General features: G+C 37.9%; 7 protein-coding genes and 3 pseudogenes across 25 annotated transcripts; 6 read left to right on the forward strand and 4 right to left on the reverse strand.

Annotated features, from left to right (window-relative positions):
* Positions 1-2,335: 2,335 nt before the first annotated feature.
* LOC144297580 (olfactory receptor 8S1-like) lies at positions 2,336-3,766 on the reverse strand. The gene has a single exon (XM_077871850.1). The coding sequence runs from the start codon at positions 3,752-3,754 to the stop codon at positions 2,816-2,818; it is 939 nt and encodes a 312-aa protein (XP_077727976.1). The 5' UTR covers positions 3,755-3,766; the 3' UTR covers positions 2,336-2,815.
* A 3,399-nt stretch (positions 3,767-7,165) lies between these two features.
* Positions 7,166-8,641, reverse strand: LOC144297581 (olfactory receptor 8S1-like; annotated as a pseudogene).
* Positions 8,642-26,048: 17,407 nt separating this feature from the next.
* Positions 26,049-29,902, reverse strand: LOC144296905 (glutamate dehydrogenase 1, mitochondrial-like; annotated as a pseudogene).
* Positions 29,750-200,437, forward strand: LOC144296902 (olfactory receptor 8S1-like). Of its 17 annotated transcripts, none has more exons than XR_013363827.1 (9): positions 95,206-95,370; positions 96,764-96,927; positions 141,743-141,901; positions 144,178-144,304; positions 145,729-145,770; positions 147,693-147,781; positions 149,081-149,149; positions 176,324-176,445; positions 176,541-177,343. XR_013363827.1 is itself a non-coding variant. In XM_077870267.1 (7 exons), exons 6-7 carry the CDS (start codon positions 145,956-145,958, stop codon positions 148,643-148,645), a joined length of 972 nt encoding a protein of 323 aa, XP_077726393.1. In that variant the 5' UTR covers positions 58,470-59,175; positions 96,764-96,927; positions 141,743-141,901; positions 144,178-144,304; positions 145,729-145,770; positions 145,880-145,955; the 3' UTR covers positions 148,646-149,067. The 17 variants fall into 17 exon arrangements, 9 of the variants coding, with proteins under 9 accessions (XP_077726398.1, XP_077726394.1, XP_077726393.1 ...); XR_013363829.1 differs by lacking the exon at positions 149,081-149,149 and adding an exon at positions 172,166-172,253; XR_013363834.1 differs by lacking the exons at positions 141,743-141,901; positions 144,178-144,304; positions 176,541-177,343 and adding exons at positions 145,880-145,974; positions 199,892-200,437 and having other exon boundaries at positions 147,693-147,737.
* Positions 35,371-68,357, reverse strand: C25H12orf54 (chromosome 25 C12orf54 homolog). Of its 3 annotated transcripts, none has more exons than XM_077870276.1 (9): positions 68,227-68,357; positions 67,463-67,572; positions 55,271-55,301; positions 54,762-54,800; positions 51,322-51,354; positions 49,227-49,251; positions 47,506-47,554; positions 36,650-36,820; positions 35,371-35,575 (listed from the first exon to the last, which is right to left on the reverse strand). In XM_077870276.1, exons 2-8 carry the CDS (start codon positions 67,513-67,515, stop codon positions 36,727-36,729), a joined length of 324 nt encoding a protein of 107 aa, XP_077726402.1. In that variant the 5' UTR covers positions 67,516-67,572; positions 68,227-68,357; the 3' UTR covers positions 35,371-35,575; positions 36,650-36,726. The 3 variants fall into 3 exon arrangements, with proteins under 3 accessions (XP_077726402.1, XP_077726401.1, XP_077726403.1); XM_077870275.1 differs by having other exon boundaries at positions 67,969-68,353; XM_077870277.1 differs by lacking the exon at positions 54,762-54,800 and having other exon boundaries at positions 67,969-68,355.
* Positions 108,605-109,781, forward strand: LOC144297582 (olfactory receptor 8S1-like). The gene has a single exon (XM_077871853.1). The coding sequence runs from the start codon at positions 108,708-108,710 to the stop codon at positions 109,623-109,625; it is 918 nt and encodes a 305-aa protein (XP_077727979.1). The 5' UTR covers positions 108,605-108,707; the 3' UTR covers positions 109,626-109,781.
* LOC144297583 (olfactory receptor 8S1-like) lies at positions 153,820-155,787 on the forward strand (annotated as a pseudogene).
* LOC144296903 (olfactory receptor 5BS1-like) lies at positions 194,370-199,288 on the forward strand. Its single transcript, XM_077870274.1, has one exon. It carries the CDS (start codon positions 196,027-196,029, stop codon positions 196,936-196,938), a length of 912 nt encoding a protein of 303 aa, XP_077726400.1. The 5' UTR covers positions 194,370-196,026; the 3' UTR covers positions 196,939-199,288.
* Positions 200,438-220,447: 20,010 nt separating the features above from the next.
* LOC144297731 (olfactory receptor 5BS1-like) lies at positions 220,448-221,364 on the forward strand. The gene has a single exon (XM_077871912.1). The coding sequence runs from the start codon at positions 220,448-220,450 to the stop codon at positions 221,357-221,359; it is 912 nt and encodes a 303-aa protein (XP_077728038.1). The 3' UTR covers positions 221,360-221,364.
* A 33,097-nt stretch (positions 221,365-254,461) lies between these two features.
* On the forward strand, positions 254,462-255,476 carry LOC144297584 (olfactory receptor 8S1-like). Its single transcript, XM_077871854.1, has one exon. The coding sequence runs from the start codon at positions 254,673-254,675 to the stop codon at positions 255,474-255,476; it is 804 nt and encodes a 267-aa protein (XP_077727980.1). The 5' UTR covers positions 254,462-254,672.
* Positions 255,477-270,976: the final 15,500 nt, after the last annotated feature.

Below are 270,976 nucleotides of genomic sequence, written 5' to 3' on the forward strand. Positions count from 1 at the left end.
ATCATCCCAAGTACCTTTCACTCTCCTTCACCATAGGAAGCTTGACATTAGAGGGTTTGCTCGTGTTTCACCTTAGGTCACAGAATCCAAAGAAGGCCTTGAATATCCTATTGTTTGTGGTGGGAGATAAAGCGTTTAGACTTTTCTGGTATATCACATGAGAAGAGGTCCTGTCTGTGAGTTATCAATGGCCAGATGAGGATGAAAAGCCTTTATAACTGACAGCTGGAACAAGGTGAGTTTGTGAAAGAAGCTTGAGGAAAGTGCAAGCTAATTTTGCTTGTTTTTTTTTAGAGAGAGGAAAAGAGAGAGCATGTATGCAGTGGAGGGAGGGGCAAAGGGAGAGGGAGAGAGAATCACATGCTCCCAGCATGGAGCCCAATGCAGGGTTTGATCTCATGCCCTAAGATCATGACCTGAGCCGAAATCAAGAGTAGGGTGCGCTCCAGCAAAGGATACAGTCAACAAAACTCAAAGACAACCTACAGAATGGGAGAAGATATTTGCAAATGACATATCAGATAAAGGGCTAGTTTCCAAGATCTATAAAGAACTTATTAAACTCAACAGCAAAGAAACAAACAATCCAATCATGAAATGGGCAAAAGACATGAACAGAAATCTCACAGAGGAAGACATAGACATGGCCAACATGCATATGAGAAAATGCTCTGCATCACTTGCCATCAGGGAAATACAAATGAAAACTACAATGAGATACCACCTCACACCAGTGAGAATGGGGAAAATTAACAAGGCAGGAAACAACAAATGTTGGAGAGGATGCGGAGAAAAGGGAACCCTCTTACACTGTTGGTGGGAATGTGAACTGGTGCAGCCACTCTGGAAAACTGTGTGGAGGTTCCTCAAACAGTTAAAAATATACCTGCCCTACGACCCAGCAATTGCACTGTTGGGGATTTACCCCAAAGATACAAATGCAATGAAACGCCGGGACACCTGCACCCCGATGTTTCTAGCAGCAATGGCCACGATAGCCAAACTGTGGAAGGAGCCTCGGTGTCCAACGAAAGATGAATGGATAAAGAAGATGTGGTTTATGTATACAATGGAATATTACTCAGCTATTAGAAATGACAAATACCCACCATTTGCTTCAACGTGGATGGAACTGGAGGGTATTATGCTGAGTGAAGTAAGTCAGTCGGAGAAGGACAAACATTATATGTTCTCATTCATTTGGGGAATATAAATAATAGTGAAAGGGAAAATAAGGGAAGGGAGAAGAAATGTGTGGGAAATATCAGAAAGGGAGACAGAACATAAAGACTGCTAACTCTGGGAAACGAACTAGGGGTGGTAGAAGGGGAGGAGGGCGGGGGGTGGGAGTGATTGGGTGACGGGCACTGGGCGTTATTCTGTATGTTAGTAAATTGAACACCAATAAAAAAATAAATTAAAAAAAAAAAAAAGAGTAGGGTGCGCTCAAGTGACTGAGCCACCCAGGTGCCCCCAAAGTGCAAGCTAATATTAAGTGAATTAAATGAATAGTTTGTACTTAGTTTTGCCCCTTTTTATTTAACTACAGTGAATTAGATAATAGTAAAATATAGATTGAACAAATCAGAAGCAATGTGAAAATGGGTTTATTTTTTTTTTAAGATTTTACTTATTTATTAATGAGAGACACACACAGAGAGGCAGAGACACAGGCAGAGAGAGAAGCAGTCTCCCTGGGGGAGCCTAATGCAGGACTTGATCCCAGGACCCCAGGATCATGACCTGACCCAAAGGCAGATGTTCAACCACTGAGCCATCCATGTACCCTGGATTTATGTTTTATAGGTAAAAATAAATTATGTGGGAGTGATGTAGTGCCTTAAAGCTCACCAACCACTGGCTCATGAGCAGTGACCAGTTGATTGACAGCTGAAAGATGAGAGGCAAGGATGCTTTAGGATTCACTTGTGTTGAGATGAAAACCCGATTAGGGGATCCCTGGGTGGCTCAGTGGTTTAGTGCCTGCCTTTGGCCTAGGGCATGATCCTAGGAGCCTGCATGGAGGCTGCTTCTCCCTCTGCCTGTGTCTCTACCTCTCACTCTCTGTGTCTCTCATGAATAAATAAATAAAATCTTTAAAAAGAAAACCAGATTATTTGCCTAGAGCTCATAGCCTGCAACTCTACAAGAAAAAGAACATGGACAGGTAAACTCAGCTAATTGTAGAAAATACAAGTCTGAGTGAAGACTATGTGAGAAATGAGGTTTTTAGAGATCCAGAGCCCCTTGCAGCCTCTCACACTGGAGATCTGGCCACCACCCCACACATACAGAAAAGTTCTTGAAAATTTTATGAGTCTGAGCTCTGTCTCAATATGTTTATTGTTGACCTGAAGAACTTTCAGCTTTCCATGCCTGTCTTCTATGGTCATCCAGTTGTAATTCTTTATCTTCTTTCTTGCCATTTACCCTATGACTTTTCTCATTTATAGATCCAGGGCCCTACATTCTTCTCAAATGTGTATTCCCAAAAGTCAATAAAAAATGATAGATTGATGAAGCTAATGATTTTACTAAATGAAAGCCTAAGGTGAATGTTTTGGAATGAGAAAAATCAACCAATATGTTTATAACAAAACTTTCTAGATTAAGGTGATTATTTCATAATTTGTTTGCCTTGAAAAGGAACTGAACTATCCTTCCTATGATTACTTTCTGTCATTCTCTCATGGACTTCTAATTTAGGTTGCAGCATCTGATGTTGTAAGCACTCAGGAGCACACTATTGTAAACTCACAAAATGTCCTTTTGCATGCAGATTTATTCTAGTTCTCTACTACCTTTTGTTTTCATTTCAGCACCTGATATGTTGCAAATACTTTTCCATAGTTCGTGTCAGAGCTGCCTTCACCTCCTTGTTCTTCAGGCTGTAGATGAGAGGATTCAGCACAGGAGTGACTACAGTATACTGTACAGAAAAGATCAACTCGAGGGGGGATCCTGAATTTGGCATGAGATGGCGGAGCAAACCTGAGCCATAATAAAGAGTCACTGCAGTGAGGTGTGAGGAGCAGGTGGAGAAGGCCTTGCTTCTGCCTGAGGTGGAGCTGATGCTCAGGATAGTGGCAATAATACGGGCATAGGATAAGAAGACCAAAAGGAAGGTTCCCAGCCCATGCAGAAGAGTGGAGCAGAGCAAGGCAATGAGGTTTTTGGAGGTATCAGAACAGGACAATGAGAGGAGAGAGGGCATTTCACAGCTGTAGTGGGGGATGATTTGGGCTTTGCAGAAGACCATCTTCATAGCTAGAAAGATGTTGATGAGTGCATCCAGAAAGCTCAGTCCCCATGATCCCCATACAAGCTGCATATACAGCTGTTTATTCATGATCTGTCCATAGAGCAGTGGGTGGCAGATGGCAGCATAGCGGTCATAGGCCATCACTGAGAGCAGACAGGCTTCAGTTCCTGCAGCAACAAACACGAAGAAGACTTGAGTGAGGCAGCACTCTACTGAGATGGTTTTCTTTTGAGAAAGAAGGTTCTCCAGCATCTTGGGCACAGTGACCGAAGAGAAGCAGATATCAACAAAAGAGAGGTGACTCAGGAAGAAGTACATGGGTGTATGGAGGTGGGAATCAGTCCTGATCACCAGCAGCATAATCAGGTTCCCCATCACAGTCAGGAGGTAAATCCCCAGGAAGAGAACAAAGAGTGCAACCTGGATGTGAGGGTCAGCAGAGAGCCCAAGGAGGATAAACTCCGTGATGGTGCTGTGGTTCCCCAAGTCCATTTACAAAGGCTTTTCCCTAGAAATAATACAAAAAGGCATAGGAGCCAAAGGTCTATTATTCCCCCAAGGAATTTTTTAATTGTATTGGTTCTCTCTATTCATATCATTTGCTTTCTATTATGACTTAGGCTTTGTGTCAACCACTTAAAACAAAAAGATGATTAAAATATGGTCCCTGTTCTTAATATTATCCATCGAAGAACATGGATATGAAGACAGAATAATCCTGTAATTAATGCAATGGGAGCTCAAACTGTGATTTAATAAAGGTCAATGATAGTACATTGAGCAAATTTGACAAATATTTTTAAAAAGTATATGATTGCTCTTGGAAATGTGTTTCTGACACATATTTAGTTTGCATCAAAATGGACTCAAAGGCTCAGGACTAAGAAAAATCAGCTCAGTCCATGGGTAGTTAAAATGTGGGTAGTTCTGAAAAACTGATTCATAGGTAATAAGTGGACATCAGAGAGCAGTGGCTAAATATTCGGGCTCTTGCATTAACCTAAGTTTAAATCTTAGGTATCACTAACTAGCTATGACTTTGCCCAAGATACACACAGCTCTTTATCTTAATGTCCTTGCATATTAAAGGCAGATAATAACAGTACCACGGAGAGTTTTTAGGATTAAATATGAAATTATATATAAAGCTCTTCTAACTACTAATACTACTGCTACTCCTACTTCTATTACTTCTCCTCCTCCTCTTTATTCCTATTATTTGGGATTTTAAGTCTAGGAAAAGTCACATATATTCTCACATCAGTGAAGCACTGTCAAAAGCCATAGTTGTTGCTGCTGAGGTTACTGTCATTGTTATTACTTTACAAGCCTTTAAAGAGATATGTAAGAAATCATATTGAAACCACTACCAGTGTCTTCCCTCCTCTGCACATCACCTCTGTTGGAAGGCAAATTAGAAGTTTAGAATTATTTTGGTGGTGAGTCTTTCTCTACTTTGCAATTACTATGGTGCCTTCACTCAGAGAGGAGGGCATGTAACTGCCACTAATAGGCATAGCTGCAGGACTTCAGAAGCAATGATACAGGGGAGATAAAGTGGTTGGAACTCAGTGTAGATGCCTGGATCCACATGAAGAGCATTACTAGGATGGATGTATATCCCAGAACAGGCTGGAATCTCTAGAAAACTAAGCAAGAGGAAAGTATTAAAGGGTTTCCTGCCAGGGAGTACATGAATGGCTATTCTAGCTAGAACACAGACAGAAGACTCTGCCCAGTATATGCATTCTGAATCTCGCTCCCAGGCAGTATAGGTAAGAGAAATTGGGGGAATTCATCCTGTAGGATTAGCTTCTGTTTGAAATACCCACAGCTGCTACTCCCTGCCCTCAGGAGGAAGGTTCTACTCACTAACTTTTCTCTCTTCATACTCAAGGACCTGTTTAAAACAGGAGTAGAGTGGGGAATATCAGAGAGGGTGACAGACCATGAGAGACTCCTGACTCTGGGAAATGAACAAGGGGTAGCGGAAGTGGATGTGGGAGGGGGTTTGGGGTGACTGGGTGATGGGCACTGAGGGAGGCACTTGACAGGATGAGCACTGGATGTTATGCTATATGTTGGCAAATCGAACTCCAATAAAAAATTTACAAAAAAAATTAAAACAGGAGTAGAATATCTAATCCTTTATATTCGTTAATTAATTAATTAATTAATTAATTGAGAGAAAGAGCAAGAGAGCACAGGCAGGGGAAGGGGCAGAGGGAGAGGGAGAAGCAGGCTCCCTGATGAGCAAGGAGCCCTATGCAGGACTCTATCCTAGGAGCCTGGGATCATCACCTTAGCTGAAGGCAGATACTTAACCGGCTAAGCCCCCCAGGTGCTCCATAGATATTTAGATTAATGTAAGTTTCATTCTGAGATACTGTCCTCTGTCTTCATACCTCAAACTTCATGGCCAGATGTGCTCACGTCCCTTCTGTTTCTCAAGGTCTCTACTTTAGGATTACAACAATGCTCTATTTGCGAAACACTGAATATTTACCAATGACTTCCAGCTTTGGCCTTATGCCCCAAAGTCTGACCTTGGATCACTCATAGGACTTACTAGGGTTGCCCAGCCAGTTTCTTGTCCTGACCATTCCCAGTAAGTCCAGAGGTCAGCCAAGGGAAAGTTCTGATTCCATACTTAGTAACTCCTTAGCCATAAACCCAGCCCAAAATCCTTCCCATACACTAAATGCACGTTACCTGTATATCCTGTTCAATAGGGCAATCTGTTCTCCAACTTGGCTGTAGATTCATTCAGGGAGAAGGAAGATGACCTGGAGAAAGCATTTCTACATCTGGTGTCTTGGCAAAATTTATAAAATCCTATTGATGATAGAAAGCTTTACTGAATCTACACTAATAAATTTATATAGCCACAGGAAAGTTCTTTTTTTCAGAGTCTCACATACTTAGTTTTTCTTGTTTCTAACATCATATCTGTTACACAAAGCATTGTTTGGTTTTAATGAGTCCACAGAGCAGCCATGTTTAGGCAGCTGGAGGGTGTGATTCCCTGACCTTGGCAGGCTAGGCATGGTGAGGGCAACACCTTTTATATTCTATGGTCATAACCTGAAGTCATACTTAGTAGTAAAAATTTTTTTCAACATTGATTTTTATAAAGATGAGTGGGGATCAGTTAGGTGTGGCCTTCGGAACATTGAGGTGATGCAATGACCTTTAATCATTAATTCTAAACTCTTCTGAGTCTCTTGGGAGTTGAAAATAGAAAGAGTGGCCAAAGGGGTATTTGCCTGATTCCATAAGCAGGAAGAATAGTTTTCAATTGATAATCTAAGAGCTCTGTCTTCTCTTTGGGACTTCTCAGGCAAAATCAAGTCTACTCAAATTTGGTGTGTAAAAGTGATTTGTTATCAAAGAAGTAAAAAGGCTAAATAGAACAAGCACACTTCTCTGCTTAAACTGTCTATCCAAATCCATTTCCTTTAGGTATGCATCTAGAGGCCTATACTTGGTCCTGTTACAGTTTGAATACTCCCATTTAGGAGTATTTAGGGAAGCATTGTGTAAAAGTTTATAATATTCTTAAGTACAAATAGACTGTTACAAAAATCAAAATTTTTATTTATTTATTTATAATTAACTATTAGAATTTTAGTCAAAGTAGACTGTTCTGGTCCCCCATTGTTACTTGTCAAATAAATAACCAAAGGAAACATAATTCAAGGATGTTTGGAATAATTAAGAACACTTTTCTAAAAGAAAGTTTGCTTTCTTTGTTAACCTATATGTATTCCAAAGTATTTTGTTTTTAATTATTGTTATGATCATAACATCCATTCACACATGTAGCTAAGAAATTATACATATATGAAATTATATATACACATATATGAACACACATATACATGTTTAAGGGTTCTATAAAAAGATTATAGCAAGAAACAATAGGGTTTTGGAAGGTTTACTTGAGTCTGTCCTCTGTCTCAGTATATAAACTCACTTTCTTCAGCATCTTCAGTTCTTTTTTACCTACATCCAAGAATCACTCAGCTCAAGTTCATTATTTTCCTGCCACATAGCTGAAGTCTATTACTGTTTTTACTCAATCATCGAGAACCATCACTTAAGAGTAAAATATGGCTTTGCCTTTTCCTAAACTCAATTACTAATGATTGAAGACACTTTTTACATTTATTTTACTAATAAAAAGACTAAGGTAAATATTTGGGGAGTGGTGAGAATAATGAATGAACACTTTTATGACCACATTTTCTGAATTGAGATAGTTATTTAACCCATTGTTTCCTTCTATTTAGACTAAAGTAACACCTTTCTAATACTTCTATGTTCATTTCCTATGCACTGCTTACTTATAACATCTCACATAGTATAGACCTAGAAAGTTTTTTTTTATTAAAGTCAGCTCATACAATGTGTGGCTGGTATCATATTATCCTCTAGCTTTCCTTTTGCACCTAGAATATGGCAAATAGGTTGCAATTTCCTTCTCACAGCTGCCTTCACCTCCTTGTTCTTCAGGCTGTAGATGAGAGGATTCAGCATGGGAATGACCACACCATACTGTATAGAGATCAACTCTAGGGGGTATCCAGAATTTGGCATGAGATAGCTGAGAAAAGCAGATCCATAGAAGAAGCTCACCACAATGAGGTGAGAGGGGCAGGTGGAGAAGGCTTTGCTTCTGCCTGAGGAGGAGCTGATGCTCAGGATGGTGGAGACAATGCAGGCATAGGATGAAATGATTGGGAAGAAGGTCCCAAGCCCATGAAGCAGAGTGGAGCAGAACAGCACTATGAGGTTGGTGAAGACATCAGAGCAAGACAAAGGGAAGAGAGAGGGCACCTCATAGCTGTAGTGGCTGGTGGTATGGCTCTCACAGAAGTCCAAGTTGGTAGCTCGGAGGATGTTGATGAGCGTATTCAAACCACCCACAACCCATGAGACCCACACAAGCTGTACACACAGCTGTTTCCTTATCATCTGTCCATAGAGCAGAGGATGGCGGATGTCAGCAAAGTGGTCATAGGCCATCACTGAGAGTAGAAAGCCCTCAGTTCCTGCAGGGATAAACACAAAGAAACCTTGAGCCAGGCAGCCCCTTACTGAGATGGTTTTTATCTCTGCTAGGAGGTCTTTCAGCATCTTAGGCACAGTAACTGAAGATAAACAAAAGCCCAGGAAAGAGAGATGACAAGGAAAAAGTACACGGGCACGTGGAGGTGAGAGTCAGCTCTGATCACCATCAGCAGCAGCAGGTTCCCCATGATGGTCAGCAGGTAAATGTTCAGGAACAGCACAAAGAGTGCAGCCTGGGCGTGGGGGGTCAGTAGATAGCCCAAGGAGAAGGAATTGGGTGATGGTTCTGTGGTTCCACAAGCCCATTTATGAAGGCTTTTTCCTAAAAAGTATATGAAAAATCATGACGGTGAAGTTTTTTCTTTTTCTTATTTTTAAAAATTTTATGTGGGGAATGAACTCAAGACCCTGAGGTCAAAACCTGAGCTGAGATAAGTGAAGTTTCTTCTATCTTCTAATTAGATTTCACATTGGACTGATTCTCTTATATTATCACTATTAATCAGAAAATAAATTTTTAGCTTCTACACTAGGCTATAAGTTTTTGTCAGTCACTTTAAACGTAATGGGGAATAAGGCATGGTCTCTCTCATTTTAAAGGTCCCGTTTCAGTGAGATGTATATGTAAAGACAAGCAATTAGAAACCATGGTGATGGTGCAATGGCAGTTCTAAAAACGAATTTTGGAAGATTCAGTAATGAGTTAATATTGAGGTATTTGAACCAAGATTTTAAAATGTAAGTTTTCTTTAAAGAGACATGTAAATATACAGAAAAGTATGCTCAAAGGACAAGAATTAGGAAACTGGATAGTTCTTTATAGCTGTACCCTAGAGTATGAATGAGCAGCATAGGTCGTCACAGGTGAGTATCAGCCCAGGTTCATCCCAGCTCCACCACTATTAACTATGAGACCTTATACAAGTGACATAATTGTTCTGTACCTCAGTTTTACTGTCTATAAAGTAAGCTCATAACAGTAACAACCTTATAAGGTTTTGCAATGATAAATAGAATATATGTATTTAGAAACATGCCTACACAGAAAGCTCATGTATTATTTTTATCAGTATCATTACCATGGGCTACAACTGTAGGAAGAAGTCAGATAGCAAATCACTCTCACAAGGTGATGTGCTATCAGGAATTAAGTTTTTGCTGTAATAATCACTGCACTTGTTTCCCAAAGGAGGTGTAAGAAAATCATCTAAAGATCACTAAAGTGGCTTAACATTGACATTTTGAAATCACTCTGGTATTGTTCCCTCCAAAGTTAAACCATTTTACAATTGCAAGGGCAATTTCACTCAGAAGTGGGAGGGTATTGTGACTGCTTTCAAAAGGAAGAGCAGCTGTAAATGAGACAGGAAATATTAGGGACTCTGGGTGTAAATTTGGTACTTGCACTTACATTATTCTCTGGGATAGATGCGTATGTCAGTTGGGCAGAGAACTCTGGAAAAAGAAGAAACCAAAGTATGTGAATGGAAATCATGCTAGTGCTTGAAAGAACACCTAGAAAAGGAGACCCTCCCTAGAACAACACTCTCTGAACAATTCCCCTAGACAGAGTAGGACAGAGAGAAGGAGAAGAAGATTGGAGCTTATCCTCTCAATTCTGTGACAGCTTGAGCTTGACAGGGCCCTGTGTTCAGTTGAAATCATCAGTTGCTGCTCACTCCTGCCCCAAAGGATGTAGATTTCACCTTTCTTGTCCAGTCTAGAAGAGCTGCTTATAAACATTCAGTCCGGTATATACCACAGTACCACAGTTGTGTACCTCTTTGATCTTGATCCTTAAACACTTTGTCAGTGTCTAAGTTCCAAGTCCCATTCTCACGCCCAGATTATGTTCCTGTATTTATATTCCACGTTTTTTCTAAGATTCTGTATCTAGTTTATAACATCAGGGAGTGCAGTTAAACAAACATTGCCTGTCCTTTAGGAAACTTTTAGGATTCACCATGGTTCCCCAGCCTGATTCCTGGTTTTAGCTAATATTGAGTTGCTTGGTGGATGATAATGCAAGGTCTAGCCCAGTCTTAATTTTCCAACAAGGGTGACTCAGGAGCCCATACTTATCAATTCTTCATCCATGATCCTAGCTGCAAAGCCCTTCCTAGAGCCCAAATCCTGATTACCTATAAATTCTGTCTAATAAAACAATCTGATGCTCAAGAAGGCTATAGGAGTATGATTTAAATCCAGCTTCTAAGAAGATGAATGAACTCAAAAAGGTAGTTTATGCATCCTGGAACATGGTTAAATTCATAAAGTCCTATTGATAACTAGATGCATTACTAGATTATGAACTAAAAATATGAAATAGTCACAATACAATTGCTTCTTTCAAATGATATTCAAATGCCCTCATCCAGGCATCTCTTCATTTGAATTTCCACATGTTACTTTATAACATGTCTCAGCCACTCATTCAGTTTTCTGGTCTAAGTCTCAGAACAGCTATGGTTAGACAGCCTGAGCATTAACTCCCTGGCTAAGAAGCTCAGGGGAATGACAACTCTGTTATTCCCAATAGTCACAATTTGAAGTCAATTTTATAGTCAAGAACTTTATCAACTGTACTCAAGAATGTAGGCAAGTTTATCTGCAAATGACATATTTGATAAAGGGTTAGTATCCAAAGTCTATAAAGAACATATCAAACTCAAGAAACTCAACACCCCAAAAAACAAATAATCAGGAAATGGGCAGAAGACATGAACAGACATTTTTCCAAAGAAGACACACAAATGGCTAAGAGAAAAGATGCTCAACATCACTCATCATCCGGAAATACAAATCCAAACCATGATGGGATACCACCTCACATCTGTCAGAATGGCTCAAATAAACAACACAAGAAACAACAGGTGTTGGCAAGGATGTGGAGAAAGGGCAACCCTCTTGACTTTTGGTGGGAATGCAAACTGGGGTAGCCACTCTGGCAAGTAGTTTGGAGCTTCCTCAAAAAGTTAAAAATAGAACTACCTTGTGACCCAGCAATTGAACTACCAGGTATTTACCCAAAGGATACAAAAATACAGATTCAAAGGGATATAGGAACCCTGATGTTTATAGCAGCACTATCTACAATAGCTGAATTATAGAGAAAGCCCAAATGTCCATCAACGAATGAATGGATAAAGAAGATGTTGGTGTGCCTGAGTGGCTCGGTTGGTTAAGTGTCCAAATCTTGGTCTTGGCTCAGGTAATGGTTTTGAGCTCTGCATTGGGCTCCATGCCCACCATGAGGCTTACTTAAAAAAAAGATGTGATATCTATATCTATATATCTGTATCTCCATTATATATAATGGAATATTACTCAGACATCAAAAAAATAAATCTTGCCATTTACAACAAACATGGATGGAACTAGAGATTATTATGCTAAGTGAAATAAGTCAGTCAGAGAAAGACAAAGATCACATGATTTCACTCATATGTGGAATTTAAGATGGTAAACAGATGAACATAGGAGAAGGGGGAAAAGAAAAAAAGGAGAGAGGTAAACAAGCCATAAAAAACTCTTAATGATAGAGAATAAAGTGAGGGTTGATGGAGGGAGGTGAGTGGGGGGCTGGAATGATGGGTGATGGGTATTAAAAAGAGCATGTGTTGTTATGAGCATTGGGTGTTGTATATAAGTGATGAATCACTGAATTCTACTCTAGGAAACAATATTGCACTAAATAAAATATGAACCAGCATTATTAGCATCATTTGGAGAGTGTTAGAAATATAGACTATTGGGGACACTTGGGTGGCTCAGTGGTTGAGCGTCTGCATTTGGCTCAGGGCGTGATCCAGGATCGAGTCCCACATCGGGCTTCCTGTGAGAAGCCTGCTTCTCCCTCTGCCTTTGCCTCTACTTCTCTCTCTGTGTGTCTCTCATGAGAGAATAAATAAAAACTTAAAAAAAAAGATTTTTGAACTTCGCCACAGCAATTTCTTGCAAGATGCATCTACGAAGGCAAGGGAAACAAAAGCAAAAATGAATCATTGGGACTTAATCAAGATAAAAAGCTTCTGCAGAGCAAAAGAAACAGTAAACAAAACTAAAAGACAACCTACAGAATGGGAGAAGATATTTGCAAATGATATATCAGATAAAGGGCTAGTATCCAAGATCTAGAAAGAACTTATTAAACGCAACACCCAAGAAACAAACAATCCAAATCATGAAATGGGCAAAAGACATGAACAGAAATTTCACCAAAGGCATACACATGGCCAACAAGCACATGAGAAAATGCTCCGCATCACTTGCCATCATCAGGGAAATACAAATCAAAACCACAATGAGATACCACCTCACACCAGTGAGAATAGTGAAAATTAACAAGACAGGAAACAACAAATATTGGAGAGAATGTGGAGAAAGGGGAACCCTCTTGCACTGTTGGTGGGAATGTGAAATGGTACAGCCACTCTGGAAAACTGTGTGAAGGTTCCTCAAAGAGTTAAAAATAGAACTACCCTATGACCCAGCAATTGCACTGCTGGGGATTTATCCCAAAGATACAGATGCAGTGAAATGGGAGGACACCTGCACCCCAGTGTTTATAGCAGCAATGTCCACAATAGCCAAACTGTGGAAGGAGCCTTGGTGCCCATCGAAAGATGAATGGATAAAGAAGATCTGGTATATATACAATGGAATATTACTCAGCCATTAGAAAAGACGAATACCCATCATTTGCTTCAATGTGGATAGAACTGGAGGGTATTATGCTGAGTGAAATAAGTCAATTGGAGAAGGACAATCATCATATGGTTTCATTCATTCAGGGAATATAAAAAATAGTAAAAGGGAATAAAGGGGAAAGGAGAGAAAATGAGTGGGAAAAATCAGAGAGGGTGACAGAACATGAGAGACTCCTAATTCTGGGAAATGAACAAGGGGTAGTGGAAGGGGAGGTGGGTGGGGGGATGGGATGACTGGGTGATGGGCACTGAGGGGCGCACTTGATGGGATGAGCACTGGGTATTATGCTATATGTTGGCAAATCAAACTCTAATAAAAAATATACAAAAAAAGAAAAGAAATATAGACTTAAGACCTGTGCCTGCCTTACTGAATTAGGATATATATTCAACCATATTTCCATTTGTACATAAAAGTTTGGTAAAGAGTGGATTAAATCCAAATATAGTTTAGTCACATTGTTCTTTTCTTTCTTTCTTCTTCTTCTCCTCCTCCTCCCCCTTCTCCTCCCCCTCCCCCTCCTTCTCCTTTCTCGTCTTCTTCTGGACACAGGGTTGGCGGCTCAAGAGGAGTGCTGAATTTTTACTGCACATGCTTAAAAATTCAGAGAGTAATGCTGAACTTAAGGGTTTAGATGTAGATTCTCTGGTCATTGAGCACATCCAGGTGGACAAAGCCCCCAAGATGCAACGTAGAACTTAACAGGGCTCATGGCCGGATTAACCCATACATTAACCTTGCCACATAGAGATGATTCTTACTGAAAAAGAGCAGACTGTTCCTAAACCAGAAAAGGAGGTTGCAAAGAAGAAAAAGAAGAAGAAACTGAAACTGAAGAAACAAAAACTTAGGCCCAGGAGTAAATTCTGCATAGAATAAACTCAAATAAAAATAAAACAATAAAAAATAAAGCATATGATTATACTTACTTTGTTAGATTTTCATCTATATTAAACATTAGTAGTATACTTTACCTTGCACATTTATTGGCTAAAAGTTAGATTTTATTTTATATTCACTAGTGTGAATAAATTTTGAATACTTACTAGACAATTCTATTTCTCCTATTGTGAAGTGCATACTTCATATTTTGCAAACATCTGATTGGTATGTCTGTATTTCTGAATGGTTTGTGAAATTTTCCTCAAAGTTTTCAATCCAAAACCAGAAAGGGCCAAACACAAAAAGGAACCTGAGCTGGAGAAGAGTTAAACATCAACTAAGAGTATTACAAAATAAATAGAAACAAATAGAATTTGAGTAGGTAAAATTAAATAAAAAATTTACTGAAATAAATCACATTTTAGAGTTTTAGAATAAAGTAAAGAATCTTTCTGGCATAGTGAAATTGAACTAGAGATCAATACAAGAAAGATAAATTGAAAGGTTTCCAAATACATTTCTAAATGTGCACAGGTAAAAAGAGACATTGCAAAGGAAATTAGAAAATATTTTGAATTGAAAGAAAATGAAAATAACATATCAAAATTTGTAAGGTGCAGCTACAAAAGTGCTAAAAGGGACGAGAAATCTTTTAATATACCTATTAGAAACAAAAAGATTGGGCAGCCCTGGTGGCTCAGCGGTTTAGTGCTGCCTTCAGCCCAGGGCCTGATCCTGGAGACCTGGGATGGAGTCCCACGTCGGGCTCCCTCCATGGAACTTGCTTCTCCCTCTGCCTGTGTCTCTGCCTCTCTCTCTTTTTCTCTGTGTGTCTCTCTTGAATAAATAAATAAAATATTTAAAAAAAAAGAAACAAAAATTTTTCAATTTTTTGGAATTCAATTTTCTAAGCTTGCACCCCAAGAAGCTTGGAAATTCAATTCAATATTCTAAGCTTGCACTCCAAGAAGCTTGGAAAAAACTAGCAAATTATGTACAGAGAAAGTGGAAAGAGGAAAATAATCAAGAGCAGTAAACATAAAATAGAAAGCAGATGTAGAACAGAGAAAATAAGCAAAGCCAAAGTTGATTTCTTTAAAAGATTAGTTTAAGTGATAAACTTGTAATACTGACACCCCGCCTCCCCAGGGGGCAAATTAGTGATACCTGAAAAGGAAGAATTACTACATTCTTAAAAGCATTAAAAAGTTATCAGAAGGATATCATGCACAAATTTACCAAATACTCTTGAAAATATAAGTAGCAAACACTTATATTAAATATATAAATTCCTTGAGAAATACAACCTAGCAATTCTAACTTAAGAGGAAAATATGATTTGAATACTCCAATATCTATTAAATGGATTAAACATGTAATTACAAAATTTTCCATAAAGCAAACTCCAGCCCACATGGCTTCACTGGTGAAGAAATATTACCAGCTTTACACACAAATTCATTTAGAGAATAGAGATAGTAGGAGGAGTTCTCAACTTGTTTTATGAAGTTAATAATGATTCTGATACTAAAATCTGATGACAATGTGACGAGAAAATAGTCCAATAATTATTATGAACATAGATGGAAAGATTGCAAACAAAATATAGCGAATATAGTCAAACAATTTATTAAAATATAATATACCATAATGAAGAGAGTTCATTTTGGGAATGCAAAATTAATCTAATGTCAAAAAACAATCAATGGAAAAGACAAGTCTAAATCACAATGAAATAATATTTTACACCCATTAACATAGCTATTATAACAACAGAAACAACTGCAAAAACCCAAAACAGAAAATAACAAGTATTGGTGAAGATGTGGAGAAATTGAAATCCTTGTATGTTGCTGGTAGAAATCTAAAATAGTGTAGCCACAGTGGAAGATAGTATGAATCATGTATGATAGTAACCATCATAGTATGATGGTTACTCAAAAAATTAAACACAGAATTACCATGTGGTCCAGCACTTCCACCTGACTATACCTGAAAAAATTGAAAGCAAGGACTCAAACAAGTGCTTGTACGTTACTATTCAAAGCAGCATTATTATTCACAACAGCCAAAAGCTGGCAACAACCCATACCCCACCAAACCAAACAGATGAATGGATGACCAAAACATGGTCTATACCTACAATGAAAGATTATTCAGACTTAAAAAGGAAGGAAATTCTGATACATGCTACATTATGTTAAGTAAAATAAACCAGACACAATTATTATGTGATTCCACTTACATGAGACACCTAGAGTAATAAAATTCATAGGGACAGAAAATAGAATGGTGGTTTCTAGGGGTTTGGGGAAAGGGAAATGGGAGTTAGTGTTTAATAGATACAGAGTTTCAGTTTGGGAAGATGAAGATGTTCTGGAGATGGATGATACTCTAAATATTGTAGTCTCAACTGGTGAAATTCCAGACTGCAAATGGAGTAAGCCACTCCCAAAGGAAGTTCTTGGCAATTATAAAATTCTAGACGGTAAAGAGCTGGCCAAGGGTGAGATGGCTGACAGAGAGCTAAGCTCACTGAGACAGTCACTAGCACCCAAAGATGGCTGACAGAGAGACTCAGAGAGAACCATCCTTACAACCTGAAAATAACTGCCAGTGAGAGCAACACTTTAAACTGGACTTTATTAAAACTCATCCACTATATCCCAGCCTTTGCTGAAGATCTTATTTTGGAAATGCTCTTTTTCTAGAGTGTTATTTCTTTCCTAAATACTGTAAATCATAAAGGCACTTCTGTGGCAGGTTAAAAAAAATCATACTTGCAAATACTGATAAAAGATTAAAATAGCTAGAATTATAACTTCCACGAATAGCTAAGACTAAACACTACTGGAGGGAGTGCCTGGCTGGCTCAGTCAATAGAGCATGGGACTCTCCTCAGGGTGGTGAGTTTGAGCCCTGTGTTGGCTGTAGAAATTACTTAACAAAATCTCCAGTAGCAGAATCAGAATTACTGATCATATGACAGCTCTTTTTATAAAGTTTTGAGGAACTTCCATACTATTTTCCACAGTGGCTGTATCAACTTACATTCCCACCAACCATGCACAGAGATTCCTTTTTCTCCACATTCTTGCAAACACTTGTTTTTCTAGTTCTTTTTTTTTTATTTTTTATTTTAGCCATCCTGACAGGTAAAAAGTGATATGTGGTTGTGGTTTCGGTTTTTGTTTCCCTGATGGTTGGTGATGCTGAGCATCTTTTCATTTGTCTTTTGGGCATCTGTATATCCCCTGTGGAAAAATGTCTATTCAAGTCCACTGCCCATTTTTTAACTGGATTATTTGTTTTTTTTTTTTTTTTTTTTTTTTTGTGTGTGTGTGTGTGTGTATTGAGTTGTGTGGGTCCTTCTCCCATTCTGTAGGTTGCTTTTTTATTTTGTTGATTTCCTATTTATCCATTTATTATTTTTTTATTGGACTTCAATTTGCCAACATATAGCATAACACCCAGTGCTCATCCCGTCAAGTGCTCCCCTCAGTGCCCGTCACCCATTCACCCCCAACCCCCACCCACCTCCCTTTCCACCACCCCTTGTTCGTTTCCCAGAGTTAGGAGTCTCTCATGTTCTGTCTCCTTTTCTGATACTTCCCACTCATTTTTTCTCCTTTCCCCCTGGAATATTTTTTATATTCCCCAAATGAATGAGACCATATAATGTTTGTCCTTCTCCGATTGACTTATTTCACTCAGCATAATACCCTCCAGTTCCATCCACGTTGAAGCAAAAGGTGGGTATTTGTCGTTTCTAATGGCTGAGTAATATTCCATTGTATACATAAACCACATCTTCTTTATCCATTCATCTTTCGATGGACACTGAGGCTCCTTCCACAGTTTGGCTATTGTGGACATTGCTGCTAGAAACATCGGGGTGCGGGTGTCCCGGCGTTTCATTGCATCTGTATCTTTGGGGTAAATCCCCAGCAGTGCAATTACTGGGTCATAGGGCACATCTATTTTTAAATCTTTGAGGAACCTCCACACAGTTTTCCAGAGTGGCTGTACCATTTCACATTCCCACCAACAGAGCAAAAGGGTTCCCTTTTCTCCACATCCTCTCCACCATTTGTGGTTTCCTGCCTTGTTAATTTTCCCCATTCTCACTGGTGTGAGGTGGTATCTCATTGTGGTTTTGATTTGTATTTCCCTGATGGCAAGTGATGTGGAGCATTTCCTCATGTGCGTGTTGGCCATGTCTATGTCTTCCTCTGTGAGATTTCTGTTCAAGTCTTTTGCCCATTTCATGATTGGATTGTTTGTTTCTTTGGTGTTGAGTTTAATAAGTTCTTTATAGATCTTGGATACTAGCCCTTTATCTGATATGTCATTTGCAAATATCTTCTCCCATTCTGTAGGTTGTCTTTTAGTTTTGTTGACTGTATCCTTTGCTGTGCAAAAGCTTCTTATCTTGATGAAGTCCCAATAATTCATTTTTGCTTTTGTTTCTCTTGCCTTCATGTATGTATCTTGCAAGAAGTTACTGTGGCCAAGTTCAAAAAGGGTGTTGCAAAAAGGGTGTTGTGTTCTCCTCTAGGATTTTGATGGAATCTTGTCTCACATTTAGATCTTTCATCCATTTTGAGTTTATCATGATTTCCTTTTCTGTGCAAAAACTTTTTAGTTACATAAATTTGAAAAGATATATGCAAAAAAACCCACCCTTCCCATTAGATAAAAAAACTATATCCATCCATTACAAACCAACTTTACCAAATAAGTATTACTCTAGAGACTGAAGAGATGACTTAGTATTGGGAAATAAATTAATAAATATATGTTAATTAGTTAAAACAGAAAACGTGTAACAACAGATGAATAAAAATATTCAATAAAATTTTAAAACCAAAAGAAAATTTGAAAACCATTTCTCACATTGTCTAAGTATCTAAAACTAGAGGGCTACTTCGGTAGCACTTCCAAAATCCTTTCTCAACCACACATGATGTGCTTTATGTTCAAGTCAAGCACCATCAAAATACAGGTGTGATAGCTTAGTCTCAGAGAAATCAGAAAAGGTGTTCCACATCTCTTTGGTCACACAGTCCAAAACAAGCTGCATGACCTGTTCAAGAACAGAAACCAAGATAACAGAAACTATGTGCTGCAGGCCATTAATCCATATATTTTCCATAAACAATGCTGACAAACTGACCCAGGATTCCCCTAGTATATTCTGAACTTAGCACAGATGGGGATTAAGGAGTGCTCCTCATGATGAGCATAGGGTAATATATGGGAGTGTTGAACTACTATATTATACACCTAAAATTAATATAATGGGGTATGTTAACTAACTGGAATTAAAAACTAAAAAAAAAAGAAACATAGGCTGAAAAAAATAACTTGGCACAGAAATACACCAATCATGGGTTAATATATTCCTTTTAGATTTGGTTAAGGGTCAGCACTTTTGCTCCAAGCACCCCTGGAAATAAGCACAGGGATGCAATATTCTAGCCATGATTAACTCTGGACTTATATACTGCATAATTATTTACATATTTGAAAATTCTCCTACACTTGAGGTAATTTACATTTGTGGTAGATATGAGTCATTACTGACAGCTCACCATTTTTTAACATCCTCTCTAAATTTTGATAATTTTTGAGTCTTGCCTTCCCAAATTGTAATATAAAAAACTATATTATCTAACCTCCTTTGAAGCTAGATAGGGATCTAACTTCGACCAATCATTTTGATTCAGAAATGAAGATGATGAAACCTGGGTACAAGTTCTAGCAGAGATAGTGTGTCAGAAATACTGTAAGGTGACCCCCAATAAGTCATTCCCTTGGATAATTTCTCCCCCTGAGTGGAGACAGAATGTACATGACTTTTGGAATATGGTGAAGGTAAGGGGTGTCACTTTCCTGATTTGGTAATGCTATAAAGCACAGTAAAGAGATTTTGCAGAGGTAATAACGGTTCAAAACTACCTGAGTTTGAATTAATCAAAAGGATGGTTATGCTGGGAGAGTCTGACTTAATCAGCCATTAAAAGGGGGGCTTGACCGTTTTGTGCAAAGAGATGATCTTCCACTGACATTGAGAAAGTAAAATGTCATGTTGTGGCAGGTCTCCAAAAGCTGAGTGCAGCCAAAGAAGCTGAGAGTAGCTACCAGTGACTAAAAAGTCAGGGCCCTCCATCCTCCTCCTCCTGAAAATTTGAGTGAGCTTGGAAGAGGAATCTCATCCAGTAACCTCCAGATGAGGAGGCAGCCTGGCCAACATCACAAGGGCAGCAGAGGACCAGCTCAATTGTGACTTCACTTTTGACCAACAGAAATTGAGACTTATACAGTGTGGTACAATAAATGTGTATTGTGTTAAGCAGCTAAGTTTGTGGTAATATATCTTACAGCAAGAGAAAACTAAACTAAACGGTGCTGGCAGGAGAGGCAAAGTTGTGGGAATGGCATTTGGGATGACTGCTTTTTGATGAGGGTAGAGTTGCAGATTAGTCCTAAAAGTTGTTTTGGAAGCTTAACTGTCTTAACCTGATTTTTCCAGTCAAGTGCCAGCTTCTATGAACTGGCTAATGAATGTTAATAGATTTCATTTCTGCTTCAACTAACCAGAGAGAATTCTGTAGTTTTACTAACACATTAACTACCACAGTTTACAAACGGATATCAATTATCCTTACAACCCAACTTCAAAACTCCTCATTGTTTCTAAATCTACCAATGTACTCAAATCCCACAATGATTTCAGCTTGGGGAGTGGGGCATTATAGAGTAAAATATGAAAGAAGAGGGCTTACAGTCAAAGGGAATGGCATGGTTTTGCAAATATACATGAAAGTAGACACTGATGATACAGGACCAGGGAGGGAGGGAGAATGTTAGATTAGGCTATGCTAATTGATATGGCACCTTTACCCAGGATTCTTTATTAAGAAAAAAAAATTTCTTTTCATTTTAACCATATGGCTTAAAAATTTATTTAAATTCAAGTTAGTTAACATACAGTGTATTATTAGTTTCAGTGGTAGAATTTAGGGATTCATCAGTTGCATATTAACACCCTCTCATTCTAACAAATGCCTTCCTTAATGCTTATCACCAGTTACCCCATCCACCCACCCACCTCCTCTCTAGCAACCCTTTTTGTTTGCCATAGTTAAGAAAGTCTTATGATTTGCCTCTCTCTCTGTTTTTATTTTTTCCTCCCTTCCCCTATGTTCATCTGTTCATTAAATTCCACATATGAGAGAAATCCTATAATTGTCTTTCTCTGATTGACTTATTTTGCTTAGCATAAAACCCTCTAGTTCCGCCCACATAGTTGCAAATGGCAAGGTTTCATTCTTTTTTTAAATTTTTTTTTTGGATTTCATTCTTTTTAATGGCCGAGTAATATTCCACTGTGTGTGGGTATATAACTTCTTCTTTTTCCATTCATCTGTTGATGGATATCTAGGTTTTTTCCATATTTTGGCCATACTGGTTCTTGATGCTATAAATATTGGGGTGCACGTGCCCCTTTAAATCTCTGTATCCTCGAATAAATACCTAGCAGTACAATTGCTGGGTTATAGGGCAGTTCTATTTTTAGCTTTTTGAGGACCTCCCATCCTATTTTCCAGAGTGGCTAAACCAGTTTGAATTTCCACCAAGTGTAAGAGGGTTCCTCTTTTTCCACATTCTCACCAACATCTGTTGATTCCTGAGTTACTAAGTTTAGCCATTCTGACTGGCATGAGGTGGTATCTTATTGTGGTTTTGATTTAGATTTCCCTGATGATGAGTGATATTAGCCATTTGTAGGTCTTCCTTAGAAAAATGTTTGTTCATGTCTTCTGTGCATTTCTTGACTGGATGGTTTTTCTTTTTGGGTGTTGAGTTTGAGAAGTTCATTATAGATTTTGGATACTAACCCTTTATGTGATAAGACATTTCCAAGTATCTTTCATTCCATAGGTTGTGTTTTAGTTTTGTTGTTTCCTTTGTCGTTTAAAAGCTTTTTATCCTTATCAAGTCCCAATGGTTCATTTTTACTTTTGTTTCCCTTGCCTCTGGAGATGTGTCTAGCAAGAATTTGCTGTGGCTGAGGTCAAAGAGGTTGCTGCCTGTGTTCTCTTCTAGGATTTCGATGGATCTTTGTCTCACATTTAGGTCTTACATCCAATTTGAGTTTATTTTTCTGTATGGTGTAAGAAAGTAGTCCCACTTCATTCTTCTGCACATGGCTGTCCAGTTTTCCCAACACCCTTTCTAAAAAGATTTATTCATTTATTTTTTAGAAAGAGAGAGCAGAGGGTGGAGGGGGAGAGGGAAAGAGAATCCTATGCAGGGCTTGATGTCAGATCACCATCTAAGCCAGAACCAAGAGTCTGATGCTTAACTAATTGAGCCTCCCAGGCACCCCTTGTCTTGGAAACTCTTTATTTCTCTTTCTATTCTGAATGACAGCCTTGCTGGATAAAGTATTCTTGGATTTATATTTTTCCCATTTAGCACATTGAATATATCATGCCAGTCCTTTCTGGCCTGCCAGGTCTCTGTGAGCAGGCCCGCTGCTAGCCTTATGTGTCTACCCTTGTAGTTTAAAGAACTTTTCTTCCTAGCTACTTTAAGAATTCTCTCTTTATCTTTTATTTGGCAAGTTTCACTATGCTATGTTGTGGTATTGACCTATTTTTGTTGATTTTGAGGGGAATTCTCTGTGCCTCTTGGCCTTGAATGCCTGTTTCCTTCCGCAGATTAGGAAAGTTCTCAGCTATAATATATTCAAATAAACCTCCTGCCCCTTTCCCACTCTTCTTCTTCTGGGACTTCTAGGATACAGATTTTTTTTTTCAGACAAATGCCTCTAATTTATTTGCCACACTGTAAGTCAAAGTGACTTTAGGATACAGATATTAATGCACTTTGTGGAATCACTGAGTTCCCTAAGTCTATATTCGTGATATAATAGTTTTTTCCCTCTCTTTTCAGCTTCATTATTTTCTATAATTTTATCTTCTATATAACCTATCCTCTCTCCTGCTTCTTCAGTCCTCATAGTGATTATATCCTGTTTGTTCTGCTTCTCAGTTATAGCATTTTAAAATTTCAGCCTGACTAGTTTTTAGGTCTTTTATTTCTGCAGCAAGGGTTTCCCTGGTATCTTCTATGTTTTTTTCAAGTCCAGCAAGTAGTCTTCTGTCGATCTAAGTTCTTCTTCAGATGTATTGCTTATATCTGCTTTGAGCTGATATATCCCTAGCTATGATATCTTCCTGGTCTTTCTTTTAGGAAGAATTACTCCATGTTGCCATTTTGACTAAGTTTCTATCTTTTGAGTGTTATGAAAGCTTGTTATGTTTCCTGTACATCAGAGTAATGATGTAATAAGAGATCATATACGGTCCAGGGCCTGGCACTAAGTGTTAATGGTATACGTTGTGTACACTTTTTGCTGCATTTTGGCTGCTCTTTCCCACTGCTCCATCCTCGGCAGACTTTCTCCTTGCATGAAGTGGGGTGTGTTTATAAGTGATCTGACTTTGGTACAGCTGTGTTACAGGGCTGGGGAAAGCCCAGAGTCCCCCTACTACTTTGCCATCTTAACTCCTCCATTAAAACATATGGTTGTTGAAGACAACTTGTCCTGGAAGATCTTATTATAGGCATGGAGAACTTCATTTCTAACCTTTTGGATCTCATCTTTTAGGTTTGTCCATGATTACTCTTACTTTAGTACCATCATAACCTCTATGCTTTTTAACACTGAAGACATTATTTTCCCTAGAGATTCTGGTACATGATGTCTATTATATTTGCAGGGAAATCAGAAAGCAACATTAAGGGGCTAAAAGTAAACCTTGTGGTGGTATGCTGATTCTATGGCAGAAGGTACCAAGATTAGGTAAAACTGTAGATAATCGAAAGAATGAGAGATATCCAGTGGAAGTATCATGTTGTCCCAAATATATATACAGAAGACAGACGATGCATGAATAGAGAGCATTGCTATTACCAGCTTGTAGCCAAATGTTGGGCAAAATCACCCTCTGCCTGGTTCTAATTACATGCTAAATGAGGTCCATTAGTATTGCCTGCACCCTCTTCTTAGTAATTAAGCAGTATCTGAGTACTAGAAGATAGTAAACCTCAACTCTTATTAAGAAAGCAGTAGAATAGAGTGAAAGTATCCTCTAATTCTCTGTATAACATTCTGATATGGCTAATGAAAAAGCTTGCACAGATGACTGTTGACTACTCAATTTTTTTGACTACTCAATTTTAAAAGGACTTCCATTGATAGCCTTTGCTAGGCCAGACATGAAGAAAACATTTCAAGAATTAAGCAAGTTAAAGAGGACCTATTTGCTAAAGTAAAGGTGACTTGGCTTTTGTATCCCATTCTGGAAAGCAGGTCAGGTACAGTTCATCTTCATGTGAGATGGACTCCATTTTGCAATTACTGTTCTTCTGTAAGGGTACCTGAATTCTCTGGCATACTGCCACAACCTGATAGGATGAGATTTAGATACGACCACTTTCAAAATACGTTGATTCATTACATTGATAATATGATAATTTACTCTTTGGAAGAGGAAGCCAAGGGTATTTGTCTGTTTGTTTGTTTTTTCCCCAAGGGTATTTGTAAATTACAATGTGCAGAAGTAGTCAAAGATAGGTGATTTAGGGCAGAGAACAATCAAATATCCAGGAATATCCCAAGTTGAGCCCTCTAGGGACATTTCACAAATAGTAAAGAACAAATTACTATCCCTCTGGGTCCCACTAATGAGAAAAGGACACAAGGTCTTATGGAGCAATACAGATTCTGGTAGATACATATACTGAATTTGGGTATCCTATCCTCTCTAATACAGAGTGACTAGGAAAGAAAAGACTAAATTCAAATGAGCTGGAAACAAAGGAAGTCTCTGAGGATCTGCCAAGGGTAAGAGTATAAGCAGACTATATAATCCTAACAGACCAATGATTTTATATGGGTATATTACTAAAACTCAGACAGACTGGAGTTATTAGTTTTTAGCTGACACCAAAAGGCAGTTACTGGTATTCTGAATTAGAAAACTATGCTATGACTAAGTACAAACCACTTGAGATACAATTACTAAGACACTTTATTTTATTTTGTTTTTATTTTTTTTACTAGTACACTTTTAAGCTCTAGTGGAAACAGCCCATATGACTGGCTGAAAGACAAACAATTACCAATATATATATATTTTGATATGAGTGATGTCAAAAGACATTCAATTAAAGAACTGTGCAGCAAAGTTCTTTGGTAAAATGTAAATGTTATATACTCCGGAATATGCTGAAATGGAGTAAGTGCATTCTATTCATGAGCAGGTAGTCTCTCTCTCTCTACCTGTAGGTTCTAAGATAGAACACTTTCTCTTGTTGGTCTAAATTTTGTGTCTTCCCACTGAAGTAGTCTGCAAGTAGTCTGCTTGCTCCATGAGTAGGAGCTCCTGTATTGAAAAAGGATACTTCATATGGTAGTTTGCTGTTATGTGCCCAGCAGATAGGAAAGGCACAGACAATTTAATAAAATTTATTCTCCTAATCCATAGGTACAGAAGGTCTTTCCATTTCTTTGTGTAGTCTTCAATTTCTTTCATCAATGTTTTATAGTTTTCAGACTACAGGTCTTTTACTTCTTTGGTTAAGTTTATTCCTAGGTACTTTATTACTTTTGGTGTGCTTGTAAATGGAATTGTCTTTTTAATTTCTCTTTCTGCTACTATGTTATTAGTGTATAGGAATGCAATAGATTTCTGTATGTTGATATTGTATCCTGTGACTCTACTGAATTCATTTATTAATTCTAGTATTTTTTGGGAAAGGGTGTCTTTTGGATTTTCTATGTATAGTATCACGTCATCTGCAAATACTGAAAGTTTTACTTCTTTACCAATGTGGATGCTTTTTATTTCTTTTTGTTGTCTGATTGTTGTGGCTAGGACTTCCAATGCTATGCTGAATATAAGTCATAAGAGTGGACATTCCCTGCAATCCAGTAAATGCACTTCTAGTATTTACCCCCAAAATACAAAACACTATTTCAAATGGCTACATGCACCCTTATGTTTATTGCATTATTTATAATAGCCAAAAACTACAGAAGCAGTCCAGTGTTTATCGACAGATGAATGGGCAAAGAAGATGTGATAAATATATCACATTACATATATACTATTCAGCCACAAAAAAGAAGGAAATCTTGTCATTTGCAACAACATGGGTGGAGCTAGAGAGTACAAAGCTAAGCAAAATAAGTCAGTCAGAGAAAGACAAATACCACATGATTTTACTCGTATATGGAATTTAAGAAACAAAACAAAGGAGCAAAACTGAGTGAGTGAGACGTGTGCATAATCCTTAAGACATTATTGTTACTATACAGACCAATATTCTTAAACTCACATGTTAAACTTTCAGTTGCTCTTAATTTATCCCTCTATTTCAATGTTTCCATTTAGGAACATATTCCCTCTATATAAGCAAATCCTTCCAGTATTTCTGTTGTGAAAGTATACCGGTGCTAAATGTACTTAGCTGCTGTTTCCCTGAAAATATTTCCCTTTCAATTTTTCTTGAAAAGGTAGACTTTTAACAACGTTTTTTATTACCAGGTTAAGTCATGAAGTTACAAAGTAGTTAGCAATTTCTGAAGGAGTATTATTGCTTTTTTAAAAAAGTCTCATTCATTACATACCTAATGTCTAATATTTCATTGGTATACCACTGTTCAATAGGTCTTGGGCAAAAAAATTGTAAACACTCAATCCAATGTTTTAAGCTCTACTTTGTTATTTAAGCTTTGTGAATTTGGAGCCTCTAAAAGAAAAGGGAGATGGAATAAGGCAGGGCTGGAGACATTGGCAATGCTTAAGCTGTCAGCCAGACTCCAGACACCAAGACCAAATAGTTTTTTCCTGGGTTATTCTACTTGAATTATTGTTCAATTACTTAGTGCAATAGATCCTTAAAGAAATGAAAAATTAACATGATAAGGAGATTATTGCATTATTTGGACTACATGTCATAATTATATTTAGCAAATTCAGATAGCCACAATAAAAATAGTCTCCATCATCTGTAGTTATGAAGATAATGATAATCCATCTGGATTTTTATTTTTGCTGTACAATAATACAGTATGGATGAACTACAAATGATACTATTTTATGTCATAAAATATGAGTTTTTCATTTATGTCTATAAGCACTTACTGCTTGAGTCAAGGTTAGGCTTTTTAAATGACGCAAGGCAATTTTATTACAGCGACATGTACTTCTATCATTCTAAAGGAATGAAATGCATATGAGAAACAGTTTTTATTTTTGTTTGTAATCTGTGAAATTGAGTTATTTTGCTGATATGAAATAACAATAAGTAATTTTAGGACAATACTACCTTCTGAAAATGCCACACATCCACTTCTTAAATTGTATAAAATTTATAGTATATCCAATCTCAGACTTGGCTGGAGCAAAATTATGTAAATGACTGCTGAGCTGAAACAAAAGGTAATCAACATGTTGGGAACAGGCTATGGAGCAAGGAACCATATAGTTAGATGAAAAGACTTTTTATTTAAAGGCAAAATATCCAAAGTGGCCCTCTGGCACAGTCATTTCCACTTTCACACTCATCAACATGTATGTGATGACCCTTAATTTCTTCCTTCTTAAAAGGCTGATTTGGACGGAGTTATTGAGAATGATGTCCATAAAAGAAAAATCTTTCTGTAGTTACGTTTAACTTGTGATAAGTCAAAGGTAAAGAGGATAGTGAAGAAGTCAGCTATGATTCATTTATTTGAAGGTCAAACCAGCCTCACTGTACACATTGAAGACTTTCTCAGTGGTGCTGACACAGGCAGCTGTTCTCAGGTCCAATCTTAGATTATACGTTGTGGCTGTGTACATTATTTCCCTGGCAGAAAACTCTATAGTGTAAGCTAAACCAGAGAGTACACTGCCTTCCCTGGATATTGTTTTGGAACCCTGCTGTGGATACAATGGGGAAAGTTCGATGGTGTTTTATAAATTTTCTTTCTAAACTACCTTGGACAGACACGAGAAAGCAGTGGTTAGAATCTCTTTCATACTTGAAGATCAAACAGCCATAGATGATATGATTTATATTCTTTAGCCACTCAAAGTAAAATACTATCACTCCTTCAGCATTCAAGTGTAGATGAGGAATAACCATAATGTTCCTCTTCAGAAACAATGAGTATTCCTCAGCCATTAGAAACGACAAATACCCACCATTTGCTTCGATGTGGATGGAACTGAAGGGTATTATGCTGAGTGAAGTAAGCCAATCGGAGAAGGACAATCATTATATGGTCTCATTCATTTGGGGAATATAAAAAATAGTGAAAGGGAATAAAGGGAAAAGGAGAGAAAATGAGTGGGAAATATCAGAGAGGGAGACAGAACATGAGAGACTCCTAACTCTGGGAAACGAACAAGGAGTGGTGGAAAGGGAGGTGGGCGGGGGCGGGGGTGACTGGGTGACGGGCACTGAGGGGGGCACTTGATGGGATGAGCACTGGGTGTTATGCTGTATGTTGGCAAACTGAACTCCAATTAAAAAAAAAAAAGAAAAATCTTATCAGTTTCTGGAGTTGTTAGCTTGTTCGCAGCTTCAGCAATAGTCTTGGCTTTGACTGGGTGCACTGGATTTGGTCACCTGCTTTTCTCATTGGCAACAGGGATGAATATTTTGCTCAAGGAAGTTGGCTTGCAGGATGCTTCTTTCCCAGGGCTTAGGCTTGGAGAAACTCAGGACTGACCCATGTTGCAATCTGAATTCCATATGCTCCCATTAGATTCAGCAACACCAACACATTTAGCAAAATTACACTGTAAGTAGAGAGTCCAAAGCTGCCAAATCCCTAAAAAGCAAATATTTTATCTCCAAACCCTGGTGTCATTCCTGAAATGCTCATTAAACAGTCTTCATTAAGGAAGTTTTCAATACCATGCAAAACATTATTGCCAGTAACAGAGGGACGTGGGTGGATGTGACCCAGATTTACCATGTGACCCAGGATGGCAGGCATGTGTTTTAATTTACATGCCCTATGGTGCTGGCATAGGTGTCAGCAATCTTAGACACCTCTTGCTCACATGTGCCCATGTCTGGGGAAGGCACATCAACGCCAGGACCAATAAAACGCCTTTTTGTCAGTTCCCTGATGATCCCCCTTGTGATCTTTTCCAATTCATTACTGGTGTGGTTCTTGGTATAAATCTTAACACCAGCACTCGCACCCCCAAATGGCACATCAACCACAGCGCATTTAGATGTCACAAGGGAAGCCAAAACTTTCTTACTTTACCTTCACATCTTTGCTGTAAAGGGAGCATGCAGTGCTGGCTGTGTTGGGCCCCATAACCCCAGATGACCTCCCTGCCGCTGTTGTCACGTGAGACGGGGAAGCTCAGGCTCAGCACGTGGTTGCAGGACTTGAGGATTCGCAGGATGCCACGCCCCCCCGCTCAGCTTCTGCTCCTCACTCTCTTCGTTCTGGGCGTGTGCCACCAGCTTGTCCTCCAGGATGCTGGCCTCGTGGCAGAAGAAGCTTTCCACCACCTCGAGGATGGGGTTTCCTCCCAGAATACCACGCTGTCCTGCAGCAGCGGCATTTCCTCCCATCAGCACCCGCTCTTCCCCTCCCGCCTTCCCGGCAGTCTTCTCTCCAGGCACCACCCACCACATGACTGGGAGGAGTCAGCTGCGTCGCGCAATGCCCTCTGGGACCACCGGGCAGGACCAGCATGCCCCGCGCGCCTGCTTCCGGACCACCGGAAGCTCGGGTCCGCTACTTCCGTGGGGCGCTGGGCGCAAGGTGCGGGGCGGCGGCGGAGCTCTCTCCATCATTGAGGTACGTTTTTCTTTCGTTGTGAGGTGCATTTTGCATTCATTTTCATCTGCATTTATTTTCTTTCATTTCCAGAATATCAACCCGTGCGTTGCCTTACGGCTGCCATCGTGTATGTTGGGAAGTTTTCAGTCTACTCGTTTTTTCGAAGGCAGGCGCGCCCCTGCTTCTTTCCTAGGCCCCAACGTGGAGGCCCCTGACCCCAGGCCCCTTCTTGCCCCACCCTTGGGTGGTTCCTAAGAGGAGAGGGTGTCTGCTTGCTTAAGGAATTTGCCTCGCACCACCCCGCTCCGAGCACACTCAGACCTGGGGCGCGCCCTCTGCGGGACAGGGGGCTGTGCGCGGCGCTGGAGGTGGGCCTGAGGCTCTGTGCGCGGGGAATTCGAGGCCCCAGTTTGGAGTCCGAGTTACAGAGTGTGATGCCTGCAGGTGGGCAGATCAGCCAGACTGCAGGACCCCCCCCGCCCCCCCCCGTCCCCCACCTTGTGGAGAGGGACAGGTGGAAAGTGAAGTCCAGGCCAGAACCACAGCTGCCTGGGCTTAAAGGTGGTGCTGTTTAAAGGTATTTGTCTTTTGCCTCCCTCAGTTTTTAACATTTTCTATATCTTTGGTTTTCAGTCGTTTATTAATGAGGTGTGGTTTCTTTTATTTTTTATTTTTTTTAAAGTATTTATTTATTTATGAGAGAGACAGAGAGAGGCAGAGACACAGGCAGAGGGAGAAGCAGGCTCCCTGCGGAGAGCCCACCATGTGACTCCATCCGGGGTCTCCGGGATCACGCCCTGGACTGAAGGTGGCGCTAAACTGCCGAGCCACCCCGGCTGCCTTGGTTTCTTTTTATATTTATCCGGCTGGAGCTGTTAAACATCTCTCATCTTCAAACCCACCATTATGCTTTCTGATGTGCAGGTTCTGGGATACAAACACTGGTTCGAGGGGGCATGTGATTTTATGCTGTATTTCTCATTTTTTGTCTTTGTATTTCAGTGAGAATATTTTTTGTTGACCCCCTTCTAGTTTATTGATTCTTCTGTTCCTAATGTGTTTAATTTTGGTTATTATGCTTTTCAATTTTAGCATTTATGTTTGATTCTAATTCATAGATTCCAGTTCTCTGGAGAGATTCTCCATTTTGCCATCTATTTTCTTGAACACATTTATCAAAATCACTTTAAAATGTATGTCTAAAGAGTTCACAAGTGTTGCAAGAATATGGAGAAAAGAGAACTCTTGTGCACTGTTGGTGGGAATACAAATAAGCACAGTCATTATAGAAAACATTATGAGGAGTCATTAAAAAATTAAAAATAGAACTGGCATATGACTCGGCAGTCCCACTTTTGGGTGTGTATTCAAAGGAATGAAATCACTATCTTGAAGAGATATGTGCATCTCATGTTCATTGCAGCATTATTCACAACAGCTAAGACATAGAAACAACCTAAGTGTCCTTCAACAAATGCGTGTGTGTGTACATATTCTCACTTATGTGTGGAACCTAGAAAAGCCAAACTCATAGAAACAGAGCTATGAGTTGCCAGGGGCTAGGGGTTGGGGCAAATGAAGAGATGTTGGTCCAAGGGTACATACTTCCAATTCTAAATGAATAGTTCTGGGGATCTAATGTATAGCATACTAACTATAGATAGCAACGCTGTATGTTTTATATACTTTAAATTTGCTAAGATAGTAGATCTTTAACGTTCTTACCACACACACAAAATGGTAATTATGTGAGGTGATAAATATGTTAACTAGTCTTCTTGTGGTAATTATTTCATAAGATATACATATAACAAATCACCTTGTACATTTAAACTCACACAATTATCACAGTTATCACAAAATTCAATTATATCTTAATAAAGCTAGAGAAAGGCAGGTGTTTGAATAAATGCATGAATGAATGGACATGAGAAAAAAATAAAATGCATATTTAGTCACTTCAATATGTAGGTCACCCATAAATCTTTCTATGGCCTTTTTTCATCTTTTTTTTGGTCATTTGACATTTTCAGAAATAAAACAGACTCTGGCTGATGTTATCCTACTCTAGAAAAGCATGGCTTTGCTTTGTGTAGGTACTTAGAGGTGAATCATCTTAATCCAATATAGGATTGAGCTGCTTCAAAATTGTGTTTCTGTTGTTGTGAGGACTGGTCTATTTCTTGTTTACTATTCTAGAGTGTAGTGCTTCTGTGACTTTCCATCTCTCTAACTAGAGAGGTCATTATCACTCATCTTTTCTTGACAGTCCCTGAGCTCCGGTTTTGAACTATAGATCTGCTTGGCTTCTTAGCCTCATAGACACTACTTTCGGCTCAGCTTCTTTCTTTCTTTCTTTCTTTCTTTCTTTCTTTCTTTCTTTCTTTCTTTTTTTTTTTAAGATTTTTATTTATTCATGAGAGACACAGAGGGAGAGAGGCAGAGACATAGGCAGAGAGAGAAGTAGGCTCCATGCAGGGAGCCCGATGTGGGCAGATGCTCAACCACTGAGCCACCCAGGCATCCCTCTGCTCAACATGTGCCACTTAGGAAATGGCAAAAATTGATGCAGAATGTTAGTCTCATCTTAAAACATTTTGCTGCTTCTGGGGATGTTGTCCCAACAAATCCTGGCTGCCTTAGTAATCCTGAATTTCATGTTTTGTGTCTATATACCTGTGAACTGCCAAAAGTTCAGTGAAGTTTCTCAGCCTCTTAGCTATCAGTTTCTGCTAGGCTTCTCAGTCCCTTGGCCATACACTACTTACAAATAGACAAATGCCTTGAGGATAGTTTAGGGTAATACAGAATTTCAGGCTCATTTCAGCACACTTCTCTTCCCTCCAAGGTCTTGGTCTCTGACTCTTGACACCCTTGTTAGACATTTCAGATGCTTTTTATGTTTCATTTATCTTCTGGTTCTCAAAAGGAATGTTGATCAGTTACAAGCCAGTCCTACATGATCAGAAGTGAAGTGTCCATATACTTCATGATTAAGAAAAAGTGAAATTTCTAGAAAGATGGCCTAACATTGAAGGTAAAGCTTTTACTTTCCAAAATGTCTTAGTGTTGGCTGTCTCAAGTATTTATCATTTGGTTCTTTTTTTTTTTTTCCTTTCAGAGAACCAGGTTTCTGCTCTCTTTGGCTCTTATCTGGTTCTCTCTGGTCATGCTATGGCCTCTAAAGATTTTTTTTTTTTTCATTCGTGATAGACATAGAGAGAGAGAGGGAGAGACACAGGCAGAGGGAGAAGCAGGCTCCATGCTGGGAGCCCGATGCGGGACCCGATCCCGGGACTCCAGGACCATGCCCTGGGCCAAAGGCAGGCACCAAACCTCCGAGCCACCCAGGGATCCCCCCTATCATTTGGTTCTTAATAACCTTTCTCTGGATGCTCCACTTTGATCTCAATGATACTTAGGCATTGTTATTTTTTTTTTAAGATTTATTAATTTGGGAGAGAAAGTGTGTGTGCGTGAGTGGGGGGAGGGGCAGAAGGAGAAAGGAGGATCCTCAAGCAGACTCTCAGCTTACTATGGTATCTGACATGGAGTTCCATTTTAGGACCTTGAGATCATGATGTGACCCAAAATCAAGAGTCAGATGCTTAACCAAATGAGCCACCCAGGTGACCCTAAACATTGTTATTTTAATTTGCAGTTCCCAAATGACATTGATGTTGAGCATCTTTTCATATGCTTATTTGGTACCTGTATATCATCTTTAGTGAGGAATCTCTTACTTTGCCTATTTTTTTTAAAGGTTTTATTTATTCATGAGATTCATGAGAAACACAGAGACATAGGCAGAAGGAGAAGCAGGCTCCCTGCAGGGAGCCCAATGTGGGACTTGATGCTAGGACCCTGGGATCACGCCCTGAGCCAAAGGCAGAGGCTCAGCCACTGAGCCACCTGGGCATTCCTGTTTTGCTCATTTTTTACTTTGGTGGTTCATTAACTTATTGTTGATTTTTAAGAGTTCTTTGTATATTTTGGTTTATCTGATGAATCTTTGTAAATATTTTCTCCCAATCCATGACTTGTCTTATTCTCTTGTCTTTGAGAAGTAAAACTTTGAAGATAACTCTATTAATACCTTTTTCTTTTTTTTAAGTTTTGCCTATTCTGGATGTATCTTACTATTTTGTCAACCTCTATACATTTCTTACTGGAATTTTATATTTAACTGTTTTTGGAACTTGCAAAACCACTGAAAGTTTTTTTTTTTTTTTTTTTAATATTTGTGTGAGAGAGAGAGAGAGGAGTGGGTAGAGTGGGAGAGGAAGAGGGAAAGGAATCCTCAAGCAGGCTCTCCGCTGAATCCCAGGACCCTGAGATCATGACCTGAGCTGAAAACAAGAGTTGGACGCTTAACCAACTTAGTCACCCAGGCACCTCCCCCCCCCCCCCCCCCCCCCCGCCCCACACTGAAAGTTATTTTAATACCATTGAATTAGCATTAAAATAGAAGACATCCTTGTATAGTTTTGTTTTCAGTACAAGCCCCACATCGGGTGTAGAGCTTACTTAAAAAAAATTAAAATTGGCATTTTAATAAATACCAAGTCAGCATCTAATGATTTAATGTTTTTTAAAAAATGTAGTTTGTTGCTATAATGCATTCTGCTTATTTTACTGGTGTTATGATAAATTTTCACTTCTGGGGTTAAATTTTATGTTGTATAGTTTTTTGTTTTTTTTTTTTAGATTTTATTTATTCATTCCTGAGAGGCAGAGACATAGGCAGAGGGAGAACAGGCTCCATGCAGGGAGCCCGATGTGGGACTCGATCACTGGACTCATGCCCTGGGCCGAAGACAGACGCTTAACTGCTGAGCCACCTAGGCATCCCTGTTGTATAGTTTTTGTATGTTATATTCAGTTGTTTAGATTTGTTTAGAATGGAAAGAATTTAAAAACCTTACCTTTCCTGTCATGTAATATATGTATTTGTATGTTCAAAGGTCACCATCTTTGATAAAATCCTAAATATTACTTCCTTGTAGGAAATATTTTTGGACAAGATGGCTTTTTTTTGTATATATTTTTTTATTGGAGTTCAATTTGCCAACATATAGCAACCCAGTGCTCATCCCGCCAAGTGCCCCCTTAGTGCCTGTCACCTAGTCACCCCATCCCCCCACCTACCTCCTTCTCCACCACCCCTTGTTCATTTCCCAGAGTTAGGAGTCTCTTATGTTCTGTCACCCTCACTAATATTTCCTACTCATTTTCTCTCCTTTCCCCTTTATTCTCTTTCACTATTTTTTATATTCCCCAAATGAATGAGATGGTTTTTTCATAGTCTGGAGAAGAGCTATATACTGTGAGACAATTTAGATCACAAGATATTAAAAATGAAAGCTTTCAGTATTTTCCAGTTATGCCTCATTATTTGCAGAGGAGGAAACTGAGGCCCACTAAAGCAGAATAACTTAGACAAAGTCAAAATGGGTTTGTGACCTTATAATCCATATCTTTCCCTAATCTACAGTGTTGTTTTATGAACCAGCCTTGGACATCCAGTGTCTATATTCTATTACCCAGTAAAGATCAATAAAGTAAATTGTCTTTTGTATCACATTTATTTTATCAGTTGTTTGCTGGTTTCTTTGCTTGGTGATTGTGATGTGCTTGGGTTTCATTCGATTTCCAAGTTCCCAGGTGCAGCCATAGATCCTGGAGTCTCTGCCCATGAGTATCACTTTTACTTCTGGGCAGTGGTGATGTCTGCTAATGACTTCTCTTCTTCAGGTAACTAAAGCTGTGCCCTAGATGTCGTAGTCACATGAATGGAAATGAAAGAAATTTGGTTCACTAGGCAGGTGGCACTGCTTTCATGACCCTGTCCCAAGATATCAACATGAGGCAAGGGATGAAGTATACTGGTTGTATACCATCTTTCTATGTAGTGTTCACTCTTTGCTGTCCTACATTGCTGCCTATGTTTTACTGGAGGAAAAGGAAGCTCCCTGCCTTAATTTCTGAACCAAATTGAATTTTGAATGATGACAGAGTTTTTGTACGTGTATGTGTTCTTTCAGAAAGCTGCATTCTTTTTTGCCAAAATATTGGAAACCTGTGTATTTTGCTGATATATGGGGGATAAATATGAGATAAAGTATTTAAAGGGGACTATTCAAGGAAATACAGTTACTGTATTTAGACACATGCAGATAAGCCCACTTTCTTCGTCACCCATCACTCAGGCTCTTTCTTGAAAGGAATTCCCAACACAGGCCATATAGAGAGTGTGGCTAGCTTAGTATATGCCACAGGTAAGTGTCTGAGAGTCACCTTCTCTAAATGATATTAGGTATCAGATGAAACTAGAGAGTAGGGAACTGTGTCATATGCACAGTATGTGTCATACGTCACTCAAGCAATGCCTTTGAGGGCACACTCAAGTACTTTAGTAATGAAAATCTTGGCAATGTAGTCTATTATGGACCTATTGTGTTTAACTCTTGAGTCTGAATTAAGCCACAGAGGTAATTCAGGATTCCAGAGTACTTTGCAGAAGGGAATAATGTGCTGCACATTTCTTAGTAAGTTTTTAAACTTTCTTACCTTTCCATCTCTTTATCCCATACTTGTCTCTCCATGATTTTCCCTATATGGAACCATCCACACCTGACATACTTTGATCAGAGAGACAAGAAATCATGACTTGGCCCTGCCCTCAGCCTTCCACTCTTTTACTCCTTGTCCCTTGTATTGGAGCACACCTGCTTGGTTTGATGCTGCCCTGCCATGTTAGAGTGAAGATCCATGAAGCCTGGTTTCCTGACTATGTAAGAATGGACAGAGTGGAGCTCATGGGAAAGATCATGTGGGTGAAACACCTGGCAGAAGCAGAAGAGGCTTTCCTCTCTTGATTGTAGGGTTAGGGTCCAGGGTAGCAAGCTGATCTATCAGAGAACTATCTTCTTAGGTTGTGGGGGTGGACCCTTGATGGCAGCTCTCCAGTGCTTCTCAAATTTAGGGTCATCCCAGAATTTGGAGGCCCGACACTTCTGTACCAAATAAGAGAAAGTTGTGAATATATGAGAGAGGGAGAGATCCCATCCTTTCCCACCATTCCCCCCTGCCCTGGCCTCCACTGTCCTTAGGGATTTTATTATCACATTTCACAGAAATGGGCATTACTAATGCTCTGGGAGTTGCAATTCTCTGACGATCATGTGTCCCACAGGAAATAGCCCTTGCCAGGTCTTAGAAAATGTAGTGTCATAGCTTATCAGAGCTTGTGTCTTCATCAAGAAAGGACAATTCTTCATGCTTGCCTCAGAGAAATATTAAAATTAAGTAAAAACCTAGGTCAAATATGTTTTTTGAAAGATTTATTTATTTGAGAGAGGGAGAGAGAGAAAGAGAGAGACAGTGCATGGGGAGGGGTAAAGGGAGGGGAAGAGAAGCAGACTCCGCTAAGCATGGAGTCTGGCATGGGGCTTGATCTGATGACCCTGAGATCATGACCTGAACCAAAATCAAAAGTTGGATGCCCAACGAACTGAGCCAGCCAGGCACCTTGAATATGGTTATGACCAAACTAAAGTGCCCCTCATATGTAAAGGTTTATAATAATTACATTTAAAATGTATGTGAGTAGAGATTACCTGTCAGTTATTCCTCTCAGGTTTTTAATACTTTTTTTAAAAAAAGATTTTATTTATTTATTTGACACACAGAGAGAGGTAGCTAGAGAGCACAAGCAGAGGGAATAGCAGAGGGAGAAGGAGAATAGTGGGGAGCCTGATACGGGACTTGATCCCAGGACCCTGGGATCATGACCTGAGCTGAAGGCAGACGCTTCACGGACTGAGCCACCCAGGTGCCCCCCATTTCCTGGTTTTAGCACTGATAAGTTTAAAGTATAATGCTATATCTCTTTAAGAGGAATTGTTTTTATTTCACTATAGCTAACTGAGAAAGGGCCAAAATGGTTCAAACAGAGATCAGGGAGGAAGTTCACCTTCATTTCCTGGTTCATGAAGGACCATATCTGAAACATATCCTACTGACTTTTAAAATAAAAGTGTGTCTGAACTCCTCTGCAAAACATGCTGCCATCTTTTTTGACTATCCAGTCCTCTTTTTTCTTAGTTGTCATTATTGAGAAGCTATTCCTAATGTCTAAATTAAACCTCTGTGTTGTAGCCTGATCTTTCCCTCCCCTAGTCTTTTTTGTCTTATCATCATAATATATATAGTTTTTAGTCCCCATCACCTATTTCATTCATCACCTCTGGTAACCTTCCGTATTTTTCTCTATAGCTAAGAATCAGATTCTTGGTTTGTCTTTCTCTCTCTTAGTCCTTTACTTGTTTGTTTTGTTTCTTAAATTCCATATATGAGCGAAATCATATGTCATTTGTCTTTCTCTGACTTATTTTGCTTAGTATTATAGCTCCATCTATGTTCTTTTTTAAAGATTTATTTATTTATTTATTCAGAGAGAGAGAGAGAGAGAGGCAGAGACACAGGCAGAGGAAGAAGCAGGCTCCATGCAGGAAGCCGGATGTGGGACTCGATCCCAGGTCTCCAGGATCACACCCCAGGCTGCAGGCAGCGCTAAACCGCTGCGCCACCGGGGCTGCCCTAACTCCATCTATGTTGTTGCAAATACCAAGATTTCATTTTTTGATGCTTAGTAATATTCCATTGTAGGTATATACACCACGTCTTCTTTATCCATTCATCAGTCAGTGGCCTTTTGGGCTCTTTTTGTAATTTGGCTGTTATTGATGATGCCGTTATAAACATCAGGGTGCATGTGCTCCTTTGCATCAGTATTTTTGGTTCTTTGGGTAAATACCTAGTAGTGCAATTGCTGGATCTAGGGCAGTTCTATTTTTAGCTTTTTGCAGAACCTCCATCCTGTTTTCCAAGTGGCTACACCAGTTTGTATTGCCACCAACAGTGTAAGAGGGTTCCCCTTTCTCCACATCTTCACCAACCTGTTGTTTCTCATCTTAGTTTTTAAAAATTTTTATTTAAATTCAATTTAGTTAACATATACTGTATGATTAGTTTCAGGGGTGTAGAATTTAGTGATTCATTAGCTGCATACAGTACCTAGTGCTCATTACTTCAAGTGCCCTCCTGAATGCCCATAACCCAGTTATCCCATCCCCCCACCCTCCTCCCTTCCAGTAACCCTCAGTATGTTTCCTATAGTTAAGAGTCTCTTATGGTTTGCCTCCCTCTCTGTTTTCATCTTCCTTTATTTTTACTTCCCTTCCCCTATGTTCACCTGTTTTGTTTCTTAAATTCCATGTATGAGTGAAATCATATGGTATTTATCTTTCTCTGAATGACTTATTTCACTTAGAGTAATACCCTCTAGTTCCATCCAGGTGTTTGCAAATGGCAATATTTCATTCCTTTCTGATGGTTAAGTAATACTGTATTGTGTGTGCATGCATGCGTGTGTGTGTATACCACATCTTCCTTATTCATCTGTTGATGGACATCTGGGCTCTTTCCATATTTTGGTAATTGTGGACATTTCTGCTATAAATATTGGGGTGCATGTGCCTCTTCAAATCACTCTAGTATGTATCCTTTGGATAAATACCTAGTAGTGCAATTGCTGGATCATAGGTAGTTCTATTTTTAACTTTTTGAGAAGCTTCCATGCTGTTTTCCAGAGTAAACCCACAATTATATGGGCTGAGTAGCTGGTAAGTTTGTATTCCCACGGACAGTGTAGGAGGGTTCCCCTTTTTCTACATCCTTGTTAACATCTGTTGTTTTCTGAATTGTTAATTTTAGAACTTTTCCCCAAAGATCAGGAACATGACAGGGATGTCCACTCTCACCACTGTTGTTCAACATAGTACTGGAAGGCCCAACCTCAGCAATCAGATGACAAAAAGAAATGAAAGGCATCCAGATCAACAAAGAAGAGCTCAAACTTTCACTCGTTGTGGACTACATGATACTCTATGTGGAAAACCCAAAAGACTCCACCCCAAAATTTCTAGAACTGATCCAAGAATTCAGCAAAGTCGCAAGATATAAAATCAATACACAGAAGTCAGTTGCATTGCCTCACTAACAATGAGGCAGAAGAAAGAGTAACCAAGGAATAAATCCCTTAAAATTGCACCAAAAAACACAAGATACTTAGGAATAAACCAAACCAAAGAGATGAAAGATCTGTACTTATTGTAGTTTTGATTTGTATTTTCCTGATGATGAGTGATGTTGAGCTTCTTTTCATGTGTCTGTTAGGCATCTGTATGTCTTCTTTAGAGATATATTTGTTCATGTCTTCTGCCCATTTTTAAATTGCATTATTTGTGTTTTTGGGTGTTGAGTTGTGTAAGTTCTTTATATATTTTAGATAGTAACCTTTTGTCAGATGTGTCATTTACAAATATCTTCTCTCATTCCGTATGTTGCCTTTTAGTTTTATTGTTTCCTCCTTTGTGCAGAGCTTTTTATTTTGATGTAGTAATGATTGTTTTTGCTTTTATTTTCCTTGCCTTAGAAGACATATCTAGAAAAACATTGCTGTGGCCGATGTCAGAAGTAACTGCCTTTGCTCTCTTCAAGGACTTTTGTGGTAGATAAACTCAAAATGGATGAAAGATCTTAATGTGAGACAAGATTCCATCAAAATCCTAGAGGAGAACACAGGCAACACCCTTTTTGAACTTGGCCACAGTAACTTCTTGCAAGATACATCCATGAAGGCAAGGGAAACAAAAGGAAAAATGAACTATTGGGACTTCATCAAGATAAGAAGCTTTTGCACAGTAAAAGATACAGTCAACAAAACTCAAAGACAACCTACAGAATGGGAGAAGATATTTGCCAATGACGTATCAGATAAAGGGCTAGTTTCCAAGATCTATAAAGAACTTATTAAACTCAACAGCAAAGAAACAAACAATTCAATCATGAAATGGGCAAAAGACTTGAACAGAAATCTCACAGAGGAAGACATAGACATGGCTAACAAGCACATGAGAAAATGCTCCACATCACTTGCCATCAGGGAAATACAAATCAAAACCACAATGAGATACCACGTCACACCAGTGAGAATGGGGAAAATTAACAAGGCAGGAAACCACAAATGTTGGAGAGGATGTAGAGAAAGGGGAACCCTCTTACACTGTTGGTGGGAACGTGAACTGGTGCAGCCACTCTGTAAAACGGTTTGGAGGTTCCTCAAAGATTTAAAAATAGATGTGCCCTATGACCCAGCAATTGCACTGCTGGAGATTTACCCCAAAGATACAGATGCAATGAAACACCGGGACACCTGCACCCTGATGTTTCTAGCAGCAATGTCCACAATAGCCAAACTGTGGAAGGAGCCTCGGTGTCCATCGAAAGATGAAAGATGAATGGATAAAGAAGATGTGGTTTATGTATACAATGGAATATTACTCAGCCATTAGAAACGACAAATACCCAGCATTTGCTTCAACGTGGATGGAACTGGAGGGTATTATGCTGAGTGAAGTAAGTCAATTGGAGAAGGACAAACATTATATGGTCTCATTCATTTGGGGAATATAAAAAATAGTGAAAGGGAATAAAGGGGAAAGGAGAAAAAATGAGTGGGAAATATCAGAAAGGGAGACAGAACATGAGAGACTCCTAACTCTGGGAAACAAACTAGGGGGGGTGGAAGGGGAGGTGGGCAGGGGGTGGGGGTGACTGGGTGATGGGCACTGAGGGGGGCACTTGACGGGATGAGCACTGGGTGTTATTCTATATATTGGCAAATTGAACACCAATAAAAAATAAATTTATTAAAAAAAAGGACTTTTGTGGTTTTAAGGCTCACATTTAGGTCTTTAATCCATTTTGTGGGGGGAGGGGCAGAGGGAGAGAGGGAATCTTAAGCAGGCTCCATGCCCAGCATGGAGCTCAAAGTATAGTTCAGTGTCACAACCTTAGATCATGACCTGAGCTGAAATCAAGAGTTGGATGCATAATCGACTGAGCCACCCAAGTGCCCCATAGATCTTCCCCATTTGGAGTCTTTTTTTGTGTGTGCGTGGTGAAAGAAAGTGGTCTAGTTTCATTCCTTTAGATGTAGGTGTCCAGTTTTCCCAACACCATTTGTTGAAGAGACTCTTTTTTCCCATTGTATATTTATGCTCCTTTGTTGACGATTAATTGCCCATATAATTGTGGGTTTATTTCTGGGTTTTCTATTCTGTTGATCTGTGTCTATTTTTGTTCCAGTACTACATTATTTGATAACTACAGCTTTGCAATTTAACTTCAAGTCTGGAATTGTGATGTTCCCAGCATTGCTTTTCTTTTTCAAGATTGCTTTGGCTATTTGGAGTCTTTTGCGGTTCTATACAAATTTTAGGATTGTTTGTTCTAGTTCTGTGAAAAATGCTGTTGGCATTTTGATAGGTGTTGCATTAAATATGTAGATTAAATGTGTAGAATTTTAAGAATATTCTTTTTTCTAACCCATGAACATGTAATGTCTTTCCATTTCTTTGTATCATCTTGAATTTCTTTTATCAGTGTTCTATAGTTTTCAGAGTGCAGGTTTTTCACCTCTTGTTAAGTTTATTCCTAGATATTTTCTTGTTTTTTGGTGCAATTGTAAAGGGGATTATTTTCTTAATTTCTTTCTGCTGCTTTATTATTAGTGTAGAGAAATGTATCAGATTTCTGTACATTGATTTTGTATCCTGAGACTTTACTGAATTCATGTATCAGTTCTATTTTTTTTTTTTTTTGGTGGAGTCTGTAAGGTTCTTTCTTATATGTCATTTACAAATAGTGAGAATTTTACTTCTTCCTTAGCAATCTGGATGCCTTTTATTTCTTTATGTTGTCTAATTGCTGTAGCTAGGACTTCCAGAACTATGTTGAATGGAAGCAGTGAGAATGGATATTTTTGTCTTGTTTCTGACATTTGGGGAAAAGCTCTCAGTTTTATCACCATAGAGTGAGATGTAGCCGTGGGTTTTTCATATTAGGCATTTATTATGTTGAGTTATGTTTCCTTTAGACCTGCTTTGCAAAGGGTTTTGGCATGAACGGATGTTATCCTTCATCAAATGATTTTTCTGCATCTGTTAAAATGATAATATGGTTTTTATCCTTTCTTATTGATGTGACATATCACATGGATTGTTTTGTGAATACTGAACCAACTTTGCATCCGGGAATAAATCCCATTTGATCATGGTGTGTGATTTTTAAAAATTTTTGTTGGATTCAGTTTGCTAATATTTTATTGAGGATTTTTGCATCTATATTCATGAGAGATATTTGCCTGTATTTTTTCTTTTTTGTGGTGTCTTTATCTGGTTTTGGTATCAGGGTGATATTGACCTCTTGGAATGAATTTGAATTTTTTTTTTTTTACTCTTCTATTTTTTTGGAATAGTTGAAGAATAGTTAGCAACTCTTTTTAAAATATTTGGTAGAATTTACCCATGAAGCCATCTGTTCCTAGAATTTTGTTTTTGGGGAATTGATTACTGAATCAGTTTTATTGCTGGTAATTTGTTCAAATTTTCTATTTCTCTCTGCTTTAGTTTTGGTAGTTTGGTAGATTGTGTTTCTAGGAATTTATCCATTTCTTCTAAGTTGCCCATTTTGTTGATATATAGGTTTTCATAATCTGTTGCAATTGTTTGTATTTCTGTGGTTGATGATTGTTAATAGCTCCTCTTTCATTGGTGATTTTGTTTTTGAGTTTTCTTTTTTTCAGGAGCCTCGCTAGAGCTCTATCAATTTTGTTGATCTTTTCTAAGAATTAAGTCCTGGTTTCATTGATACGGTCCCTTTTTAAAAAAAAATTTTTTTTGTTTCATATCATTTAGTTCTTCTGTAATCTTTTTTATTTCCTTCCTTATGCTGCTCTTAGATTTTATTTGTTGTTCTTGTTCTAGCTTCTTTAGGTGTAAGGTTAGGTTGTTTATTTGAGATTTTTCTTGCTTCTTGAAGTAGTCCTGTCTAAATTGCCCTTCTAGAATCAATTTTGCTGCATCCCAGAGGTTTTGGACTCTTGTGTTTTCATTTGCATTTGTTTCCATTTACTTTTGGATTTCTTGGTTAACCCATTCACTGTTTAGTAGCATGTTGTCTAAAGTCATGCTTTTGTGGTCTCTCAGATGTTTTCATGTGGTTGATATCTAGTTTCAGAGCATTGTAGTCAGAAAAGATGCATGTTATGACTTTGATCTTTTTGAATTTATTGGGACTTGTTTCGTGGCCTAATGTGTGATGTGTGTTTTGGAGAATATTCCATGTGCACTTGAAAAAAATGTATATTCTGCTGTTTTTAAATTTTTTTTATTGGAGTTCAATTTGCCAACATATAGCATATCGCCCAGTGCTCATCCCGTCAAGTGCTCCCCACAGTGCCCATCACCTATTCTGCTTTTTGGATGGAATGTTCTGAATATGTTAAATCCACCTGGTCCAGTGTGTCATTCAAAGCCACTGTCTTCTTGCTGATACTCTGGATGATCTCTCTGTCAATGTAAGTGGGGCGTTAAAGTCCCCTACTATCATTGTATTACTATTTTTTCCTTTATCTTTGTTATTAACTGTTTTATATATGTGGATACTCTCATGTTAGGTGCCTAATATTTGCAGTTATTGTATCTTGTTGGATTGTCCCCTTTATTATTATATAGTGTCCTTCTCTGTCTCTTGTTATAGTCTTTGTTTTAAAGTCTAGTTTGTTTGAGGGATCCCTGGGTGGTGCAGCAGTTTGGCGCCTGCCTTTGGCCCAGGGCACGATCCTGGAGACCCGGGATTGAATCCCACGTCAGGCTCCCGGTGCATGGAGCCTGCTTCTCCCTCTGCCTATGTCTCTGCCTCTCTCTCTTTCTTTCTCTGTATGACTATCATAAATAAATTTTTAAAAATTAAAAAAAATAATTAAAAAAAAGTCTAGTTTGTTTGATACAAGTATTGCTTCCTAGGCTTTCTTTTCATTTCCATTTGCATGGTAAATGTTTCTCCATCGCCCTACTTTCAATCTGTGGGTGTCTTTTAGTCTGAAATGAGCCTCTTGTAGGCAGCATGTAGTTAAGTCTTAATTTCTTTTTACCTACTCTGTCATCCTGTGTCTTTTGATTGGAGCATTTAGTCAATTAACATTCAAAGTAATTATTGATAGATATGTATTTGTTGCCATTTCATTACTTGTTTTGTGTTTGTTTCTATAGATTTACTCTGATCCTTCTTTTGTTTTCTTTCATGGTTTGTTTGCTTTCTTTAGTGATATGCTTGGATGTCTTTCTCTCTATTCTTTGCATATCTATTACTGGTTTTTGATTTGTGGTTAGGTTTGTATATAACATCTTTTGTATATAGCAATCTATATTAAGTTTATGATTACTTAAATTTGAACTATTCTCCACCACCATGTCTTAGGTATATGGTATTATATTTTACATTCTTTTATTTTATGAATCCTTTTTTACAGAAATACTTATTTTGTTGCTTTTGTGTCTTTTCATTCTCTCACATAATTATGTTCTTTCCACTCAAAGAGTCACCTTTAATATTTCTTGTAGGGCTAGTTTAGAGGTTATGAACTCCAGTAGGTTTTGTGTGTCTGAGAAACTCTTTATCTCTGCTTCCATTCTGAATGATATCCTTGCTGGATAGAATATTCTTGACTGCAGACTTTTCCCTTCAGCACTTTGAATATATCATGTTGCTCTCTTCTGGCTTGTAAGGTTTCTGCTGAAAAATCTGCTTATAGCCTTATGGAGCTGTATATAACTGTCTTCTTTGATCTTGCTGCTTTAAAATCTCTTTTCTTTATCACTACTTTTTGCCATTTTAATTACTATTTGTCTTGGTGTGGATGTCTTTGAATTGAATGTTTTAGGAAATCTCTGTGCTTCCTGGACCTGGATATCTGTTTCCTTTCCCAGGTTAGGGAAGTTTTTAGTTGTTTCTTCAAAAAATTTCTGCCCTTTTTCTCCCTTCGTCTGAGATCACTATACTCTGAATGTTACTACACTTGATGGAGTCACTGAGTTCTCTAAGATTATTCCCAATTTGCATAATTTTCTTTTCTCTTCTTTGCTTAGCTAGATTACTTTTCATTACTCTGTCTTCCAGGTCATGAATTTGTTCCTGTGATTTATCTAGGTTGCTGTTTATTCTATCAAGTGCTTTTTAAATTTCATTTATTGTGTTCTTGATCTCTGATTGGTTCTTTTTTTAAAATATCAGAAAGGGAGACACAACATGAGAGACACCTAACTCTGGGAAATGAACAAGGGGTGGTGGAAAGGGAGGTAGGCGGGAGGTGGGGGGTGACTGGGTGACGGGCACTGAGGGGGGCACTTGATGGGGTAAGCAGTGGGTGTTATGCTATATGTTGGCAAATTGAACTCCAATAAAAAAAAAGAGAATAGCAAAAAAAAAAAATCTTTGTTAAGTGTCTCATTAATGACTTGCACATTTTTCTCAAATTCAGTGAGTATCTTTATGATCATTACCCTAAATTCTCTATCAGGCATATTACTTATATCTGTTTCCCTTAGGTCTCTTGCTGTGGTTTGGTCCTATTCTTTCATTTGGAACTTATTTCTCAGTCTCCTTTTGTCTCTCTGTATCTGGCGCCAATGCTAGTTCCCATAGATGACTGTTGTTTGTGCAGGGAGGGAGAAGTGGGGGAGGGAAATGGAGCCTGGTAGCTCCTTTGTTTCTGGATAGGTCTCTGTGATCTCTGTCTCTGCAAGCCATGTTGCTCTGAGATGAACAAGTTGCTCTCTTTCCCTTCTGCCCTGGCATTTTTCAAACTGATGGTTCTACACTATATCTGTACAGGCTGTTTGTCATGCTGTCTTTTTAAGAACATGGCTTCCTAACATCCTCTGGACTCTCCCAGAGCTTAGTTGGCTGATTTTTAAAATTCCAGGCTTTAAGTCCTGCTGGTTGTGAGAACTCATGGCATTCAGCCCCTCTTGCTTTCAAAGGCAAATATTATGGGAATTTATCCTCTCCATTCCTGGGCTGCCTTATGTTTTTTTCCCTTCTCAAGCTCCCTTCCCACCTGAACAGCCATGGTCTGTTTCACTTTCCAACTGTGTCTTAATCCTTTCTACCTTCTTTAATGTGGCCTCCTCTCTACCTTTAGTTGTGAAGTTTGTTCTACTAGTCTTCAGATCATTTTCTGGGTTATTTATGCTAATGTGCGTGTTACCTAGTTATATTCATGGGATGAGGTGAGCTTAGGGTTCTTCTACTCTGTTATCTTCCCAATCAATCCTAGTCTTTTTCTTTTGGAAAAGAAATTGACGTCTCCCAATGTTGGGGCATTGGACTTTCTAATTCTTATTGATTTTCTTCTTCTAAGTCCTTCTTCTAACTCCTAATTTTTTATTCCTTCTTTAGTGCTTTCTTTTCTTACCTGACATTCTTTCTATATTCCCTTATTCCATCAACTGAATGATGAGAATCTCTCCACATCTATTATGGTGAGGCCAGGACTGTTCCTGAGATTACAGGTATTTCTAATGGGGCTGAGGATGGAGGAAGAAGCCCTGATTCTGTAGTTCACCACTACTTGATAGTGGGGGGCTACCTCCTGCCCCTTTAGGAGAGATGTATATTGTAAGTATAGGCTTCTGAAAGCTTAAGGCTCAGAGGCAGCTATATTCCTAGCCACTATACCCGTATCTTGGTGGTTGCCATCTCCTTTGGGGATTATCAAAAAAGAGCTACTTACCCAGTCCTAGCTGTAGATGACCTGGGTGTCATGGAGAAGTTGCTCATCCCTGAGGTGGACACATGAAGGAGTCATTCTCTTACAGGAGTTTAGAAATGTCTCCCTGAGGGCCCTGAACCCTGCTCACATCCTAACTTTGGACTATAGCCAAAGAAGGAGAAGTTAGAACTTAACTAGAAACTTACAAATCTGTCAGACAGTTGCAGAATGTGGCACCAGTCATCTGGTCACTTGCAAAACGTAGTGAATCATAGCCATCAGATCTGTTTAACCAGGGCTGGGCATTAGGAGTTAGCAAAATGTCTCAATTCCAGGGCACTTCCACTAGAGCCCAGGTCCTTGATTTCTCACTTCTTGTCTCCTTTTTTGTATGGACAATGTGTACAGTGAGGCTTGAATTCTCATCCTATTCTGAATCCCCTCCTCCCCCACTTTTAGGAAGCAGAAAACTAATAGCAGCAATAGTTAGGATCATAAATCAACATTTTTACATTCTAGGTCATCAGGTGGGTATTCCCAGAACCCTGCAGTGACCTCTTTGGAGGTCACTTGGATAAAGAAGAAGCTGAGGTAAGCTCAGCTCTTTTGACCTGTTGACCCTTAAGGATCAGCAGCCAAGACAAGTTTCCTTTGTATCTCATAATGGATGCTGCCTGGTCATATTTTCTTACATTCTGGAATGAGGTGATTGACTAGGCTTGGAGAAAGATCAGAGGGTTTTTTTCTGGACTGGCTATATTTAAAGATCAAAGAAATTTTGGACTCTTATGAGCTCTGTTTTGGGGAGGAGCTAGAAAAGCATAGGGTAGTTTTAATTCCCAGAGAGACCTCTAGACTAATCAGAAATTTCCTTTTGATTTCCTCCTCTCTCTGATTCCTCCACCCACATCTGAAGATTCCTCAATATTTCCATGGGACTTGGAAATCCCTGAAATAAATCTTATTTTATTCTGACATTGGAGGATATTTTACTGGGCTCAGTTACTTATATCCTCAATACTCAAAGTCTGATTCATGAATCAGCAGTTTTGGAATCACATGGTAGCCTGTTAGAAATATAGGATCTCCGGCCCATGCTAGACCTACAGAATTGGAATCTGCTTTTTAACAAGGTATACAGGTGGTTTGTATACATGTACAAAACAATGAGGTTTGAAAGCCCCGATTTATACATTCTTTCTTGAATGGGTGAAGGAAGGAGCTCCAGATATGGCTTTTATGCTATAATTCTAGGCTTTTGGATGTTTTGGTTATTTTTCTTAAACACTAGAATTTGCATCTGGACATTTGAGAATTTTAATTTGACTACTCTGAGTAAGCATTCTGTTCTGATCTCCCCACTATTTAATCCCAATGCCAGTCCTGCTAAGCCCATATAGCAGAGCTGGGAAGCTGCTTACCTCTATGCTTGCTGTCTCTCCTCTATTGAAAAAAGCCATGTCTTACTGAGGTCTGAGAGTATCCTCAGGTCCTCTGTTGCCATCCCATTGGGGTAAAGGATCCCTCTGAACCTGTCCAGCTAATTGGGTTGGACAGAGGAAAGACTAGCAGTGCTCATGGGAGTTCAAGGAAAGCCAATGTTTCACTTGGCTGAAGGGGGAAAAGAAAAGAACATCTCAACTCCAGCTCTTAGCCAAAGAGAAGATGAGACTTTGGGTTGAACTCCTCCTTATTCCCTCCCACCACTCTTGGCTTATCCAAACCTGGAATACTGCTTTTACCTCGAATCCGAGCATCTTCCTGCAGCTGAAAAATAATGAGAATTCAGAGATAATCAGAGACTTAGAGGCCAGTCTCCTCTGAAAATTTGGTGTAACAGCTATACACTTGGTCAAATGTAGGATGTCTATGTGGGAAATATGGGCTTTTAGGGAATGCAATTAAATTCTAAGTTTCCTAAAAGCAGAATTTGTATTGTTTTTGTATCCCTCATACCAAACCACCTAACATAATGCCCTGCATACAGCATCTGCTCAATAAATGTTTACTGAATAATGAATAAATAAATAAGATGAGGTGTGGCCTCTTTAAGGGTGGGAGACACATGATTCATTACTTGTAGTCATAATTGCTTATTTAGTGATCTCTCCTTTTAAATTTTTTTTTTGGCTTTTCTGCTCTCCCTTTCCTGGCTGCATTTTTTTACCGTTTTATCCTCACTGCATCTCCAGTGGTTCTCTAAGGGGAGAACCTTTAAGTATCTGTGAAAGTCATTCAGAAAAATTCATACCCATCCTAGAGTAAACAACTGTTGATGATACACTTTGGGACCCATGAGCAAACAGGAGTCTGGTAGATCATCTTTCTCCATAACAGTGCTCTAGGCATGGGTCCTTATGTTTGTCTAATTAAAAAGAAAGCACGTTCTAATTCTACATCTTCCTACTATCTTTTGCTTGATATTCTTCTCTCAGTATTTAAGTACAAAAATTGTTCTTAACAAGTCTGTGACTAGGGTGTCTGTTTTGCCTACCAGCCTGGGGACCTTTGAAGGAAGGGATTTCTCTGGTGGACCCCATGATGAAGCACGAGAAGAGAGTTTCAGCATAGAGGACATCAGATGAGACTTTTAACTTCATATATAGGCCCTGAGAGGGTGGAAATCAACACACACAAGTCCCACTTATAGACAGGCTTCCTCCTCTTACTAGCTGAAATGTTGTCTGGAGGATACGCAGGCATCAGGGGACTAAAGTTTTAGGAGGGTGGAGACACCCTGACCCTCAGGCAAAACTTGGGTAAAAATATCAAGTTTCTGATCTCTACCCAGTGTCTCCTTTTACTTGCAGCCAGTTGGAGGCAAACACTGCTATAATTTTTCCCTAGAGTAAGTCCCAGACATAGCAGCAGGATACAAAGACATAGCTTCTTGGGACTATAGAAATATTTCATTTCTAAGGCCAAGAGTGGTTCAGATAGTGAATTAGAGGAAGTTTATTTTCAGTGTCCTCTCAATTAATTTATACATCATTTCTTGCCAACTAGGAAGAGAGAATTACTGTTTCTAAGATCATGGGAGGCTCATATTATATTTAGATGCTAATCTTAATGAAACTGTATCTTTACTCAGAGAAACAAAGGAAATCTGTCTAAAATTTTCTCATTTGCCTTGGTTTTATAATGTTAGTACTTGTTCTAAGGTGTGTGTTTACTTATAGAAGTAGCTACTGATAAGAAATTGTATAGATAGATAGTGCCTGTTCTTCACTATAACAGACAGGAAAAAAAGGTGGGACGGCAGGCTCGGTAGGACCCAGATATATCAACACCTTGAGGAAGCTAATAAAATAACCCAGTGTCTGTGACAGGCCAATAATAATAGTGCATGTTTGACTGTATTTTTAAAATATTTGATCATTGCATAGGAAAAAGACTGAAATCTGTATGGAGGAAGAGCAGAGGAAGAGGAATGTTTCTCTTTAGCAAAGACATTTAGCTCTGGCCTCTAATTTGTGCTTCTTTACAGTTAGTAGACATCCTTGCCCAATAAGGAAATTTACTATGTCACTTGGTGACTCCTCTTAACTAAGTTACTTATCAGTGTTTTGTATGACCATACAGAGTATTCTTGCTGAGAGAAGTTCTGATAGATACAGCTTTCTCTGTTATCCTATTTCCACAAGGAGATTGTTAAGCATTTTCTTCCCTAAGCTTCTTGAACTGACAAGTCCATGCTGCTCTTTAGGGAGAAGTCACTAGATAAAGGGATGAAACTAAAACCTTAATCAGGGTCAACATCACAGTAGGGTATAGTAAAATGGGAGCAAAGGAAAATGATGTGGTCAGGAAATTTAGAGAATTGAAATTTAATCTCACCTCCTTTTGTATATCCCTAAAAGCCATTCGTACCTGAAAGAAGACACAAAAATTTTGAAAAATTAGTATTATAGGCTTTATTATAAAGGAACTATATATATGTGTGTGTGTGTGTGTATAAAATCTTGCAGCTATCAGGCTGTAGTGTGTGTGGCTTCCTAGCTTTAGCAATAAATCCCAGTGACTTCTACTCTACGTATAGAGTAGACTTCTGGGCCACCATTTTTCCATGTGATAAATGAGTGAAACACAGGAAGTTATTTAAAGAAGTCTCGAGGATCCCTGGGTGGCGCAGCGGTTTGGCGCCTGCCTTTGGCCCAGGGCGCGATCCTGAAGACCCGGGATCGAATACCACGTCGGGCTCCCGGTGCATGGATCCTGCTTCTCCCTCTCCCTCTGCCTATGTCTCTGCTTCTATCTCTTTCTGTGTGTGACTATCATTAAAAAAAAAATAAAGAAGTCTGAGTTGTGAAAAGAATATAAATGAAACCCACTATTATATTTCATTTGTTTAATTGGTCATTGTTCTGAAGCAATAATAGCTGTTAAAATCAACACATATTTGTATTTAGATTATAATACACAGGAGGACAACACCAAATATTGGTAAGTGTACAGAACAGCTAGAGTTCATACGTTGTTGGAAGGAGTATAGAATTGTATAATCACTTTGGAAAAAGATCTGGCAGTCTTGTAAAACTAAATATATATTTCCACTTGCACCTAGCTATGGGTGGATATAATGACTATTGGAAATCTGAGTTGCTTCATTTTGGGGAAGGGATGAGGATTTTGAGATGGATAGTTGTATCTTGTTTGGTGGAAATATAGAATTCAGGAGTTTCAACGTGTGTATTGGTGCACATGGAAGCTGAATAGTCAATGGGATGGACTGTGCCAGTTATCAATTTACTGCCTTTATTCATTCTTTGTTGTATCACTGTCATCCTTTTTAATGTCATAGGTATCCAATTATGTACTGGTTCCCAACAGTATGGTTTTCTGATGCTTACATAAGCAATTTACTCTATCTAATATGATAATTTTAAGAACATTAAATAGTTATTCTACCCATTTTTAGTTAAGAAGATTGCTTTCTTCTGTAAAATTTATAGAAGAGTCATCGAAAATCATAGAGTAAAAAAGTTGATTACATTATTCATTTCATATAATATTCAATAGGAGCTTGCAGGAGAGACTATGGAGACTTTTACTCATTTAAAAAATTTTTATATTTTAAAATTTTTAATAAAAAAAATCCAGGCATTAATTTAATAGTCTTTTCTTGCTTGGCTCCATAGGGAAACTTATAGATTCAAAGTGATCAATTGTCTTCTAATTCCCATCTCTATCTAAGAATTTAAGTATACATAAATGTATACTTAATGTATACTAGAATGTCAAGAATGGGAAGCTAAAGTAGTTGATATTTTGGGGAAGTCATCAGAAACTCCAAATAATGTCTATGTTCTATAAACATAACAACTTGCTCTGGCTATCTAATGGGCATAGTTAGCTTCTGCACTAATATACCATTCAAATATAAAGTGAAATTTGACATTTTCATGTTTGAGAATTGGCCACTTTGTTATTTTTATATAGCTAGGAAACCAAGGGCATTTTGTGAAAATAGAAAAGACACCAGTTTTTAGAGAATAAAAAGAAGCTACTCTCAAATTCTTTAAATTTAAGTCTGTTATAAAGCAATTTCAAAATCAAGGCTGAATAACCTAGATTCTGAGACTTAGTGCTCATGGCATTGTTTTAGTAAGAAGACTGAAGGCAACAAATTCACACTGGTGACCTAGTGGACCTATTTTTTATTTTCAACTCGTAGTTGTCAGATTCTAAAACACACTCGTAATTGGATTCAGCAGTTTCATTTATTATCAAACGTTTGACTTAACGAAGGATTTTTTTTTTACTGGATCTCTTTAAATCAGTTTCATGAAATGAGATTTAGCTATCTTTTCCCAACCACAAAAATGGCAATTATTCTTCACATCCAAAGTACAGACTTATATTCTTTTACTTCTCAACACTTTAGAAGTCTTCAACAAAAAGCAGGTCTGAGTCTAATAAATTTTAAGAACAGGAAAGTTCCAGGCATAGTTTTCTATTGTTAGCCATTATTCTCATTTAAACTACTGTCAATAAATTTAGGAATATGTAGGACATTTTGAAGCATAAAAAATTTTTGTTAGCAACCTCTGATCCCATGGAATGAATCTAGTATTCAAGCTCCTCCAGAATCTTTATTAAAATACTCTAAAGAAATTCACAACAGAAATGCCTTACTAAAGCAATTTCCTATTATAAATAATTCAAAGAAGAGTGGGATCCAAATATTGAAATTATGTTGAAATTATATCTGGAGGACAATCCAGTTTTGATGTCCTTTAATGTCTTAATATAGACCTACCAGCCATAACCAGTAGGAGAAAACAATCCTCCTCTGTGCTAATGATAAAATCCCATCATGTTCCAGGCAAGACCTTTAGAAGCAATGGAGATGTTACTCTGAAACTCACTAGCAATTATATGAAAATTAATTTTTTTGTATATTTTTCTGTTGGAGTTCAATTTGCCAACATATAGCATAATACCCAGTGCTCATCTCATTACGTGCCCCCCTCAGTGCCCGTCATTTTTAATGGACTTAGTTTGGCATTCAAATGAATACCTCTACTCTTCAGAGTGAGTCATTTATTTTTTGAGAGATTTATTTTGAAGCTAATTCATTCTGGGGGGGGGGGCGCGAATGTTTCAGAAAATTATGGTTTATGATATGTGAATCAAGGGCTACAGTCAAGTATTTGTTAGACAATTTGAGTAGCTCTGAAGGTAAAATAACTTCCTTTTGGATCAGCAATAGAATTAAGATATATAATTTTCATAACAAAATGGTAACTTTGCCTTCTTCTCATCCAAGATTTAAAGTATATGGATTTCTCAATAGTTGCCATAAGGTTCTTGTTTGTGGATCAGATTTATTCATTCTATAGTTCTTTTTAAAAGGTTGGCAGAGAAAACATATTTGAGAGGGATTATCTAATGGACAGGTGGATATCTAGAAGGGTGCCAAGGTACACAAACATGAGTTTCTGATGATTTGGGACTGGATGAGTAATAGAACAAGACAAGAGAGGCATAGAGATCCTTCACTATCAATCTGCAATTACTTTTTTTAAAAGGTTTTATTTGTTTATTCATGATAGACACAGAGAGAAAAGGCGGATACATAGGCAGAGGGAGAAGCAGGCTCCATGCAGGAAGCCTAATGTGGGACTCGATCCCAGGACTTAGGAATCATGCCCTGAGCCAAAGGCAGACACTCAACCACTGAGCCACCCAGGCATCCCAGCAATTACTTTCTTAATTCCTCTCTCCTTTCTCCCATGTCTCAACATGCTGTCAAAAGATGACCCCTTTGTACTCACTTGGTCCCAAAGAGCTTCAGTGATTGTTAGCTGTATTTCCTGTTGAAATAAGAGATATATCTTGGGAACATTACCCTAACTCTTCCAGAGTCTGAAAAACATCATGAAACTGATAGAATACAGGGTATTTTTTTGGAAATTGAGATGGACACTTGAAGTCACCCTATTTTTCAGGCAGTTCAAAGTCCCTTCAGTCTTATGGGGTCATTTTTAGGTGGTATCTCCTGTCATCTCTTGATCTAGCTAGTGGGTGACAGGTAGAAACAGACTCATATTTTATCCTTATAAATACCCAGATAGCCTGCCTTCCCCTAGAGTTATCTAGTGAAGTAGTAGCATTGAAAGTATTACCTAGATTCACTAGCTAGTTAAGAGCACCCTGAATTACAATGCCCAAGTCCTCCAAGCTATGGTCCTTACTAGGCAGCTTTCTTGCCTCCTGGCTGCAGTCCCTTCTGCATTTTCAGCAGGAACCAGGAGTCCCAAAGGAACTTGGAAGTCTTACCCACCTTTGGTCTCATTGTGTCATCAGTGGATTTTCTGGAAAGAAAAAGTGATATAAATCTGATGAGGCACCGAGTGTGTGATGTCAGCAAGATGGCAGAAAAGGAGAGTCCAGTCCTCATACCCCCTACACAAACATGAATTTTGACAACCATCATGGATGTGAATACTTCTGTGGGAAACCAGGAGTCTCACAAAGAGGTTCTAGCACCTCACTGAAACAAAATATCCATAAATAGATGCATTGAAGAGGGTAAGAAAAACAGTTTCACTTTGCCTATGTCATCCTTCCCCAAGGACAGCATAGTTCAGTGTCAGGAGAGACGCTCCCAGCTTGTGACTTCTCCCATGGGAACCTTGTGAGACATTGCCCAAGAAGCCAACTTCTATTTTGTCCCACCGAGGTCACTGAGATGATTGGCACAGCTAAATAGTCTTGGGGGGGATCTGGGAACAGAGAAAGGGAATGGATACTCCTAGAAACTATGATATGGATCTCAAAAATCAGCTACAGATCCTACTACTACCTGGTTTGTGAACTCTACCAAGAGAACTACTCATGAATTCCATGGGACTTCTTATCTGCAGATGTACCCCCTCAACTGGCTGACAGATGCCCCCAGAATTCTATATACACCCTGAGATGATGCATACAAGCCTCTGCAGATGGCAAGTGCAAGCATCTGCACAGTATGTAGATATCAGCAGCTGGCTCAATTAAGTAGGAATGAGAGAAGGAAAACAATCTTGAATGTTCCAGGACACCATCTTGGAGGAAATAAACAGGAGGCTCTCAGTACCTAGACTGATTTCATAGAATCAAGAGAAGACAGAAAATCTTAAATACTCCTGAAGAGGAAATAAAAGGATGGGGTTGAGTGCATCCATAAAAAAAAGTCTGAGGAACCCCTCACATTTTTAACTGGTCCAACTGGTGAAAGTCTTTCATTCCCAAAACCAGTCAGTAAAGATTGGCAGGAAGGACTGCTTCTTTAAATGCAAAGATGGCAATAGAAGAATTCAAAGAACAAAGAATCAAGGAAACCAGTGTCACTAAAGGAAAAAAATAAAACTGCAGTGGTGGGCCCCAAAGAAATAGAAATCTAGGAATTGCCTGGAAAATGGCTCAAAATAATCATACTAAAGAAGCTCAGTGAGCTTCAAGAGGATGCAACTAGTGGAAATCAGGAAAGCAATACATAAAGTTAAAAGATTAACAAAGAGATAAAAACCATTAAAAAAAACCAATAATTTCAGGAGCTGAAGAATATGATGACTGCACTGAAGGATTCAATAGAGAGCTTCAACAATAGACTCAAGCAGAAGAAAGAATCATTAAACTTGAAGACAGATAACTTGAAATCCAAACAAACAAAAAGAAAAAGACAATGCAAAAGAGTGTAGAAAATATTTGTAACTTATGGAATACCATCAAATAACACAATATAGACATTTTGAGAGCCCCATAAATCACAGGGAAGGAGAAAGGGGCAGAAAACGTATTTAACAAAATAATGCCAAAAAAAATCCCTAAGTCCAGGGAAGGAAATAAACATCCTGATTATGATGCTCAAAAATCACAAAGAGGCTGAATATTGAGAGATCTTCACTGAGACATAATCAAATTGTCTAAAGTCAAAGACAGAATTTGGAAAGCATCAAGAAAAAGTGAATTGCTATGTACAAGGCTACACCCAAAAGATTATCAGCTGACTTCTCAGCAGACACTTTGTGGGCCGGGAAGGAATAAGATGAAGTAGCCAAAGTATTACGAGAAAAAACCCTGCTAACCAAGAATACTTCACCTGGCAAAACTATCCAGAAATGAATGAGAGGCAAAGACTTTCCCAGACAAACAAAAGCTAAGCAAGTTTATCACCACCAGACTTGGTGTGCAATAAGTGCTAAAGGAAGTTCTTCAAGTTGAAATGAAAAGATGGTGAACAGCAGAACGAAAACATCAAATGTAAATCTCCATAGAGAAGATAAGTATATAGTCTAATTCAGAATACTCCAGTGCTATTATGGTGGTGCTTTAATCATTTTTAATGCTAGCATAAAATTTAAAACCCAAGAGTACTAAGAGTAACTGTAGCTACAATAATTTGTTAATGGATACACATTACAAAAAGATGTAAATACCAGGGCACCTGGCTGGCTGTTAGTAGAGCATATGACTCTTGGTCTTGGGCATCACAATCCCTGATTTCAAGCTATATTACAAAAGTATAGTTATCAAACATTATGGTATTGGCATATAAACAGATACACAAACCACAAGAGAGAGAAATTAACACACACACACACACACACATATATGTAGTTAATTAATGTTTGACTAGGGAGCCAAGGATACAAAATGGGAAAAATATGGTCTTTTCAAAAAAACTTGAGGAAGCAGGATTTCCACATGAATAAAAATGAAATTGAGCCCTTATTTTACAGAATGTACAAAAATCAAGCCAGCATTGATTAAAGACTTAAGACAAACTGTAAAGCTCCTAGAAGAAAACAAATGGAAAAACTCAACATTATTTTTGGCAGTAGTTTTTTGGATATGACACCAAGAGCCCAGGCAACAAAAAGAAAAATAAACAAGTGGGAGTATATCAAACTAATAACTTTCTACACAACAAGGAAATCAACAAAATGAAAAGGCAGCCTCTAGAATGAGGGCCTAATATCCAAAACCTCTGATAAGGGGCTAATATCCAAAATATGTAAGAAACTCCTACAACTCAGTATCAAAAAAGCAAATAACCCAATTGTAAAATGGGCAAAGGATCTGAATAGACATTATTTCAAAGAAGACATACAAATAGCCAACAGGTACATGAAAAGTGCTCAACTTCACTAGTCATCAGGGAAATGCAAATCAAAACCACAGTGAACTGGAGGGTATTATGCTGAGTGAAGTAAGTCAGTCGGAGAAGGACAAACATTATATGTTCTCATTCATTTGGGGAATATAAATAATAGTGAAAGGGAATATAAGGGAAGGGAGAAGAAATGTGTGGGAAATAGCAGAAAGGGAGACAGAACGTAAAGACTGCTAACTCTGGGAAACGAACTAGGGGTGGTAGAAGGGGAGGAGGGCGGGGGTGGGAGTGAATGGGTGACGGGCACTGGGGGTTATTCTGTATGTTAGTAAATTGAACACCAATAAAAAATAAATAAAAAAAAATAAAATAAAAATCACACCCATACTTGAAAAAAAATAAAAAATAAATAAAAAATAAAAAAAATAAAAACAATAAAAATGCTGTAAAAGGAAAAAAAAACCACAATGAAAATGAAAATGATCATACGAGTTAGAATGATTATCAAAAAGACAAATAAGTGTTGGCAAGGTTGTGGAGAAAAGGGAACACTTGAGCGCTTTTGGTGGAATGTAAATTGGTGCAGCCATGATGGAAAACAGTATGGAGGTTCCTCAAAAAATTAGAAATAGAACCACCATATAAGCTAGCAATTCTGCTTCTTAATATTTACCCAAAGAAAATGAAAACACTAATTAAAAAGATATATGGACCTCCATGTTCATTGTAGCATTATTTAAAGTAGTCAAGATATGAAAACAACCTAAGTATCCATCAATGGGTGAATGGATAATGAAAATGTGATCTATATTGACATGGATATCTATATATAGATCTATACAATGGAGTATTAGTCATAAAAAAGGAAATCTTGTATTTGTGACATGGATGGAACTTGACATTATGATACATGAAATAAGTAAAAAAAAAAAAGATACAATATGATCTTATCTGTGAAATATCCCTCCCCCACAAAAAACCCCCAAACTGAACTCATAGATACAGAGAACAGATTGGTGATTGCCAGAGTGGGGGAAGATGGTGGGTGAAATGGATGAAGAGGTCAAAAGGTACAAATTTTCAGTTATAAAGTAAGTCATGGGGCTGTGTGTACATCATAATGACTACTTAATGATACTGAATTGCATATTTGAAAGCTGCTGAGTAGATCTTAAAAGTTCTCTTTACAAAGAAAAACATTTTGTAACTATGTATGGGGACATATGTTAATTAGATATATTGTGGCAGTTATTTCACAATATATAAAATAACAAATCATTTTGTCCTACACCTGAAACCAATAAAATGTTATGTTGGTTATAACTCAATTTCAAAAAAGGTATCAAGTGTTGGTGAAGATGTAGATAAAAGGGAACCTTGGTACACTGTTGGTGGGAATGTAAATTGGTACAGACATTATGGTTAACAGTGTTAGAAAAAATTTTTTAGTGGAATTACCATGTAAGCCAGCAGTCCCACTATTGTGTATATGTGTGTGTGTGTGTGTGTGTGTGTATATATATATATGGAATATATATATACATATATGTGTAATATATATATGGAATATATGTATATATATAGATATATATATACACACACACACACACATATACACAATGGAACTGAAATTATTTTTCTTTAATAGATACCTGCACTCCTATGTTCATTGCAGCATTATTTATAATAGCTAAGATATGGAAACAACCTATTGTCCATGACGGATGAGTGGTTAAAGAAAATGTGGCATATTCATACAATTGAATACTAAAAACAAGGAATAGGGGATCCCTGGGTGGCTCCACAATTTATCGCCTGCCTTTGGCCCAGGGCGCGATCCTGGAGTCCCGGGATCAAGTCCTGCGTCAGGCTCCCAGCACGGAGCCTGCTTCTCCCTCTGCCTGTGTGTCTCTGCCTCTCTCTCTCTCTCTCTCTTTCTCTCTCTCTCTCTATGTCTATGAATAAATAATAAATAAAATCTTTAAAAAAAAAAACAAGGAAATCCTGTCATTTATGACAACACAGATGGACCTGGAGGACATTATACTAAGTGAAATAAGCCAGACAGAGAAAGGCAAGTATTATGTTATCTATATTATATGTGGAATCTAAAATCTAGAGATCTAATGTATAGCCTGCTGACTATAAATAATACTGTATTGTATACTTGAAATTTGCTGAGAGGGTAGTTTGGAGTTGTATTATATGAAGGCCTTTGTAACTATAAAGTTCGTTTTAAATATTATTATTTCTGTTTTTCAGTGTCTTGCTCACTCCCACTGCCAGAACATCTATTGTCAGCTGAGAAGTCAGGTCTCTCATGTTTATGTGCTTTCTCATATAGAACTCTTAGAGACTCCAATATCTACTCATTATTTTCTCCTTATACTCCTGCAGCTGTCTGCAAGAGACATCATATCCTTAGAACAGGTTTCCATCTTCCTACAAGTTTCAGGCTTCTCAGTTTCTCACTGGCTCTCCGAGTTGAGATCCAGTTTACTATTCTGAGCACTTTAATTAAAGATAGCTTGAAGATACATTGACTCTCTTCCTGAATTCCTGCAAACTCTTTATCTCAAAACATCTGCATGCCTCAAAAACCCAAGCCAAGTCCTAATTCTTTGCTGAAGCTTTTGGCCCATAAGCTCACAGTAAGCCTCCTTTCTTTCATTTTTTTTTTTTTTTTTTTTTGGTGTTCAATTTACTAACATACAGAATAACACCCAGTGCCCGTCACCCATTCACTCCCACCCCCCGCCCTCCTCCCCTTCTACCACCCCTAGTTCGTTTCTCAGAGTTAGCAGTCTTTATGTTCTGTCTCCCTTTCTGATATTTCCCACACATTTCTTCTCCCTTCCCTTATTTTCCCTTTCACTATTATTTATATTCCCCAAATGAATGAGAACATATAATGTTTGTCCTCCGACTGACTTACTTCACTCAGCATAATACCCTCCAGTTCCATCCACGTTGAAGCAAATGGTGGGTATTTGTCATTTCTAATAGCTGAGTAATATTCCATTGTATACATAAACCACATCTTCTTTATCCATTCATCTTTCGTTGGACACCGAGGCTCCTTCCACAGTTTGGCTATCGTGGCCATTGCTGCTAGAAACATCGGGGTGCAGGTGTCCCGGCGTTTCATTGCATTTGTATCTTTGGGGTAAATCCCCAACAGTGCAATTGCTGGGTCGTAGGGCAGGTATATTTTTAACTGTTTGAGGAACCTCCACACAGTTTTCCAGAGTGGCTGCACCAGTTCACATTCCCACCAACAGTGTAAGAGGGTTCCCTTTTCTCCACATCCTCTCCAACATTTGTTGTTTCCTGCCTTGTTAATTTTTCCCATTCTCACTGGTGTGAGGTGGTATCTCATTGTGGTTTTGATTTGTATTTCCCTGATGGCAAGTGATGGAGAGCATTTTCTCATGTGCATGTTGGCCATGTCTATGTCTTCTTCTGTGAGATTTCTGTTCATGTCTTTTGCCCATTTCATGATTGGATTGTTTGTTTCCTTGGTGTTGAGTTTAATAAGTTCTTTATAGATCTTGGAAACTAGCCCTTTATCTGATATGTCATTTGCAAATATCTTCTCCCATTCTGTAGGTTGTCTTTGAGTTTTGTTGACTGTATCCTTTGCTGTGCAAAAGCTTCTTATCTTGATGAAGTCCCAATAGTTCATTTTTGCTTTTGTTTCTTTTGCCTTCGTGGATGTATCTTGCAAGAAGTTACTATGGCCGAGTTCAAAAAGGGTGTTGCCTGTGTTCTTCTCTAGGATTTTGATGGAATCTTGTCTCACATTTAGATCTTTCATCCATTTTGAGTTTATCTTTGTGTATGGTGAAAGAGAGTGGTCTAGTTTCATTCTTCTGCATGTGGATGTCCAATTTTCCCAGCACCATTTATTGAAGAGACTGTCTTTCTTCCAATGGATAGTCTTTCCTCCTTTATCGAATATTAGTTGCCCATAAAGTTCAGGGTCCACTTCTGGATTCTCTATTCTGTTCCACTGATCTATGTGTCTGTTTTTGTGCCAGTACCACACTGTCTTGATGACCACAGCTTTGTAGTACAACCTGAAATCTGGCATTGTGATGCCCCCAGATATGGTTTTCTTTTTTAAAATTCCCCTGGCTATTCGGGGTCTTTTCTGATTCCACACAAATCTTAAAATAATTTGTTCTAACTCTCTGAAGAAAGTCCATGGTATTTTGATAGGGATTGCATTAAACGTGTATATTGCCCTGGGTAACATTGACATTTTCACAATATTAATTCTGCCAATCCATGAGCATGGAATATTTTTCCATCTCTTTGTGTCTTCCTCAATTTCTTTCAGAAGTGTTCTATAGTTTTGAGGGTATAGATCCTTTACATCTTTGGTGAGGTTTATTCCAAGGTATCTTATGCTTTTGGGTGCAATTGTAAATGGGATTGACTCCTTAATTTCTCTTTCTTCAGTCTCATTGTTAGTGTATAGAAATGCCACTGACTTCTGGGCATTGATTTTGTATCCTGCCACGCTACCGAATTGCTGTATGAGTTCTAGCAATCTTGGGGTGGAGACTTTTGGGTTTTCTATGTAGAGTATCATGTCATCGGCGAAGAGGGAGAGTTTGACTTCTTCTTTGCCAATTTGAATGCCTTTAATGTCTTTTTGTTGTCTGATTGCTGAGGCTAGGACTTCCAGTACTATGTTGAATAGCAGTGGTGAGAGTGGACATCCCTGTCTTGTTCCTGATCTTAGGGGAAAGGCTCCCAGTGCTTCCCCATTGAGAATGATATTTGCTGTGGGCTTTTCATAGATGGCTTTTAAGATGTCGAGGAATGTTCCCTCTATCCCTACACTCTGAAGAGTTTTGATCAGGAATGGATGCTGTATTTTGTCAAATGCTTTCTCTGCATCCAATGAGAGGATCATATGGTTCTTGGTTTTTCTCTTGCTGATATGATGAATCACATTGATTGTTTTACGGGTGTTGAACCAGCCTTGTGTCCCAGGGATAAATCCTACTTGGTCATGGTGAATAATTTTCTTAATGTACTGTTGGATCCTATTGGCCAGTATCTTGTTGAGAATTTTTGCATCCATGTTCATCAGGGATATTGGTCTGTAATTCTCCTTTTTGGTGGGGTCTTTGTCTGGCTTTGGAATTAAGGTGATGCTGGCTTCATAGAACGAATTTGGAAGTACTCCATCTCTTTCTATCTTTCCAAACAGCTTTAGGAGAATAGGTATGATTTCTTCTTTAAACGTTTGATAAAATTCTCCTGGGAAGCCATCTGGCCCTGGACTCTTGTGTCTTGGGAGGTTTTTGATGACTGCTTCAATTTCCTCCCTGGTTATTGGCCTGTTCAGGTTTTCTATTTCTTCCTGTTCCAGTTTTGGTAGTTTGTGGCTTTCCAGGAATGCGTCCATTTCTTCTAGATTGCCTAATTTATTGGCGTATAGCTGTTCATAATAGGTTTTTAAAATCGTTTGTATTTCCTTGGTGTTGGTAGTGATCTCTCCTTTCTCATTCATGATTTTATTAATTTGAGTCTTCTCTCTCTTCTTTTTAATAAGGCTGGCTAATGGTTTATCTATCTTATTAATTCTTTCAAAGAACCAACTCCTGGTTCTGTTGATCTGTTCCACAGTTCTTCTGGTCTCGATTTCGTTGAGTTCTGCTCGAATCTTTATTAGCTCCCTTCTTCTCTTGGGTGTAGGATCTATTTGCTGTTTTTTCTCTAGCTCCTTTATGTGTAAGGTTAGCTTTTGTATTTGAGTTCTTTCCAGTTTTTGAATGGATGCTTGTATTGCGATGTATTTCCCCCTTAGGACTGCTTTTGCTGCATCCCAAAGATTTTGAACGGTTGTATCTTCATTCTCATTAGTTTCCATGAATCTTTTTAATTCTTCCTTAATTTCCTGGTTGACCCTTTTATCTTTTAGCAGGATGGTCCTTAACCTCCACGTGTTTGAGGTCCTTCCAAACTTCTTGTTGTGATTTAGTTCTAATTTCAAGGCATTATGGTCCGAGAATATGCAGGGGACAATCCCAATCTTTTGGTATCGGTTCAGACCCGATTTGTGACCCAATATGTGGTCTATTCTGGAGAAAGTTCCATGTGCGCTTGAGAAGAATGTGTATTCAGTTGAGTTTGGATGTAAAGTTCTGTAGATATCTGTGAAATCCATCTGGTCCAGTGTATCATTTAAAGCTCTCGTTTCTTTGGAGATGTTTTGCTTAGAAGACCTATCGAGTATAGAAAGAGCTAGATTGAAGTCACCAAGTATAAGTGTATTATTATCTAAGTATTTCTTCACTTTGGTTAATAATTGATTTATATATTTGGCAGCTCCCACATTTGGAGCATATATATTGAGGATTGTTAAGTCCTCTTGTTGAATAGATCCTTTAAGTATGATATAGTGTCCCTCTTCATCTCTCACTACAGTCTTTGGGGTAAATTTTAGTTTATCTGATATAAGGATGGCTACCCCTGCTTTCTTTTGAGGACCATTCGAATGGTAAATGGTTCTCCAACCTTTTATTTTCAGGCTGTAGGTGTCCTTCTGTCTAAAATGAGTCTCTTGTAGACAGCAAATAGATGGGTCCTGCTTTTTTATCCAGTCTGAAACCCTGCGCCTTTTGATGGGGTCATTAAGCCCGTTCACATTCAGAGTTACTATTGAGAGATATGAGTTTAGTGTCATCATGATATCTATTCAGTCTTTGTTTTTGTGGACTGTTCCACTGAACTTCTTCTTAAAGGGGAATTTTAAGAGGCCCCCTTAAAATTTCTTGCAGAGCTGGTTTGGAGGTCACATATTCTTTTAGTTGCTGCCTGTCTTGGAAGCTCTTTATCTCTCCTTCCATTTTGAATGAGAGCCTTGCTGGATAAAGTATTCTTGGTTGCATGTTCTTTTCATTTAGGACCCTGAATATATCCTGCCAGCCCTTTCTGGCCTGCCAGGTCTCTGTGGAGAGGTCTGCTGTTACCCTAATACTCCTCCCCATAAAAGTCAGGGATTTCTTGTCTCTTGCTGCTTTAAGGATCTTCTCCTTATCTTTGGAATTTGCAAGCTTCACAATTAAATGTCGAGGTGTTGAACGGTTTTTATTGATTTTAGGGGGGGATCTCTCTATTTCCTGGATCTGAATGCCTGTTTCCCTTCCCAGATTAGGAAAGTTTTCAGCTAGAATTTGTTCAAATACATATTCTGGCCCTCTGTCCCTTTCGGCGCCCTCGGGAACCCCAATTAAACGTAGGTTTTTCTTCCTCAGGCTGTCGTTTATTTCCCTTAATCTATCTTCATGGTCTTTTAATTGTTTGTCTCTTTTTTCCTCAGTTTCCCTCTTTGCTGTCAACTTGTCTTGTATGTCACTCACTCGTTCTTCCACCTCGTTAACCCTCGTCGTTAGGACTTCTAGTTTGGATTGCATCTCATTCAACTGGTTTTTAATTTCTGCCTGATTAGCTCTAAATTCTGCAGTCATGAAGTCTTGAGTCCTTTATACTTTTTTCTAGAGCCACCAGTAGCTGTATAATAGTGCTTCTGAATTGGCTTTCTGACATTGAATTGTAATCCAGATTTTGTAACTCTGTGGGAGAGAGGACTGTTTCTGATTCTTTCTTTTGAGGTGAGGTTTTCCTTCTAGTCATTTTGCTCAGTGCAGAGTGGCCAAAAGCAAGTTGTATTGGGAAAAAGAGGAAAAGAGAGGAGAGAAAGAAGGAAAGAAAAGAGAAAGAGAAAAAAAAAGGGAAGAAAAAGAAAAAAAAACGAAAAAAAAAAAAAAAGAAGAAAAAGAGAAAGAAAAAGAAAGGAGAAAAAAAGGGGGTGGGGGAAGGAAACAAATCAAAAAGCAAAACAAAACAAAAACAAACAAAAAAAGAACCACCGGGGAGTATCTTCTGATTCTGTGTTCTTTAAGTCCCTTGGCTTCTCCTGGAAGTTGTCAGTCTAGCTGGTGTTCTGGGGGAGGGGCCTGTTGTGCTGATTTTCAGGTGTTAGCACTTGGGGGAGCTGCTCTGCCCCTCTGCCTGGTGCAGGGCTCGGTGGGGGTTGTTTACCCCGTGAGGCCGCAGGAGGAACAGCCCCAGTGGCGGGGCAGCTCTGGAAACCTGGAGTCAGCTCCGGCAGGAACTCCGTCTGCAGGGCCTGGAGGCTCCGGGGCGGGGCCGCTGATGTGCTCAGCTGGGGCAGGAGCGTCCTCGCTGTCCTGGGCCCTCCCGGCCTCTGCCTGTCCCGGGGGAGGCGGGATCCTGGGCTGTGTCCCGGCGCCCTGTGCTCCGGAGCCTGCGCTGGTGGATTCGCGCTCCCGGGCCGCGCAGCCCCCTCCGCGGAGCCGCCGCCCGAGCCCCTCCGAGCTGCTCCTGGAACCGCGCAGCCCCCTCCGCACGGAGCCTCTTCTTCTGCCCGAGCCCCTCCGAGCTGCTCCCGGGGCCCCGCAGCCCCCTCCGCGGAGCCGCCGCCCGAGCCCCTTCAGCTGCTCCGGGTCCCGCCGTGCGCTGCAGCCCTTAGGGAGCTCGGCGCACTCTCCTGGGCGTGGAGTTGCTGTTACTGTCCCCGGGAGCCCGAGGGCCTCCTCGCCCTCCTGGTCCTGCTCCAACTCCCCACGAGCCCCTTTCCGCCCGGGAAGGTCGGTGCAGCTCCTGCTCCTCCGGGACGGGGCTCTCCTGTCCTGGGGACACTCGCCCCGGCCTCAGCCCGGCTCCTCGCGGGGCCCCTCCGCCTTGGAGGCCTTTGTTCCTTTATTTCTTTTTCCCCGTCTTCCTACCTTGGTAGAAGCGCGAACTCTTCTCACTGTAGCATTCCAGCTGGTCTCTCTTTAAATCTCAGGCCGAATTCATAGATTTTCAGGATAATTTGAAGGTTTTCTAGGTAGTTTGGTGGAGACAGGTGATTTGGAGACCCTACTCCTCCGCCATCTTGCTCCTCCCCCCGCCTCCTTTCTTTCAACTTTATGGATAACATTGCCGGGTCTCATACTCAGTCTCATGGGGCAGATTCCGGCCCTCCTCTCTACCCTAGTCCAAGGGACACATGGTTTTGGATGGATGGCCTTAATTTATTTATAGATGATATAAGGACTTCTAGCAAAAGTTTACACTGGGATAAATAAATGTCCCTAGGTTATATACCTAAATGACTCTTAGAGGTATTTCAGATTGATGCCCACCCTCTAAATTGGAATGACAAAGATCTACTAATGTTCCTTCCATTGAGGAGGTGGCAAAGAGAGAGGACACATGAAAGTCCCCATCTTTCTCTGTCAGATAATAGGTGCAGCCAGAAGGGGGTTGGGAGACGGGTGACAATGCCAGTTTGTGTCCCATACAGCATATCTAATCTAAAAACTTTTGAAGATCATCATTAGCTCCATTTACCTATTCTGCCCAGATGTCCTTTGCTCTTGATCTTGGAAGATATGCTGTGCCATTTGTCCTTGAACAGAAACCAGAAACTCTGGAGCTGAAGATGGAGATCTCTCTAGGCCCTGGGAAGGCACAAATGATAGAGGGGAGAGACAGGTGTATAGTGAGAAGAGGAGCACTTAGCTACTAGAGAACTGTCAGGGCAGAGGTCTCCGTAATTCCTGAAGCATCTGTGTTTTGAATGGGTCAGTGGGTATATGTGTGCACATATATGTAAAGAAAGATAAGGGTGAGAGTAAGAAAGTGTAACCCCAGGTAAGCCTCTCCCCTTTTTTTTCAGTAAGAACATAAATTCCAGTGAGCAAGTAGGTGAAAACAACCTGACTAAAAAATAAAGCTGGCTGAGATTGGGGCTAAGTTGCTGGCTAGAGACTCCTTGAGGTGAAGGTGGGCTCTAAGGCAAGGATAGGAAGTAGTGCATAATGAATTTAAGATAGGAAAATTCCCTCTCCCCCTACCTCACAGAATCTTCATGGTTAACTAAGGGTAGCTCTACAGGCTGGAAGTCTATCAGCTCTAGCCTTCAAGTGCTTTTGTAGAGGAGGGGAACCTTATAGTTGATGGTGTCAAAAAGACATGAAGCTGAGATGCTAAAGCTGTGACCTAGACAAGAGTTAAACCCTCCTCTGAAAAGTTGCCTCCTAGTTTCCCCCCTCCCATTCTTCTCCACTTCTAAACTCAAGTCAGAACTAGGCCAGTTATGCTCAGAAAGTTACCCAGCTGGGCTTCCCAAGTTGTACTTCACCCCACCCCTTTCCTCCTAGAATTTTTTCTATTTGAGCCCCATCTCACAACACCCTCATCTCATCTATTCCTTATCCATCTTGCCCTTTTCAACTCTCTGTGACTTCAGCTGTGACATCACAGATCTGACAGTTGGTTCTCCCCTCCTCATCTCAGCCCAGGCTCCATTCAATCCAAATGATAATGGTAAAATAATGGGATAATATTATGAAATTTGAGTTTTAATTTCTAAGATTTTTTTCTTGCTTCATTGCCTTCCACTCATTGTATTAAACATCCAGTGCTTTTGAGAGACAGTAGGAATGATCTTCAAAAAATCCACCTTTAACTTTGAATTTCAAAAGAGGGTCCAAAAAATTTGGCTTTCAATTTCTTAAAAATTAAAAAAAAATCTAGTATACTTAACATACACTGATTTATATTAGTTTCAGGTGTACAGTATAGTGATTCAACAATTCTGTATATTATTCAGTGCTTGATAAGCAAGAGAAAAGATAAGTGAAGAAGATTAAGTACTCTTAATCTTCACTTATTTCATCCTTCCCTCTGCCATTTCCCCTCAGGCAACTACTAGTTGTTCTCTGTGTTTAAGGTTTCACTCATACATGAAATATAAGAAATAGTGAAAGGGATTATAAGGGAAAGGAGGAGAGCTGAGTGGAAAAAATTAAAGAGGGAGATAAACCATGAGAGACTCCTAACTCTGGGAAGCAAACAAAGGGTTGTAGAAGAGGAGGTAAATGGGGAGATGGGGTAACTGGGTGATGGACACTGAGGAAGGCACTTGATGGGATAAACACTGGGTGTTATACTATATGTTGGCAAATTGAATTTAAATTTAAAAATTCTGGGGGGAGGAGCAAGATGGCGGAAGAGTAGGGTCTCCAAATCACCTGTCTCCACCAAATTACCTAGAAAACCTTCCAATCATCCTGAAAATCTATGAATTCGGCCTGAGAATTAAAGAGAGACCAGCTGGAATGCAACAGTGAGAAGAGTTCGCGCTTCTATCAAGGTAGGAAGACGGGGAAAAAGAAGTAAAGAAACAAAGGCCTCCAAGGGGGAGGGGCCCCGCGAGGAGCCGGGCTGAGGCCGGGGCGAGTTTCCCCAGGACAGGAGAGCCCCATCCCGGAGACGCAGGAGCTGCACCGACCTTCCCGGGCGGAAAGGGGCTCGTGGGGAGTGGGAGCAGGAACCAGGAGGGCGAGGATGCCCTCGGGCTCCCGGGGACAGTAACAGCAACTCCACGCCCAGGAGAGTGCGCCGAGCTCCCTAAGGGCTGCAGCGCGCACGGAAGGACCGGCGGGACCCGGAGCAGCTCGGAGGGGCTCGGGCGGCAGCTCCGCGGAGGGGGCTGCACGGCCCCGGGAGCAGCTCGGAGGGGCTCGGGCAGAGGAAGAGGCTCCGTGCGGAGGGGGCTGCGCGGTTCCAGGAGCAGCTCGGGGGCGCTCGGGCGGCGGCTCTGCGGAGGGGGTTGCGCGGCCCGGGAGCGCGAATCCAACAGTGCAGGCTCCGGAGCACAGGGCGCCGGGACACAGCCCAGGATCCGGCCTCCCCCGGGACAGGCAGAGGCCGGGAGGGCCCACGACAGCAAGGACGCTCCTGCCCCGAGCTGAGCAGATCAGCGGCCCCGCCCCGGAGCCTCCAGGCCCTGCAGACGGAGTTCCTGCCGGAGCTGAATCCAGGTTTCCCGAGCTGCCCCGCCACTGGGGCTGTTCCTCCTGCGGCCTCACGGGGTAAACAACCCCCACTGAGCCCTGCACCAGGCAGAGGGGCAGAGCAGCTCCCCCAAGTGCTAACACCTGAAAATCAGCACAGCAGGCCCCTCCCCCAGAACACCAGCTAGACGGACAACTTCCAGGAGAAGCCAAGGGACTTAAAGTACACAGAATCAGAAGATACTCCCCGGTGGTTCTTCTTTTTTTTTTTTTTTTTTGTTGTTGTTGTTGTTGTTGTTGTTGTTTGGTTTTGTTTTGTTTTGTTTTGCTTTTTGATTTGTTTCCTTCCCCCACCCCTTTTTTTTCTCCTTTCTTTTTCTTTCTCTTTTTCTTCTCTTTTTTTCTTTTCGTTTTTTTTTCTTCCCTTTTTTTCCTCTTTCTCTTTTCTTTCCTTCTTTCTCTCCTCTCTTTTTCTCCTTTTCCCAATACAACTTGCTTTTGGCCACTCTGCACTGAGCAAAATGACTAGAAGGAACACCTCACATCAAAAGAAAGAATCAGAAACAGTCCTCTCTCCCACAGAGTTACAAAATCTGGATTACAATTCAATGTCAGAAAGCCAATTCAGAAGCACTACTATACAGCTACTGGTAGCTCTAGAAAAAAGTATAAAGGACTCAAGAGACTTCATGACTGCAGAATTTAGAGCTAATCAGGCAGAAATTAAAAATCAATTGAATGAGATGCAATCCAAACTAGAAGTCCTAACGACGAGGGTTAACGAGGTGGAAGAACGAGTGAGTGACATACAAGACAAGTTGATGGCAAAGAGGGAAACTGAGGAAAAAAGACACAAACAATTAAAAGACCATGAGGATAGATTAAGGGAAATAAACGACAGCCTGAGAAAGAAAAACCTACGTTTAATTGGGGTTCCCGAGGGCGCCGAAAGGGACAGAGGGCCAGAATATGTATTTGAACAAATTCTAGCCGAAAACTTTCCTAATCTGGGAAGGGAAACAGGCATTCAGATCCAGGAAATAGAGAGATCCCCCCCTAAAATCAATAAAAACCGTTCAACACCTCGACATTTAATAGTGAAGCTTGCAAATTCCAAAGATAAAGAGATGATCCTTAAAGCAGCAAGAGACAAGAAATCCCTGACTTTTATGGGGAGGAGTATTAGGGTAACAGCAGACCTCTCCACAGAGACCTGGCAGACCAGAAAGGGCTGGCAGGATATATTCAGGGTCCTAAATGAGAAGAACATGCAACCAAGAATACTTTATCCAGCAAGGCTCTCATTCAAAATGGAAGGAGAGATAAAGAGCTTCCAAGACAGGCAGCAACTAAAAGAATATGTGACCTCCAAACCAGCTCTGCAAGAAATTTTAAGGGGGCCTCTTAAAATTCCCCTTTAAGAAGAAGTTCAGTGGAACAGTTCACAAAAACAAGGACTGAATAGATAACATGATGACACTAAACTCATATCTCTCAATAGTAACTCTGAATGTGAACGGGCTTAGAGACGCCATCAAAAGGCGCAGGGTTTCAGACTGGATAAAAAAGCAGGACCCATCTATTTACTGTCTACAAGAGACTCATTTTAGACAGAAGGACACCTACAATCTGAAAATAAAAGGTTGGAGAACCATTTACCATTCGAATGGTCCTCAAAAGAAAGCAGGGGTAGCCATCCTTATATCAGATAAACTAAAATTTACCCCAAAGACTGTAGTGAGAGATGAAGAGGGACACTATATCATACTTAAAGGATCTATTCAACAAGAGGACTTAACAATCCTCAATATATATGCCCCGAATGTGGGAGCTGCCAAATATATAAATCAATTATTAACCAAAGTGAAGAAATACTTAGATAATAATACACTTATACTTGGTGACTTCAATCTAGCTCTTTCTATACTCGATAGGTCTTCTAAGCACAACATCTACAAAGAAATGAGAGCTTTAAATGATACACTGGACCAGATGGATTTCACAGATATCTACAGAACTTTACATCCAAAGTCAACTGAATACACATTCTTCTCAAGCGCACATGGAACTTTCTCCAGAATAGACCACATATTGGGTCACAAATCGGGTCTGAACCGATACCAAAAGATTGGGATTGTCCCCTGCATATTCTCAGACCATAATGCCTTGAAATTAGAACTAAATCACAACAAGAAGTTTGGAAGGACCTCAAACACGTGGAGGTTAAGGACCATCCTGCTAAAAGATAAAAGGGTCAACCAGGAAATTAAGGAAGAATTAAAAAGATTCATGGAAACTAATGAGAATGAAGATACAACCGTTCAAAATCTTTGGGATGCAGCAAAAGCAGTCCTAAGGGGGAAATACATCGCAATACAAGCATCCATTCAAAAACTGGAAAGAACTCAAATACAAAAGCTAACCTTACACATAAAGGAGCTAGAGAAAAAACAGCAAATAGATCCTACACCCAAGAGAAGAAGGGAGTTAATAAAGATTCGAGCAGAACTCAACGAAATCGAGACCAGAAGAACTGTGGAACAGATCAACAAAACCAGGAGTTGGTTCTTTGAAAGAATTAACAAGATAGATAAACCATTAGCCAGCCTTATTAAAAAGAAGAGAGAGAAGACTCAAATTAATAAAATCATGAATGAGAAAGGAGAGATCACTACCAACACCAAGGAAATACAAACGATTTTAAAAACCTATTATGAACAGCTATACGCCAATAAATTAGGCAATCTAGAAGAAATGGACGCATTCCTGGAAAGCCACAAACTACCAAAACTGGAACAGGAAGAAATAGAAAACCTGAACAGGCCAATAACCAGGGAGGAAATTGAAGCAGTCATCAAAAACCTCCCAAGACACAAAAGTCCAGGGCCAGATGGCTTCCCAGGGGAATTCTATCAAACATTTAAAGAAGAAATCATACCTATTCTCCTAAAGCTGTTTGGAAAGATAGAAAGAGATGGAGTACTTCCAAATTCGTTCTATGAGGCCAGCATCACCTTAATTCCAAAACCAGACAAAGACCCCACCAAAAAGGAGAATTACAGACCAATATCCCTGATGAACATGGATGCAAAAATTCTCAACAAGATACTGGCCAATAGGATCCAACAGTACATTAAAAAAATTATTCACCATGACCAAGTAGGATTTATCCCTGGGACGCAAGGCTGGTTCAACACCCGTAAAACAATCAATGTGATTCATCATATCAGCAAGAGAAAAACCAAGAACCATATGATCCTCTCATTAGATGCCGAGAAAGCATTTGACAAAATACAGCATCCATTCCTGATCAAAACTCTTCAGAGTGTAGGGATAGAGGGAACAATCCTCGACATCTTAAAAGCCATCTATGAAAAGCCCACAGCAAATATCATTCTCAATGGGGAAGCACTGGGAGCCTTTCCCCTAAGATCAGGAACAAGACAGGGATGTCCACTCTCACCACTGCTGTTCAACATAGTACTGGAAGTTCTAGCCTCAGCAATCAGACAACAAAAAGACATTAAAGGCATTCAAATTGGCAAAGAAGAAGTCAAACTCTCCCTCTTCGCCGATGACATGATACTCTACATAGAAAACCCAAAGTCTCCACCCCAAGATTGCTAGAACTCATACAGCAATTCGGTAGCGTGGCAGGATACAAAATCAATGCCCAGAAGTCAGTGGCATTTCTATACACTAACAATGAGCCTGAAGAAAGAGAAATTAAGGAGTCAATCCCATTTACAATTGCAACCAAAAGCATAAGATACCTAGGAATAAACCTAACCAAGGAGGTAAAGGATCTATACCCTCAAAACTATAGAACACTTCTGAAAGAAATTGAGGAAGACACAAAGAGATGGAAAAATATTCCATGCTCATGGATTGGCAGAATTAATATTGTGAAAATGTCAATGTTACCCAGGGCAATATACACGTTTAATGCAATCCCTATCAAAATACCATGGACTTTCTTCAGAGAGTTAGAACAAATTATTTTAAGATTTGTGTGGAATCAGAAAAGACCCCGAATAGCCAGGGGAATTTTAAAAAAGAAAACCATATCTGGGGGCATCACAATGCCAGATTTCAGGTTGTACTACAAAGCTGTGGTCATCAAGACAGTGTGGTACTGGCACAAAAACAGACACATAGATCAGTGGAACAGAATAGAGAATCCAGAAGTGGACCCTGAACTTTATGGGCAATTAATATTCGATAAAGGAGGAAAGACTATCCATTGGAAGAAAGACAGTCTCTTCAATAAATGGTGCTGGGAAAATTGGGCATCCACATGCAGAAGAATGAAACTAGACCACTCTCTTGCACCATACACAAAGATAAACTCAAAATGGATGAAAGATCTAAATGTGAGACAAGATTCCATCAAAATCCTAGAGAAGAACACAGGCAACACCCTTTTTGAACTCGGCCATAGTAACTTCTTGCAAGATACATCCACGAAGGCAAAAGAAACAAAAGCAAAAATGAACTATTGGGACTTCATCAAGATAAGAAGCTTTTGCACAGCAAAGGATACAGTCAACAAAACTCAAAGACAACCTACAGAATGGGAGAGGATATTTGCAAATGACATATCAGATAAAGGGCTAGTTTCCAAGATCTATAAAGAACTTCTTAAACTCAACACCAAAGAAACAAACAATCCAATCATGAAATGGGCAATCATGAACAGAAATCTCACAGAGGAAGACATATACATGGCCAACATGCACATGAGAAAATGCTCTGCATCACTTGCCATCCGGGAAATACAAATCAAAACCACAATGAGATACCACCTCACACCAGTGAGAATGGGGAAAATTAACAAGGCAGGAAACAACAAATGTTGGAGAGGATGTGGAGAAAAGGGAACCCTCATACACTGTTGGTGGGAATGTGAACTGGTGCAGCCACTCTGGAAAACTGTCAGGAGGTTCCTCAAACAGTTAAAAATATACCTGCCCTACGACCCAGCAATTGCACTGTTGGGGATTTACCCCAAAGATACAGATGCAGTGAAACGCCGGGACACCTGCACCCCGATGTTTATAGCAGCAATGGCCACGATAGCCAAACTGTGGAAGGAACCTCGGTGTCCAACGAAAGATGAATGGATAAAGAAGATGTGGTTTATGTATACAATGGAATATTACTCAGCTATTAGAAATGACAAATACCCACCATTTGCTTCAACGTGGATGGAACTGGAGGGTATTATGCTGAGTGAAGTAAGTCAGTCGGAGAAGGACAAACATTATATGTTCTCATTCATTTGGGGAATATAAATAATAGTGAAAGGGAATATAAGGGAAGGGGGAAGAAATGTGTGGGAAATATCAGAAAGGGAGACAGAACGTAAAGACTGCTAACTCTGGGAAACGAACTAGGGGTGTTGGAAGGGGAGGAGGGCGGGGGGTGGGAGTGAATGGGTGACGGGCACTGGGGGTTATTCTGTATGTTAGTAAATTGAACACCAATAAAAAAAATAAAATAAATAAATAAAAAGAAAAAAAAATAAATTTAAAAATTCTAAATAAAACGTGGGGTTTTTTTGGTCTCTTTTTTCTTTGTTCATTTGTTTTATTTCCTAAATTATACATATGAGTGAAATCATATGGTGGTTGTCTTTCTCTGACTTATTTTGCATAGCATAATACCCTTTGGTTCCATCCACATGGTTGCAAATGGCAAGATTTCATTCTTCTTTATGATTAATATTCCATTGTATATATGTATCCACACCACCTCTTCTTTTATCAATTTATATATCATTGGACATTTTTAATAATAAATTTATTTTTATTGGTGTTCAATTTGCCAACATACAGAATAACACCCAGTGCTCATCCTGTCAAGTGCCCCCCTCAGTGCCCATCACCCATTCACCCCTACCCCCCGCCCTCCTCCCGTTCCACCCCCCCCCAGTTCTTTCCCAGAGTTAGGAGAATTATATTTGCTGTGGGTTTTTCGTAGATGGCTTTTAAGATGTCGAGGATTGTTCCCTCTATCCCTACACTCTGAAGAGTTTTGATCAGGAATGGATGCTGTATTTTGTCAAATGCTTTCTCTGCATCTAATGAGAGGATCATATGGTTCTTGGTTTTTCTCTTGCTGATATGATGAATCACATTGATTGCTTTACGAGTGTTGAACCAGCCTTGTGTCCCAGGGATAAATCCTACTTGGTCATGGTGAATAATTTTCTTAATGTATTGTTGGATCCTATTAGCCAGTATCTTGTTGAGAATTTTTGCATCCATGTTCATCAGGGATATTGGTCTGTAATTCTCCTTTTTAGTGGGGTCTTTGTCTGGTTTTGGAATTAAGGTGATGCTGGCCTCATAGAACGAATTTGGAAGTACTCCATCTCTTTCTATCTTTCCAAACAGCTTTAGTAGAATAGGTATGGTTTCTTCTTTCAACGTTTGATAGAATTCCCCTGGGAAGCCATCTGGCCCTGGACTTTTGTGTCTTGGGAGGTTTTTGATGACTGCTTCAATTTCCTCCCTGGTTATTGGCCTGTTCAGGTTTTCTATTTCTTCCTGTTCCAGTTTTGGTAGTTTGTGGCTTTCCAGGAATGCGTCCATTTCTTCTAGATTGCCTAATTTATTGGCGTATAGCTGTTCATAATATGTTTTTAGAATCGTTTGTTTTCCTTGGTGTTGGTAGTGATCTCTCCTTTCTCATTCATGATTTTATTAATTTGAGCCTTCTCTCTCTTCTTTTTAATAAGGCTGGCTAATGGTTTTAATGGTTTATCTGTCTTATTAATTCTTTCAAAGAACCAACTCCTGGTTCTGTTGATCTGTTCCACAGTTCTTCTGGTCTCGATTTCGTTGAGTTCTGCTCGAATCTTTATTAACTCTCTTCTTCTGCTGGGTGTAGGATCTCTTTGCTGTTTTTTCTCTAGCTCCTTTAGGTGTAAGGTTAACTTTTGTATTTGAGTTCTTTCCAGTTTTTTGAGGGATGCTTGTATTGCGATGTATTTCCCCCTGAGGACTGCTTTTGCTGCATCCCAAAGATTTTGAACAGTTGTGTCTTCATTTTCATTAGTTTCCATGAATCTTTTTAATTCTTCCTTAATTTCCTGGTTGACCCTTTCATCTTTTAGCAGGATGGTGGTCCTTAACCTCCACGTGTTTGAAGTCCTTCCAAACTTCTTGTTGTGACTTGGTTCTAATTTCAAGGCATTATGGTCTGAGAATATGCAGGGGACAATCCCAATCTTTTGGTATCGGTTCAGACCCGATTTGTGACCCAGTATGTGGTCTATTCTGGAAAAAGTTCCATGTGCACTTGAGAAGAATGTGTATTCAGTTGAGTTTGGATGTAAAGTTCTGTAGATATCTGTGAAATCCATCTGGTCCAGTGTACCATTTAAAGCTCTCGTTTCTTTGGATATGTTGTGTTTAGAAGACCTATCGAGTGTAGAAAGCGCTAGATTGAAGTCACCAAGTATAAGTGTATTATTATCTAAGTATGTCTTAACTTTGGTTATTAATTGATTGATATATTTGGCAGCTCCCACATTCGGGGCATATATATTGAGGATTGTTAAGTCCTCATGTTGGATAGATCCTTAAGTATGATATAGTGTCCCTCTTCATCTCTCACTACAGTCTTCGGGGTAAATTTTAGTTTATCTGATATAAGGATGGCTACCCCTGCTTTCTTTTGAGGACCATTCGAATGGTAAATGGTTCTCCAACCTTTTATTTTCAGGCTGTAGGTGTCCTTCTGTCTAAAATGAGTCTCTTGTAGACAGCAAATAGATGGGTCCTGCTTTTTTATCCAGTCTGAAACCCTGTGCCTTTTGATTGGGGTCATTAAGCCCGTTCACATTCAGAGTTACTATTGAGAGATATGAGTTTAGTGTCATCATGATATCTATTCAGTCCTTGTTTTTGTGGATTGTTCTATTGGACTTCTTCTTAAAGGGGAATTTTAAGAGTCCCCCTTAAAATTTCTTGCAGACCTGGTTTGGAGGTCACATATTCTTTCAGCTCCTGCCTGTCTTGGAAACTCTTTCTCTCTCCTTCCATTTTGAATGAGAGCCTTGCTGGATAAAGTATTCTTGGTTGCATGTTCTTCTCATTTAGGACCCTGAATATATCCTGCCAGCCCTTTCTGGCCTGCCAGGTCTCTGTGGAGAGGTCTGCTGTTACCCTAATACTCCTCCCCATAAAAGTCAGGGATTTCTTGTCTCTTGCTGCTTTAAGGATCTTCTCTTTATCTTTGGAATTTGCAAGCTTCACTATTAAATGTCGAGGTGTTTATTGATTTTAGGGGGGGATCTCTCTATTTCCTGGATCTGAATGCCTGTTTCCCTTCCCAGATTAGGAAAGTTTTCAGCTGTGATTTGTTCAAATACATATTCTGGCCCTCTGGCCCTTTCAGCGCCCTTGGGAACCCCAATTAATCGTAGGTTTTTCTTCCTCAGGCTGTCGTTTATTTCCCTTAATCTATCTTCATGGTCTTTTAATTGTTTGTGTCTTTTTTCCTCAGTTTCCCTCTTTGCCATCAACTTGTCTTGTATGTCACTCACTCGTTCTTCCACCTCGTTAACCCTCGTCATTAGGACTTGTAGTTTGGATTGCATCTCATTCAATTGATTTTTAATTTCTGCTTGATTAGATCTAAATTCTGCAGTCATGAAGTCTCTTGAGTCCTTATGCTTTTTTCTAGAGCTACCAGTAGCTGTATAATAGTGCTTCTGAATTGGCTTTCTGACATTGAATTGTAATCCAGATTTTGTAACTCTGTGGGAGAGAGGATTGTTTCTTTCTTTTGAGGTGAGGTTTTCCTTCTAGTCATTTTGCTCAGTGCAGAGTGGCCAAAAACAGGTTGTATTGGGAAAAGGAGAAAAAGAGAGGAGAGAAAGAAGGAAAGAAAAGAGAAAAAGAAAAAAGGAAAAAAAGAAGAAAAAGAGAAAGAAAAGGTGGGGGAAGCAAACAAATCAAAAAGAAAAAAAAAACACGGGAGCGGGGGATTATCTTCATTTAGGTTGCCTGAATATCTTGGCTATTATAAATAATGCTGCAATAAGTATTTGAGTGCATGTGTCATTTAAATTAGTGTTTTCCTTTTGAAGTCATGTGTACTGCTGGTAGGAGTGCAAACTGGTGGTACAGCCACTGTGGAAAACAGTATGGAGGTTACTAAAAAAATTAAAAATAGAATTATCATATGATCCCTTAGTTCTACCATTGGCTTTCGATTTCAGGAATTAGGTCTTTGAGAGAAATGGTTTTGTTTTGAATTCCAAAAGTCTTTGACTTGGAAGATCAGCAAATATTGGTGAATGATCCTGCCTCAACAGCCTTAGTGGGGATGGAAATGATTTTACTGCAGAAAAAAAAGACAAGTGTCAAAAAGAAAAGCAGGAAGTAAATATTAGAGATTTAGCGGTAGGTGTATAACTCTGAAAGGGGCCTGCTGGTTTTTGGTGATGGCACATATAAAATCTCCCAATATGTTTTAAAACTGTAACAACAGAGGCAACCAAAGACCTACTTCCTTCCTATAATTGAAACCCTAGAAGAAGCAGCCTCAGAGAAGATGCTTTGCCAATGTAGGGAGGTTATGGAAATCGTGGTATGGTGTATTTAAGCAGATATGACCTAAGATGGTAACTTCCAGTTCCCCACAACCTGTCCAGGTGATTGTGGGAGAGATCAAAATTATCTGTATGATTCCTCATACAGAAATGTAGAGCAAAGAGGGAAAGTTCTGATCTCTGAAGAGGATTCACAGCATATTCACCTGTGGCAAAAGAACATGATAGGTGCGTAGATAAGGGTATGGACATTTGCTTCACCTGTCTTCAGCAGGGTTTAAGGGAAGACATACTACCCATCTCTGGTTTTGAAGGGAGATTTTAGAGTTCTGGGTGCTGCCAGTGAGTCTACTATGGTCCCTTCCTGAACCCTACCTTCTGTTATGAACTCCTTAGATCAGTCACCATAGGAGGCTCTGTTTAGAGCTTCCCCAGGGCCAGTCCCATCATGACCTACCTCCCTATTTGCTTTAGTTCAACAAAAAGTCTAAACTCTTCCCTCCCCATCATCCCTAATCACATTTTTATCCCCCCACACACACACTTTTTTTTTTTGAGAGAGAGAGAGCACATTGGAGTCGGGGGAGAGAGCAGAGGGAGAGAGAAAATCTCAAGCAGGCTCTGCATCCAGCCTAGAGACAACACAGGGCTTCAGCCCTGGGATCATGACCTGAGCTGAAATTAAGAGTCAGGCACTTAACTGACTGAGCCATCCAGATGCCCATTTTCATCCTTTTATGGCCAGATACATCCCATAATCCAACTTTAGTCCTGCCTCTCTCTAACCACCCTAATCTTTCCCTATCCAAAATTAACTTCTTGATTCTACCCATCTTGAAAGTCTCTTCTTCTCCATCACATTAAATGGTGGCACCAGGTATCCACTTGCCTAGGTCAGAAACCTTGGAAACAATAAGTCTCTCTTTTTCTTAAAAAATCCTACTGGCTATACCTATATTTTTTTAAAAGATTTTTATTTATTTATTCATGAGAGAGAGAGAGAGAGAGAGAGAGAGAGGCAGAGACTCCGGCAGAGGGAGAAGCAGGCTCCATGCAGGAAGCCCGATGTGGGACTCGATCCAGGGACTCCAGGATCATGCCCTGAGCTGAAGGCAGCCACCAAACCGCTGAGCCACCCAGGGATCCCTGGCTACACCTTTAAAGTGTACCTCGAATCTGATCATTTTTCATTCAGGCAAGTCCATATCATTTATCTCCTGGACTGTTGCCAAAACCTCCTAATTGTTCCATTCTCATCTTCATGCAGTACCCAAAGTGATCATTGAAAAATGCATATGGATTACATCACTTTCCTGTACCCTGTGTTCCCTTTGCTTCGTGCTTAGAACAAAGTACATAGTCTTTCCACGTCCAAGTGTATCCCTCAGACATTGTTCTCTATCCAGCTCCATCCTGATCATTCTGTTCTAGTTGCACCGTCTTTCTTGCCTTTTCCGAAGTGTGCCAAACATGCTTTTGTCCCAGGGTACTCTTCTAAACATTATTTGGCAACCTCAGCCACTTCCTGACTTCGTTCAAATAACATTTCCTAAGAGAAGTCTTTCTGTGTCACCTAAACCAGGGGCTGCCATCACTCTTACTAGCCCTTTATTTTGATTTATGTTTCTTTTCATCACCACTGGCCATTTTAATATAAATACCTGTTAGTTTTGTTTGTCTGTTTCATCTTACAGAATGTAAACTCCATGAGAGCTTTTGTCTTTATTCACTATACATTGTATTTACAGTGCCAAGAATTATGTCTGGAATATATAAGGAACTCAAATGTACATTGAATGAATAAGCCCATCAACAGTACAGATAATTCCCCCAAAGGCGTGGGTGGGAAGCCATTGTATTATTAGGCCAGGACAGTGATGAGGATATAAAAGACTTCTGGTAGAGCAGAGGCACACTGCCATGATATCACTCCCCTGCTGCAAAAAAGTCCCTTAGAGGGAGAAGGAGAGAAAAATCTGTTGTCACACTAAGACTAAATTCATATGACAGTTTTTAAAATTTTATTGAGAACGTGTTTGGTAAGTTTGAGCATTTGTATACACCCATAAAATCATACATCAATGACACAAGATAACATATCCGTGACTCAAAATGTTTTCTTGTGAATTTTTGTAAATTTTTATCTTGTTTTTCTCTGCCTATGTCACCTCCATCCTCAAGCAACCACATATACTTTCAGTTATTATGGTATACATTTTCTAGAATTTCACATAAATGATATATACTTTTTTACATGAACTCTTGCTCAGAATCTTATTTTGAAATTAATTTATGTTATTGTGTATTTCAACAGTTCCTTCTTAGTTGTAACAAGGGAATCCTGCCATTTGTGACAACATGCATGATCCTTGAGGGCATTATGCCACATGAAGTAAGTTAGACAGAAAAAGACATATATTGTATGATTTCACTTACATGTGGAATATAAAAAAAGCCAAACTCATAGAAACAGTAAAATGGTGGTTGCCGGGGGTGGGGTGGTGGTGGTGGTGGTGGTGGTGGGAGGGGAGATGTTAGTCAGCGGGTGCAAAATTCAAGTTAGAAGATGAATTAAGTTCTGGGGATCTAGTGTACAGCATAGTGGCTATAGTTAACAATACTGTATTGTATACTTGAAAATCGCTAAGAGTAGGTTTTAAATGTTAACTATGTGAGATATATATACACAAAAAGTTAACTATGTGAGATAAAGGTATGTTAACCTTATTGTGGTCTTCATCATTTCATAATATATATGTCTATCAAATCATCATGTCATACACCGTCAGCTTACACGATGTTTTCATTCAATGTTCTCAATGCTGGAAAAAAATTGTTCATTTTTATTGCTGAGTAGTATTCCATCACGTGGTATATTAGTTTCTTAGGACTGCCCTAACAACTTACCACAAACTTTTAAAAAGATTTTATTTATTTATTCATAAGAGACACACAGAGAGAGGCAGAGACATAGACAGAGGGAGAAGCAGGCTCCCTGTAGGGAACCTGATGCGGGACTTAATCGCAGGACCCTGGGATCACAACCTGGGATGATGGCAGATGCTCAACTGCTGAGCCACCAAGGTGTGCCAAATTACCACAGACTTAATGGCTTAAAACAACAGAATGTATTCTCTCACAGTTCTGGAGCCCAGAAGCCTGAAATCAGATCCGCCCTGGGGGCTCTAAAGGAGAATCAGTTTCATGCCTCTCTCAGCTTTTGGTGGCTTCCAGCAGTCCTTGGAGTTCCTGGGCTTATAGATGTATTACTTCAGTCTGCCTCCATCTTCACATCACTTTTCTCCTCTGATGTGTCTGTCTCTCCCTTTCTTTTCTCTTACAAGAATACTCATCATTAGATTCAGGGCCCACCCCAATCTAGGATGATCTCATCCCAGGATCCTTAACCTAATTAATTACATCTGCAAAGACCATTTTCTTAACACATTTACGGGTTCTGAGTGGACATATCTTTTGGAGGGCCACCATACAATCCACTAATACGGATATACTACAGTTTGTCTATACAGTTTACTGGTTGGTGAACATTTGAGTTATTTTCAGTTTGGTTTTATTAATTTCCCTTTGTTTTCTGTTTACATGATGTCCACTATAATCTTTATTATTTCTTTCTCCTACTTACTTTCGATTTTATTTGCTCTTTTTTTACCTAGCTTCTTAAGCTGGAAGCTGATATCATTAATTTTAGGCCTTTTTCTTTTTTTTTTCAAAAAAGATTTTATTTATTTATTCACGACAGACACAGAGAGTGAGAGGCAGAGACATAGGCAGAGGAGGCCCTCCACAAGGAGCCTGATGTGGGACTCAATACCAGACCCTAGGATCATGCCCTGAGCCAAAGGCAGACACTCAACCGCTGAGCCACCCAGGTGTCCCTTTATTCTTATATAGACATTTAAAGCTTTATATTTCCTTTTAATTACTGATTTAATTGTATCCCACAAATTTTGAAATATTATTTCCATTTTCATGTAGTTCAAAAAACTTTCTAATTTCTCTTTTCTTTTTTGACTTTTGTCAAAATGTGTGTTAGTTTATCAGGTCTTTACAAATTTTGGAGCTGTTTCAGATATCTTTTTTTATTATTTATTTAGATACACACACATAAATATGTATATATATATATTTTGTTGAAGTTTGATTTGCCAACATAAAGTATAATACCCAGTGCTCATCCTGTCAAGTGCCCTTCTTAGTGCTTGTCACCCAATCACTCCATCCCCCCTGCCCGCCTTCCCTTCCACTACCCCTTGTTTGTTTCCCAGAGTTAGGAGTCTCTCATGGTTTGTTACCCTCTCTAATTTTTCCCACTCATTTTCCTTCCTTTCTCTTATAATCCCTTTCACTATTTCTTATATTCCCTGTGTGAGTGAAACCATATAATGATTGTCCTTCTCCAACTGACTTACTTCACTCAGCATAATACCCTCCAGTTCCATCCACGTCGAAGCAAATGGTAGGTATTCATTCTTTCTAATGACTGAGTAATATTCCATTGTCAGACTATCTTTTTTTTGTCAGATTATCTTTTTGTCATTGATTTCTAATTTAATTCCATTATAGTCAGAAAATGCTTTTTCTTTTTTGAAGATTTTATTTATTTATTCATGAGAGACACACAGAGAGAAAGACATAGGCTGAGGGAGAAGCAGGCTTCCCAGAGGGAGCCTGATGCAGTACTTGATCTCAGTACCCCAGAACCACGACCTGAGCTGAAGGCAGATGCTCAGCTGCTGAGCCACCCAGGTGCCCCAGAAAAATGCTTTTATGACTTAAACTTTTTGTTATATTTTTGTTTTTTTCCAGTTTTATTGAAATATAATAGAAATACAATACTGTATGAGTTTAAGGTTTACAGCATAAGGTTTACAATGATTTACATATATTGTGAAATGATTACCACTATGAGGTTAGTATCTATCACCTTATATATATATATAAAAAAAGAGAAAGCAAAAAAAAAGGAAAAATAATTTTTCCTTGGGATGAGAACTCCTAGGATTTACTTTAAAAAATATTTTCATATATATTTTACAGCAGAGTTAACTATAGTAATCATGCTGTATATCACATCCATAGTATTTATTTATCTTGTAACTGAATGTTTGTACCTTTTACCACCTTTTTCCCCTTCCCTTTTCCTCTCCCACCTTCCCATCTCTGGTAAACACAGATCTTTCATATGAGTTTGTTTTAGATTGCACATATCTTACATTATTTGTCTTTGACTTATTTTACTTAACATGATGCCCTCACAGTCCACCCATGTTGTTGCAAATGGCAGGATTTCCTCACATTTATGACTAAATAAGATTCCATTGGGTATATATACCACATTCTTTATCCATTCACCCACTGATGGGCATGTATATTGTTTCCATGTCTTGGCTATTGTAAATAATATAAGTAATGTAGGTAAATGATATTGTATTAGAACATGGGGATGCAGATATCTTTTTGAGTCAGTATTTTTATTTTCTTTGACTATATTCCTAGAAGTGGAATTTCTGAATCATATGATAGTTCTATTTTAATTATTTGAGGATCTTCCACACTGTTTTCCATAGTGGCTGTATCAGTTTACACTCCCACCAACAGTGCACAATAGTTCCCTTTTCTCCACATCATCACCAGCTTCGTTATCTCTTGTCTTTTTGATGGTGGCCATTCCACTAGGCATGCAATGAGACCTCATTGGGTTTTATTTTGCATTTCCCTGATGATTAGTGATTTTGAGCATCTTTTCATGTACCTGCTGGTCTTTTATTTGTTCTCTTTGAGAAGTGTCTATTCAAATATTTTGCCCATTTTTAATTGGTTTATTTGGGTTTTTGTTTTGTTTTTTGTTTTTTGTTTTTTTGCTTTTTGTTAGTCTGTTATAATGAATTTTATTTTTTATTTTTTGTTTCAACTTTTTATTTAAATTCTAGTTAGTTAACATATAGGGTAATATTGGTTTCAGATGTAAAATTTAGTGATTCATCACTTAATATAACATATAACCTCCCTAATCTCCATCTCCCAGTTAGCACATCCCCTGCTGCCTCCCTTCCAGCAATTCTCAGTTTATTCTCTATAGTTAAGAATCATTTGTGGTTTATTTCCCTCTCTTTTTCCTCCCTTCCTTTATGTTCATCTGTTTTGTTTCTTAAATTCCACATGTGAGTGAAATCATATATTTGTGTTTCTCTGACTGATTTCACTTAGCATAGTACAGCCTAGCTCCATCCACGTCATAGCAAAGGGCCAGATTTTGTTCTTTCTGATGGCTGAGTAGTATTCCATTATATATACACCACATCTTTATTCATCAGTCGATGGACATTTGGTTTCTTTCCATAATTTGGCTATTGTTGATAATGCTGCTATAGTAACATCAGGGTGCATGTGCTACTTTGAATCAGTGTTTTTATGTCCATTGGGTAAATACCTAGTAGTGCAATTTCTGGATCATAGGATAGTTCTATTTTTAGTTTTTTGAGGAATCTCCATGCTGTGTTCCAGAGTGGCTGCACCAGTTTGTAATGCCACCAATGGTGTAAGAGGGTTCTCCTTTCTCCACATCCTTACCAATACCTGTTGTGTCTTGTATTGGTAAATTTAGCCATTCTGGCAGGTGTGAGATAGTATCTCATCATAATTTTGATTGTATTTACCTAATGATGAGTGATGTTGAGCATCTTTTCATGTGTCTGTTAGCCATTTGTATATCTTCTTTGGAGAAATGTCTATTCATGTCTTCTGCCCATTTCTTAACTGGATTATTTATCTTTTTCTTTTTTGGATTATCTTTTTTGGATTATTTATCTTTGAAATGTTGAGTTTGGTAAGTTTCTAACCCTTTATCAGATATGTCATTTGCAGCTATTATCTCCCATTGTAAAGGTTGCCTTGTAGTTTATCAAAACTACACTTCACTGTGCAGAAACTTTTATCTTGATGAAGTCCCAAAGGTTCCATTTTTGCCTTTATTTCTCTTGCCTCCCAGAGATGTGTCTAGTAAGCAGTTGCTACAGCTGAGGTCAAAGAGGTTGCTGCTTGTATTCTCTAGGAGTTTTTTTTTTTTTTTTTGGTGTTTTTCTTGCTGTTGAATTCTATAAGTTCTTTATTATTTTGAATATTAACTCATCAGATACCTTGTTTACAAATATTTTTTCACATTTTATAAGTTGTCTTACCATTTTGTTGATTTCTTTTGCTGTGCAAAGACTTTTTAATTTGATGTACCTCCACTTGTTTCTTTTTGACTTTATGCATGTACTTCAGGTGTCATATCCCAAAAATCTTTACCATACAGGACTTGAATTTTAAAAAAATGTATTGAGACATGGCTTATGGCCCAGAGTGTAGACTCTTTTGGAAGAGGTTCCATGTGCACTTGAAAAGAACATGTATATTATACCATTATTGGGGCAGTGTATATAAATTAGTTGGCTCATGTTGAGTCATAGCATATTTCAAATCTTCTATATACTTACTGATTTTTAGTCTTCTTGTTCTACCAGTATTGAAAGAGGGTAAAGGGTATTTAAATCTCCAACTATAATGATAAATTTGTCTATTTCTCTGTAGTACTCTGTTTTTGTCATGTTATTTTGTAACATGCTCAGATATTTTATTTATGAATTAACCCATTTATCATTATTAAATAACTTTCTTTAGCCCTAGTAATATTTTTTCTAGTAATATTCTTTTTTCCAAAATCTACTTTGTTTAATGTTAAAATGGATACTCCAAATTTTTAAAAAAAATTTTATTGAAGTTTGATTTGCCAAATACAGTATAACACCCAGTGTTAACATCAAGTGCCCTTCTCAGTACCCATCACCCAGATACTCCATCTCCCTGCCCGCCTGCCCTTCTACTACCCTTTGTTCATTTCCCAGAATTGGAAGGCTCTCATGTTTTGTTACCCTCTCTAATTTTTCCCGCTCATTTTCCCTCCTTTCCCTTATAATCCCTTTCAGTATTTCTTGTATTCCCTGTATGATTGAAACCATATGATGATTGTCCTTCTCCGATTGACTTACTTCACTCAGCACAATACCCTCCAGTTCCATCCACGTCAAAACAAATGGTGGGTATTTGTCCTTTCTAATGGCTGAGTAGTATTCCATTGTATATATAGACCACATCTTCTTTATCCATTCATTTGTCGATAGACATTGAGGCTCCCTCCACAGTTTGGCTATTGTGGACATTGCTGCTATTAACATTGGGGTACAGGTGTCTCGGTTTCTCACTGCATCTGTATCTTTGGGGTAAATCCCCAGCAGTGCAATTGCTGGGTCATAGAGTAGCTCTATTTTTAACTCTTTGGGGAACCTCCACACAGTTTTCCAGAATGGCTGTACCAGTTCACATTCCCATCAACAGTGCAAGAGGGTCCCCTTTTCTCCACATCCTCTCTAACACTTGTTGTTTCCTGTCTTGTTAATTTTTGCCGTGTGAGGTTGTATCTCATTGTGGTTTTGATTTGTATTTCCCTGATGGCAAGTGATGTGGACCATTTTCTCATATGCTTGTTGGCCATGTGTATGTCTTTGGTGAAATTTCTGTTCGTGTCTTTTGCCCATTTCATGATTGGATTGTTTGTTTCTTTGCTGTTGAGTTTAATAACTTCTTTCTAGATCTTGGATACTAGCTCTTTCTCTGATATGTCATTTGCAGATATCTTCTCCCATTCCGTAGGTTGTCTTTTAGTTTTGTTGACTATTTCTTTTGCTGTGCAGAAGCTTTTTATCCTGATTAAGTCCAGTAGTTCATTTTTGCTGTTGTTTCCTTTGCCTTCATAGCTGTATCTTATAAGAAGTTAACTGTGGCCAAGTTCAAAAAGTATTGCCTATATTCTTCTCTAGGATTTTGATTGATTCTTGTCTGACATTTAGATCTTTCATCCTAAAACGGCTAACTCCAAATTGATTTTGACTCGTGCTAACATGGCACAGCACTTCCTTCACTTTTCTTTTGATATAGTTGTGTTTTTATATTTACAGTGGGATTCCAGGAGGCACGTAGTCAGATCTTGCTTTGTTCTTTAAATTTAGTTATTTCTGCTGTTTGAGAAATTTATTTTACAGTTGATGTTATTCTTTTGTTCATTTTTTAAAAAAGATTTTATTTATTTATCATGGGAGAGGCAGAGAGATAGGCAGAGGGAGAAGCAGGCTCCCTGTAAGGAGCCCAATGCAGGACTTAATCCCAGGACCCTGGGATCATGACCTGAGCTAAAGGCAGACGCTCAACCGTTGAGCCACCCAGGTACCCCTGTTTTGTTTCTTAAATTTTTATTTAAATTCCGGTTAGTTAACATATCATGTAGTATTAGTTTCAGGTGTACAATATAATGATTCAATACTCGTACAACACCTGGTGCTCATTATAACAAGTGCACTCTTTAATCCCCACCACCTATTTATCCATTGCCCCACCTACCTCCCTTCTGGTAACCATCAATTTGTTCTCTGTAGTTAAGAGTCTGTTTCTTGGTTTGCCTCTCTCTTTTATTTTTCACTTTGCTTGCTTATTTTGTTTTGCAAATTCCACATATGAATGCGAAAATATGGTATTTACCTTTCTCTGACTTATTTTGCTTAGCATAATACTCTCTAGCTACATCCATGTTATTGTAAATGGCAAGATTTTGTTCCTTTTTATGGCTGAGTCATATTCCATTGTGTTTGTGTGTGTATGTATATACATACCTACATATATATGTATAGATATACCACCTCTTCTTTATCCATTTATCAATTGATGGACACTTGGGACTGTTTCCATAATTTGGCTATTGTTGATAATGCTGCTATAAATATCAGGGTGTGTGTGTCCCTTTGAATTAGTTTTTTTGTTTTCTTTTAGTAAATACCTAGCAGTGTAATTCCTGGATCATATTTTTAACTTTTTGATGAACCTCCTTACTGCTTTCTAGAGTGGCTGTACCAGTTTGCATTCCCACCAACAGTGCAAGAGGGTTCCCCTTTTTCCACATCCTTGCCAACAGCTGGTGTTTCTTGGGTTACGGATTTTAGCCTTTCTAACAGGTGTGAGGTGATAGCACATTGTAATTTTGATTTACGTTTCCCTGATGATGAGTGATAATGAACATTTTTTCATGTGTCTGTTAGACATCTGTATGTCTTCTTTGCAGAAATGTCTGTTCATGTCTTCTGTCCATTTTTAAATTGTATTATTCATTTTTTGGGTGTTGAATATTATGATATATATATATTTTTTTTTTGAATACTAACCCTTTATCAGGTATTCCATTTGCAGTTATCTTCTTCCATTCTGTAGGTTGCCATTTAGCCTTGTTTTCTTTGCTATGCAGAAGCTTTTAATCTTGATGAAGTCCCAATAGTTCATTTTTGCTTTTGTTTTCTTTGCCTCCAGGATGTGTCTAGTAAGAAGTTCCTACAGCTGAGATCAAAGAGATTGCTGCTTGTGTTCTCCTCTGGGATTTTTATAGTTTCAGGTTTCACATTTAGTTTCTTAATTCATTTTGAGTTTATTTTTGTATATTGTATAAGAAAATGGCCCAGTTTTATTCTTCTGCATCTTGCTGTCCTGTTTTCTATTTGATTTGATTTTTGATACATTTGATGTAAGTTTACCATCTTGTTCTTTGTTTCTATTTGTTCTAGCTATTCTTTGTTCCTTTGTTCCTCTTTTTCTGTGTCTTTGTGAATTGAGTATTTTAATGATTTTCTTTGATCTCCTTTGTTGAATTATTAGCGATAGCTCTTTTTGTTCTAGTTTAGAAGCTGCTTTATAATTTATAGTTTATATTTTTAACAAATTAGGGTCTAGTCTCAAGTGATATGATATCACTTTATGTAAAGAATCTTATAACAATATATGTTCATTTATCCCCTGATGCTTTTGTGCTATTGTCTTATGTTATAAATCTCCGAGTACATTATTTATTTTTTACTTTAAATAGTCAATTATTGTTAAAGGAGATGTAAAAAGAATAAACCCATCTTTTAGAATTACCCATGTAAGTATCTAACTTCTTTATGTAGATGCAGATTGTGTAGATACATATAATATCATTTCATTCTCCCTGAAGGACTTTTCTTTAAATTTCTTGCAGTGCAGATCTCCTGACAATGAATTCTTTAACTTTTGTACGTCTCAAAGTATTATTTCCAAGGTTTTATTTTACTAAGTATAAATGTTTAAATTATTCTACCTTTCCATAGAGCTCTGTTTGGACGTTTGTTCATTTTTTAGTATAGCCAGTGTTTCAAAAGTGGAAATATTTGGATAATCAGTAGAGGTGGTATGACCTGGCACGTTAACTACCTGGGCAAGAAAGAGTTAATTTGGCAGGCCTGGGTTTCTCATACCCTACATATTCCAAAGAAAGGCCTGTCTTTAGTACTCCTCTTTGTCTGGCTTCTGGGAGATTACCTCTGAACTCTTGGAATATTGTTCTTGACAAGAGTATTTTTGTAGCTTGAGGCTTTGAGCCATGTAGTACTAATTTGACCAGTAAGTTTATATTTATGGTAAATTGCCTATTTGTGATCTGGAGGGGATTTGAGTCTGAGTAGCTGAGGCCGGGCACTGCATGTTACTGATACCCAATAAAAACCCTGGATCTCATGGCTCAGGTGGGCTTTCCTGCTTGGCAACACTTTCCATGTATTGTCACATTTCATTACTGGAAATGTGCCCTCATGCAAATCCACTGGGAGGCAACAGCTGGAAGCTTGTGCTTGGTTTCTCCTGGATTTTGCCACATGTGCTTTTTCCCATTGCTGATTTTGATTTGTATCCTAACCCTATAGTAAACTGTAACCATAATTAGGACAGCTTCTGAGTCCTGTGCATCTTTCTGGTGAATCATTAAGCCTGAGGGTACTCTTGGGAGCAGCTTAAAATTGGAAACTTGTCCTTTTGGGGGGGGGGGCGGTGCTTAGGGGAAGGGCTCAGCTCTGTATCATCCTCACTCAGGTAATCAAGCTGAGAGGGTTTCTTCATGTCTCAGCAATTTCTGATGTACGTAAACAGAAACATTATGAATCATGCCTATTTTAAAAACACGTTCCTTAAACTGACACATAACTTTCACTCATATTTCATTGGCCCAAACAAGACATACAAGCACTCTTAGCTTTGAGATGGCTCAGGAATTTCTTCCCATGATGGGGTCAGACAGAGAACTGGAGTATTGGTGAATGGCATTGCTAATTACCTCAGTGTCTACAAGCTTTGAAAGTCCTGACTTGAGATACCTACCATTTAGAACAAGATCTATTATGCAGAGAAAAAAATTATAAGAAATATAAGGAGGGAGAAAGTACAGTTTCATAACATTCAAGGGACTATGGAAATCAAAGACAGGAGATAGTTAAGATTTGCCAAGAATAAGATTTTGGTATACAAACTGTGAAATTCCTGAAGAGGAGGACAGATGGAAGCCAGTTTACAGGGAAAGTGGAGTTTAAGAAAAGAATTGATGGATAGAAAGTAATGTCAGTATACCTGGACCTGGTGTTGAAAAGCACAGCAGCAGAAATAAGAGAAAAGATTTGATAAGTTCTCCTAAACTAAAATCTATGTTTGAAAACTTAAGTAAAACTTTACATATTTTGGTGAAGACTAAAAATATAGTAGTCTGTTTATCCATGCTGGAACATCTCAATCTTCTTTCTAAAATCAAAAGAGAGGTATCATGGATCTTGGAAACTAGCCCTTTATCTGATACATCATTTGCAAATATCTTCTCCCATTCTGTAGGTTGTCTTTTAGTTTTGTTGACTGTAACCTTTGTTATCTTGATGAAGTCCCAATAGTTCACTTTTGCTTTCCTTCGTGGATGTATCTTGCAAGAAGTTACTGTGGCCGAGTTCAAAAAGGGTGTTGCCTGTGTTCTCCTCTAGAATTTTGATGGAATCCTGTCTCACATTTAGATCTTTCATCCATTTTGAGTTTGTGTATGGTGCAAGAGAGTGGTCTAGTTTCATTCTTCTGCATGTGGATGTCCAATTTTCCCAGCACCATTTATTGAAGAGACTGTCTTTCTTCTAATGGATAGTCTTTCCTCCTTTATCGAATATTAGTTGACCATAAAGTTGAGGGTCCACTTCTGGATTCTCTATTCTGTTCCATTGATCTATGTGTCTGTTTTTGTGCCAGTACCACACTGTTTTGATGACCACAGCTTTGTAGTATAACCTGAAATCTGGCATTGTGATGCCCCCAGATATGGTTTTCTTTTTAAAAATTCCCCACTTATTAAACTCAACACCAAAGAAACAAACAATCCAATCATGAAATGGGCAAAAGACATGAACAGAAATCTCACAGAGGAAGACATAGACATGGCCAACACACACATGAGAAAATGCTCTGCATCACTTGCCATCGGGGAAATACAAATCAAAACCACAATGAGATACCACCTCACACCAGTAAGAATGGGGAAAATTAACAAGGCAAGAAACCACAAATGGTAGAGAGGATGCGGAGAAAAGGGAACCCTCTTACACTGTTGGTGGGAATGTGAAATGGTGCAGCCACTCTGGAAGACAGTGTGGAGGTTCCTCAAAGAGTTAAAAATAGACCTGCCCTATGACCCAGCAATCGCACTGCTGGGGATTTACCCCAAAGATACAGATGCAATGAAACACCAGGACACCTGCACCCCGATGTTTCTAGCAGCAATGGCCACGATAGCCAAACTGTGGAAGGAGCCTCGGTGTCCATCGAAAGATGAATGGATAAAGAAGATGTGGTTTATGTATACAATGGAATATTACTCAGCCATTAGAAATGACAAATACCCACCATTTGCTTCAACGTGGATGGAACTGGAGGGTATTATGCTGAGTGAAATAAGTCAATCGGAGAAGGACAAACATTATATGGTCCCATTCATTTGGGGAATATAAATAACAGTGAAAGGGAATAGAAGGGAAGGGAGAAGAAATGGGTAGGAAATATCAGGAAGGGAGACAGAACATGGAAGACTCCTAACTCTGGGAAACGAACTAGGGAGGGTGGGAGGGGAGGAGGGCGGGGGGTGGGGGTGAATGGGTGACGGACACTGAGGGGCCACTTGACGAGATGAGCACTGGGTGTTATTCTGTATGTTGGCAATTTGAACACTAATAAAAAATAAATTTATTATTAAAAAAAGAGAGAGGTATCATCAGGATAGGGGTTTTGTAAAACAAACAAACAATGAGGTATCCTCATGGAAAGGGTATTTCAGGGATGTAATGAAGAGAGATCAGGAATTTGATGTTAACATTATTTTGTGAATGTTTATTAAGCACCTGCTGTGTCCTGAGAACTGGGATGGAAACGAAGTGAAATAGCTGGATGAGATGGTCTCAGTCTTTAAGTGGCCCTTTTGTAATTAAGCAGTCATGTTTGGGTGGAGGCTGCAGTAATTGACGATGTTAATCAGGGAGGAGGTCAACAGAGGTCGCTGTTACAATAACAAAGCAGTAGAAAAGATATGTGAATAATTATGGAAAAGGAGGAGTCTGTTCTGCCCAAACATCCCAATAATAAAATGCCATGAATGTTTAATTATTTGAGTTATGTGTTTTAAATGTGTGTAGTTCAGGATTTTAACTGGTGTCATCGTTCTCCTGTGGCAGTCAACAAATATTTTCTAAATCCAGCTAGCTTTTGAACAATCCCAGTAAGCGAGGCTGAAGACAGTTTATGCTTGCAATAGGCTATAGCAGGTCAGGCTGGAGCTCACTATGAAAGCCTCAAGAGTATCCCCTCTCTTTTTTGCATTCCTGTTACTTTTGCTAAGAAGCTGAAGACAGAGTGGGCGCCTGGCTAATTTCTTCAGAAGTCTTTAGATGAGGGAGACTAAAGTCCTTGCTCAAGCAGTTTTTCCTGAGGTTGGACACTGGGGACCTTCTTCCACAAATTTTCCTCAACTAAGCTTCCTGTGATCTGTCAGAGGAGGCAGAAGCTGCTGGAGCCTGAAGAGACCAGTGTAGTTTACAGTAACAAGACCCCAAGATACCTTGCAGAATCTCACTTCCCATTTATCTCACCCTGTGGCTAATAATGCTCAATGGGATGACAGTTGCTTTTCCCCAGGATAATATTTTAATGTCATTGTGGATGTAGAGAATGCCAAACAAAAAGAAGAGCCAAAACCAGAGAAGGCAGCTTACTGGAGAGGCTCACAGGCTTCTGGGCATTGAGGCCAACTTACCCAACCCACTTAAGAAAAAGTCAGATGAGTCAAGGACCCTTCAGAATAATTGTCCCTGCCTGAGGCTCTGGAGGCTCAATTTCCTCAACCTTTAGTCATTCTCAAAGTGTAGTCTTCAGACCAGATGTATCAGTACTGGCCTACAAAATTTAACAAGTGCTTGGGCTTCACCCCTGAACCTACTGAATCAGAAGCTTTTGGGGGCCAGGCAGCAATCAGGGCTTAAACACGATTCACATGCACTCTAAAGTTTGGCAACCACTGATATAGTTGGGTTTTTTGTTTGTTTTGATTTTTTTTTTTTTTTTTTTGGTGGGATTACCAAGCACATAATGGGAGGAGGTAAGCTATCATCTATCAGCTATTAGATTCAGGCAAAACTGTGTGTTTTTGCATTTATTTTGTACTGCTCTTACGGCTTATGCCTTTGAGTTCTAGAATGAGATCCTGATGATCACCTCACAGGATGGTCAGGTTCCATTTAATTCCGTATTCTTTGGAATGTCCACTATTTGCTGAGGACATGTTAGAAACCATATGAGACAGAAAGTTAACATTAACATAATGTGCAGTTTAAGAACTACAAACAAAATACCTAGAAATCACCGAGAAGGGAAGGGTTTTAACAATAGGCTCACATCTGAACATTGAAGATAGTATTAAAGATTCTTTGCAGGTCAATTGTCATAATTATGATAATGTATCTTCCTTGATTGAAAGATGCATATTTTTCATATTTTAGTGTTCCTGGAATTCAAATACATCTTTAACATGGTTTATCTACTTGACAAAAATATTAGCAATTAATAAGTGGTTTACCTTTTTCATCAAATGACAACGTAGAGGCCAATATATTAATAATAACTTGGTACTATTGGACTAGACAGTGTGCTAAATGTTATGTGCACATCTCCTTTAATTCTCACAACCAAGCTATGAGAGCACACAATTGTCAAATCCATTTTTTTAAGCAAGGAAACAGGAGAAAGAGAAATATCCTGCCCAGAGTCACAAGTAGGTGAAGAGCAGAGCTGGGATTTGAGTTCATCTGTGTTATTCCTCCTACTTGACTGAGATATAGAGAAAGCTTTTACAGACTTTTAAAATATTAAAATATCATTTATGAGGACACATTGCTGACACAGTATTAGCTAAGAGATTTACAGACTTTATAAATGTCTTGAAGAAATAAGATAAACCATTTAAAATAGCCTGTGGCATGTGGTGAAGACTCAATCCTTTTTTTTTTTTATTATTATTACCATTTTTAACTGCAAAACTCTTAAACTGAGTTGCAGAATCTCGCTGGAGTAGTTAACTGTGATTGTCACTATAGATAAGTAAACTGATAGAGGATTAAGTAACTTATTCACAGACAAATATACAATAAATGGCATATTTTGAACCTGAGTCTTTCTGTAATTATAAAGAAAGACCCAGGTTTTATATATGTATATGTCTTTTCATAATTTTACATAACACATAAAAGAGCAATGCCTGTACTGTAGACTTGATTTCAGTGTCTGTTTTTCTGCACAATCATGCTTTGGCTGCATACTATTCTGGAGCTGCTCAACTCCAGGTTTTCTTATTACTCAAGTCTTTTTTAATCTCTCTACTCTCATTCCTGGGAGATCTGAAAGAAAAACAAAGATAACTTTCTCTGGTTATGTCTCTGTTCAGAATTGTTATCTTTCTCATGTCTCTTTGGGACCTTTAACAACTCTGTCTCTACTCCAAGCCATGGCTTCTGTGACATTCGTTGACTGTCAAAGCTGATTTGAAAACAAGCAAAAACTTCCAATAATCATAACTTATCATCCTGGAATTTTGCCACAAGGAGGCAGTGATGTGTTATTAGGTCTGAACTAGCTGACTTATTTACTCATGCCTCCACAGATTTATAAGCTGAGCTTTGCATATGTCATTTACAAAAAAAATGTAAATCTATTGCAATAGACACCATTTAAAATATATTTGGAATCAATGCTAAAAAGGAATAATTTAGATGTTAAAAAGGAAAATTTTGTACTTTTAACTCAGCTTATTCTAATTAACTTTAATTTTAGGTTTTATTAAAAGAAGAATGAAAGAGGAAAAAGGGTAGGAAGAGAAAAAGTAGTTCACAGGCTTTATTCTCAGCCATCAGACTTGCTCAGCAAAACTCCACATCTCCTACACCTTCCTAATGTGCCTACAGTTTGTGATCATCTCTGTCTTGTTTTGATCTCAGGTAAAAATGGCTATACCACCTGTAGGATCTGATTAATTTAATTAAAGGAATTGTCTTAATTTTGTTTCCTATAACTTGGAACCCCTGCTTTATTTCTCAGCAATAACAGGAGTTGTCTGACCTGAGGAATGGAGAAATTAACTGAAGCCATTATGCTTCAGGGTTACAGGAGCTTCTTATTCCAATTTATCTAAATCAAAATAAGGGATTTCTCTTTTTCAGTTTGGTGGAGGAGTGAAATATCACCTTCCCCTTTTTTCCCCCCAAGGACAGAGCAAATGAGCTACAAATGATGTGTGTGTGTGTGTGTGTGTGTGTGTGTGTGTGTAGATACAAAGATACATGAGAGAAAGATGGATAGAGAGGTATATGATATTTCATATATAATGGTGTGTGTGTTTGAAAAGGGCAACATGAAATATATTTTAGATTTAAATAAACTTTAATCCTTGTTCTTCACTACCTTTAAATGTCTAGTTGCAAGGTTTGGGCAAATTAATTTATTTGAATCTTGGAATATAAATATATTTAGAAGGAATTGTTTCTTCTCCATTCCTCTAACTTTAAAGTGGTTGGTTTTATACCATAAGTGGAAAATTTTCTGATTCAAGCTTTAAAAAATATCTTATTTAAATCCACTAATTGAAATTTAAAATGAAAAAATAGCGCTATCTCCACAGATGCAAAAAGACATTCAATCTCTTTGTGTCTTCCTCAATTTCTTTCATACGTGTTCTGTAGTTTTTAAAGTACAGATCCTTTATCTCTTTGGTTGGATTTATGCCTAGAATAGGCATAGGAAATGCCTAGAAAATCTTATGGTTTTTTTGTGCAATTGTAAACAGGACCTTCTCTTCTATTTTACTGTTACTGTATAGAAACACAACTGATTTCTGTGCATTGATTTTTGTATCCTGCCACATTGCTGAGTTGCTATGTGAATTTTAGCAATTTTTGGTTGGAGTCTTTTGGGTTTTCCATATACAGCATCATATCATCTGTAGAGAGTGAGAGTTTGACTACTTCTTTGCCAGTCTGAATGCCTTTTATTGCTGAGGTAGGACTTCTAGTACCATGTTGAACAACAGTGGTTAAGTGTGAGTATGTATCCCTGTCATGTTCCTGACCTCGGGGGAAAAGCTCAATGAGTTTTTTCTCATTGAGGATGATATTCACTGTGGGCATTTTGTAGGTGGTTTTTATGTTATTGAGGTATGTTCCCTCTATCCCTGCACTTTGAAGAGTTTTAATCAAAGAATGTTATATTTTGTCAAATGTTTTTTTCTGTGTTGAGAGGATCATATGGTTCTTGTCTTTTATTAATGTGATCTGTCACATTGATGGATTTGTGAATGTTGAATCACTTTTGCATTCCAGGAATAAATCCCACTTGGTTGTGTGAATAATACTTAAAAAAATTTTTTTATTGGAGTTCAATTTGCCAAATAATAGCATAACACCCAGTGCTCATCCCACCAAGTGGCCCCCTCAGTGCCCATCACCCAGTCACCCCAACCCCCTGCCCACCTCCCTTTCCACTACCCCTTGTTCATTTCTCAGAGTTAGGTGTCCCTTATGTTTTGTCACCCTCACTGATATTTTCACTCATTATCTCTCCTTTCCCTTTATTCCCTTTCACTAATTCTTATATTCCCCAAATGAATGAGACCATATAATGTTTGTCCTTCTCTGATTGACTTATTTCACTCAGCATAATACCCTCCAGTTCCATCCACGTCGAAGCAAATGGTGGGTATTTGTCGTTTATAATGGCTGAGTAATATTCCATTGTATACATAAACCACTGTGAATAATACTTTTAATGTACTGTTGGATCCTTTTGGCTGGTATATTGGTGAGTATTTTGACATCCATGTTCATTAGAGATATTGGTCTGTAATTCTTTTTAACAGGGTCTTAATCTGCTTTTGGGATCAAGGTTATGCTGGCCTCATAGAATGAGTATGGAAGTTTTCCTTCCATTTCTATTTTTGAAGCAGCTTCGGTAGAATAGGTATAAATTCTTCTTTAAATGTTTGGTAGAGGGATGCCTCAGTGGCTCAGCAGTTGAGGCGCCTGCCTTTGGCCCAGGGTGTGATCCTGGAGTCCTAGGATTGAGTCCTGCATCAGGCTCCCTGCATAGAGGCTGTTTCTGCCTCTGCCTGTGTCTCTGCTTCTCTCTCTCTCTCTCTTTCTCTCTCTCTCTGATGAATAAATAAATAAAATCTTTAAAAAATATGTTTGGTATAATTCCCGTGGGAAGCCATCCAGCTCTAGACTTTTGTTTTTTGTAAAATTTTTGATTACTGCTTCATTTTCCTTGGTGGCAATTGTTCTGCTCAGGCTTTCTATTTCTTCCTGTTTTAGTTTTGGTAGTTTATAAGTTTCCAGGAATGTACCCATTTCTTCCAAATTGCCTAATTTGTTGGCATATAGTTACTCATAATATATCTTAAAATTGTTTGTATTTCCTTGGTGTTAGTCATGATCTCTCCCCTTTCATTCATGGTTTTATTAATTTGGGTCATTTATCTTTTCTTCTTGAGAAGTCTGGTCATAGGTTGGAAGAATAAATATTGTTAAAATGTCTATGTTATCCAGAGCAATCTATACATTCAATGTAATCCTGTTAAATATACCATCAAGATTTTTCACAGAGTTGAAACAATTCTAGGATTTGTATGGAACTGTAGAAGACCCCGAATAGCAAGAGTAATGTTGGAAAAAAACCTCAAAGCTGGGGCTATCACAATGCCTGACTTCAAGCTATATTACAAAGCTGTGATCATTAAGACAGCATAGTACAGGCACAAAAACAGGCACATGGATCAGTGGAATAGGATAGAGAACCCAGAAATGGACCTTCAACTCCACGGTCAACTAATCTTCAACAAAGCAGGAAAGAATGTCCAGTGGAAAAAGGACAGTCTCTTCAATAAATGGTGCTGGGAAAATTAGACAGCCACATGCAGAAGAATAAAACTAGACCATTCTCTTACACCATACACAAAGATAAAACTCAAAATGGATGAAAAACTTAAATGTGAGACTGGAATCCATCAAATCCTAGAGAACACAGGCAGCAACCTTTTTGAACTCAGCCTCAGCAACTTCTTGCAAGATACATCTCTAAAGGCAAGGGAAACAAAAGCAAAAACAAACTATTTTTAGATAAAAAGCATCTGCATGCAAAGGAAATAGCGAACAAAATTAAAATACAACCTACAGAATGGGAGAAGATATTTGCAAATGATATATCAGATAAAGGGCTAGTTTCCAAAATCTATAAAGAACTTATCAAGATCAACGCCCAAAAAACAAATAGTCAAGTCAAGAAATGGGCAGAAGACATGAACAGACAGTTCTCCAAAGAAGACATGCAAATGGCCGAAAGACTCATGAAAAATTGCTCCACATCACTTGTCACCAAGGAAATACGAATCAGAACCACAATGAGATACCACTTTACACCAGTTAGAATAGCTAAAATTAATAAGACAGAAAACAACAAATGTTGGCAAGGATGTGGAGAAAGGGGGACCCTCTTGCACTGTAGGTGGGAATGCAAGCTGGTACAGCCACCCTGGAAAACAGTATGAAGGTTCCTCAAAAAGTTAAAAATAGAGCTACCCACGACCCAGCAAATGTACTCCTGGGTATTTACCCCAAACATAGAGATGTAGTGAAATGAAGGGGCACCTGCATCCCAGTGTTTATAGCAGCATTGTTCACAATAGCCAAACTGTGGAAGGGGCCGAGATGCCCTTCAACAGATGAATGGATAAAGACGTGGTACATATATACAATGGAACTTTACTCAGTCATCAGAAAGGATGAATATCTACCATTTACTTCAGTATGGATGGAACTGGAGGGTATTATGCTAAGTGAAATAAGTCAGTTGGAGAAAGACAGCTATCATATGGGTTCACTCCTATGCAGAATATAAGAAATAGTGCAAGAGATCATAAGTGAAGGAGGGGAAACTGAATGGGGAAAAATCAGGAAGACAAACCATGAGACACTCTTAACTCTAGGAAACAAACTGAGTGTTGCTGACGGGGTGCTGGGTGGGGGGATGGGGTAACTGGGTGACAAGCATTAAGGAGGCCACATGATAGAATAAACACTGGGTGTTATATGCAACTGATGAATTATTAACTACATCTGAAACTAATGACATACATACTAATGGAAAATGGAATTTAAATACAAAAGTAAATACAAAAAAAACCCAAAAAACCCAAAAAAGATATTCAATAAAATTCATCACGTATTCATTTTTATAAAGGTCTTTGCAAACTGAGGATAATAGGGATCTTTCTAACAGTTCATAGCATCTACCAAACTGAAGGAAGGAGTAAAAACAGTTGGATAAAGAGGTATCTAGTCACAGGTGGGGAAATCGGTGAAAATGTTCTTATATATTGGCTACCAAAAAAAATGCACACAATGAAATATCTAAGTTCATAATCTTTAGCAAAGAGCAAGGTAAGGATATCACTGAGATCGCTGGCATACTACAGCAAAGACATTCAAAATTAGGAAGGAGAGAAACATGCCACATGGGTGGACACTGTTGCTTATCTATTTTATTGTTATTTTTACCTTTTTACTTACTAACAACTCTAATTTTAGTTAGATACCCAGCATCAGGGGATGATTGATTATTGTCTAAACCACACATGAAATTCCAACTCTCCTTGGCTGGACACTTAGTTTTCCAGTCTCCCTTGCCACCAAGGGTAGCCATGTGATACAGAATTAGGCAGTGAGTCTAAAGGGAATCTTTAGGTGGAATAGTCTTTTCTCTCTAATTTAGACATGATGTCTGAGAATGTGATGCTAGAAGCTACAGAAACTGTAATGAGACTGTGAGGGAAAGGGAAAAAAATTACAGTCACATTTAACCAGCAATTGGACTGATCATGGAAATGCTGAACCAAACTCAAAATCTCATATCCTCCTTAGACTTCTTGAGTAACATTAAACATTCTTGTGATTTAAACAATGGCTTTTTAGATTATCCTTTATTTTCATCCAAATGCATCCTAACTGATATACAATGCAAAGATAGGAGAAGGAATCTAGGAGAAAAATAAGTTAAAGAATCTCAAATTCTTTGCATATTGTTCTGCTGATAGTAATATGTAATAAGAACATTCGTTTCCTTAAAAAAGGTAGGGAGCAAATGATAAAAATTGGGCTTAGAGGAAAAGGTAGACAGAAGAGTAAGTAAACCAAAGAAGGACTAAAAAAATGTATTATAAAATATGTAAATTAGCAATACCAAATAATAATAATAGAATATGCATGGACTAAAAATTATCACAGACTTCCACTCTGGTAACTACTAACTAGATGACTTAGACTAACATATTTCCAAAACAAAAAAGCTGAAGAACATATTTTTAAATTTTTTATTTTTTTTTTAAATTTGGGTATAGTTCATATATAATATTACCTTAATTTCAGGTGTACAACTTAGTGATTTTATAAGTTTATACATTATGCTATGTTCACTACAAATTACCTATTATTTGCCATGTTGCATTGCTATTACAATATCATTGACTGTATTCCTCATGCTGTGCCTTTTATTCCCATCACTTATTCATTCCATAACTGGAAGCTTATATCTTCCTCTTTCCTTTATCCATTTTATCTGACCTCCCACACCTCTCCCTTCTGGCAACCATTAGTTTGTTCTCTGTGTTTATAGGTCTGATTCTGCTTTTTGTTCGTTTATTCATTTTTTTAAAGATTCCACTTATGTGTGGACCCGTATGTTATTTGTCTTTCTCAGTCTTATTTCATGTAGCATAATACTCTATAGGTCCATCCATATTGTCTCAAATGGCACGATCTCATCCTTTTTTATGGCTGTGTAATATTTCATTATCTGTGTGTATACACACACACACACAGCATCTACTCGATCCATTTGTCTATAGATGGACATGTAGGTTGCTTCCATATCTTGGCTATTGTAAATAATACTGCAATAAACATAGGGTACATATATCTTTTTTTTTTCATATATCTTTTTGAATTAGTGTTTTGTTTTTGTTTTCTTTGGGTAGAACCCAGTAATAGAATTATTGGAGCCTATGGTATTTCTATTTTTAATTTTATTTCTATTTTTAAGTTTTTTACGGAAACTCCATACTGTTTTCCACAGCAGCTATACCAGTTTACATTCCTACCAACAGTGTAAGAAGGTTCCTTTTTCTCCACATCCTGGCCAACACTTGTTATTTCTTATGTTTTTTATTTTAGCTATTCTGACAGGTGTAAGGTGGTATCTCATTGTGGTTTTTATTTGGACTTCCCTGGTAATTAGTTATGTTGAGCATCTTTTCATATATCTGTTGGCCATCTGTATGTTTTCTTTGGAAAAATGTCTATTCAGATGCCCTGCCCATTTTTTGAATTGAATTGTTTGTTTTTTTAGTGTTGAGTTGTGTAAGTCCTTTATATATTAACCACTTATCATATTTATATAATTTTCAAATATCTTCTCCAAGTTAGTAGACTGTCTTTTTGTTTTGTTGATAGTTTGATGTGCAAAAGCTTTTTATATTGGTGGAGTCCCAATAGTTTATTTTTGCTTTTGTTTACCTTGTCTTGCGAGATATATCTATAAAATTGTTGCTATAGCCAATGTCAGAGAAATTACTGCCTCTGCTGTCTTCTAGGATTAGTAAGCTGGTTTCAGGTCTCACATTTAGATCTTTAATCCATTTTGAATTTATTTTTGTGTATGGTATAAGAAAGTAGTTCAGTTTCATTCTTTTGCAGGTAGCTGTCCAGTGTTCCTAGCACCATTTATTAAAGATACTTTTTCCTGTTATATATTCTTGCCTCCTTATTCATAGATTAATTGACCATATAAGTATGGTTTTATTTCTGGGATCTTTATTTGAAGGGCATATTTTTAATGTATGATTTGAAGATATTTTAAAGCAAAGAAACCAGTGAAGAATTTTGGAGCCATCATCCCAAAGAAAAGAAAATCTAGAAAAGCAAGCTCAGCATTTGGGGATCTGTTTTTCCCATAAGGGCATTTGAAGAGGTGGTTGAGAATGTGAAAAGTTATTTTGACAGAGTCCTAAAGTAAGGGTGAAAAATGGAATTCAGAGACCACCAAGGGGGAGTTGGAGCCTTAAAGGGCAGTACCCTGAAATAAAAGTAGATTGGAAGCATACCAACTTCATAAGGATTGAGGCCCAGCTTCATTTCAGTCCCTGGAATTACATGAGAATGATCCAGGACTGTGAATGCCCATGGCTGTCTGACAGAAGCTAGTGGAAATTTTCTCTAGAGGAAGAGAATACAAGCCAGAGCTGTAAATTATTTCCATAATTTTTATAATAACATACTGTTCTCAATAGAAAAAAATGAAATAATATGGAGAGATAAAAGCTAGAGACAGTAGAAACAGATGCAGACACATCACTTTAAAATAAAATATTTATGGAGATTTAAGACAAGATTGAGAATTTTGGCATAGTTTCTGGAAACTATAAAAAATGTTAAGTGAACATTTTAGAAAACTCAGTAGCCAAAACTAAGATCTTAATGGATAAGTTTGAAGGAGGTTAGACAGTATTGAGAAGTATACTAATTACTTATAAGATAGGTAAGAAGAAAATATATTCAGAAAGGCACAGAGTAAAGAAAAAAAGTATGAAATAATCCATAGAATGAGAAGGATAAGGTACATGTACATGGAGTTACAGAGAAAGAGAGAATGAGGTAATATATGAGAAACTAGGGCAATGTGTAAGGTAATGGATGAAAATGTTCCAAACTAAAGTTTATATTAACTACAAATGCTAGAAGTCCTATAAATAAATCCCAAGTATGATAAAAAGGAAGTCATACTTTGTCACAAAGTTACTAAAAATCAAAAGAGAAAATATTAAAAGCAGTTAGAGAGAGGGAAAAGAAAGATGGATTAACTCCAGATAATACAGTTAGGTTAACAACTGACTTCTCAAGAGAAGCATTAGACTAACAAGAAGATGGAAGACACTGAGATAATATCTTTAAAGTACTGGATAAAAAATAACTTCCCCATTAGGGTTCTGTGTCCAGTAAAACATCATTTAAGAATGAAGGTGACATAAATACATCACTAGAAGACAAGCATTAAATGAAAAATAAAAGGAGTTCTAGGAGAAAGAAAACACTCACAGGTGGGGAAGTTTTTATTTTCTTCTGTCCTATCTTCTGATTCACTAAAATCTCTTCAGCATTGTCTAATTTGTGTTAAACTCATTCATTGAAATCTTAGCTATTAAGCTTTTTAATTCTAGCTGTAGAAAAAAATTGAATAAATAAAGTCAAATATGTAGGTAAATTTAAATTACCATTGGCCAGGTGGTGGTAGTAGTAGTAGTAAAGATGTCATCTATAATAATTATTAAGTACATGTAATAATTAAGTACATGACAACGTTATGGAAGATGATCTAAAAGTAAGCTGTGAATCACTTAACTTTAATGGGAATTCCCAGAGGGATCATTCAGTAACCATTTTTAGCTAATGAGTCAAAGCTTCAGGCTAAGCTTCCCAGCAATCAGGACTGACCCATAATGTCCCTTGGGCTCTCAGGTTGTCATAGTTTGCAATCTCATTGGCCACCTTAACCCACAATCCCTTCTTAATGGCTAGATCTGGGCCTCCTTTGTCAGAATGATACTCATAGCAATATATGAATAGTCATACAAAGGGATATGTGCAGAAATGATGGTGGAATTATGCTAGGGGAAATATGAAAGAGAAGTTGTTTTATTGTTAGAAATTTGAAGTTTTCAAGTTTTCCTTTGTCATTTTCTGGAGTCATTAAGGGATAAGTGTAAAATACTGTTAAAGTTTAGAAGCATTTTCTGATGTCTTCGGTAGCAGAGGCTTTTGAGGACAGAGCTTACGTATTTCTCTTTATGCACAAAAAGTCTTTTAAATAGAAAAAGCAATGTCAGTTCACATGATTGGACACTTGTGACACATTTTCTCTCCAGGATATATTCTGCACCAGGAAAACCTAGAAATATGGTAACATTTTTATTCTATTCTCTAATGGGTTTCTCTGTTCCTGTGCTTCCTGTGTAGGATCCTTTCTTTCTCAATTCCTGCCACTTCCCCTTATTCCCTCATCAGGCACTTGCTTTCTCTTTCAGTTCTCTCATCTTATCTCTGTTCCCCTGGGTTGGATTTTATGGATTCCCTGTTTCTCTCTGACATGGCATTCATTTCTTGACCTGAAATGTTTGGGTCTACTCCTCAAAATCACCTCTCTTCCTCCTTTTGGGAAAATTAAATACTTGCATTGGATATGAAGAAAATAGAATCTAATGATTCTTCAGAATTCAGGATTCTTAAGTCTTTACAACTTTTCAAGGTAATTATTTTAGCGTTTGTTTTACATATGGGATAACGGGGACAAGATCTTTTCTATATCTCACTATATTCAGTGTTTCTGGTGCTGAAAGACCACATTATACCAGAAACGTGGAAGTCCAGGAAAGCTAATACCCGAGAGCTGTCTGTAAGATGTGAGAGAGGATAGGACATGAGTGATAGACTTTGGATATCCTGTCATTCAAAAATACCCTCTTCAAGCACTCCAAATGTATAGGGTCCAGAAACTGATTACATCTTTAATTATAGGCGTTCTCTACAATTATGTATCCTGAGATATGTGGAAGTTCAGAACAGGACATGAGACACCGCATTTGGGCAAAATTTGGCAAAATTTTTCGGTACCCCTTATACATCTGCTTTCATGCAAGCACCAAGTGTTCAAATCCCTTACTGATTCCTAATCAGATCTGTTCCCTGTGACTAGTAAGCCCTAGGCTACTATTCTCCTGAGTTTCATTCATTCACTTACTCATTCACTCATTCATGTATTCATTTTTATTTGTAAATAATACCTTTTGAACAATTCCTTCGGGCAAGTTATAATGTTAAGTACTCTTATGTGTCTCTCATCTTAAAAGAAGTTCTCTTGGGCAGCTTTTCTTTAGATATTATCTAGTCAGCTAACTCCATCTAATTGTGATAATGACTGAAAAATAGTGGTAATGTTTTCAGAGCTGTTTCTATTCTAAATTTGGACTCACAGCCTGAACAAACAGAGCATTGAGAATAATGAATTGCAGCACCGGGTAAAAATGTAAGTGATGTTATTTATGTGACCCCTCAACTCTAATACAGTAAACCTATACCTTTGAGGAAGTATGGCTCCTGATAGAGTACAGTCTCCAGGTTTGTCTTTCATGAAAATGTTCTTTTATTTCTAAGAGAGAAAATTTCCCCAAAGTTTAAGGAATTCCTAGTGTTAGTAACTGGGGACTCCATTTGAAGAGGAGGGACCTTTCTTTTTGCTGCCCTCAAAAATTAAAATCGGTGGTTCTCTGTCTGCATTTTATGGTTTGATTCCTTGCTTTTCCAGTATCTTCTGCCAATGATACAGTATTCTCAGGATGAATCCAGATTGCTATAGCTAGAGCTACAGTGGTGAACAAAGAAAAAAAATGTACTAGCATAGAAAATATCCCTACATGACTAGAAGTATTTAGGTTTTTTAGAAATAATGCACACAATTTAGCCTTTTCTTTCCTCTTTTAGAAATCAAGGGAGAGGTCTGTATCCAACAAATTTTCAAACTCTACCTTAACACTGAATTCTAACCCTGACACTCAAACTTGTCTTCTGGATAATTGGATTTGACATTTTTCTTTAATTCTATGCTAGTTATTGCTCAGCTAGTTGAGAAGGACAGGTAATGTGGACTTGCTTCCTAAGAATAGCTTTAATTCTGGGTGTTGTTTGGATTAATAATGGGAGAGAAATCCTAAGTCCTTTGAGAAATTGAATGTGCCAGTCTTGCAGTATGAATGCAAGAGATAGAGGAGGACATGCAGGGTCAAGATGGTATAGTCATTGGTGTTGAAGAGTTATTCTGAGTATATGGTTATAATCTGGGTTGTCAGCCCAAAGTAGGAACAAAGGGCTAAACTTTGGAAAGTTAGTAGGCAGTCTTTATTTGCAAATGGCATAAGGACACAGACAGGAGCTGAATCTGAATAGATAACACTGACTGGGGATAGAGATGATGACCAGCATATGTCCACAGTTTCTTTTGATCAGTTATATAGCATCTGGGATATCTCTATGCTACCTTTTTTCTAACTCATTTCCTTTCTCCTTATTCTGCAAATGTCTAGCCACGACTCCTCTTCAGTTTCCGTTAATGACCCATTTAAATATTTATTGAAAAAATATGAGCCATTAGATGGGAACTGCTTCCTTCCCAACATCACATCTGTGCGTGTTTGATGGATGAAGTAAACCTGCTCCCATGTAAGGACATGCTATGCTTTTGCTCTGCAACCCAGCTGCTCTCAGAGACACTATTTCTGCAGTTATCTCTTCCTCCTGCAGTTTCTCCCTCTCTACTGGATTATTATCAAGAGTTTACAAAACATCCCCCAGTTGCTTTAATAATAAAACAACAACAAATAAATTTGAAGCCATTAAAGAAAGAACAATAAAAGTGGACAGGGAGTTGATTTAAGGTTGTAATTATGTAGAAAAAAATTATTGCAGATTTTAGGAAATCTAGAGACTCAGGGAAGTTTACCATTTCAGAACATAAATTTTTGAGTAGGCATGAAACTGACTGGAGAAGAACATTGAAATCCTTGAACGACATAAGAAGAGGATTTAACTGATTTATTTCTTCTATTCCAAAGAAAATATTGAAGGCAATGAGAAACCACAGTGTTGTTTCTGAGTTCATTCTCCTTGGGCTGTCTGCTGACCCCCAGATCCAGGCTCTGCTCTTTATGCTGTTCCTTGTTATTTACCTCCTGACCCTGATGGGGAACCTGCTACTGCTGCTGGTGATTAGAGCTGATTCTCACCTTCACAGCCCCATGTACTTCTTCCTGGGACAGTTGTCCTTCCTGGATCTCTGCCACTCCTCTGTCACTGTGCCCAAGCTTTTGGAGAACCTTCTGTCTGAGAAGAAAACCATCTCAGTAGAGGGCTGCCTCGCTCAGGTCTTCTTTGTGTTTGCCACTGGGGGCACTGAATCCTGCCTACTTGCTGTCATGGCCTATGACCGCTATGTTGCCATCAGCTCCCCTCTGCTCTATGGCCAGATGATGAACAGACCACTGTGTATGGGGCTGGTTTGGGGCTCATGGAGCTTAGCTTTTCTGGATGCTCTTATCAATATCCTTGTAGCTCTCAATTTAGACTTCTGTGAGGCTCAGAATATACACCACTTCAGCTGTGAGCTGCCATCTCTCTACCCTTTGTCTTGCTCTGATGTGTCTGCAAGTTTTACTGCCCTGCTCTGCTCCAGCCTCCTGCATTTCTTTGGAAATTTCCTCCTGATATTTTTCTCCTATGTTCGCATTTTATCCACCATCCTGAGCATCAGTTCTACCACAGGCAGAAGCAAGGCCTTCTCCACCTGCTCCTCCCACCTCACTGCAGTGATCTTCTTTTATGGCTCAGGGTTACTCCGTTATCTCATGCCAAATTCAGGATCCACTCAAGAGTTAATCTTTTCCTTGCAGTATAGCGTGGTCACTCCTATGCTGAATCCTCTCATCTATAGCCTGAAGAACAAAGAGGTGAAGGCAGCTGTGAGAAGAATTTTGAGAAAATGTGTCTAGTATTATAATTAATAGACTACAAAATCAGAATGATGAGGGGAGAAACTGAATAGAACTGCAATAAGTAGTGCCTGAATATTAAGGAGAATTTTCTGATATCAGGACCTGCAAGATATCTTGCATTTTTTCTTTAAAATGGTTAAGAAGATGTGGAGTTATTTTCCTGGTGTGATAGTAGGTCTGTCCTAGCCAGAGGAAAATGGATGGATGAACCTCTTGTCTTATAGTTTTTCTTACAAAAATCTTTAATTTATTACAGTATGGTAAACAGAATGGTAAACTTTGTTATTGCCTGCTTACATTATCTTTACCATTCTTCCAGTAATTAAACTCCATGTGTTCAGTATAGTTCCAGAGAGACTGTTAAGCATGGTGTCCCTAAATCCTCTTCCCAACCCCACTCCTTATTTGCTCATTCTTCCTGGCACAGTGGCTGATATAGGAATGAGCATATGGTCAGTGCTAGACTATCCACTCGCTTAGGAATTTTAATCTTCAGAATAGATTCAGAGAGGCAGAGGTAAGTCTTTCTGTTTGCAGCACTCTGATAGCCTATCCCAGTGCCCCTGATGATAAGACCACTACTGTTATCCTAGATTCTACACTTTTAAGGCAGATTGATAAACATGAATTATATTAAAAGCACATGATTAGATATTTGCATCGTGTCAGGCACTGTGTTAAGAATTTTACATGCATTATCCCATTTAAATATCACAACAAATGCTTTAGGTAAATACTTCAGTTATCCTTGTTTCAGAGAAGAGGAGGTGGATTCAGAGAGGTAAGTGGTGGGGATGGAATTTGGAACCGAACAGACTCATCCCAAAACCTGTTTTCTTTACCATCTTGACACACTGACTATCCCTTTGGTGCTGTGAGCTACCCCAGACCCAGTTCATGAATTGTCGCTTTAATGCTTTATTATTGTTGTTTTGTTTTATTTCACTTAAGTAAGTCAGAATTAGATTCTGTCATTTGCAAGGAAAAGACCTAAAAGATACACACACACACACACACACACACACACACACACACACACACAGACATATACTGCAATTGAATTGCAGGTATAGACCTCCAAGAACAATTGGGATATTTGAAATTGTTTATTGGACCTAGGTGTGTCCAATAGAGACTATATAACATTTGTTTATCTAGCTTCAAACCATTTACCTAATGGTCAATTAGGTAAGACCTAATTGTGAGAGAAAGACTCTGCTTGACAAGTAGCTCTGCCACTCAGCCCTAATAGTGCTACAGAAATGGTGGAATGTGAGAGAATAAATGCTGCACGGTGCCTATAACAAACTCTAGAAAGAAACCAACAGAATTTCAACAAAGGCCCCTTAGATCTTGAAATGCAATTGTAGAATTACTGGGAAGGAGATTTGGGAGATTAAAACTATCATGTCAAAAATTAATTATTACTTCTTTCTCAAATTACCTTTTAGTTTTTACTTACCCTTCACTTTTTACTCCTCAGTAGCAGCAAATATAAACTCAAAGAGATTAAGGGCATTTTTTGGCAATCTTTGCTACTTTTTCAAGGATGTAAAATAGTTTCAAACATGCATGTTCCACAGTAAATGTATTTTGATTGTGTAAATTATGGGCAGAGAAACAAAATATATAGGATGAATTTTCACGAGAGGTATTCCACTGCCAAAGCAGTTTGAAATAATTATGAATAGAATAGGCTACCATGTGAATGCCAGTCTTTTCCTTCCTGGTGAGCCTAGTTTTGGCCCACAAATTTGCTAACAGTGTGGCCATGGCTGGGCATGGTGGTTATGCAAAGGTTCGGCAACACTTTGATTCACCAAAACTATTCTCCTGTTGCCATTGGCGAAACTTATTTTGATAAAGGTCACACACAAATTTTGTTAGATACATTATCAGATACCTTCTCTTTTTTTGTTGTTTTTATTCTGAACTAAAAATTCAATTACATTTACTACTTGGTTATTTCTAGTACATATGAATTTTGTGATGTGTTCTATACTAAGCTTGTATTTGTTGACTTTGTTGAACTTCCTAGTTCTAATGGCTTGTTTATAGACATTATTAGATTTTTAAATTACATTTATTAAAATTACATTTTAATTATTTTATCTCAAATAAAAGCAAATAATTTATTTCTTTTACCATTTTCTATTTCTAATTTTTATGTATTTCATTTTTATTTTTATTATTTTTAAATTAAAAATTTTCTTTTTGTATATAGTTGACACAGAATGCTATATTAGTTTCAGGTCTACAACACAGTGATTTAACTTCTTTATGTGTTATGCTATGCTCTTCACAAGTTTAGCTGCCATCTGTCACCATACAGCGCTATTACAAGAACACTGACATATTCCCTATACTGTGCCATTTATTCCCAGAATGTATTCCTTCCATAATTGGAAGTCCATTTGTATCTTCCCCTCTCTTTCACTCATTTTGCCCATCCCCTGGCCCCCCTCCCCTCTGGCAACCACCAGTTTTTTTCTCTGTATTTATAGGTCTGATTCTGCTTTTTGTTATTTGCTTTTTTCTTTTTAGATTCTACTCATGAGTAAATCTAGTGTTTGTTTTTCTCAGTGTGTCAGTTTCACTTAGCATAATACCCACTGGTTTCATCCATGTTGTCCCAAATGAAATGATTTCATCCTTTTTATGGCTGTAACATTTGTATACACACACACACACACATCATCATCATCATCATCTTTATCCACTCATCTGTTGATGAACACTTAGGTTGCTTGACTATTATTATAAATAGTGCTGTAATAAATATAGGGGTACATATATCTTTTTGAATTAGTGTTTTTATTTTCCTTGGGTGGATACTCAGTAGTGGAATTATTGAGTCATATGGTATCTCTATTTTTAATTTTTTGGAGGAAATTCTATCCTCCAAAAAGTTTTTCATAGTGGCTGCACCAGTTTATATTCCTATTAACAGTGTGCAAGCGTTCCTTTTTCTCCACATCCTGGACAACACTTGTTATTTCTTGTGTTTTTTATTTTAGTCATTCTGACAGGTGTAAAGTAGTTATCTGCTTGTGGTTTTGATTTGCGTTTCACTGATAATTAGTGATTTTGAGCATCTTTTCATGTGTCTTGGCCATATGTATGTCTTATTTAGAAAAATATCTATTCAGGTCCTCTGCCCATTTTTAATCGGTTTGTTTTTTTGGTGCTGAGTTGTATATATATTTCATTTTTAAAGTTAATTCAGTGGCCAGAATCTCTCCTACAAACATCTTTTTATTGGGATCAGTGAGAAACTTATGTTTGTTCTGTTTTTGATCAATACCTTTAACTTAATTATTTTCTAATTCTATTTTGCTAGGAATTGGTGTAAAATTTTATCAAATGCCTTTTCTGTTTCCATTGAAGACTAGGACTCTTTTGTTTATTTACTAATATATAATGTCTGTCACATAGGCATGCAATAAATACATATTGAATAAAAAATAAATTCATTGCAATAGTCATATGGTTTTATTTTTTTAAGTTTTTATTTAAGTTTTTTATTTTAAAAAAATTTATTTTATTTTTAAGGTTTTATTTTTTTTAAGTTTTTATTTAAGTTTTTATTTAAGTTTTAAGTTTTTTTTTTAAGTTTTTATTTAAGGTGTAAAATTTAGTGATTCAACACTTACAGACAACACTTAGTGCTCCTTACAACTTAATCCCCAACAACTATTTCATCCATCTCCCTACCTCCATCCCCACTCTTCTGCTTACCATCAGTTTGTTCTGTTAAGAATTTGTTTCTTGGTTTGCCTCTCTTTTTTCTTTCTTCTTTGCTCATTTGTTTTTTTTCCTTAAACCCTGCATATGAGTGAAATCATATAATATTTGTGTTTCTCTGGTTGACTTATTTTGCTTGGCATTATACTCTCTAGCTCCATCCATTATGTTGCAAATGGCAAGATTTAATTTTTTATGGGTGAATAATATTCCATTGTATGTATATACCATATCTTCTTTATCCATTCATCTGTCACTTGAGCTGCTTCCATAGTTTGGCTATTAGAAACAATGCTGCAATAAACATAGGGGTGCATGTTCCCCTTTGAATTAGTGTTTTTGTATTTTTTGGGTAAATATCCAGTAGTGTGATTACTAGATTGTAGGGGATATCCACTGTCATCACTTATATTCAACATAGCACTAAAAGTCCTAGCCACAGCAATTAGACAACAAAAAGAAAAAAGAAGACATCTAAGTTGGAAAGGAAGAAGTTAACTTTTACTATTTGCAGATGACATGATACTCTATATAGAAAACCCAAAAGACTCCACTCCAAAATTGCTAGAACTGATAACACAAATTCAGTGAAGTTGCAGGATACAAAATAAATGTACAAAAATCTGTTGCCTTTCTATACACTTCTATACAAATCTGTATATTTTCTATACACTATTAAGAAGCAGAAAGAGAAGTCAAGGAATCAATCTCATTTACCATTGCATCAAAAACCATAAGATATTTAAGAATAAACTTAACCAAAGAGGTAAAAGATCTGTACTCTGAAAACTATAAAACACTCATGAAACAAATTGAAGATAGCACAAAGGATAGAAAAACATTCCATGCTCATGGATTGGAAGAATAAATATTGTTAAAATGTTTGTAGTGCCTGAAGTAATCTACACATTTAATGCAATCCCTATCAAAATACCACAGCATTTTTCATAGAGCTAGAACAAACAATCCTAAATTTTATTTTTTAAAATACTAAATTGTATAAGTAGGTGTTCTGGTATTGAATTATTTTTGCATTACTGAAATCTCCCTTTAGGTGGAATTGTAAAGACTGAATTAGCTTTCGCCAATATTTAGGAATCTCCCATTTATGGTCATAAATGAGATAGTATAATTTTTTTCTTACATTCATCTGATCTTGTCTTTTCAGTAGCTTTATTGAGATTATGTTTCACACGTCACAAGGTCACCTATTCAAAGCATACTATTCAGGTTACAGTAGTGGGGTATGGACCAAGTCCCCTACCTCATCCCAGTCATCAGGGGCACCCTCAGGGAAAGGCTGCTGTCAGAGAAGCTCAGGCACTACTGCTGACTTGGAAACTCTCAAACCTGTTTGCTGAGGAGCAAGGCTCTGCTGAGGAGCTGCAGCAGTAGAAGGCTGCTGAGCCCCTGGTGGGGCAGGTGCTAACCCATAGGTGAGGTGGGTCTGCCTTGGAACTTCAAGCCATTGCCCAAGCCCCAGCAAGACTTGGACAGAACCAGTAGACCCACACTCAAGCAGACTACTTCATATCATTTCCAGTCAACTCTTGTTCCCCACTTGTTAATGACTGAACTGCTTTTTCCACTATAGATTAGTCTTGCCTTTACAAAACATCACATAAACAGAATCATACAGCATGATCACTGTATGAAAGTATTTGTCTTTCTCTCTCTGACTTATTTCACTTAGCATAATGCCCTCAAGGTGCATCCATGTTGTCACCAGTGACACACAAATGACATGACCTTAGATGACACATTAGGCCAGAAATGCATAATCATATCCACAATGAGATATCATCTCCTACCTGTTGGAATGACTAGTATCAAAAAGACAAGAGGAACATGTGGCTGGCTTAGTTGGTAGTATGCAACTGTTGATCTTGGGGATTGTGAGTTCAAGTCCTACTTAAAAATAAAATAAAATAGATAAGTGTTGTCAAGGATGTGGAGAAAAGGGAACCCTTATGCACTGGAGTGTGAAAAAAAATAGTGCAGTCACTATGGCAGATAGTGTGGATGGCAATTGCTCAAAAGAATTAAACAGTTCTCATGATTCAGCAATCCTACTTCTGATTATATACCCCAAAGAATTGAAAGTAGGTGCTTGAACAGATATTTTTATACCCATGTACATAGCAGCATTATTCATAATAGCCAAAAGTTCGAAGCAACCCAATATTTGTCCATAAATGAATAAATAAAATCTGGATGTACATAAAATTGAAAATTCTTCAGCCTTGAAAAAGAAGGAAATTCTAACACATCCAACAACATGAATGTACCTTGAGGACTTTATGCTCAGTGAAATAAACCAGTACATATAAGGTACCTAGAAAAGTCAAATTCATAGGGACAAATGGGATAATGTTAGTTGCCAGAGACAGAGAAAGGGGAGAATCAGGAATTATTGTTTAATGGGTGTACAGTTCCAGTTTGGTAAGATGAAAAAGTTCTGGAGATGAGTGGTGATGATGGTTGCACAACTATGTGAATGTACTTAATGTCACTGAACCATACTTTTAAAAATGATTACAATGTTAAAAAAAAAAAAGCTTTGATTTCAGAGTCACCAGAATATGCTTTACTATAAATTTATATTTATTTATCCTGCTTGATGTTAATAATACACTTTACAATGAATAGAATATGTCCTTATGGAAAATTCTCCAGTTATTCAAATATTTATTCTCTATCATTCATTTGCCTTTTGGAATTTTTGGACAGCTCATTAGGGCTCTATAATATAAGCAATTTCTCAACCTATTTTTTGTCTCTTAAATGCTCTCTTTTTTATGTTTTATTTTTCTGTGTTATGTTCTGAGGGAATTTCATAGTTCTATCTTCAAAATCACCCATTAATTTATAACCAAAATAGTATACAGATTATTCCATCCATTATAGTTTTAATTTTAATGAGAACAATTTTAAAAATACCTAATAATTTATCTTAATAGCTGTTTGATTTTGTTTCATTTTGCCTTAATTTTTCAGAATTCTTTTTTTTAGATAATAAATTTATTTTTTATTGGTGTTCAATTTGCCAACATACAGAATAACACCCAGTGCTCATCCCGTCAAGTGCTGCCCTCAGTGCCCGCCAACCAGTCACCCCCACCCCTCGCCCTCCTCCCCTTCCACCACCCCTAGTTCGTTTCCCAGAGTTAGGAGTCATTCATTTGGGGAATATAAATAATAGTGAAAGGGAATAGAGGGGAAGGGAGAAGAAATGGGTAGGAAATTTTTCAGAATTCTAATATTTAAACTATTATTCATTTATCCCTTTTTAGTATACTAAAAACATGTATGCTAAAGTCTATGTGATAGGGTTCCAAATAGTGAATTGATTTTGTTGGCTAGATTTTTAGCACTAGCTTTTTTCATAGGTTTTGTAATTTTGGTGGGCAGTTTCACGTAATAAGCAGGATTTGATTCTTTTCTTTTCTTGTCTTGTCATCTGTGCAGTCTCCTCCTTATCAATTTGTGTCTCCTTACCTCTACCCCAACCAGTTCACAAACAGCCTTCATATCCTTTTGGGGTTCTTGGTTGGTCATGATATTAGGTGATGATTAATTGAAACTCCTTCTTGTCAGTGAGTCAGCGAGCAAATTGTCTTAGTGCCTCCTAATGAGGTTTTGTTTATGATTTCTTGACATGCTTGTTCCAGAAACTCCTATAAAGTTATTGACTAGAAAGTTGGCAAGTTTCATTGGTTCTTAGCTTTCTCTCAAGAATAAATTAACCCCACCTCATACACTCACTTAAAGCTTGGCTAACTCTCTTGTCCTCCATCTCATACAGAGCACATTTATTTCCCAGTATCCTGTATGTTGTTAACCAGAGCTATACCTAGAGATTGGAAGATGTATTGTTTCAGTGCTGTGCAACATTTTGCATTTCTGTTCCATTTGTATTTCAAGGATATTCTCATTATATTTTTATTAGACTATGCCATTTTACCTGCCAGATACTGTATTGGAAGCAGGATAGGCCCATCAAGTCCAAAATTATGGCCTACATAATTTAAGTTCCTTCTCCAGGAGCAGACCTTGAGATGAGGAATCCAAAGGATTCTACAGAGGTACCAGTGAAGCGTATTCATTATACCACTCAGATTTATATACTTCTTACACTAATTTAATTCCATCATGCCAAAACCCTTTAAGAATTATTTGGGTCAGGGCAGCCCCGGTGGCTGCAGCCTGGGGTGTGATCCTGGAGACCCAGGATCGAGTCCCACGTCAGGTTTCCTGCATGGAGCCTGCTTCTCCCTCTGCCTGTGTCTCTGCCTCTCTCTCTGTGTGTCTATGAATGGATAAATTTAAAAAATCTTAAAAAAAAAAAGAATTATTTGGGTCATCATTTCTTGGGAGAAAACTTCTATCACAATTTGAGTTCTCTGGAAGCTAATGCGTTAGAGTTTGAGGGGCAAGGTAGTTTATTAGAGTAAGTCACAATGCCTGTGAAAGTTAGAGGGTAAGCATGACTGGGCAGAAGGAGGAATTAAACTGTGATACAAGTCTGATGAAGGTTTAGACAATCCACAGGAAGCCTGGGAGTATTAACCATCAAATTTGTCCCACAGTAGGCCAAGACAGCCAGTCGTATGCTACCGGCTCACTCAAAGTGGTATAGTTTGTCCCTGGAAGGACATGACCTTAGGCAAGGTGGTTCACCCCTGCCCTGCAAGGTGTGTGCTAACTACACTCCTTGACTCTGCACAGTAGGTTTTGTTGAAATGGAATCTGGACAGTTTATCTCTGTGTCTGCCCCAATCTACAAGGATAAGGCTAGTGGGAATTACAGCTCTTGCTGCTGTGCTTAGTCCCTAGACCATAACATATTCATCATTTCCTTTCTCTAACACCCATTAGGGGTTACTTTCATTGGCTTACATTTCTGCAGAGTGAACCAGAACTTCATCCCTAGGCATATCCTTTGTTTGGCATATCCTTATCCTTGATATAGAAACAAAGAATTTCTATATCCTTATCAAGATGTAGCTCCTATAACTGCAGTGTCAAGAGGCATCCCAGAGGATCAGCTCAGTGCCATATATTTTCTCCATTATTATTATGTGGAAACAACTCTACTTCATAATGGTCATTGATAATCATTGTACCATTCCTTCTTGCATCTTACATTTTTCACCTGGGGTTAGTTCCCTATTGCTCCATGCATAGTTTTTAGATAGGACCTTTAGTGAGAAACTAGACTTTAGGTTCTCTCTCTTTTTTTTTAATTTGTCAGAAATTACCTTTATTTAACTCATTTGAAAGACAGTTGCATTGAGTATAGAATTCTAGATTTTTAAAAAAATATTTTATTTATTCAGGAGAGACACAGAGAGGCAGAGACATAGGCAGAGAGAGAAGCAGGTTCCATGCAGGAAGCCCAGTGTGGAACTCGATCCCTGAACTCTGAGATCATGTCCTGAGCCAAAGGCAGACGCTCAACGGCTGAGCCACCCAGGGGTCCCAGAATTCTAGATGTTTAATTTCTCTCAGCTCACCATGGCTTTTGCTGTTGTTATAGAGAATGCAAGCTCTAATTTAATTACCATTCTTATGTAGATAATTGGTCATTTATTTTCTGGTTGCTTTGTTGTACTCCATGCATTTGTGTTCTGCAGTTTTATTATTATATGATTATTTTTATTTTTTCTCTCTCTTTTAAACAAATTTTTATTTAAATTCAATTAACATATATGTGTATTGTTAGTTTCACGGGTAACATTTAGTAATTCATCAGTTGCATATAACACCCAGTGCTTATTACATCAAGTTCCCAACACCCAGTTACCTCAACCCCCCATCCACCTATCCTCCAGTAACCATCTGTTTGTTTTTCGTTGTTAACAGACTATTTCTTGACTTGCCTCTCTTTTTTCCCACCTATGTTTATCTGTTTGTTTCTTAAATTCCACACGAGTGAAATCATATGGTATTTGTCTTTCTCTGACTACTTTATTTTGCTTAGCATAATACCGTCTAGTTCTATCCACTTCATTGCAAATGGTAAGATTTCATTTTTTATAAGTGAATAATATTTCTCTGTGTGTGTGTGTGTGTATCACATCTTTGTCCATTCATTTATCCAAAGGATACAAAAATAGTGATTTGAAGGGGCACCTGCACCCCAATGTTTATAGCAGCAATGTCCATAATACCCAAACTATCGAAAGAACTCAGATGTCCATTGACAGACAGATGGATATTATATGACTAGATTTACATTTTATTTTTATTAATCTTTTGATATTACTTCCTGGAAGAGATTTTAAGATATTCCTTCTTCTTCAACCCCTTGTGAACTTATGCGACTCTGATCTAGGCATATTTTATCTTCTCTATCATTCATGTCTCTTACCTTCTTCTTAATATTTTTAATTTATTTGTTCTTAGAACTACAATCTGGACAATTGATTTGATTTAATAATAAAATTTATCAATTTTCTCTAAAACTGGATTAAACAACTGCTTAATCCATTGCTGAAATTCTGAAGGGGTGTGTTTGTTTGTTTGTATGTGACATTTCTGCAATTTTTTTTTCTTTCTCAAATTGATTTTATTGTCCTCTATAAGTCTTACTCTGTTATTACATTGCCAACTTCTCTTATTTCTAAAATGTGTTTAATCCATCTATTCTATATTTGTGACTAAGATTCCAGTATCAAATATCTTGGTATTTCTGATTCTTGATCTTTACTTATAGTGAAATCTCATGTTTGATTTTTTAATATCTGTGGCTCCTTTTTCTTAGAAATTTATCTGGGAGAATACTTTGAAACTTGAAGTTGTATTCCTCTACTCAATTTGCATTTGTCTTTGCCACTAATCCCAGAGCACAGCCAACCTGGAGCTATTTTATTTTATTTTATTTTATTTTATTTTATTTTATTTTATTTATTTTATTTTATTTATTTATTTTATTTTATTTTATTTTATTTTTTATTTTATTTTTTTATTTTATCTATTTTTTTAAAGATTTACTTTTATTTATTTATGATAGACATAGAGAGAGAGAGAGGCAGAGACACAGGCAGAGGGAGAAGCAGGCTCCATGCCTGGAGCCCAACGTGGGACTCGACCCCCGGACTCCAGGATTGCACCCTCGGCCAAAGGCAGGTGGGCGCTAAACCGCTGAGCCACCCAGGGATCCCCCTTTTTATTTTATTTTATTTTATTTTATTTTATTTTATTTTATTTTATTTTATTTTATTTATTTTATTTTATTTTATTTTATTTTATTTTTTATTTATTATTTTATTTTTTTAATTTTTTTAATTTTTTAAAATTTTTATTTATGATAGTCACAGAGAGAGAGAGAGAGAGAGAGAGAGAGAGATAGGCAGAGACATTGGCAGAGGGAGAAGCAGGCTCCATGCACCAGGAGCCCGACGTGGGATTCTATCCCGGGTCTCCAGGATCGCGCCCTGGGCCAAAGGCAGGCGCTAAACTGCTGCGCCACCCAGGGATCCCTATTTATTTTTATTTTTATTTTTATTTATTTTTTTTACTGGAGTTCAGTTTGCCAACATAAAGCGTAACACCCAGTGCTCATCCCATCAAGTGCCCCCCTCAGTCCCCATCACTCAATCACCCCCACCCCCCACCCACCTCTCTTTCCAACACCCCTTGTTCATTTCCCAGAGTTAGGAGTCTCTCATGTTCTGTCTCCCTTTCTGATATTTCCCACTTATTAGTTTATTTTAATTTTTAAAAAATTGTGTTTCATTTCAAATTTTTATTTAACATCCAGTTAGTTAACATAGAGTATAATATTAGTTAAGTTTCAGAAGTAGAATTTTGAGATTCATCATTTACATGTAATATCTAGTGCTTATCACAATAAGTACCTTCCTTAAAACCCAACTCCCATTTAACTCATTCCCTTGCCCACCTCCCCTCCAGCAACCCTCAATTTATACTCTATAGTTAAGAGTGTTTTATAGTTTGCCTCTCTCTTTTTGCCCCCACTCTGTTTATCTGTTTTGTTTCTTAAATTTCACGAGTGAAATCATACAGTATTTGTCTATTTTGCTTAGCATAATATAATCTAGCTCCATCCGTGTCATTATAAATGGCAAGATTTCATTATTTTTTATGGGTGAGTAATATTCCATCACACACACACACACACACACACACACACCACCTCTTTATCCATTCATTAGTTGATGGGAAATTGAGCTCTTTCCATAATTTGGCTATTGTTGTTAATGCTGCTATATACATCAGGGTGCATATGTCCTTTCAAATTAGTATTTTTGTATCCTTTGGTAAATACCTAGTAGTGCAATTGCTGGATCATAGGGTATTCTATTTTTAACTTTTTGAGGAACCTTCAAACTTTTCTGGAGTGACTGCACCAGTTTGCATTCCAACCATCAGTGCTAGCAAGAGGGTTCCTCTTTCCCTGAATCCTTGCCAACATCCTTGCTTTCTATGTTGTTAATATTAGTGATTCTGAAGGTGTGAGGTCATAGCTCATTGCAGTTTTGATTTGCATTTCCCTGATGATGAGTGATGTTGAGCATCTTTTCATGTGTCTGTTGGCTACCTGCATGTCTTTGGAAAAAATGTCTTTTCATGTCTTCTAGCCTTTTCAATTGGATTATTCACTTTTGGAATGTTGAGTTTGATAGGTTCTTTATACATTTTGGATACTAACCCTTTATCAGATCTGTCATTTGTAATTTTCTTCTCCCATTGCAAAGGTTGTGCTTTAGTTTTATTGATTGTTTCCTTCACTGGGCAGAGGCTTTCTACCTTGATGAAGCCCCATAGTTCATTTTTGCTTTTGTTTCCCTTGCCTTCATAGATGTATCTTGCAAGAAGCTGCTGTGGCCAAGTTCAAAAAGGGTGTTGCCTGTGTTCTCCTCTAGGATTTTGATGGATTCTTGTCTCACATGTAGATCTTTCATCCATTTTGAGTTTATCTTTATATATGGTGTAAGAGAATGGTCTAGTTTCATTCTTCTGCACGTGGCTGTCCAATTTTCCCAGCACCATTTATTGAAGAGACTGTCCTTTTTCCAGTGGATCGTTTTTCCTGCTTTGTCGAATATTAGTTGGCCATAGAGTTGAGGGCCCATTTCTGGGTTCTCTATTCTGTTCCATTGATCTATGTGTCTGTTTTTGTGCCAGTACCACACTATCTTGATCACAGCTTTGTAGTACAACTTGAAATCTGGCATTGTGATGCCCACAGCTTTGGTTTCTTTTTCAATATTCCCCTGGCTATTCGGGATCTTTTTTGATTCCACACAAATCTTAAAGATTATTTGTTTCAAGTCTCTGAGGAAAGCCCATGGTATTTTGATAGGGATTGCATTAATTATGTAGATTGCATAGACATTTTCACAATATTAATTCTTGCAATCCATGAGCATGGAATATTTTTCCATCTCTTTGTGTCTTCCTCAATTTCTTTCAGAAGTGTTCTGTAGTTTTTAGGGTCTAGATCCTTTACCTCTTTAGTTAGGTTTATTCCTAGGTATCTTATGCTTTTGGGTGCAATTGTAAATGGGATTGACGCCTTAATTTCTCTTTCTTCAGTCTCATTGTATAGCAATGCCACTGATTTCTTGGCATTGATTTTGTATCTTTTGAGAAGGTCATATGATTCTTATCCTTTCTTTTCTTTTCTTTTTTAAAAGATTTTTACTTATTTATTCATGAGAGACAGAGAGAGACAAAGACACAGGCAGAGGGAGAAGCAGGCTCCAAGCAGGGAACTCGACGTGGGACTTAATCCCGGAGACCCGGGATCATGCCCTGGGCTGAAGGTGGCCCTAAACCGCTGAGCCATCCAGGCGTCCCATGAATAATCCTTTTAATGTACTATTGGATTCAATTTGCTAGTATTTAGTTGAGAATTTTTGCATCCATGTTCATCGAGCATATTGGCCTATAGTTCTCTTTTTTATAGTGAGGTCCTTGTCTGTTTTGGAATCAAAGTAGTATGGCCTCATAAAATGAGTTTGAAAGTTTTCCTTCCATTTCTATTTTCTGAAACAGTTGAGAAGAATAGGTATTACTTCTTCTCTAAATGTTGGTAGAATTCCCCTGGGAAGCTATCTGGCCCTGGACGTTTGTTTGTTGAGAAATTTTTGATTACTGATTCAATTTCTTTGCTGGTTATCAGTCTGTTAAAGTTTCCTATTTCTTCCTGTTTCAGTTTTGGTAGTTTATATGTTTCTAGGAATGCATCCATTTCTTCTAGATTGCCTAATTTATTGACATAACTTTTTATAATATTCTTTTATAATTGTTTATATTTCTGTTCTATTGGTTGTGATCTATCCTTTCTTATTTGTGATTTTTTTTGAGTTCTTTCTCTTTTCTTTTTGATAAGTCTGGCTAGAAAGTTATCAATTTTATTCATTCTTTCAAAGAACCAGCTTCCTGTTTCATTGATCTATTCTACTGGTTTTTGGTTTTGCTTCTATGTCATTTTTCTGCTCTAATCTTTATTATTTCCCTTCTGGTGGCTTTACGTGTCAATTGTTCTTCTTCTAGCTCCTTTAGGTGTAAGGCTAGGTTGTGTATTTGAGATTTTTCTTGTTTCTTGAGGTAGGCCTACATTGCTATATACTACCTTCCTAGGACCACTTTTGCTGTATCTGAAAGGCAGTTTAAATTTTTAACAGCTTTATTGAGGCATAATTTGTATACAAGAGCTATATAATTTAATAAGCTTTGACATATATATGATTGTGTGTGTGTGTGTGTGTGTGTGTGCACGCATGCGCCACCACAATACAAATGTTTCTTTATGCTGCTTTGTGATCCTTAACCTCTTGCACTTGGCCAACATTCCAATAATCTACAAACTCCATTTCTAGGTCAGCTTCGACTGACTGTTTTTTTTTTTTTTTTTTTTTTGCTTATTGTGTGTTGTACTTTCCTTTTTCTTTACATGCCTAAGAGTTTTTTATTGTGATATTATGATATCAGATATTAAGAATTTACTCTTCCAGGTTCTTGATATTTTTTGAATTCCTAAAAGTATTATTGAGCTTCATTCTGGAAGCAGTTAGGTTACTTTCAGCTCTTGTTTTAAATTTTGTTAAGTAAAACCAGAGTAGTGTTTAATCAAGTTTCAATTTTCCCTGCCTTTGAGACAATACCCTACTGAGTAACCGATTGGGCAGAAAGTCACAAAGGTCTATATGAAGGCAGTTGAGAAATAGAGAACAGCATTAAGAAATAGAGAAATGGGGAGGGGGAACAAAACAAAGTAACCAAAGCCAAATTCAAATTAGTCTGTGACAGAAATCTGTTGCATTTCTATACATTAATAATGAAACAGCAGAAAGAGAAATTAAGAGAAACAATCCCATATATAGTTGTACCAAAATTAATAAAATGCCTAGGAATAAACATAATCAAAGTTCTGTACTCTGAAAACTATAAAACATTGATGAAACAAGTTGAAGATGACCCAAAGAAATGGAAATGCATTGCTCTCCCATAGGCTGGGAGAGCAAATATTGTTAAAATGTTTATACTACCTCAAATAATCTACAGATTTAAAGCCATTAGAAATGACGAATACCCACCATTTGCTTCAATGTGGATGGAACTGGAGGGTATTATGCTGAGTGAAGTAAGTCAATCGGAGAAAGACAAACATTATATGGTTTCATTCATACAGGGAATATAAAAAATAGTGAAAGGGATAAAGGGGAAAGGAGAGAAAATGAGTGGAAAATACAGAGAGGAAGACAGAACATGAGAGACTCCTCACTCTGGAAAACGAACAAGGGGTAGTGGAAGGGGAGGTGGGCGGGGGGATGGGGTGACTGGGTGAAAGGCACTGAGGGGGGGCACTTGACAGGATGAGCACTGGTTATTATACTATATGTTGGCAAATCGAACTCTAATAAAAAAATAAAACAAAAATAAAGCAACCTTTACCAAAATGCCAATGGAATTATTCACAGAACTAGGAAAAAGAATCCTAAAATTTGTATGAAACCTCAAAAGGACATGAATGACCAAAGAAACCTTGAGAAAGAAAAAAACTGGAGGTATCACAATTCCATATTTCAAGTTATATTATAAAGCTATAGTAATCAACCCAGTATGATATTGGCACAAAAAGACACACAGATCAATGGAACAGAATAGAAAATCTAGACATAAAACCACAATTATGTAATCAATCTTTCCCAAAGGAGTAAATAATAAACAATGGAAGAAATACAGTCTCCTCAATAAATGGTGTTTGGAAAATTGAGCAGCTACATGCAAAAGAATGAAACTGGACCAATTTGTTATGTCATACACAAAAGCAAGCTCCAAATGGATTAAAGACTTATATGTGAGACCTGAAGCCATAAAAATCCTTGAAGAGATCATAGGTAGTAATTTGTTTTACATTGGTGGGGCAAAATCTTTGTAGATTTGTCTCCTGAGGAAAGGCAAACAAAAGTAAAAATAAACTATTGGGACTATATCAGAATAAAATCTTCCGCACAGTGAAAGAAAAAATCAACAAAACTAAAAGACAGGGAGAAGATATTTGCAAATGACATATCAGACAGAGGACTAGTATTGAAAATACATAAAGAATTTATCAAACTCAACACCCAAAAACCAAATAGTCCAACTAAAAAATTGGCAGAAGACATGAACAACCATTTCTTAAAAGAAGATATACAAATGGCTAACAGACACATGAAAAAAATGCTCAACATTACTTGGCATCAGGGAAATACAATTCAAAATCACAATGAGATACCACCTCACACCAGTCAGAATGGCTAAAATTAAGTCAGGAAACAACAGATGTTGAGGATGTGAGAAAAGGAACCCTCCTACATTGTTGGTGGAAATGCAAACTGGTGTAGCCACTCTGGAAAACAGTATGGAATTTCCTCAAGAAGTTAAAAATAGAGCTACCCTATGAAACAGCAATTACACTGTTAGGTATTTACTCCAAAGACACAAATGTAATTATCCAAAGAGGCACCTGCACCCCAATGTTTATAGCAACATTATCCACAATAGCCAAACTATGGAAAGAGCCCAGATGTCTATTGACAGATGAATGGATAAAGAAGATGTAGTGTATGCATATACCAATGGAATATTACTTAGCCATCAGAAAGGATGAAATATTACCATTTGCATTGATGTGATGGAACTAGGGGTATTATGATGAATGAAATAAGTCAATCATAGAAAGACCGTTATATGGTTTCACTCATATGAGGAATATAAAAAACAGCATAGAGGATCATAAGGGAAGGGAGGGAGAACTGAATGAGAAGTAATCAGGGAGACTAACTATGAGAGACTGTTAAGTATAGGAAACAAATTGAAGGTTGCTAGAGGGGAGAGGGGTGAAAGGGAGTGGAGGGATAGGGTAATTGGATGATGGGCATTAAGAAGGGCACATGATGTGATGAACACTGGGTGTTATATGCAACTGATGAATTAATGAACTCTACATCTGAAACTAATAATGTACCATATGTTGGCTAGTTGAATTTAAATTAAAAAAAATAGAGTGAAATGGTGGATGATTGATGAAGAGAGAAATTCCCGTTATAGGCCAGAGGTGGAGAGCTGGAAAGAGAACCACTGCTATCACTGTAACAAGAAGATAGCTGGACACACTGTGGATTAACAACTACAATGCCTGAAACTATAAGCAGGTTATAGGGCAAACACTTGCATGAGTAACAAGGTTTAACTAGGATAGATACTATGAAAAATACTAAACTGGTATAAAGAATAAACACAACATTTTAAATGAATTCCTAAAGGGTGAGTGTGGGCTAGTGTGAGAATATGAGGTCTCTGGAGGCTGTGGAGTAGTTCACACTCTCTTGCAGGCTTCTCTTCTGAGAAATGTAACGAAATAGAGTACCCTAAAAAAGCCTCCCTGTGTTAGGGGTAGGGGAGCAACAGTCATTGCAAAAACTCCACCTGGACCCTTCTCCTTTATTTCCATATGGAACCAAAACTTTAATTTGCACAGAGTATATCATTAAAACCTTTAATTTGAGGGTACTGGTAAAATTTCTTTGCACCTTGAGGAAAGGAAAAGAGGGAGAAAATGGAGTAGTACCCATGGGAAAAAGAGCAGGATTTTGTGCTAGACAGAGAAAACATATGTTACCTAGAGAAGTACAAATATAAGAGGTACAATATAAGAATATATATATTATTTTATAGCAGAATTCCCATTAAAACCATGCAACCAAGAAGACAGTAGAGTGAAGTCTTTAAAATGCTGCAAGAAAGAAATGGTCAACTGAGAACTGTATACCCAGCAAAGATAATCTTCAAAACTAAAAAATAAATAAAGGTTTTTTTTAAGGCAAACAATACATGAGAGAATATATTTCCAGAAGACCTACTTTATTAAAAAGATAAATGAAGTTTCTCAGGTACATGGAATATTATATAAGCTAAGATTTTGGACTTACAAAAGGAAATGGAGAGCATAAAAAGAAAAAATGAAGGGAAAATACAATCTTTTACAAAACTTTAACTGCTCTAAAATTATTTTTAAAGGAAAAATAGTAACGACGTGTTTGTTCTGTTTTATATAATAACAACACATTGTGTGTTTACAGGTAAAATGCATGACAACAGTGGCATAAGGGAGAGGAAGGAGGAATGAGAATAAATTGTTATAAGGTGCTATACTTATTTGAAGGTAGACTCAGATTATTTAAGTATGTGTATGATAGCAACCTAGGGTGACCACTAATAATAATTTTAAATGTGAATGAACCACTAAGCAAATGGGTTTAAACACAGATATTATTATATTGCAGTCTAACGCAAGTATATGCTGTCTATAAGAAATAAAATTTAAGAATACAATAGTATATAAAACAAAAATGGATGGAGAAAGACATATTATTATGAAAGACTATGAAGAGAACTGTGAGAACTCCGTTTATGCTAATTTTTCAAAGTATATTTTAGAATAAATAAGATTATCAGGGACAAAAAGAGATGTTACATAATGATAAAAGAATAAAATCTCCCCCAAAGAATAATGTCCTAAATGTTTATTGATCTAAAAACAGAGCTTCAAAAATATATGAGGCAAGAGAAGTGATATCTGCAAGATGAAGGGCGAGGAGTTTTGCACACTCTCTCCGCCCCCCAAAACCCGCAAAACAATAAATAGACAAATAAAATATCTCAGAGAAAGTTCTGGACTGTAATGAAGAAGCAGAAAGAAACTCTGCTGAGCTCAAAAATTGGAGATGGCCACATAGAAAAGCATAGGAAGCATTTTACTTGTGTCATCCTATTCTCTGGTCCAGAGCAACTCAGTTCCAGGAAAGATCTCCTCAGAGGATGGGGATCCCCTCATACCACGGGGAAAAGGAGAGCAGGAGAACCCCAGAAAACCTCCCTGCTGTGCATATTTGCAACCTTTGCTACTGAGGACTCCCATAGTTTTTTACCAGCGCTTATTCCAGCTGATGGAGCTGCCTGGAGTCCCCACCACTGCATCTCCTCCCTAGGGCTGGAGATGTTGCTGTAGTGAGACTTGCCCCTGGGGTCCCCAGTCACTGTTGTGCCCCACTTTCTGGGATCAGGATGCTATAGTACCTTGCCATATATGGGACCAGAGCTGCTGCTTCTCTGCACCCTGCCCCCAGTCCCAGGTCATAGCTTTGTCCTACCATTACCAGGACATCCACTGCTTCTCTGAGCTGTACCCCTTGGGTCCCAAATCATTCTTTGACTGCCATTATTGGGGTCATGCTGCCACTGTTCTGAGCCCTGTCCCCAGATAACAGGTTGTGACTTTGACTTGCCATTATTGGGACTCAGCCACCACTGCTCTGCAGTCTACCTGGGTCCTAACATGCACCTTTAATGGACTACCACTGGAAACATGCTCCTGTTGTTCTGCCTTTGCCCCCTGGGGCCAGAGTTGGGACTTTGACCCATCATCCATGGGCTATGCTGCTACTACACCCTGCCTCCTTGGCCCAAGCCACTGCTGTGTCCTATAATTCTGAGCCTGATGCTACTACTGCATTTCTTCTTCCTTCTTGAGTCACTATGGCAGCCCTAGAGCCCTAGACCCTGGTTCCATGGGAGATTTGCACGTTTTCACACCTTAGACACCAGTACCAGTGCAGTAGGAACTACATTTGTGTCCCAGGACACAGATAGTGATACACATACCTAGTACTAGGACCCGAGCTTTACTACCACTTTGAGTGCCAGCATGCCAGAACAGGCACCAAGAGGGATCTCTTTGATTTCCTCCCATGGGTAAAAGAATGCAACAAGAAGACCCCAGCAGGTTTCCTTTGAGAATAGCAATTGCTATAGCCAACACAACCATCCACAGGAACTCAACAGTCTTGGCCACGGAAGACTCTCACAGTCTGTGCCAATGTTGGCCTCAGATCATGGAGCTGCACAGAGACTGTACTGCCCTGTCCTCCCAGAATCAAAGACACTGCATCCCACCTGACCAGTGCCATTGCAGTGACCTTCAGATGAAGATATTCCCCATGAAGCCAGTCCAAAAAGGATGGAAGAGGTGATTGCTTCCTCAGATACATAGAGATCAATGCAAACTCATCAGAAACATGAAAAAAAAAAAAAACAAGGAAAGATGATACCATTAAAAGAACATAATAGTTTTCTAGTAACTGATCCTCTAAAAATGGAGATCTGTAAGTTATCAGAAAAAGAATTCAAAATAATTATTTTAAGGAAATTGAGACTTAACACAGACAACTCAACAGTCTCCTGAAAACAATGCATGAACAAAATGGTAAGTTAATAAGTGATTAGAGTCAGAAAAGAACCAAACAGAAATTCTGGAGCTGAAGAATACAATGATTAAAGTGAAAAATGCAATAAGAGCTTCAACAACAGCCTCAGACAGAAGAAAGTCTGTAAACTGGAATACAGAGCTCTTGATATTATCCAATCAGAAAAGAAAAAGAAATTAGAATGAAAAAAATGAAGAAAGCCTATGTGAATTATGGGCAACTATCACAAAGAAAAATATTTGCATTATGGGAGTCCCAGAGGAGAAAAGGGACAAAAATCTTATTTGAAGAAATAATGGCTGAAAACTTCCCAAATCTTGGGAGAGATATGACCAACAAGGTACACAAAGCTCAAAGATCCCCAAAGGATTCAACCCAAGGAGGTCTTAACCGATATACATTATAATCAAGTTCTCTAAAATCAAAGACAAAAGGGGAATTTTAAAGGCAGCAATAGAAAAAACACTCATCGCATGCAAAGTAATCCCAATAAGATCAACAGATTTCTCAGCAGTAACCTTCTACCCAGGAGAGAGCGGAATGATACATTCAAAATGCTCAAAACAAAACAAAACAAAAAAACCTGTCAACAAAAAACACTTTACCCAGCAAAGTAAGTTGCTATTCGGAAATGAAGAAGGGATAAAGACTTTCCTAGAGAGAAAAAAAAAGGCTGAGGAAATTTTATCACACTAGACATGGCTTGCAAATGAATGCTAAAGGGAAATCAAAATTCTGAGACAAAGAAAAATGGAAACACAACATACCATAACTTATGTGATGCAGCAAAAGCAGTTCTGAGAGGCAAATTTATAAGCATCTATATTGAGAAAAAAAGAAAAATCTCAAACTTACCTGTCAGGGAAATAGAAAAGAAAGAACAAAATGGATCAGAAATAAATGAAATAAAGACTAGGAAGATAATAGAAAAGATAAAACTAAGTGTTGGTTTTTTGAAGTGACAGCATTGACAAACTTTTGCTAGACTTAAAAGAAAGAGCTGACTCATAAGTGAAAAAGAAAGCACTACAACTAATATGACAGAAATATAAGAATCATGAGAAACTATGTGAATAATTATGTGCTAGCTTATTAGATAATTTAGAAGAAATGGATAAATTCCTAAAACACGCAAGTTACCAAGACTGAATTAATTGTGAAGTAATAGAAAATCTGAAAAGACCGATAATGAGGAAAGATTGAATCAGTAATCAAAAATCTCCCAACAAATAAAATCCCAGGACCAGATAGCTTTACAGGTGAATTCTATCAACTTTTTTTTTAATTTTTTATTTATTTATGATAGTCACAGAGAGAGAGAGGCAGAGACATAGGCAGAGGGAGAAGCAGGCTCCATGCACCAGGAGCCCGATGTGGGATTTGATCCCAGGTCTCCAGGATCGCGCCCTGGGCCAAAGGCAGGCGCCAAACCGCTGCGCCACCCGGGGATCCCTTCTATCAACTTTTAAAAAACTAATAGCAATTCTTCTCAAACTCAACCAAGAAATTGAAGAGGAAGGAACACTTTCATATGCATTTTTATGAGGGGAGCATTACCCTATACTAAAGCTAGACAAGGACGATTCAAGAAAGAAAATTACAGGTTCATATCCCTGGTGGACATAGGTGCAAAAATCCTCCAAAAAAACTAACAAACTGAATTTAACAGCACACCAAAAAGATCATATGCCATGATCAGGTGGAATTCATCCTTGGGATGAAAAAATGGTTTAACATCTGCAAATGGATCAACATCATACACCATAACAACACAATGAAGAATAAAAATCTTTTTTTTTTTTTTTAATTTTTTATTTATTTATGATAGTCACAGAGAGAGAAGGAGAGGCAGAGACACAGGCAGAGGGAGAAGCAGGCTCCATGCACCGGGAGCCCGACGTGGGAATCGATCCTGGGTCTCCAGGATCGCGCCCTAGGCCAAAGACAGGCGCCAAACCACTGCGCCACCCAGGGATCCCAAGAATAAAAATCTTACTTCAGTACATGTAGGAAAAGCATTTGACAAAATACAACATTCTTCCATTATTGACAAAAAAACTCTCAATAAACTTGATATTAAAGAAATGTTCCCCAACATGAGTCCATTTAACCAAGGAAGTGAAAAACCTGTAAATTAAAAATTATAAGGCTTTGATGAATAAATTGAAGAAAACATAAGTAAATGGAAAGATATGCTATGTGGTTGGATTGGAAGAATTAATATTGTTAAAATGTCCAAATTACACAAAGTAATCAGATGCAATGCGATCCTCATCAAAATTCCAATGGCATTTTTCAAAGAAAAAGAACTATCTTAAAATGTCTGTGGAACCAGAAAGGGCCCCAAATAGGCAAAGCAGTCTTGAGAAGGAAGGAAAAAATTGGAGGCTTCACACTTCCTGATTTCAAACTATACTACAAAGCTGTAGTAATCAAAGTAGTATGGTACTGTCATTAAAACAGGGACAAAAATCAGTGGAACAGAATGGAAAGCCCAGAGTAATCCCACATGTATATGGTGAACTAATATTTGGCAAGAGTAGCAAGAATACACAACAGCAGAAAGGATAATTTCTTCAATAAATGGTGCAAAAAAAATGAAACTGGACCCCTATCTTATATCACTAACAAATTAATTTGAAATGGATCAAAAACTTAAATGTAAGACATGAAACCATAAAACTCATCAAAGAAAACATAGGGATAAAAGATCCTTGATATTGGTATTGAAGATTAACTTTTTAAGGGATCCCTGGGTGGCGCGGGTTTGGCGCCTGCCTTTGGCCCAGGGCGCGATCCTGGAGACTCGGGATCGAATCCCACGTAGGGCTCCTGGTGCATGGAGCCTGCTTCTCCCTCTGCCTATGTCTCTGCCTCTCTCTCTCTCTCTCTGTGACTATCATAAATTTAAAAAATAATAACTTTTTAAAATTTTTATTTAAATTTCAGTTAACATACACTGTAATATTAGTTTCAGGTGTACAATTTAGTGATTCAATGCATATAACACCTGATGCTCATTATAAGTGCACTCCTGAATCACCATCACCTATTTAACCCAGCCTCCCCACCCACTTCCCCTCTGGTAACTATCAGTTTTTTTCTCTATAGTTAAGAGTCTGTTCCTTGGTTTGCCCCTCTCTCTGCCTCTCTCTCTTTTTGCCCTATGCTCACTTGTTTTATTTCTTAAATTCCACATATGAGTGAAACTATACAGTATTTGTCTTTCTCTGACTTATTTCACTTAGCATTTATACTATCTACACCCATATCATTGCAATGTCAAGATTTCATTCTCTTTAAAGGCTGAATAGTCTATATAAATGGGGAGAGATGGTGTGTGTGTGTGTGTGTGTGTGTGTATACATAATACATATATATGTAGAGTGTGTACATATATATGTATATATACATATATACATATATATGTATATCCCTATACAGTGGACACTTGGGCCAGTTTATAGTTTGATTAATAAGATGCTGCTGCTATAAACTACAGGGTGCATGTATGTGTCCCTTTAAATTATTATTTTTGTATTCTTTGTGTAAATACCTTGTAGTGCAATTGCTGGATCATAAAGTAGTTCTGTTTTTCTTTTTTGAGGAACCTCCATACTGTTTTCCATAGGGTGGAAACCAGTTTGCATTCCCACCAACAGCATAAGAGAGTTCCCCTTTTTCCACATTCTGGCCAACATCTGTTGTTGCTCGTGTTGTTGATTTTAGCCATTCTGACAGGTATGAGGTGATAGCTCATTGTAGTTTTGATTTGTATTTTTCTGATGAAAAAAAAAAGAAATTGAATTCTTGAATAAAATATCAAGAATACAGACAGCAAAAGCTAAAATAAACAAGTGGGACTACATCAGACTAAAGCATAGCAAAAGAAACAATCTATAAAATGAAAAGGCAACTACAGAATGGGAAAAAATATTTGCAAACCACATATTTGATAAGAGGTTCCTATCCAAAATATATAAGGAACTCATACAACTGTATAGCAAAAAAACAATCCAATTAAAATGCGCTTAAAATCTGGTTTGTCTGATAGAAGGATAGCTATTCCAGCTTTCTTTTCATGTCTACTAATATGACAAATGGTTCTCCTTCCCATCACTTTCAATCTGGAGGTGTCTGATCTAAAATGAGTTTCTTGGGTCTTGTCTTTTTAAAATCCATTCTGAAACCTACATCTTTTTACTGGAGCATTTAGTCCATTTACATTTAGAGTAATTATTATAAGATATGAATTTAGTGCCATTTTATTACCTATAAAATCACTGTTCCTATAGATTTTCTCTGTTCCATTCTGTTATTTGTTGTTTTTGGTCTCTCTTTCTGTTCAGAGTACCCTTTAATATTTCTTGTAGGGCTGGTTTAGTGTTCATAAATTTCTTTAGTTTTGTTTCTCTTGGAAATTCTTTATCTCTCCTCCTATTCTGAATGACAGTCTTGCTGGGTAAAGTATTCTTAGCTTCATGTTTTGCCCATTTAGCACCTTGAATATGTCATGCCACTTGTTTCTGGCCTACAGCGTCTCTGTGGTCAGGCCAGCTGCTGGCCTTATGTGTCTACCCTTGTAAGCTAAGGACCTCTTGTCCTGAACTGATTTCAGGATTTTCTCTATTTTTGTAATTTTCAAGTTTCACATAATATGTCAAGGTGTTGACCTACTTTTGTTGATTTTGAGGAGAGTTCTCTGTGCCTCTTGGAATTGAATGCCTGTTTCCTTCCACAGATTAGGGAAATTCTAAGCTATAATTTGTTCAAATAAACCTTCTGCTCCTTGTTCCCACTCTTCTTCTGAGACCTCTATTATCTGAGTGTTATCTGAGTGAATAAAGTGTTATATCTTTATTCCATAACGTGTAATTCCACTTTATGGAATTGCTAAGTTCCCTAAATCTATTTGTGATCTAATAGTTTTCTTTCCCTCTTCTTTTCAGCTTTCTTGTTTTCCATAATGTTATCTTTGATATCACTTATTTGCTCTTCTGCTTCATGACCTTCACTTGAGATTGCATCTCAGTAATAGCATTTTTAACTACAGCTTGACTGGATTTTAGGTCTTTATCTCTACAGAAAGGCTTCTCTAGTGTCTTCTATGCTTTTTTCAACATTTTAAACCAAAGACTGTAATAAGAGATGAAGAAAGACACTATATTGCAATAAAGGGGTCTATCCAATAAGAAGATCTAACAATTATAAATATTTATGCTTCTAACTCGGGAACAACTAAATATATAAATAAGTTAATAACAAAATTAAGGAAACTCATTGATAATAATACCATAATAGTAGGGGACTTTAACACTCCACTCGCAGCAATGGACAGATCATCTAAGCAGAAGATCAACAAGGAAATAAGGGCTTTGAATGACTCAGTGGACCAGATGGACTTAACAGATATATTCAGAGCACTTCATCCTAAAGCAAGAGAATATACATTCTTTTCAAATGCACATGAAACATTCTCCAGAACAGATCACATAATGGTTCACAAATCAGGTCTCAGCTGGTACAAAAAGATTGAGATCATACCATGCATATTTCAGGCCACAATGCTATGAAACTTGAAGTCAGCCACAAGAAAAAAATTGGAAAGACCACAGATACATGGAGGTTAACCAACATCCTACAAAGAATGAATGGGTCAACCAGGAAATTAAAGAAAAATTTAAAAGACATATGGAAACAAATGAAAATGAAAACACAAGAGTTCAAAACCTTTGGGATGCAGCAAAATCAATCCTAAAAGGGGGAGTATATAGCAATATAGGACTTTCTCAGGAAACAAGAAGTCTTGAATACACAACCTAACCTTACAGCTAAAAGAGCTGGAAAAAGAACAGCAAATAAAGTCTAAATCCACCATGAAAAGGGAAACAATAGATTAGAATAGATCTAGATATCTATATCTATAGATAACAATATATTAGAGCAGAAATAAAGATATAAAAATTTAAAAAGACAGTAGAACAGATCAGCAAAACTAGGTGCTTTTCTCTGAGTTAACAAGATTGATAAACTGCTAGCCAGACTTATCAAAAAGAAAAAAGACCCAAACAAAATCGTGGGTGAAAGAGGAGAGTTCACAGCCAACACTACAGAAATACAAACAATTATGAGAGAATATTATGAGAAATTAAATGCCAACCGATTAGGAATCTGGAAGGAATGGATGCATTCCTAAAAACATAAACTACCAAAACTGAAATAGGAAGAAATAGAAAATCTGAACAGACCCATAACCCTCAAAGAAATTGAAGCAGTAATCAAAAATCTCTCAACAAACAGGAGTCCAGGCCGAATGGCCTCCCTAGCAGACTACCAAACATTTAAAGAAGAATTAATACCTATTTTTCTGAAACTGTGCCAAAAAATAGAAGTGGAAGGTAAGCTTCCAAACTCACTCTATGAGGCTAGCATTAACTTGAACCCAAAACCAGACAAAGACCCCACTAAAAAGGAGAATTACAGACCAATATCCTTGGTGAACACGGATGTAAAAATTCTCACCAAGATACTAACTAATAGGATCCAACAATACATTAAAAGGATTATTCACCACAATCAAGTGGAATTTATTCCTGGGCTGCAAGCGTGGTTTAATACCACAAATCAATAGATGTGTTACACCACATTAATAAAAGAAAGGACAATAACTATATGATCCTCTTAATTGACACATAAAAAGCATTTGATGAAACACAGGATCTTTTCTTGATAAAAACTCTCTGCAGTGGAGTGATAGAGGGAACATACTTCAATATAATAAAAGCTGCATACAGAAAACCCACAGAAAATATCATCCACAATGGGGAAAAACTGCGAGTTTTTTCCTTGAGGTTAGGAACATGACAGGGATGTCCAGTCTTACCACTGTTGTTCAACATAGTACTGGATGTCCTAGCCTCAGCAATCAGACAACAAAAAGAAACAAAATGTATCCAAATTGGCAAAGAAGAAGTCAAACTTTCATTCTTTGCTGTTGACATAATAGTCTATGTGGAAAACCCAAAAGACTCTACTCCATAATTGCTAGATCTGATACAGGAATTCAGCAAAGTCACAGGATATTAAATCAATGCACAGAAGTCAGTTACATTTCTGTACACTAACACTGAGGCAGAAGAAAGAAATCAAGGAATTGATCCTGTTTGCAATTGAACCTAAAACCATAATATGTCTAGGCATAAATCTAACCAAAGAGGTAAAGGATCTGTACTCTGAAAACTATAGAACACTTATGAAAGAAATTGAGGAAGACACAAAGAAATGGAAAAACATTCCATGCTCATGAATTGGAAGAACAAAAAATTATTAAAATGTCTATGCTACCCAAAGCAATCTACACATGCAATGCAATTTCTATCAAAATACCACCAACATTTTTCACAGAGCTGGAATAAATAATCTGAAAATTTGTATGGAACCAGAAAATACTCTGAATACCACAGGATTGTTGAAAAAGAAAACCAAAGCTAGAGGCATCACAATTCCAGACTTCAAGCTGTATTACAAAGTTGTCATCATCAAGACATTATGGTGCTGGCAAAAAAAAACCCCAGACACATAGATCAGTGGAACAGAATAGAATTGACCTCAGTTCTAAGGTCAACTAATCTTTGACAAAGCAGGAAAAAATATCCAACGGGAAAAGATCTCTTCAACAAATAGTATTAGGAAAATTGGGCAGCTACATACCAAAGAATGAAATGGGACAACTTTCTTACACCATACACAAAGATAAACTCAAAATGGATGAAAGACCTAACATGAAACAGGAATCCATCAACATCTAGAGGAGAACACAGGCAGTAACCTCTTTGATCTTGGCTATAGCAACTTCTTGCTAGACATGTCTCCAAGGCAAGGGAAAGAAAAGTGAAAATGAACCATTGAGATTTCACCAGTATAAAAATCAAAGGAACAATTAAATTAACTAAAAGGCAATCTTTTGAATGGGAAAAGATATTCTCAAATGACATAACAGATAAAGGACTAGTGTCCAAAATCTATAAAGACTTATCAAACTCAACAACCAAAAAAATAAAAAATCCAGTCAAGAAATGGGCAGATGACATGAACAGATATTTTTCCAAATAAGGCACACAAATGTCTGACAGATATATGAAAAAATGCTTAACATCACTTGGTATCAAGGAAATACAAATCAAAACCATGATGAGATACCACATCACACCAGTCAGATTAGCTAAAATGGACAACTCAGGAAACTACAGTTGCTGGCGAGGATGGGGAGAGAAGGGAATCCTCTTACACTGTTGGTGGGAATGTAAACTGGTATAGCCCCTCTGGAAAACGGTATGGAGGCTCCTCAAAAAGTTAAAAATAGAGCTACTCTATGACCCAGCAATTGCACTACTAAGTATTTATCCGAAGGACGCAAACATTGTGATTCGAGGGGCATATGAATCCAGTGTTTATGGCAGCAATGTCCATAATAGCCAAAATATGGAAAGAGCCCAGATGTCCATCAACAAATGGATAAAGAAGTAGTGTGTGTGTGTGTGTATATATATATATATATATATGCATATAAATAGTATATATGCATGCATATATATATACGATGTGTATATAGTGTGTATATATACATACATATACACACACAGTGGAATATTACTCATCCATCAAAAAGAATGAAATCTTGCCATTTGCAACCACGTGGGTGGAACTAGAGGGTGTTATGCTAAGCCAAATAAGTCAGTCAGAGAAAGTCAAATATGATTTCACTCATATATGGGATTTAAAAAACAAAATGGTTGAATGTAGGAGAAGGGAAGGGATAATAAAATAAGATGTTGGGGATTCCCAGGTGGCCTATAAACATATAGAAGGGTCCCCAACACGATTGGTAAAATGAAATTAAACCACAATGATTTTCTACTTCACATGAATCTGATTTGCTAAAATTAAGAAAAAAGACTAACAATACAAAATATTGACAAGAATGTGAAGCAACTGAAACCCTTATAACATTGGTACTGAGCATGCAGTGTTACACTTTGGATATTAGTTTGCCAGTTTCTAGACTAAACATATAGTTAGCAGCAATTCCTCTAATATTCAAGGAAAATTAGTATGTATGTCTACATAAAAGATTTTTTATAAGATTGTTCATACCAACTTTATGCATATTAGCCAAAAAGTGGAAACAATTCAAATACCAATCAACGGAACAATGGATAAATTGTGAAATGTTCATAAAATAGAATACCGAAAGATCAGATTTCAGATAAGTGGTAAATTCCTTTTGTACTTTACCTGTCATTGCTATATGTTTTTAATAGAACAGTGTGCCAAATAAATGCTTGCTTGGTCTTCATTGGAAATCTTCACTGCAATTGAAGTTGATCTGTGCCAGCAGTAGTTATGAAAATTAATTATGATGATAAAAATACAAAAATTATTATGACTTTGTTTTCCTGTCATTGTACTAATTTAAATTTATTGGCTTTAGATTATATGTCTTCTCAAAGTGATATTTTACTGAAACTGTAGACACATAAAATTTTCCTGTTCTCCCCTAGAGATGAAGAAGTCTCCTTTGAGAGGCTGAATGACTTACATGCATGGCTCTGATCTTGTTTATTCTCACATGTTATTCTTAACATGTTAAGGGGAGTGTGAGAATAAACAACTATGTGAGCTTATCTATCTACTCAATGAGTCTACATAGTCAAATAGATAACCTCACGTAGTCAATACACAACAGTAAGTTGGTATAACAGAATTGGAATATGTAAACTATCAAACCAGATTTCAAACATCTCTATTTGATACTGATGCAGCAATTGCAATATAGCATTCTAGACGACAAAGTAACTAGCATACATACTCAAGACATAGACACAATAAGTTTTTGCTCAGTATAGCACTAATTACAATAGATTTGACTTGGAATCAGCTTGAATAGTCATCAATGGGAGAATGACTAAATTATGGCAGATCTGTGTTAAGAATATCACATAGGCATAAAGAGGAAAAAGGTGGATATTACATGTGGACATGAAAAGACCTCCAAAGTATATAATTAAATGATGAAAACAAGCTGGAGCAAACCTATGGATCTCATATATATATAGAAAATGCCTCTGAGCATTTTCTGCTAAATCATTGTGTCTAGGTAAGGTGGTATAGTGCCTAATGATATGGCAGGAGATTGTTTCATAATTTCTTACATAATGAAAAACTAATGAAAGCAAGTTTGTCTTGTTTTTACTCATTTGATTATCCTGATATTTAGCTCACTTGTATTTACAAACCTATTTCATATACACATGGGAAGATGATCAGGAGATAAATTCAGTCACTTCTCAGTTTCCATAGTAAATCCCAGGAGGGTTCATCCACCTTGTATTTGGCCTGTGGGAAAATCTTGGCTTCCTACACAGAGACCAAATTTTCTTTTATTTTCTTTTCCCTCCCTGTTCCTATGGAACTCTCATCAGAATGGCAGGGCTTGTCATTCAGTAGTCCAAAGTGATTGCTTCAACACAGAAATTCCAAAGATATTGCATAATAAAGTCCCTTGTTGCACTCCCAGAAGTTGTTCCTTTTAGTTAATGAGTCCAAAGTCAAACTTCTAGTGTGACTCTAGGGACTGCCTGACATTAGCCAGCTGCCTCTTAGACTCCTCATTCTATCCTACAACCCATCAACCGACAATATCCAGCTGCCTGCCTCTGATTGGTTACATAGGAGGATCCATTATTTGGATAGTGCAAACAGCAAGATATTTATTGTAAAGGAAGTTAAGTGGACAAATGATTGTGTTGTCAGGATTAAGAAAGATGAAATAAATTATTTGGATGACATGATTCTCAAGCAGAAATTAGAAAAAATTTCTGAAGATTTATCTACAGGGTCTTTTGGAGCTTGGGTAAACCTACTTCTTTTTTCATAATCAGCTTCTTAGACTGAAAAGTATGCCTAGTCGCAGAGTAATTGTAGTACATTCTCTCTATGGGAATCACCTGAGCAAGGATGGCTTCACTGATTAACTCTGACCTCAGAATACAAGCCAAGACCATAATAATGTCCTTCCTAAATTGTCTGATGTTTTTGTTCCTTCTTCTTTTTTTGTATATATATTTTTTATTGGAGTTTGATATGCCAACATATAACACCCAGTGCTCATCCCATCAAGTGCCCCCCTCAGTGCCCGTCACCCAGTCTGACCAGTTCCATGAGCTACTTTCTTCTCCCTTCTCTCCTGCTTTCCTTCTCTTATGGCTTTCTAAGACACTTATTTTTTATTCCTTTCATCTAAGCTTTTTTTTTTTTTTTTTTACTGTCGAGCTCTTTTGCAATGCTATTTCCTCCAGGATGACTATTTTTTATCTGTTCCCTAAGATGTTCTAGTCAGTTTCTCAGATGTCCTTCTTTTCCTCATCCTTTGAAATATTAAACATTTAAAATAAATTGAAAACTGAGTTTCTTTAAAGCTTGTATTTTATGTAAATTATCCAATTAAATTACTATAACATTGGGTATTATTAGCCCCACTGTGCAGATGGGAAACATGAAATTAAAAGATGAAATTTCTTTTTTAAGCTCACATATCTAGAAAATAGAAGATCTGGGATAGGGCCCTACAAATGTCTGCCTCCAAGGAGATCTGCTATGCCTCTGCTGCTTTTCCTTACCTTTTGGCATAGAACTTGCATTTTATCAGGGTTTGGAAAGGTTGGGCCACTGACATTACCTGAGCAGGTAAGAATATCAAGCACATTATTTCTAGTATTTGTATATTAAAATCTTTTTTATGCCCTGAATTCCAGGAAGTTGCATTTTTGCAGTTAAAAAATAAATCACGGGGGTGCTTGGGTGGCTCAGTGATTGAGTGTCTGCCTTTGGCTCAGGTCGTGATCCCGGGGTCCTGGAATCGAGTCCCACATCAGGCTCCTGTGAGGAGCCTGCTTCTCCCTCTGCCATTGTCTCTGCCTCTCACTTTGCCTCTTTCATGAATAAATAAATAAAATCTTTTTAAAAATCACAGAATTTGTATCAGGTAAGTTATAGATTTATTTTATGTAATTTTATGAGTTGTCAGCATTTCCTTAAATATCAGTACTATAAAGTAATATCTTTAAGAAATGCATACATTGCAACAATAAGTATATTTGGTGGGTCTTGCTTTCTTAAGCAGAGATCTTACTACTTCATCTTCATATGTGTGTATAAAACCAAGAAGTAAAGTCAAAACTGACTATATATAGCATATAGCACATTTTCATCAATAGATTTCTAATTCCCTCACAACAGAAATTGGAATTGTCAGCATAAACTTATCCATGCTGACAATGAGTATGATTTTAGATATCAACATAAAGCAATAAACAAAGTCAAAAAGATACTTGTAAAAGAATCACAACACTGTAAAACTCACTCATATCTATATTTGTGGAGCAACTGCACACAAATGATTATTTGTTTATAAGTTTCTCGTTCAACATTTTATTCTGCAAATCTATACCTAAAAATTAAGTTATTTAAATATTTAAAATCATCAGAAAACCAAACAATTCAGTAATTCAAGACGTGTTTTCCATTTCTGTCTTTGACTTTAGTTGTTTGGGGTTTTTTGCACCATTTTGACTGTGAAAATATGTCTGTAATGCCGTTAACTAAAGATCTCAAGGCACAACCATGTTGGCAGAAAAGGCTAACCTAGTGAGCACCATAGATTGGATATTCATCACACCTGAACATTAAAGTAGTTGGTCCAGCTACTTGGTTGATGTGTGCAGGGCAAACAACTGGTTGGATTTCTCCCCTAACCAGCTGATTTTCACTGTATTAACAGAATGTTAGATTCTTTGTTGCTTCAATATTAGGGATTTGAAGTATGATTTCTCAGTTGCTTTTCAGTTTTGGTCACTTTACCTAGCATATATCTTATATATGTTGGTCAAGTTCTATATATTCTTGTTTCTTACAGAGGTGAGAATTCACAATTTCCACCTGACAAAAGCAAAAGGAAAAAGCACATAAATAGTTGTCTTAATTACGTATTTGAATAAATAATTTGTTTATTTGGAGTGTGTTTGGTGGGCATAGAGGGGAATGTGTTTTAACCAAGAATAATATTTTACTATCAGATTTATATTGTAAACACAATGGCCTTGGTAACTAAGGGAAATATACTGTAACTGTTTTCTATAAATTTTTGTATTTTAAGAACTACATTTAGCTTTAATTTGATCTTCCACAGTGGAAAAGTCTAAGTAAAACTTAGTTATTAAGTTTGTGTGTGGGAAGGTTTATTCAAGAATTTTAAAAACATTTTTCATTTTGAAAATATATAAACATATAGGAAAGTTGAAAGAGTAATACGATAGTATAACTTTCACCTAGATCCACAAATTGTTAGCATTTTGCTGCATATACTTTATCTATTAATTTATCAGTATGTATCTATCTAATTTGATCTGCTGAATCATTTGAAAGTAAGTTATGACATTGTACCTCACTCGTGAATATTTAAGCATCCATTTCCTATGAATAGAGATATCCTCTTACATAATCACAAGCCCATTGACAGGCCTGAGATGAATAACAATAATTCAATAAATATCTAATACTGAGTTTATATTTTAACAAGTGGAATTTGAAGCTTTTGAAATGTAGGTAGTGCTTTCTTGCCCTCTAAGAGAGTATTTCGCTCTAAAGAATTATTACTATTTGTGTCATTCTTTTTGTGTCTCACCATGTTGTCCATGCTTCTAGGACAAATGTGACTGTTAAAAGCTACCACAGATTTAGTAAGCTTTTTTATTTGGTGCTCTTCCTGGCAAGCGGGAACTGGAAACTCCATAAGATGATCTTAGTTACTGTGTGATGTATACAGCTAGTCCTCACTCATGTGGAGAAGTACTGTTTAAAATCTTGTCAATCAAGTGCATAATAGGAATCATTGTGATTTGCATATAAATCCTTGGGAAATTTTACTGCAGTCTAATTTATGTAATAATACTGTTGATTTCCAGGTTTGTTTAGTAAAACTTAGTGAAACCAAACCAGACAAAGACCTCCCTTAATCTACCCAGAGCATATGACATATCTCATCAGTCAAGGAGCAGGACATAAAGCAAAACCAGGACACATAGAAAAAAGGTGATGTTTATCTTTGGCACTTCTCATTTTATATTTTCCCCTAATACCAAGTGCCCCTCATCAAGTCAGGGACTTCAACTAATACAGACCATTTAGAAGCTTGTATCTTGGTCACATAGACTGGCTTGTCTTTCAAAAGCAGTCTCTTCATTCATTCATTCATTCATTCACTCATTCATTCATTCATGTTTTTCACTGTCACATTCTGAGTAACCCTTATGAGCTGTTTATTATGCTTGGTACCCTTTGTCTGACTCTGAAATTAATACTTCTCAGGGAACTTTTAGTTGGGGCAAGAGCCAACTAATTTCCTGCACATAATGATGTTAATATTTAGAAAAAAACCTATTATATTATGTTTCCAGAGCTGTTTACTTTAAATTTTGAAATAAAGATTGAAGAAATAAATGAGCCGCGATAAAAATGGAAGTTTTAATATAAATTTTAAAGCACTTTATTGAGAGGACATTGACAAAGAAAAATCTGTACATATTTAATGTATTAACTTGATGAATTTGAAGGTAAGTATACACTCTAAGACCACCATTACAATCTATGCCATAGACATATCCATCACCTCCAAAAGTTTCTTCTCACCCTCTTTATTTATCATTGCAATTTTTGTGTGTGATAAGAACACTTAAGATATACCCTGTTAGCCACTTTTTAAGTATATAATATAGTATTACTAACTCTTGTCACCATGGTATATGGTAGACCTCTAGGATTTACTCATCTTGTATAACTGATTTTGTACCCTTTGACTAATTAATACCTCCCTATTTTTCCTTCCTATCAGCCCCTGGTAACCACATTTTACTCTCTGCTTCTATGGGTTTGACTATTTTAGATTCCTCATATAAGTGTTCTCATGGAGTATTTTTCCTTCTGCGTCTGGCTTATTTCACTTAGCATATAGACCTCCAAGTTCATCAGTGTTGTTGCAAATGGCAGGATTTCCTTTTTTAAGGCTGAGTAATATTCTATTACATGTGTATATGATGTTTTCTTTATCCATTAATCTGTGATGGACTCTTAGGTTGCTACTATGTCTTGGTTACTGTGAATAACATGGCAATGAATATTGGGGTGCACATATTTTTTCAAGAGGAACTTTAGCAAGGAAAGTCCTTCACTGTCAGCTGGGCCAGATATTCTGGGTAGGTTGGCTGGTGGGGACCATGAGCAGACTGACTGATGGAGTATGTGGGCTGGCCTTGTGCTTTTTGCTGGGGTTCATAGGCAGGTAAATCTGGGGCTGGCATCTGTGGGTATGCTTGCTCTCTTTTTCCACCATGGGAGAACTTGTGGGTCAGGGATATCTTTTTTTGTGGTTCTCTTTGCTGAGTTGTGAGAAGATTGACACAAGTAAAGATATTTTTTCCCTTTCAAATGTGTCTTTTCTCATTTCTGTGTTCCACCAGGGTGCTGTAATCTGTCACCTGGATTCCAGATCTTTCATAAAGGTATTTTCATCCATGGATGGTTGTTAAATCAGTATTTCTTTGAGGGGACAAGGGCTGGGATCTCTTATTCCACCATCTTACTAACATTTCTTAATTTTGTTTTTAAAAGATTGTTCTGAGAATCTCTAAATGTTAAAGAAGAAACTTACTGTGAAATCAAAGCCCTAGCATTGACTTTTATCAGAATGGTTGTTTCTTTGCAAGGTATTGCCTTGATCCAAGGTTCAGATTTTCGCTATAGTTCATGGAATCTCTGGATCTCATTAGTTGGACTATGTTGGTAGGCAACAGAAAGGGAATTTTATTTTGTAAGTGCTGGCTCTGAAATAGTACAACACAAGCCTCACTCCTGGCTACTGTGAACCCTTGCCTGGGTTCTCTTGGTTTGCTCTGGGAGTGATGGGGTGATCTCAGGATAAGCATTGGGAGCCCCCATGCACAAGATTACTATAACTAAAGAGTGAAAGAAGAAGACTTTAAGGGATTATATGCTATATTCTGACCCCAAGTAACTAAGTAAATATCACATATTGTTCACAATTTATTATTTTACATTGCTGGTGTTGAATCCATCATGTTAACTTCCAAAATATGATTTTCTACTTCTCCCTTAAAACAGCATTCTTAATGTTCTCTTCACAAGCTGAAGAGTTTTATTACTTACTGAATTTGAAAGTATTGTTGCCACAAAACAGTGTACTACCAATGAGAATTCAGATAATTAGGTTTTGTTCCTTACGTGGGCTGGGAGGCTTAGCTGTCAGTCAGTGAATGAACAACAGGACAGTTCCCTCAGTTTTCACTGATGGTGGAGTAAATGAAGTAGTGTTAAAATAGAATAGCAAGGGCCAGGAAGCACTTCCAGTTTGAGGCAAGAATATTGAACAGTTATACTGAGACTCAGATGAAGTCTAAAATACCAAGCCACTATGAGAGTATACGCACAAGTTTCAGAGTATAAGGAGAGAGTTTAGATAACCATGTGGGGATCTTATCTGCAATAATGGCTTGGACAGGAGTAGTGATTACATATATTCCTGGATATGTGATTTTTAGGGTTAACATGGTGATCTAACTAGAATGTTGTCCTATTAACTGAGAACAGCTTCTCATGACCAATTGTAGTCATATACCATTGCTTACAAAGCCCACCTAAAATATTACTGTGCATCATGATCTAGGCTACTAGTTTTTTAAAATTTATTATTATTTTTTAATGTATTTTAAAATTAAATTACAATATGCTGCCATTAAATAAAATGAAGGAAATTTAAAATTAGAAGAATCGAGAACAATCTAATTCCACATCCAGTTTCTAATTCCTTGATGTCTTATTGTCCTCCTATCCTGTAATAGTTTCTTACACTTCACCTTGGTCCCTAGTCCCATGATTGTGCACTTAATTTTATCATCATCAATACCTTTATAATTTATTGTGTACATGTGGGCATGCTCACACACATACACATGCACAACCAATGATTTTATTTACACTTTATTGAAAACAGATGGAGGCAGTCAAATGGAAACACTTCTTGCCTTCTTAACTTCTCCTAGGCATAAAGTATCCCTACTCCTACCTACATCCTCTTAATTTAGACTTAATCCTACCTCAGTTTCTCAAGTAATGCCCTCCTGAAATTTTCTTCTCCACCTTCTTCTCATAGCAGAAAACTTCTTTTCAAATGTATCACTCTAAACTACATAAAAACATTATAGTTCCCCAAAATATTGTAGTAAAAACTAGGATCTTGGCTTATTTAAAATATCACTGGCAAGATGATGATCAAGAAATTGACTTTTAAATACCTGAATGTGGATTGTGGGACAGTAATGAAAAGATATTCATGTAGAATAAGATCTAGGTGCCGGGGAAACTGAGAGACACTGAAAGATTTTTGGTGGATCTTCTTGTTTTCCAGAGAGAACACTTCTCTATATGGCAATGAAAAACTACAGTGCTATCAGTGAGTTCATTCTTCTTGGACTATCTATTGACCCCAGTATTCAGGTAATACTCTTTGTGCTATTCCTTCTGATTTATCTCTTCACTCTGATGGGAAATTTCTTGATGCTCTTGGTGATTAGGGCTGATTCTCACCTCCACATACCCATGTACTTCTTTTTGCAACAACTCTCCTTCCTGGACCTCTGCCACTCATCTGTCACAGTCCCCAAGATGCTGGAGAATCTACTTTCTGAGAGTAAAACTATCTTTGTAGAAAGCTGCCTAGCTCAGGCCTTCTTTGTGTTTGCCACAGGGGGCACTGAGGCCTGTCTGCTGGCTGTGATGGCCTATGACCGCTGTATAGCCATCACCTCCCCTCTGCTCTATGGCCAGGTGATGAACAACCAACTCTGTGTTGGGATGGTGTGGAGTTCCTGGGGCCTGGCCTTTGCTGATGCTCTCATCAATATCCTCTTGGCTGTCAATTTAGACTATTGTGAGGACCAGACTATTCCCCATTTCAGCTGTGAGCTGTCTTCTCTCTTCCCTCTGTCTTGCTCTGATACCTCCACCAATTTCACACTTCTGCTCTGCTCCTCTTTCCTGCATTTCTTTGGAACCTTCCTAATGATTGTTTTGTCCTATGCCCGCATTGTCTTCACCATCCTGAGCATCAGCTCTACCTCAGGCAGAGGCAAGGCTTTCTCCACCTGCTCCTCCCACCTTACTACTGTGATCTTGTTCTATGGCTCAGGTTTCCTCAGCTATCTCTTGCCAACTTCAGGCTCCCCTCTGGAGATGATGTTCTCCTTGCAATATAGTGTCATTACTCCCATGCTGAACCCGCTCATTTACAGCCTGCAGAACAAGGAGGTGAAGGCAGCTATGGGAAGAATCTTCAGAAAATATTTCTATTCTTTAATGTAGTAGATACAAAATCATGACTAAAGGAAAATGAACTATTATGCTACATGATCAAATAATGGATTTTAAGGAGAGTTTCTTCATTGTCCATGATGCTAGATGCTACAGAGAACATAGTGGCGTTTATTTCCTTGAAAATGTTTGTGAATAGGACAGAAAACTATTATGTCAGGATGATAAGGTTCAATCTTATTCAGAAAAGGAGAAATGCATCGGGTAAGCCTTCTTTTTTAGGGGATCATTTAATAAAAATGTTGATTTATTTTTCATATCTATGTGGACATGCATTGCTATTGGTTGCTTATTACTCTTTCACACTTCTTCAAGTAATTAAACCCAAATCTTTAGGAAAACTCATTCTCTCAAATTCATGTCTGTAAGATAGGATGATCCTATAACCTAGGATAGACTAACCTTTCTATTCCTTTCTCCTGACAGTGCACTGTGGCAAGGAGTAAAGCCAAGACCCAAGTGAGGTTACTCAGAATCTTATTCTAGAAAATGCAGGTACTTAGCAGGAATAAACAACAAGAAAAGACACCATTTGGAACAGAGTCAATCTGACTATAGTGCCTAAAGAGACCATGAAATCCAGCTCCCCTAACAATTGTCCTTCCTGAGGTCATATTTTTAACAAATATAGTAACAATAGTGAATTTGTTACATTTCTTAATTCATGTCAAGAAGTGTGCTAAGTTCCTGGGATAGTCAGGCTGGCCCCCCAAAGAGGTCCTTCCAAATCCCTGGAAACGATGAGTATGTTATATGGCAAAAGGGATCAGGCAGACATATAAAATTATAGACTTTAAAATAGGGAGAGTAGCCTGGATTATCTAGGTAGGCTCAGTCTAATCACATGAATCCTTAAAAGCAGGGAAACTTCTTCAGCTATAGGCAGGAACAACAAGCTTAGAAGGGAAGTTCAGAGATAATATAAGCATAAGAAGAACCCAACTCACCATTGGCTTGAATCATGGATAAAGGGACGCCTGGGTGGCTTAGTGGTTGAGCGTCTGCCTTCAGCTCAGGGCATGATCCCAGGTCCTGGGATCAAGTCCCTGTATTGGGTTCCCCACAGGGAGCCTGCTTCTCCCTCTGCCTATGTCTCTGCCTCTCTCTGTGTGTCTCTCATGAATAAATAAATAAAATCTTTTTAAAAGAAGCATCATTTTCTTCCCTGTTTTCCCCATTCTGTTTGTTTTCTCCATCCTCCTATATGTAGTCATTTTTATACTTAAGATATTTATTTTTTGAAAACTAAATTTTATACACACACATATCCATATATGTAAAATTTGTTTTATACACACACACATACACACACACACACACACACACATATCGCCAACATCCTACTAATTCCTATGGATATTTCCCTAGTTACTGAGTATAATTAGACCAGATATCTTTAACAACTTCTCCCTTTTTGGCTCTCTGATCTTTGAGGTAACATAAGAATAAGAGAGATCATAGGAAAGCTACTGAAATTTACATTCTCCTTATATACTTTACCATGACCACCTATTTGTTGTATGGTTAGATACAAATTAGGATTAGAATTATTTTAAAATGTTAAAAAATTACCTTACTTGATTAATATTAGTACTGATTAACGTTAACCCTAGTTGAATAAATAAAATAATCTCATGCACATATGAAAGGATAATTTGGAGGTTAGCTGTAAGTCTCTCTTCACATTCTAGGTTAATTCTCTGAAGGTCCATATGGCCTGTATGTTCCCGAGGGTGAAAATTCTAAATTCTCTTTTCCAATCCTGCCTCTCTTCAGTTCCCAGCAGACTAGCAGGAAAACACAGCTAGGAGTTTAAGTTGATTATTTCAGTTTACAAGTTGCAAAGGTTACACGTGAGAAAATCCCTAACGTCTTAAAGTTCAAGCTTCTTAGCAGCTTAGTCTAGACTGTAGCTTCAAGCTGTTAACTCCTAGGAATATAGGTTATTGAGCTGGTCTCCTGGGTTCCTTAGTTCAGCCTAAACCAACTGGTCTTTTGATTGGTGGGGCATCAGAGTCCTTTGTTCAGATAATGCTGTCAGCAAAATATTTAGAGTTACAGAGGAAAATATGTGAAAATATCTATTCCCAGAGTTGGGAAGTTGTGGTACATCTTCTTTTAATGAATATCACCAGATCCCTGATCCTTTCACCTATTGTCTCAATACTCCAGGATACTTTCTCCATTAAAAGAATTCAAGAGTATGAAAATGTTCCTCTGAATCCTCTGATGATTTTGTTTCCTCCTGCTACTCCCTTTTCCCCTTAACTCCCTTACTCTCTTCTTGATTTCTAAGAATCTTAGCTTCCCCTTGAATCCTGTTGTCTTTTCACCGTTCTCAAGTCTAGACACTATCTCCAGGTCTAGAGACAGCTTTTCTGCAATATGGCCTCATATTATCTCTTCCCTAATACACTCTAGTCTACTCATTTGAAATACCCTTCTTCTTCCTCTTCTTGAGATGCATTAACATTTACAAAAGATCGGAAATCCTGCGTCTAGCTATTTATGTATAAGCTAATTCAACCAAATATAAGACATATATTATTTCCCCCAAATTTACACAGTTTACTATTATATGGAGCAATTATAGTTTAAAAGATCAAACAGTATTACCAAAGTTAAACAGCTAATAAGTGATATAATTGGGTCACACCACACATATGCCTGTCCAGGTTGCAGGATGTTGGCAACATTGTGCTATATTTACTGAACCGGGCATAATGCCCTTATTTTATGTTGGGGAAGCTGAGTCTACCATCTGAAAGCAGCATGGATAGGGATATGGTAGGACATTAGGAGCGTATTTCCCACTCTTCATGGCTTAAACTGCCTCCTCATCAACCAGTCTTAATGAGCCTCAGAGAATTACTTTATTTGTGGTTACAATAATCTTCAGATGGCCTACCCCTGAGACATGTGAGGCAGAATTGAGGCACAGTCTGGGCAAAAATGATGAACTAGGTGATGGTTGTCTCCAATACCTACTTAAATCTGGTTTTGGTATTTTTTTTCTGCATATGGGTGCCTCTTCATTTACCTAGGGCTTCAAGCTCTTTTGTGACCAAGCTTGTCTTTCAAAATCAGTAAAATGCGGGACCATTTTCTCCTGCTTCCTACTCATTCATACGCTTATTAATGTTCTCTGCTAATGCTTTCTGATCAACATTATGAAATAAAGTCGTTTCACATTTCATTCTGCACTGACCAGCCTTTAGCTATTTTTTCCTTTGGATGAGATCCAATTAACACTCTCCGTCTAATGATGTTGCTACCTGCAAGCAAAACTACTATGTCATGTTTTCCAAAGTTGTTGACATTTTATGTTTAGAAACAGCAGAAGAAAGAAATCACTAATGGTAATATTTTGGTCATCAGCTACAGTAAAAAGGTTTGTTTTTATTATTTTACTTACATACTTATTTTAAGGGAATGCCTCTGACAGACCCTTTACAAATACCCTAAAAAGAATATGTTGCTCTACTTCTGTGGAAGTCCGGCCCCTGATGGCAACTTTTCTTGCTGTCATTGTATTTTATGTGTGCAAATACACTAGGCAAGCTTACCTTGTCTTCACTTTGTTTCAAGGATAAACTTCATCCCATAATTCATAGAATCTTTTGCAGTAAATAAGACAGGAGTTTTTGGAGGTTGAAGATAAGAAAGGGGTTTTTCTTTGTGTTGCCCTAAAATCATGTCACAGGGCATAGAAGTCCCTTTCCTTCCACACTCTGGGTATTGTGTGCCTTTTGCCTGACATAAAGGATTTCCTTCTTCAGCTCTCTACCAGCTGCTTTGTCCATGGCCTCTGGAGATAATGCGATCTGGGCAGCAGGAGCCCAAATGGGCACTGTGATCAGATCTAAATATATGAGTGAAATATGAAAATTTTAGCCATTATTTTCATAGTCCATTCTCAAATAACTGGAAATAAATATGTATATTTTGGAAAAATAATATACATAATTTGTCATTTCTTATTGCCAACATATATTTCACTACAAATAATAATTTTCAGTAGAATTCTTCTCAAATCTGCCCTCACACAAGATTCTCAATACTGTCTGAACAAGCTGAATAATTTTCCCTGGATTTGAATAATTTGTCAGTGGATCTCAAAATATAGCTGCTACCATCTGGTGTTACTATTTATTCAGATAGGTAACTGAACTTAGCCATCCAGTGCTTGTTAACAGTCAAGGTAGGAGAGACCAGTCTTTGATCAACTGAATATAGTTAGTTGTCTTGAATTAGAACGAAAGGCCAGGGTAGAATGGACTTTGACAGCATTAAACAGTAGTTATCCTGTCAGGTTACAAGCCATATGTGTTAGAACAAAGCAGATGAACATCTGCTTTTAGAGTTTGAAAGTTTTAGAGTGTGCAAGTTTTAGAGTGTGAAAATGTGGGTTGGGTTAGCATGTGGACTTCCAAACTGGCTGAGACATTGACAGGAGCAGAGTCTGGTTTAAACTGGGCACAGGATATGTGACCGGATATTATCCTACTCCAGGGCAACAACCTCTCTGATCAAATGCAAGTAGGCATTTCCTCCAACAACACACTAGGGTTATAACTTGCCTGATTATCTTGGGCTGAAATTTTTTCATTAAATTTTCTTTAAATTCTAAAACTAATCTATATGAAAGGAAAAGAGAGTAAAACAAAAAACAAGAGAAATCCTTACCATGCTAACTCAGCACCCTAGACTTTATCTTCTACTATGCCAGAGACAGAATCTTCTACCCTATCTTAGTTTCCTATTCTTAAAATAACGCCCATCGCTTTGTTATCTCAATACTTATACCTATGAGATCTGAATTTCAAGCCTTTATCTTACCACTATCTCCAGAATTTATAGCTTGCTTACCCTAGTGTTCCTATAGAAGTAGAAACAGTTCTTCAAACCCAAACCAGTGGTTTTTGCTGCTTTTGCTCTAGCCATATTCCTCTGCATATTCTCTGCTTAATTCCTTAACATAGCCTTGATTCTGTGATTTGTTCACTTTGCAAATATGCTTTACTTTCTTACCTTTTTTTTTCTTTGTCACTGCATATTCCTGGAAAAAAAACAAACCCCATTTGATACCAGATGTCTTTCTGCTCCATATATGTGCTTAAGCAGATAAATATTACTGGAGATAAATTAGTCTCCAAATCTGAAGTGGGCAAATATATCATTGGTTAATCTTACTGCATTTCCGTAGTAAATTAGTCTTCCACTTGATGTACCTGAGTTTTTTGTTCTTGGGTCATCAAAATCCCCATCACTAAAAACACACACCACGTATACACACAGATAGATGATAGATAATAGATAGGTATACTTTGTTCACAATTTCATCTCATATTTCATCAACAACTTTGCAGTGATCAATCAGAAAGTCTCTCATATTCCAGCCATAAAATCTACCAAACTAGCTGCCTTAGTCCCCACTCTCTTTACCTTACCTCTTATTTACAACAGGTAAAGGGCCCCTCCTCCTACCTATGGACAAAACCACTTGTGCTCTGGATCATTTATTGTTCCTTTATCAAGGATTTTACTTCTGTTATTGGCCTTTTACTTTGCCACATCAACAAATTTTCTCTATTCCCACTGAATATACAAAATGTTCTTTGTGTTAATGTTCATCTTGAAAATAAAAAGAAAGGAGACCTCTAGGGACATAAGATGAGGGTCTACAAAACTGCATAAGGAGTTGATGGGGGTGGTGGACTGTCATCCAAGAATATCAAATTTCTCATCATGATTAGGAAGTCAGCTTAGAAATATTTGAACATGGTTTCCAGTACATTTGTGAAATAATGCACATGTGCAGGAGGGCTAAGGCAGTGGGGGTAATTGGGAGGCACAAAAGGAGTTGTGATGTCTCTCTTGGATTTCCAGGGTAAATATTTTTATCACTGTGGGAAACCATAGCATGTTCAGTGAGTCCATCCTCCTTAGGTTGTCTGCTGACCCTCAGACCTGGATTCTGCTCTCCATGTTGTTTCTGGTGCTTTACCTCCTCACTCTGATGGGAAACCTGGTGATGCTGCTGGTGATGAGGGCTAATTCTCACCTTCCCTGTACTTCTCCTATGCCCATGTACTTCTTTTTGAGACAACTCCCCTTCCTGGACCTCTGCCACTCATCTATCACAGTCCCCAAGATGATGGAGACTATCTTCTGAAAGCACAGTCATCTTTGTAGAGAGCTGTCTGGCTCAAGCCTTCTTTGTGTTTGCCACAGGGGGCACTGAGGCCTTTCTGCAGGCTGTGGTGGCCTATGACCACTTTGTAGCCATCACCTCCCCTCTGCTCTATGGCCAGGTGATGAACAACCAGCTCTGTGTTGGGATGGTGTGGAGTTCCTGGGGCCTGGCCTTTGCTGATGCTCTCATCAATATCCTCTTGGTTGTCAATTTAGACTATTGTGAGGACCAGACTATTCCCCATTTCAGCTGTGAGCGGTCTTCTCTCTTCCCTTTGTCTTGCTCTGATACCTCCACCAATTTCGCACTCCTGCTCTGCTCCTCTGTCTTGCATTTCTTTGGAACCTTCCTAATGATTGTTTCTTCCCATGCCTGCATTGTTTCCACCATCCTCAGCATCAGCTCCATCTCTTGTAGGTGTGAGGCCTTTTTTACTTGTCTTCTCACTTCATTACTGCGATCTTGTTCTATGGCTCAGTTTTGTGTTCTGACTTGAGATGATGTTCTCCGTGCAGTACAGTGTGGTCACTCATATGCTGAACCCCCTCATTTATAGCCTGCAGAAACAAGGTGAAGATAGCTATGAGAAGAATGTTAAGATATGTTAGTTCATTTTTTTAAATTTTCTTTTTTTAATTTAAATTCAACTTGCCAACATATAGTACATCATTGGTTTCAGGTGTCATTTTCAATAATTCATCAGTTACATGTAACGGTGCTCATCACATCAAGTGCCCTCCTTAATGCCTGTCACCCAATTATCCCATGCCTCCTTTATAGCAGTTAGAATGGCTAAAATTAACAAGATATATTAGTTCTTTCACATAGTGGACCAGAGAAACAGGACCATGGAGAAGCTAAACCATAATGCCACAAAATATAACTAAAAATCAAGGGTGGTTGGTTCGTTCCTTTCTTCCTTCTCTCTTTTTGTTTTTCTTGCTTTTCTTTTTTAATATTTTTTTTCAATTTTTATTTATTTATGATAGTCATAGAGAGAGAGAGAGAGGCAGAGACATAGGCCGAGGGAGAAGCAGGCTCCATGCACCGGGAGCCCGATGTGGGATTCGATCCCGGGTCTCCAGGATCGCGCCCTGGGCCAAAGGCAGGTGCCAAACCACTGCGCCACTCAGGGATCCCTCTTGCTTTTTTTTTAAAGCATTCTTAGAAACATCTTTATTAGAAGGGTTCTTAAAAACTTCACTATATGAAATTACAGAATGAATAAGGATCACTTCCTTCACTGATAAAACACTGGTATGAATGCAGCTTGCAAGAGAAGTTTTTAGAAACAAGGGATTATTTCTTGATTGACCATCATGCCAGCTGTTGAAAGAGATGTATGTGTCAGCATCTTTTGTGTGTGTCTGTGTGTGTGTGTGTGTGTGTGTGTGTGTGTCAGCATCTTAATGCATGTTCAAGAAGAAGGCAGCAAGCTCTACTCTTAGGATGATTAAAGATCAGCTCTATTCAGAGGAAGAAAGATGGATCAGATAATTTTCCAAGGTATTACTTTACAGTAAATATATATATATATATATATATATTTACCCTTCCTACTGCACACTACTCTTGGTTAGGGAAATTAACCCTTCCCCATTTTATGCAGTTCACTGGGACTCTCCATGGTACCCCCTGTGTCCCCTTACCACAAGGAGATCATGTGACCCACAGGCCAGTCATTCTACCTCTGCCTCATAAGGTACTGTCCAGGCCCCTGCTGCTGCTGAGAGTCTCCAGTGATACTTTGCTTATTAAGCTTCCTCACAGGAGGTTTTTCAACAAGCACAATAATAATAGCAGACCTTTAATAAAAACTTACTCTGGGGTGCCTGGGTGGTTCAGTCAGTTTAGTGTTTGACTCCGTTTCAGCTCAGGTCACGATCTCAGGGTCATGAGCTTGAGCCTTGCGTAGGACTCTGTGCTCAGCAGAGAGTCTTCTTGAGATTTTCTCCCTCTCCTGCTTGTTCCCCCACTCATGCGCATGTGTCTCTCTCTAAAATAAATAAATGAATGAATAAATAAATATTTTTTTAAAAAAGGAAAACAAAGACACTTACCCTAAGTTAAGTGTTTTACACATATAATCCTCTTTGATGATCTCATCAACTCTAAGCATTCAGAAATGCTTTATTAGTCTGGTATCCCTTGCAAAACATCCTTTTCTTAGCTAGTTTGAATCAAATTAAAATTATGTTGGTTGGAACCAAAGAATCCAAACTGACATTCAAATTGGCACTAAAAAGTAAATTATGTTCTTCACTTGATCCCAAGAAAAATGTGTGAGCCTTTTGAATTAATATATAAGTTGGTGAAGAAGATAGCAAATCTTCTATTTATATTCTCTTATAGTTCTCTTATTTTCTCACCATGGTATTCAATGGCAAGTGTGTTACCACCTTGATAACCTCAAATTATGCAACATTGATAATGAAGTTATAATGATTAAGAAGCTGGTGCTCTCATCTAGGATGGTGGAGATAAGAATATTAATATTCAAGGATAATTTCAAGCAAGACAAATTCAAATCTGGAAATTCTGACCTTACATATGGCTTAGAGATGATCTAGAGCTAAACTTAAAAGTTCATTCTCTGGCTTGCTGAATTACAACCCTGTTAGAATTAACTATCGTATTGGACTGCATATGTAAAATTAGGGAATTGATCAAGAGTTCAACAGTGATACCTTGTAGTATTTGAGATCTCAGAGTACAGAACTTCCAAACCACTGAAAAGGAACCCTACAGCAGTACCTAGCTGCCTCAGCCAATGGAGCAAGCAACTCTTTATCTTGGGGTTGTAAATCTGAGCTCCACACTGGATGTAGGGATGACTTAAAATATATATATATATTTTAAAAAGTATCCCTACTGTCCTTTCCTCAGCCAAGCTCTTCCTCTCTTAATGGAAAAAGCCATTAAGAGATTCTTCTCATGCCTTCCTTTCTTGTTAGTCTCCAGGATCCAAAATTAATATGACTTTGGGTGAAATGAAGATTCAGAAAAGATATTAGGAGGTTTGTATTTAAAACAATAGTCCATTAATTTCTGTTTCAGAACTCTGGAAATAATTTGTGGGAAATGATATTAAATATGTTCAACCAAGGAGTATGGACTTGACATTTTAAAAGTAATTTTAAAATCCTTTTACATATAAAGATAAATATATAATTTTATGAGAATGTGTAAATGAGATTATTTTATGTAAGGTGCTTCATGGTGGTCCAGTCTTATTTTTTTCTTTACCTACCTCTACTTTCCCCAATTTCTATTCTTCCTCCAATCACTGTCTCCCTCTCTCCAATTTCTGTTTTTCCTCCAACCACTGTCTCCCTCTCCAGAAACCCATTAATGGAATATATTTTCTTTCATAACTTTTTCATACTCATATAATCACACGTAAGTGCTCATATATATGTGTACAGATATACATGTTCATTTTACATATTTATGGATGTTCTGCTTTTTAAAAACTCCATTTAAATATCAGGTTTTGCAAATCAAAACCACAATGAGACGTCTACCACCTCACACTGGTCAGAATGGCTAAAATTAAAAAGTCAGGAAATGACATATTAGTGAGAGTGCAGAGAGAGGGGAACCCTCTTACACTGTTGGTGGGAACTCAAGCTGGTACAGCCACTCTGTAAAACAGTATGGAGGTTCTTCAAGAAGTTAAAAATAGAGCTACCCTAAGACCCAGGATTGCACTACTAGGTATTATTTACCCCAAAGATACAAATGTAGTAATATGAAGGGGCACATGCACCCCAATGTTTATAGCAGCAAGGTACACAATAGCCAAACTATGGAGAGAGCCAAGAGGTCCTTAGATGAATGGATAAAGAAGACGTGGTATACATATACAATGGAATGTTACTCAGCCATCAAAAAAATGAAATCTTGCCATTTGCAATGACAGGGCTGGAATGAGAGGGTATTATGCTAAGTAAAATAAGTCAATCAGAGAAAGACAATTATATGATGTCACTCATATGTGGAATTTAAGAAACAAAACAGAGGAGAATAGGGGAAGGGAGGGAAAAATAAAACAAGATAAAATCAGAGAGAGAGAGAGACAAACCATAAGAAACTCTTCATCATAGGAAACAAACCGAGGGTTGCTGGTGAGGGAGGGGGGATGGAGTAATTGAGTGATAGGTAATTAGAAGGTCACGTGATGTAATGAGCTCTGGGTGTTATATACAGCTGGTGAATCACAGAACTCTACCTCTGAAACTAATAATACACTATATGTTAATTAATTGAATTTTTTTAAGTATGAATTTTTAAAAATAAAATAAATATCAGGTTTTATCTTGCTTCTCCCTCAGTCAGCAATACCATGGACATACTAGTCTAGGTCAGATGGTTTGGTTCTAATTTATTCTTTCAAATTATAGCCTAATATTCCATGGTAGGATGTGCCATAATATATGCAAGCTGTCTTTTATATGAGCATTACATTTGCTTCCAGATATTGACACAATGAATAATGTTTTAATAAACAGATTTATATATAAATCCTTTAGTTTAGATGCTTTTATTTATATGGAGGTGATTCTCAGGAATGGGATTCTCATATCAAAGCATATGTTATTTTAACTTTAATATATGTTGCTAGATTGCTTTCTGGAAAGTTCACATATACTAAGTAATGAGTAAGTGTAATTTTCTCCTATATACTCCCCAGATATACATGTTATAGATCATTTAAGAATTTTGGCCTGATGGGTGCAAAATTGTTTCTCTGTTTAGTTTATTCTGCATTTTCCTTAAAACCAGTGAGTGTTGGGATCCCTGGGTGGCGCAGCGGTTTGGCGCCTGCCTTTGGCCCAGGGCGCGATCCTGGAGACCCGGGATCGAATCCCACGTCGGGCTCCCTGGTGCATGGAGCCTGCTTCTCCCTCTGCCTGTGTCTCTGCCTCTCTCTCTCTCTCTATATATATATATCATAAATAAATTAAAAAAAAAAAACCAGTGAGTGTTACTATGTTTTCATGTGCTTGTTAACAATTTGGATTTGCTCTCCTATTAATTGGTCATCCATATCTTTTGCCTATTTCTCTTCTATGTTTGTGTTTTCTTGTCCATTAGCAATTTTTGTACATTAGCAATATTAACAGTAGTTTGCAATCTATGCTGCAAATGTTGACCAAGATTGATTACTTTTCTATTTATTTTTATAGTCATATAAAAGTTTAAATATTTACATAGGTATGACACCCTTTTCCCTGATACCATGTAGATGTCCTGTTTTGTTTAATAAATGCTCCAATTACTCAACTGGAGTATTCTGTACATATCCTCTTAGTCTTCCTTAGTTAGTATTATTTTATATTTTATTATTTTTCATTTGGAACTTATATTTGGTGTAGTATGGATGTCTAAATGTATTATTTTATTGATTTAAAGAGACAACAATATTTATTCAACATACTTTCTTTCCCACCAAGTAGAAATAATATATATTATAATTAAATTCTGTGGCTTATGTATGAGATTTCTTTATTTTTTTAAAGATTTTTATTTATTTATTCATGAGAGAGAGACACAAACACAGAGAGAGAGAGAGGCAGAGACACAGGCAGAGGGAGAAGCAGGCTCTATGCCAGGACCCCGATGCAGGACTTGATCCCGGGGCCCCAGGATCATTCCCTGGGCCAAAGGCAGGCACTAAACCACAGAGCTACCCAGGGATGTCCTGAGATTTCTTTTCTAAGTCAATTATCTTTGGTTTTTTTTTCTATTATAATTTTACATTGGTTATTCTGAAATATCATAATGCAAGTCTTTTTCATACTACCCTCATTTATGTTTTATTAACAACTCCATGAAGTATGATTTACATATAATAAAATTCACTCATTTTAAGTGTAAATTCTGTAATTTTTAGTGCATTCACAGAGTTGTGCAATCATCATGACAATCCAACTTTAGAACATTTTATAACCCAAAAAAAATCCCTCGTACTCATCTGCATCCTCAGACGCAGAACACCCCCAGATCCAGATTTGCCTTTGGATATTTCATTTGAATGGAACTATTCAGTATGTGGTCTTTATTTCACTAAGCATATGTTTTTGAGGTTTACCTATGTGGTAGCATGTATTAGTACTTCTTTCTAGTCCTTCTGTGGTTACTCTTAGCAAAGTGTATCATTATCCATTTTTATACTTTCAATCTAGTTGTCTCTTTTAGTCTGACATGTTTCTTTTATAGATAGCATATAGCTGGACTTGATTTTTTAAATCCAGTCTGGCCGTATCTGACTTTTTGATTGTACACTTTAGTCAATTTACATTTAACATAATTTTCCATATGGTTAAACTTAGGTCAGCCATTTGCTGTTTATTTTCTGTATATCATGTCTTTTTTCTTCCTGTGTTCTTCATTTACCACCTTCTTTTGTATTAGGTAAATATTTTCTAGTGATCCACTTTATTTTTTGGTGACTTTTCTAACTTGTTTTTGAGTTATTTTCTTAGTTATTGCTCTAGGGTAATGATTCTCAATAGGAAATAATTTTTCCCCTAAGGGAACATTTGACAATATCTGGAGACATTTTTGTTTGTTAAATTAAAAGAGTGTTAGTGGTATCTATTGGCTAATGGCAAGTGTTGCTGCTAAACACCCTGCAACACACAGGACAGCTGTCTACAATAAAGGAATTTTCCAGCCCAAAATGTCAGTGGTACTGAGGTTGAGAAATCTTTCTGTAGAGTTACAATATAAATCTTAAATTATAATTATCTACTTCAGAGTAATACTAAATTCTAGTAATATATAGAAGCTTTGTTCCAATATGGCTCAATTTCTTCTTTCTCCTTTGTGCTATTATTATCATATCATGTCCATATTTGTTACAAATCCAAAATGCATTATTATGGTTAGTGCTTTACAAAATCTTATGTTTTAAAGAAGTTAAAAGAAGGAAGGAGGAATTTTAAGTATAGGGTCTTTTATATAAACCACATACATGGACATGAAATAAGTCAGTTGAAGAAAGAAAATTACCATATGGTTTCACTCATACGTGGAATATGAGAAATAGTGCCAAGGACCATAAGGAAGGAGGGGGAACTGAATGGGGAAAAATCAGAGAGGAAGACAAACCATGAGAGACTCTTAACTCTGGGAAACAAACTGAGGGTTGCTGAAGGCAAGGTGGGTGGGAGGATGGGGGAATTGGGTGATGGGCATTAAGGAGGGCATCTGATGTGATGAGCACCTGGTGTTATACTATATGTTGGCAAATTGAAACAATCCAATCATGAAATGGGCAAAAGACATGAAAAGAAATCTCACAGAGGAAGACATAGACATGGCCAACAAGCAGATGAGAAAATGCTCCGCATCACTTGCCATCAGGGAAATACAAATCAAAACCACAATGAGATACCACCTCACACCAGTGAGAATGGGGAAAATTAACAAGGCAGGAAACAACAAATGTTGGAGAGGATGTGGAGAAAGGGGAACCCTCTTACACTGTTGGTGCAATGTGACTGGTGCAGCCAATCTGGAAAACTGTGTGGAGGTTCCTCAAAGAGTTAAAAATAGATCTGCCCTACGACCCAGCACTTACACTGCTGGGGATTTACCCCAAAGATACAGATGCAATGAAATGCCAGGACACCTGCACCCGGATGTTTCTAGCAGCAATGTCCACAATAGCCAAACTGTGGAAGGAGCCTCGGTGTCCATTGAAAGATGAATGGATAAAGAAGATGGTTTATGTATACAATGGAATATTACTCAGCCATTAGAAACGACAAATACCCAGCATTTGCTTTGACGAGGATGGAACTGGAGGGTATTAGGCTGAGTGAAATAAGTCAATTGGAGAAGGACAAACATTATATGGTCTCATTCATTTGGGGAATATAAAAAATAGTGAAAGGGAATAAAGGGGAAAGGAGAAAAAATGAGTGGGAAATATCAGAAAGGGAGACAGAACATGAGAGACTCCTAACTCTGGGAAATGAACAAGGGGTGGTAGAAAGGGAGGTGGGCAGGGGGTGGGGGTGACTGGTTGATGAGCATTGAGGGGGGCACTTGATGGGATGAGCAATGGGTGATATGCTATATGTTGGCAAGTGGAACACCAATAAATAAATTTATAAAAAAAATTAAAATGAAATGAAAAATAAACCAATATATTTATCATTGTTAAAAAAAAAACAAAATTCAACAAAGTAAGTTTGAAGATCTAATTGGCTTTATTAAAAGATTCATGATTTGGGCAGCATTGTTTAGACAAGATTGTCCTAAAGGGAGCCATCAGTAAAAGTAAATCTTAAGGGAGTCTAAGAGTATATTTCCTAGTGTTGATAAGGAAGTTCCAAGTGGACTAGCTCCTGGTGGGGAGTAGGTAGGGTTGAAACTGCAGTAAGGATAGATACTAAGTCTTGGGGCTTTAACCTCAGTGACTGTATTTTAGGTTTGTGGTTTTCTTTATAACATGTTAATACTCTTCATTTTATCCTGTAGATTTGAGTTACTCTCTAGTGTTATTTCTACACCAATGTATTGCTCCATTCCCTCATATTCTTTTTGTGCTATTGTTGTCATAATTATTTCATCCTTATATGTGACAAGATCAACAATACAACTTTATTATTTTCTGTAATTATGTTGTTTTTAAATATTTTATTTATTTATTCATGGGAGACACAGGGAGAGACAGAGACATAGCAGAAGGAGAAGCAGGCTCCCTGGTGGGAGCCTGATGTGGGACTTGAACCCAGGACCCCGGGATCATGACCTGAGCCAGAGGCAGACATTCAGCCACTAAGCCACCAGGCATCCCATGTAATCACGGTTTTTATTTTATTTTATTTATTTATTTTTAATAATAAATTTATTTTTTTATTGGCGTTCAATTTGCCAACAAACAGAATAACACCCAGTGCTCATCCCATCAAGTGCCCCCCTCACTGCCCGTCACCCAGTCACCCCCACTCCCCACTCTCCCCTTCCACCACCCCTAGTTCGTTTCCCAGAGTTAGGAGTCTTCCATGTTCTGTATCCCTTTCTGATATTTCCTACACATTTCATCTCCCTTCCTATCAATTCCCTTTCACTATTTTTTGTATTCCCCAAATGAATGAGACCATATAATGTTTGTCCTTCTCCGATTGACTTATTTCACTCAGCATAATACCCTCCAGTTCCATCCACGTCAAAGCAAATGATGGGTATTTGTCATTTCTAATGGCTGAGTAATATTCCATTGTATACATAAACCACATTTTCTTTATCCATTCATCTTTCGATGGACACCAAGGCTCCTTCCACAGTTTGGCTATTGTGGACATTGTGTGTTGACCATGTCTATGTCTTCCTCTGTGAGATTTCTCTTCATGTCTTTTGCCCATTTCATGATGGATTGTTTGTTTCTTTGCTGTTGAGTTTAATAAGTTCTTTATAGATCTTGGAAACTAGCCCTTTATCTGATACGTCATTTGCAAATATCTTCTCCCATTCTGTAGGTTGTCTTTTAGTTTTGTTGACTGTATCCTTTGCTGTGCAAAAGCTTCTTATCTTGATGAAGTCCCAATAGTTCATTTTTGCTTTTGTTCCTTTTGCCTTCGTGGATGTATCTTGCAAGAAGTTACTGTGGCTGAGTTCAAAAAGGGTGTTGCCTGTGTTCTCCTCTAGTATCTTGATGGAATCTTGTCTCACATTTAGATATTTCATCCATTTTGAGCTTATCTTTGTGTATGGTGCAAGGGAGTGGTCTAGTTTCATTCTTCTGCATGTGGATGTCCAATTTTCCCAGCACCATTTATTGAAGAGACTTTCTTCCAGTGGATAGTCTTCCTCCTTTATCGAATATTAGTTGACCATAAAGTTGAGGGTCCACTTCTGGATTCTCTATTCTGTTCCATTGATCTATGTGTCTGTTTTTGTGCCAGTACCATACTGTCTTGATGACCACAGCTTTGTAGTACAACCTGAAATCTGGCATTGTGATGCCTCCAGCTATGGTTTTCTTTTTTAAAATTCCCCTAGCTATTCGGGGTCTTTTCTGATTCCACACAAATCTTAAAATAATTTGTTCTAACTCTCTGAAGAAAGTCCATGGTATTTTGATAGGGATTGCATTAAACGTGTAAATTGCCCTGGGTAACACTGACATTTTCACAATATTAATTCTGCCAATCCATGAGCATAGAATATTTTTCCATCTCTTTGTGTCTTCCTCAATTTCTTTCAGAAGTGTTCTATAGTTTTTAGGGTATAGATCCTTTACCTCTTTGGTTAGGTTTTTTCCTAGGTATCTCGTGCTTTTGGATGCAATTGTAAATGGGATTGACTCCTTAATTTCTCTTTCTTCAGTCTCATTGTTAATGTATAGAAATGTCACTGACTTCTGGGCATGGATTTTGTATCCTGCCACACTGCCAAATTGCTGTATGAGTTCTAGCAAATCTTGGGGTGGAGGCTTCTGGGTTTTCTATGTAGAGTATCATGTCATCGGCGAAGAGGGAGAGTTTGACTTCTTCTTTGCCAATTTGAATGCCTTTAATGTCTTTTTGTTGTCTGATTGCTGAGGCTAGGACTTCCAGTACTATGTTGAACAGCAGTGGTGAGAGTGGACATCCCTGTCTTGTTCCTGATCTTAGGGGAAAGGCTCCCAGTGCTTTCCCATTGAGAATGATATTTGCTGTGGGCTTTTCGTAGATGGCTTTTAAGATGTTGAGGAATGTTCCCTCTATCCCTACACTCTGAAGAGTTTTGATCAGAAATAGATGCTGTATTTATTCAAATGCTTTCTCTGCATCTAATGAGAGGATCATATGGTTCTTGGTTTTTCTCTTGCTGATATGATGAATCACATTGATTGTTTTACGAGTGTTGAACCAGCCTTGTGTCCCGGGGATAAATCCTACTTGGTCATGGTGAATAATTTTCTTACTGGATTGTTGGATCCTATTGGCTAGTATCTTGTTGAGAATTTTTGCATCCATTATATCAGGGATATTGGTCTATAATTCTCCTTTTTGGTGGGGTCTTTGTCTGGTTTTGGAATGAAGGTGATGCTGGCCTCATAGAACGAATTTGGAAATACTCCATCTCTTTCTATCTTTCCAAACAGCTTTAGGAGAATAGGTATGGTTTCTTCTTTAAACGTTTGATAGAATTCCCGTGGGAAGCCATCTGGCCCTGGACTCTTGTGTCTTGGGAGGTTTTTGATGACTGCTTCAATTTCCTCCTGGTTATTGGCCTGTTCAGGTTTTCTATTTCTTCCTGTTCCAGTTTTGGTAGTTTGTGGCTTTCCAGAAATGCGTTCATTTCTTCTAGATTGCCTAATTTATTGGCGTATAGTTGTTCATAATATGTCTTTAAAATCGTTTGTATTTCCTTGGTGTTGGCAGTGATCTCTCCTTTCTCATTCATGATTTTATTAATTTGAGTCTTCTCTCTCTTCTTTTCAATAAGGCTGGCTAATGGTTTATCTATCTTATTAATTCTTTCAAAGAACCAACTCCGGGTTTTGTTGATCTGTTCCACAGTTCTTCTGGTCTCGATTTCGTTGAGTTCTGCTCGAATCTTTATTAACTCTCTTCTTCTGCTGCGTGTAGCATCTAGTTGCTGTTTTTTCTCTAGCTCCTTTAGGTGTAAGATTAGCTTTTGTATTTGAGTTCTTTCCAGTTTTTGGATGGATGCTTGTATTGCGATGTATTTCCCCCTTAGGACTGCTTTTGCTGCATCCCAAAGATTTTGAACGGTTGTATCCTCATTCTCATTAGTTTCCATGAATCTTTTTAATTCTTCCTTAATTTCCTGGTTGACCCTTTCATCTTTTAGCAAGATGGTCCTTAACTTCCGCGTGTTTGAGGTCCTTCCAAACTTCTTGTTGTGATTTAGTTCTAATTTCAAGGCATTATGGTCTGAGAATATGCAGGGGACGATCCCAATCTTTTGGTATCGGTTCAGACCCGATTTGTGACCCAGTATGTGGTCTATTCTGGAGAAAGTTCCATGTGCACTGGATGTAAAGTTCTGTAGATATCTGTGAAATCCATCTGGTCCAGTGTATCATTTAAAGCTCTCGTTTCTTTGGATATGTTGTATTTAGAAGACCTATCGAGTGTAGAAGGAGCTAGATTGAAGTCACCAAGTATAAGTGTATTATTATTTAAGTATGTCTTAATTTTGGTTATTAATTGATATATTTGGCAGTTCCCACATTTCGGGGCATATATTTTGAGGATTGTTAAGTCCTCTTGTTGAATAGATCCTTTAAGTATGAGATAGTGTCCCTCTTCATCTCTCACTACAGTCTTCGGGGTAAATTTTACTTTATCTGATATAAGGATGGCTACCCCCTCCTTTCTTTTGAGGACCATTCGAATGGTAAATGGTTCTCCAACCTTTTATTTTCAGGTTGTATGTGTCCTTCTGTCTAAAATGAGCCTCTTGTAGACAGCAAATAGATGGGTCCTGCTTTTTTATCCGTTCTGACACCCTGCGCCTTTTGTTGAGGTCATTAAGCCCATTCACGTTCAGAGTTACTATTGAAAGATACAAGTTTAGTGTCATCATGATATCTATTCAGTCCTTGTTTTTGTGGATTGTTCCACTGGACTTCTTCTTAAAGGGGAATTTTGAGAGTCCCCCTTAAAATTTCTTGCAGACCTGGTTTGGAGGTCACGTATTCTTTCAGTTCCTGCCTGTCTTGGAAGCTCTCTCTCCTTCCATTCTGAAGGAGAGCCTTGCTGGATAAAGTATTCTTGGTTGCATGTTCTTCTCATTTAGGACCCTGAATATATCCTGCCAGCCCAATCTGGCCTGCCAGAATTCTGTGGAGAGGTCTGCTGTTACCCTAATACTTCTCCCCATAAAAGTCAGGGATTTCTTGTCTCTTGCCGCTTTAAGGATCTTCTCTTTATCTTTGGAATTTGCAAGCTTCACTATCAAATTTCGAGGTGTTGAATGTTGTTTTTTTTTTTTAATTTTAGGGGGGGGGGATCTCTCTATTTCCTGGATCTGAATGCCTGTTTCCCTTCCCAGATTAGGAAAGTTTTCAGCTGTGATTTGTTCAAATACATATTCCGGCCCTCTGGCCCTTTCGGCGCCCTCGGGAACCCCAATTAAACGTAGGTTTTTCTTCCTCAGGCTGTCGTTTATTTCCCTTAATCTGTCCTCATGGTCTTTTAATTGTCTGTGTCCTTTTTCCTCAGTTTCCCTCTTTGCCATCAACTTGTCTTGTATGTCACTCACTCGTTCTTCCACCTCGTTAACCCTCGTCGTTAGGACTTCTAGTTTGGATTGCATCTCCATTAATTGATTTTTAATTTCTGCCTGATTAGCTCTAAATTCTGCAGTCATGAAGTCTCTTGAGTCCTTTATGCTTTTTTCTAGAGCCACCAGTAGCTGTATAATAGTGCTTCTCAATTGGCTTTCTGACATTGAATTGTTATTCAAATTTTGTAACTGTGGGAGAGAGGACTGTTTCTGATTCTTTCTTTTGAGGTGAGGTTTTCCTTCTAGTCATTTTGCTCAGTGCAGAGTGGCCAAAAACAAGTTGTATTCAGAAAGGGAGAAAAAGAGAGGAGAGAAAGAAGGAAAGAAAAGAGAAAAAGAAAAAAGAGAAAGAAAAAGAAAGGAAAAAAGGTGTGGGGGAAGCAAACAGAAATGAAAAAGCAAACAAAACAAAACAAAACCAAAAACAAAACAAAAAAAAAACAGGGAGGAGTATCCTGATTCTGTATACTATAAGTCCCTTGACTTCCCCTGGAACTTTCCAGTGCTGCTTTGACAATAATTTGTTTTTCCCCTGTCTGTCTAGCTGGTCTTCTGGGGGATTGGCCTGTTGTGCTGATTTTCAGGTGTTAGCACTTGGGGGAGCTGCTCAGCCCCCTGCTTGGTTTAGGGCTCAGTGAGTAATGTTTATCCTGTTTATCTGGTGAGGCTCAGTGGGGGCTGTTTACCCTGTGAGGCCCCAGGAGGAACAACTCCAGTGGAGGCGGCCAGCTCTGGAGCCCTGGATTCAGCTCCCGCAGTAACTACAGAGCTCTAGGTCTGTAGGGCCTGGATGCTCCGGAGGTGGGGCCGCTGATCTGCTTAGCTCGGGGCAGGAGTGTCCTCGCTGTCCTGTGCCCTCCTGGCCTCTGCCTATCCCGGGGGGAGGCCGGATCCTGGGCTGTGTCCCCGGCGCCCTGTGCTCCCGGGCCTGTGCTGTTGGATTCGCGCTCCTGGAGTCGCAGCCCCCTCTCTGTGCGGAGCCCCCGCCTGAGCCCCTCCGAGCCCTCCCGGGTCCTGCCGTGGGCGGGTGTGGCGCGCGCTCTCCACGGGGCGCAGGTGTCTGTTAGTGTCCCAGGGAGCCCGAGGGCATCCCCGCCCTCCTGGGGTCCTGCTCTAACTCCCTGCCGGCGCCTTTCCGCCCAGGAAGATTGGTGAAGCTCCTGCTTCTCCTGGACGGTGCTTTCCTGTCCTGGGGACACTTGCCCTGGCCTTAGACCGGCTGCTCGCGGGGCCCCTCCCCCTTGGATGCCTTTTGTTTCTTTTTTTTTTTTTTCCATCTTTCTACCTTGATAGAAGTGTGAACTCTTCTCACTGTAGCGTTCCAGCTGTTCTCTCTTTAAATCTCAGGCTGAATTCATAGATTTTCAGGATGATTTGAAGGTTATCTAGGTAATTTGGTGGGGACTGTGACTTGGGGACCCTACTCTTCCACCATCTTGCCCCTCCTCTAATTATGGTTTTTAAAAAAGATTTTATTTACTTGAGAAAGAGAGAGCAAGTGAGAGAGAAAGCATAAGAAGCGAGGAGGGGCAGAGGGAGAGGTTGATGCAGACTCCCCGTTGAGCCAGGGAGCTAGACAGAGGATCACTGAGGACTCTGGGATCATGCCCTGAGCCAAAGGCAGATGCTTAACCAACTGAGCCAATCAAGTGCCCCATGCAATTGCCTTTTAAATTAATTTTAAAACCAAAAGGGAAATATATTTCATATTGTCCTTTATTATTACCTATTGAAATTAAAGCCACAGGCCCAAAATGGCATCATGTAGGCCCAATCACCAAACCAAGGCTTAATACCTAATCTAATTACAGTTTCAACCTCCCTGAGAAATGTACATTTTAATGGGTCAGTAAGGAATGTTTGGATCAGTGCCAAGAGGTAATTTATCACATGGATCCTCTCCCTCAGAGGAAGATGAGGTAATCTGCATAAGATGCCCTGTTCCTCCTCCTAAGGGAAGGTGACCTTTCCTGGAACAATCCTGTTATTTTGCTTATACCTTTCTTGCCCCATCCTCCTTTCTTAAAAACCTTCCATTTTTTACAGGTCAGCTCCTTTGGAACTCCCCTTTACTTGTTTCCTGATCCATGAATCATTTAATAAAACCAATTCTATCTTCAAATATACTCAGTTGAATTTTGTTTTTTAAACACTATGTAATTACCTTTACTGGTGTTCTTTATTTCCTTATGTTGATTTGAGTTACCATATTCTATCACTTCCTTTTAGTCCAAAGAACTTTTTTTTAGTACTTCTTGAAAGGCCAGCCCGGTAGCAATAAATCTCTTAGCTGTTGTTTATCTGAAAATGTCTTTATTCTACCTTAATTCTTTACAATTTTTTTATTGTGGCAAATGCACATAACATAAAATTTGCCATCTTAACCATTTTTAAAATTAATTATTTATTGGTTTATTTGAAAGCGAGAGCAGGGGGAGGGGCAGTGGGAGAGAGAATCAAGAGAATCTTAAGCAGAGTCTGTGCTGAGCATGGAACCCAACATGGGGCTTGATCTCATGACCCTGGATCACAGCCTGAGCCAAAATGAAGAACTGGATGCTCAGCCAACTGCACCACTCAGGTACCCCTACCATCTTACCCATTTTTAAGAATACTGTTCAGTGGTATTAAGTACATTTATAATGTTGTGCAACCATCACCACTGTTTATCTCCAAAACTCTTTTGATCTTTAAAATTGAAGTTCTATACCTATTAAAACAATAACTCCCCATTCCTCCCTTCCTCCACCACTAGCAACCACTATTCTACATTCTGTCTCTATACTTTGACTACTCTAAGTACCTCATATAAGTGGAATCATAGAATGTTTTTCTTTTTGTGACTGGTTTATTTCATTTAGTTTAATATCTTCAAGATTCATACATATCTTGTCATATTGTCAAATTTCCTTCCTTTTTAAGACCAAATATCCCATTGTACCTATATACCACATTTGCTTATTCATCCATCTCTGATGAATAATATTGCTGTAAACATGGGTGTACAAATATCCCCTTGAAACCCTGTTTTCAATTTTTTTGGCTCATATGGGTAATCCTATTTTTTAATATTTGAGGAACTACCATGCTATTTTCCACGGTGGCTGTGCCAGTTTAGATTTCCACCAATAGTGCACAAGGCAGTTACTCCATATCCTTGCCAATACTTATTACTTTCTGGGTTTTTCAAAAAAGATGAGTGAAGTAAGTCAGTCGGAGAAGGACAAACATTCTATGTTTTCATTCATGTGGGGAATATAAATAATAGTGAAAGGGAATATAAGGGAAGGGAGAAGAAATGTGTGAGAAATATCAGAAAGGGAGACAGAACGTAAAGACTGCTAACTCTGGGAAATGAACTAGGGGTGGTGGAAGGGGAGGAGGGCGGGGGGTGCGAGTGAATGGGTGACGGGCACTGGGGGTTATTCTGTATGTTGGTAAATTGAACACCAATAAAAAATAAATTTAAAAAAATTTTATTTACTTATTCATGAGAGACACACAGAGAGAGACAAAGACATAGGCAGAGGGAGAAGCAGGCTCCCCGCAGGGATTCTGATGCAGGACTACATCCCAGGATTCCGGGATCACTCTGAAGGCAGATGCTTAACCACTGAGCCACCCAGGTGCCCCTATTTTCTGGTTGTCTTTTTTTTTAATATATATATATATATACATAGGAACCATCCTAGTGGGTGTGAGGTAGTATCTCCTTGTATTTTTGATTTGCGTTATCTAATGATTAGTAAAGCTGAGCACCTTTTCTTTTTTTTAAGATTTATTTTTATTTATTTATGATAGACAGAGAGAGAGACAGAGAGAGGCAGAGACACAGGCAGATGGAGAAGCAGGCTCCATGCCAGGAGCCCGACGCAGGACTCGATCCTGGGACTCCAGGATCGTGCCCTGGGCCAAAGACAGGCACGAAACCGCTGAGCCACCCAGGGATCCCCCCCTGAATACCTTTTCATGTGCTTATTGGCCATTTGTATATCTGGAGAAATACCTATTCCTTTGCTCATTTTTGAATTGAGTTGTTTGCTTTTTTTGTTCTTTAGGAGTTCTATACATTCTGGATACTAATTACTTAACGGATATATGACTTGCAAATATTTTCTTCCATTCTGTGGGTTGCCTTTTTACTCTGTAAGTAATGTCTATTGTACAAAATTTTTAAATTTTTGTGAAGTCCTATTTTTTTAAAAGATTTTATTTATTTATTCATAGAAACACAGAGAGAGAGGCAGAGACACAGGCAGAGGGAGAAGCAGGCTCCATGCAGGGAGCCCGACGTGGGACTCCATCCAGGGTCTCCAGGATCATGCCCTGGGCTGCAGGTGGCAGTAAACCACTGCGTCACCAGGGCTGCCCGTCTTTTATTTATTTATTTTTTTAAGATTTTATTTATTTATTCACGAGAGACACAGACACACAAAGAGAGAGAGAGAGAGAGAGAGAGGCAGAGGGAGAAGCAGGCTCCATGCAGGGAGCCTGACCTGGGACTGGATCCTGGGTCTCCAGGATCACGCCCTGGGCTGAAGGCATCGCTAAACCACTGAGCCCCCTGGGCTGCCCGAAGTCCTATTTTCTAGGTTTCCTTTTGTTACCTGTGCCTTTGGGGTTATATTCAATAAAACGTTTACAAGTTGAATGTTACAACGCTTTTGCCCTGTTTTCTTCTAAGAGTTTTACATTTTTATTTTATTTTATTTTTGAGTTTTACAATTTTAGATCTTATGTCTGCTCCATTCTGAGCTAATTTTTGTATACAGCATTAGGTAAGGATCCAACTTCATTTTTTGCAGGCTAACCAGTTTTCCTAATATCATTTATTGAAAAGGACTATTTCTTCTCCATTGAATGGTATTGGCATCCTTGTCAAAAACCCTTTGACTAAATACATTTATTTCTGGGCTCTCTATTCCATTGGTTTATATGTCTGTCTTTATAACAATATTGTACTGTTTTGATTACTGTAGCTTTATTGTAATTTTTGAAATCAGCAAGTGTGAATTCTCCAGATTTGTTCTTCTTCAAGATTGTATTGGCTATTTTAGATTCTTTGAGATTCCATTTGAATTTTAGGATGGGTTTTTCTACTTCTGCAAAAAATATAACTGGGATTTTGACAGAAACTGCATAAATCTATAGATCATTTAGGTAGTATTGACATCTTAACAACATCAAGTCTTCCAATACAAGAACATGATATATGTTTCCATTTATTCATGACTTCTTTAATTTCTTTAAGCAATGTTTTAGAGTTTTCAGTGTACACATCTTTTACTTCCTTGGTTAAGTTAATTCATAAGTATTTTTTGATGCTATTGTAAATGGAATTGTTTTCTTAATTTTCCTTTCCAGATTATTCATTGTTAGTATATAGAAATGCAACTGATTTTTGTGTTTTGACTTTGTATCCTGCGTCTTTGCTGAATTCATTATTAGTCTAGCAGATTTTTGTGTCCTTAGGGTTTCTAAATACAGGTTCATATCATCTACCAATACAGATAATTTTACTTCTTTTTTAATTTGGATGCCTTTTATTTCTTTTCCTTGCCTAATTCTTCTGGATAGAACTTTTAGTACTGTTAAATAGAAGTGATGACATTGGCATCCTTTTCTTGTTTCTGATCTTAAAGGAAAAGCTTTTAGCCGTTCACCATTGAGTATGATATTTTCTAAGAACTTTGCATATATGGCTTTTATTTTTTAGGATAGTCTCCTTCTATTCCTGAAATATTTTTATCATTAAAGGGTGTTGAATTTTGTCAAATGCTTTTTCTGCATCAGTTGAAATTATCATGGGTGTTCTTTCTTTCATCTGTTAATATGGTATATTACATTGATTTTGTATATTGAACCATCCTTGTATTCTAGAAATGAATCTCAATCATGATATATAATTTTTTTAAAGTTTTATTTATTTGACAGAGAGAGAGAGAGAGCACAAGCAGGCAGAAGGAGAGGGAGAAGCAGATTCCCTACTGAGCAGAGAGCTTAACATGGGACTCAATTCTAAGACCCTGGGATCATGACCTGAACCAAAGGCAGATGCTTAACTGACTGAGCCACACATGCACCCTGTATAATCTTTTTAATATGCTGAATTTCATTTGCTTTACCTTCATTTTGTTGCTGTTGTTGTTTTTAATTCCAGTATAATTAATATACAGTGTTATATTAGTTTGAGGTGTTCCATAATTCTCTACATTAGTGCTCGTGAGGAGTGTACTCTTAATCCCCTTCACCTATTTCACCCATTCCTCCACTGACCTCCCCTCTATCAACCACCAGTTAAGGGTCTAGTTTTCTGTTTGTCCTTTTTTCTTTGTTTCATTCCTTAAATTCTACATATGAGTGAGATCATATGGCATTTTTCTTTCTCTGACTTTCTCTGATTGGCTTATTTCACTTAGCATTATACCCTTTAGATCCAACCATGCTATTGCAAATGTGTCTCCTGAAATAAGGGAAACTAAAGCAAAAATAAACTGTTGGGACTTCATCAAAATAAAAACCTTCTGCATAGTGAAGGAAATAATCAACAAAATGAAAGGGCAAGCTATGGAATGGGAGAAAGTAATTGCAAATGACATATCTGATAAAGGGTTAGTATCCACAATCTATAAAGAACTGATCAAAATCAGTACTCCAAAAATGAATAATACAATTGAAAAGACTAGGCACATGAATAGACATGTTTCCAAAGAAGACATATAGATGGCTAACAGACCCTTGAAAGAATGTTCAACGTCACTAATCATCAGGGAAATCCAAATCAAAACTACAATGAGATATCACCTCACACCAGGTCAGAATGGGTAAAATTGACAACTCAGGAAACAACAGGTGTTGGCAAAGATGCAGACAAAGGGGAACCCTCTTACGCTGTTGGTGGGAATACAAACTGGTGCAGCTACTGTGAAAAGCAGTATGAAGTTTCCTCAAAAAGTTAAAAATAGAAGTACCAAATCATCCAGCAATTGCACTACTAAGGAATTTATCCAAAGAAGACAAAAAAACTAAGTCAAAGGGATACATGAACCCTGATGTTTATAGCAGCATTATCAACAATACCCGGAATATGGAAAGAGTTCAATTGTCCATCAAATGATGATGGTTAAAGAAGAGATGGTATATATATATATATATGCAGTGGAATATTACCCATAAAAAAGAATGAAATCGGGGGATCCCTGGATGGCTCAGTGGTTTAGTGCCTGCTTCAGTGTGCCTGCCCAGGGCGTGGTCCTGGAGTCCCGGGATCAAGTCCCACATCAGGCTCCCTGCATGGAGCCTGCCTCTCTCTCTGCCTATGTCTCTGCCTTTCTCTCTGTGTGTCTCTCATGAATAAATACATAAAATCTTTAAAAAAAAAAAAAAGAATGAAATCTTGCCATTTTCAATGACATGGTGGAAGCAGAGAGTATTATGCTAAAGTGAAATAAGTTAGGCAGAGAAAGACAAATACTGTATGATTTCACTCCTATGTGGGATTTAAACAAAACAAATGAACATGGTGGGAGAAAGAGAGGCAAACCAGGAAATAGACTCTTAACTACGAGAACAAACTGATGGTTACTGGAGGGGAGCTGGGCAGGGTGATGGGTTACATAGGTAATAGGTATTAAGGAGATCACCTATTGTGATGAGCACTAGGTGTTGAGTGTAAGTGATGATCACTAAATTCTACACCAAAAAACAATTTTACACTGCATGTTAACTAACTGGAATTTAAATAAAAATTTGGGAAGAAAAAATAATTACTGGCAAGGAAAAAATTAAAAATTAATAAATAAAAGTAAAACAAGCAGTTTCACACTCAGAATTAGTCTAGGCAAGTCACTAAACAACAAACAAATAAATACAAACAGTAGACAATATTTCAAAGCTTCTATTCAATAAATTAAATTACATACAAATAATTAAAAGGAGATATATAGAATCAAAAAGTAAGCAATTCAGGAGATGCTAGATACTACCCCAGCCATCGTCTGGTTCTGCCCACCCATTGGCTAGTTAAGCCTAATGGCATCTCTAGTTGACTAGACCTGAGAATCTTTTGTTTTGATAATACTCTCAGGTACTTAGAATGGTCTGAAAGCTATGGGGCAGGGAAGAGGGGGAGTGAATGTATGGGAATGAAAAGCATGAGATTGGGAGTTCAAATAACTACCTGGAGAGAATTTTAACTTGTCTGTTTATTTAAGTAGGCTCCATGACCATGAGATCAAGACCTGAGCTGAGATCAAGAGTCGCTTAACTGACTGAACCACCCAGGCACCCCTAGAATTGTAACTTCTTGATTGAGTTTGGCTCTCATCAGGGTACACAAGTAAGTCCAAGTTCAGAAATGCTTCTGAATATTTTGACTGGGGATTCCTGTAACCCTAATCAATATGGTTTTCTTTTTTCATAAATTATTTCCAGAAAGAAAAAGAAAAAAAAACCTGTTTGTCTCAAGATGTGGATAGCTAGCTATGCAGAGGTTTCCTGAGATCAACCCTATTCACCCATCAAGGCAGAAAACCTGTTCACTCTTTCTATCTGCAGAAAACAGAAGCAAACTGCCATCCTGAATTCTCCTGGCTATCTGTCAGATGTTAAGTAACAAAATTCAACCAAGTAAATTTGAAGATCTAATTGGCTTTATTAAAGGATTCATGAATCAGGCAGCACCCCATTTAGCAAGTAAAGCACTGCGAGGAGTTGTACAAAATGGAAGGTTTTTATAGATAGTGGATGAGGGTAAGAAAATTATTAGCACAAGAAAAAGATTGTTCCAGAGCAGGATGTTTGCTAGGGGGAAAACAACCAGGTGTCTTATCATGCAGATGACCTCATCTTTCTTTGGGGGATAGAGAGGACCCAAATGAGAGACTCTCTGGCGCTAACAGAAGAAAAATTTTCCTAACTGACTGGTTAAAGCTACATTTCTGGGGAAGGTTGAAACTGCAACTAGGTTGGGTATTAAGCCCAGTTTGGAACTCGGTCTAAGAAATGCCATTTTGGGCCTGCAGTTTTCTTTTTTTAACACAGAGATGCTAATTTTCTTAATTCCATCCCTTTCTGCATATTTTACTTGTGTCCTCTTCGTGTCCTCTAGTCATCTAACTTGCAGTGACACTTGGCTCATAAAGCAGACCATTATCCTGACATTTCCTTCTTAGGATGCTGTTCCCTTACTCCTCTTTATCTTTGTATAGATACTGAGCAATTAAATTTAGAATGATGAAAAAAAAAATTTAGAATAATGAACAAGTTAGAAATATGTGACTGAAGATCTGCTTAATTAGTGTTGAACATTATTCAAAACTAGATCCTCACAATTTTGCAAAGAATATTATTATCCCTGTGGTAAATTTGGGGAAACAAAAAAAGAGGGATCAAAACCTTTCCCAAATTCACACTTTAAAAACTTAGTAAAAATAGGATTGTTATGTCTTTACCCAAGCCAGTTTCCATTTCCTATGCCTTGGTCCTCTTAACTCATCTCTGGAGCATCTTTTATATTGTGTATCTGTTAGCAAATTATTGTAGCTACAGTATTTTACTTCAACTTTTATACTAGACTTAAAATTGCAATAAAGGAGAGAGACTGAACTCTACTGAAAGAAAAGGTAGGACAGTTTTAAAGCATAAATACTATATGATTTCATTTATATGTGGAATCTAAAAAACAAAACTAATGAATTAAAAAAAAAAAAAAAACAGACTCTTAAATAGAGACACAAATTAGTGGTTGCCAGAGGGAAATGGCTTGGGGGGATGGGCAAAATAGATTAAGAGAGTTAAAAGGTACAAAAATCCAGTTATAAAATAAACACATGAAGATGAAAAACACAGCATAAGGAATATACTAAATACTATAATACAATAGCATAAGCACATGTGAATACACTTTTGTGGTGAGCATTGAGTAATGTATAGACTTGTCAAATCACTATGTTGTACCCCTGCAACTATACTTCAATAAAAATAAATAAAAAGTGCAAGCAAGAACTGGCATGAGGTAGATTAAAAGTATTAGAGAACTGTACAGAGGAGATTGATCAAAGGGATGTATCAAGTACATTGAATTATTCCTGAGGTTGCAAATATTCTTCTCTGTGATTAGGCCATCTGTATTTGCTAATTTTTATCCATCTAAATTAGGCTCCTATTCTCCCACAGAGACTGAGAAATAGGAATACTATTTCCTTCAATGTTTGCATTTCACAGAGATAGTTCTCAGGACCTTGAGAAAGTAGGCCAAAGGCTGAGAGAAGATTGATATCCATTTTAAAGAGGCAGAGAAAGAATTTGCAGTTTCAAATTTTCTGAAGTAAATGCTCTAAGCCAAGAAATAGAGATCACAGAGAGAAACTGTCTATATTCAGGAAGAAACCTTTCTAAAGTTTAGTCAAGCTGAAGGGAACGTCAAGAGTATTTTGGTCAATACAAACATACATATAAGGAAATTTCTAAGATAATGAAGTCAAAAATTTGCTTCTGGATGAACTTTAAGGAACTCAAGACGTCAATTCAGCTGTCTCTGGGCTTGCAGGCTCAGCTGCCTACCCACTGGCTATTTAATTTTTTTTGTATATTTTTTATATTTTAAAAATATTTTTATATTTTTTATTTTCTAATACTGGAACTAATTTTTATATTATTTATTGGAGTTCAATTTGCCAGCATATAGTATAACACCCAGTGCTCATCCTGTCAAGTGCCCTCCTCTGTGCCCGTCACCCAGTCACCCCATCCCCCGCCCACCTCCCCTTCCACTACCCTTTGTTCGTTTCCCAGTTAGGAGTCTCTCATGTTCTGTCACCCTCACTGATATTTCCCACTCATTTTCTCTCCTTTCCCCTTTAATCCCTTTCACTATTTTTTATATTCCCCTAATGAATGAGACCATATAATGATTGTCTTTCTCCGATTGACTTACTTCACTCAGCATAATATCCTCCAGTTCTATCCACGTCGAAGGAAATGGTATTTGTCATTCTAATGGCTGAGTAATATTCCATTGTATACACAAACCACATCTTTATCCGTTCATTTTTCGATGGACACCAAGGCTCCTTCTACAGTTTGGCTATTGTGGACATTGCTGCTAGAAACACTGGGGTGCATCTGTATCTTTGGGGTAAATCCCCAGCAGTGCAATTGCTGGGTCATAGGGCAGTTCTATTTTTAACTCTTCGAGGAACCTCCGACACAGTTCTCCAAAGTGGCTGCACCAGTTCACATTCCCACCAACAGTGCAAGAGGGTTCCCTTTTCTCCACATCCTCTCCAACATTTATTGATTCCTGTCTTATTAATTTTCCTCATTCTTACTGGTGTGAGGTGGTATCTCATTGTGGTTTTGATTTGTATTTCCCTGATGGCAAGTGATGCGGAACATTTTCTCATGTGCTTGTTGGCCATGTCTATGTCTTCCTCTGTGAAATTTCTGTTCATGTCTTTTGCCTGTTTCATGATTGGATTGTTTGTTTCTTTGCTGTTGAGTTTAATAAGTTCTTTATAGAGAACCCAGAAATGGGCCCTCAACTCTATGGTCAACTAATATTTGACAAAGCAGGAAAGACTACCCACTGGAAAAAAGACAGTCTTCTTCAGTAAGTGGTGTTGGCAAAAATGGACAACCACGTGCAGAAGAATGAAACTAGACCATTCTCTTACATCACACACAAAGACAAACTCAAAATGGATGAAAGATCTAAATGTGAGATAAGAATCCATCCAAATCCTAGAGGAGAACACAGGCAACACCCTTTTTGAACTTGGCCACAGCAACTTCTTGCAAGATTCATCTCTGAAGGCAAGGGAAACAAAAACAAAAATGAACTATTGGGACTTAATCAAGATAAAAAGCTTCTGCACAGCAAAAGAAACAGTCAACAAAACTAAAAGACAACCTACAGAATGGGAGAAGATATTTGCAAATGACATATCAGATAAGGGGCTAGTATCCAAGATTTATAAAGAACTTGTTAAACCCACTGGCTATTTAAGTCTCCTGCTCTTCTGAATGGTTAGATCTGAGAAACCTTAATTTGCATTATACCCTCAGGAAAAATATTTAGAGCAGTAAGAGAAAACAGTGAAAAATAGCTGGTTTTGAAATGGTCTAAATAATTGGTCAAATATTTACATGCCAAGAATCAAAACTTTTCAAAATTTCTCTTTATTTGGATTCAGAGCAGCCCAAACTTGTAAGAATCTAGAAAAGGATTTTGAAATCTTAGCCTGGAAGGATCCTGGCACATGCACTAATATATTTCTTTTTCTAATACTGGAACCTAGATAGACAAAAGCCTCTTCCCAGAGAAAGAGAGAGAGAAAGACACACACACACACACACACACACACACACACACACAATTGTTGCTTTTTTCTTCTGCATTAAGGTTTATTGAAACATTCAATTAACAGGCCAGAGCCCCTAGAGGGTTTCACCATCAGGAAAGAGGAGAGCTAGGTCCCCCTTAATGTCTCTGATTAGCTCCTGGGCTACTTATCACTTCTCTTCATCTCTTCCTCTCTCTGTTTCCTTTGCTGTGTACTTTATTTTGTTTGATGTCTCTTGAAATTCTGCTCTCACAGTGAGATCATCCTCCCCCTATCTGTTTCCATCTCTCCCTCCTTGATCTGGTTTTTAGTTCAATAATATGTTCTGATCTGCCCTCAGAATGGACTTTTCCTTGGGAACATTAGGGGATTAAAATTAGTCAATGAATAACACAGAATTTTAATCACAGCCAGTGTGTGCTTAGCATGGTACGTAAGTTATCTAAATAACTTCTAAAACCATACAAGAGAGGTATTAGATGCCATTTTGTGGATAAGGAAATTGAGATAAAGTAGGCTTAAAAACTTTACAAAGAACATACAGCTAATGAGAAACAGAGCTATGACTTAAACTTAGCCCCAGATATGTTTACAAGACTATCTTAATTTTCATGTATCCTGCTACTTTCTCATGCCTCTAGAATAGAGTCTGCATTTTGGGGGGCATGAAACTTCAGGGAAGCAGATATTAGCATTGTAGCACTGCCCTAGTCTGGAAAGGATAGAAGAAAGGACATCAAGAAGATAATTTTGAGATCCCTGTGTCTCAAAGGTCATCTCAATCAACACCCCATTCCTATGATTTCCAGAGCATTAATTTTTCTGCTCTTATGAGTAATCTCCAATTCTGTCCACCTATCGGGATTGTGGGTTACAGAAAATGGCAAGGATGCAAGATTCAGGCATTTGCTGGGCAAAATTTTATACCAGGTGAACTTGTCTCTAATACCTTCCTACCTTTGTTTTTGGTTCTCTCCTCTTCTTTCTGGACCAATACATTCCCACAAACTCAGGGATTTCATGATAGTACAGAGCCCTGAATTGCTCATTCTAATCAATTTAACCTAATGCATTTTCCAAAAACAGTGACACTCTGTTCTTTTCCAGGTCATTGAGGTTCTTCCAAGTGTCTGTGCCAAGTAGTTTTTGTATGTCTCACTCTGTAAGGAGCTGTTCTCAAGTAGTACTTCTTTCAGACAGGTTCCAGCAAACCCGGTCTATGGTTTGTTGATATGAAGTGATAGTTGTTATATATTCCTTGCTTCCTAGAGCTCCTTGCATTTTAACTTTGCATACACAATCTGAATAAATAAAACCTCAATGAAGAAATTTCCAGCATTAGCTGCAGAAAAAAGGAAGTTGAATATTTAATTTTTGAGGAGATATATCATGATCCTCTTAATAGCCCTTACACAAAAAAACAGCTTTTTCATTTATAGATGTCGAGCCTCTGGCTAGTGACATTAACACTTAGCATAGACTGTGAGAAAATAATCTAGCTATATATATATATTTTCAGTTTAGAGCCTTAGTTCCAAGGTCAGAAATCTTTCTACAGTTCAAAGAACCTCTCTACCCAGATTGCATATATAGTGCAGCCATATTTGGATGCTGGGAGGAGGTTTTATTTGTGCGTCCTTAAAACCATCTGCATAACCTGCTGCTCTATTCATTACTGGGTCATATGGACCCTCTGCCTAAAATGAAGGATTTCTTGATTTGATTCTCTCTGCAGCTACTTTTCCAGGGGTTTTCTCAGATGGGATATTAGAGCACTTAAAGAAATGTTTGCTAGTACCCAGATTTTAAAAAATAATACATTATCTCCATGTGGACCAGGATAGGTTAAGGATCTATTTTCTGGTGATGACACAGAGTTAGTTTTCTTAGAAGAAATAAGATGGTCAAATAATCCCTGTTGTGAGGTTATTTTAAAAATGTTTATTTAGTATTCACTGTACACTGGATTTTGTTTTGTTTTCCCTAAATGGCATGGCTTCTAGTTTCCTCAACTACAGCAATCCATTCTTCCTTTGAGAAGGTATTACTCATCTAGTCCACTTGGACAACTGGAACTGTCAGCAGGAAATCAAGATAGGGCAGTTATTTAGCCCATTGTCCTGACAGAGTAACTGCCAAAGATAAATACAGGAGACCCAAGCTAAGCCTTCAGGGTATCTTCCCTTGGAATATGGCTCCTGAACACCTAAAGAGAAGAAGGGAGGTGGTTCTACGTAAACACTATGGTAGCATCTCAGTGAGGCTTACTGCCGCTACAGTCACCTCACCAGGTTATTCTTGTTCTTTAAGCAGAAACTCAAGTTGAACATTCTCCCCGGTAGCCTGAGCAACTTGGAGGAAATGCATTACTGCAAAGGAATGTAAGAGAGCAAACAGATCTTTAGGAATGAGAAAACTGGTATATTCAGAGAATAGAGCAACCAAACTCTGAATTAAAAACATTTGAAGCCAAGTCAGGACATGCAGGAAATGGTGCTTTGTTGAAAATAAAATTGTCCTTGAAATGTCAAGGTCAATTTCCTTGACCTAAAAGTGTCAAGGAAAATGAAGTAGTCCAAAGTTTTGTAATAATTGTAATAAGGAGATTCTGTAGTCTATGGCTTTTATAAGAGTGCAAGGCTAAATATCTCTAATAGGAATAGTATTCAGCTTTAAAAAGGAATGAAATTCTGACACACACTGCAACATGGATGAACTTTGAGGGAATTATCCTAAGTAAAATAAGCTAGTTACAAAAAGACACTTACTGCATAATTCTACTTAAATGAGGTATTTAGAATGGTGAAATTCATAGAGGCAGAAAGTAGAAGGTGCTTGCCAAGGGCTGGGGAGGAAGGCAGAATGGGGAGTTGTTATTTAATGGGTAAGAATTAGCATTTTGCAAAATGAATGTTCTGGAGTCTGGTTATACAATAATATAAATATATTTAACACTACTGAACTCTACATTAAAAATGGTTAAGATAGCAGATTTTATGTTATCTGTATTTTACCACAATTTTTAAAAAATTTCTAATAATAGATTAAGGAAACCTTGACACTGAGCTTTACAGACAAAGTTGAACCAGTCAAGCAGATACACTGAACTCTTCCTTGTTTGCCTCACGTGGGAGTTTTTTAGAAGACATATTAGGAAAACGCAACAGAATGGGAAATACTAAATCAAAATTGATAAAAATTTCTCTGGCCACATAATCAAGTACTAATTATTTTAAAAGGTAATATTTTAATGTAAAAATGTCAGCTGGTGTGTCTGAGTAACAGCTTCCTAACCCACCCTTTATTTAACAAAATTCTACATTGTCAGGGTTTGTTCCCCATACTGGGAAATTCCATGGTGAACGACACATTCAGGGTCCCTGCTGTCATACAGCTTACAACCTAATGAGATAAAACCAGCAATAAAACAAATGATGAATAATGAAATCCCAAACAATAATAAGTTCTATGTGGAGAATAACATTAGGCTGACGTGGTAAATACTATCTGGTTCTTTATTTTAGTTGGGTTGTGTTATGGAAGACCTCTCTGAGTAAATGCTATTTGAGCTGAGATCAAATGACAAGAGAAACTCACCTTGCTCAGGAGGAAGAACATTCAAGGCAGAGAAAACAGCTAGTGCAGAAGAAGCTAGAGTTAAAAGTAACACTTTTAAAGGATTTTTAAGGAGACAAGCTTTGAAGATTACTCTGGCTACTCTATAGAGAACTAATAGAGTATAGTTATAGGACTTGCTGCTACATTAGACTGGAAAAGAGAGAGGGCTCAGAGATAAGTCATATTTTTACTTGAGCAAATGGTAGGTAGATGGTGACATCATTTGCAGAGATCAGCATATTTGGGGGAAATGCATACCAGGAGGGTGAAAATTAAGGATTTGATATTTGTTAGATTGGCTGGTTGGTTAGTTGCATTTTAGCTAAATTGTTAAAGATAGTTTTTAGACATCAAAGTGAAATGTCAAGTATCTAATTGTATATATTATTCTAGGGAGGGATCAGGGCTAATACTTCGAGTATATATGGTGTTTGGAGATATTATATGATTGACATAGAACATCTAAGGAAAATGAAGTGAAGAGGAGGTCATGGAACAGTCTAGCACTTTTAGTTGAACTTGAGAATGACCCAGAAAGAGAAACAGGAACGGTAGCCATTGATTGAGGAAGGAAATCAGTAATTTTTGTATCAAAAAAGCCAACAAAAGAATGTTTCAAGGAGGATAGAGAAGTCAGTTGTGTCAAATGCCACTGAAAATTCTAGTGAGAAGAAACAGAAAAGTTACACTGATTTTGCAACTCTGGTTTTGGAAGTACTTGATAATACTGACAAGTTTCAACTAGCTAAAGTAAGATAAGGAGAGACTGTATAAAGAGATAACTTCATAGAGAAGTTATTTTCATAGATAACTTCATGAAGAAGTCTTGATATGAAGGAGATAGAGAATATGAGAGCCAGCCATAGATTTAGGGGATATGCAGTCTGAGGAGTTTTTGTTTTTCCTAGTTGCTTTGTTTTTGTTAAAGCTTGTTTAGATGTTTTTGGAAATGGTAACATAGGTAATATAATATTAGAATTTTAGGCAGGGTGGAGACAAACTTTAAATCAGTTCTACAGTAGTTAGCTGATGGAAGAGAATTCCTGAAGAAGTTCTAACAGGCTGGGTGTACACTTATGGGAGAGGCTGTGTGGAGCTCATGCTTCAGGTTGGAGATTCAAATAAAATGATCTGTGTGATTTTTTGTGTTCCATAAAATCCTGTGATTCTAGGGTTGCCTGGGTGGCTCAGAGGTTAAGCATCTGCCTTTGGCCCAGGGCGTGATCCTGGAGTCCCAGGATCGAGTCCTGCATTGAGTTCCCTGCATGGAGCCTGCTTCTCCCTCTGCCTGTGTCTCTGCCTCTCTCCCTCTCTCTCTCTCTCTATCATGAATAAATAAATAAAATCTTAAAAAAAAATCCTGTGATTCTAGAAGTGAGGCTTAACTGTTTGCATGTATGTGAGAGAGTGAGGGTAGGACTATGTGTACAAGCAAATGTATAGGGAAGATAAAGTTCTGCCAAACCTGAAGAAACCCCAGGCTAGTCTCCTGCTAGCAGAGCACTAGCAGTGCCCACCCCTTACTCCACGCTTGCTCAAACTACCATAGTGGCAAGAGTGCCAGGGGCCCAGACAACTGACTTCCCCCATAAGTTCAGACTATCCCAGGCTCCCTGGGGTCCTCATTATTCACTCTCCTTCTCCAAGGGCCAGCCTAGCATATAGGTACCAAGTAGAAGACTAGAAAAAATGATAAAATTCATACAAATTGGCCAGGAGCTCTCCTTGAATCAGAAGAGATAAAGAAGACAAAGGAAGAAAAAAAGGATGGCCAAAGCCTCTTAACAGGTAGTGGTTCAAACCAGAGCCCATGCATGTCAACACTTAATCCTTTATCCAAAACGAAACATAAGGTGACTTTAACTGCAATAGACACACAGTTTTCAACTGGTTGGGAAAAGATAACACTTTTTCCTGAGACCTGAATTATTTGAGTGTCCTACATCATTCACCTCTTAAAACAAGGCAGAAAAACTAGACTCAACAGTCCTTCTCTATCTTCCCCATTGCACCAAATGTGAGAAATTTGTTCTAGACCTTCATTGCACTGCAGAGGGAACTGAGCCTAGGAAGAACAAGTAAAAGTGCCTTCCCAAATTCACAAAAGAAGATCATGGCTGGGCTGAGATGAAATTTTTAGGAGGTTAAGTAGTTTGTCACTTTATTTTTTTATTTTTATTTTTTAAGATTTTATTTATTTACTTAAGAGAGAGAGCATGAGCAGGATGAGGGGCAGAGGAAGAAGCAGACTCCCCACTGAACAGGGAGCCTGTTGCAGAGCATGATCTGGGACTCTGGGATCATGACCTGAACCAAAGGCAAATGCCCAACTGACTGAGCAACCCCGGCACCCCAGTTTGTCACTTTATTAATCCATAATCTGTTTGTATTCTTCCTTTATCAGATTCTGGACAAAAGGTTGAGATTCCTTTGGGATTGAATGGGGAGGGGGCAGCTATAGCTATCAGGTGGGCAGCTGGATGGAGAATTCCTGACTTATGGGTGGCAGTAAGTTTGGAGTATTCTCATTTTCTCTGGTGGGAAATTTCCTAGCTAAATGCCAGGATCTTAAGCTGAAGTTAATTTGAGAGCTCATTTATTTAGTTCACAGCCCCATCTCCAAGCAAGACCAAATATTTAGAAAGCACAGCCTGATTGTACAGCTCCTTAGAATTTTTCAGAGATGAAGCAAAACCTCTAACTTTCCTTTACATTCTCATTATAAAACAAAATTTTTTAAAAACAAATTTTCATTATCTAAATGACTAAATACCATATGTCTAAAAAGATTTACTCAGGGAAAACCACAAAGTTTGCAACTAGGGTGAGAAATGAAGAAGAGAGAACATCCTTGATACCCCTTTCTTCCCATTCCACAAGGGCACAGCATCCTTTACTTTAAGACACTGTCTTTCCTTAAAATGCTTTTTATGGGGAATGGGGGTGGGGGTGGGAGACTTCTCTATCAGGGAACTTTCAATGCAGAGAAGCTCTAGCCTCCAACCTTCCCAGTGGCCTCAGGACCAGCCAAGTTTTCTGGATCATGAATTTGGGATTGAGAAACCTGTAGACAGAGGACAGGCAAAAGGCATTAGGAAAATCAGACTATTATTATTTCCATTCTCCATCTGAGCAGCTAAGACTCCTTAAAGAAATGGCTTCTTAGACCAAATTCAAGTTTGTTATAGAACATGCAAGGCAGAAATAGAATGAGAAAAGAAAGAGTTGCATATTCCTTATTGGAATTGGGTTTGATTAATTGCTGAGTTAGAAGTAAAAAGGTGCAATGTGGCTTATATATTATCTACTCCAGAAAGATATTTTTTAATTGAAAGTATAAAAAGCATGTTTTTAAATGTAAAAATCAAAGCAGTTGTCCATTCTGTTACCATCCTAACAACTGTTAATTTTTCAGTTTTTAATTTCATATAAATCCTTATTGTATGCATATTTTCACATAATCTAATGAATTTATAGCAATTATATATTCTGATCTTTTTCTAAACTATATATCATGGACATTTTGTTTCTTCCTCTCTGTAATTATCATTTTCACCGTTAGCTAATATTGTCATGTGTTTCCACTGAAATGTAGCAACTATTCTCTAATTATTTGATCTTTAGGTTGATCCTAGTGCTACGGTCTTAAAAACAACACTGGAATATACATATTCACACATAGGTTTTTTCTCTTCTTTTGAAGCATGTGTTTAAGATAAATTTCCAAAAGAGATATTTTGTATTTCATATTGCCAAAAGTATTATACCAACATATAATGCTACCAACAATGTAAAAGGGCATAAAAGTCTCACCAAATCTTGCCAGCACTGTTTATTACAGTTTTAAATAGTTTATTTCCATATAAATAGTTGTAGAGCAGTATCATCATCTAGTTTTAGCTTGCAAGTCTTTGATTATAGGTAGAGTTGAGATTTTTCACATCTATCTATCTATCTATCTATCTATCACATATGCATAGGATTTCAGGCTATTCATGGTGCCACTTTAATTTTGCCCAAGGAATTGTATCAGCTGCAAGTCATCACAGGAGAAAAATTGCTCTAGATAGGTCACTAATAAGGCTCTGGAATGAATTTAAATTGAATTTCATTGAATGCTAGATGGTAATTCCAAAGCATAAACATTGTAGAAGATTGTTAAAAGAGGGAAATTTTAAAATAATGAGACAAAAGAGTAACAAAAGATGTTAGGGAGAAATCAGGGAGACTATCTTATGCTCAACACCATGTTTAAAGTAAACCAAGAAGAATCAATTGACTTGTTAAAGACCATAAAATAGTTAAACTAGTTCCTATCAGAAAAACAGAGTTCACACACAAATTGCTTTTGTTTTGCAATTCACTTTACTCCCTTAAGGGTATCTACCTTCCTTTCTTCCTTCCATCTGATTGCTGTGGCTAGATCTTCTAGTAGTATGTTAAATAACAGTGGTGAGAGTGTACATCTGTTTTGTTCCTGACCATAGAGGAAAAGCTCTCAGTTTTTCTCCATCAGGGATGATATTAGCTGTGGGTTTTGCTTTTTCTGAATCTTTTGACATGATCATATGGTTCTTATCCTTTTATTAATGTGACGTATCATATTGATTGACTGATTTACAAATATTGAACCACCCTTGGAACTCAGGAATAAATCCCACTTGATTGTGGTAAATGGTTTCTTTAAATGTATTGTTGCAATCAGTTTACTAATATTTGATTGAGAATTTTTTTTAAAAGATTGTATTTATTTATTAGAAATAGAGAGAGAGAGAGAGAGAGAGGCAGAGACAGTGGCAGAGGGAGAAGCAGGCTCTATTCAGGGAGCCTGATGTGGGACTCCATCCGGGCCTCCAGGATCACACCCTGGGCTGAAAGTGGCACTAAACTGCTAAGCCATTGGGGCTGCCCCTTATTGAGAATTTTTACATCCATGTTCATCAGGGATATTGGCCTGTAGTTCTCTTTTTTAGTGGAATCTTTATCTTTTTTTTTTTATTTCAAGATTGTATTTATTCATGAAAGACACAGAGAGGCAGAGACATAGGCAGAGGGAGAAGCAGGCTCCACCAGGATCATGCCCTGGGCCTAAGGCAGACGCTCAACTGCTGAGCCACCCAGGCGTTCCTTTATTTGATTTTTGTATCAGTGTAATGCAGGCCTCATAGAATGAATTTGAAAGTTTTCTTTCCTTTTCTACCTTTTTGAGTAGTCTCAGAAGAATAGATATTTACTCTTCCTTAAATGTATGGTAGAATTTGCCGTGAAGTGATCTGGCCCTGAGCTTTTGTTTGCTGAAAGATTTTTTTTTTTTTAAGATTTTATTTATTTATTCATGAGAGAAACACAGAGAGAGGCAGAGACAGGCAGAGGGAGAAGCAGGCTCCATGCAGGGAGCCCAAGGTCATGCTAGATCCCTGGACTCAAGATCACACTCTGAGCCAAAGGCAGATGCTCAACCACTAAGCCAGGCGTTCCTGCTGAAAAGACTTTTTATTACTGATTCAATTTCTTGCTGATTATCAGGATTTTCAAGTTTTCTATTTCTTCCTGTTTCAGTTTTGGTAGTTTATGTTTCTAGGAATTTATCCATTTCTTACAGATTGTCCAATTTGTTGGCATAGTTTTTCATAATACTCTCTTACAATTGTTTGTATTTCCCTAGTCTTTGTTGTTATTTCTCCTCTCTTGTTTGTGATTTTATTTGGGTTTTTCTCTTTTCTTTTTGGTAAGTCTAGCTAGAGGCTTATTAATTCTTTCAAAGAACTGACTCCTAGTTTCATTGTTCTGTTCTATTGGATTTTTTTTAAGTGTCTATATCATTTATTTCTTTAGAAAGAAATCCAACCCCTAAAGAAGATCTAAATAAATATTATGCACTCAACATGGGAGCAAACAAATATACAAAATAATTAATAACAAACATAAAAGAACTCATTGATAATAATACAATAATGGTAGGGGACTTAAAACTCCATTTGCATTAATGGAGCATCTAAACAGAAAACAAGGAAACAATGATTTGGTGTTTTTGGGTTTTTGTTTGTTTGTTTGTTTGTTTGTTTGTTTTTGGAAACAATGACTTTGAATGACACACTGGACAAGATCCACTGTTAGATCTTCTTGTTGGATTGTCCTCTTTATAGTGCCTTCCTTTATCTCTTGTTACAGACTTTGGTTTAAAGTCTTGTTTGCCTAATGTTAAGTATCACTACTCTGGCTTTCTTTTGACATCCATTTGTGTGATAAATATTTCTCCATCCCCTCACTTTCAATCTGCTGATGTCTTTAGGTCTAAAATGAGTCTCTTGTAGGCAGCGTATAGATAGGTCTTGTATTTTTATCCATTTTGACACCTATGTCTTTTGTTTGGAGCGCTTAGTCCATTTACATTCAAAGTAATTAGTGACAGATATGCATTGCATGCCATCTTATTATTTGTTTTTGTTTGTTTTTGGAGCTTTCTCTGATTTTTTTTCTTGTCCTTTGTCACTTTTGGTCCTCCTTTGCACTTAAAGCATCCCATTTAGTGGTAACAAACTCCTTTAGCTTTCATTTGTATGGAAAGCTATCTCTTCTATTCTGAATGCCAGCCTTGCTGGGTAGAGTATTCTTGGCTACAATTTTTTTCCATTCAGCATGTTGAATATATTGCGCCACTCCCTTCTTACCAAGTTTCTGTGGAGAGATTTGCAGCTAGCCCTATGGGTCTTCCCTTTTAAGTTAAGGACTTCTTTTGTCTTGCTGCTTTTAAGGTTTTTTCTTTATTATTATATTTTGCGAATTCAATTATAATATATCTTGGTGTTTAGCCTGCTTTTGTTGATTTTGATGGGAGTTGTCTGTGCCTCCTGGATCTGGATGTCTATTTCCTTCCCCAGAACACAGAAGTTTTCAGCTATACTTCTTCAAATATATTTTCTTCCCCCTTTTATCTCTCCTCTTCTTTTGGGACCTCTATAATACGAATTTTATTATGTTTAATGAGTCACTGAGTTCCCTAAATCTTCTTATGTTGCATAATTCTTTGTCCTTTTTGTTCATCTTTACTATTTCTATTATTTTGTCTTCTGGGTAACTAATTTATTTGTTCCTCTGCTTCTTCCAGTGTCCTGTTCATTGCATCAAACCTGCTTTCAATCTTGTTTATTGTATTCTTCATCTCAGATTGATCGTTTTTCAACTCTTTTATCTCTGTTGCAAGGATCTCGCTGATGTCTTCTATTCTTTTCTCAAGCCCAGTAAGTATCCTTATGATTGTTACTTTAAATTTTCCACTAGGTGGGACGCCTGGGTGACTCAGTGGTTGAGCATCTGCCTTCAGCCCAGGGCATGATCCTGGAGTCCCGGGATCGAGTCCTACATCGGGTGCCAATCCCACATTGGGTGCCCTGCGTGGAGTCTGCTTCTCCCTCTGCCTATGTCTCTGCCTGTGTGTGTGTGTGTGTGTGTGTTTCTCGTGAATAAATAAATAAAATCTTTTAAAAGTTCTATTAGGCATGTTACTTATATCTGTTTTTCTTAGATCTCTGGCTATGGCCTTGTTCTTTCATTTGGGATAAATTCCTCTGTCTTGGCATTTGTCTAAGTTTCTACCTTCTACTCTGTGTTAGAAAAGCCATGTCTGTAGGAAATATCAGAAAGGGAGACAGAATGTAAAGACTGCTAACTCTGGGAAACGAACTAGGGGTGGTAGAAGGGGAGGAGGGCGGGGGGTGGGAGTGAATGGGTGACGGGCACTGGGGGTTATTCTGTATGTTAGTAAATTGAACACCAATAAAAAATAAATTAAAGAAAAGCCATGTCTCCTGCTCCTGAAGGTAATGGTTATAAAGAAGAGGTCATGTAGTGCCCAGGGCCTGGAACTTCAGGAAATGTCTCTGGTGTGTGCTACCTGTGCTCTGCTGTTGTATTTTGGCTGCTGTACCCTTCAGGTCAATCATTTAAGGAGGCTCATCTTGCGTGCTGTGGGCAGTGTTTGGTTCCTGACCTGAATGCGGTGAGTTTTAACCAGGTGTACTCTGGCCTGCTTGTGAAATGAGGCCTGGTAACACTTCCACCAGAATTGAGGCCCTGAAGAACTCGGGGGGCGGGGGGGGGGGGGGCAACCTGGTGTGGGCAGGGGTTTGTGCTGGTCTTCTGGGGGAGGGGCATGCCACACTGGGGCTGAAGCAAGCTTAACTGAGAAAGGCAGTCCCTCTGGAGTGCAGGGGAGTGGGGCTTAGTGTAAGCAAGTTAGGCAGCTAATGTTGGCACTGTGCTGCTTCCTGCAGGTCTGTGTTTATGCTGAGGGGCAGGGGAAGAAAATGGCAACAGCTAGCTTCTTTGTTCCTAGAGATGCATTCTTGTGAATGCTGCCTCTCAGGGATGCATTCCAAGAAGAGCAAATAATCACCTTCCTGTGTGTCCCTTGCATTCTTCAGATCACTGTTTCCATGCCATCTGTCCCCAGTTTGTTTCCCTGCCTTCTCTCCAAGAGTGGCACAGTGCCCCAGGCTCTATCTTGGCCAGCCCTACTGCCCTTTAATACTCCAGGCTTTAAGCTATGTTGGTTGCAAGAACCCACAAAATTCAGTCCCTCTCATTTTCCAAGCCAGTGGCTTTGGGGGAAATGTTCTCCTTGTGCATTTCCCTGTGTCCTCCAGTCTCTCTAATTCTTCTCTGTGACCATGGCTTCCTCTCCTCCACAGTACCCACAATTCCTTTCTTCCCTAAATAACATCTCCACACTTTCTACCTTCATCTGTGTGGCCTCTTCTCTTCCTTTAGGTGTGGAGTTTATTCTTTCAGTCTTCAGGTTGATTTCTGGGGTATTTAGGATTATTTGATAGTTATCTAGTTGTGTTCATGGGGTGAGATGAGCCTAGGATCCTCCTACTCTAGTACCATCTTCCCTCCTTACCAGAAACCAGAAATGTTAAATCCTAAAAATAATTCATTTTTATCTATTGCCATGTAGACTTAGGGAGATAAATCTAATGACAAAACAGAAAATCAGGAACCCTTGGGTGGCTCAGTCAGTTAAACATCTGCCTTTTGCTCAGGTCATGATTTCTGGGTCCTGATATCAATCCCCATGTCAGGCTCTCTGCTCAGTGTGAAGTCTGCTTCTCTCTCTTCATCTTCCTCTGCTCCTAACCTTATTTATGCGCTTTCTCTTTCAAATAAATGAATAAAATCTTTGAAAACGAAAAGAAAAAAGAGATTCAGATACAGATTTGCCTACGTGCCTAAAGCCACACTGCCTGACTAGTAGCTGAGACTCGTGTCAAGGTCTTCTGACTCTTTGTACAGCCTCATTGCCATCCATCCAAGACAGTCACAGGGATTTCAAACTGTCCCCTTCCTTAGAACAGGGGCACAGGCATTAGAGTATAATATGACATCTTACTGCCCAATGGCAGTTTGTCTCACTAACAGGGTTGCCTATGAATCATACATTCATTTATTTTATTTATTCTTTTACTTATTCGGTGATCAAAAATGTTTTTCTGAGCTCCAATATATGATATGTTAAAAGTTGAATAGTGTGCAAAAGCTATCTTGTGATTTTTTTATGATTTTATTCTATAAACTTTAAATGCCTACTAAGTTTTAGGCATTGTGCTAAGCTCTGAGGATATAAAAATAAAAAATACTGGCATGGTCTAAGTCCTCATGGAACTTCTCAAAACACAGACATACATGAAACAAATTCATTCATCAAATATATACTGAGCCCTTTCTATATGCTAGGTATTATTCTAAGTGCTAGGGATATATAGTAATGGCCAAAACAAGAAAAAGTCTTTGAGTTTACATTCTAGTAGAAGAGAAAGTGGATAATAAATGTACTTTAAAATACCAGATGTTGGTAAGTGTTATGAAGACAAAGCAGGGTAATAAGACAAAGACTGACTACAGGGATGGGGACAGGTTGAGGGAGGTTGGGAGTACCTCTCTTCTATATTCAGAAAAGTTTATTTATTTTGCGATGCCTGGATAGCTCAATTGGTTAGGCATCCAACTCTTAATCTCAGTTCAGGTCTTGATCTCAGGGTTGTGAGTTTGAGCACCACAATTATAGCAAGCATAATAATAGAAAACCAAATGTGACAAAAGAAAATTAGAAGCAGAGTAAGGGCTTCCCTGAGGAAATGACCCTTGAGCTGAGACCTGAGGGTTCTTAACACAATAGGCAGAGAAAGAGAAACAGGGATGATGGGTGGGTTGGTGAGTAAAGGAGTTGGTGGCAGGAGTTATGTCTTCCCTCACTGGACCTCAATCTCCTCAACTATCAACAGGGCATTGTGCTGTATGACCTCCAGTGGGTCCTTCAAATCAGAAAGGCATGGGTCCATGATTGACCATGCTGAATGAGATCTTTTGTGTTTCTCTTTCTCTTTTTCCCATTGGATTTTTTCTGTCATATGGAACTCCACCCTAGAGCGTCTTCTCTTATAAATGGGCTCACTCTGGGTGAGTTTGTTTATGACTCTTTGACTCATACATTCAGCCCAAATATCTTCTCTAAACTTCAGGACCCTATCTCTTAGTGCCTTCTGGACACCCTCTCACTGTCTCACAGGGTTCATCAAACAACATATTCAAAACTGTGTTTATTATCTTTGCCTCAAATATGCTCCTGTTGCAGTGAATGGGACCACTCAATTACCAAAGGCAAAAACTGGAGAATCATTTTTAATTTACTTACTTTCACTCTAAACAACAAATTGGTGATGACATTCTTTAGAATTCATCTCAACAATATCTCTCAAATCTGTCTCCTCTAATCTCTCACTGCTAGAGCCTCTGTTAACCCCTCACCAGCTCTGACTAGACTCAGTGCTATACTCCCCCAATTCTCCATCCATAGAACATTTGCAGGGATAATGACCTCATCACCTTCAAATCCTTGTTCCAATAACCCTATCTCAGTCACTCCTCTCCTGACCACACTATTTAAATTGCAAACCTCACTGCCCTCCTCTACCCCCATATTAGCCGTCTCCCTTTCCCTGCTTTATTATTATTTTATATAGCACATAGCACCTTCTAACACATTATACTTACTTACTTATGTCTTTATTTATTTTCTAAATTTCCCAACTAGAATGTAAGTTCTGTGAAGATAAAAATTTTTGTCTGTTGTGTTCAATGATACAGCCTAAGAGTCTAGAATTGTGCTGGGAACATAGTAGGTATTTGGTAAGTATCTACTAAAAGAATGAACTCACTGCCCTAACTATATGTTGCTTTGCCTCCAGCTCATCTTCCACATGTCCCCAGGGTGAATGTCTCTAAACTACCAATTTGATCACATGACCTTCACACTTAGCACCACATGCCCTTGTGAATCACCCTGTACCCAACCACTCTGAGCTGATGAAGTTCTTCAGAGAGGCACTAATATTTCATGCCTCCCCTATATTTGATCATGCCATTTCCTTTGCCTAGAGCACTGTCTTCCACTTTGTTTACTTAGTGGAGTAAATATCCCAAAACAGGCTAAGCATTACCCATTCTTCATTTTCCAAGTTATCCAGAGACAATTAATTTATATTTGTGCCATTGCTATGTCCTATGCATTATGTTATTACAGACTATTTTGCTTCTTTACATGTTTCTCTGCCCTGTTAAATTCTAAGCCCTTTGAGGGCAGGAATAATGTCTCAAACATTATTTGTATCCCCAGGATCTGGTACGGTATCCAGCACTTGGATGCTTATTAAATATTTCCTGAATAAATAGGTATTAAAGTTCAAAGAACCAGTTACAGAGGAAGCACTTTGGGGTGCTCATGCCACCAGAATTGAAATAATAATGGGGATGGTGAATGTGACCCAGAGGGAAACTTCTTGACCTCATAGTTTTTCATTTATACCTCTAAGCTGGAAGTCACATTTTTTTAAAAAGTCTTATTCATCTGGGATGACTCAACTGCATTATGTTTCTTTCTAGGGCCAGTAACTTTAATCATGAAAAATCTTACCATCATTACCGAGTTTGTCCTCATAGGACTGTCCGGAAATCCTCAGATCCAGACCATGCTTTTTGTACTGTTCCTGGTGATTTACCTCTTGACCTTGATGGGGAATCTGATGATGATCCTGGTGATCAGAAATGATTCTCACCTTAAAACACCCATGTACTTCTTCCTAGGTCACCTGTCATTTCTAGATCTCTGCCTTTCTTCAGTAACGATGCCTAAGATGCTGCAGAATTTATTAGCTCAAAAGAAAACTATTTCTACATGGGGCTGTGTGACCCAGAGTTTCTTTCTCATATTTTCTGGGAGCACAGAGGCCTGCTTACTGTCAGCCATGGCCTATGACTGCTATGCTGCCATCTGCCACCCTCTCCTATATAGTGTGGTTATGAATAGGCCTCTCTGTGTTGGGATGATAATTGCAGCATGGGCAGTGGGGTTCCTAAACTCCTTGCCAAATAGTCTTTTCACCTACAACTTACATTTCTGTGGCCCCAATGTCATCCCTCACTTTTGCTGTGAGCTTCCTTCTCTCTTCCCTCTGTCCTGCACTGACGCTACTGCCAATGAGGTCCTTCTTGCTGGGTCATGTGCATTGTTGGGATTTGTGACACTTCCCCTCATCCTCTTCTCTTATTCTAGAATCATCTCTGCCATCCTAGTCATCCGTTCTTCTGGGGGTCAAGGCAAAGCCTTCTCTACCTGTTCTTCCCACCTCACTGTGGTGCTTTTGTACTATGGCACAGCTTTATTCAGGTACATGACTCCCCTCTCAGGCTCTAAGTTGGAACAAGTGGTTTCCATTCAGTACAGTGTGATCACATCTTTGCTGAACCCCCTCATCTATAGCCTCAAGAACCAGGAGGTGAAGGCAGCTCTGCATAAAATGTTGAAGCAATAACTGTGTCTCTCTATATATGGAAAATTCATATTGTATTTGGTTATAAGACAATGAGAGAACAGGTGATGAAATATATTAATAATGTCTAACTTGATCACTTCAAAAATTTGCCATTTGATGAAAATAACCTCTTGGATCTTGGTAATAGAGGTTTAAGTGTGTTATTGCTTATTTTATAGTATTTGGCAAGAAAATTCAATGAAGACTGAGAAATACGTACTGGGATGAAGTAGTATAGACTATGTCCAAATCTGTTTATTTTGTTCAAGAGTTTTGGAATTATAGGCATCAAAGTGTTTTGTTGTCTTTTTTTAAAAAAAAAAGATGTGTGTGAAACACACTTCAAAGTGGAAATGAGTTACTAATTGAAGATGATACTAAATGAAGTTTGTTTCATTCACCTAACTTGGAGTAACCTAAAAAATCGATATACTTAGTTGCCAGAAAGCAAAGACACAGATTAGTGGAGACCTGCCTTAGTTCATTAAAAAGAAAAAATATATTTTTTCACTGGTAGTGACTACTGTGTGGGATGAGATTATGTTTGTTGACTAGAATAGAGACCTTGTTGGAACTCAAAACTGGTGAATGCCTATGCGGTCTCAAAATGATGTTTTCACTCAATCCTGAGGATATCAAACCAATTAGTTTATTCAGTATCTGATGGTCTCACTCAGCCAAACCCGAGTCTACTGCCCAGTGTTGCTTTGACATATATTCAATCAAATAAATTAATTTCTTGTCACAAAAGAGCCATGGAGGGGGAAACAATAAGCTCACAACCCAAAGTATATAAACGGACTCACATGACCTCTGTAATGAAATATTTAATATGAATCATTGTATTTCTACCCTTATAAGAATCAACCAAAAGTAAGATTTTTTCTTTGGCATTTTCTTAACTTCTTACAAATCAAAATAACAAATATTGTTGGTGTTATATTTTTATTATGAACTCTTAAATATATAGTAAATTCTATAAAATTAGGGGAAATGTATAGTGGATGAATAAAAGAAGTATTTTATAATTTTTAAGATGTAATATACAAAAAATCTTTTTTCAGAAAAAATATACTTCAAAATGAAGTATATTATGGATAATGGTTTTATATCAATGATAAATAGCCCTTGCATAAATTATTCTAAGTATTAACATCATCTGATTTTGTCAAGGAAAAGGAGGTTCTAGTACAGAGTGTAGCCAACCAGGTACCTCATGTGGAGCATGGTTCTCCCTAAGTGACCTAAATTTGAGATATGGTAGGAGTAGAATTAATATAACTTAATGACTTTTTAAATAAAGGAATAGTTAATAATAACATCATTATACTCCCCCACCCTGACTTTAAATATTCTTAAGAGAAACTTTCCAAAGGGGACATATTTAGATACAGTTTATGGGCATAACAGGAAAGGCATCCTTATCCAAATCAAACCCTAACTAAGGATGTAAATGAAGTCACACAAACTGATGCTAACAGTGTATCATTGACATAATGCAACCATTTCCTTCCTCACCTGCATCTTTGAGAGATAGATCCAAGGACCAATCTATACTCAATCTCCCCTCCCTTAGGAGAGTGAGATAGTTATTGGCACACACTTACACGTGTGCTTGCCACCTTCTGCTTTATTTTCAATTCTTACTGCAGACCCTATGTCATAAGGTCCATAGTGGACTTCCTTTCTTACCTTCCAGATATACACTGTATGTATGAATTTTGTTGGTAAAAGCATGGCTTACACTGAATTTGTAATCCTTCATCTTCTCACTGCATTTCCACTCCTGTCTTTGTGCTATAAGTACTTTGTGATCTTGATTTATATTGCCCATATGCTTGCATAAATATTTGCATTAATTTACAGTCAAACCAACAGAATATTAGAGGGTCTGACAATGCTTATTTGCCAGGCCTGAGAACCATTTTTAAATCAACACAAGAACAGACACACAGTTCAATGGAACACATCAGAAAGTCCAGAGGGAAACCCACACTTACGTGGTCAATGTATGACAAATGGGCCAAGAATATGAAACAGGAAAATGACAGTCTCCTCAATAAGTGATGTTCTAAACCATAGAGAGCCGCATGCAAAGGAATCCAACTGGATGCCTATCCAACACCATACACAAAAACTAAGTCAAAATGTATCAAAGACCTCAATAAAAGAGCGAAAAGCATAAAAAAATCATATTTTAATCTTTTATCAGTTTTATAAGCATAAAATGCTACTTCTTTCATGTATTTACATTTATTTTTCATCATAAGTAATATTTAACATTTCTCAAATGTTTGTTAAACATTGATGTTTCCTCTTTTATCATTAGCATACCATTTTTCCTGTTTGTTACTGCATTCATAGTATTATTTTTTCTATTTGAATGATGTAGTTAAATAAAAAGGATATTAATCACTTGCTATAAATTGTTCCAAACTTTTTCAAAGTTTACTGTTTACTTTTTTTTTTACTTTTTAAACTGTGTTATGTAGCCAGTCTATTTTTCCCTTTTGTGTTATTTTCTCTGCATTTAAGCTTACAAAGTCCTTTACCATCTGTGTCCAAAATTTTTCTTCTGTTTTTTTTTTTTTTGTGTGTGTGTGTGCTTTTTTTACATTTAATCCATCTGGAATTTCTCTTGCTCCATCCAAGCAAACAATCATAATTCTGATCCTTGTTCAATGCAGGGAGGCAAGGCTAGACACAGAAATGAATGAGAAACAAAGGAAAGATATTGAGTTAAAAAAAATAATGTCAAGAGCCAAATAAACTATTTGGATGCCTTCTCAATAGCATGTTTGCAACTAGAGTTAGCAAAGAGGATCTGAAACATAACTTTTGAATGATTCCCTTGACTCATGTAAGGGTAGGGAGGAAAAGTGAAGAGTATTCTCATATACGCCTCGGTTTTATTTATTTTTAAAAAGATTTTATTTATTTATTTATTTGACAGAGTGAGAGAGAGCTAGCAAGAGGGAGCACGAGCAGCAGAGAGAGGGAGAAACAGGCTCCCCGCAGAGCAGGAAGCCCAGCGTGGTGCTGGATCCTAGGACTCTGGGATCATGACCTGAGCCAAAGGCAGATACTGAACCCACTGAGATACCCAGGGGTCCCTACTCCTCAGTTTTAAACTGTCGTCTATAATCTTAAGATTCCCAAAGTATAAATTCATTAACAACTTTACATCTAAGAAACAGACATATCTGTCCGATACCAATAGATAATTCTACTATATTTTCCCGATGTATCTTCCCAATTCTCTGTACCCTCTCCCACTAATTATCCCATTCAAATCCCTAATTTTAAATATTGCTTCTGCTCCTGTGAATCCCAAATGTGTATTTCCAGCCTGAACCTCTCTTGAAAAATTTCAAACTCACATATTTAATTAACTACTTGACATCTCTTGGATGTCTAACAAGTATCTCAAACATAACATGTTCAAATTAAATAAAGTTAATATCACGATAATTCATCCAATGCCTGAGAGTCATCTTTTGATTCCTTTTTTCTCTTTCTCCCAACATATTTTCTTTTCTTTTTTTGATAAAGATTTTATTTATTCATGAGAGACACAGATAGAGAGAGGCAGAGGCACAGACAGAGGGAGAAGCAGGCTCCATGCAGGAAGCCTGATGTGGGACTCGATCCCAGGACTCCAGGATCACACCCTGGGCCGAAGGCAGGTGCTAAACCGCTAAGCCACCCAGGGATCCCCCGAACATATTTTCTTTTTTTTTTTTTAATTTATTTTTTATTGGTGTTCAATTTACTAACATACAGAATAACCCCCAGTGCCCGTCACCCATTCACTCCCACCCCCCGCCCTCCTCCCCTTCTACCACCCCTAGTTCGTTTCCCAGAGTTAGCAGTCTTTACGTTCTGTCTCCCTTTCTGATATTTCCCACACATTTCTTCTCCCTTCTCTTATATTCCCTTTGACTATTATTTATATTCCCCAAATGAATGAGAACATATAATGTTTTCAACACAAAAACAAATCCCATGTGTTCTGTCTTCAAATATCTCCTGAATCTGGACACATCTCAGTGTCTAGTTTAAGCCATTATTTTCTCCCACCTGGACTCAGGGCTGGTATTCAAAATATTTAGTAACCAGTAAGGCATGAGCACAGAGCAATTAAAATGGATTCCCAACAAATAAAAATAGATTCTGGCTTTGATGTCTGTCATGAATACTGGCTGATATATTAGTATGGCTAGTAATAAGGCAATAGCCTTTTCTCAAGTGCATGCAGAACATTCTCCAGGACAGATCATTTAATAAGCCACAAAAGATATCTTTGTGTAAATCATACCAAATGTCTTTTCTGACCACAATGATATGAGACCAGAAATCAAAAGCAAGAGATAAGATGGAAAATTTACAAACATATGGAAACTAAACACACTCCTGAACAACTAATGGATCAAAGAAGAAAGCAAAATAGAAACAAAAAGTATCTTAAATGAAAATGGGAACAATGTACCAAAGCTATGGAATGCTGCAAAAGCAGTTCTTAGAGGGAAATTTATAGCGATAAATGCCTCAGCTAAGGAGAAAAAGAGATCTCAAACAACTTAATTTTATACCTCAAGGAACTAGAAAAAGGTGAACAAACTAAGTCCAAAGTTAGGAGAAGGAAGGAAATAACAAAGCTCATAGTGGAACAAATGAAATGGACACTGAAAAACAATAGAAAAGATCAACGAAACTAAGCCTTTTTTTTTTTTTTAAGAGAAAGAGAGAGGGAGTAGAGGGTGAGGGGGAGAGTGAATCTTAGGCTCCACACCCAGTGCAGAGACTGACATGGGGCTTACCCTCACAACCCTGAGATTATGACCTGAGCCAAAATCAAGAGTCAGATACTTAACTGATTGAGCCACTTAAACGCCCCTAAAAGCTGTTTTTAAAAAGACAAACAAAATGGACAAGTCTTTGGCTTGACTAAGAAAAAAGAGATGATGCAGATACATAAAATCAAAAATGAAAGAGAAGACAACTGATAACACAGAAATACATAGGATCTTAAGATACTGCTATGAACAAGTATACACCAATAAATTGTATAACCTAGAAGAAATGGATAAATTTCTAGAAGCATACAATCTAGCTGGACTGAATCATGAAGAAATAGAAAATCTGAACAGACCAATAATCAGTAAGGAGATTGAATCAGTAATCCAAAATACCCCAATGCAGAAAAGTTCAAGCCCACAAGGTTTTGTGGGTGAATTAATGTCACTCCTTCTTAAACTCTTCCCAAAAAATTGAAGAACAGGAAATACTCCCAAACTCATGTTATGAGGCCAGCATTATTCTGATACCAAAGCCAGATTAAGACACTACAAGAAAAGAAAACCACAGGCTAATATCCCTGTTGAATATAGATGCAAAAATTCACAAAATATTAGCAAATAAATTCAACAACAGATCCCATCATAAAGCTCTATCCCTGGGATGCAAGGATCGTTCAACATAGGCATAACAATAAATGTAATACATCACATTAATATAATGAAAGATAAAAATCATAGGATCACCTCAACAGATGCAGGAAAGGCATTTGATAAAATTCAACATTCTTTCATGAAAAAAAGCCCTCCACAAATTTGTGTAGAAGGAACATACTTCAACAAAATGAAGACTATAAAGAAAAAACCAACAACTACCATCATATTCCACAGTGGAAGGTTGAAAGCTTTTCTTTTCTTTTTTAATTTAAATTCAGGTTAGTTAATATATAGTGTTTTATTAGTTTCAGAGATAGAATTTAGTGATTCATCAGTTGCATAAAACACCCAGTGCTCATCACATCAAGTACCCTCCTTTATGCAAATGAGAGCTTTTCTTTATATCAGGAAAAAGATAAGGAGGCCACTATCACCACTCTTAAGCAACATAATAATGGAAATCCTAGCTACAGCAAATACATAAGATATAGAAGTAAAAGACATATAAATTGGAAAAGAAGAATTAAAATTGTAATTATTTGCAGATGATATGATCTTATATAGAGAAAATTCTAAAGACTCAACCAAAAGAACAGTTGGAACTAAATCAACAAATTCAGTAAAGTTGCTAGATTGAGAACCAATATATAGAAGTTGCCCTTCTATACACTGAGAATGAAATACCTTAAAAAGAAGTAAAGACAACCATTCCATTCATAATAGCATCAAAACCAATAAAATACATGGGAACAAATTTAACCACAGAAGTATACAGAAAGATCTATATACCTGAGAAATACAAGACTTGGGTGAAAGAAATTTAAGAAGACAATCAAATGAAAAGATATCCCATGTTCATGGATCATAAAAATTATTACTGTTAAAATATCCATACTACTAAAAGTCTTCTATAGATTCAATGCAGTTCTAATATAAACATTCCAATGGCATTTTTCACATAAACAAATGATTCTAAATTTTGGATGGAATCACAAAAGACTCCAAATAGCCAAAGCAATCCTGACAATGAACAAAGCTGGAGGAACCGTACTTCCTGATTTCAAACTATACTACAAAGTTTGATAAATTAGTATTGTGCTGGCATAAAAATAGACACATAGACCAATGGAACAGAATAGAATGACCAGAAATAAATCCCACATATAGAGTTAACTAATATTTGACAAGTGAGCCAAGCATACTCAATGGAAAAGGGATAGTCTCTCTTCCATAAATGATATTGGTAAAACTAGATAACCACATGCATAAAAATGAAATCTGACCCCTATCATACATACCTCAGAAAAAGTAACAAAATTGCTTACAGATTTAAATCCCTAAGACCTGAAACCTTTAAACTCCTAGAAGGAAATAGGGGAAAATACCCTTGACATTGGTCTTGGCAATGAGTTTTTGTATATAGCAACAAAAGCACAAGAAACAAAGCAATGATCAAGAAGTGGACTTAATGAAATCTTTTCCCAAAGAAGGCATCTAAATTGCCAACAGGTACATGAAAAGATCCTCAACCTCACTAATCATCTGGGAATTGTAAATCAAAACCACAATGAGATATCACCTTATACCTGTTAGAATGGGTAGCATCAAAAAGACAGGAAATAACAAGTGCTGGGAAGGATATGGAGAAAAGAGAACACTTGTTAGTGGGGGGTGTAAATTGGTGCAGCCACTATAGAAAAAATAATGGAAAAATTTTTTCCTAAAAAATTTAAAATAGAATTACCATATGATCCAGCAGTCTCACTTCTGGGTATATACATAAAAGAAATGAAAACAATTTATCAAAAAGATACCTGCACTCATGTTTATTGCAGCATTATTCACAATAGCCAAGATAGGAAAACAACCTAAGTGCCCATCAACAGATAAATGGGTAAAGAAAATGTAACACACACACACACACACACACACACACGGGGGGGGGGGGATATTATTCAACCATGGCAAAGTAAATCCTGCCGTTTGTGACAACATGGATGGACCTTGAGGGCATTGTGCTAAGACAGAGAAAAATATTGAATATGTGGAATCTAAAAATCTGAACTCACAGAAACAGAGTAGAATGGTAATTACCAGGAGCTTGGGGAGGGAGGAATAGGGGAGATGTTGGTCAAAGGGTACAAACTTGCAGATAGAAGATGAATAAGTTCTAGAGATCTAATGCACAGCATAGTGATTACAGTCAACAATACTGTATTATATACTTCAAAGTTGTATAAGTTGCTAAGATCTTAAGTGCTCTGATTGCAAAAAATAAATGATAATTATGTGAAGTGATAGAAGTGTTAGGTAATGGTAAGGTGGTAGTCATGTAATATATAAACGTATCAAATCAACACTTTGTACAACTTAAATTTACACAATTTCATATGTCAATTATAATTCAATTTTCAAAAGTTGTCAAAGAAAGCGATTTGAGAGAAATTTAGAGCTTTAATGCTTAGAAATGAAGTCTAAACTCAATGATATCAGCTCCCATCTTGAGACGTTAGTAAGAGAAGAGCAAATTATGCTCAAAATAACCAGACAGAAGAAAGTTATAAGTATATAAGAGTATAAGTTATAAGGATAGTAATTGAAGCCAAGGATATAAATAATGAACAAAAAATAAGGACAATAATGTGGATGGAGCTAAAGTGTATTATACTAAGCAAAATAAGTCAATCAGAGTGAAACAAATACCATATGATTTCACTTATATGTTGAATTTAAGAAACAAAACGGATGAACATACAGGAGAGTGAAAAAGAGAGATACAGGGAAACAAATAATGAGAGACTCTTTAAATATAGAGAACAAATAAGGTTGATGAAGGGAAGGGGTGGGAGATGGGATAGACGTGTGATGGGTATTAAGGAGGGCACTTGTTATGATGAGCACTGGATGTTATATGTAAATGATGAACCAAATACTACTGAACTCTACTCCTGAAACAAATATTGAACTGTATGTCAACTGATTAGAATTTAAAATGTAAAAAATAGGGACATAGTAAATAGGTTTTCTTCTTTAAAAGGATCAGAAAAACTAATTAGTATCAACAATGAAAGAGGAACCTGACCACAAATTTTACCAATATTAAAAGGATAATTAGGGAAAATGATAAACAACTTTCTGCTACCAAATTGACAACTTAGATGAAATAGGAAAAAATCCTTAAAGATTCAAATTATCAGAACAAGAAAAAGAAACGAAAATCTCAATAGCCCTATGCCTATTTTTAAAAATTGAATGAGTAATTAAAAATCATCCCACAAAGAAAACATCAGGCTCAAATGCCTTCATCAGGGAATTCTATTAAACATTTAAAGAAGAAAAATACCAATCTCACAAAGATATTTCCAAAAACAGTGGAGAGAAAAAGTTGCAACTTCATTTTATAAAGCCAGAATTTCCATATCAAAACTGGAAAGACATTACAAGAAAACAAATGCCAACATTTCTCAAGAACATAGAGGCAAGAAAATCTATGAATGAAGGGGATCTTTTTTCTGCTTTCTCTAATCTTTGATATTCCATACTAATGGAATTCAGGAAGAAATACTGTTGCCCATATAATTATCAAAACACTTGTTCAAAGTGAGTAAAATCTGTATCCAACTAGCTTTAGTTTTTCTTGTTTTTTCTTGTTTTTAATACTTCATGATATTTCTGTTAACATAACAGTCACATCAGTTACATTTATTTTTTAAGTATGTAAAACTATATGGCTATACATTTTGAATCAATTTTACTTAAAACAGCCATATTTCTTTACAGTATTGAAGCAAGATATTCGTTATAAACCACGTACTGATACATAGACAGTGACAATTCAAATACAAAAATATAAAAATGGAACAATGGAAATAATGGACCAAATGGGATAACAAAAGATTATCAGATCCAAACATCTGGTAGCAGGCAGGAAATTTATGAATGGTGATTAATATTCATTCTTTTGAATTCTGAATGACATTCTAGGTGAACATAGTCAAAAATTTCTTAAATTCAGGAGAAACTTTCTCTGTTGTGCCAATGAATATTACTATTCATATTCATTCATATTTTCTCAATTCTCTTCTTTGGGAAAGCTAATTCTTCTTCTTCTACATCTCTTATTTTCTCTCTGAACATTTTAAAAATCATCTATCTCCTTCCTCTATGTTCTAGAAGAAAGAAACTTTATAGTTTCTCTTTATCCTCATTATTTCATTTTTTTTTCTTTTTTTGGAGTTGAGGAGGGACAAAAGCAGAAGGAGAGAGAGAATCCCAAGCAGGTTCCACACCCAGCACAGAGCCCAATGCAGGGCTGCATCTCACAGCCCTGAGATCATGACCAGAGCTGAAATCAAGAGCTCAGAGGGTTAATTAACTGAGTCACCCAGGTTTCCCTATTTCACTTATTTCTCTGCATGGAGTCAACATTTTTAAATCTCAGGCTTCAGAACTCAAACTGGTTATCAGTTGTACCTTCCAACATTCTCTTGGTGCCAGACCATTGATCCATTTTTCCTTCAAATTCATGTTGCACACTGAAAACTTGCTACAGGAAAGTTCAGGATTTCAAATGATCCCAGGGACAGCTGGATTCAGGTGTTCAAACAATGATTTTGGTCCTCTGTACTTTCCTCTCTCCAGATTTTAGTTGAACTTCACTGTTTTGGCTTCATTCTCAAGACTTCACACAGTAGGAAAGTTGTAAAGTTGTTCACTGGTAGTTTTAGATTCATATTCCTCAGTTTAAAATCTCAAAGGTAGAGTCAGGCTCTCTCTCACACACTCTCTCTCTCTCATTTTCTCCCTCTCTCTCTCCCCAAACATATCTTAATGTTAGATCTCATTAAGTGACTGAGATCAGCTCTGTGTGGATTACATGTCCATTCTTGGGATTAATCTCTGAAATGTCAACCTAGTTTAATCTCAGAGGGTGAGGAAACCTCTGTGCAAATGATGAATAATCTATAAATGGAAAGAAAGGAAAGACAAAATAAAAATGTCCATTTCACTAAGCTTATAAACATCCTACATTTTCCTCCTTTACTACCTAAGTTTTTGGTGTGTTTACCTTTTTCAGAATATAATGTACTATCCCTAATCCCTATTTCCTCCCAACCCAGTTGTTTTCTAGGAGTTGCTGACCTTAAAAGAACATAGATGAGATTTCTTAAGGATATGTATGGAGGCTAAATGAAAACATGCTAGCCATGTGTATGTCTTCTTTGGTGAAATTTCTGTTCATGTCTTTAGCCCATTTCATGATTGGATTGTTTGTTTCTTTGCTCTTGAGTTTAATAAATTCTTTCTAGATCTTGGATACTAGTCCTTTATCTGACATTTGCAAATATCTTCTCCCATTCTGTAGGTTATCTTTTAGTTTTGTTGACTGTTTATTTTGCTGTACAGAAGCTTTTTTATCTTGATTAAGCCCCAATAGGCATTTTCGCTTTTGTTTCCCTTGGCTCCAGAGATGTATCTTGCAAGAAGTTGCTGTCGCCAAGTTAAAAAAGAGTGTTGCCTGTGTTCTCCTCTAGGATTTTGATGGATTCTTATCTCACATTTAGATCTTTCATCCATTTTGAGTTTGTCTTTGCGTGTGGTGTAAGAGAATGGTGTAGTTTCATTCTTCTGCACGTGGCTGTCCATTTTTGCCAACACCATTTATTGAAGAGACTGTCCTTTTTCCAGTGGATAGTCTTTCCTGCTTTGTCAAATATTAGTTGACCATAGAGTTGAGGGCCCATTTCTGGGTTCTCTATAAAGAACTTATTAAACCCAACAGCAAAGAAACAAACAATCCAATCATGAAACAGGCAAAAGACATGAACAGAAATTTCACAGAGGAAGACATAGACATGGCCAACAAGCACATGAGAAAATGTTCCGCATCACTTGCCATCAGGGAAATGCAAATCAAAACCACAATGAGATACCACTTCACACCAGTGAGAATGATGAAAATTAACAACACAGGGATCCCTGGGTGGCTCAGCAGTTTAGCGCCTGCCTTTGGCCCAGGGAGTGATCCTGGAGTCCTGGGATCGAGTCCCACATCAGGTTCCTTGCATGAAGCCTGCTTCTCTCTCTGCCTGTGTCTCTGCCGCCTCCCCCCCCTCCCCCTGTCTCTCATGAATAAATAAATAAAATCTTAAAAAAGAAAAAGAAAATTAAAAAGACAGGAATCAACAAGTGTTGGAGAGGATGTGGAGAAAGGGGAGCCCTCTTGCATTGGTGGGAATGTGAACTGGTACAGCCACTCTGGAAAACTGTGTGAAGGTTCCTCAAAGAGTTAAAAATAGAACTGCCCTATGACCCAGCAACTTCTGGGAATTTAGCCCAAAGAAACAGATGCAGTGAAAAAACTGAGACACCTGCACCCCAATGTTTATGGCAGCAATGTCCACAATAGCCAAACTGTGGAAGGAGCTTCGTTGTCCATTGAAAGATGAATGGATAAAGAAGATGTGGTCTGTGTATACAATGGTATATTACTCAGACATTAGAAATGACAAATACCCAGCATTTGCTTCAACGTGGATAGAACTGGAGGGTATTATGCTGAGTGAAGTAAGTCAATCGGAGAAGGACAAACATTATATGGTTTCATTCATTTGGGGAATATAAAAAATAGTGAAAGGGAATAAAGGGGAAAGGAGAGAAAATAAGTGGGAAATATCAGTGAGGGTGACATAACATGAGAGACTCCTAAGTCTGGGAAACAAACAAGGGGTAGTGGAAGGGGAGGTGGGCGGGGGGGTGGGGGGGTGGGATGACTGGGTGACAGGCACTGAGGGGAACACTTGGCAGATGAGCACTGGGTGTTATGCTATATGTTGGCAAATCAAACTCCAATAAAAAAAATACCAAAAAAATTAAAACATGTTAGGAGATGAAATAAATTTGTGAAATGGTAAGCCAATCAAACAGTTTTTTTTAAATTTTTTATTTATTTATGATAGTCACAGAGAGAGAGAGAGAGAGAGAGGCAGAGACACAGGCAGAAGGAGAAGCAGGCTCCATGCACCCAGAGCCCGACGTGGGATTCAATCCCGGGTCTCCAGGATCGCGCCCTGGGCCAAAGGCAGGCGCTAAACCGCTGTGCCACCCAGGGATCCCTCAAACAGTTTTTAATTCAGTATTTCTCATGTGTTTCTATATCTTAAGGTGAATTTCCAAATTGCAGTTTCTCAAAGGACTGATATTCTCAACACATCTAATGAAATAGTTCTGGGTTGGTCAATTGGTGGTGGAATTGATGAAGTGGGTAAGGAGTAAGGGTGAGAAGAGTGATGACAGAAAAACCAAATTTTGGCCACCTCAGATTTGTCATTAATAAAATAAATAATATTGGGGATCCCTTGGTGGCTCAGCGGTTTAGTGCCTGCCTTTGGCCCAGGGCACAATCCTGGAGTCCTGGGATCGAGTCCCACGTCGGGCTCCCGGTGCATGGAGCCTGCTTCTCCCTCTGCCTGTGTCTCTGCCTCTCTCTCTCTCTCACTGTGTGCCTATCATAAAATAAATAAATAAATAAATAAATAAATAAATAAATAAATCTATCTATCTTTAAAAATAAATAAATAAATCTTTAAAAAATAATATTTTAAAATGTGAGTTAGTGTTGAAAAGAGTACTTGGCTGTAGTAGTTAGGAAGTACAGAGAAAAGTATAGAGGACTAGTATCACTACTCAAGATGGCTTTTTAAATTTTATTTTGAAAAAGTACAGTGTAGCGGTATAGGCTTTATATTAGGTCAAAATGGCATTCCAGATTTAAGCTCTGAAGCTCTCCACTGCTCCAAACAAATACGAATGCAGGGATTTTTATCTATTTGACTCACTAATCTACCCCCTGTAGTAAGAACAGTGCATAGCAGATAGTAAACATTCAATAAATGTATGTTTTGGGATCCCTGGGTGGCGCAGCGGTTTGGTGCCTGCCTTTGGCCCAGGGCGCGATCCTGGAAATCCAGGATCGAATCCCACGTCGGGCTCCCGGTGCATGGAGGCTGCTTCTCCCTCTGCCTGTGTCTCTGCCTCTCTCTCTCTCTCTGTGTGACTATCATAAATAAATAAAAATTAAAAAAAAATGTATGTTTAATGAATTTGCAGAAATAATTGTATCATTTTTCAGTTTCTCTGTTAGTATAGAAGTTGTTAAGAAATTTCCTCATATAGGGACGCCTGGGTGGCTCAGCGGTGGAGCACCTGCCTTTGGCCCAGGGCGTGACCCCGGGGTCCCAGGATCAAGTCCTGCATGGAGCTCCCTGCAGTGAGCCTGCTTTTCCCTCTGCCTGTGTCTCTGCCTCTTTCTGTATCTCTCACGAATAAATAAATAAAATCTAAAAGAAAGAAAGAAAAAGAGAGAGAGAGAGAGAGAAAGAAAGAAAGAAAGAAAGAAAGAAAGAAAGAAAAGAAAGAAAGAAAGAAAGAAATTTCTTCATATTGAACTATAATTGCATTCTTGCAAAAAATAGCATTAGGTCTTGGATTATCACTTATTAATATCATGATGTATTTTCTTTGCTAATGTTTTACTTAGGATGTTTTACATCAATTCTAGTTAGTTTTTTTTTTCCCTTTGGGCTGTTTCATGGAGCTTTGGTATTAATGTTATATTTCCTTTATAAAAAGAACTTGGAAGTTTTCTTCTTTTTCTGTTTCATGGAACAACTTATACAGTATTAGGACTATCATTTCTTTGAAGGTTTGATAGAAATCACAATGAAATATCCTTTGCTTATTGCTTTCAGCAATGGGAGAGTAGGAGAGAGCATTGGGGAGATGGATCTTTAACTACTTTTTTCTTATATTTTATGATAACTAGTTGGTTGTAGTTTCTGTTTCTTCTCTGTGGTTATTTATGCATTATTATTTCCCATTTCAGTGATTTTTTTCCTCCCTCTTTTTTATTGAGTAATTCAATTTCTTCATAAGACAAATTCTTGGATTTATGAAATCAGATGTTTCTTCTTATTAATTTATTTCCGCTTGTCTCTTTATTGGCTCTTTCCTTTATTTTGTTGGCTATTTAAGTAGTTTTTAAGCTGAATGCTTTATTTTTGTTCTGTATTTATCATTAAGATAAATAAGGCTATGGATTTTTCTTCCTATTCCTGTTTGATATTCCACCATAATTGATATCTTGTATTTTTCAAAACATTTGCTAGATATTATCAAATTTTGGTTTTGAATCCCTTTTTTCTATAAGATATTCCAGATGGCAAGGATGGTTTACAAGTTTGTAATTAATTTATGGTTTTATTGAATTTAATAAAATATTATCTATATTTTTTCTACTTGTGAAAATATATTAAGATTTTCTTTCTAGCCAAATAAAATTAAAAGTACATTTAAAAATATTCTATGAGGGGCACCTGGGTGGCTCAGTGGTTGAGCATCTGCCTTCAGCTCAGGACGTGGTCCTGGAGTACCTGGATCCAGTCCTACATCAGGCTCCCTTTGAGGAGCCTTCTTCTCCTTCTGCCTGTCTCTGCCTCTCTGTGTGTCTCATGAATAAATAAATAAAATCTTTAAAAAATAAAAAGTAAAAATATCCTATGAATTATAGAATTAAAGGTATACAACTAAATTCTATTACTAAGATCATCTACATTCTCATTTTTTTTCTTCTGGGTCTAGGATGAATTGAAGAGTTGAATTAAAGCCTCTTTTATTATTTTGGTTCAGTATACCTCTGGCTTTTCTGATTATTTTGGAAGCTAATGGTTTTTATTTTGAAATAGAGCTACTCACAATTATCAGTTCTTTATCATGAAGAATAGTCAATGTAATTATAAAACACTTTTTTGACATGAGTGATCTTTTTACCAATAGTTAAACTTTATCTATTACTAAAATCTTAACAATGTGCCTTCTGTTTGTTTCTATTTATCTGATATAACTTTATCTATTCTTGGTTTTCATTTTGAAATTATTCTAATTATGTTTGTTTCTTGTCTATACTATATTTAATTTTGGCTTATAACTTAAAATAACACATTTTAATTTTAATAAATGATTTTTATTGTTTGCACTTATTGATATGATAAATATGGTTAAAATTATTTAGCATGTTATATATAAATATATGAATATGTATAAATAAATAATATACATGTGTTTATGTAATTATCTCCAAAGCCAACATTATGCTAATGACCTAATACTAAGAACATTTCCATGAATGAGAAAGGGGAGTCGTTTATAATCACTACTTTGTAAATACATTTATATGTATATATATGCATTAAATATTCATGGAATATCTCTAGAGATATTAGCGAATACAATGAAAAAAGAAAAGAAATGAAGAATAAAAACTGAAAAGAAGGTAACATTAGGATTTTTGCAAAGTTTATGATTGTTTACCTGGAAAATCTGGGAGATTTATACTCAGAACTGTTAAAAATGATAAGAGAATTTACAAAGTGACTGGATATAAAAAGATAAATCAATAGTCTTTATATCTTCAGATAACAACCAATTAGAAGCATAATGAAAGAATTTAACATTACAGTAGCAATGAAAAAATGTAAAATACCTAGGAATAAACTTAAGCAAAATTGGCAAGAACTTTCAGAAGAAACTTTAAGATTCTATGAAGGAACCAAAAAGAAGATTTAAACAAATAAAAGGCATATCCTATTATTGAATGGTAGAACTCAGTAGACCACAGATTTCATATCTATCTAGAAAGCCTATGGATTTAATGTGGTCTCAATAAAAATAGCAACAAGCTTCTTTTAGAATTGAATTATTTATTTCTAGGGAAAAATAAAAAAGCAAGAATTATCAGCAGATTTCCAGGAAAAAGGTGCAGTGGGGGATTAATTCTTCAGGATATGAAAACATATTCTAAGGATTCAATAATTCAGACATACATGAATATACAGAATAGCCCATAAATGAACCCATATGTATACAGACAACTTAGAATATGGAAAAGGTGTTAATTCAGATCAATAGGCTGAAGACGGATTATTCACTACATGGCACGGGATAACTGGGAGTTCAGTGTGAAAAATGAAACTGGATTCCTGTCTTATTACCAAAATAAATTCCAAGTGAATTCAAGAAAATTAATGAAACTACAAAAATGTAGAATTTCTAAATATGTTGCAAGTAAAATGTCTTTGTAAGTATGACCAAAATAGTTAAAACTACATAGTAAAAGATTAATAAATTGAACTATACCAAAATTTTTAAAGTTATTCAAAGAAGAAACTTTAAACAAATTAAAAAGACAACAAAAAAACTAGGAAAAATTTGCAACTTATATCACTCAATTCTCTAAAATATGATGAGTGGCTATGAATGAACGAAAAAAAGTCAACTAACCAGTATAAAACTGGACAAATTGCATGAACAGAGAGTTCACCAAAAAAGAAAATATATAGGCTCTTAAACCTATGAAAATATGTGTAAATTCACTTAAAATGGAGATAAATGCAAAATAAAACTACAATGAGATTTTTTTTTAACTACTAGCTTGGCAAAGATCAAAAGGTTTGATAAGGCACTGTTGGCAAAAGTATGGGGAATAGGCACTATTGTACATTGCTCATGAATTTTAAATTCATACAGCTTTCATGAAGAGAAATCTGGAAATCTCTATCAAAAATGCTTTGATCAAGTATATCATTCCTAGGAATTAATCTTACCAATAATCTCACAAGTGTGCAAAAGGAAACATATACAAGAATAATCAGTATATTCCTCTATGCAGGCAAGGAGCTGTTTGTTCACTAATGTCTTCCTGAGCACCTTGGAAGAGTTCCTTGGCCATCATAGATGCTTAAGATATTTGGTGAATGAATGAAAGTATAATGAAATCTTGGCTATTGTGATCTATAAAGTACATGTTAAATAAATTATAGTAGTACTCCCATACAATACTATTAGACAGCCATTTAAAAATGGAGAAACTTTGACACCTGAAACTAATGTAACAATGAGTGTCAACTATACATCAATTAAAAAAAAAGCCAGTGTTCTGTGTGGAGAAAACATGATCCTCCATTAAGAGAATCCTAAAAACCACAGTCTTCAATGTGCTCATAAAATATTACCTCTGATATCTCTTTGTCTGAGAAACTGTTTTCATTTGGAAACATGAACTATGACCTTTGAGTCCTTAAATAAATAAAATAAAAATGAGGCAGCTCTGTATACATCAATATGGAATGGTCTTCAAAATAAATTGAGGGGGTGCCTCATGAGTTGGTTAAGTGTCCTGCCTTCAGCTCAGAACGTGATCTCAGGGTCCTTGGATGAAGCCCTCATCGGCCTTCCTGCTCAGTGGGGATTCTGCTTCTCCCTCTCTCTTCCCCTTCTTGCCTTGTGCACTCGAGTTCTCCCTCTCAAATAAACAAAAAAATATTTTTTTAAATAAATTGATAATTAAAAAAAGATAGTTACAAAATGGTATAGACTATGCTATCATTTTTTTGTGAAAATACTATATACACATATGTGGCTATACTCATAGACTATCTCAGGAAATTTGTACAAGTAAAATGGAAAACAATTCTTGTATCTAAGAAAGGCATTAAATAATTGAGCAGTAGGGATTGCAGAAAAACTTACTTTTTGAACCATGGATATGTATTAAAGCATATTTTAAAATGTGGAATAACTAAAGATATATGCAAGCATGCAAAGGCTAAGGAAATTTATTGCCCATGATCTCTTGCTCAAAGAATATACTAAAAGAATACTTAGGCTTTTTAACCTAGTAGTACTAAATTTAATATAACCATATCAAATTAATTTTTGTAAAGTGGTAGTTTATGTATTAATAAACATATAAGTAAATAATAAAGCTATATTAATACTTCTAAGCCTTATATCCCTTAAAAAAGTGAATTGATATTTACATTTTTATGGTACATCATATGCAATGTAAGTACTTCTAGTCATCCATACCAGCCAGCATCCTACAGCTTATGAAAAAAGGTGTCCATCACTAATGGAAACTACTCTTCCTCCTGAGCTTATCCTATTGAGGAAGAATTCCAGACTCCTTCCAAAATTAGGCTTGGATAAAGGGCTATTTTCATGATGGCTCAGAAAGAATAATCACTCCCTCTACCCAACTTTTTCTTAACCACGTGGAGTCCAGGTATTAGATGTCCAGTCAACTCTAGAAAATGTGACTAAAATGTGATGTTTCTTACATCTTAGAGTCACATTTGTTGTAGAAGTCACTGGCAACATGAAGGAAAAGGAATGGTGGATACAGATCTAGAATGTTGTGGCATAAGAAGCTAAAAAGTTTGGCAGGTAATATAGTGAAGTTAGACTTTCAGTAAAAGTTACATGGGAGAAGTAGAGTAATACAATGTAAAATCAGTTCACTCCCAGTTAAAAATGGGGTCAACTGGATACTTTTAAATATGAGAGATATTTTAATACATTTATATCCTTAGTACAAATGAGTAACTCTTTTACTCGGTTGAGCAACTGACTCTTGATTTTGGCTCAGGTCATGATTTCAAAGTCCTGGGATTGAACTCCATTTTGGGCTCTGAACTCAGCTTGGAGTAGGCTTGTCCCTCTGCCTCTACTCCTCCCCCTGCTTGTGTGTACTCTCTCTATATATCTCAAATAAATAAATAAAATCTTTAAAAAAAGAGAAAGAAACTGATGATAAAAACAGATAATTGGCATAGTTGAAGGAGAAGGACCCAGAGGCCCAGGATGGAATGGGAGCTAAAATACACATACAGATGTTAGTCTTGGATTCAAGGCAGATACCTCTACTAAAGAAAGAGCAGAAAAATACATTCATAATTGGGAATCAAAAAAAATGAAAGGTTTCTTATCTTGATGAAGTCCCAATAGTTCATTTTTGCTTTTGTTTCTTTTGCCTTCGTGGATGTATCTTGCAAGAAGTTACTATGGCCGAGTTCAAAAAGGGTGTTGCCTGTGTTCTTCTCTAGGATTTTGATGGAATCTTGTCTCACATTTAGATCTTTCATCCATTTTGAGTTTATCTTTGTGTATGGTGAAAGAGAGCGGTCTAGTTTCATTCTTCTGCAGGTGGATGCAAAACTAAAAGACAACCCACAGAATGGGAGAAGATATTTGCAAATGACATATCAGATAAAGGGCTAGTTTCCAAGATCTATAAAGAACTTATTAAACTCAACACCAAAGAAACAGACAATCCAATCATGAAATGGGCAAAAGACATGAAGAGAAATCTCACAGAGGAAGACATAGACATGGCCAACATGCATATGAGAAAATGCTCTGCATCACTTGCCATCAGGGAGATACAAATCAAAACCACAATGAGATACCACCTCACACCACTGAGAATGGGGCAAATTAACAAGACAGGAAACCACAAATGTTGGAGAGGATGCGGAGAAAAGGGAACCCTCTTACACTGTTGGTGGGAATGTGAACTGGTGCAGCCACTCTGGAAAACTGTGTGGAGGTTCCTCAAAGAGTTAAAAATATACCTGCCCTACGACCCAGCAATTGCACTGTTGGGGATTTACCCCAAAGATACAAATGCAATGAAACGCCGGGACACCTGCACCCCGATGTTTATAGCAGCAATGGCCACGATAGCCAAACTGTGGAAGGAGCCTCGGTGTCCAACGAAAGATGAATGGATAAAGAAGATGTAGTTTATGTATACAATGGAATATTACTCAGCTATTAGAAATGACAAATACCCACCATTTGTTTCAACGTGGATGGAACTGGAGGGTATTATGCTGAGTGAAGTAAGTCAGTCGGAGAAGGACAAACATTATATGTTCTCATTCATTTGGGGAATATAAATAATAGTGAAAGGGAATATAAGGGAAGGGAGAAGAAATGTGTGGGAAATATCAGAAAGGGAGACAGAACGTAAAGACTGCTAACTCTGGGAAACGAACTAGGGGTGGTGGAAGGGGAGGAGGGCAGGGGGTGGGAGTGAATGGGTGACGGGCACTGGGGGTTATTCTGTATGTTAGTAAATTGAACACCAATAAAAAATAAATTTAAAAAAAATGAAAGGGGGATCCCTGGGTGGCGCAGCGGTTTAGCGCCTGCTTTTGGCCCAGGGCGCGATCCTGGAGACCCGGGATCGAATCCCACATCGGGCTCCCAGTGCATGGAGCCTGCTTCTCCCTCTGCCTATGTCTCTGCCTCTCTCTCTCTCTCTCTCTCTGTGACTATCATAAATAAATAAAAATTTAAAAAAAAATGAAAGGGCTCCAGCCTCATGGCTCTAATTGCTCTTGCAAGGCCATTTGAGGATGTGATGGAAAAAAGATAACACATCCGAAGACAATAGTTTGGAGGAAATCCAAAAGAGAAAAGGGAACATTAGACTTTATAGGAGTATGTAGGTGGTATTTGTGCATGTGTGCTAGCAGGCACATTCATGCCTCTGTATGCACATACTCATATAGTTGAGATTGAGAAACCCTAAACTGAGCTTTATTTATCAGATTCTGCATCATCCCTTGTGCTCCTCCTGGAAATGTTTCTGTGTCCCTGCTTCCAAATTACAGCCAGCCCTTCAAAGTCAACACCAGATCTCAAATGACTCTGATACTGCCCCATGGGCAGTGAGCAGGTTCCCTAGGGTCTTTCCTCATGCTCCTTTCCTAGGGTTGTCTTGGCAAAGAGGTAGCCAAAGAGAATACGGCTGCAGATATATAAGACTCCTAAAGACTGGTCAGGAGTTTTTCTCGGGACTCAGGTAGGTTACTATAGAAAGACTTTTAGCAAGGCCCAGAAAGTCCCAATGCAGAGAATACCAGCCCTTTAGGTGTTAGCTAGAACTGACCCCATAGAGGTTATAAAATTGACTTTGCCCAAGGCCTACCCAGAGCACTGTCCCCTCCCACTTGCCCAGCTGTGTGAAGGAGTAAGCAATCTGGCTCAGAACCCCAAACAGGAGCCAAATTTAGAATAATTCAGCTCAGCAATAGGGGTAAAAAAGGTCCACTTTTCATGTGTTTGCATAACTAGGAGTCATTCTGATCCAGATCCCTCATGGTATTGAAAAAGAAGTAAAATCAAGCATAAGAGAAATATCTTGCCTAAAGTAAGTAAGTAAGTAGACCAATTTTTTTACCCTGGGTATAGAATCTTATGAGATGTTGGTCTATGTGCACTTCCATCCATCTGGGTTCTCCCTGTCTCCTCCATTCATGTCCGTGGTCCCTGGCACTAAAACAACTTTCTTTTGGCATGGAGGAGCTGTCGGGAGGGCATTCAGATGGAGAACTGCAGAACATTCTCTCAAATGTATGCCATGGCAGGAGTAAAGGAAACAGAAGGAGTCCTCATTACCTCTTGCCTGACTTTTACTAACAGTTCCAAGATCTTAAGTCTTTTGGGATAGCAAGAGATCATGCCTTGTCTACAAACAAGAATAATCAGCAGAGAGGACTGTCTGGGAGTTCAATCTCTTAGAAAGTTTCAGAGGTGGGTTTTTCCCAACGGTGCCTTTGCTATTATTGTCAGAACTGGGAAGGAGAAGTTTTCTTGATCTGAAAAGGCAATGCCACTAACTACAAATATTCCCAAAGAAGGGCAAGGCTCACCCATTTCTTCCTGTCCCCCATTTTAGTAGTTCCTTTCCTTAGAAGAGTTTCTTCAGAAATTTGTCTTCAACCACCAAAAAGCCTTTTAAAATAAATTCATGTCAACCACATGAGACAGATATAATTGTTCCATTTTAAAAATGTGAAAAGTTGTCCTTCAGAAGGGTTAACTGAGTGGCTCAAGCACTCAGTTCTTAGGTCCAGCTTTTTAATTTTAACCACGGTGCTATATTTAAGACACAGCTATATAGTCCTCTAAGCGTACCTTAAATGACTCGAAAACTATGTCATCCCTCTGCTGGCTGTGTTGTGGTAGAAAGAGCAGTGAACTGAGAGCAGAGCATTTTGTTTAATTCTTGGCTGTTCTGCTGATAAGCTGTGTGATGCAGAGCAAGTCACCTTGTTTCTGTGGGCCTTTATCTCCCCACTGTGAGATGCCATGAGAACCTCCTGGGCTTGAAGACAGAGCAAGCTTTCCTGAGGCATGTCCACTCATTCCCACAAATATTTCTCCAGCTTTGACAGTATGGGCTTGGAGAGATAGAGTACCCTTGAAGGATCTTGAAATGTTTGGAAAGCCTCGTGCAACCTCTACTAGCATTTTCCAAGTCCCTTTTCCACATCTTCATCCAAAACCGAGACCATCTACAATAAGATGGTGAGTTCTGTAGTTCTTGGCTTTACCACCCAAACCGAAATATAAAGACTTGCAACTAAATGTTTGTTTTCTGAAAGTTTCATTTGAAGCATCCTTTTTTTTTTCATTTTCATAAATACACTTTTAAGGATCAAAGCATGTAATTTGATTTAGGTTCCAAAGATGTTTGCCATATTCACTGACAGAATTAATGAGATAAGTTGGGGAGGGCCTAGGAGAAGAAACCTTGAAAGTTACTGTTATTAGTTGCCTAGGGCTGATACAACAAAGTACCAGACAATGACTTAAGACAATAAAAATTTATTATCTTGCAGTTGTAGAGGTTGTTAGTCTGAAATCACTTACCTCTGAAACTTGTAAGGAAGAACAGCTCCTTGCCTCTTACTAGCTTATGGTGGTGCCTGTCAATCATTGGCATTCCTTGGCTTGCAACTACATCACTCCAATCGCTGCCCGTGTTGTCACATGGCTGTCTTCTCTCTGTGTGTCTGTTTTTCTCTGGTGCTCCACACCAGTCATATTTGATTAAGGGCCCACCTTATTCCAGTTTGAGATAATCTTGACTTACCACATCTGCAATTCTCCTACTTCCAAGTAAGGTCACATTGTGAGGTACTGGGGGTTAAGGACTTCCAACATATTTTTGGAGAGGAGGAGATAAAATTCAACCCATTAGCAGTCACAACTGGAAATATTCAACTTGCTTACTTTTTCTATTTTAAGCTGAAAGGAGTATTTCCTGAGAAGTTTTAGGGTTTGGGAGTGATATTCTGATTACTAGAAACCATTCAGATTTTATAATACTGTTGATTTCTTTCTAGGGATGGAATTTATAAACAACCATGAACAACTTCACTTTCTTCACTGAGTTCATCCTCCTTGGGCTGTCTGCTGACTGCCACGTCCAGACTCTGCTCTTTGTGCTGTTTCTGGGAATTTACCTCCTGACTCTGATGGGGAATCTGGTGATGATCCTCGTGATCAGGGGGGATTCTCACCTCCATATCCCCATGTATTTTTTCCTTGGACACCTGTCCTTCCTAGATATCTGCTTCTCCTCAGTTACTATGCCCAAAATGCTGCAGAACTTCCTGTCTGAGAAGAAAAGCATCTCGGTCTGGGGCTGCATCACCCAGAGTTTCTTTTTTCTTCTCTCTGGGTGTGCTGAAGCCAGTCTTCTCTCTGCCATGGCCTATGACCGCTATGCTGCTGTCTGCTACCCTCTGCTCTATACCATGGTCATGAACAGATCTCTTTGCATAGTAATGGTTAGTGCAGCATGGGTGATGGGGTTTCTGAACTCACTAGTGAATAATCTTTTCATCCACAAGTTACATTTTTGTGGGTCCAATGTCATCTCCCACTTCTGCTGCGAGCTACCCTCACTCTTCCCTCTGTCATGTACTGATCCCACTGCCAACAAATTCCTTCTGTCAGGGTCCAGTGCATTTCTGGGACTGCTGACACTTCCCCTGATCCTCTTCTCTTACTCCAGAATCATTTCTGCCATTCTGAACATCCGCTCCTCTGAGGGCCAAGCCAAAGCCTTCTCCACCTGCTCCTCCCACCTCACCGTGGTACTCTTGTTCTATGGGACAGCTCTATTCAGGTACATCAGCCCTGCCTCAGGCTCGGTGTTGGAGCGAGTGGTCTCCATTCAGTACAGTGTGATCACATCTTTGGTGAACCCCCTCATCTACAGTCTCAAGAACCAAGAGGTGAAGGCAGCTCTGCAGAGGCTGCTGAGGCAATAAATGTGCTCCTCAGATGAGGGATTATCTGTGTGGTGTTGTCAGAGAATGGGGTGGAGAGATCTTCAGAAATACCTTGAGAGGCTAAAAGACATTTGAGGCCAGTGGTTCCAACCACTAATCTGCTGAATCAACAGTAGAGCTCAACAATCTTTTTTTTTTTTTTTTAAGATTTTATTTATTTATTCATAAGAGACACAGAGAGAGAGGCAGAGAGAGCAGCAGGCTCCATTAAGGGAGCCTGATATGGGACTCGATCCTGGGTCGCGTTAAACCCCTGAGCCACCAGACCAGGGCTGCCCAACAATCTATGTTTTAATTAGCCAGGTGAGTGTGAGAAGTATGAGAAAAAATGTTGTGGGACAATTAATGTTTGAGAAAACTACCTTTGGTGAAAGATAAAATATTAACATCTCAAAATGAAGAATCTCTTTTAAATGAGAGTTGGTCTGTAGTCAAGATGAGAACATTTGATTGTGTTCACACCCTCTGCAAGACTGTAAAAGAGAAAAATTTTTAAAACCTACATTATTTTATTTTACTTTTTAAAAGATTTTATTTACATATTTGACAGAGAACACAAGCAGGGGGAGTAGAAGCAGAGGGAGAGTGAGAAGCATGTTCCAATGCAGGGTTTAATCCCAGGACCCAGGGATCATGACCTGAGCTGAGGCAGATGCTTAACCAACTAAGCCACCCAGGTGCCCCAAACCTATATTATTTCAAGACATTGGAAAGAGGGAAAGTGTTGGACCTTCTACTGAAGGCAGACCAGCCCATTCCTTCCACCAACATTTGGAAGTTAAAAGAAGCTAGCACAGCATAACACCAAGGGACAGATGTTCCAGAACAGTGACTCACAAACACTTCCTTCACCTCACCTGAGAGCACCTGAGGCCATCAAATAGCCAGTGTGCCTGGGCAGTGGTCACTAGTTTGTCCTAGAGAGTGAAGACAGCCTGAGGCTAAGATAGAAGAAACAAACGAGATGAGCTAGCACTTCTGTGCAAGTGCTTTCACTGAGCACCTCTGCTTCCTGACTTGGTTGCCTGGGCCATGCTGTCAGGTCTGGGGGCTGAGTTCTTGCTTCTATATATTTTGTCACAACACTACCTTTTTCATATTCTTCCTAGAGGTATAAAGCCCCTCTCAATGTTTATTTTTACCTTTCAATTAAGAAATAGAGCATTCCCAGAGCCTTAGAAGCTCCACCCCATCATCTCACTCTTTTCTTCTCCCCAGAGGTAACTACTGTCCTGAATTGTACAGTTCTCATTCCCTTGCTTTTATTTAAAATTTACCACTTATTTATGACCCCTAAATAAGATTTTTTAGTTTTGCCTGTTCTTGAAAGTTTTATGAGTAGAATCATACTGTAAATTTTTTCTGTGCTTTTTTTCATTTAACATTATTTATTCTTATGTTTTTAGGTATGTCTTTGTAAGCAGCATTTGGCTGCATTTTGATTATTTTATCCAGTCTGAAAATTATTTTAAGAGAAGAGTTTAATCAACAATTATAGTAATTGCTGATATGTTTACATCCATTTCCACGTTTCTCACTTCTATAACTTCCTTTTATTTCTCACTCTTTTTTCCTTTATATTTTTCCTTCTATCTTTCTATTTTTTGATGGCTAGCCTATTTTTCTTTTTATTTATTTATTTATTTATTTATTTATCAAAGATTTTATTTATTCATGAGAAACACAGAGAGAAAGAGAGACAGAGACACAGGCAGAGGGAGAAGCAGGCTCCCCACAGGGGACCCGATGTGGGCCCCGCTCATGGGTCTCCAGGGTCCAGACCTGGGCCGGAGGCGACGCTAAACCGGTGAGCCACCTGGGCTTCCCCTATTTTTCTTTTTTAAAATCATACTAACTTTACTTAACAAAGTCTATAGTTAGTATCTTCATCCTCTTCCAAAACAATATAAATATCATAAAATAAGCGACAACATCCCAAACTTATATGCCACTTAAATCCAGTATTTTAGTTCTTCCCTTTCCCACACAAATTAGACATTATCATTACTATTTTACTTAATCAATCAGTTTTTATTTAGATGTATCCAAATATTTGTCATATCTTGGTTCACCATGTCTTTTATAAAAATAATATGGTTGTTATTTATATAGTATTTACAATATGCTGAAGAAACTTGATTTATGGAAAGTGTATTTATGAAGGTACAATTACAGACAAAACACAAAATTATATATAGCATCATAATGATATTTCATAACTTATAGGACAAATACAGGAGATCTTAAATGTTTCATATTTTTCCTATACATTCAATAGATCACTATACCTTACCAAATTAAAAAAAACCTTTATATTACAGTATAAAATTAGAAGTTATTTATATCAATATTGCCTACACATACCAAAAAAAATTTATAATAGAATTATCAACTACAAATACTGACTTTTCTAATGAAATTTATCATTAATTTTAGGATTGTTTTATTAAACCATAACACTTGGGATCTTTTATTAAACCATAATATTTGGAATCTGTATGTATCTTTTATAGAAGGGACTGAAAACATTTTGCAAATACTGAATATCATTTTGGATATCAGTGACAAATTACAGATTAATAATTGATTCCTATGGCAGTACCCACCAGTCCACTTGCACTCAAAACCTTAATGAAATGCAGACAAGCTATCATAACTTTCTGTATCTCAGTCTTTCATTAGTGATCATTTTATCCTGTCCGAATTTGATCCTTTAGAATTCTTTGTATCAGTCTGTTAGTGATGAATTGTTTTTGTTTGCCTGAAAATTACTTTATTTTTTGAAAGGTAGTTTTTCTGGCCATGAAATTCTAGGTTGTAGCCTGAGTTAAGTTCTGTTCTCATAGAAAGAATATATACTTCTTTCTATCTGTTATCTTTGAGTCAGCCCCACTTTAAATTAAATTCTCTGCTTGAAGTATTTCAGACCACACACACAGACAGCATTAATTCAGACTTCACACTTGCCTGAGCACCAGCTGTGGTTATAAATTTGCAGGAAATAGCCCTTTCCCTCTTTACTCAACTCCAGTGTCAAAAGGGCCAATTTTCTCATGATCCCCATCCCCATGGTAGATTATTTCTTATTTATGCTTACACTGAGATTGTACCACCTTATTTCTAACAATTATATAATTCTTGTTATGTACCAGGCATTCTAAGAAAATGTATATTAACTAATACAATGCTCTGAACAACATTGTGAGATAGATATTATTTTCCTCATTTTACAGACTTAGAAACTGATGCACAGAGAGGAAAAATGACTCTCCCAAAGTCAGTGGGAGAGCTGTTATTTAAACCCAGGTAGTCTGGGTACAGAGTCCATGCTAACTCTGCCAGGCTGTGCTGCTTCTGGGATTTATTCCAATGAATGCGTATCAAAATCACTATTGAAGTTCTCTTACTGGAATTATTTTTATTAGGATTCTCCTATTAGACTCCCAAGCCTAGCTCGTCTCTAGGTTCTATCTCTTGCCCTCTGTATCAAGCTGGTTAGGGTACTTGCTTAACTCCTAGAATTTCTGCTTTCACTTCATTTGTCAGCTCTGAAGAGCCAAAATGTCATTTTGGTAACCTGTTAATTTTTTGTAATTCAGTATGCTAATTATTCAAGCAAATAATTCTGTGAGATAATTAATCAGCTATTACTGTCAGAAGTAGAAGTCACCTCCTCCTCAATTAAGAGATCTTGATACCTTCCATGCCCACCAAGCCAACCCAATTTCTGATCAGGCCTCTCCTAACTTCCAAACTTGTCATCAACATCTTGAGTATTTTATGCTTTATTAAGATATATCAGAACGTTGTTTTCAATAAGATGTAGAAGTCAATAACTGCATTATATTGAGATATGCTCATACTGTTTCAAAAATATAAATACACCTTTTGGGGTAGGCTCCTAGTTTATTTTGGAGGTAGCAAACTGTCTGATTCCTTCAGAGAAAAGGGGTCTTGGTAAAGAACATAACCAGTCACATGTCTCATTTAGAATATCTGACTTCCCTACAACTTCATTTTTAAGAAGCTAACATCTAAGATATATTTAGAAAGTAGAAATAAGAAATTTGGTAACCTGTTAAATCTGATGAATTAAGGAAAAGGAAGAATTTGATTTCATTTGATTTGGGTTAATGTGATCTATTTCATATTTATGGAACAATTAGAATTTTTGTTAGGTTTCTCTATTATAAATAATATTGTAACAAACAACTTTGTGCCTAAACACTGGTCTTCCTTTTAGGTTGTTTTATTAGGAAAGATTATTTTATTAGGAAAGATTCCTGGAAGTAGATTCACCAGGTTAGACTGCATTAATGTGTCACCCTTATTGCTTCTGGCCATCTCAGAGCTTGAAAGATAGGCTCACATAAACCGTAACCAAAAGTATCTGGGGTAAGGAGGCTCACTTTCATCAGCTACTATTGGATATTTGTTCCCTCCCTCATGACCTGCCTTTATTTATGGGAAGCCCCAGAGGTATTTCTTGGTTCTCTAAGCATGTCTTCTCAATTTCCATAAACTGTCAAGAATACTTGCATGGTAAGTACTGAAACGGCCCTAATCAATACCAGTACTGCCAGTAACTGGAAAGAATGAATATTTTTGTAATATTTGGATTCTGATCTAGGAAAATGAAATCTCTATTCACTAAGATTGCCTACTTAGGAAACAGGTGATTTTTCTTCATACTGATTATATTTCTTATTCAGGATTAGCCTCAGTTATTCCATTTTTTAAAACAGATAATGTAAATGAAATCTCTTTTCCTATTAATGTCTTTTTTTAAAGATTTTATTTATTTATTCCTGAGAGACATAGAGAGAGAGAGAAGCAGAGACACAGGCAGAGGGTGAAGCAGGCTCCATGCAGGGAGCCTGATGTGGGACTCGATCCCGGGACTCCAGGATCACGCCCTGGGCCAAAGGCAGGCGCTAAACCACTGAGCCACGCAGGGATCCCCCCTATTAATGTCATTTAAGTGATTATTACTGGCAAAGAGAATGTATAATAATGAAAATTATGATGCATATGCCACATATATGCTATTTGTTATATATTGACAAGTAAATATATGCTGGTTAGACACACTGTGTTTTCTTTTACTCTCATACTCACAACACTTCCAGAGTCAGATATGTGGATTTTTTTTCCCCACACTGGCCGATTCTCTGCCACCAACTGGGTGTACAATTCAATTCAATTCAATTCTGACACTGAGGTGAACACAGACTTCAGAAGTCAAAGACAGTCCCACAAGACTGCCCCCCTCCTCCACAACTTCAGACACCAATCACAAATCTAGTTGTCTCCTGTGCTTCTGACAAAGTGGCTATAAATCAAAGGTTTCCACAATCCCCTCCTTAGTTTTGATAATTTGAAAGAACAGCTTACAAAACTCAGGAAAACAACATACTGACTAGACTACCAGTTTATTATAAAGGAATACAACTCAGGAACAGGCAGATGGAAGAGATGCATGGGGCAAAGTATGTGAGAAGAGTTACTGAGCTTCCATGTCCATTCTGGGGGCCACACTCCTGGCATCTCCACAAGCTTGGCAACCTGGAAGCTCTCCAAACCCCATACATTAGGAATTTTTATGGAAGCTTCATCACATGGACATGATCCATTCACTTATTTTCTAGCCCCTTTCTCCTCTCCAGAGGATGGGAGATAGAATTAAAAGTTTCAGCCTCTAATCATGGCTTGGTTTTTCTAGTGACCAGCCCCCATTCAGGAGCCCACCAAGAGTTGATGTGTTTATCATTCAGGATATTGTAAGGACTTAGGAGCTCTATGTCAGATGCTCTTATCACTCAGGAAATTGCAAAGATTTAGGAGCTCTGTATCAGTAACTGGGCTCAAAAGCAAATACTAGCAAGAACAAGGGGTAGATATATATATATATATGACATATATATATGACATATATATAGAGAGAGATGTGTATGACATATATATATATATATATATATGTCTTTGTTATTTCACAAGTAGGTATCTCAAACAGACACATACACACTTACATGACATTTCTTCTGTAACTCAAAAAGTGTATATACCCTTTTAAATTAAAAAAAGCTTTTAATATTATCAATATTCTCTTCATTATTTTATTATAACACTAAAAATATGTTCAAACGATGTAATTTGCTTACCTTTATGGCATATAATACACTGTGAAACCAAACAAAACTCATGAATAAACATGCACAATATTACTAAACTTAAAAGAACTGAAATTAACTATATTAATGGAATAGATAATATAATTTGCTGTTATAATATTACCTATGTTTGTTTTAGTAATACGGAGTTGTATTTGTTTTCTTTATGTTTAACTGGCCAATTTTATCCATTTGATTCTGCGCATAACGCTTTATCATTTGAGTCACTGTAGTTATCACTGTTGTTTATTTTTCTTTTTAACAATTGACTCTTTTTATATTCCGTATGCTGTTTTAATGAAACAGTCAATTTAATGCTATTGCAGTAAACTATTGAAAAAAACATTGTTTAATGAAAAGTCTTTCATTTGTACTTAATAATGCAGTTACTGATGATTACCTTTAGTTTTTCACCCTCCACTTGGCCCAAGAAATGAGAAGTCTTCAGAATGTTCTATCTTTTGCCTGTAACAATTAAAACGGCCTATAACTGTGGAAAGATCTTTCAACTGTAAATTGTCCCTGCAAAGAAAAATACATTCTAACTAGTAACTATTAAAATAATTAAACATGAATAAAACAATAGGAGATAATTGTAGAATTTCTACATTAAAACTGCCAACCTAGGAGCAGCCAGACAGCTTAATGCATCAAATATAACTTCCATTGTTATTCTTTCTCTGATCTGTAAGTATATGAAAGTATGGTTTATTTTCCAAACATTTAAGGATTTTATAGCTTTTTTTATTGAAATACTGAAATAATATAGAACTGACTGTTTCTATTTAGAGAGCATCATGCTCTGTCTAATTTCAATTTTTTAAAAAATTTAGTGAGGTTTTCTAATATCCTGGTATATAATGAACTTTAGAAAATGTTTCAGATACATATGAAAACAGGTACATATGAGCATTCTGCAGTTGTGGGATACAATGATTTATATACGTCATTGAGGTCAAGATACTACTCATGTTTTTCCAATCTTTCACATATTTACTGAGTTTTTGGTCTGCTTTTTCTATCACATGGTTATTAATGGTGCAGTTTTTTTATTTCTTTAGTTTTTTACTTTTTATATATTGAAGTTTTGTTAAGTGCTCTGTATCAGTCAGCTATTGTTACATAATAACCACAAAATTTTTGTGATAGTAGTAACTATTTGGGTTTGTCATTTATAAGTACACAAATCAATTGAGATAGCTAAGTTTTAGGCTGAGGTCTGCATATTGTCTGGACTTACTTTCTGGCTGTAGTAAGTGCCACACAAATTTCATTCTAGGTAGGCAATGCCTTCCTGGGGCTATTATACTCATCATGGAGGTTAGAAACTCTCTGAAAGACAAATGGAAACATCCAATGTCTCTTAAAGCCTAGACTCAGAGCTGACAGTCTGCTATTTGTGCTTATATTCCATTGGCCAAAACCATTCACATAGCCATAGCATTCCCAACTTCAAAGGGATGGAGAAATGCATTTCTTCATGGAGGTGAGGGGAGAGGAAGTTAGTGGATATATCTTGAACAGTAATCTAATCTACATGTGCTTACAAATTTAAAGTCGTTATGTTCTTGTTGGATTGATTTTTCCATCATTATTAAATGTGTCTTATCTCCAGTAATTTTGGTTTTGCTTTAACTCTACTTTGATAATTGGTATAGTTTCACAAACTTTGAGTTAATGTTCATTTGTATGTCATTTTCCATCCTACTGTCATCCTTTAAGTGTCTTTATATTTCAGGTATGTCTATTATAAGTAGCATGTAGTTGGTTTTGTTTTTTAATACAGTATGATTATCTCTACCTTTTAATTGGGCCATTGAGTCAATTTACATTTAATACAATTATCCATATATTCTGGTTTAACTTTACCATCTGACTGTTTAATAAGTTCCATCTGTTCTGTTCCTTTTTCTCTTCTTTCTTGCCTTCTTTTGAATTTACTAAGAATTATTATTCTATTTTTCACCTCCACTAATTTGTTTTGCATTTTTCACTAGTTTTAGTGATGGCCTTAGAGAGTACAACATGCATTCTCATTTTATTAAAGTCAAATGTAAACAGTACTTTTGCTATTTTCTAAACAGTGCAAAGACGCTAGAACTCTATTTTCCATCCCTATCTTTTGTGCTATGGCTGGAATGTATTATATATACATACACATTATTCATATAAGTAAGACATTATTGTTATTGTTCTATACCATCAATATTCTTTTGGATTTGCCCACATATTTACATTTTCATGTTGATCTTCATTCCTTCTTGCTTCTCTGCTTCCAACTCAAATCATTTCCCTTTTCCTGAAGGACTCAAATATGCTAGTGATGAATTCTCTATTTTTTCATTTTTTGAGGGCTTATTTTGGTCTAAAAGTGTCTTTATTTAACCTTTTTTAAAATTTAACTTTACTATAGAATTCCTTTTTTTTTTTTTTTTTTAAGTAGGCTCCATGCCCTGTGTGGAGCCCAACACAAGGCTTGAACTCAACAGTCCCAAGATCAAGAGTCAGATGTTTAACCAGCTGAGCTACCCACTTGCCCCACTGGTTATAGATTCTTGACAGTTATTTTCTTCCAGCACTTTAAGAATCACATGATTTGTCTTTTAGCTTCCACTAAGAAGTTAGCCATAAGTTTAATATGGCTAATTAAAAGGTAATATATATTTTTTCTCCGGTTTCTTCTATTATTTTTCTCTTTGACAGCTGTTTCATTATGATGTCTTGTGGGATTCTTTGTTTTTATCATGCTTGGACCTTGGAGCTATTCTTCAATCAGGAGTTTGACGGCAGCTTTGGTCAGTTTGGGATAATTTTCTTCAAATATTGCATCTGTCTAATTCTCTCTTCCTCCTCTTGTGTTTTCAATTACTTGATTACATTTTTACCATTACTTATATGCCTTTTATGCTCTTCTCTGTATCTTTTATCTGACTTTTCTCAGTGCTTCAGTCTGGATATTTCTTCTAACTCATCTTCATAAAACTTCTGATATGTTTGATATGCTGTTACACACATCCATTAAATTCTTAATTTGAGATATTTTTGTTTTCACTTTTCTAAAACTCCTATGATTCTTTATTATAGGTTCCAGTCTATCCTGAAAGGATCTACCTACTTTGTCATAAATTTCTTAAACTTATTAATTAGTAATCTGGGAATCCATATCTGATCACTTCAATATCTGGATCTGGTTTTCTAATCATGCGGTATCGCCTTTTGACGTGTCTGATATATATGTATATATGTATATGTAAATATATATAACTGACTTCTGTATTTGTGTAAAAATTATAGAAATAATTTTAACCTATAGGTGTCTTCTTCCTTCAGAGAGGATATAGTAAAGAAGATGAAAGATAACCTTAATCCAATCAGATTTGTGCTGCTTTGAAACTGACAATTAATCTTTAATAAGAGCTGGTCTATTTTCAATTTACCCTTACTCCTAAGGTGCAGCTGCTTGGAGGTCCCAACTAAGAATTTCATGTATTTATCAGATCCTCTCTTTTTTGGTGGTCCTGAGTTCCAATTTTTGTCTCCCCAGACTTATTGTACTGCCAGCAGTTCTGGTCAGCTTCTCAAATGCTGCTTACTACTCAGCTTCTTAACCATTCTGCTTCTGTTTTTGCTTTCAGAATCAACAGATACCTTAAAGCAGAAAGCAGTACCAAATGTCTTCATACTTCCCTTCTTTCGATTATATTGGCCCTTCAAATTTCAACTATTTTGCTAAATCTCTGATAACTTCAAAGTTCAAAAAAGTGTATATTCATATATTTATATTTTGTTTAATTCTTTAAGTTTTGGAAAGGAGATTTGGTCTACAACACATTGCTTTGCCATTACCAAATAAGACATCAAATTTAATTGCTTACATTTTAGGTGATAACGGCATCCTCACAATGATAAATCAGAATGCAAACTCAGGTACTAAAATCAAATGCCAATATCAGCTCTTGAGTTTTTATCGAAAGATCTGAATTTAAGTTTTACTTTTTAGCATTGTCTTTGGAATGAAAATGTGCAATTAAAAATTGTCATAAAGAAATACAAACATGAAAAAAAAAAGAAATACAAACATGAGAATTAGACCAGAGAAGAATGCCAGATCTAGGAGCTACTGATAGGAATACTTCATTTGAAATGATGATTAGACAAAGTAATCAGATTCTCTTAGCTTGAGGAGACTAAGATAAAAGTCAGAGGCTCAGTGTTAGAGGGAAAATGCCATAAGAAAAGTGGATGAAGGTTGCATCCAATCTGAAAGTACTCCGATTGCAATCCAGCAACCTCTCTTCTTTTTTCCTTAAGCAGATTTGAGATTCTCTCAAATGAATGAATTATGATATAATTCATATTTTTATAAAAATGCAAGTTGAGTATTTTTCTTTCTCATCCTTAAAACTTTCATTTATTATTCATGTATTTTAATATAAACCAATAATTGCAAAATAGTAACAGAGTAATAGTTCAAGCAGGAATTCTTGTTTTGTTCCTAATTTGAATAAAAATCCATCTCACGGGGAACCTCGGTGGTTTAGTCAGTTACGTGTCTGACTTCGGCTCAGGTCATGATCTCAGGATCCTAAGATTGAGCCCCACATCGGTCTTCCTGCTCAGCAAGGAATCTGCTTGTTCCTCTCCTTCTGCCTCCGATCTCTCAAATAAATAAATAAATAAATAAATAAATAAATAAATAAATCCTTTAAAATTTTTAAAAAATGCATCTGGCAATTCACTGTTGGTATGATATCAGTTTGTACTGCATATTTGCATGTTTTTCCACATTATAGCTACCTATTTTAGTTTTTAAAAAATGCTATCAAAATAAGTACTAAATTTTATAAAGTAGATTTTCAGCATTTATTGAGATTATCATACATGTTTTTTATTGGAGCAATTATAAAATTTCCTAAAATTAAATGATCATTATATTCATGAGAAAACCCATTGAAGGATAATATATCTTTTCAAATAACATTAAATTAACTTGTATTTGGAAATTGATCACATATATTTATAATCCATAGTGATTGATATTTAAGTTTCAGTATCAAGATTGTGTTATCTTGATTATATGTTGGAAACTTCTGCATTATTATTGATTCCTCCTCCATGTCATCTGTCAAGGACTAAAAACTATATATACATATATACATATACACACACATATATATAAACTTAATAAAAACTATAGTTTATATATTATTATATAGTTATATTTTTGATATACATATATACTTGTTACATAGTTATGAGATATATATATGTTTGCCCTCATAATTGTACTTCTGGCTATATTTCCTTATATTTCTAAATTTTTGCTTCATTCATTTTGAAATTATACTATGTAGCATAAAAAGAACTTTGTCTTTATTGTGGATTATAACTATTATTAAAATGGAACTCTTTTGGATTAATGGTTTTTATTTGAATTTCAGTTTCTGTGATGTTAGTATTTCCACTTGTTCTTTCTTTTTAAATTTTTTAAAAGGTTTTATTTATTTATTCACGAGAGATACACAGAGGCAGAGACATAGGCAGAGAGAGAAGCAGGCTTCTTGTGGGGAGCTCGATGTAGGACTCGATCCCAAGGCTCTGGGATCATGCCCTCATCTGGAGGCAGACATTCAACCACTGAGCCACCCAGGTGTCCCTCTTTTTAATTTTTTTTATTTGGCACTTGATGGGATGAGCACTGGGTGTTATACTATATGTTGGCAAATTGAATTTAAATTAAAAAGATTAATTTTTTTAATTTAGGTATAGTTGACACACAACATTACATTTATTTCAGGTGTACAACATGGTAATTCAGCAAGTTTATACATTATGCTATGTTCACCCCAAGTGTAGCCATCTGTCCCAAAACATAGTTATTACAATATCATTGACTATATTACTTATGCTATGCCTTTCATTCCTGTGGCTTATTCCTTCTGTAACTGGAAGCCTTTATCTCCCACTCCCTTTCACCCATTTTGCCCATTCCCTCACACACCTCCCATGTAGAAACCATCTGTTTATTCTCTGATTCTGCTTTTTGTTTACTCATTTGTGGATTTTTTTTTTTAGGTTCCATATATGGTATTTGTCTCAGCCTGATTTATTTATTTTTTTTAAGGATTTTATCTATTTATTCATGAGACACAGAGAGAGAGAGAGACAGGCAGAGGGAGAAGCAGGCTCCACGCAGGGAGCCTGACGCGGGACTTGATCCTGGGTCTCCAGGATCACGCCCCGAGCTGAAGGCAGGCACCAAACCGCTGAGCCACCCGGGCTGCCCCAGATTTATTTCATTTAGGACAAAATACCACCACTTTGGCTTCAGAAATCTTGCTAGGGCACCCAACATACCCACCCTCCAGTGCAAGCACTCAGGAAGCTCTTGGCTGACTGCTTCAGATCTAGCTGCCTTGCCAGGGTGTGCCCTGCATGGAGCATTCTGGGAAACTCAGTTTCATGCTTGTATCAGTTTCAGCCACCCTACAAGGGTACCTACCCCTTGTGCAGAGTGCCTTGGAACACTCCCACTTGTACCAACCTCCATTCTACTCAACCTTGCCAAGGCACCTCTTGTGCTGAACACCTTGGGACACCCTGGCTTTCACTTCAGCTTCAGCTGTCCCTCTAGGTCACCCTCAGTGTAGAGAGCCCCAAGACAACCTGGCTTGCAAACACTTGTTCTTTCTTTTAATATATTTTCACTGTATGTATATTTGTCCATTACTTTAGTTTTAACAGTTCTGAATTATATTGTTATGTATAGTTTATCTTTAAGCAGCATATCATTAGATTTTGTGCCTTTTAATGAGGATTTAATGCAACCAGTATTTTTACACTTGTGGTCATAGATTATGCTTTACTTTATTCCTAATATCTTATGCAATAATTTTTGTTATAAGCTTCCTTTCTTTACTTTTATTTTTGCCATAAAAACAGACATAAGAGCTAACATTTATCAAGCTGTCAGTCAGCATTGTTTTGGTATACATTAAAGCATCTTATTTATTCATTACAGCAATCTTGTAAGGTAAAAAGGATGGTCTCTTTTTATAAATGAGCAAACTGGAGATTGCAGAGACCATGAACTTACCTAAGGTTACTTACTTAGCCACTGAGTGATGGAGTCAGAATTGACACCCACGGATTTTGCACTAGAAAGTCCAAATTCACGACCATTTTGTTTTTTCTCCCTTCGTCTCCCTCCCTCTCTCATATCCTCTTCCTCTCTCTCTCTCTCCTTTTCTCTCTCTTTTTTATCACCAGTACTGAATTGAAAAATAAAAATTTTGACTCTAATTTTAAAAGGGTATACTGAGCACATGATACAGTCTCTTCCAAGAACCAAACTCTGGAAAAATATAAAAGGGACAATAACCTCTTTCTATCCCACTTAGGAGTACTCAGAAGTTCATTATAAATATAGTAATGTGCTTGACTATGGGATACAACAGAAGTGTTAAACATGGTGCTATATATTCCATATATATCTTTCTTAGAGATGGGTTAAAATGTAGATAAGTGAGAGTAAAATTTTCACTAACTTGTACTTTCTTTTGTGTCTCAAATGGAAAAGTATCTAAATCTTTGTGTTTTTACATGTAGAAGACTTTAAAAGTGATTGCCTTCATTACTCATGGGCTGTATTATAATTCCATTATATTTTTAAGGCTTCTTTTGGAAGAGAGGGTTACTAATTGTTCCTTTTCTATTTTAAATAGATAAACATAAGTAGTTGCTATGTATATATTGAGTGCAAAGGCTTCATGGAAGGGAGAGACAATAGAAGAGAAAGAACATGGTTGATTCAGGGAGATTCTCTAAAAGAAGTCAGGCTGGAATCCAGAACAGAGAAAGGCACTGACCATAGATGAAAGAGGACCTTCTACTCAGGCTGAAGGAGAGAAAAGAAGAGTAACTCAGTGTGGGGATTAGGAAGTCAGAGATCGCCCATAGCAAGAACAGAACATTTCCTCTGAGAATACCAGCTGAGAGTTAGAAGTGTCAGGTTAAAGGAGTAGATAACTTCAGGAGAGTAATATGACTATTGAACTAGTTGCACTTGGAAAGAAGAATATATGTGCTTGAGCAGGAAGAGCAAGAGAGAGCATGAGAGAGAAAGAGGAAGACTATCAGGGACTAAAGTAGCCCTCAGTAGAATCTCATACACTGGTGTTCCCCAGGTTCCCTATTGCCCTATCAGCAAAGCAGTTTGTAGCCAGGAGCCTTATGCACTCCTGTGTCCTCCTCCAGCCACAACAGTTGTAAATTGTCCATATATGGACTGATGGCTCCTGAGGTTCTGGCTGCTGCTGCCTCTCCTATTAGCAGTGAACAGTTCCTGGGTCCCAGGAGTGCCTACTCAACATCTCTCTCCAGGGCTCACCTGGCACAAGACTGCCAATAAGATATTGAAGAAAAAAAAAATGTAAGTCACATGAATTGAGCCTGAACTTTCCTCAACACCGAGGGAAACAAAAGAAGAGTAAAATGATAGAGGGGTGTCAGATTCTCTTAGGTGAGACAAAAAGACTCAATATAGCATCAACTAGATGCTTGAACACTTAAGCCTTTTCATAGAAGTGATCTTGAAGTGAGCAGTTTTGAGTTTGAACTTGACTCTGGACCTAGAATTGATTGGGAGCTAAGCCTGCTTTGTGCTGAATCTATTTGGAGTCCCCTGCAGAAAACCCCTACTGCCAGAGTTTCTTTCATATGTTGGAAACTTACTTTGGAAGTTGTAGACAGCCTGGCTCAAAATGCGAGGTATATTTTGGGCCCAGGACAGCCCTACTCAGTGAAGAGGTTAGTGAACCAGAAATACATCTAACTGGGAGTATATGAATGGGCATCAGTTCTTTTTTTAAATTTTTTTAATTTAAATTCAATTTGCCAACATATAGTATAACACTCAATGCTCATCCCATCAAGGAATGGGCACCAGTTCTAAATTTCTTTTTTTTTAAATTTTTTTATTTATTTATGATAGTCACACACAGAGAGAGAGGCAGAGACACAGGCAGAGGGAGAAGCAGGCTCCATGCAGGAAGCCTGATGTGGGACTCGATCTCAGGACTCTGGGATCATGCCCTGAGCCAAAGGCAGATGCTCAACCGCTCAGCCACCCAGGGGTCCCCTAAATTTTGTATTAGAACTAGAAATTGAGAGGTGCCTCAGTGGCTCAGTCAGTTAAGCATCTGCCTTCAGCTCAGGTCATGAGCCCAAGCTCCTGGAATCAAGCCCCACATAGGGCTTCCTGCTCAACTGGGAGCCTGCTTCTCCCTCTCCCTCTGCCTGCTGCTCCCACTGTTTGTGCACTCTCTGTCTCTCAAATAAATAAATAAAATATTTTAAAAATATATTTTAAAAAAGAACTAGAAATTGAATCCAAGATGGGGAAGATAATGGCTCAGCTCACAAAATGAAGTAGTAACTGTCCTGCAAGCTTGAACTCTTTACCTACTTGGCCATTTGGGATTTTCTGTTTTATTTCTTCATGTACAGGATCTGAACAATCAATCAATCAACCAATCATAAATATAGAAACCAAAGAGGGAGTCTTTCTCCCTACTTCTGTTCAAAGATTCCCTAAGTCACTTGTTTTCAAAGCTATTTTATTAGCTAAATATTTTTTCATTGAAAATGTATAACAGTAAATGAAGAGCCATAGTGATTATAGAACAGGTGGGTGGGGATGGGGAGAGGCTTGCCCACCTGAGCAGCCTCTCTGTACCTGTAGTGGCTCCATGAAGCACTGAGGAAGCATATTTGGGCTCCATGGAGGCCAAAAAAGACTCCAGAAAACTTGCAATAGAGTCTAGGATCCCAAGGATTTTTCAGGTTCATTGAGGCCAGTGTCTGCCTCCAGATGGGATCAAAACATAGCAAAAATACCTGTTGGAAGAATGTAATGAAGAGTGTGGAAGATTTTTTGGCTACTGCTTTCAGGAAAGAGAACAAGAGAATTCCTCTTTGCATGAATAAATCCTGATCTTTCATCTATGGTCAATTATTTGATGCATCACCACCAGAACTTCTTCAGATGCTTCAGGTAGGGAAACAGAAGGGCCTTCTCTGATAAATGAATTACCCCACCTCTGTAGATTTCAGCCTCCTTCAGCCGTAATTGCTTTTAGTGCTCAATTTGACTTTTCCTTTAGTTTTCTCTTCTTGAAATTTTCTCTGACCCAGATGTCTCCATTTATGTTCCAAGAGGTCAAATTCATGATACCTATATCTCTGTGGGCATTGGGACAATCTGGGTGAAGAGAAGTTCCAGACATAGTCAATGACCCAAACTCCCAGGACCACCTAATTCCTGTCTGAGTTCCCATGTTCCCCCGATAGAAAGCATAGTCTCCAAACCAGAAAAGACTTACCCATAAGCAAACTTCGTAAGTGTTGCAAAGTAGAAAAAACATAGGAATTGGACTCAGAGGGCCTTGGGAGTGAGTCCCAACTCTACTACTTTGTAAGGTCTATGACTTTGTCACTTAACTTTCTCACAGAAATGGGTTAGTAATACCTATGTTACAAGGTTTTGTAGGGATTAAATGAGATCAAGAGCATATATAGACTTTGTTATAGTACCTGGCATAAATTATGCACTAAATAAATAATAGTTATTGTCACATGAGTAAGGCTTAAGTAAGTGAGGGTGGGAAGGAGATGTGTGAAATGGGTTTTGTGGGAAGGAGGGAAAGAAAAAGTGAATTAAGATTTTTCCCAATGGGGTACAATATAAAATGTAAGTGGTAAGTTAGTGTATTCTAGCAGGAAAAAAAGAGAATGTCTGGAGAGAAAAAAAATGGAAAGGTCTTAAAAATCAGGCTAGGAGGGACTGGGAGCAAGAAAGTACTTTTCCTATTTTTAAAAAATGCAGAGGGGGGAGGGGCAAGAAGGCGGAAGAGTAGGGTCCCCAAATCACCTGTCCCCACCAAATTACCTAGAAAACCTTCAAATTATCCTGAAAATCTATGAATTCCACCTGAGAATTAAAGAGAGAACACCTGGAATGCTACAGTGAGAAGAGTTCGCGCTTCTATCAAGGTAGGAAGACGGGAAAAAAGAAATAAAGAAACAAAGGCCTCCAAGGGGGAGGGACCCCACGAGGAGCCGGGCTGAGGCCGGGGCGAGTGTCCCCAGGACAGGAGAGCCCCGTCCCGGAGACGCAGGAGCTGCACCGACCTTCCCGGGCGGAAAGGGGCTCGCAGGGAGGTGGAGCAGGACCCAGGAGGGCGGGGATGCCCTCGGGCTCCCGGGGACACTAACAGACACCTGCGCCCCGGGAGAGTGCGCCGAGCTCCCTAAGGGCTGCAGCGCACGGCGGGGCCCGGAGCAGCTCGGAGGGGCTCGGGGGCGGCTCCGCGGAGGGGGCTGCGGGGCGGGAGCAGCTCGGGGGGCTCGGGGGCGGCTCCACGGATGGGGCTGCGGGGCAGGAGCGCGAATCCACCAGCGTAGGCCCCGGAGCACAGGGCGCCGGGACCCAGCCCAGGATCCGGCCTCCCCCCCCCCCCCCCCCCGCTCCCCCGGGACAGGCAGAGGCCGGGAGGGCCCAGGCGCGCAAGGAGGCTCCTGCCCCGAGCTGAGCAGATCAGCGGCCCCGCCCCGGAGACTCCAGGCCCTGCAGACAGAGAGCTCTGGAGCTACTGGGGGAGCTGACTCCAGGGCTCCAGAGCTGGCCCCGACACTGCGGTTGTTCCTCCTGGGGCCTCACGGGGTAAACAGCCCCCACTGAGCCCTGCACCAGGCAGGGGGCAGAGCAGCTCCCCCAACTGCTAACACCTGAAAATCAGCACAACAGGCCCCTCCCCCAGAAGACCAGCTAGACGGACAAGTTCCAGGGGAAGTCAAGGAATTAAAGTATACAGAATCAGAAGATACTCGCCCATGTTTTTTTTTCCCTGTTTTGTTTTCTTTTGCTTTTTGATTTGTTTCCTTCCCCCACCTTTTTTTCCCTTTCTTTCTTTTTCTTTCTCTTTTTCTTCTTTTCTTTCTTCCTTTTTTTTATCTTTCTCTTTTCTTTCCTTGTTTCTCTCCTCTCTTTTTCACCTTTTCCCAATGCACTTCCTTTTGGCAACTCTGCACTGAGCAAAATGACTAGAAGGAAAACCTCACCTCAAAAGAAAGAATCAGAAACAGTCCTCTCTCCCACAGAGTTACAAAATCTGGATTACAATTCAATGTCAGAAAGCCAATTCAGAAGCACTATGATACAGCTACTGGTGGCTCTAGAAAAAAGCATAAAGGACTCAAGAGACTTCATGACTGCAGAATTTAGAGCTAATCAGGCAGAAATTAAAAATCAATTGAATGAGATGCAATCCAAACTAGAAGTCCTAACGATGAGAGTTAATGAGGTGGAAGAACGAGTGAGTGACATAGAAGACAAGTTGATGGCAAAGAGGGAAACTGAGGAAAAAAGAGACAAACAATTAAAAGACCATGAAGATAGATTAAGGGAAATAAACGACAGCCTGAGGAAGAAAAACCTACGTTTAATTGGTGTTCCCGAGGGCGCCGAAAGGGACAGAGGGCCAGAATATGTATTTGAACAAATCCTAGCTGAAAACTTTCCTAATCTGGGAAGGGAAACAGGCATTCAGATCCAGGAGATAGAGAGATCCCCCCCTAAAATCAATAAAAACCGTTCAACACCTCGACATTTAATAGTGAAGCTTGCAAATTCCAAAGATAAAGAGAAGATCCTTAAAGCAGCAAGAGACAAGAAATCCCTGACTTTTATGGGGAGGAGTATTAGGGTAACAGCAGACCTCTCCACAGAGTTCTGGCAGGCCAGAAAGGGCTGGCAGGATATATTCAGGGTCCTAAATGAGAAGAACATGCAACCAAGAATACTTTATCCAGCAAGGCTCTCATTCAGAATGGAAGGAGAGATAAAGAGCTTCCAAGACAGGCAGGAACTGAAAGAATATGTGACCTCCAAACCAGGTCTGCAAGAAATTTTAAGGGGGACTCTTAAAATTCCCCTTTAAGAAGAAGTTCAGTGGAACAATCCACAAAAACAAGGACTGAATAGATATAATGATGACACTAAACTCATATCTCTCAATAGTAACTCTGAACGTGAATGGGCTTAATGACCCCATCAAAAGGCGCACGGTTTCAGACTGGATAAAAAAGCAGGACCCATCTATTTGCTGTCTACAAGAGACTCATTTTAGACAGAAGGACACCTACAGCCTGAAAATAAAAGGTTGGAGAACCATTTACCATTCAAATGGTCCTCAAAAGAAAGCAGGGGTAGCCATCCTTATATCAGATAAACTAAAATTTACCCCGAAGAGTATAGTGAGAGATGAAGAGGGACACTATCTCATACTTAAAGGATCTATCCAACAAGAGGACTTAACAATCCTCAATATATATGCCCCGAATGTGGGAGCTGCCAAATATATCAATCAATTAATAACCAAAGTGAAGAAATACTTAGATAATAATACACTTACACTTGGTGACTTGAATCTAGCGCTTTCTATACTCGATAGGTCTTCTAAGCACAACATCTCCAAAGAAATGAGAGCTTTAAATGATACACTGGACCAGATGGATTTCACAGATATCTACAGAACTTTATTTTTTTTTTAATTTTTATTTATTTATGATAGTCACAGAGAGAGAGAGAGGCACAGAGACACAGGCAGAGGGAGAAGCAGGCTCCATGCACCGGGAGCCCGATGTGGGATTCGATCCCGGGTCTCCAGGATCGCGCCCTGGGCCAAAGGCAGGCGCCAAACAGCTGCGCCACCCAGGGATCCCTCTACAGAACTTTACATCCAAACTCAACTGAATACACATTCTTCTCAAGTGCACATGGAACTTTCTCCAGAATAGACCACATACTGGGTCACAAATCGGGTCTGAACCGATACCAAAAGATTGGGATTGTCCCCTGCATATTCTCAGACCATAATGCCTTGAAATTAGAACTAAATCACAACAAGAAGTTTGGAAGGACCTCAAACACGTGGAGGTTAAGGACCATCCTGCTAAAAGATGAAAGGGTCAACCAGGAAATTAAGGAAGAATTAAAAAGATTCATTGAAACTAATGAGAATGAAGATACAACCGTTCAAAATCTTTGGGATGCAGCAAAAGCAGTCCTAAGGGGGAAATACATCGCAATACAAGCATCCATTCAAAAACTGGAAAGAACTCAAATACAAAAGCTTACCTTACACATAAAGGAGCTAGAGAAAAAACAGCAACTAGATGCTACACGCAGCAGAAGAAGAGAGTTAATAAAGATTCGAGCAGAACTCAATGAAATTGAGACCAGAAGAACTGTGGAACAGATCAACAAAACCAGGAGTTGGTTCTTTGAAAGAATTAATAAGATAGATAAACCATTAGCCAGCCTTATTAAAAAGAAGAGAGAGAAGACTCAAATTAATAAAATCATGAATGAGAAAGGAGAGATCACTACCAACACCAAGGAAATACAAACGATTTTAAAAACATATTATGAACAGCTATACGCCAATAAATTAGGCAATCTAGAAGAAATGGACGCATTCCTGGAAAGCTACAAACTAACAAAACTGGAACAGGAAGAGATAGAAAACCTGAACAGGCCAATAACCAGGGAGGAAATTGAAGCAGTCATCAAAAACCTCCCAAGACACAAGAGTCCAGGGCCAGATGGCTTCCCAGGGGAATTCTATCAAACGTTGAAAGAAGAAACCATACCTATTCTCCTAAAGCTGTTTGGAAAGATAGAAAGAGATGGAGTACTTCCAAATTTGTTTTATGAGGCCAGCATCACCTTAATTCCAAAACCAGACAAAGACCCAACCAAAAAGGAGAATTACAGACCAATATCCCTGATGAACATGGATGCAAAAATTCTCAACAAGATACTGGCCAATAGGATCCAACAGTACATTAAGAAAATTATTCACCATGACCAAGTAGGATTTATCCCTAGGACACAAGGCTGGTTCAACACCCATAAAACAATCAGTGTGATTCATCATATCAGCAAGAGAAAAACCAAGAACCATATGATCCTCTCATTAGATGCAGAGAAAGCATTTGACAAAATACAGCATCCATTTCTGATCAAAACTCTTCAGAGTGTAGGGATAGAGGGAACATTCCTCAACATCTTAAAAGCCATCTACGAAAAGCCCACAACAAATATCATTGTCAATGGGGAAGCACTGGGAGCCTTTCCCCTAAGATCAGGAACAAGACAGGGATGTCCACTCTCACCACTGCTATTCAACATAGTACTGGAAGTCCTAGCCTCAGCAATCAGACAACAAAAAGACATTAAAGGCATTCAAATTGGCAAAGAAGAAGTCAAACTCTCCCTCTTCGCCGATGACATCATACTCTACATAGAAAACCCAAAAGCCTCCACCCTAAGATTGCTAGAACTCATACAGCAATTCGGTAGCGTGGCAGGATACAAAATCAATGCCCAGAAATCAGTGGCATTTCTATACACTAACAATGAGACTGAAGAAAGAGAAATTAAGGAGTCAATCCCATTTACAATTGCACCCAAAAGCATAAGATACCTAGGAATAAACCTAACCAAAGAGGTAAAGGATCTATACCCTAAAAACTATAGAACACTTCTGAAAGAAATTGAGGAAGACACAAAAAGATGGAAAAATATTCCATGCTCATGGATTGGCAGAATTAATATTGTGAAAATGTCAGTGTTACCCAGGGCAATATACACGTTTAATGCAATCCCTATCAAAATACCATGGACTTTCTTCAGAGAGTTAGAACAAATTATTTTAAGATTTGTGTGGATCAGAAAAGACCTGAATAGCTAGGGGAATTTTAAAATAGAAAACCATATCTGGGGACATCACAATGCCAGATTTCAGGTTGTACTACAAAGCTGTGGTCATCAAGACAGTGTGGTACTGGCACAAAAACAGACACATAGATCAATGGAACAGAATAGAGAATCCAGAAGTGGCCCCTCAACTTTATGGTCAATTAATATTCGATAAAGGAGGAAAGACTATCCACTGGAAGAAAGACAGTCTCTTCAATAAATGGTGCTGGGAAAATTGGACATCCACATGCAGAAGAATGAAACTAGACCACTCTCTTGCACCATACACAAAGATAAACTCAAAATGGATGAAAGATCTAAATGTGAGACAAGATTCCATCAAAATCCTAGAGGAGAACACAGGCAACACCCTTTTTGAACTCAGCCACAGTAACTTCTTGTAAGATACATCCACGAAGGCAAAAGAAACAAAAGCAAAAACGAACTATTGGGACTTCATCAAGATAAGAAGCTTTTGCACAGCAAAGGATACAGTCAACAAAACTAAACTGAAAGCCTACAAAATGGGAGAAGAGATTTGCAAATGACGTATCAGATAAAGGGCTAGTTTCCAAGATCTATAAAGAACTTATTAAACTCAACACCAAAGAAACAAACAATCCAATCATGAAATGGGCAAAAGACATGAACAGAAATCTCACAGAGGAAGACATAGACATGGCCAACATGCACATGAGAAAATGCTTGCATCACTTGCCATCAGGGAAATACAAATTAAAACCTCAATGAGATACCACCTCACACCAGTGAGAATGGGGAAAATTAACAAGGCAGGAAACCACAAATGTTGGAGAGGATGCAGAGAAAAGGGAACCCTCTTACACTGTTGGTGGGAATGTGAACTGGTGCAGCCACTCTGGAAAACTGTGTGGAGGTTCCTCAAAGAGTTAAAAATAGACCTGCCCTACGACCCAGCAATTGCACTGTTGGGGATTTACCCCAAAGATACAGATGCAATGAAACGCCGGGACACCTGCACCCTGATGTTTCTAGCAGCAATGTCCACAATAGCCAAACTGTGGAAGGAGCCTCGGTGTCCAACGAAAGATGAATGGATAAAGAAGATGTGGTTTATGTATACAATGGAATATTACTCAGCCATTAAAAATGACAAATACCCACCATTTGCTTCAACGTGGATGGAACTGGAGGGTATTATGCTGAGTGAAGTAAGTCAGTCGGAGAAGGACAAACATTATATGTTCTCATTCATTTAGGGAATATAAATAATAGTGAAAGGGAATATAAGGGAAAGGAGAAGAAATGTGGGAAATATCAGAAAGGGAGACTGAACCTAAAGACTGCTAACTCTGGGAAAGAACTAGGGGTGGTAGAAGGGTAGGAGGGTGGGGGGTGGGAGTGAATGGGTGACGGGCACTGGGGGTTATTCTGTATGTTGGTAAATTGAACACCAATAAAAAATAAATAATAAATAAATAAATAAATAAATAAATAAATAAATAAATAAAATAAAAAATAAAAAATAAAAAATGCAGTTAGTAAAAACATAGTTTTATAGCATAGGTGAAATATTTAATCGGGAAAATACACATAAACTTGACAGTCAACAGATTATGAATTTTTATCATATTTCATTTTAATCTTCTGCATAATAGAGTTTTTCAACTTTTATAAAGCATTTCCTAGAGTTAAAAACTATCTCACATTCGACTTCATTTTAATTCCCATTTTGTATTTGAGAAGTTTAGGTCTTAAATAGGTTTCATAGCCAGTAATCAGCAAGAACTTTCTGACTGAATCTAGTGTTCATTTTACCATCAGAGAAGCTGTTTTAGAACTTTAAAACTTATATAACCAAGGAATATATTGGGGTCATTCATCTTCCCTCATTCACACTGGTCTCAACCCCAAGCTCCTTATTTACACATATATTTATCATCTTATGTGAAACACTGGGACAAGAATTGGATGTAAAATCAGAAAACCTGTCCTGGTCCTAGTTCTGAGACCATCTAGGTATGTGATCTTGTGTAAGTCATGTTCTGTGAGAAGATACTAAACATCTTTTGTTAGATGTATTTTAGGTATTCAGTGTTTGCTGATGTGATTATAAAATGGCATTTTTATTTCATGTTGCAAAGTTTGCTTATTTATATGAAATACAAAAATTTAATTTTTGTATGTTGACCCTATTAGTGGCAAACTTTCTAAATTCCTTTACTAATTTTAGTAATTTTTCTGTAGATTCTTTTGACTTTTCATATAGAAAATCATAGTATCTTTTAGTGATGGCAGTTTTCATTGTTTACAATGCTTACACCTTTTATTTCTTTTTCTTGCCTATTGCAATGGCTAGTACTCTGATATAAAGTTGAAGCTATAGTAGCAAACATCCATGTCTCGTTCCCAGTCTAAGGGAAAGGTTCTAAACATTTCCCCATTAAATATGGTTGCTGCAGATTTTGAGGACACTTCTATCTTTAGTTTTCTGATAGATTTTAAAAGTGAAAGGGTGATGTATTTAACATAATTTTTCTGCAACTCTTGATACTATCTTACTATTTTTCCCTTTTTCTGATTGATTTTTCAGATGCTAAACCACTTAGTAATATTGAATTATAATTTTTATATGTTTACTGGATTATATTTGTTAATATTTTGCTTTAGGGATTTTACATCTAAGATCATAAGAGAGACTGGCCTGTAGTATTCCTTTCTTATAATGATTTTGTCAGTTTCAGTGGCAAACTTATGTTGGCCTCATAAGACAAGTTGGGAAGTGTTCCTTATTTTTAGTCTCCAGAAAAGTTCGTGTAATATTGATACCATTATTTCTTTAAAAGTTTTGAATATTCACTGGTAAAGTCATTGGGCCTGGAGTTTTCCTTGTGAGAAGATATTTAATTTCAATTATTGATGACTAGATATGAAATCTTCTTCTTTTGTTACAATCTTTGTTTTATTTTTTTTTAATTTATTTTTTATTGGTGTTCAATTTACTAACCTACAGAATAACCCCCAGTGCCCGTCACCCATTCACTACAATCTTTGTTTTAATCTTGTTTGGGATACCTGGCTTAGTCAGAAGAGCATATGCCTCTTGATCTTGGGGTCATGAGTTCGAGCCCTTCATTGTAGAGATTACTTAAATAAATAAAAGGCTTTTTAAAAATATAGTTTGTCTGATTTAAGTATTGCTACTCTGGCTTTCTTTTGATATCCATTTTCATGATAAATGTTTCCCTGACCCCTCACTTTCAATCTGCAGATGTCTTTAGGGCCTAAAATGAGTCTCTTGCAAAGAAGGACAATATATCATAATAAAGGGAACAATCCAACAAGAAGATATAACAATTGTAAATATTTATGCATCCAACATGGGATCACCCAAATGTATAAAACAATTAATAACAAACATAAAGGAACTCATTGATAATAATACAATATTAGGAGACATTAACACCTCATTTATACCAAATGGACAGATCACCAAAACAGAAAATAAACACAGAAACAATGGTTTTGGGAAAAAAAAAAAAAAAGAAACAATGGTTTTGAATGATAAACTGGACCAGGTGGATTTAACATACATATTACGAACATTCCATCCTAAAATAGAATATGCATTATTTTCAACTGTACATGGGACATTCTCCATAAGAAATCACAACATATGAGGTTACAAATCAGACCTCAACAAATACAGGAAGACTGAAATCATACCACTCACCTTTTCTGACCACAACGCTATGAAACTTGAAGTCAACCATAAGAAAACAGTTGGGAAGACCACACATACATGGACACTTCACTACATGCTACTAAAGAATGAATGGGTCAACCAAGAAATCAAAGAAGAAAATAAAAACATACATGGAAACAAATGAAAATGAAAACCTTTGAGATGTAGCAGGAGTGGTCCTAAAAGGGAAGGATATAGCTATACAGGCCTACCTCAAGATGTGAGAAAAATCTCAAACAAACAATCTAACTTTACACCTAAAGGAGCTAGAAAAAGAACAACAAACAAAGCCTAAAGCCAGCAGAAGGAAGAAAATAATAAAGATTAGAGCAGAAATAAATGATATAGAAACTAAAAAACAAAACAATAAGACAATAGAACAGATCAATGAAACCAGGAGCTAGTTTTTTGGAAAAGAATAATAAAATTGATAAACCTCCAGGCAGACTTATCAAAAAGAAAGAGAAAGGACCTAGATAGATAAAAAATCACAAATAAGACAGGAGAAATAACAACGATCACCACAGAAATACAATTATAAGAGAATATTATGAAAAATTATATACCAACAAATTGGGTAATGTGGAAGAAATGGATGCACTCCTAGAAACATATAAACTACCAAAATTGAAACATGAAGAAATAGAAAACTTGAATGGACTGATAACTGACAAAGAAATTGAATCAGTAATCAAAAAACTCCCAACAAACAAAAGTCCAGGGCCAGATGGCTTCACAGGTAAACTCTACCAAATAAAAAACAGAAAAGGAAGGATAACTTCCAAATTCATTTTATGAGGCCAGCATTACCCTGATACAAAAACCAGATAAAGGGCAGCCCTAGTGGCCCAGCGGTTTAGCGCCACCTTCAGCCCGGGGTGTGATCCTGGAGACCCGGTATTGAGTCCCATGTCGCGCTCCCGTATGGAGCCTGCTTCTCCCGCTGCATGTGTCTCTGCCTCTCTTTCTCTCTGTGTCTGTCGTGAATAAGTAAATAAAATCTTAAAAAAAAAAAAAAAAAAAAAAAAAACAGATAAAGACTCCACTAAAGGGACACCAGGGTGGCTCAGCGGTTGAGAGTCTGCGTTCAGCTCCTGGAGTCCTGGGATCGAGTCCCGCGTCGGGCTCCCCGCATGGAGCCTGCTTCTCCCTCTGGCCATGTCTCTGCCTCTCTCTCTGTTCTCTCATGAATAAATAAATAAAATATTTTTTAAAAAGACTCCACTAAAAAAGAGAACTATAGGACAATATGCCTAATGAACATGGATGCAAAAATTCTTGATATACAACAATACATTTAAAAAAACATTCACCACAATCAAGGGGGGTTTATTCCTCGGTTGCAAGGGTAGTTCAATATTTGCAAATCAATCAACATTATAAACTACATTTTTTTTAAGATTCATTTTTTTATTTATTCATGAGGGGGGTGGTGGCAGAGACACAGGCAGAGGGAGAAGCAGGCTCCACGTAGGGAGCCGGACTCCAGGATCACACCCTGGGCCAAAGGCAGACGCTAAACCGCTGAGCCACCCAGGGATCCCCTAAACTATATTAATACAAGAAAGAATAAGAACTATATGATTATTTCAATAGATGCAGAAAAAGCATTTGACAAAGATTAATATTCATTCATGATAAAAACCCTCAACAAAGTAGGTTTAGAAGGAACATACCTCAGCTTATAAAGGCCATATATGAAAAACCCACAGTTAATACCATCCTCAATGGGGAAAAATTGAGAGCTTTTCCTCTACAGTCAGGAAAAAAGACAGGGATGTATACTCTCACCACTGTTTTTTAACATAATACTGGAAGTTCTAGCTGCAACAATCAGGCAAAAAAAAAAAAATAGAATAAAAGAAGGAAAGGAGAGAGAGAGAGAAGAAAAGAAAAAAGAAAAGAAAAAAGAAGAAAAGAAAAGAAAAGAAACAAGCAAGCATCCAGGGATGCTTGGATGGCTCAGTGGTTGACCATCTGCCTTCAGGTCAGGTTATGATCCCAGGGTCTTGGGATGGAGTCCTGCATCAGGTTCCCTGCATGGAGCCTGCTTCTCCATCTGCCTATGTCTCTGCCTCTCTCTGTGTATCTCTCATGAATAAATAAATAAAATCTTTTTAAAAAATAAGAAAAGGCATCCAAATTGACAAGTCAAACTTTCACTATTTGCAGATGACATGATGCTGTCTATAAAAAACCTGAAAGACCACCCAAAACCTGCTAGAATTAATCAATGGATTCAGTAAAGTTGCAGGATACAAAATCAACATACAAAAATCTGTTGCATTTAAATCTGTACACCAATAATGAAGCAGAAGAAAGAGAAATAAAGGAATCTATCTCATTTACAGCTGTACTAAAAACTATAAGATACATAGTAATAAACCTAACCAAAGAGATGAAAGATCTGTACTCTGAAAACTATAAAACACTAATGAAAGAAATTAAAGATGATGCAAAAAATGGAAAAACATTCTAGGCTGGCTCATGGTTTGGAAGAATAAATATTGTTAGAATGTGTATACTACCCAAAGTAATCTACCCATTTGATGCAATTCCTATAAAATACCACCAACATTTTTCACAGGGCTAGAATAATCTTAAAATTTGTATGGAGCTACAAAAGACCCTGAATAACCAAAGCAAGCTTGGAAAAGAAAAACAAAGCTGTAAGCATCATAATTCTGGACTTGTAATTATATTACAAAGCTGAAGTGAACAAAATAGTATTGTACTGGCACAAAAATAGACACATAGATCAATAGAACAGAAAAGAAAACCCAGAAATGAACCCACAATTATATGGTCAGTTAATCTTTGACAAAGATTTCTTTGGAAAGAATATCCAAAGGGAAATGGTGACTTCATAAAATGGTGTTGGGAAAACTGGACAGCTACATGCAAAATAATGAAACTGGATCACTTTCTTACACCATACAAAATAAATTCAAAATGGATGAAACACCTAAATGTGAGACCTGAAACCATCAAAATTGTAGAGAAGAAAACAGGCAATAACCTCTTTGAGGGCAACCATAGCAACTTCTTTTTTATTATTTTTATTTATTTATTTATTCATGAGAGACACAGGGAGAGAGAGAGAGAGGCAGAGACACAGGCAGAGGAAGAAGCAGGCTCCGTGCAGGGAGCCGGACATGGGACTTGATCCCATGTCTCCAGAATCATGCCCTGGGCTGAAGGTGGCACTAAACCACTGAGCCACCCAGGCTGCCCAGCAACTTCTTTCTACATTTGTCTCCTGAGGCGAAGAAAACAAAAGCAAAAATAAACTATTGTGATGCCTCAGCTTTGCTTTTCCTTTTCAAGGTTGCTTTGGGTTATTTGGGCTCTTTTTATGATTCCATACATATTTTAGGATTGTTTGTTTTAGCTCTGTGAAAAATGTTATTGGTAGTTTGATAGGGGTTGCATTAAATTGTCTACCAGGTGTTGTATGGAAGTGTTGAATCACTATATTGTACACTTGAAACTGATATTATGTTGACTGACTGGAATTTAAATAAAAACTTTTTAAAAAGAAAGTATGATTTAGTTAGTCTTACAAAGATATATGAAACATAATTCCTCAAGATTTTATAGTTGTTTCTCAAACAGTTGCATAGATTTCATGTACTTCTTAAACATCCCATGAATCATATAAAATACAATCACAAAATGCAAAAAAATAAAGATAGCTCCGTGAAGCTAGATCGTGAAGTAAAGACTGTGTAGTAACAAAGCCACAGCTATCTTAGTAGAAATGTAGCAGGAGGGATCCCTGGGTGGCACAGCGGTTTGGTGCCTGCCTTTGGCCCAGGGCGCGATCCTGGAGACCCAGGATCGAATCCCATTTCGGGCTCCCGGTGCATGGAGCCTGCTTCTCCCTCTGCCTGTGTCTCTGCCTCTCTCTCTGTGTGACTATCATAAATAAATAAAAATTTAAAAAAATAAAAATAAAAAATGTAGCAGGAGAAGTGAATCGTTATTGTTGTTAGCCACTGAAATTTTGGGTCACTTGTTATCACAGCAGAAGGTGGCCTAAGCTGACTGATACATTCAATTTCCCCTTCTGTAGATCCATAAGCTACTCTTTAACTCTGAGCTGCTCCACTCCTCCTTCATCCAGTATAGATCTTACTGTCAACAGGTAAATTTTTGTGAGGTTATTTCCTTTTGTGGGGCTCATAACATATCGCTAAGCCTCTTTACCCAGTCCAGAACATCCTGGGCATCTAGTCTTCTGGGAGTCAAGGGAAAGCCTTCACTGAGTCCATCAATGCTCACCAATCAACCAGTCTTTAGAGGTAACAGAAAAAGAGAGATGACAGTGGACTGAGAAGTGAATGAGGAGGAGACTACAGTATAGAGTATACTCCTCTCCCCTTAAAAAAGAAAAATTGGCTATAAAGAGAAAGACAAGGAAGTTCTTGGGAACTCCACCAGCCTGAAGTCTGATATGCTTTCTTATATACTCCAGATGGCTTCTCTCTCATTCCCTGTTACAGAGGAGTAAATTCTAGTTTGTGGAAGTAAGCCAAAGTTTTGGTTTCACCTTTTATTGTGTCTGTACTCACCACCTGTTTCCTTAGCAGAGTAGGTCCTTTTCTGCTGCAATGCTGGCCCTAGGGAAGCTGACTCTCTCTGGAGGAGATAAGGCTATGAATTCTGCCCATTATGTTTTAAAATGGGAAAAACTTGAGCAATAATAGTGCTAAAGCACAATAGAGAGCAATACAACAAAATTAGAGAAATGAACATCTTCTCAGTGAAGTAGGAGTCAAGAACCTGAGCTGAAAGCTAGAGAAGCAAGTGTTGAGAAAGGAGTGTCTTCATAGGAGTAATGAATTTTTAAATTGTGTAGACCTTGTGTGTGTGTATGTGTTTGTGTGTGTGTGTGTACATATTCACATTCAAAATCCAAGACCTGTCAGAGACGAGACAAATCCTTTACAGAACTTCTTGATCTCCTGCTTCTTAGTTAGTAAAGCAATTTGTGGCCAGGAGCTTTCTGCATTTGTATACCCTCAGCCAGACCTCTTTTGGCAATAGCCATATCAGTAGCCACTTTGTCCTATGACCAGTGGCCCCTTTGGCTCTGGTTAATGCTGCCTTTCCCATGGGCAGTGAACAATTCCTGACTCTCTGGAGGCTCTTCTCACCATTCCTCCCTAGGGCCACCTGGCACGAGATCCTGGAGATTTAATGAAAGAAGAAATACAAGTCACACAAACTGGCCAGGAGCTCTCCTCAGTACGTAAGGGAAAAAAGAAGAGAAAAATCCAAGTCTTAAGAGATCCACCTCCAGAAAGATCCACACCAGAATACTTTGGCTCTTAACCACTGCCTCTCTGTCTCTCTCTCTCCTCATATTATTGGCCGGAAAACAAAGTCCAGTTTTCGTGGAATCTGGCTTGAGATCTCTCATCTCCAGCCGTTGGAACCACATCTCCTTCCAGCAACAGTGTCCTGTAGCAGGCAGCCTGGCTGGAAAACCAGAAGACACATCAGAACAAGAGCAGTCCTGCTCAATAAGGTTGGTTAAAGCCTTAGAGGCATATTGATATATGTAACAGGGGACTTTCTATAGAGAGATCTCTGGCCCAAGCCCCTCTAATTTATGCAGGACCTAGATTAGGGTAGTATCTTTCTCAAAGTCAGACATAGCTACTTCTCAGATAATAGCTGAACTGGAAGATTAAGTCTTTTGCTCTTTGTCCATGTAGAGTCTTTCTGTTCTGTTTCTTTATGTATCAGGTTCTAGACACACACACGAAAGTTAGGCTTTCATTTTAAATGGGAATGTGTTACTGGGCTACAAAGCCAGATAAAGAGTAGGAAGGAGATTTCCCGAGAGGATTGAAAATGAAAATGGTGGAGAATAGAAAAAGAGATTCTTAGTCCTTCTGGCAATGGAATCCCTAGTTTACTGTGTTTTAGAAAGCTTTTAGTAATGGAACCTTTTGCTCCAATTAAATCCTACTGCCAAATCAAGTATGATAAATAAAGAAGAGATGAGGCAATTGAAGTGGATGTGAGGGCCCAAAGACACCTCTAACTCCTCACTCCTCAATACTTAGAGTGGCCCCTAAAGCATTACAACAGAATATATAGGGTTCCATTCAACACACTTTGAAAACATGGCCTTAGTAGTGTTCTGGGATCATAAGTATGAGGGATTTCAATGGGGCATTAGGTTCAATCCCATGTACCCAAGCAGAACCAAACTACTGAGATGCCCAGCAGTGATGGGGAAAAGACCACAAAACAATTTGCTCTTTAGGAGTTCAGCTTCCTTTGCCCTGGGACTTTTCTTTCACTTCAATCCAATTTTCTCTTTGCCTTCCTCTCTAAAGAAAACAAAGCTAGGCGGAGAGTTTCCTGAAAGTCTCCAAGTCATTTCTTTACAAAAAAGAGACGTATTCAGTGGGAAAATAATTTTACATTAGAGAAACTATTTAAAAGAAAAAATGCCCACAAGCCTACTCCCCAATAGAGAAGTCTTTTCTTTTTGTTCATATGTTAAAATTTTTATTATTGCATAATATGGTGTGAGCTATATGGTTTACAAAAATATTTATTTCATTTACTCAATTTCATAAATGAACACAATAAGGCTTAAATAAACTGAGTAACTTTTTAAAAATAGATTTTATTTATTCATTCGTGAGAGACACACAGAGAGAGGCAGAGACATAGGCAGAGGGAGAAGTGAGACTCAATCCCAGGACCCCTGGATCACTACCTAAGCCAAAGGGAGATGCTCAATGACTGAGCCACCTAGGCACCCTGAAACTGAGTAACTTTTAAGTTGATGATACCATTAGAATGTTTGAGCTAAGACTAAAATTAAGGTTACTACTCTAAGACTAGTTCTTTTTCCACTTCAGTAGCAGCTAACCCAGAACTGTAGAGACCACTGGTCTAAGTATCAGAGCCAAGGCATATTGAAATATAATTTAGGTGAACTCCCTATTAGCAAAGTTGCTTGTGACCCCAAAACAACACAAAACTCAGCTTGTAACAATCAATTCAAAACCACCAATCAGACTAGTTGGAACATCTATTCTAATCCCAACCTCAACATCATTTTACTGAGACCTGAGGCAATGCATTCTCCTTATGTATAAAATAAAGGCTGTAAAGTCTGCTATGACACCACCCTTACTTGTTGTGAGTCTATGACCTTACTATTCTGAGAAGGAATCATTTGCCCATGGGGCCCCCTAGATTTTGGCTATAAAAGGTTTTTTGGGCTTAGCCACTGGGGCTTTTCTCCCTTTTTTTGACATACCCGACTTGCATGTGCCTGGTATTTTTATCAAAAGAGTGATGAGGTAGGGTGAAGGTATAGAGATCATGACAAGATAGTGCTACTAGTTAGAAAAGAAGGGCAAGTGAAGACATTGTATCTGAGAAGACACTTTCTTATCTCGAGTTTCCTGTTTTGGTCTATAGGTAAGGAGATATATTGTCTGTGAGTAGAAAATTCTTATTCACTGAGAAAGACTCAGATCAATGTCTTACCAAGTGGAGAAATCATTCATTTCTTTTGAGGGACAGAATCTCTAAGCAGCCATGAAAAACGTCAGTATAATTACTGAATTTGTCCTTCTGGGATTGTCTAGTGATCCCCAGATCCAGACTATGCTCTTTGTGCTGTTCCTGGGGATTTACCTTCTGACTTTGATGGGAAATCTGGTGATGATCCTGGTGATCAGGGTTGATTCTCATCTCCAAACACCCATGTACTTCTTCCTCGGACACTTATCCTTCCTGGATCTCAGTTTCTCCTCAGTCACTGTGCCCAAAATGCTACAGAACTTCTTATCTCAGAAGAAAAGCATCTCGGTGTGGGGTTGCATCACTCAGAGTTTCTTTTTCACTCTCTCTGGAGGAACAGAAGCTTGTCTGCTCTCTGCCATGGCCTATGACCGCTATGCTGCCATCTGCTACCCTCTGGTCTACACCATGGTCATAAACAGGCCTCTCTGTATTGTGACTGTGAGTATAGCTTGGACAGTGGGATTTCTGATTTCCTTGATGAATATTCTTTTCATCTACAAGTTACATTTCTGTGGGTCCAACATTATCCCCCATTTCAGCTGTGAGCTACCTCCGCTCTTTCCTCTGTCCTGTACAGATCCCATTGTCAATGAGATTCTTCTAGCAGTGTCATGTGCGTTTCTGGGACTGCTGACACTTCCCCTAATCCTCTTCTCTTACTCCAGAATCATTTCTGCCATTCTGAACATCCACTCCTCTGAGGGCCAAGCCAAAGCCTTCTCCACCTGCTCCTCCCACCTCACCGTGGTACTCTTGTTCTATGGGACAGCTCTATTCAGGTACATCAGCCCTGCCTCAGGCTCAGTGTTGGAGTGAGTGGTCTCCATTCAGTACAGTGTGATCACATCTTTGGTGAACCCCCTCATCTACAGTCTCAAGAACCAAGAGGTGAAGGCAGCTCTGCAGAGGATGCTAAAGCAACAAAAGTGTGCCCTGGGGTAGAAAAAAAAGCTGTGTCATTCGGCTCAGAAATAGAACAAAATTATCTCTAAAGAAGAATGATTTTTATAAGCCTAGAGCACTTGGGGAAGTTGCATTTCAATTAAATTCAAGTGTTTGTCTGGACTTCAAAGCAAATAAGCTCTCACAAAAATGGAGGCCAGGGAAAGAATTTGAGGTATGGGCTCCTATCTAGCAACCCTTTACAAAATAATCTGAGAGAAGGATCTTGGCTTCATCTGAGAAGACAGCAGATGAGGTGTATTTGGAGCAAAGTAGGATGTCTGACCAAATTGATTATTTCTGGAGTGTCTTTGAAGATGTTTCCAGAAGAATTTGAATCAATGAGCTGGATAAAGAAGATTGCCCTCACCGATGTGAGTATCATGCACTCTGTTCAGGGCCCAAATAGAACAAAACTGCAGTGGCAGGGTGAATCTGCATTCTCTGCTTGGAGTGGAACATCCATCTTCTCCTACCTTCAGGCATTGATGTTCTTATTCTTGGGCCTTCAAACTCAGATTAGAACTTACAACACTGGCTCCCCTGATTCAGGCTTTTGGTTTGGACTGGAATTATACCACTGGCTTTTCTGGTCTCCCAGCTTGCAGACAGCAGGTCATGGGATTTCTCAGCCTCCATAACCATGCCAGCCAAGCCACCGTAATAAATCTCTTATTCTATTCTATTCTATTCTATTCTATTCTATTCTATTCATTCTGTTTTCTGGAAAAGTGTGACCAATACAGCAGGAAAACATAAAAAAGAAAAATTAATGGATTGCCTATTTTGTTTTCCCTAAACTCTCCTACTTGGGGGCTTACATTTAAAAATAAAATTATGTGCATGTGCGCCTGTGAATCACTATTTTTGTATCCTTTGGATACAAATAAATTTTGGAACAATTGACATCTATCTATCTATCTATCCCACATCTTCTTTACCCATTCATCAGTTGATGCACATTTGGGCTCTTTTTGTGTTTTGGCTATTGGTGGATAGCACTGCTATAAGCAATTGCACTAATAGGTATTATCCAAAGGAGTATATATATATATTGAGGTGGCAAGGCATATTAATTTCTTTAGGGTGGACTTTTCAATCAATAGAGTTGGAATGATTAGCTATCCATGTAGAGAATTATTGAAACTTTATCCTCACCTACCATATGCAAAGGTCAATTCCCGTTAGACTAAAGTATTAAATGTGAAAAGGGAAACTATAAATCTTTTATAAATGTGGATGGAACTGGAGGGTATTATGCTGAGTGAAGTAAGTCAATCGGAGAAGGACAAATATTATATGGTTTCATTAAAGGGGAATATAAAAAATAGTGAGAGGGATTAAAGGGAAAAGGAGAAAAAATGAGTGGGAAATATCATAGAGGGTGACAGAACATGAGTGACTCCTAACTCTGGGAAACGAACAAGGGGTAGTGGAAGGGGAGGTGGGCGGGGGAATGGGGTGACTGGGTGACTGGCACTGAGGGGGGTACTTGACAGGATGAGCACTGGGTGTTATACTATATGTTGGCAAATCGAACTCCAATAAAAAAATATACAAAAATATATAATAGGGCAATGTATTGATAATAAAGAAGGATTTTTTAAAACAAGATATGAAAAGCGGTAAGTACAAAAAGTTGATAAATACAATTGTGTATATGTGCAATATATATATAAATACAATTATATTAAAATTATGAACTTTATCAAAAATCTCAGCAGAATGAAAAGACAAGCCACAAAGTAGGAAAAATATTTGCCACACATATGAATAGCAAAGTTCTAGTATACTACATTATAAAAAGAAAAAAATTATTCTGATAAGAAAATGAGCAAAAGAATAGAACAGGAACTTGACAGAAGAGGAAATCTATTCTGTAAGTTCCTCAGCCTTAATAGTAATCATACAAATTAAAACCACAATGAAAAAATACCATTAAACAAGTATTAGAATGGCAAAACGTAAGAAACCCAATAAAATGAAGCTTTGGTAATAATGTCGAACAATGAGGACTTTCATTTTGGGTAACGTTTTAGCTACCCATTATGTGATAAAGTTACTTCAGCCCAGAATTCCACAACTAGGTATTTATCCTAGAAAAACTCATACTCACTACACCAAAATAAAAGTACAAGAATGTTTGTGGTAGCACTGTTTGTAATAACCAAAATCAGGAAATAACTCAAATGGCCATGTACAATAGAAATAGATAAATTTTGATATATACATACTGTGAAGTGAATATAATCAATGAAAATGAACAAACTAGTCATATGAAATAGCATGAATAAATTTCAAATATAATATGAACAAAATGATAGGTAATACATTCCTCTATTCATATAAAGTTCAAATAAAGGCAAACAGAACTGTACTATTTGGAGATGCATATATAAATGGTAAAACCAGGAGGAAAATTAAGATGATAGAATAATAATGGGACCCTATGCCTGCCTCATCCCTTAAACACAGCTGGATCAAATCATTCTGAACACCCAAGAAATCTGAGGACTGAGAGAGCAAACTGCACATATAGAGGGTGAAAAACAGCCATATTGTGGAAGTTAGGAGTTGTGGAGAGTTGATTTGGGAGAGAAAAGAATTGGGAGTACTGCAGAGGGGAGCCCTAATCACAGAGAGAGGAAAGAAAGAGAGAGAGAGAGAGAGAGAGATACACAAGGGATTGCACAAGAAAAACTCTTCCCCAAAACCATTGACTGGGAAAAGGAGGCGCTGTTTATCACAAGAAGCACCCTTAAGCCCACCAGACATGACCCCAGCGATGGTGTAGATTTCTAAAACTTCAGACTTTGAGCTCTGCTGCTTATGATAAACAGCTCCTGTAGATGTGCAACTTCTTTTCTGGGACAAATCGGCACCAGCCACAATGCAATGGGACCCTACCCCAGAGTATCAGCATGGGTCTAGCCAGGCTGGGTTCCTAAAACTTGGGAGTTTTTGAAATCCATCCACAAACCTGAGATAAAACACAGGAGTACTGTGCCACCAGGCAGGCAGGCAGCTTGGACACAGGGTGAAAGCAGGGTTCTGATAGAATCTTGGAACACAAGAGGGAGATTGTTTGCTCTTCTGTGAGAGCTTCCTGAACAGGAGTGGGCGCAAACTGCCCTCTCCAGGGTTGAGAGAGTTGGTGATGCCATACCCTTCCCTCCTCAACAGCAGGGACAGACTTCAGTGAGCAACACAGTGCCCCCTCAGTGGAGACCACAGCCTCTTACACCAAGCCCCATCCCACTGCACCCTGCAAGTGCACCTTTATTAGGGCAAGTTAGCCTGAGAACCAGCATAGCAGGCCCCTTCCCCAGAAAATGAGCACAAACCCTCTGCACGCGCCAAGTCTACTGATAATAGAATGATGCAAAGCTTCTGCTCTAGTGGAAATAGGATCAGGTTTGTTTTAAGAAGCAATCCAAAGCACACCTAGTTAAAATGCCACACATTGAACAAGGTCCAAACACATTGCCACAGAGACTAGAAAGGAACTGACAAAATCAACAAATCAATTACTTTATAGGTAATACAATGGTACTAAATTCTTCTCAATCAATAATTACCATGATGCGATACCACCCACACCTGTCAGAATGGCTGAAATTACCAATTTCAAGATGTTGGCAAGAATGCAAAGGTAGGGGACAACCCTCTTACACTGTTGGTGAGAATGCAAACTGGTGCAGCCACTCTAGAAAGCAATTCGGCAGTGTGGCAGAATACAAAATCAATGCCCAGAAATCAGTGGCATTTCTATACACTAACAATGAGACTCGAGAAAGAGAAATTAAGGAGTCAATCCCATTTACAACTGCACCCAAAAGCATAAGATACTAGGAATACACTTAACCAAAGAGGTAAAGGACTTCTACCCTAAAAACTACAAAATACTTCTGAAAGAAATTGAGGAAGACACAAAGAGATGGAAAAATATTCCATGCTCATGGATTGCAAGAATTAATATTGTGAAAATGTGAATGCTACCCAGGGCAATTTACACATTCAAAGCAATCCCTATCAAAATACCGTGGGCTTTCTTCAGAGAGTTGGAACAAATAATCTTAAGATTTGTGTGGAATCAGAGAAGACCCCAAATAGCCAGGGGAATATTGAAAAAGAAAACCAGAGCTGGCGACATCACAATGCCAGATTTCAAGTTGTACTACAAAGCTGTGATCATCAAGACAATGTGATACTGGCACAAAAACAGACACATAGATCAATGGAACAGAATAGAGAACCCAGAAATGGGCCCTCAACTCTATTGTCAACTAATATTCGACAAAGCAGGAAAGATGATCCACTGGATAAAGCACAGTCTCTTCAATAAATGGTGCTGGGAAAATTGGACAGCCACATGCAGAAGAATGAAACTAGACCATTCTCTTACACCATACACAAAAATAAACTCAAAATGGATGAAAGATCTACATGTGAGACAAGAATCCATCAAAATCCTAGAGGAGAACACAGGCAACACCCTTTTTGAACTTAGCCACAGCAACTTCTTGTAAGATACATCTATGAAGGCAAGGGAAATAAAAACAGAAATGAATTATTGGGACTTCATCAAGATAAAAAGCTTCTGCACAGCCAAAAAAAAAAAAAAAACAGTCAACAAAACTAAAAGACAACCTACGGAATGGGAGAAGATATTTGCAAATGACATATCAGATAAAGGGCTAGTATCCAAGATCTAGAAAGAACTTATTAAACTCAACAGCAAAGAAACAAAAAAATCCAATCATGAAATGGGCAAAGGACATGAAGAGAAATCTCACAGAGGAAGGCATAGACATGGCCAACAAGCACAGGAGAAAATGCTCCGCATCACTTGCCATCAGGGAAATACAAATCAAAACCACAATGAGATACCACCCCACACCAGTGAGAATGGGGAAAATTAACAAGACAGGAAACCACAAATGTTGGAGAGGATGTGGAGAAAGGGGAACCCTCTTCCACTGATGGTGGGAATGTGAACTGGTGCAGCCACTCTGGAAAACTGTGTGGAGGCTCCTCAAAAAGTTAAAAATAGAACTACCCTACAACGCAGCAATTGCACTACTGGGGATTTACCCCAAAGATACAGATGCAGTGAAATGGCAGGACACCTGGACCCCAATGTTTATTATAGCAGCAATGTCCACAATAGCCAAACTGTGGAAGGAGCCTCGGTGTCCAGGGAAAGAAGAATGGGTAAAGAAGATGTAGTCTATGTATACAATGGAATATTAGCGATTAGAAACGAGGAATACCCACCATTTGCTTCAACGTGGATGGAACTGGAGGGTACTATGCTGAGTGAAGTAAGTCAATCAGAGAAGGACAAACATTTATATCGTCCCAAACTGTGATTCTTTTACTTCACCTCTCATCTTTTACTTTTCTCCAATACCCTGCATTTCTAAGCATGTTTTCAAATTTGGATTCCTATGTCTCCTTTTACCTGTTACAGGCTTAAAAGCTCTTTTATATTTTTTTTTCTAGAAATGCAAATACCATTTTTAGGTGAGGCAAACATGGAAAACCAAGTTTGGGTGATTGTAATTGTGATCTACTCTTCCACAAACCATTGCCTTGTATCCAAAGTTTTTGCTAAACAGAGGTGTGTTGGAAAATTGAAATCTTAACCTATGGCCTCTTGGAGCCCTATGAGTGTTAGAAGGCATTAATAGACGAAGAACTTGAACTGGACTGGGAAACTAGCTAGGCTATGCAGGTTGGGTCAGCCCTGGCTACCAATTTTGGTTCATAATCACCTGAAAAATCTAAAATATACCATTAAGAAGTGAAGTTAAGGGGTTTCATATGGTATGGATTAGTTCTAATAGAATTTGGTCCTTGGCATCAATGACTTAATAGATGGTGACTTTGTGCAAGTTATAGAACCTGTGTGATTCAATATTCTTGTTTGTAAAATTAATTCAATAAAGAATACTTCTGTTTTTGCTTTCATTCTCACAATAGTTCTATGTTAAACATCTGCAATTTTACAGATGAGAAAACTGAAGTTCTGAGGGGTTTATTTAATAGCTTATTTTCACAGAGCAGAACTAGGACTAGGTTTTTTATATCAGTACCTGTGCTTATCCTGACTTTACCACACTTTCATTTCCAGGGCTCTGATCATCCCAAAATATCTATTGCTTACATAGAATTCTGGGTAATCTTTTTATTGTAAAAATACCTCTTCTTATTGTTATTTTGGTGATATTGCAATGGATGAAATTTGGGGGTAGTTGAAAACAAGAGAAAGAAGGAAGAAAGGAAAAAAAGGAAAAAAGGAAGGAAGGAAAGAAGGAATGAACCAGAACAACCAACTTTCTGGTAGCAGTTGCTACCAGAAAGTTGGTTGTTATATTTCCCATATTTAAAGAAAATAAATATTGAAAAATAGTATTAATAATTTGGTAAAATATATTTGAAATTCATATTTTATACTTGCTTCTCATTCCACTTATAGGCATTTATTTTACTTAGCCAGTATTCAATGTCTAATGTATTAGACCTACAACAGGGTATAAGGAAAAAAATGACTGACAGATGTCTTAGGAAGATTTCCACTTTCAAGGATCCTCACTCAACATTCAGTTGGCCTACATATTGAGTACTCAATACTCAGTGCTTGGTTTCTGGTATAAAAGTTTGATTAAGACAGTTGCTCCTGTGAGTATTTTGCCATCTGCATTATTTTTCTAGGGATACCATAATAAAGTACCACAAATTGGGTGGATTAAAACAACAAAAAGTTATTATCTTACAGTTCTGGAAGTTGTTAGACTGGTGTCCCCAAAGTTGATTCCTTTTGAGTGCTCTAAGAGTGAACTATTCCAGGTCTCCCCTCATCTTCAGTGGCCTCAGGCATTCCTTAGACCCTATCCTCCAGTTGCATCACTCCAATTTTTATGTTCTCACATGACATTCTCCCTGTGTCTTCATGTCATCTTCCTTTTCTATACGTGTCTGGTTCTATGTCCAAATTTCTCCTTTTTATAAGGATACGAGTTGTATTGGATTAGGGATCACCCTAGTGACCTCGTTTTAACTTGATTACCTCTGTAAAGACCTTATTTCCAAATAAAATAATATTCTGAGGTGCAGGATGTTAAGACTTCAACATATCTTCCCATAGAAGATTCCCAATTCCACCCATAATACCATCTATCTTTCCCTTTTTTTCTTAAAGTTTGCCAAATTAGTTGAAAACCAAATGACTCCAGTCTATTCTGATCAATATTATTTTTCGTACTGACACTGCAATATGATGAAAACTCATTTTTTATGCTCTTAAGAAATGCCTAGAAAAGTAAATTAAAATAGAGGTTATACACAGATGAAGAAAAATAGAGTGTTCTTAGCAATAAAAGTATCAGATTTGTAAAATATGAAAAAAAAAATGGACGAGATCTTGCAAAGAGTTAGGTTGTATCTGCTCAGAGAAAGTCCTCCAGGTGACGGGATCAACCATGGGCTGTGAGATTGCCATATTGGCTGTCATAGTATTCTACACAATCTTGCATTTCACCAGAGAGTTCATTTTATAGCAAAAATTTATGAGCAATGAGCTCATGCTCGTGGAATTTATTAGTTTTACCATATTCCCCATCACGCTGAAGCTGCCATTATAAAATGGTAGAATGGCTTTTTGAAATCTCATTTATCATGGCAGCTGAGTAGACAACACTTTGTCAGTGTCCTGCAGCAATTCTCAAATTATTTGGTATCAGGACCAATTTTTATGTTCTTAAAAATTATTGAAGTTTCCAAAGAGATCTTTTTAATGTGTGTTATGCCTGTTGGTATTTATTGCTTTATAAATTAAAATTGAGAATGTAGGAGCACCTGGGTGGCTCAGTCAATTAAGCATCTACCTTTGGCTCAGGTCATGATCTCAGGGTCCTGGAGAGTCTTTCCCCCCACCCCCTTGTGCTCTCTCTCTCAAAAATAAATAAATAGGGACGAGGAGGAGGGGCAAGATGGTGGAAGAGTAGGATCCCCAAGTCACCAGTCCCCACCAAATTACCTAGATAAACTTCAAATCATCCTGAAAATCTACGAATTCGGCCTGAGATTTAAAGAGAGACCAGCTGGAACGCTACAGTGAGAAGAGTTCGCGCTTCTATCAAGGTAGGAAGACGGGGAAAAAGAAATAAAGAAACAAAGGCCTCCAAGGGGGAGGGGCCCGCGAGGAGCCGGGCTGAGGCCGGGGCGAGTGTCCCCAGGACAGGAGAGCCCCGTCCCGGAGAAGCAGGAGCTGCACCAACCTTCCCGGGCGGAAAGGGGCTCGCGGGGAGGTGGAGCAGGACCCAGGAGGGCGGGGATGCCCTCGGGCTCCCCGGGACACTAACAGACACCTGCGCCCTGGGAGAGTGCGCCGAGCTCCCTAAGGGCTGCAGCGCACGGCGGGGCCCGGAGCAGCTCAGAGGGGCTCGGGCGGCGGCTCCGCAGAGGGGGCTGCGGGGCGGGAGCAGCTCGGGGGCCTCGGGGGCGGCTCCGCGGAGGGGGTTGCGCGGCCCGGGAGCGCGAATCCACCAGCGTAGGCCCCGGAGCACAGGGCGCCGGGACCCAGCCCAGGATCCGGCCTCCCCCGGGACAGGCAGAGGCCGGGAGGGCCCAGGACAGCGAGGACGCTCCTGCCCCGAGCTGAGATCAGCGGCCCCGCCCCGGAGCCTCCAGGCCCTGCAGACAGAGAGCTCCGGAGTTACTGTGGGGGCTGACTACAGGGCTCCAGAGCTGGCCCCGGCACTGGGGTTGTTCCGCCTGGGGCTTCACGGGGTAAACAGCCCCCACTGAGCCCTGCACCAGGCAGGGGCACAGCAGCTCCCCCAACTGCTAACACCTGAAAATCAGCACAACAGGCCCCTCCCCCAGAAGACCAGCTAGACGGACAAGTTCCAGGGGAAGTCAAGGGACTTAAAGTACACAGAATCAGAAGATACTCCCCCGTGTTTTTTTTTTTTTTTTTTATTTCTGATTGATTCCCCTACCCTTTTTCTTCCCCTTTCTTTTTCTTTCTCTTTTTCTTCTCCTTTTTCATTTTTTCTTCCTTTTTTCTTTTTTCTTTTTCTCTTTTCTTTCCTTCTTTCTCTCCTCTCTTTTGCTCCTTTTCCCAATACAACTTTTTTTTGGCCTCTCTACACTGAGCAAAATGACTAGAAGGAAAACCTCACCTCAAAAGAAAGAATCAGAAACAGTCCCCTCTCCCACAGAGTTACAAAATTTGAATTACAATTCAATGTCAGAAAGCCAATTCAGGGATCCCTGGGTGGCGCAGCGGTTTGGCGCCTGCCTTTGGCCCAGGGCGCGATCCTGGAGACCCGGGATCGAATCCCACATCAGGCTCCCGGTGCATGGAGCCTGCTTCTCCCTCTGCCTATGTCTCTGCCCCTCTCTCTCTCTCTCTGTGACTATCATAAATAAATAAAAAAAAAAAAAAAAAAGAAAGCCAATTCAGAAGCACTATTATACAGCTACTGGTGGCTCTGGAAAAAAGCATAAAGGACTCAAGAGACTTCATGACTGCAGAATTTAGATCCAATCAGGCAGAAATTAAAAATCAATTGAATGAGATGCAATCCAAACTACAAGTCCTAACGACGAGGGTTAACGAGGTGGAAGAACGAGTGAGTGACATAGAAGACAAGTTGATGGCAAAGAGGGAAACTGAGGAAAAAAGAGACAAACAATTAAAAGACCATGAAGATAGATTAAGGGAAATAAACGACAGCCTGAGGAAGAAAAACCTACGTTTAATTGGGGTTACCGAGGGCGCCGAAAGGGACAGAGGGCCAGAATATGTATTTGAACAAATCCTAGCCGAAAACTTTCCTAATCTGGGAAGGGAAACAGGCATTCAGATCCAGGAAATAGAGAGATCCCCCCCTATAATCAATAAAAACCGTTCAACACCTCGACATTTAATAGTGAAGCTTGCAAATTCCAAAGATAAAAAGAAGATCCTTAAAGCAGCAAGAGACAAGAAATCCCTGACTTTTATGGGGAGGAGTATTAGGGTAACAGCAGACCTCTCCACAGAGACCTGGCAGGCCAGAAAGAGAAAGGGCTGGCAGGATATATTCAGGGTCCTAAATGAGAAGAACATGCAACCAAGAATACTTTATCCAGCAAGGCTCTCATTCAAAATGGAAGGAGAGATAAAGAGCTTCCAAGACAGACAGGAACTGAAAGAATATGTGATCTCCAAACCAGCTCTACAAGAAATTTTAAGGGGGACTCTTAAAATTCCCCTTTAAGAAGAAGTTCAGTGGAACAATGCACAAAAACAAGGACTGAATAGATATCACGATGACACTAAACTCATATCTGTCAATAGTAACTCTGAACGTGAACGGGCTTAATGACCCCATCAAAGGCGCAGAGTTTCAGACTGGATAAAAAAACAGGACCCATCTATTTGCTGTCTACAAGAGACTCATTTTAGACAGAAGGACACCTACAGCCTGAAAGTAAAAGGTTGGAGAACCATTTACCATTCAAATGGTCCTCAAAAGAAAGCAGGGGTAGCCATCCTTATATCAGATAAACTAAAATTTACCTCGATAACTGTAGTGAGAGATGAAGAGGGACACTATATCATACTTAAAGGATCTATCCAACAAGAGGACTTAATCCTCAATATATATGCCCCGAATGTGGGAGCTCCCAAATATTCAAATCAATTAATAACCAAAGTGAAGAAATACTTAGATAATAATACACTTATACTTGGTGACTTCAATCTAGCTCTTTCTACCCTCAATAGGTCTTCTAAGCACAACATCTCCAAAGAAACAAGAGCTTTAAATGATACACTGGACCAGATGGATTTCACAGATATCTACAGAACTTTACATCCAAACTCAACTGAATACACTTTCTTCTCAAGTGCACATGGAACTTTCTCCAGAATAGACCACATACTGGGTCACAAATCGGGTCTGAACCGATACCAAAAGATTGGGATCATCCCCTGCATATTCTCAGACCATAATGCCTTGAAATTAGAACTAAATCACAACAAGAAGTTTGGAAGGACCTCAAACACGTGGAGGTTAAGGACCATCCTGCTAAAAGATGAAAGGGTCAACCAGGAAATTAAGAATTAGAAAAATTCATGGAAACTAATGAGAATGAAGATACAACCGTTCAAAATCTTTGGGATGCAGCAAAGCAGTCCTGAGGGGGAAATACATCGCAATACAAGCATCCATTCAAAAACTGGGAAGAACTCAAATACAAAAGCTAACCTTACACATAAAGGAGCTAGAGAAAAAACAGAGATGGACCCTACACCCAGCAGAAGAAGAGAGTTCATTAAGATTCGAGCAGAACTCAACGAAATCGAGACCAGAAGAACTGAGGAACAGATCAACAAAACCAGGAGTTGGTTCTTTGAAAGAATTATAAGATAGATAAACCATTAGCCAGCCTTATTAAAAAGAAGAGAGAGAAGACTCAAATTAATAAAATCATGAATGAGAAAGGAGAGATCACTACCAACACCAAGGAAATACAAACGATTTTAAAAACATATTATGAACAGCTATACGCCAATAAATTAGGCAATCTAGAAGAAATGGACGCAATTCTAGAAAGCCACAAACTACCAAAACTGGAGCAGGAAGAAATAGAAAACCTTAACAGGCCAATAACCAGGGAGGAAATTGAAGCAGTCATCAAAAACCTCCCAAGACACAAGAGTCCAGGGCCAGATGGCTTCCCTGGGGAATTCTATCAAATGTTTAAAGAAGAAATCATACCTATTCTAGCAAAGCTGTTTGGAAAGATAGAAAGAGATGGAGTACTTCCAAATTCATTCTATAAGGGATCCCTGGGTGGCTCAGTGGTTTGACGCCTGCCTTTGGCCCAGGGCGCGATACTGGAGTCCCGGAATCAAGTCCCACATCGGGTTCCCGGCATGGAGCCTGCTTCTCCCTCTGCCTGTGTCTCTGCCTCTCTCTCTCTGTGTGTGTGTGTGTGTGTGTGTGTGTGTGTGTGTGTGACTATCATAAATAAATAAAAATCTTTAAAAAAAAAATTCGTTCTATGAGGCCAGCATCACCTTAATTCCAAAACCAGACAAAGACCCAACCAAAAAGGAGAATTACAGACCAATATCCCTGATGAACATGGATGCAAAAATTCTCAACAAGATACTAGCCAATAGGATACAACAATACATTAAGAAAATTATTCACCATGACCAAGTAGGATTTATCCCCGGGACACAAGCCTGGTTCAACACTCTTAAAACAATCAATGTGATCCATCATATCAGCAAGAGAAAAACCAAGAACCATATGATCCTCTCATTAGATGCCGAGAAAGCATTTGACAAAATACAGCATCCATTCCTGATCAAAACTCTTCAGAGTGTAGGGATAGAGGGAACATTCCTTGACATCTTAAAAGCCATCTATGAAAAGCCCACAGCAAATATCATTCTCAATGGGGAAGCACGGGGAGCCTTTCCCCTAAGATCAGGAACAAGACAGGGATGTCCACTCTCACCACTGCTATTCAACATAGTACTGGAAGTCCTAGCCTCAGCAATCAGACAACAAAAAGACATTAAAGGCATTCAAATTGGCAAAGAAGTCAAACTCTCCCTCTTCGCTGATGACATGATACTCTACATAGAAAACCCAAAAGACTCAACCCCAAGATTGCTAGAACTCATACAGCAATTTGGTAGCGTGGCAGGATACAAAATCAATGCCCAGAAGCCAGTGGCATTTCTATACACTGAGACTGAAGAAAGAGAAATTAAGGAGTCAATCCCATTTACAATTGCACCCAAAAGCATAAGATACCTAGGAATAAACCTAACCAAAGAGGTAAAGGATCTATACCCTAAAAACTATAGAACACTTCTGAAAGAAATTGAGGAAGACACAAAGAGATGGAAAAATATTCCATGCTCATGGATTGGCAGAATTAATATTGTGAAAATGTCAATGTTACCCAGGGCAATATACACGTTTAATGCAATCCCTATCAAAATACCATGGACTTTCTTCAGAGAGTTAGAACAAATTATTTTAAGATTTGTGTGGAATCAGAAAAGACCCCGAATAGCCAGGGGAATTTTTAAAAAGAAAACCATATCTGGGGGCATCACAATGCCAGATTTCAGGTTGTACTACAAAGCTGTGGTCATCAAGACAGTGTGGTACTGGCACAAAAACAGACACATAGATCAATGGAACAGAATAGAGAACCCAGAAGTGGACCCTCAAATTTATGGTCAACTAATATTCGACAAAGCAGGAAAGACGATCCACTGGAGGAAAGACAGTCTCTTCAATAAATGGTGCTGGGAACATTGGACATCCACATGCAGAAGAATGAAACTAGACCACTCTCTTGCACCATACACAAAGATAAACTCAAAATGGATGAAAGATCTAAATGTGAGACAAGATTCCATCAAAATCCTAGAGGAGAACACAGGCAACACCCTTTTTGAACTCAGCCACAGTAACTTCTTGTAAGATACATCCACGAAGGCAAAAGAAACAAAAGCAAAAATGAACTATTGGGACTTCATCAAGATAAGAAGCTTTTGCACAGCAAAGGATACAGTCAACAAAACTAAACTGAAAGCCTACAAAATGGGAGAAGAGATTTGCAAATGACGTATCAGATAAAGGGCTAGTTTCCAAGATCTATACAGAACTTATTAAACTCAACACCAAAGAAACAAACTATCCAATCATGAAATGGGCAAAAGACATGAACAGAAATCTCACAGAGGAAGACATAGACATGGCCAACACACACATGAGAAAATGCTCTGCATCACTTGCCATCAGGGAAATACAAATCAAAACCACAATGAGATACCACCTCACACCAGTGAGAATGGGGAACATTAACAAGGCAGGAAACCACAAATGTTGGAGAGGATGCGGAGAAAAGGGAACCCTCTTACACTGTTGGTGGGAATGTGAACTGGTGCAGCCACTCTGGAAAACTGTGTGGAGGTTCCTCAAAGAGTTAAAAATAGACCTGCCCTACGACCCAGCAATTGCACTGTTGGGGATTTACCCCAAAGATTCAGATGCAATGAAACGCCGGGACACCTGCACCCCGATGTTTATAGCAGCAATGTCCACAATAGCTAAAATGTGGATGGAGCCTCGGTGTCCATCGAAAGATGAATGGATCAAGAAGATGTGGTTTATGTATACAATGGAATATTCCTCAGTCGTTAGAAATGACAAATACCCACCATTTGCTTCAACGTGGATGGAACTGGAGGGTATTATGCTGAGTGAAATAAGTCAATCGGAGAAGGACAAACATTATATGTTCTCATTCATTTGGGGAATATAAATAATAGCGAAAGGGAATATAAGGGAAGGGAGAAGAAATGTGTGGGAAATATCAGAAAGGGAGACAGACATAAAGACTCCTAACTCTGAGAAACGAACTAGGGGTGGTGGAAGGGGAAGAGGGCGGGGGGTGGGGGTGAACGGGTGACGGGCACTGAGGGGGGCACTTGACGGGATGAGCACTGGGTGTTATTCTGTATGTTGGCAAATTGAACACCAATAAAAAATAAATTTATTATTAAAAAAAATAAAAAATAAAACTAATAAATAAATAAAATTTAGAGTTTAAAGAAATTTATCAATTCACTTACAAATAATAATAAATCCATTATCAGTTCACATAGGTAGCATTTTTATTAAAATAATTATATTTTCTGAAACAAAAAATGAGTAGAGTAGCATTATTATACTTTGCAAATCTTTTTAATGTCCTACTTAATGAAGATAGTTGATCTGTTTTTACTGAAGCATAGGAAGAATAGCCTGCTCCAGAGACACTATTGGAAAGGGAGGAGCATTTTCACATCTGAAACAATATCAACGAATTTTTCATATTCTGTTAAAATTCATTGGTCTCTATTGCACTTTGAGGGGAACTTTCGTCCAGGTATGATTTTTTAACCATGCATTAGTCATTTGAAAACTACTGGTTCCCTGATGTTCCAAATATTGACACTAATGATATATTATACAGATGTTCCAACTATTCATAGTTAATTATACAATATTTAAAAATCACATGCATTAATATCACCACAAATCTTAATCATAACTTTATCACTGGCAACAAATAATGTTAGTTTTTTCTTTTTCTGTCATGCTCATTTAAGTTAGTTTCAAAAAAAAGTCTGCCAAATATGTTCCAAAATCTATAGTTTGCCAGGCATTCTTTCAAGTAAAAGTGCTGTTCTATTTTTTTAGAAAAGTAATTACTTCAATTAACAACTAAAATAATTGTACAGGGGCTTTTCCTTGAGACAACCATCATTGTCTGGTTTGCAGCATAAATGACTTATGCAT

Source organism: Canis aureus, chromosome 25 (genome assembly GCF_053574225.1).
Source record: "Canis aureus isolate CA01 chromosome 25, VMU_Caureus_v.1.0, whole genome shotgun sequence".
Classification (NCBI taxonomy): Eukaryota; Metazoa; Chordata; class Mammalia; order Carnivora; family Canidae; genus Canis; species Canis aureus.

What these genes read in the sequence shown, in the direction of transcription:
- LOC144297582 (XM_077871853.1), top strand. Translation starts at nt 108,708, where the DNA reads ATGAGAAACCACAGTGTTGTTTCTGAGTTCATTCTCCTTGGGCTGTCT.
- LOC144297584 (XM_077871854.1), top strand. Translation starts at nt 254,673, where the DNA reads ATGAAAAACGTCAGTATAATTACTGAATTTGTCCTTCTGGGATTGTCT.
- C25H12orf54 (XM_077870276.1), bottom strand. Translation starts at nt 67,515, where the DNA reads ATGGCACAGCATATCTTCCAAGATCAAGAGCAAAGGACATCTGGGCAG. An exon ending in CTGAAGCTCTTTGGGACCAA is followed by an intron (nt 51,355 to 54,761) that starts GTGAGTACAAAG and finishes GTCTTCTTTCAG; the next exon opens with GTACGAATGGCTTTTAGGGA. An exon ending in TTAGGGATATACAAAAGGAG is followed by an intron (nt 49,252 to 51,321) that starts GTGAGATTAAAT and finishes ATTATTTTTCAG; the next exon opens with CTGCAGGAAGATGCTCGGAT.
- LOC144297731 (XM_077871912.1), top strand. Translation starts at nt 220,448, where the DNA reads ATGAACAACTTCACTTTCTTCACTGAGTTCATCCTCCTTGGGCTGTCT.
- LOC144296903 (XM_077870274.1), top strand. Translation starts at nt 196,027, where the DNA reads ATGAAAAATCTTACCATCATTACCGAGTTTGTCCTCATAGGACTGTCC.
- LOC144297580 (XM_077871850.1), bottom strand. Translation starts at nt 3,754, where the DNA reads ATGGACTTGGGGAACCACAGCACCATCACGGAGTTTATCCTCCTTGGG.